Raw genomic sequence first — 288,358 nt, forward strand, 5'->3', positions numbered from 1 at the left:
GGCAGACTACCAAAGACTTTTTTTGAATTGACAGACAATATGGACTTGATTGACATCTGGAGGACAAAGAACCCCCTGGGAAGAGAGGGAACATTCTTTTCTGAAGCCCAACTGACATGGACAAGAATCGACCAAATATGGATATCTAGAGGTCTGGCACCTAAGACCAGAAAGGTGGAAATCTGCCCAAAGACCTGCTCCGACCATAATGCAGTAAAGATGGATATGACACTATTACCAACCGGCTCCTTTAGATGGAAGATGAATGACAATTTGTTTAGAGATCAGGAGATCATCAAGAAGGCCCAAAAAGCTTTGAAGGATTATTTTGAGATAAATTTGAACACCTCGGTGGAAAAAAGAATCATCTGGGACGCAAGTAAGGCCGTGATGAGGGGGTTCTTGATACAACAGAATGCCGTAAAGAAAAGGACACAAAATGAGAAAAAAGACAAGATCTTGGAGAAAATTAAAGAATTAGAGAAGAAGTTAAGATCAAATCCGAAGTCACAGCCGATTCTGAGAGAAATTAAACTCTATCAAGCACAATATTCTAAATTGATAAACCAGGAAATAGAGTGGAAAGTTAAACTAATGAAACAAAAAACATTTGAATCTGCGAATAAATGTGGGAAACTGCTAGCTTGGCAGTTGAAGAAAAAACAAAAACTAAATACAGTTACTAATTTAGAGATTGAAGGAAGAAACATTCAGAACCCCGTGGATATTAGAAAATGTTTCCAGAGATACTTTAAAAAACTATATACTCAAGGGCCGCAAGACGAGGCTGAGATTAAACAATTTTTGGAAAAGAATGGACTACCAAAATTGTCACAAGAGAACAGATCAATCCTGAATTGCAAAATAACACGACAAGAGATTGAACAAGCCATTCAGAACATGCAACTGGGCAAATCTCCAGGGCCAGATGGGCTGACCTCCAAGTACTATAAGACATTGAAAGATTATTTGATACAACCACTGATGGAGGTCAGCAATGAAATTATGGAGGGGAAGAAGGCGCCGGAATCGTGGAAAGAAGCCTTTATCACATTGATACCAAAATCGGAAGCTGAAAAGACACAACTTAAGAACTACCATCCCATCTCTCTCTTAAATGTGGATTACAAAATATTTGCAGACATTTTAGCGAGTAGATTTTAAAAAGTTCTAAATGAAGTAATTCATAAGGACCAGGCAGGCTTTCTCCCAGGCAGACATTTGTTTGCTAACACAAGGAACATTATTGATATCCTGGAACTCTTGCAAACAAATATCAATATAAAAGCAGTGTTAATCTTTATAGATGCGGAGAAGGCCTTTGACAACATCTCCTGGAAATTTATGAAGGGGAATCTAGAAGGGATGGGAGTGGGACGGGGTTTTGAAAATGGGATTGACGCAATTTACTCAGAACAAAAGGCCAAATTGATAGTTAACAATGTGGTTACAGAAGAGTTCAAAATTGAAAAAGGAACACGACAAGGTTGCCCTATTTCCCCATTGTTATTTATCTCAGTTCTGGAGGTGCTCTTGAATATGATTAGAGGAGACCGGTTGGTGGAAGGAATCCAGGTCGGAGTGAAACAATATAAACTTAAAGCTTTTGCAGATGACCTAGTTTTGACCTTACAGGAGCCAGAATCTAGCACGAAAAGAGTACTACAATTAATTCAAGATTTTGGCCGGGTGGCAGGATTTAAATTAAACAAGCAGAAAACTAAGGTATTGGGAAAAAACTTGACAGATGCAGAGTCAGAACGGTTTCAGAGAGAGACAGAGTTAAATGTGGTTAAAAAGGTAAAATACCTAGGGGTAAACATAACAGCAAAAAACTTGAGTCTATTTAAGGACAACTATGAGAAATGTTGGTCAGAAATTAAGAGAGATTTAGATAGTTGGACAAGACTGAAACTTTCCTTGTTAGGCCGAATTGCTGCTATTAAGATGAATGTATTGCCAAAAATGCTGTTTTTGTTTCAAACATTACAGATTGTGGACAAGACAGAGTGCTTTCGGAAGTGGCAGAGAGATATTTCTAAATTTGTCTGGCAGGGCAAAAAGCCCAGAATTAAGTTTAAGATATTAACAGACGCGAAAGAAAGAGGGGGCTTTGCCCTGCCAGACTTAAGGCTGTACTATGAATCAGCAGCTTTCTGCTGGTTAAAAGACTGGCTACTTCTTGAAGACACTGATGTATTGGATTTGGAAGGTTTTAACAATGCTTTTGGTTGGCATGCATATTTATGGTATGACAAGGTTAAGATCAACAAGGTTTTCAAGAACCATATTGTCAGAAAAGCAGTGTTTAATGTCTGGACAAAATATAAAGACTTACTGGAAAATAAAACTCCAAGGTGGCTTTCACCATTGGAAGCTAAGGCCCGAAAAAGACTCAACATGGAGGCCAATTGGCCAAAGTATTGGGAAATACTATAAAAAGATGGAGATAATTGGAAATTGCAGAGTATGGAGAAAATGAGAGATAAAGTGCGAGACTGGTTACATTACGCTCAGATTAAGGAAGTTTTTAAACTTGACAAAAAGTTAGGGTTCCAGGTGGAGAAATCGAAGTTGGAAACGGAATTGTTAGAGCCTAAGACTAAGGTACTTTCAAGAATGTATAACTTGCTGTTAAAATGGAACACACAAGATGAAACGGTAAAATTGGCTATGATAAAGTGGGCACAGGACATTGGGTATAATATTATGTTTGAGGACTGGGAAAGGTTGTGGACTACTGGGTTGAATTTCACTGCATGCAATGCTTTGAAAGAAAATGTAATGAAAATGATATATAGATGGTACATGACCCCAGTCAAACTTGCAAAAATATACCACTTGTCTGATAATAAATGTTGGAAATGTAAAGAAAATGAAGGAACATTTTTTCACCTCTGGTGGACCTGCCCTAAAGTGAAGGCTTTCTGGGAGATGATATATAATGAGCTGAAAAAGGTATTTAAGTATACCTTCCTTAAGAAACCAGAGGCCTTCCTCTTGGGTATTGTCGGCCAGAGGGTGTTAAAAAAGGACCGAACTTTCTTTCTGTATGCAACAACGGCAGCAAGGATACTCGTAGCCAAGCACTGGAAAACCCAAGATTTACCTACACTGGAAGAATGGCAGATGCAACTGATAGAATATATGGAACTGGCTGAGATGACTGGCAGAATCCGAGACCTGGGAGAGGAGAGGGTTGAAGAAGATTGGAAGAAATTCAAGATTTACCTACAGAAACATTGTAATTTGGTTGAATGTTAAGAAGGATGCTAGATCATAAACAATTTGGTACCATTAAATTAGATGGAGTTATGAAGATAAGTAAGATTTAGGAAATTTTTTTGGGGGGGGATAATTATCGGATCATATTTAAAACTATAGGGATTTGAACATAGGGTATCTGAAATTAGAGAAGCAACAAGAGAAAGTTAGATATGAAGATTGGAAATAAGGTGACAAATTGCTGGGAAATATTATTGGGATGAAAGTGGGAGCGGGAGACGTGAGGGAGTCCAAAGAAGCTATGAAACTATGTCAAGATATATGTGATATTGTTTATTTTTGTGTATTGTATTTAAAAAATGTCAATAAATATTATAAAAAAAACAAACTTTTAAGGCGGATGGAACATGCATAGCCCCCTCAGTAAAGAAGAAGCGTAATAGAGCATAGATAAGGGCTTTAACCTTATTTTGTAAATATGTGATATGCGCTTTCCATCCCATATTATACTGGAAGTAAATTCCTAGATATTGAAATTTGTAAATTTGTTCAATTGGCTTCCCCTCGAGTTCCCATCTATACAGTTTACGACTCCTGGAAAAAATTAGGACTTTAGATTTGGAATGGTTAATAGTAAGTAAATTTGTTTGGCAGTATAACGCAAAAATCTTAAGGGCCCTCCTCAAACCAATTCGAGAATAAGAGAGGATCACCGCATCGTCAGCGTACAATAATAAGGGGCAGCGATAGTCTGCAAGCCTGGGTGCATGAATGGAGGTTTGGGCCTCAGCTAGGGGCGTTCTCATGTCACTAATATAGAGGTTAAAAAGATAGGGGGCAAGGATGCACCCTTGTCGTACCCCCTTATTTATTGGTACAGAGTTTGTGAGATCGCCCTCAGGTGTTAACCTCACCCTAGCGGCCGTCCCTTCATGTAATTTAATCATAAGCCACAACAGCCTTTTATCTATGCCCCACTTTGCCAGTTTTTCCCATAACAGCTCTCTAGAGATACTGTCAAAAGCCGCCTTCAGGTCTATAAAAGCGGCACATAGAAGACCATGAGTAGGGGAAGAATACTTCCGCGCCAAATGATATAGAATTATAGCATGGTCAATAGAAGCGCGATTTGGTCTAAACCCGACCTGTTCATTGTGATAGTTCAGAACTTAAATGGTTAAGTGTTCTGAGTGAGTGCGTCACCTACTGACGTCAGTTTTAGAAACTGAGGAGGAGCTTGTTTCCTGTACTTTCAGTTCTCTCTGTGTCTCTGAGAGAGAAAGAAGTGCCTTTGGATATGGCCGCAAGCAGTGATGGATTCTGTTGCTGAAATGTTTCAATAAAGAGCTGTAAATAGACGGAGCTGTCTGTGTATGCTTGCCAGAAGGAAGTAAGACTGCTTTTCACCGCTGTGTTCTACTCTGCTAAGCCGTGACCTGAAGGGAGCAACAGTGGCGCAGCTTTTGAAGAAGCGTGCCGGACCCGTTATAAACTGCTGATTGACGGTCGTAAAGTAATCAGAGGTCACGGCAGATCGATATCGCACATTCATGGCCTATCAGATTGGAATATTCGGCCCATTGGGTTAGTCTGGTTAGCAGGAAGCGAGTATAGATTTTCCCGATGATTGATAATAAACTGATGTTACGATAGTTTCCTGGGTCCTCTGGTGGTCCTTTTTTATATATAGGAATTATGATGGACTCCTTCCATGATCTAGGTATCTGGCCCGTGGCATTGATTGCATCAAAGATTTTTGCAAGAATTTTAGCCCACCATGTTGGGTGTTGTTTAATAGCTTCTGCCGGGATCAGATCGGGCCCTGGGGCTTTATCAGTTTTCAGTTTAGCAATTAAATCTACTATTTGCTCCGGGTCAGTATCTGGCCATATGGGCAAGTGACTTCAAAGAGTATCAGATTGAGTGTTAGAGATATCTGTCTGGGAGAAATATTTTCTTAGAAATTGTTCCCATGTCGGGGCTGGGATAACCGTCAATGGGTATTTCCTCGATCTTTTGTTGATTAAATTCCAAAAACCACGAGAGCTGCAAGGCTTAGAGGCAGCAATCAGCGCTTGCCAGCGTCTTAGCTGCCACTCGTGCTTGGCTGACTTCTGTGCCGGTTTGTAAGCAATTTTGGCCTGCAAGTACTCTGGGGGGAGAGTTTCAGCTCCAGAAGATTTATAGCTGTTGTAGATACAACAGAGAGAGAGTCTAGCTTGCTTACATTTGGCATCAAACCAAGGTGCACCGAACCTGGGTTGATCTCGGTTAACCAGGTGAGCCGGCATCGTAAAGAAGCTAGTTAAATCTGCAGAGAAGTGGGAGAACCACTCCAGTATCTTATTTGCTTCAGACAACTCCGCCAATGAAACAATAAGGGATTCGGAGATATTCCTCTGGAAGAATTCTGCATATTTTTGGGCCTGTTTCATAGACCATTTAATGCCTCTTACTTGAGCTGTGGCCATTTAATGCCTCTTACTTGAGCTGTGAAAAAGAAATGCAAGAAAGCAAAGTGGCTGTCCAACGAGGCCTTACAAATAGCAGGGGAGAGAAGGTAAGCAAAATGTGAGGGAGATAGTGAAAGATACAGGAAGTTGAATGCAGATTTCCAAAAAATAACAAGGAGAGACAAGAAGGCCTTCTTAAATGAGCAATGCAAAGAAATAGAGGAAAACAACAGAATGGGGAAAACCAGAGATCTGTTCAAGAAAATTGGAGCTATGAAAGGAACATTTCGTGCAAAGATTTCCATAATAAAGGACAAAAGTGGTAAGGACCTAACAGAAGTAGAAGACATCAAGAAGAGGTGGCAAGAATACACAGAGGAATTATACCAGAAAGATATGGATGTCTCGTACACCCCAGGTAGTGTGGTTGCTGACCTTGAGCCAGACATCCTGGAGAGTGAAGTCAAATGGGCCTTAGAAAGCACTGCTAATAACAAGGCCAGTGGAAGTGATGATATTCCAGCTGAACTGTTTAAAATTTTAAAAAGATGATGCTGTTAAGGTGCTACACTCAATATGCCAGCAAATTTGGAAAACTCAGCAGTGGCCAGAGGATTGGAGAAGATCAGTCTACATCCCAATCCCAAAGAAGGGCAGTGCCAAAGAATGCTCCAACTACCGCACAATTGCACTCATTTCACACGCTAGCAAGGTTATGCTTAAAATTCTACAAGGCAGGCTCAAGCAGTATGTGGACTGAGAACTCCCAGAACTGCAAGCTGGATTTCGAAGGGGAAGAGGAACGAGAGACCAAATTGCAAACATGCGCTAGTTTATGGAGAAAGCTAGAGAGTACCTGGAGGTGGTACTGGCAAGCCACTCCAGTATCCCTGCCAAGGAAACTCCATGGACAAAGACAACAGGCATATAAAAATTATGACGCTCGAAGATGAGCCCCTCAGGTCGGAAGGCGTCCAACGTGCTACTGGGGAAGAGCGGAGGACAAGTACAAGTAGATCCATAGCTGATGAAGCGGCTGGGCCAAAGCCAAAAGGACGCTCAGTTGTGGATATGCCTGGAAGCGAAAGGAAAGTCCAATGCTGTAAAGAAAAATATTGCATAGGAACCTGGAATGTAAGAACCATGAACCTGGGTAAGTTGGATGTGGTAAAAAATGAGATGGCAAGAATTGGATTGGATTGGATTGATCTTTATTACGGCCATTGGCCCGTTACACAACAGTTTCCCATACCAACATATTATACTTAAACCTCCAAATTTAAAATCGCCAAAACTTACAAAAGACAAACAGTAACCGAAGCAAAACAAAAACAAAAACCACCATCATACATTACAATAAATTTGTAACCTATACATCGCCCTCTGCTCATAAATTAATCAAGGATATCAATGGTGATATCGCCTAAAACATAGATCATAGTTTAAAACAATGGTGATATCACCTAAAACATAGGTCATGGTTTAAAGGGGTTATCCGAATCACACAGGAGACCGTTTCTCTTCTTTAGGAATAGGACGCTGATCAGGAATCTCGCAACCATGAGTGATTTTAGGGGGTCATTATCAATTAGTAGATATCTCAGTTTGGCTTCAACCGTATCATCGGCAATTCCCTTAAGATATTGAGCAAGAAACTTGCTCCTGGCCGGTAAGTGAAAAGCACAGTAAAAAATTATGTGATGCAACGATTCCGGTGCCCCACAATTACAATCACATAAGAGCGATATCTGTCCATTGGAGAATCTATTTGTCAGCACGTTCGATGGGAAGGTGTTGAATCTTGCCTTTACAAAGGCATATCTATGAGCTGAGGAAGTTAAGGAATTCAAATAGTTTGGGAGCCTTAAGAGGGGTAATAAACCAAGATTTAGAGGTGAGCAGGTACCATTGCCCAATATCATTTTCTGCTGCAAGTCCATCTCCTCTAGCTTACAGGTTACTGTTCTTTTAGCTGGGACTATGTCCTGCTCTAGTAATTTGGATGGGGAGATTCCCATTGCCGTTATTTTCAGCTGTAAATTTTTTACCCATGGGCTCTGGAAATCATCTCTCCACATACACTGTATCAAGTACAAGTTTGGGAGATTGTAGATGGCAAGAATAAATATTGACATCCTGGGCATCAGTGAACTAAAATGGACGTGAATGGGCGAATTCAGTTCGGATGACTATCATATATACTACTGTGGGCAAGAATCCCATAAAAGAAATGGAGTGGCCTTCATAGTCAACAAAAGAGTGGTGAAAGCTGTACTGGGATGCAATCTCAAAAATGATAGAATTATCTCTATACGAATCCAAGGCTAACCTTTTAACATCACAGTAATCCAAGTTTATGCACGAAGGGGAAGAGGAACCAGAGACCAAATTGCAAACATGCGCTGGATTATGGAGAAAGCTAGAGAGTTCCAGAAAGACATCTACTTCTGCTTCATTGACTATGCAAAAGCCTTTGACTGTGTCAACCACAGCAAACTATGGCAAGTTCTTAAAGAAATGGGAGTGCCTGATCACCTCATCTGTCTCCTGAGAAATCTCTATGTGGGACAAGAAGCCACAGTTAGAACTGGATATGGAACCACTGATTGGTTCAAAATTGGGAAAGGAGTGCGGCAAGGCTGTATATTGTCTCCCTGCTTATTTAACTTATATGCAGAATTCATCATGCAAAAGGCTGGGCTGGATGAATCCCTAGCCGGAATTAAGATTGCCGGAAGAAATATCAACACCCTCAAATATGCAATGACACAACCTTGATGGCAGAAAGTGAGGAGGAATTAAAGAACCTTTTATTGAGGGTGAAAGAGGAGAGTGCAAAATATGGTCTGAAGCTCACCATCAAAAAAACGAAGATCATGGCCACTGGTCCCATCACCTCCTGGTAAATAGAAGGGGAAGAAATGGAGGCAGTGAGAGATTTTATTTTCTTGGGCTCCATGATCACTGCAGATGGTGACAGCAACCACAAAATTAAAAGACGCCTGCTTCTTGGGAGAAAAGCAATGACCAACCTAGACAGCATCTTAAAAAGCAGAGACATCACCTTGCCAACAAAGGTCCGTATAGTTAAAGCTATGGTTTTCTCAGTAGTGATGAATGGAAGTGAGAGCTGGACCACAAAGAAGGCAGATCGCCAAAGAATTGATGCTTTTGAATTATGGTGCTGGAGGAGACTCTTGAGAGTCCCATGGACTGCAAGAAGATCAAACCTATCCATTCTAAAGGAAATCAGCCCTGAGTGCTCACTGGAAGGATGGATCGTGAAGCTGAGGTTCCAATACTTTGGCCACCTCATGAGAAGAGAAGAGTCCTTGGAAAAGACCCTGATGCTGGGAAAGATGGAGGGCACAGGGAGAAGGGGATGACAGAAGACGAGATGGTTGGACAGTGTTCTCGAAGCTACCAGCATGAGTTTGACCAAACTGCGGGAGGCAGTGGAAGACAGGAGTGCCTGGCGTGCTCTGGTCCATGGGGTCACAAAGAGTCGGACATGACTAAATGACTAAACAACAACAACAAAAGTACAAATTAAGTACAACCTTGCTCTTAAAGACATAAAACTGAAATTGTACTGCCCTGATTTTTTCTTTTTGGACTTTTTAATTTTATTTTTTGTTTCTCCCTTTCAACTGTATATTTTAAGTCTTTAAATTTTATTGGCTGCTCCTTTTCCTCTCTGCTCTTTCTTTTTGTTATTGTATGACTGTATGATTTGCTGCAGAGGGGAGAGAGAAGGCAGACAAAAGGGAAAGTGGAAAATAAGTATGGGAGGTGGGAAACCATCTCACGGCTGGACAGAGTTGGGCTTTGCAGGTGTGACCTTGAATAATTCAAAATAACACTGGGAAGCAACTGATATAGACATGTCGGGTAAACAGGAAGGAACAGTAACCAGAAAAGCTGCAGCTGTGGCTGCAGCTAGAAGGCCCAGTGTCCAAGAGGACTGCCTCATAAAGGGGGGAGAGAGCAGACAGATTTACTTGCACAGCAACTTTTGGAATTTAGGAAAGAAATGGTTCAGTTGATGCAAAACCTTACACAACAGGTTCATGGATATGGAAAAATCTAATCAAACATTGATTGAACAAGTTCATAGAGACATTGAAAACTCAAATAGACTACTGAAAGAGCAATTTGGGATATTGGGAGACAAGGTCAACAAGTTGGAAACCAAAGTAGACAAACCAGAAAAGGCCAAAGAGGAGGTAGGAGAATTGAGGAACAAAAAGGGATGATGGGAACCTTGGAAGGGGTTCAAGGGAAGCAGAACGAAATGGCAAGTCACCAGGCCCGGATGGACTTACGGCAAAATATTACAAAAAGTTAAGTGAGCAATTAGTGAATCCCTTGAAAGATGTCATGAATGAGATATTGATTACAGGTGAAATCCCAGAAACATGGAAAGAGGCCTACATGACATCCCAAAACAAGATGCAGACTTGCTGCAAATTAAAAATTACAGGCCTATTTCTTTGTTAAACAACAATTACAAATTGTTTGCAAACATATTAGCTAATAGATTGAATAAAAAACTAAATGAGTATATACATAAAGATGAGGCAGGGTTTCTTCCAGGTAGACAAATGAAGGAGAATATAAGGAATATTCTGAATATAATAGAATACCTGGAGGTTGAAAATGAAAAGAAAGCAGCAATGATGCTTATTGATGCTGAGAAAGCTTTTGACAATGTCTCTCGGAAATTCATGACAAAGTTACTCAAATAAATTAAATGTGGTCCTGTCAGGGGACTGCCATCGGAACAGGAAAGGGAGGCAGAGGGGCCGTTGGGATACAGGGAACCTCTGAAAATCTTGCGAAGCAGTTCCTCTTCCTGCGGTGGGGAAAGCCACACCTCCAGGGTAAAGGAGGGGAAAGGGCTAGAGGATACTGCTGGGAGCCCCAGCCGGCCAGGAGGGAAACATGCAGAGCGGTAAAATGCAAAGAAGGAAGGAAACGGCTGGGGGTGACTAAGTTCTTATGTTGGGGGAAGAACCCAGAAGAGGCCAATCCTAGATTCTGCTAGTGATAGAGGCAGACATGAACTTGTGGTTCTGCACTGTAAATAGTTTTGCACCAAATAAAATCTGTAAAAGACAGGTCGGAGTCCTGCCTGGTTACTCACGAGCAACCACCACTGCCAGGAATATTAGCAATTTACTCAGAGCAAAAAGGACAACTAATTATAAATCAGGTGATAACGGACGAATGTACGATACAAAAAGGAACTAGACAAGGATGTGCATTTCCACCATTGTTGTTCATCCTGGTACTGGAAGTACTTGCCAGAAACATAAGAGCAGATAAATAGATAAATAGATTACAGGCATAAAAACTGGGAAAAGTGAGTTTAAATTAAAAGCATATGCTGATGACTTAGTGATAACTGTGGAAGACCCAAAAACCTCACTCCCTAAAGTTATAGAAAAGATTCAGAAATTTGGGGAAGTGGCAGGAGTTAAATTAAACAGGAATAAAACAAAACTACTAGTTAAAACCTTGAAGGAAGAAGGGAAAAAAAGGAATTGGAGCTAAATATTGAGATAGAAGTCCACAAAAAGATTAAGTATTTAGGGATATGGCTAACATCAAGAAATATAAACTTATACAAAGACAACTATGAAAAATTTGGCTTGAGATAAAAAGAAATTTAGAAATATGGAGCAATTGAATCTCTCATTGCTAGGAAAAACAGCGGCGGTCAAAATGAATGTGCTGCCAAAAATGCTATTCCTCTTCCAATTAGTCCCAGTAATTGTGAAAGATGAATGTTTTAAAAAATGGCAGAAAGAAATCTCTAAGTTTATCGGGGGGGGGGGGTGAAGGCCAAGGATAAAATACAGTGGTATGTAACCCGAGGTACCACTGTACCTTTTTTGATTTGGCTCAAACTTCAAATCTGATGGAGAACAAGACATTTGTTTGATAAAGAGTTCACTTATTATAGTGATGTTGATGAAAGTAGTTCAAGAATAGACTCTTTATGGATTTCAAAAGAGTTGGAACCTCAAGTTAAAAAAATCAAGATTAATCCCAGGATATTTTCAGATCATAATTCCTTGATAATGGAAATACAAAAAGAAAGTCAAATTTCATTTAAATGGAGATTGAATGAAGATTTATTAGATGATCAAAAATTTATAGAAAAAGTTAAAAAGGCTTTGAGTGACTATTTCGAAATAAACATTCAAGGACAGACAAAATTGCAGACAATCTGGGATGCAAGTAAGGCGGTAATGAGAGGACTGTTTATATAACAAAACTTATTTTAAAATAAATTGAAAGGAAAAAGGAAAAAAGGTATCTTGGATGAAATTGCGGATAAGGAGAAACAATTGTCAAAGAAAGCAAATAAAGAGTCAGTTAAACAGGCGATTGTTGTTGTTGTTGTTGTTTAGTCATGTCTGACTCTTCGTGACCCAATGGACCAAAGCACGCCAAGCACTCCTGTCTTGCACTGCCTCCAGCAGTTTGGTCAAACTCATGCTGGTAGCTTCGAGAACACTGTCCAACCATCTCGTCCTCTGTCGTCCCCTTCTCCTTGTGCCCTCCATCTTTCCCAACATCAGGGTCTTTTCCAGGGAGTCTTCTCTTCTCATGAGGTGGCCAAAGTATTGGAGTCTCAGCTTCAGGATCTGTCCTTCCAGTGAGCACTCAGGGCTGATTTCCTTCAGAATGGAGAGGTTTGATCTTCTTGCAGTCCATGGGACTCTCAAGAGTGTCCTCCAGCACCATAATTCAAAAGTCTTCAAACATTATAGTGACATATATCTTGTGCCCATTTAATCATAACTGATTTCACCTCTTCATCTTTTGTTTCCCATTCTAGCAGAATACTATATGCACCTTTCAGCAGCTTCACCTTCCCTTCTACAACTTCCTTTTGGAATCTAGATGTCGTATAAAAAACTGTCTTCTTTGTATATTTCATGTAATTGCCAATAGTGTAGCCAACTCTGAAAGTGGTCTTTTATTTCCTCATAATCTCTTAATTTCCATTTTCCGTAAGCCACTTTCCTTTCTTTCCAAGTGGTTTGAGCAGTAAAACTTCATGTGGTGAAAGCCACCAAGGGGTCTTCTGTTCTAAGAGATCTTTATATCTCTCCCATACTCTCATTACTGATTTCCTAATTATATGGTTATAGAAACTTTTATATACCTTCCCTTTCCCATACCTTAAGTATGCGTGCCAGCCAAAGCTATTGTCATGTCCTTCCAATCCTAATGCTTCTTGCTTTTTCAGCTTCATGCAGTCCCTAATCCATACCAGGCATGCAGCTTCATAATATAATTTAAAGTCTGGGAGGGCAAAACCGCCTCTATCTTTTCCATCTGTAAGTATCTTATACAGTGGTACCTTGGGTTACATACGCTTCAGGTTATATGCGCTTCAGGTTACAGACTCCGCTAATCCAGAAATATTACCTCGGGTTAAGAACTTTGCTTCAGGATGAGAACAGAAATCGTGCAGCAGCGGCAGCAGGAGGCCCCATTAGCTAAAGTGGTGCTTCAGGTTAAGAACAGTTTCAGGTTAAGAGCGGACCTCCGGAACAAATTAAGTACTTAACCCGAGGTACCACTGTATTGGCTAAGAATCTGTATATACGGCCCTCCCCATTTCCTCTTAACCCATTCCTGCCCAGGAAATTAAGGGGGTATGGGACACATCTCTTCACTCTACCCACAGAAATGAACAAAGAGAAAGCGAAGATTAGGCAGGGAAAGAAGCTGCTCTCAAGAAATAGCCCAGCCCTCCTCCCTTGCTTTTATCCACTCAGTTAAGAAAACCCACAGGGCTTAATTCGAGTGGTAGGGAGGAGGAAAAGAAAGAGAGGAAGGATCGCAGCTAGCAGTACGAGCAATACCACGCTTGCTACTACAGCATGCGATGTGCCTCATGATACCCACTGCCAACACTTTGCGGAAGAGCCACAGCGCGGCGGTAGCCCCACCTCTTTACGTAAAGAAACGTTTCAACGGGCTGGAGCGTGAGGCTTCCCAACGAACCGGAGCCTCATCACTGGGCTCGAGAGATCCGCACCACTACCAACAGCAGACGCCCGGTAATATGATCACTTCCGGTAGGACAGAAGGTAGGTGAAAAAGCAGAAGCGAGCGAGTTAATGTCTGTTTGTTTGAGTGAGCGGATGAGCGCGGAAAAGAGGGCAGGAGCCGGCTTGCCCACTGCATTTCTCCACACCCTAAGTGAGATTGTGGCCGAAAAACCTGAAGCTTTTTTCGAGCTACCCGGCAAATGTTTCTGGGGAGGGTGGACTCCCAGTATGCTGAGCGGCCGGATGTGCCGCCATCCTTTAGACTCACTTGTCACTGCGCTGATGTTTTGACAGTAACAAGGAGTGAGGCAGAGAAGGATTTGATGCCATTCAGCCTGTTCACCTCACTGGTGTTTATGTTCCCCACAGGTTTCTCTTTCCCCCAGGAGCCGCAGCTCAGGAGGTCAGACCTGCCACTGATGTTAGTAGCAGCAACTCCAAGAAGAGAAAACTAAATAGCAACAGTATCGAGTGAGAAGTTGAATCCATCTCCTCTTGCTCCTCCCTTCTTTTCAGAAGCAACTCCTCCATATCATCTATTATTACTACTACACCTCCCTTTTTTCATCTGGGGTCTCTTCCAACCATCACCTGCAGAAGAAGTTGTGCTTTAAGGACTCATTGGACCTTTTTGGACTTGATGGGAAGATGGCCGAAGAGTCTTCCCAGCAGCAGCTCAAAAACAAAAGTCTCTTAATTTCCTCTGTAGCTGTGGGACATCACACAAATGGCCTGACCAAAGCTGCCTCCTCTACTGTCTCCAGTTTTGCCAATGGTAAACCTGGGTCATCCAAGAAGTTAGTGATCAAGAACTTTAAAGGTAACATGATGATGCCATTCTTTATCTCTGAAATATGTATCTACATGAGGGATGGCCTGTACAGTATATTGCAGAAATCTTGCATGGGTGAGGGCTTATTCATTACACTGTGACATGGAATCCTTTGTTAGAGGAAGCCAGGCCACTTACCAGGTCTCTGTTACAACTTTATCTTCAAGTGTAGCCCTTTCTTTTTTGCTAAACCAAAAAACTGTCAGCTGCTCTTTCATATAGAATGCACAAAAGAGGCATGCTCTGTGGGGTTAAATCTCCATGTAACTGGTGACTAGAGGGGGAGGAACAGGGATTGTTTTTTCTTCTCCAATGGCATTCAGAATTAAGCCAGTCCTCCTCAACATGGCCACACCCCTTCACTATACATCCCTGCTCCAGGTTCCATTTCTTGCTGCAGTTTTAGTGTGTAATGGAATGTGAAGTTTTTAAAAGTACAACAAAAAGAGAAAAAGTCAAGAGCAGCCTAATTTTAAATAGTTATAGATAGAAATTGTAACTTGGAAAAACCAAGTTTTTGTGAAGCTTTACAGCTCTATTCCATAAGTTAGTGGGTGGAGCGTCTCAAGCAAAGCTGTGTGCCATTCCCTGCGGCTGCATCATGCATGTGAGGACCTCTGCTCTGGAGTAGTAGTACAGTACTTACACAGAATAGTGCAGAACATCCTTGACCCTCTCCTAAAACCATACACAGGAAATGAGGTGGCAGCACTTCATTCGTTTCCTTCTTCCTCAGCTGGTTTGGGGTAAAACATTAGAGATACAATTATCTCTACAAATGTAATTTGAATCAAGCACAGTTGTTTGCCAGAGGCAATTCATCTTGTGGGGAAGGGAAGGAGCCTATCCTTTTCTGGAATTTTGTGTTCCCCAAGATTTGTCTGCCTCCATAATTTGAGAACCTGTCAGGATCTTCTAAAGTGACAAAATATGGACAGATGCAAAAACATTCCCTCTGCTGTTTGGTTGAGTCCCAGGTAAAAGGACAGGCAGAAAATGAGAGGGAGCTGAAGTTGATCTTGGCTGAACCCTCAGAATTTTACAGCATGACGTAATTAGGGTGTTAAATTGGGAATGTGGAGTTCCTTCGATAAATTGAACTTTAGCTAATAAAAGACCATGAACTGCTATTCTTTGGTTAATTCTGGTACAGTGGTGCCTCGCAAGACGAAATTAATTCGTTCCGCAAGTCTTTTCGTCTTGCGAGTTTTTCGTCTGCGAAGCACGGTTTCCCATAGGAATGCATTAAAAATCAATTAATTGTCTGTCCCCCGACCTCTTCTGAAGGCCGGCGGGGGGTGAAAGTCTTTGCTTCCCCCCCCCCCCCGCCTGCCTTCCCGGGAGAGCGGAGAAATGCAGCGCTGCCTTTCCCGCTCTCCCGGGAAGGCAGGCAGGGGGTAGCAAAGCCTTTCGGCCCCCGCCGGCCTTCCTGGACTTCTTCTGAAGGCCGGGGGGGGGGGGAAGGCTTTGCTCCCCACCGCTAGCATTTAAAAGAGGCCCCCGGAGATTTCCCTATGGGCTTTCATTTCCATAGGGAAATTCGTTTTGCGAAGCGCCTCCAAAACGGAAAACCCTTTCGTCTAGCGGGTTTTTCGTCTTGCGAGGCGTTCGTCTTGCGGGGCACCACTGTACCTTTATGGGTAAGAGGGGGAAAGCTTAGAGTGATACCTGCTCATACCTGTAAAGCAGATGTGAATATGTTTTTCTTTGGCATTGAAGAGGTTGTTGTATCCTGTTTGCAAAAATCCCTTGTGTCTTTAAATATGTCTCATAAGACAGTTTTGCCTCTTAAGCATATTAGTTAACTTATTTATTTTAAAAGAAAGTATCTTAAGTATCTTATTTCAGGGAATGACAGCTAATTAGAATATCTTGGTGGTTTGTTTCTTTCCTTCACTCTGTTAAAAAAAGCAATACAGGTGGTCCTTATTTTTGTAATTTTGGCCTCACCATCATAAGCACATTCCTGTTTGTGTACCCTAGAAGTGCATATCAAGTTGCCTTTTGTTAAACAATGTTTGCCTTTCCCAGACACTTCCACTCATTTTTTTAAAAAAAATTCTGCTTCTGACTGGTAAATGTGAATCCTGCAGATGTATTTCCTGACTCATATGTAAATCCAGTTCTTATTGAGCACCTATTTGATTCTTTTTTTGCTCCTTTTTGGCAAATGTCTCAGTGTCAAATTAATGGTACCATGCATGTCCTGTGAATTTGCATATCTAGTCTGTGTCTTCTCCTTCCTCTATATCAGAGGGCCAGATTTGATGAAGTGAACATGAGTGAGGGCCGACCAAAGTTGTTTTTAGAACTGAAGTTGTTGGACATTTTTAGGATTTAACCCCAGAATTGTTGAACTTTTTTTTACAATTTTACCCCAAAGTTCTCGAGCTTTTCTTAGGATTGATGTTGCTGAGGGTTTTTTTTTTTTTTTAGGATTTTACCCCAAGACATGTACTTCCATGGGGTTCAGATTAAATTGACCGGTGGGCCGGATTAGGCCCCTGAAATGGACTTTGGACATGCCTGCTCTATATACACCACTCTTACCACAACTGAAGAGTGTGCAAACGTCTGAGGATGAGGATATTTCTTTAGCTGAATTGGTAGCTCTGGAATTGGTAGTGATATCAACTGTACTAGAAAATCTGGTGTTCAGGTCACATGTATTGATACATTGCCTGAAACTGGTTTAAAGTTAAAATCATGTATTGGAGTACTTGTCTAATGTGCATCTGGTGATAGATCCATGCCATGAGACAGACTGCTACATTGTCTACCTGCTGAAGATTCTGAAAAATCCTCAAGAGAAGCTTTGCATACAGCACATTATAGTAGAATATTTCTGAAGGCATAAATGCTTTATAGGTCTGAATATGAAAGAAAATTGGCATCCTAGTTTTCTACAGGACACCTATGTAATTAGCAAAGCTGTCAAGTTCAGTGTGAATGTCCTCATGATCTGCAATCAGTTGGCTTGATGGTTCTTTTGTCCTCCCCAATTCAACTGGTTCACCACTCTGATGGGGTCATAGTTTGGTAGAGGTCTGTGCTGTTAAGAGTTAATGTTTGGTTTTAATTTCTTTTACTTGGAAGTCACCACTGTGGATAAATAAATTGCAACACTAAAGAACTTCTACCTTTAGCTACTGATGGGAGAGAGTTCCGGTTTCAGCTGGAACTCACAGGAACTCAGTTCCTGCACCTCTCAGGTTGGTACTATTGCCATTATAAGAGAGCAAGGGAAGCATTCATGGTGAGTTCTGGCACCTCTCTTTCTAGAAAAATAGCACTGCTGCTATCGTAAAAAAACCCCAACAGTTTACAGCAATAAAACATAAACCCCTTACAGTAGAAACCATATAAACAGACATTCTTCCTAGGTTATGAGTTTTATTTATTATTTATTTATTACATCAAATTTATGTACTGCTTGATAGTAGAAAAAACCTAAATGATTGATGTCTTACAGAAGTGTGGGTATTATATGGCACCTGTAAAACACTGAATTCTGCCAAATGAAGTGGTTGAGTGGGCACATGGGTAAGGTGATCTCATAAGTAAACTGATCCCAAGTTATTAAGGGCTTTATATACTAATAGTAGAGGGACGCGGGTGGCCCTGAGGGTTAAACCACAGAGCCTAGGACTTGCCGATCAGAAGGTCGGCGGTTCGAATCCCCGCGACGGGGTGAGCTCCCGTTGCTCGGTCCCTGCTCCTGCTAACCTAGTGGTTCCTAAACACATCAAAGTGCAAGTAGATAAATAGGTACCACTCTGGCGGGAAGGTAAAAGGCATTTCCGTGTGCTGCTCTGGTTCGTCAGAAGCGGCTTAGTCATGCTGGCCACATGACCCGGAAGCTGTACGCCGGCTCCCTCGGCCAATAAAGCGAGATGAGCGCCACAACCCCAGAGTCTGTCATGACTGGACCTAGTGGTCAGGGGTCCCTTTACCGTTATACTAATAGTAACACCTTGAACTTGGCCTGGCAGCAAATCGGCAACCAGTTCAGACCTCTAAGCACAGGTGTTATATGCTGATAAGGCCTCACTCCTGCCAGCAGTTGTGCTGCAGCATTCTGTACTAACTGCAGCTTTTGGATAAAGTACAAGGGAACCCCCCTGCCCAAGAGCACATTGCAGTAATCCAATCCCAAAGTAACCACTGCATGAAATGCTGTGTCCAGGTTCTCTTGGTCTAGGAATGGCTGTAGCCGTCAAACCAGTTGGAGTTGGTAAAAGGCACTTCTAGCCATTGAGACTACTTGAACCTCCAGTGACAGAGCTGGATCCAGAAGCACCTCCAAACTGCAAACCTCCTCCTTGAGGGAGTGTAACCGCATCCAGGGTAGGCAATTGGCCAGTTTTTCAGACATGAACTAACCCACAGTGCCTCCATCTTACCAGGATTCAAGATCACTGCTGTGTCCAGGCAGTAGCCCAGTGACACAGAAGTAAATCTTGTGGGTCACTATTGAAAGCTCACTAAATGGGCCTTTGGTTGGATCCAGAAGAGCTGTTCTTATGTTCTTAAAAAAGACACTTTTTAAAAAAATATCTTCCAGATAAACCTAAACTGCCTGAAAATTACACAGATGAAACCTGGCAAAAACTGAAAGAAGCTGTAGAAGCTATTCAAAACAGTACTTCCATTAAGTACAACTTAGAAGAGCTCTATCAGGTAAGTGTCAAAACTTCAGAACCATAGGTAAAGTCCTACAGAACCATAGGTAAAGTCCTACATAGGTAAAGTGTTCAGAACCATAGGTAAAGTCCTACATGACTGAAAGCAATCCTGATGTTTTTAGGCCACTTTGTAGGGCCTCAAACAAGATCCTGATTTCGAGTGGGAATGATCTCATAATCACTCAGTGAGGTGTGACCTCAGGTTGGACAAATGGCATTTCAGATGACCAACAAGAGCTCCTTCACAATTTCATTTCTGGGCTTGTCAAGCGAGATTTACTTTTTCCATCAACCCAGTAGAAATATTCATATGTTAATCTGACCTGCTGATTTCTGGTATGTTCACTATTGGCTTATAGTAGTGCTTTAACAAACACTGGCCACAATTTTAAGTGTCCTGCAGTTCAGAGATTGGCAGACTACACTTCAAAGCACATCTCCAAGGGTGCAGTGCTTGTCTGACCCAAGATTCTCTAGATGGATATGCTGAGCAGTTTCACAAGGAAGCAAAGGGTCTTATTGTTGGAATGGACACTTCCATCCCAGTTTGCTTCAGGATTGTGGTGTGCTAGTACAGACTTGTTGTGAAGTTTAATCTTCCCAGAAGAGAGGGACAGGGAGGCTCCTTTACAGGACCTCTATCTGGAGTGTCAGGAAGTTCAAGTGGACCTGCGTTCTGATTATATATATATATATATATATTTGCTTTCGTAGATTTTCACGGGTACAGGAATGCAGGTTTTGGTGTCCTCGGGTGTCTTCCCGTGTAACACCCCAACTTTTACACGGGAAGACACCCGAGGACACCAAAACCTGCATATATATATATATATATATATATATATATATATATATATATATATTTATATATTTATATATATATTAGCCCACTCTTATAAAATATCAATATGGTTTACAGCAGTTGATAAAATAGGACATAAAATACAAAGTTTGCCACTCTTAATTATTGGCTGAGACTAGCCTCCCTTCTGAGCGGCCTTGCTTCCTTGACTATCAAAGATGATTTCCACTTGATATGGAAACGAGCAGTGGATAATATAATAACAACTCTAGGATTCAATCCACAGTTCTCACTTAGCATGGGGAACGAACAAGCAAAAACATTATTAAACAGCGTATGGTAGACATAGAACGACAGGCAGGCCTAACCAGGTCCCCCAAATTTTTAATTAGCGAAACCAGAAGATACTCAACTTCTCAAATGCCATACATAGCTAATCTTGAAATACCAAAACAACCAAGGGCTTTCACCTTGACCCGTTGTCAGGCCCTCCTTTCAGCAGTACAAGAAGGCCATTATAGGAAGATACCATATGACGAGAGGAAATGCCCATGTGGTTCTGGGCAGCAGGAAACAACGGAGCATGCCCTTCTTCATTGCCAGTATTACATAGACATTTGAGCCAGGTTTATCCAGCCCATCCTATGTAAGTTCCCTGGGCATTCAGAACAACACTACTTTACTACAGGACGAAAGCCCAGAAGTGACATATTTCGTCGCCAGATTTTGCACCGCCATGATAGATATTCGCCGAAGGATGGTCTATGTTACTAATCAGACCTAAATAGAAGGCCCATATTGTTATATCCGCACTTCTGAAGCCCACCCCATATAGCTGTTCTTTTTTAACTGATCTCTCTTAAATTTTCCTTATTGGTTTTTATTCATCCATTATCTATGCTTAATCAAGTATTCTATGTATATGTTTTAATCTACGTTTGGTCCTTGCTCCCAATTAATTTAATAATTATCCACTTAGAGATACAGTTATGCTATTTATTTAGATGTTTTGCTTATGCTGGTCTGTGAACGTAATAAAGTAAATTCATTATAAATAATATAAATAAATATAAATATAAATTCATTATAAATAAAATTTATTATTATTCATTCAGAATTCTTTCAAAGCATTAATTCTATCATGCAACAGCAAGCTATCACTCTGCTTTGGAATGGCATCAGAAGTAGTGTCGTAAGCTGCAACCAAGGTGTAGGCAGTGGAAAAATCAGAGGAGCATGTTCCTCCATTTATGCAAGTAGCAGTGCCTTGTATTTACTCAAAAACGTATCTGGATCACACCCCGTGTGCTCAGAATTTTCAGGATAGTGGCCAATAACAAGGGATATTTTGCTATGGTTTGAAATTATGTTACTTGTGATTGTGCTTCTCTAGATCAGTGCCTCAAGTATATATTTCATTGACTACAAACAGTTCTGTAAACTCAAAACCTGTTATATTTCTTTGTTACTGTTTGTATTTCAAGTTAGGTCTGTATAATTTTTAGTGGCGATATTGTAAAGACATTTGCTGACACAGGGTGATAGTCAACTAAGTCCTACTCAGAACACACCCATTGAAATACCTGAAACTAAGCCAAATCCGTTAACTTCGGTAGGTCTGCTCTGAGTAGGACTAGTGTTGAATACAACTCTTAACTTTGATCTTGTAATTGTCTGGTGATGCCCCCACATCAGGTAGGTCTGTTTTTTTAAAACTCACCTGGAAGAAATAATTTCAGCTTGTGTTCTTTTGAGAGCTGACGTGTAAATAAAAAGCTATATATTGCAGATGGAGTTCTGCAAATGTTTGTGGATTACTTTCATATATCCTTTTCTTTTTTTAGGCTGTTGAAAATCTCTGCTCATATAAGATTTCTGAAAATTTGTACAAGCAATTAAGACAGATTTGTGAAGACCATATCAAAGCACAGATCCATCAGTTAAGAGAATATCCTTTTTGAGTAGTAAGTAACGTGGCTGAAAAGAGTTTCACCACTCAGTGTGTCACTTTGAAGTCCTGTAAAATGCAATATGAGAATCGCATGGATTAAGAACCATTCAAAGTCATTACTTGTGAATTCTTATGCTGGTTGTGTCATGACTGATGTAACTCTGGGCCCTTGAAAAGGGGTAGCATAAGGCTCATTGGACCCACGTACCTACGGGACCGCCTCTCCTGGTATGCCCTGCGGAGGACCTTCAGGTCCACAAATGACAACATTTTGAAGGTCCCAGGTCGCAAAGTGGTTAGATTGGTCTCAACTAGGGTTAGGACCTTTTCAGTACTGGCCCCGACTTGGTGGAACACTCTGTCACAAGAGACTAGGGCCCTGCGGGACTTGACATCTTTCTGCAGGGCTTGCAAGACAGAGCTGTTACGCCTGGCCTTTGGTTTGGACTCAGTCTGACCCTTATGTTTCCCTCCCCTTATGGTTTTGATGAGGCTGCATTTTAAATTGCATTTTAACCTGTATTTTAAATTGGTTCCCCCTTATGTTTTTACTGTAATTTTACTGGTGTTAGCCGCCCTGAGCCTGGCTCTGGCCAGGGAGGGCAGGGTATAAATAAAAGTTATTATTATTATTAGTAGTAGACTGATTAGAAAATATTGAACTATTCTGTTGGTTAGAAATAAAACAGAATGGGGAGGGTTGGTTAACCTTAGGGTTGCCATATTTTGAAGAGCAAAATTTGCCGACTTCTAGGTCAATATTGTTTACACTGACTGGCAGCAGCTCTCCAGGGTTTCAGGCAGGGACTCTTTTCCAAAGACCCACCTGGAGATGCCGGGGATTGAATCTGGGGCCTTCTGCATTAAGAGCAGATGCTCTGCCACTAAACTATGGCCCTAAAATAAACAGAAGATCGCATGAGCAGAGAGAGGTTTAAAGAGATGGACAGACCCTGGATGAGGCTCTCACTCACAGGAAGTCATTAGGTAGAGGCTGGGCAGGTACCGTAGTGTAGGGGGTAGAACGCTGGACTTGAAGGGGGGAGAAAAGGGACACAGAGGAGGGGGGAGGGGGAAGCCCTTGGAGGGATGAGGGAGTCGGGGAAGTGGAGAAAGGAGAGATAAAGGAAGATGGAGCCTGACAGAAGGAGAGAGAGGGAAGGAAAGGAAGAGGGTCCAGAGAAGGAGAGTGTTTGTGGGGGGGGGGGGACGACTGCAGGCAGGAGGCAAAGGACTGAAAAAGCCACACAATGGGGGGGGGGGCAGGGAATGCAGCAGCAGAGAAAGGGAGAGCAAGTGAGGGGGGAGCTATCAGAAATTGCAGCAGAAAACCCACTTGGGGAAAAATGTGCAGCAGAGATGCAAGTAAAGGAGGGAGGGGGGATAATTAAATCCAAAAATCCCACCTTGGGGAAAGGAGGGTCTCCCTGAGGCAAAGATAGCCTTGTTTTTGGGAGGGTGCCTCCCAAAAGGGGGTAGAAGGGTGGTTGTGCGGAGTGGGGAGGGATTGTTGGATGGAAAAAGAGAGTGGGGGAAGGGGATTGTGGAGGACGTGTGCCTGGGGAGGGAGGGGACAGAGCCCGAGAGAGAAAGGCTGCTACTGATTTTGTCCTAGGGGGCTTTGATTGGGAAGTGATGCCACAGTCGGGTGCTGAGAGGTGGCTGACTGTCTCTCCGTTACCCTTCCTCCTGCTCTTTCCCCCTCCCCCTCCCCCTTCCCCACTCACATGCACACAAACACACAGGCTGGCACACCTAGGGATGGGATGGGCAAGAGAGTGCTCGCACTCCAAGGGATGAGGCTTGGAGGATGTTGACAAAAAACCCCAGACATTTTGCCACATTCTAAAATTCTGCCCAGACATAAATTTTAAGCCTGAAAAAGAGGGTGTGTCTGGGAAAATCCGGACATATGGCAACCCTAGTTAACCTTATTATCTGAGATACTGGCAATGCCACCCACTACTATACATTACAGTTGCTTGAAATAGGGGTTAAACAAAGGAAGCTTGAAGAGATTAATATTCAAATTGTTTGTTTTAATGTTTCAACAGGAGACAGATCTACTTTTGGTAACAAGCCACTCTGCAGCCTTCTATACAGCATGTTCTTGTAATAATTTTCCTACCAATATAAGTCCCAATTCAGAGAAACATGCATGTCACTCTATACACGCAGTGTGTGTGTTTGGGTTCTTGTTGTTTTTTACTTGTACTATGCGAACCTCTATTATTATTAACATTATTGTTTTTATTTATCTATTTAATTTACCTATCACCCTTCATCCAAGGATCACAGGACAGTTTGCAACATAAAAGCACAAAATGTATAACAGGGTCATTCCATATCAAGTGGTCCATTTTTTTAATGATTTTTTTTTACATCATGTCTGTTACGGCAAAAATCTGGGTGCGAGGCTGCTCTGCCACCCAGCTCATCGGACTCAGTCCGTGGGTCCCTGCGGAGGAAAATGAGCTCAGCCGGAGACAGGAGCAAACTGCAGAAGATCCAAGTTTATTGGCCAACAGGTTCAAGACGAGATTGAACAGTGAGAAAGGGGTGACATGAGTTTTTGAAACTTCCCTCCATGTCCCAGAATACAGTGCAAAACACGTCATGAATACATTAAAGAGAGGTTTGGTTACACAGATTACATCATGAATATATTAAAGGGAGGTTGGGTTACACAGATTAACATATGGAGGAGGGAGGGGGGAATATGCAGAGCTACACCGGATTAACATAAGGAGGAGGGAGGGGGGAATATGCAGAGCTGGAGATATGCACAGATAAACACTTCCTGGGGATGAGAAAACAATGGTCTCAAATATGCATAGTCTGGCACCTGACATTGCCTGGAGGAAAGGCTGATCAGAGCAAACTGGCACGTTGATTTTCTATGAATTTTATAGATTTTAGTCCCTTTTGACATTGACAATTGGAAATAAATTGATATATTGTAGCGAAGAAGAAGGTGAAGAAGACATGCCCCCCCCTTCCGTAACATGTCCAATTTTCTTAAAATGTTGTGCACTTGTTGAACGATAACGATCAGAACTAAGTTTAAATCTAAAATGTTAATTTTTATATCTCATCCCATTTTTGAGTTATGAGTGTTTGAAATTTCAAAAAATAATAATGACAATTTTGGCCTTGCTGGACTACATTGAGATCCCATAGTTTGTTTAACAGCCAAATACCTTGTTGAAAAGCAGTGTTTTTGCCTGGCACTTAAAGATATGGGGAGACCATTCCACAAATGGGGAACCACCACGGAAAAGTCCCATTGCCTGGAGGGTGGCAACACAAGAAGCAGGCACTCAAAAACGGGCCACAGATTTTCTGAGTCGGTTCATATGGGGAGAAGCGGTCCTTGATGTATTGTGGTCCTGAGCCATTTCAGGCTTATAGGTCAAAACCAGCGCTTTGAATTGGGCCTGGAAACGGATTGGCGGTTGGGGCAGGATTGGCATTATATGCTCAAACTGTCTTGCCCCGGTGAGCAAACTGGTCACTGAATTCTGCACCAGCTGAAGTTTCTGAACTGTCTTCAGAGGCAGCCCCACATATAACATGTTATAGCAATCTAACCTAGATGTTACCAGAGCATAAACAACAGAAATTATGCTATCCCTGTCTAGATAGGGGTTCAGCTGGGTTCAGCTGATGGAAGGCAGTCTGTACCACCAAGGCCACCTGAACCTCCAGTGACAGCAATGTATCTGGAAGTACCCCCAAGCTGCATACCCCCAAGCTTCATAAGGACATGTTCCCTGAAGTTTTAAAATATAGGAATTTGTAGTATTGGTGTTGTGTTCAGCCAAAAGCTCCAGGAAGCCTTGACTTTTCAGTACCTAAAGAGCCTCTTTGACCTTCATTTTTAAAATGGCTGAAATCCAGAGAGATGCACACATCATTGTTTCTCTCTTTCCATCTGAGCATCTCCCCTGTTAAACTGTAGGATGGGTCTTAAAAGTCTGTTTGGGCTCTAATACAAGGACTTTTGAAACAATAAGGAGCAAGGGAGGCAGGATTTGATGTTCATAACCCTGAGGCTGTGCGCATGCTTACAATATTGCAGGATTACAAAGTTTTGAATAAATTATGGGTATTAACATCAATTTTTAACAAATAACTTGGAAGATTAGCTAACTTATTTCATGACTCTACTACTGATTTTAGTGGCAACGTGCCACCAACATAGTACACCTTTAGATTTGAATTGTGGGGTAATTGTTCTGGTCTCTATGCTTTTAGCTGTTTTTAGGTGAACATCTTTTGCATAGTCATATCCTAAACTAACAAAGGCTTTAAAATAGGGTTTGACAGTTTCTTTTGTTTCAAAATGAATTTTCTAGCAATGATGCAGAAGAACAGTATAATCAGGTGTTGGTGTTGTCTCAATTATTGTGTTAAATATTCTTAACTTCTTCCTCATGGATTCATGGGACAGTGTTCTTTTTCTCAAGAAAATAGACAAATGTTGGCAAGACCACTGTAGACAAATGGTAAGGCTTATTTTTCTTTCAAATAATATTTACCGTATTTTTCGCTCTATAAGACGCACCAGACCACAAGACACACCTAGTTTTTGGCGGAGGAAAACAAGAAAAAGAAATATTCTGAATCGCGGAAGCCAGAACAGCAAGAGGGATCGCTGCGCAGTGAAAGCAGCAATCCCTCTTGCTGTTCTGGTTTCTGGGATAGCTGTGCAGCCTGCATTCGCTCCATAAGACACACACACATTTCCCCTTACTTTTTAGGAGGGAAAAAGTGAGTCTTATAGAGCAAAAAATTCGGTATGTGAGCTTGGATCCAAAGATGGCTCCCCCCCCCATCTGCAGCTCCCTGAAAACTGGCTCTAGGGGTCCATAGACTATCTTGATCAGCTTTCCAAGGGTCAGAGATAGCTGCAGGGGGGGCAAGATAATTGGACACGCACAAACACACACACTGAGGATTAAACGCCCATTTGCAGATACAGTGGTACCTCGGGTTAAGAACTTAATTTGTTCTGGAGGTCTGTTCTTAACCTGAAACTGTTCTTAACCTGAAGTACCACTTTAGCTAATGGGGCCTCCTGCTGCCGCTGTGCCGCCGCTGCACGATTTCTGTTCTCATCCTGAAGCAAAGTTCTTAACCCGAGGTAATATTTCTGGGTTAGTGGAGTCTTTTTTTTTTAAAAAAGAATTTTATTAAGTTTTTCAATAGTTATATAAAAGCAAAATAAAACAATAATAAAACACAGACAAAAAAAAGAAACAAAAAAGAACAGGTATACCGTATTTTTCGCCCTATAGGACGCACCGTCCCATAAGGCGCACCTAGTTTTTTTGGGGGGGAAATAATGGGAAAAAAATTATTTCCCCCCCAGGCGCGGGGCTGGGCGGGGGAGGCCCGCCGGAGCTTCCCCTGACCCCAGCCCCCAAACAGGCAGCTCTCTGCAAGCCGTGGGAGCCCAGGGCTGGCTCCCGCCGCTTGCAGAGAGGTCCGCGAAGCCTGGACGTGCTGAGCTCAGTGCGCCCAGGCTTCCGCATGCAGGCACCTCTCCGCAAGTGGCGGGAGCGCTCCCCCCGCTTGTGGAGAGGTGCACGAAGCTTGGACGCGCTGAGCTCAGCGCGCCCAGGCTTCCGCATGCAGGCACCTCTCCGCAAGCGGCGGGAGCGCTCCCCCCGCTTGCGGAGAGGTCCGCGAAGCCTGGACGCGCTGAGCTCAGCGTGCCCAGGGGTTCGCATGCAGGCACCTCTCCGCAAGCGGCGGGAGCGCTCCCCCCGCTTGCGGAGAGGTGCGCGAAGCTTGGACGCGCTGAGCTCAGCGCGCCCAGGCTTCCGCATGCAGGCACCTCTCCGCAAGCAGCGGGGGTGCTCCCCCCGCTTGCGGAGAGGTCCGCGAAGCCTGGAGAGCGAGAGGGGTCTGTGCGCACCGACCCCTCTCGCTCTCCAGGCTTCAGCGAAAGCCTGCATTCGCCCCATAGGATGCACACACATTTCCCCTTCATTTTTTGAGGGGAAAAAGTGCGTCCTATAGGGCGAAAAATACGGTAATTTCATTCCCTTTTTTTCTTATACCTTACTTTCCCAACTTCCCCATACCTCCCCTCTCTGTATTCCAGTTCCTATTATATTTAATTCAGCAAATCCTTCCCCTTAATTTCGTTTAAATTTTTAACCCTTCTTTTCTTATTACTTATCCAATTGGCTGGAAACCACACAATTTCTAAACCAGCGCCATTCTAACACTCATTAATTTTGCAATATTTCTTAAGATAGTCCTTAAATTTCATGGGTTAGTGGAGTCTGTAACCTGAAGCGTACAGGTGAAACTCGGAAAATTAGAATATCGTGGAAAAGTTCATTTATTTCAGTAATTCAACTTAAAAGGTGAAACTAATATATGAGATAGACTCATGACATGCAAAGCGAGATATGTCAAGCCTTTATTTGTTATAATTGTGATATTATGGCGTACAGCTGATGAAAACCCCAAATTAACAATCTCAGAACATTAGAATATTAAATGAAATCAGCAAAACAAGGACTGCAAATAGAGCAATATTGGACCTCTGAGAAGTAGAAGCATGCATATGTACTCAGTACTTGGTTTGGGCCCCTTTTGCATCAATTACTGCCTCAATGCGGCATGGCATGGATGTGATCAGCCTGTGGCACTGCTGAGGTATTATGGAAGACCAGGATGCTTCAATAGCAGCCTTCAGCTCTTCTGCATTGCTCGGTCTCATGTCTCTCATCTATCTCTTGGCAATGTTCCATAGATTCTCTATGGGGTTCAGGTCAGGCGAGTTTGCTGGCCAATCAAGCACAGTAATCCCATGGGCACTGAACCAGGTTTTGGTACTTTTGGCAGTGTGGGCAGGTGCTAAGTCCTGCTGGAAAATGAAGTCAGCATCCCCATAAAGCTTGTCTGCAGAAGGAAGCATGAAGTGCTCCAAAATCTCCTGGTAGACTGCTGCGTTGACCCTGGACTTAATGAAGCACAGTGGACCAACGCCAGCTGATGGCATGGCTCCCCAAATCAACACTTCACACTGGACTTCAAGCATCTGGCATTGTGTGCCTCCCCATTCTTCCCCCAGACTCTGGGTCCTTGGTTTCCAAATGAGATGCAAAAGCTGCTCTCATCAGAAAAGAGGACTTGGGACCAGTGAGCAACAGAACAGTTCTTTTTTTTCTTTAGCCCAGGCAAGATGCTTCTGACGTTGTTTCTTGTTCAGGAGCGGCTTGACAAGAGGAATACGATATTTGAAGCCCATCTCCAGGATCCTTCTGTGTGTGGTGGCTCTTGATGCACTAACTCCAGCCTCAGTCCACTCCTTGTGAAAGTCCCCAACACGTTTGAATGGTCTTTTCCTGACAATCCTGTCCAGGCTGTGGTCATCCCTGCTGCTTGTGCAGCTTTTTCTTCCACACTTTCCCCTTCTGCATAACTTTCCATTAATGTGCTTCGATACAGCACTTTGGGAACATCCAACTTCTTCTGCAATTACCGTTTGAGGCTTTCCGACCTTATGGAGGGTCTCAATGATGGCTTTCTGCACAACTGTCAGGTCAGCAGCCTTCCCCATGATTGTGCTTCCTACTGAACCCATTGCAGGTGTTATGGATTGAATAGCTACTGCACCTTTTCACAATATTCTTATTATGTTTATTTGGGGTTTGTATCAGCTGTACCCCATAATATCACAATTATAACAAATAAAGGCTTGACATATCTCGCTTTGCATGTCATGAGTCTATCTCATATATTAGTTTCACCTTTTAAGTTGAATTACTGAAATAAATGAACTTTTCCACAATATTCTATTTTTCTGAGTTTAACCTGTATGTAACCTGAAGCATATGTAACCCGAGGTATCACTGTAGTAAACTCAGTCCTTTACAGCAGAATGCAGCAGAAGCAACTGTGGTTGGAATAGTAACATCAAAGGTTTTATTTATAAAGCAAACAACAAAACAGCAAGAAAACTCTCACATCCCTCTTTTTCAGCAGAGGAGCAGAGAGCAGAGAGAGGGAGGAAACATTTAAATAGTTCCCATACTCATACATCAATTAAGTAATTAAAAGCAACCAACAACATTATGCAATGTGAGAATGAGACATTACAATACTGACACACACAAGCTTTCTGCTCACTGATATTTAGGCAAATACAACTTTTTGTTTTGTACCAGTGTCAGGTAATGATGCTTGCAATTTGTATTTAAGACTTATTTTTTGTTGTATTGCTTTTGTGACCTGATGGCTGGGCATTCATTTTGCAACTCTTAGAGACAGTTTGTGTGACTTAGAATACAGACTCTGTTATACAGCCAGGGAACATAGAACCCCTAGGAGTTATGCAGCATATTTCAGTGTTATTAAGAGAACCTTTATTGGGACGGATCTCAGCAGCTTAAAAAGGCAATGCCATAAAAGCATATTGAAGAAGCATTTCATTAAGATATCATATGAAGAAATAGATTAAAATTTATCCACATTTCAGTATGTGGAGGGAATGAAGTTTCTCCTGGTGAAGGGAAGTGGGGCAGCTATTGTCTCTTAACCTGACCTGGTTGTGGAAGCATACACATTGATGGGGCAATTAAGAGGATGTGCACCATTCATCTTAAAGAACATGAATAGAGCAAGAGGGAGGAGGTGGTCAGTTCATATACTTGACTTTCTAAAGTTGCAGTCAGTAAGCAGGCCTATTTGGAAGCAAGTCCTGTTAAAATTGGTGGCCTTTCCTTCCAAGTAAGCATATTTAGGATTGGGGCACAAGAATGATATTGAGATGGATACATAATGGTAGACATAGCATTTAAAACTTGTCAATGTGTTTATGGCTTGATTTTTGTTTTCCCTCCTTTCTTGTAGATAATGATTAGAAGTATCTTTTTGTTCCTGGATCGAACATATGTTCTTCAAAATTCAACGCTGCCATCAATTTGGTGAGGAAGAAAAGAGAAGTATTGATGTTAGACTTTTAGATGCTCTGTTAAAATATGTATTCAGTCAAGAAATAAGAGGAGTGGTCCTCTTGGGGATCAGGAATTGGTTAAGTTGCAGGAAGCAAAAAATAAGAATAATTGAACAGTTCTCTGAATGGAAAGAAGGAAAAAATGGAGTCCCCTCAAGTATCAGTAGATGTCTACTCATTATGCGGCAGTTGTGGAAAAAGGCAAATTACATGCTAGGGATCATCAGGAAAGGAATTGAAAATAAAACTGCCAGTATCATAATACCTTTATACAAATCTGTGGGGTGACCACAGTTGGAATACTGTGTACAAGTCTGGTTGCCTCACCTCAAAAATGATATTATGGAGTTGGGAAAAGTTCAGAAAATGATTAAAGGGGATGGAGTGTCTCTCCTATGAATAAAGGTTGTAGCATTTGGGACTTCTTAGTTTAGAGTAAAAGCAAGTAGGAGGTGACATGATAGAAATTTATAAAATTATGCATGACATGGAGAAAGTGGATAGGGAGAAGTTTATCTTCCTCGTAACACTAGAACTCATAGACATCCAATGAAGCTGAATGTTGTTAGTTAAACTATGGAACTTGTTCCCTCAGGAAGTAGTGATGGCCCCCAACTTGGATGACTTTAAAAGAGGAGTAGACAAATTCATGGAGGAGAGGGCTATCAATGGCTACTAGCCACAATGGGTATGCTCTATCGCCACAGTTGGAGGCAGCAATGCTTCTGAATACCAGTTGCTGGAAACTAGAGGAGAGGAGAATGCTCTTGTGCTTGAATCCTGCTTGCGGGATTCCCGCAGGCATCTGGTTGGCCACTGTGGGAACAGGATGTTGGGCTAGATGGGTTATGGGCCTGATTCAGCAGGCTCTTCTTAAATTATTCCCTTTCATTCTGATAGATGACAAACTGACAGAGAATAGACAATCTTTGCAACATGGCTGGTTTATGTGTTTTCTTTGCTGTCTCACCTCCAGATTTTCATAAAGGATGTGGGTATGGTACTTTAAAGATAAAGTTAAGCTAAACCAAGAAGCTCAGATCTGGAAAGTATAGAGAATCTCCATGGCAGTGAAGGAGGTCATTGTGTATATTGATTGGAGACCAAGAATGGCAGCAGTGCTACATGTTGGGAATGACTGAGCCATCAAGAACCAGCTTGGCAAAACTGTCTCTGTCTTCAGACACCATGTTCATATATAAGAATAAGCCACACACCACACATTTGTCACGAATGAGCCAATTACACTTGCTTCATATTTCTCTGCTTGCAGTGGAGAGAAACAAACCACAGTCAGTGTTGTGTCTTTTGTTATTGACTTCTCAAACATGGTTTGTTTGAGCAAAACAAACCATAATCTCTGGTTCAGGTATAATGCTAAGATAGGAATTGTGGTTTGTTTCCTCTGCGCACTTACAGCCAGCCAGGAACAAAACAATCAAGATTTAGGTGTTCACAATCAACCATTAATTATGGTTCGAATCCCCGCAATGGGGTGAGCTCCTGTTGCTCGGTCCCAGCTCCTGCCAACCTAGCAGTTTGAAAGCATGTCAAAGTGCAAGTAGATAAATAGGTATCGCTTCGGCGGGAAGGTAAAAGGCGTTTCCGTGTGCTGCTCTGATTCGCCAGAAGCAGCTTAGTCATGCTGGCCACATGGCCTGGAAGCTGTCTGCGGACAAACATCTGTTCCCTCAGCCTATAGAGCAAGATGAGCGCCACAACCCCAGAGTCATCCGCGATTGGACCTAATGGTCAGGGGTACTTTTACCTTTATGAAGTATAAACAGGGCCATGGACAAAAACAAATAGCAGTTTAGTCTGAGATTTTAAAACAGGTGATGCCAATGTAGAATGCTGTAAATCTGAAAGAATTGACTGTTGTTGTTTTTTACTTTGTAATTATGTATGCTTAACAAAATGCAGATCTTTGGGTAATGCCCTCAGCACTCTGCATATTGTCTATGTATTTATTTAAAATCTTTTCCACAATGAGTTTTACAGGAACACTCTGTTAGAGTTTGGTTTAGAACCTTGTTTTACCAGTGCAGTATCTCTAGAAGTGGTACACATTGGGCTGGACCTCAGTTTATCATACCACTCACGGAAGCAACAAACTAAGTTGTGTTCCAACCCTATTGTTTGCATTAAACTTGAATTTGCTACTAGTATTAAGTTCCGGGAGGACTCCTGTTGTTTTCTCCCCCAACCAACTGTTTTTTAAATCTTTTAAAGCCCATTCACAATTTAACCTTGGAATAGTTCTTAGTGTTTATGTATTTATCCAACTTTCAATTTATATGAATACATATATAGATGCCCCTTAACTGGATTTACACACATTTTGGGGTTCTCAGGAAAATGTGCAAATAAGATTGTTCCCTCTAGTAAGAGCTTGCTATGGACATTTGTGTAGATCAGTTAAAAGTCTGCATAATTAATGACTGACGCCTGGTCAGACACAAGTTGCTGAACCCAATATGAGAAGGCATGATAATCGGGTCAGGTCATGTGTGCACAAAAGAGCCAGGAACTTACTTTTTCTTACATAGTATTCAGAAAGTAACACCTGATCAGTCCTGAATAAATGGATGCAAAGGTATCCAATATGCTGCCTCCCTGTGTTGAACTTTGATTCTTTATCATTATTTCTTTATTTTCAGGGATATGGGGCTAGAATTGTTTAGGGCACATATAATTAGCGATCAGAAAGTCCAAAACAAGACCATTGATGGCATTCTTCTGTTGACTAAGCGAGAGAGAAATGGTGAGGCTATTGACAGGAGCCTGCTTCGCAGCCTCCTCAGCATGCTTTCAGATCTTCAGGTGAGTCAGGGATCCCCACCATGTTTAACCTGTATAATATTTCAAAGGAAAGTATGAGAGCATCCTAAGGAAATGACTCATTTCTGTTTTCCCCAGTTTTATCAGGATTCTTTTGAGCACAGATTCTTAGAAGAAACGAATTGCTTATATGCAGCAGAAGGACAGAGGCTTATGCAAGAGAGAGAGGTATTTTATTACCTTACTGTTCATGGGCACCATGAGGATATTAATCTCTTGATTATGAGGGCAGAACAGGAGCTCCCATGATGTGTTTTGCCCTGCTGATAGGGACTACAATACAGGCATAACTCAGATATATTGTGGGTTCAGTTCCACACCACCACAATAAAGCGAATAGCACAATAAAGTGAATCACACATTTTTTTGTTTCTCAGTGCATATAAAATTATGCTTACACTATACTGTAGTCTATTAAGCCAGCCCCTCTACTCTTGGCTCAGGAGGAGAAAATCCCGCCTCCAGCCCTAGTTGCATGTCGAGACCCCGAGACGACCCCCTCATTGATGAATAAGACACTAGGACTCAGATATTAGGATAATGTTATTGGGCAAATTTAGGTCACAACTTTATTGGTTACAGAGGGACGCGGGTGGCGCTGTGGGTTAAACCACAGAGCCTAGGACTTTCCGATTGGAAGGTTGGCGGTTCGAATCCCCGCGACGGGGTGAGCTCCCGTTGCTCGGTCCCTGCTCCTGTCAACCTAGCAGTTCGAAAGCATGTCAGTGCAAGTAGATAAATAGGTACCGCTCCGGTGGGAAGGTAAACGGTGTTTCCGTGCACTGCTCTGGTTCGCCAGAAGCGGCTTAGTCATGCTGGCCACATGACCTGGAAGCTGTACGCCGGCTCTCTCAGCCAATAAAGCGAGATGAGCGCCGCAACCCCAGAGTCGGTCATGACTGGACCTAATGGTCACGGGTCCCTTTACATTTACCTTTTATTGGTTACAGAATGTGAGCGATATTGGCTTAGGCATTGGAATTGACCCGACTATATCTGACTCTTGCCTGTCACGCAGGGAGTCCAGTAAGGGTCAACCACTGGTAGGGGGAGCCCCGTCGATGCAAACCAACTCAAGCTCCCCCTGGGTTCCTGATGGGGTCGTGGCATGGCCCTAGCCCAGCCCTGGACTTCGGACAAGATCCACACACCCAATTTCCTTTAACGGAATACCATTAAGCTTGGAGGGGCAGTTTTGGCCACACCTCCCCTCCCCCATTATAAGATCAACCAATGCCTAACTGCCAAACCTTGCAAAGTTGTGACGATTGCTACGAGGTAGGCGAAAACCAAATGGCCCATGCCAATTTGCCATGTGGAAAAATTCCTACCAGGCCCCTCAACAGCGACCAACCAAGGTCCATAGCAAGGCCAAATTTGAAACCTGATAATAGGGAGGGAGGGCGGGAGATAGAGGAAGTGAGCCAAGAGGAAGCTCTCAGGCTTGTGCCTCAGTTAAATGGGGCCCGGCCACGCCCCCCAGCCAGCGGATTGGCTGGCAGGCGAATGACATGGCTGAGAACCTCTGGGGGATGCAGGACTTTGTCCCCCGTCCCCGGAGGGGAGTGGGTGGCCATGTGGTCCACCGCAACTCCTCCTCACTGGGAAGTGGAGCGGATTAAGCTCCACTCCCATGGCCAGAAGAGGGGTGGTGGCAGCAGAGGGCTTCCTTTCCCTGGAAGCAGCCGGGCTGCCTGCAGCTGCGTCCTCATAATGAACGTCATCTGTGAAGTACAATAAAATGATGCACAATAAAACTAGGTATGCCTGCAAAGTATTACAGCACTAATATGACCAGATATAATAAATCCCCTCCAAAGGATTTGTCTTATTTAGCTTTTCTCCATAACTTACTGACTCTGACAGGTTCCAGAATACCTCCATCATGTCAACAAACGCTTGGAGGAAGAAACAGACAGGATTATCACTTACTTGGATCAAAGCACTCAGTAAGTGTGTAGACACCCTCAACCTGGTGTGTTAAAGCTGTTCATGTTGGACTCCTCATTCCACCACTGCTTTTTGCCAGTGTGGGATCATTTCCTATATGTAAAGAATAATGTCAGACAAGGCCACATTACATGGGTTTGTTCACATAAATAGTATAGTTTCCAAAAGAAGAAGAGTTGACTCCATCAATTCAAACCATGCAAAACTTAAACAAGCTCTGAGAATAAATTGGATGCTACCAAATCTTGCTTCCATATTCATGTCTTTATTTAAAAATACCTATTTGTGTCCATAGTTGTTCCAAAACTCATTATATGGCTGCCATACTCAAATCTTAGGCCCTGCTCTTGCCTCTCCTTTTGCTATCTTCTATATGGAAATTTTATTTATTAAATTTCTGTCCTGCCCTTCCTCTCAAAGGAGCTCCGAGTGGTAAAATTGTACATTCCTTGGATGGGCCTGGTTGTATTGTACCCTGCAAAGCACCACCCAGTAGTGTTATGTCTCTTCAGCTGCTACTAGCTGTGGATTGAGGATACCCAAAGTGGTGCCTTTTGGATGTTGGATTCTCAACTCCCATCAGCCCCAGCCAGCATAGCCAGTGGTCAAGGATGATGGGAGTTGTAGCCCCTCAAAATGTGGAGGGTATCATGTTGGCTACCTTTGTTCTAGAATCTAGAAGATGATCGAGCTTCATTTTTTAAAGAAGGTAGGAGAGACCAAAAGCAGTTTTTCCACACACACAAAAATCACGTGAGCCATAAACACATTGTTAGAAGTAGTTGGGAATGTTGCTGTTTGAAGCAACCTGATGTTCAAGTTGGGTTGAAAGTGGTTAAAGGGCAAGCAAAAGGAATGTAATTCTAAACACTTTTTTTCCGATAGGAAACCACTAATTGCTACTGTAGAAAAGCAGCTGCTAGGTGAACATTTAACAGCCATTCTACAGAAAGGTAACCTATCTTTTTTTATAGAAATATTTCTGTTTACTGCTTCTTCAGGGTTTTCAGTTCCCTATGCTGAATGGAACTAACCCATTCAGCTGCCACTTTTTTAATCCCCTTTGCCTACCCTGATCATAAAGGTAAGCCACAGTAGTGGCTTCAGATGTTTTTCAGAATGAAAACTTGATGATGTTAAAAACAAAAAACAGCAAATATGGGTGGAGGGTGTATGTATGATAACATGTCAACTCTAGATGGCATTTAAGAGGCAGGTTGTTTCAGTACAGATGTCATCTTTCTGTGGAGGGCAAGGGGTGAATCAGATCAACTGCTACATTCTGCAAACAGCAAATACTTCACTTTCCTGCCTTTTTAAACTGTGTAATAAATCACTTTGTGTTCCAAAAGACAATATGCTTTTCAAAGAGAGTGAAAGCTGCTTTTCCTGAACGGCTGTTAATGTAGACAGCATCTAACCAGTTGTTAGAGAATGTGGTGTGAATGCTAGCTGAGATAAGAATCCCGGAATCCAGCCATATATACAGAGATTTATTGGCAGCTTCAAAGTATTTACAAGAGTTCAAAGAACGACACCATCACGATCAGTCAGTTGCCTCAAATGGCTCTTTCCCCTTCTTCCCCCAGCAGATCCACCTCCTAAGCCCAGCCCCCCTTCTACCTCTGCTCCAAGAGTGGCTGGGTCCCGGAAATGGCCCTCCCCCTCAGATTCATTCTCTCCCGACAACCCTTTGTCTCCTTCCTCATCCGAAGAAGAGCAACTGCTAATTAAAGGCACAGGATCTCTGTAAGTGCCCATTCTCTCCCCCCTCTCCTCCTTCTCTGCCTCCAATTCCCTGACATCCACCCCCTCCCCAAAGGCCCCCTCCTCCTCCTCCTCAGGAGAGTTGACCCGTTCCCGTTCCTCCCTCATCCGGAATGGCGGGGGTGAACCCTAGAAAACTGTCCTCCTCCTCTTCTGTATCTTCAAAAACCTCCCTCCAACCCTTCCACAAACCCGCAGTTCTCCGGCCGTTTCGGTAGTCTTCTTCCAGGTTCCCCTCCTCATCGTCTGATGATGGGAATCCCTCGAAGTCCTCTTCATCATCCGTCGGCCCGAACACCTGTTGAAAAAACCTACCCTGGGGTTTGGGTTTGTCGGGAAATAAATCATGAAACTCCTCCACCAGATACTCATCGGTGATGCAATCTGCCGGGACCCAGGTGTTTTCTGAACTGGAGGCGCCTTCCCAAGCCACAAGATACTCTAGTTCCTCCCCGTTCCAACGAGAGTCCAGTATGTCAGTTACCTTGTTGCGCTGCTCTCTCTCCTCAACTTCGGGCAGTGGAAGCTCCCCTCCCCCTCTACCTTGCCTCATGCCCCCTTCCCTGTAGGGCGACAGCCGTGACCTGTGAAATATGGGATGGATTCTCATGCTCTCAGGCAACCTTAATTTAAATGCCACTGGATAGATCTGCTGGATCACCTCAAAGGGCCCCACCCTCCTGGGTTTGAGTTTCTTGCACCCCCCTTTCCAGGGCAACCCTTGCGTGGACAACCATACCTTGTCCCCAACCCAGATGGCCTCCCCTGGTCTCCGATGCTTGTCTGCCTCCCTCTTGTAAACTTCCTTGGCCCTCTCCAAGTTCAACTGGAGCTGTTGGTGAATTGCCTCCATTTCCTCCGAAAACTGTTCTGCGGCAGGCACACTCCACGACTCCTCTCCCCTCCCCGGAAAGGCCCTGGGGTGACACCCGTGATTGGCAAAGAACGGAGTCATCCCTGTGGATACGTTCTCCATGTTATTGTAAGCAAACTCCGCCAGAGCTAGTTTGTCCACCCAGTCGTTTTGCCTCTGACTGACATAACACCGCAAATACTGTTGTAAAACGGAGCCGCCCTCTCCCCTTTGGCCCTCTGGCAGGTGTCACACCCCCTTACATATTCCCTTACATCCTCCCTCACCTTGGGCCACCAAAACTCCCTGGTAACTAACAGCATGGTTTTATGTTGCCCAAAATGTCCTGCCGTGGAGCTGTCGTGAAGTTGCTTGAGGACTCTGGCTCTCAGGGTCTCCCATGGAATATACAATGCCCCCTGATAGTACAGAAGCCCCGCTTTCACTTCAAAACCCCCCTCAGCTCCCCCCTTTTCCCTTAGCTCGTCCATCTTTCGCCTTGCAAAAGCATCGTCTCTGATTAGTTGCATCAGTTCATCGTCCCTCACCAATGCCTCCCCAAGTCCATTTGTTCTTGGGGAATATGAATCTGGCAACCGGAGGTCCCTCCTCCGCCAGATACTCTGGTTTTCGAGAAAGCGCATCCGCCCTTGCGTTCTGCTCCCCTGGCACGTACTGAATCTTAAAGTTGAAATTGGCAAAAAACTCCGCCCAGCGTATCTGCCTCTGACACAGCACCCGTGCCGTACGCCAGTACTCCAGGTTCTTGTGATCCGTGCACACCTGAATCTGGTGCTTAGCACCAATCAGGAAATGTCTCCATTGTTTGAACGCAGCCACAATCGCAAGCAATTCTTTGTTGTAGATAGTGTAGTTTAGCTCCGACTTCTTCAGCTTGCGGGAGAAAAAGGCACACGGCCGCCACTCCCCCTTTTCATCTTGCTGCAGCAGAACAGCCCCGATGGCCCAATCTGACACATCCGTTACCACCCGCAGCGGTCGATCGGGGTTGACGTGCAGTAGTTGCTCCTCGGACGCAAAAACCTTCTTAAGTCTCTCAAAACCCTCTTGCGCCGCTTCCGTCCACAGAAACTTTCCCTTACCACTAAGACAGTCCGTTATGGGCGCCGTCAACTTCGCAAAGTTTTTGATGAATTTCTTGTAGAAGTTGCTGAAGCCCAGGAATTGCTGAACATCCTTCCTGGTCTTAGGGCTCTCCCATTCAAGCACAGCCTTCACTTTCTCTGGATCCATGGCCAGGCCCTTATCAGACAACCGGTAGCCTAGGAACTCGACCTCCGTCGCGTGGAACTGGCACTTCTCCAGCTTCACCCACAGACGATTCTCCTTTAGCTTGCTCAGGACTTGACGCACGTCCTTTACGTGCTGCTCTTCGTTGTCAGAGAACACCAGTACATCATCCAGGAAACAAACACAATTAAGATACAGCAACGGCCCCAGCATGGGGTACATGAAAGCCTGAAAGCACGGGCTCCCACACTGCAAGCTGAAAGGCATAACTAGATATTCAAACGCCCCCAACGGGGTGAACATGGTGGTCTTCCACTCGTTGCCCTCTCGCACTCTGATGAGGTTGTACGCCCCCCGGAGGTCCAGCTTAGTGAAAAATTTTCCTTTCCGCACTCTTGTCTTGCCAAAACGTCGTCGATTCTCAGCATGGGGAAGGCCACGGGTTCCGTCAGGGAGTTCAAAATGTGAAAGTCAACTACAAGTCTCTTCTCGCTCGTTGACTTCTTGTCCACAAAGAACACCGGGCTCCCACCTGCCACCTTAGATTCCCTGATGAATCCCCCTTTTAAGTTTTTGTCGATAAAGTCCTTCAAGTCCTGCATCTCTTGCTCCGACATGGAATACATCTTCCCCACCGGCAGTTTGGCCCCCGGGATCAGATTGATCTGGCAATCGTATGGCTGGTACGGAGGTAACGTGTCAGCCTCCCTCTTGCTGAACACTTCCTGTAAGTCCCGGTATTGAGGAGGGATTCCGCCCTTGCCTCCTTTGCACGTTGCCGCCATCTTGGCCTCTAACACTCGAGGTCTCTCTATGCCCAGGCAGTTCTCCATGCAGTGCGCTGACCCAAACGTCAGGGACCACTGATGCCAGGAAACCACCGGATCGTGCAAGGCCAACCAGCTCATGCCCAGAATAATGGGTGGGCCCACCAACGTGGCTACGTGGAAAGTGATGGTCTCTGAGTGCGTGGAAATCCGCATCCTCATGGAAGGGGTCTGATGGGTCACTTCCCCTCCCAATAGTTCCCTTCCATCAATAGTGGTCACTTGCAGCGGAAAATCCAAAGGCTGTAGGTGCAATTGGTGCTGCGCAGCAAACTCCCTGCTGAAGAAATTGGCACTCGCTACTGAGTCCACTAACGCATGGACCTCCATCGCATGGCCGTTCGGGAGTTCCAGCACCACCCCCAACACTATGCTTGGTTTGGGGTGTCCTGGCTGGGGCCTTTCACAGCTGCTGCCGCCTGGCTGTTGCCCCGGTTCACCACCAGCCAGGCCCTCTCGTTTCCCTGAACCTGGGGTACCTCCTCTTCTCCCTGTGGAGTAGCCCCCACCATTCCCTGCCAGTTACGACGCTCCGGACACACTCTGGCAAAGTGTCCTGGCTTCTGGCATAAAAAACATTTCTTGGCTGTCTGCCAGTCCTTTCCCTCTTTACTGCTCGGTCGTTGGGCCTTTGAACGTTCCTGTGTGTGGACTGAGTAAATTTCCATGGGCTCTGGCTGCTGTTGACCTTCAGTGGCCGCTGCCGGCATCTCAAGAATGTGGTCACCATGGAAACGCCGGCCTCTGCTCTGCTTTCTCTCCTATAGCCGGGCTTCCTGCCTCAAACCCAACGATACGGCAGCCTTCGCTAGCGTGTCCATATCTTTGGGACGGGGCCCCCTGGCAAGCTCATCTTTCACTTCAGAGTTCAGCCCAACTTTGAACATAGCCTGCACGGGCTCTGAATTCAACTCCCATCCCAATTTGTGAACAAGCATGGCAAACTGCGACCAGTAACTACGCACAGTCAAGTTCCCTTGTTTCAAAGCCAGGAGCTCCTGCTGAGTCATATCTACTTGGCTTTCATGTGAAAACATGATGTCCATTGCCTCCCAGAACTTTGCCAAATTCCGCAGTGCTTCATTATTTGCTGCTATCAGTGACCTGACCCAATCTTTGGCCGGGCCCGATAAATGGCTAATTAGGAAGGCCACCCTTTGAGCATCGTTAGCAAACTCAGCCCCCTCCAGTTCAAGTACATACTTCATCTCCATTTTAAATCCCAAATATTCCTCTGGATCCCCGTGAAATTTTCCCACTAACGCAGGCATGCTCCTTCCTTCCTTTGTCTCCTTCCTCGTCCGAAGAAGAGCAACTGCTAAGTGCCCATTCTCTCCCCACTCTCCTCCTTCTCTGCCTCCAATTCCCTGACACCAGTTCTATTTTTCCTTTCCCTCTAAATCAAAGGAAACTGTCTCTGTTCTAAACTGGTTTCTGTCATCAGTAATGGACTGGATGACGGTAAACAAATTGAAACTTAATCCTGACAAGACAGAGGTGCTCTTGGACAGGAAGAATGCAGAACAGGGCATAGGGATTCAGCCTGTGTTGGATGGGGTAACAGTTTGGGTGTGCTCCTGGACTCAACCCTGAGCCTGGGTGCCCAGGTTTCCGCAGTGGCCAGGAGTGCATTTTCACAGTTAAAACTATTTACACAGAACAAAATATTTCTCTGAATCAAATAACTGAACTTGATTGACTAAATCTTTCCAACCAGTCACAAACTCAAAATCAGACTTTACACCTGCTGTCCTGGAGCATTGCTGGGTGGGGAAGCAAAGGTGGAGACCCAGATTTAATGAATTTCATCGAAGGTTTTGATATAATTATTTTACCAGAAACCTGGTCTACTAGAGATATCAAAATTAATGGTTTTACCTCTTATATGATTCCTGCATTGAAACCTAATTCTAAGAGCTGGCCCAAAGCAGGTTTTTGCTGTCTGATTAAAGACCATCTAGGGTTTGAAGTCAAAACAGTTAAAATAATTCTCATCACTTTCACAAGTTCTACTTTTAACTACTAAAAATGATATCTTGTTGCTTGTAAATGTCTATATCCCCCCTACACCACCAAACATTATCTCTGCTGAAAATTGGTCACAATTAAACTCTTACATAGAAAATTTTACTGATAAAACCTACAGTAAACACCGCAATAGTAGCAGCCAATTTCAATGCTAGGGTGGGAATTGATAATGAACAATTATTTACTACTTTAAATTGGAATACCACCAATGATATTGCATATTCAATGAAAATAGGAAGACTCCCTAGAGACAAGGTTATAAACAGGGAAGGTATATGTTTGCTCGAGCTGTGTAACAATTTTAATTTACAAATTGTGAATGGCTCAACAGATGGGGATAGATAAGTGGAATTCTCATAGTTTTCCCCTTGAGGATGTAGTGTCATTGATTAAATGTTGGTCCCTTACAATATTGTAAATCTGATAGTGGATTTCAAAATTGGGATGCATACTGAAAGTGATCACCAACCACTGTTGATGTCTATAAATTTAAATTTAGGTTTGAAACAAATAATTGGAATAACACAAAATTTTGCCAACATGAGCAAATGATCCAACTAAAATGGTCTCAGGAAATGAGTAGTAGTGGGGCAAAAACTTACAGTTGATTTTAGAAATCAGGTACTCTCTAATTTAAAGAATATAAATTCTCGTATTCTGAAAGTATATACTGAAATTTTCAAAACGTTTGAAGAGCTCAACACTCCACCAAATGTCAGGGCATTTAAATACAGAACTAGTTCCTGGTTCAACGACGAATGTTTTCAACTTAAAAGAAAATTGCGCCAAATTTTCAGAGATAACCATACTAAAGTAGAACCTGTCTACCTTGATGAAAAAGGAAAATATCATAATATTTTGGCTGAAAAGAAACAAAAATATGCCTCCCCAAAATGGTCCCAATTTCTTGACTCCATCCAAAACAAAAACAACAGAGTTTTGGTTGTTAGTGTATGGAAGCCTGGAAGCTGGCAACCATTTAGTTGTTCCACCAATTGCAGAATCCAAATGGAGCCAGTATTTCATATCCATATTTAGTGACCTGCACTGTGAATTGAATTGGAAAGGAGACCAATGATAACAAACTGGAGAGACTGGAGGAGTGGCCAAGGGTGAAAGAGGAGGAAATTCGAGAGATAGTTAATACTTTTAAATTGGTTGAGTCACCAGGGCCAGATGGTCTACCAATAGAATTATTTAAGACTTTCATAGATTGGTGGGCCGAACCCCTAGCTCAGTTATTTACTCTTATTAATAAATATAACCGATAAGTCTACTTTCAGTGATAGGGGAAATCTATTCTAAGCACTTTATACTTAAACTGCTTACCTGGATGAAAAATCTAAACTTACCAGGGAAAGAATAAATAGGTTTTTCCAAAGCCTGCTCCATTTTAGACCATTGTCTCATACTTACACATTTGGTTGAAAAATACGGATTTCAAAATCAATCCAAGATTTGTGCAGCATTCGTACATTTCCATGCTGCCTTTGATTCAGTTAATTGTATGATATTGTTAAAGAAGCTTGCAGAGTTAGGGACTGATAAACATTTGTTGATCTTAAGATAGAATTTATAGTCTTTTAACATCTGCCAAATGAAACTTAATATCAAAGGTCACCTCTCCTCTGATATCCCTAACACGAAAGGTTTAAAACAAGGGTGTATTCTTGCCCCTTTTCTTTTTAATTTATTTTTATCAGATCTTCCAGAGCACATCAAAAAAATAGAATCACATGCCCCCCAAATCTACCAAAACCCAGTTCCACTTTTACTGTATGTGGATGATGCAACCTTATTATCACTGACGAGGATAGGTTTGAATTGCCTTTTACTCTCCTTGGTTTCTTACTGCGAAATTAACAAATGCTCTTTAAATTATGAGAAGGCATAAATTCTGGTCTTCTCTAATTCCCGGAATCTAGAGAAATGGAAAATAAGTGGACAAGAAATTCCTCAAGTAAAGATGCATAGATTGTTGGTGCTTCTCAGTGGGAGACGGCCTTCTCCCGGCACCGGTCCAGAACGCATAGCACAGCATTCATTCCTCCAGATGTTCAAGCAAGCAGCAGCTTAGCAGAAGCTGAGACTGAGGATACGTAGCATCTGGGTTTAGTGATTTATTTACAGGATAGAAATAAAGAACAGAGCCATTATGGCGTGTCTCTTCTCTGAGAACAACAGAACAGAACAAAAAACAAAGAAGACGGAAGTGGCACACAGTTTCTTCCGTTCCCATGCTTCCAAAGAATGGAATGTCAACACACAGAGCATGTGATCTAGTAGTCACACACACTCTGCAGCACAGGAGAGAATGAAAATCCTGACATCCTCCCCCTTTTCATGGTAATAGTTGCTGCAGTGTTTAGCTTAACCGCAGCTTCTGTACATATATCTGAAGTTGTTCCTTGTTAACAACCTTTGACAACAGATCTGCAGGAATTTCTTTTCCTGACATGTAGGACACCTGAATGAGTCCTTTCTGCATACACTCTCTTGCACACTGTAATTTTAACAGCAAGTACTTGGTTCTTTGCTTACATCCCTCAGAAGTGAGCAAAGACAAACATTACCTGTTTTCTTGATAAACCTGTATAGGACACTTTACTTTAACCCTCATGTCCTCAAACAGTTGCAACAACCATTCACAATCCAAAGGTGAATATGACAGAGCATTGAGTTCAGCTTCACAAGAACTTAGGCTCCCTGTTGTCTGCTTCTTGCACGACCAAACAGGCACTGTTTGTACATGTAGCACACTCTGGAAGTGCTTTTACCATCTGTGATGTCACTTCCAAAACTTGCTTCTGCAAATATCTCAAGATTTCCAGACTTTTGATTGGTAAATCTGAGTCTGTACTGCATAATACCCTTTAGGTAGCATGCTATGCTCTTCAGAGCTTTCCAATCCTGAACAGTAGGATTGTTAGCGTGTCTGCTCAGCAAATTTGTGCTGACTGCAATATCAGGTCTTGAACACTGGGCAATGAAATTCAGCTTGCCTAGAACACATCTGTACAGTGTAACATCAAAAAATGCTTCATCGGTGTCATCTAACTGAAAACCTGTTACCATTGGTGTATCTACAGGATTAGCATCAACAAAGTTCAGTTTGGTCAATACATCAGCAATTTTCTGTGATTGGTGTACCAAAATATCCCCTCTGTCAGCTGTGTCCCATTGCTGACAAAGGGGGAGAGCGTGGAGAGACAGGAGGAGGTAATTAGGCAGGAATGCGGAACGAGGGAGAAGCAGCCTAGTTTCAGTAGAAGCCTGAGCTCCGAGAACAAGGAAAAGGAAGGGGAGAGTTCAAGGGAGAAGACACAGACTGACAGTTTAAGCTCGGACTTAGAGGGAGGGCCACTGGAAATAGCCCATCCCTGTTGAATAATTAGTAAAGTAAAGGTAAAGGTACCCCTGCCCGTACGGGCCAGTCTTGACAGACTCTGGGGTTGTGCGCCCATCTCACTTAAGAGGCCAGGGGCCAGCGCTGTCCGGAGACACTTCCGGGTCACGTGGCCAGCGTGACATCGCTGCTCTGGTGAGCCAGAGCCGCACACGGAAACGCCGTTTACCTTCCCGCTGGTAAGCGGTCCCTATTTATCTACTTGCACCCGGAGGTGCTTTCGAACTGCTAGGTTGGCAGGCGCTGGGACCGAGCAGCGGGAGTGCACCCCGCCGCAGGGATTCGAACCGCCGACCTTTCGATCGGCAAGTCCTAGGCGCTGAGGCTTTAACCCACAGCGCCACCTGCGTCCCTGTTGAATAATTAAGCGTGACTAATTGGCTTACGACCCCAATTAGGTGCAGCTTATAGCGGTCCGGCACGTTTCCCTCAAGCTGCGCTGATCTGCTTCATCCGTCACGCCTTGCAGAGTAAAACACAGCGGAGCTGTTGCTTGTTGGTTGCTTAGATCCATGCAAACACACCAGGCATTTGTGTGTTCATTTATTAGCCTTTTATTACAGCAGAATATTTACAGCTCAACATTTCTCAGATTCTCCTGGGCTGCTAGCATTCATGGCCCTTCTCCTTCAGAGACAAAGAGACAGTGAGTAAGACTCCTCCCACCTTCCAAAACTGACGTCAGGAATTGAGGGACGTCACACACAGAACTCTTTAACCCTGTGAGTTCTGAAAACATTCACACCCCCTCTTCCCTCCATTCCTGAGGTGACATGGGTATTTACCTTTACAGACCTTTTGTGCCCTTTCCTGGCATTCTTGTCAGGTACCAGTGAAACCTCCTCACAACTCCCAGGTTCACACTGTGCGAAACCAACCCACACACCTGTGGCCTGATACCTCTCAGGTGGAATGCCCTTCGTTGTGCGACTGGACCGCCTGGGCACAAACTCAGGTATTTCCTCTGACTCACTGTGGTCAGTAGGTGTGTCCTCTGCATCACGGGATTCCCCCTCTGACTTAAAGCGTCTTTGAATCCTTTGCATCACGCTAACAGGAGACCCAGGCTCACTCTTGGGCTCTCTTTTTACAACTTGTGGAGATGCCCCATCCTGTTTTTGACCCTGGTCCGTGACCTGGTCGTCATCAACAGATTCAGCCTCTGGCTCTCCTTCCTCCTCATCAGCAGAATCTTCCTGCTCTGAATCAGAAAGACATTCTGAGAGTACATCACGCCTTACAGGAGTCTTTGACCTTTCATCCTGCTCATAGAACTCAGCGTGTTTACTGATCAGCAGCTTACTCTGATCACCTGTTGGGTACGCAAATCTCCATGCTTTAGAAACCGGCTCATACCCACAGAAGATCATTTTCTGGAACTTGGGTCCACCTGGCCCTCGCAAAGCCTTAGGCACCGGCACAGATGCGACTGACCCAAAAGGATGTAGAAAATGAATCTGGGGTTTCCTGCCGTGTAACATGAAAAAAGGTGTGTCACCTACCACTGAATTGTAGGTCCGATTCCAGGTGAAACTTACACTCTTAATTGCCTCCATCCAAAAACTTGGAGGTAACCCAGAGTCTGACAGCAACACCTGTGTGGCCTTAACCAGAGCCTCACTCCTGAGCTCTGCCACCCCCCTCCCTTGAGGAGAAGTCACGTTGTGACGTATCCCTTTCTGGTGAAAGAACTTCTGCAAAGCAGACCCAGTAAACTTTGCACCTCTGTCACTAGTGACTGCTTGCACCTTGGTGGAGGACCTTAGTTCCACCTCCTCAACCCAATTTTTAATCAGTTGTGCTGCATCTTCCTTGGATTTGAGAGCATGAGTCCAGGAGTTCTGCGAAAAATCATCTGCAATCGTTAGCAGAAACCTGGCTCCACCTAGACTTGGTTCCTCCATGGGACCCAACAAATCTATGTGAACAAGATCAAAAGGTTTTGTGGTTACCCTCTCCACCCTGGGATAACTGCACCCTTTTACCTTTGCCTTTTCGCAAGCCTTACAACGTAGGTTCCTTCCACATTCCCTGATTTTACAGCCTTTGGTGTACTCTGATAACACCTGAATTTCTTCAAGAGAACTATGAGCTGTCTTCTTGTGCCAAGCACACGCACATGAAACATGAGTGGGAACTGTAGCACGCAGGGCTTGTGCTCTCTCAACCTTCCCCTCACCCTCCAGAGGCGTTTTAAGAATGAAGACATCATTCTGCCACTTTTCCACTTTGACCAGCTGCTTCCCTCCCTTGGAGATTGTACAAACATCATGTTCAAAGCAAACCTTAAACCCCTTTTTCAACAAATAAGGGACAGATAAAAGACAGTGACGCATCCCAGGTACAGTGCAAACCTCCACCTGCTCCTGCAAAACAGAAAGAAAGATATTTGCAACATTAGTTACATTTTTCTTTGCCCCATTTGCAAACAGAACAGTTTTTCCAGCTGGAATTGCCTTGCAATTCCACATCTCGACAGCAGGGGTCTCAGGAATCAGGTTTCTGTTCGCTCCTGAGTCGATTACAAAGCAGAGTTCATTGTGGGTGAGTAGGTCTCATGATAGTCTTGACCTGGTACCTGTGAAAAACCTCGGGTGACCAATCTGGCTTTGTGCCATTCTGGTCTGTCTTGGACTTAAAGAACCATTTGCTATCAACCAGCTTCATCCCTGGTACCAATGGAACTAGTTCCCATGTTTTGTTCCTCTCTTAAGGAATCAAGTTCAGCCTTCATGGCATTTAACCATGGCTCAGCATCCTCTGAGGTTAAACTCTGGACCTCTTGGAAGCTTGAAGGTTCCTAAACCTTCTCTGAGTTACTAACAACAGCTGTATCTGCTTTGGCTGATTTAGCAAACTCCTCAGCATACCTTTTGGGTTGTTTACCCTTTGTGGCTCTTTCAGATCTGCATACTATACGCAAGTCTTCCATGCTAGGCTTCTCCTCTTTAGGAGAATGGTGGCCTATGGTGAACAGTGGTTCCTCCAATTCAGTGTCAGACTCGTCAGATGGGTTGAGAGAGGCTTTTGCACTTTTGTAGTCCGCTGTGTCATCCGAGTCCACAGCACTACCACTTCCCACTGAACTGGCATCTAAACCCCCCTCCTCCTCAGATTCCTCACCGTTATCAGCATCAGGATAACATTGGAAGATTCCCACATTGTCTCCTCACTTTGCATTGTACTGAACACTTCTGGTGAATCTTACTGTCTTCGTGTCTGACATTAACACTCTGTATGCCCTTTTTTTGTATCCCACAAAAATACCATGCAAACCATGTTTGCTGGCCGCTCTGAGGAGTGTGAACCCACATGTCAGAACCAAAAATTCCCAGGTGCTTGACAAATGGTTTCTTACCAAACAGCTTCTCATTGGGAGTGCATCCTATTGGTGAAAAAAATTCTCCTGTTATACACATAAGAAAAACAGTTCAAAGCTTCAGCCCAATAAGAATCAGGCAAATTAGCATCATGCAAAAGAGATTGCATGCCTGGTAGGAGAGTCTGATTCACCCTTTCACAGAGACCATTCTGCCATGGTGCTCTGGGATTGGTAACATCATGCTGGATTCCCTTCTCAGCTAGAAAAGCCTCAAACGGCTGAGAACAGAACTCCCCACCCCTGTCAGTGAAAAGACAACCCACTTGTTTTTTGTAGACGTTCTCCAGCCAAGCACAGAATTCCTGGAACCTAGGAAATGCTTCTGACTTCTGCTTGAGCACGAAAACATGAATATATCTGGAAAACTGATCTATCAGTACCATGAAAAATTCTGCCTTGCCTAATGAGGGCTTTAGTGGACCAACAAGGTGTGTGTGCACAATCTGGTAGGGCTCTTTGGCTTCCCTGCCAGATACCTTACCCTTTGGAGCAACCTTGACCTTGTGTTCTGCACATGACTTACACTTCATGTGAAATTTGCAGGGTTTAATGGTCATCCTCTGGACCAGATCAGGCATCTTGGCAATAGCCTGAAAGTTCAGGTGGCCAAGCCTCCTGTGGTGGTCAGGTGGCCAAGCCTCCTGTGGTGGTCGTGGGCATAACCTGCATGCAAAATTTTGTTAGTAGACATAGCACAACATGTCACTTCACTTTGCATATCAACATCAACAGCATCATCATAAGACAATAAGAACAAGCCATTAACACAGTCAGCATGTAAAATGTTTTTTCCATTCTTCCTGATGGTGCATCTCTGTTTACTGAAGATAACAGTAAAGTCTTGCGCTGTCAGCTGAGAGACACTCAGTAAATTGTCCGCCAAACCTGGAACAAAAAGCATATCACGAATTAAGGTCCTCAGAAGCGAGACAAATCCAACTCCTTCTGCTTGCAATACTGACCGTTCACCTGCTGCACAGCTCCCTTCTGTGGCGTAAATGTGACAAATAAATGTCTATCGCGGCACAGGTGCTTTGTTGCTCCAGAATCTGTGACGAAATCGTTCTGGGCTGTTGGACTGGACCAGTGTGTTGCGCAGGTTTAGGCTTGCCAGAGCTCTTGCTCTTGCTCTTTGCACCTTTAGAGCCTTTGCTGGTTTCCTCTTTAGCATTTGGGCATTGTCTGCAATCCCTCAATCCCTCTGCATGTGCCTCATTCTGCCGTATGAGAAACACCTCACTGCCTTCAGAGCTTTGGCGCCATCTAGTGCCTGCATCACTAGTTGGGGTGACATGACAGTCAACTCCCCCTGAACACGACCTGCAGCTTTCCTGCGATCATCCTCATTCTGGAGAACTGCACATACATGCTGCGCCGTCAGATTGGCAGTGTGTAAGACAGCCAGCTGTGACGCTCGCTATGCTACCAAACGAACTGTCCAACAAATCCAGAATCAGAAAGCAAAACAGAGATTCTGGGATCTCAGTCTGTCTCTGTATCAGCTCTTGCCTCAGAGTCGTCATCTGCATCAAATGGGCACGCACGTCACCCCCTGGCTGTAAGGCCATTCTGTGCAGCTTCCTGAAATGGAGTACAGTGGTTCCTTGGGTTACAGATGTTTCAGGTTACAGATGCTTCAGGTTACAGACTCCGCTAACCCAGAAATAGTACCTCGGGTTAAGAACTTTGCTTCAGGATGAGAAAAGAAACCGTGCAGCTGCGGCACGGCGACAGCGGGAGGCCCCATTAGCTAAAGTGGTACCTCAGGTTAAGAACAGTTTCACGTTAAGAACGGACCTCCAGAACGAATTAAGTTCTTAATCTGAGGTACCACTGTAGTGATGCTCCTGCTGCTACTCTCAGGTGAGCATCCCACAGAGCTTTCCAAATATCCTTGGCTGACCCTGTTGTTGGGATACTGCCAGGGAGACATCAACCGTCACTGCCTCCAGCCGGACTCCGGACGTCCATCGATCCCCCGTAGACACAGTATCAGCAATTAGCGACACGAAGCCTCAGAAATAGATTGCCACATTCTTAGGCTGGTGCACACTCTATCAGCAGAATTCACACAGCGAAAGTATATTTACAAGCGAAAGCATATTTACAAGTTTATTCAGCGTTGATCAGAACAAAGAAAAACATGACCGCCTGCTAGCGTGTTCAGGCACCGAGAGAGAAAACGAAAGCAATAACAAACATAAACATCCTGTGAACAGGAAATACGCAGACTATGACTCACACAGCCTGCTCCCTCTTAAGGTGGAACGGAAATATCCTAACATCCTCCCCCTTTCCGTGTAACCTGTAGTACCTGTGGTTCAACCCAATTGCAACCTCTGTACGTAAACCTTAAGTTGTTCTCTGTTAACAACCTTAGACAACAGATCAGCAGGAATTTCATTTCCTGGCATGTAGGACACCTGAATCAGTCCTTTTTGAATACACTCTCTTGCACGATGTAGCTTAATCTGCAAGTACTTGGTTCTTTGCTTGCAACTCTCTGATTTTAGCAAAGCCAAACAGGATCTATTCTCTTGATACACTTGTATAGGACATTTCACAGAAACTCCGATGTCCTTAAACAGTTGCATCAACCATTCACAATCCATGAGTGAAAATGACAAGAGCATTGAGTTCTGCTTCACAGGAACTTAGGCTCACTGTCTGCTTTTTGCACAACCAATCAAACAGACAGTGGTTGTACATGTAGCACACTCCAGAAGTGCTTGTACCATCTGTGGTCTCACTTCCAAAACTAGCATCTGCAAAGATTTCAAGACCTCCAGTCTTCTGACTGGTGAACTTTAGCCTGTAGTGCATAGTCCCTTTCAAATAGCGGGCTATGCGCTTCAGTGCGTTCCAATCCTGAACAGTAGGATTGTTAGCATGTCTGCTAAGCAGGTTAGTGCTTACAGCAATGTCAGGTCTTGAGCATCTAGCAATGAAATTCAACTTGCCTAGAATGCATCTTGTCAGGGAACTGCCATCGGAGAGTCAGGTGGTGGAAGGGCTCAAGGAGGTTAGGAGACCCTCGGATGCTGAGGAAGGAACCAGCAGGGGGAGAGAGAGAGTTCCCGCAGAAACTCAGTCGGAGGGATGGCTCCAAGATACTTCCAGTGAGAACAGCGGAGAGGTTTCAGGACCTCCGCTGGGGACGCCCACTCCGCGCAGGAAACTGTCACGCAGAGATTCCAAAAGGAGAGTTTCCGTTAAGGAACTCCTATGTTGGCGCAAATTCTGCCAGCGATTGAGGTAGCCATGCGCCCATGGCTCCGCGGGCGGGGAGAGTTTAGAAACTGATTGCAGGAGTTAAGAACTCAGCCATTTACGCACAAGCAGCCCCTTAACCCATCACAGCAATCCGTCAGTCTTTGACGCTGCGTGTGCGAAAGAGAGGCATCATGAGCAACCCAACTGGAGACGGAGCAGCGGGAGGATCTGGGGCGGGACCAACTCTGGAGGAGAGAAACAGAGCGTTGGAACACCAGCTGGCACTGCTAACGGCGCGTCTCGAGGAGAGGAGAGCTCAGGATGCACAGGGGAAGCCCACCCCCATCGCAAGGAAGGTACCGGGGTTGGTACAGAAATTCGGGGGTGACCCAAGAAACTACCAAGCTTTTAAGACAGAAATGCAATATGCACTCAATCTGCAGTTTGATGACTTTGCCGATGAGGAATCGAGAGTGGCTTTTGTGATTGGGCACCTCGAGGGGGGAGCTAGAGAATGGGTGAGGCCCCTGATGGCATCGAATAATGATGCCCTAAAGGACTTGAGGAAATTCTTTATCGCGATGGATTTGATGTTTTCCAGCCAGATTGAACAGGGCGTGGTACGCAGACAGTTAATGGCATGCAAACAGGGGGATCAGTCCATCCAAGAGTATTGGACACGGTTTACCATGCTCATACATAAATTGGGGTGGGACCTGTGTTTGGACCCGATTCAAATGCTGTTTGAAGAAGGGCTATCCCCGGAGGTGAAAGATGAACTTTCCCGCGCGCCCCGGCCGGGGTCTATGGATCAGCTGACTAAATCGGCTCTTGCGATTGGATCACGCCTAGAGGCAAGGGCTCTGGAGAAGCGGGAAGGGAGAGCGTTGGAGTGATTTCCGCATTCCTGAGATGTCAGGGCAACCTTCCCCGCCAGCGGAACCAATGGAGATTGTCACTGCGCGCGCGCACGGCGTTTCAAACGTCCACGAAGGGCGGAAGAAGGAGGGGAAGAGCGCCAAAAAATGCTACCTCTGTCAACAGCCGGGACATTTTGCCAGAGTGTGCCCACAAAGGAAGGGATGGCAAGGAATGGTGGGAGCTGTTGGGAGTGAGGAGGAGGGGGTTAAGGAGCAGGTAAAAGCCAACGCCTGGCTGCCAGCGACAGGGCACAGCAGCCAGGCCAAGGATCAGTGAACGTGCCCAAGCCTGAACCCCCAAGAGCGGCTCTGGTAGTAGAGGTACTGCTAGAGCTCCCCAATGGACATCCACTCACGATAAAAGCCCTGTTAGACTCAGGCAGCTCCTGCAATTTCATGAGTAGGGAGTTTGCATCAGAGCACCAGATACAGACGCTGCCCTTAGGTAATTCCTTGCAGGTGACTACGATTGATGGGAGGGAACTTCTGGGAGGGGAAGTGAGCCAACAAACGGTCCCCGTGACAATGAGGGTGGCAAGGCACACGGAAGTCATTGCCTTTCACGTAGCCACTCTGGCGGGGCCGCCCATCATATTAGGGATGAGCTGGCTGGCGTTACATGACCCGCTAGTGGGATGGCACCAGCGGACAGTCTCTTTTGGATCAGCTCATTGCCTAGAACACTGCAAGGGAAGAGAAACTCAGGGGTTGGCCAGAGCAAGTCTGGCAGGGATGGTGGTGGGAGAAAAAGAGTGAAATACCACCACAATACGCAGACCTGAGGGATGTTTTCAGCGAGAAGGAAGCAGATAGACTGCCCCCGCATAGACCCTTTGACTGTCAAATTAATCTACTCCCGGGAGCCCAGTTACCAGTGGGCAAACTGTACGCTATGTCGGACAGGGAGATGCAGGAGTTAAGGGAGTTCATAGACAAGAACCTGAAACGAGGGTTCATCAGGGAGTCAAGAGCGGTGGGGGGCAGCCCAGTGTTTTTTGTGGACAAAAAGGACTCGAAAAAACCCAGATTGGTTGTGGACTTCCGGGCCGTCAATTCGGTGTCAGAACCAGTGGCCTTTCCCATGCCCAGGATTGACGACACTCTGACCATGGTGAGGAAGGGAAAGATTTTTACCAAGCTGGACCTGAGGGGGGCGTATAACCTGATACGGATGAGGAAGGGGGATGAATGGAAGACCACCATGTTCACCCCCTTGGGGGCCTTTGAGTATCTCGTTATGCCCTTCGGACTACAGGTGGGCTCAGCCTGCTTTCAGTCCTTCATGCATCACGTCCTGGGGCCTCTGCTCTATAAGAACTGTGTGGCCTTCTTAGACGATGTGTTAGTCTACTCAGAGGACGAAGAGCAGCATGTCCGAGATGTCCGGGAGGTCCTAAGCAGGCTGCAAGCAAACCAGCTGTGGGTAAAGTTGGATAAGTGCCAGTTCCACACCAGAGAGGTGGAGTTCCTGGGGTACCATTTGTCAGACAAGGGGTTGGCCATAGATCCCAGTAAAGTCCAAGCGGTACTGGAATTGGAAGACACCCAAAACCAGGAAGGACGTGCAGAGATTCCTGGGGTTTGGAAACTTCTATCGGAAGTTCATCAAAAACTTTGCCCACTTAACGGCGCCCATCACCAATTGTCTCAGTAGTAAGAAGAAATTCGCCTGGACGGAAGAGGCGCAGTGAGCGTTTGAACAGCTAAAGAAAGTGTTTGCGTCGGAGGAGCAGCTCTTGCACGTAGATCTACGGAAGCCGATGAGGGTAGAGACGGACGCATTGGATCGCGCGGTAGGGGCGGTGCTTCTCCAGCCGGGAAAAGACGAGTCGGACTGGAGACCGTGTGCCTTTTTCTCGCGGAAGTTGAATAAATCAGAAAGGAACTACACAGTGTACGACCGGGAGCTGCTCGCCATTCATGAAGCTTTTCGACGGTGGCGACACCTGCTGATTGGAGCGCAGCACAAGGTGCAGGTGTGCACGGACCACAAAAATCTGGAATATTGGAGAACGGCCCGAGTACTGAACCAGAGACAAGTGAGATGGGCACAGGAGTTCTCCAAATTCCATTTTGAGATTCGCTATGTACCGGGACCAGAGAACGTCAGGGCGGACGCTCTCTCCCAAAAGCCCGAGTATATGGAGGGGGAGGGAGCGCCCGAAGAAAGACATATCATCCCAGAGGACCGCTGGGTTTGTGGAGCAGCATTGGTGGGGCAAAGGGAACTGGTAGAAGGGACAGAGAACGATGAATACGCCCAAGATAAACTCAGAGGGCTCAGGGGAGCCGGGGAGAACACAGGGGGGTTTGAAGAAAGGAATGGGGCGTTGTATTACAAAGGGGCATTGTACATACCGGAAGGGGAATTGAGGGGTAGAGTGCTCAAACAACTACACGACAGCCCCACCGCAGGGCACTTTGGGCAGCACAAAACCATGTGGTTAGTTACCAGGCAGTTCTGGTGGCTCAAGGTGAGGGAAGATGTAAGAGAGTATGTAAGGAGGTGCGACCGCTGCCAGCGAGCAAAGGGGGAGAGGGTGGCACCGGCGGGTTTACTGGAACCATTACCCACACCTGAACGGCCATGGGAAGCAGTTTCCATAGATTTTATGACGGATTTGCCCAAATCCAAGGGGAAAACGGCGGTCATGGTAGTAGTAGACCAGTTAACCAAGATGTGCCACTTTATAGCCTGCTCACATGCGGTAACAGCGGAAGAAACCGCCAGGTTGTTTATAGAACACATTTTTAGGTTGCATGGTGCCCCCTTGAGGGTGGTCTCAGACAGAGGGAAACAATTTACGTCCAGGTTCTGGAGGAAGCTCATGAGCTTACTCCACGTAGAGGTCAATTTCTCGACCGCCAGACACCCAGAAACAAACGGGCAGGCGGAAAGGGCAAACAGTATTCTGCAACAATATCTGAGGTGTTATGTAAATGTCAGAGAGAATGATTGGGTAGAGAAATTGGCCCTGGCCGAATTCGCCTACAATAACGCGGAAAATGTGTCCACGGGAATGAGTCCATTTATGGCCAATTATGGGTGTCACCCCAGGGCCTTTCCAGGGGAAGGAGGGGAAAGATGGAGTGTACCAGCCGCGGAACATTTCGTGGAAGAAATGGAAGCCATACATCAACAGCTAAAATTGAATTTGGATAGGGCCAAGGCAGAATACAAGAAGCAGGCAGATAGGAGCAGAAGGGAAGGCGAGACTATAAGGGTGGGGGACCAGGTGTGGTTGTCAACAAAAGGGTTGCCATTCAAGGGCGGGTGCAAGAAATTGAGACCGAAACAACTGGGACCCTTCGAAGTTATACAACAGGTCAATCCGGTGGCCTTCAAACTCAGGTTGCCAGACAACATGAAATTGCATCCAGTATTCCATAGGTCATTACTGTCACCGTACCGGGAGGGGAGGGAATCTTGGGGACGTGAAGGTGAGGTTCCCGCGGCACTGGAAGTAGAAGAGAGGGAAGGCAGTAGTCATGTAGCAGAAATACTCGACTCTCGGTGGAAGGGTAAACAGGTGGAGTACTTAGTGGCATGGGAAGGGGAACCAGAGTCCGAAAATACCTGGGTACCGGCAGAAACGATTGATGATGAAATTTTAGTAGGAACGTTTCATCTCCGGTACCCAAGGAATCCTCAGCCCTTGGCTAGGTTCTGGGAGGAACACTTCGGCACCACTGACGAAGAAGGGGAGTTCAAGGGGTTCCCAGAATCAGGACAAGAAGAGGAAGAAGAATCAGAGGGGGAAGAGTATTCGGGAAGAAGGGACAGTAGTAGGTGGAGGGCGGTTTTCGAGTCATCCGAAGATGAGGAGGAGTCTTTCAGGGGGTTCCCAGCCTCACCACCCAGAGAAGAGGGGGAAACGGGGGGTGAGGGGGGTCCTGGAGGGGAGGTGGATGTCAGGGAACTGCCATCGGAGAGTCAGGTGGTGGAAGGGCTCAAGGAGGTTAGGAGACCCTCAGATGCTGAGGAAGGAACCAGCAGGGGGAGAGAGAGAGTTCCCGCAGAAACTCAGTCGGAGGGATGGCTCCAAGATACTTCCAGTGAGAACAGCGGAGAGGTTTCAGGACCTCCGCTGGGGACGCCCACTCCGCGCAGGAAACTGTCACGCAGAGATTCCAAAAGGAGAGTTTCCGTTAAGGAACTCCTATGTTGGCGCAAATTCCGGAAGCGCCCACTGACGGATTCTGCCAGCGATTGAGGTAGCCATGCGCCCATGGCTCCGCGGACGGGGAGAGTTTAGAAACTGATTGCAGGAGTTAAGAACTCAGCCATTTACGCACGAGCAGCCCCTTAACCCATCACACATCTGTACAGCGTAGTGTCCGAAAACGCTTCAGCAGTACTATCTACCTGGTAACCTGTCACCATCGGTGTGTCTGCTGGGTTTGCATCAACCAAATTCAACCTGGTTAATACATCAGCAATTTTCTGTGTTTGGTGTACCAGAAAATTACCTGCTTGGTCCCTCTCCACCTGCAGAGAAAGATAGTTGGATACCTCACCAAGATCCTTCATGTCAAAGTGCTCCTTCAGCTGAGCTAGGGTGCTTTGGTAAAAAGCCTGATTCTTCCAAAACGTCAGAAGATCATCAACAAAACATAAACAATACAGTTTGTTTTGCCCCTCCTCCTTGACAAACACACACAGATCAGCTTTGCCCTGGTGAAAACCTAGAGAAAGCAACGTCTCAGTGAGCTTTGTGTTCCAACACCTGGCACTCTGCTTGAGACCATATAAGGATTTCCGCAGTTTACAAACCATTCCCTTCTGTATCTGCATTCCATCAGGTGGAAGCATGTACAGCTCCTCCCCCAAAATCCCGTACAAAAAATCTGTATTAATGTCATGATGGGAAACATGCAGTTTCTCCTCTGCAGCGATCTTGAGCATCAGTCGAATGCTCTCATATTTGACGGTGGGTGAGTAGGTCTCGTGGTAATCCTTTCCTGGTACCTGTGAAAAACCTCTGGCAACCAATCTGGCTTTGTGTCTGACAACCTTGCCATTCTGGTCTGTCTTGGCCTTGAAGACCCATTTGCTGCCAACCAGTCTCATTCCTGAGACTACCGGTACCAGCTCCCAAGTTTGGTTCCTGTTCAAGGAATCAACTTCAGCCTTCATGGCATTAAGCCAAGGCTCAGCATCTTTAGAGGTTAACTCCTGAACCTCTTTGAAGCTTGAAGGTTCCCACACCTTCTCTGAGTTACTAAGAACAGCAGTTGCCGTCTTAGCAAACTCATCAGCAAATCTCTTTGGAGGTCTGCCTTTGGTCGCCCTTTCAGACCTGCGGACCAGACGCAAGTCTTCTGGACTCATCTTCTCCTTCTTAGGAGAAAAGTGACCAATGGTGAACAGTGGTTCTTCCAGTTCATTGTCAGACGCATCAGATGGTCTGACTGAGGCCTTTGCGCTCTTGCAGTCTGCTGTGTCATCACTGTCGCTGACACCAGCAGCAGCGCCACCAACTGAACTGGAATCCGAACTCTCATCATCATCATCATCCTCATCCTCAGCTTTCTCAGCTTTCTCAACATCATCTGCTTTTATCACATCACCTTCATCCTCCTCTGGGTAACTCTGGAAAATTCCCCCATTTCCCCCCCAATTAGGATTGTACTCAACACTCTTTGTGCACTTAATGGACTTAGAATTAGTCATCCATACTCTGTATGCACCTTTCTCGTACCCCATGAACAAACCATGTGCCCCACGCTTCCCAAGCTTGTTGCTTTGTGGGGTGTGTACCCACATGTCAGAACCAAAGATTCTCATGTGCTTGACGTTCGGTTTCTTACCAAACATCTTCTCGTAGGGAGTGCATTCAATAGGTGATGACAGTCTCCTGTTAAAAGAATAAACAAACGTCGACAGAGCTTCCCCCCAAAACTTCTCAGGGAGGTTGGCATCATCCAACAAGGTTTTCAGGCCTTGAAGCAAAGTTTGATTTGCTCGCTCAGCAAGTCCATTCATCCATGGCGATCTAGGCGTTGACAAGTCATGCTGGATTCCCTTCTCAGTCAGGAAAGCTTCAAACTGCTGAGAAGTGATCTCCCCGCCCCGATCGGTAAAGAGGTAGCCGATACGTTTACCTTGAACATTCTCTAACCAAGCACAGAATGCCTTGAACCTAGGAAACGCTTGCGATTTCTGCTCAAGCATAAACACATGAATGGACCTAGAAAAAGAATCAATTAGAACCATGAAGTACCTTGCTCCTCCCAAAGAGGGTGCAAATGGACCAACCAGGTCTGCGTGCACTAGCTGGTAGGGTTTGGAAGCCTGCCTGCTAGACTTCTTGCCTTTTGGAGCAACCTTCACCTTGTTCTCTGCACAAGATACACATTTCATGTGAAACTTACAGGGTTTGATGTTCAAACCTTCAACCAACCCAGGCATCTTGGCCAGCGCTTGCCAAGACATGTGACAAAATCTTCGATGTGCTTCATGAATACACCCTGCATGAAGAACTTTGTTAGTTTGTGCAACACAACAAGAATCAACATTAGACACAACAGCATTGTCATCATAAGTTATACAGAATAAACCATCCATAAACTTTGCATGCAAAATGTCCTCTTTGCCTTTCCTGATGACACAGACGCTCCTCTTGAAGGAAATCTCAAAACCACGCCCAGTCAGCTGTGGGACACTGAGCAAATTGTCAGCTGCTCCTGGAACATAAAGTACATTACTGATGGTTGTATGCAAACTTGCAAGTTTCACAGTCCCGACTCCTGCAATTTGCAACGTCCTTCCATCAGCCAGGTGGATCTCTTCGTCTTGAGATGTGAAGGAGATAAACAGGTGCTTATCCTTTGATAAATAGCGGCTGGCGCCAGAGTTCACAATAAACCTGGCCTTAGCCTTTGGAGCAGCTTTTCTGGCAAGCAAAACCTTGTTTTCCACCGGCGTGGGCTTTTGCTGCTTGCCCCCCTGCTCCTGGCCATCAAACTTCCCTTTAGCCTTTGGTGAAGCAGTGCCAGCTAACAAAGCCTTGTTTTCCACTGGCGTGGGCTCTTCACCCTCCCTCTGCTTCGGGCCATCTGCAGGCATCTTGCTCTGTTTATTTCCAGCCTTCCGGCCTCTGCAAAGACGATGACCTTTGCTCCCACGAGAAACAGAGCTCTCAGCTGCCGACTCCTTGGCTCCCCCTGGAGGCTGGAATGCTGCCTGCGATGACATCACAGTCAGCTCCCCCTTGCAGCTTGCAACCGGTGCCCTCAGCATCCCTGCATTCACTCGCATTCTGGGAAACAGCCAGGACCTCCGATGCATTCACATCTGTCGTGCAGTCACGTTGCCAGCAAGCGTTTTTATTTCCTCCAGAGAGACGGACAAGACGATTAGGTCTATGGCCCGTGAATCTTGGGCCCTCCATCTATCTGTCAGAGGAACTGGAGGGGCCTCACACACAGTATGCCACACTCTATATTGTCGCAGCAAGCTCTCACAGTACACAACCCAGGTGTCATAATTGTGCCGATTTAACTTTGGGCACTCTGCAGCTTCTGAGGCTTGTGAAAACTCCATCTCAGGTCTTTACTTGAGCCCGAGTCTCTTCCTTTACCTCAAAGACTCCTTATCTTGGCTCCCATTAATCACGAAGCCTGCTTGGCTCAGCTCCCAGACCAACTTAGCCTCTGCCAGACATCAAAGGCTCTCGGCCGCAGCTTTCAGAAAAGCCTCTGCTTTCGCTTTTCCACATACCTCAGCAGTCTGTCGCAGTCTTACTCTCCTGCAAGTGCCGTGAATCTGGGCCCGAAACCTGTTGTTGGGATACTGCCAGGGAGACATCGACCGTCACTGCCTCCAGCCGGATTCCGGACGTCCATCGATCCCCCGTAGACACAGTATCAGCAATTAGCGACACGAAGCCTCAGAAATAGATTGCCACATTCTTAGGCTGGTGCACACTCTATCAGCAGAATTCACACAGCGAAAGTTGCACAGCAGGAGAGCATATTTACAAGTTTATTCAGCGTTGATCAGAACAAAGAAAAACATGACCACCTGCTAGCGTGTTCAGGCACCGAGAGAGAAAATGAAAGCAATAACAAACATCCTGTGAACAGGAAATACGCAGACTCTGACTCACACAGCCTGCTCCCTCTTAAGGTGGAACGGAAATATCCTAACACCTTTGTCTCTCAGAAGGAGTAATTCTTCAGGAGATACTGCAAGGTTTAATAAGCCTCTTGCCTTGGAATCCACTTTCTTCCAAGTGGCTGAATTATCTCCTGGGGTTGGGTCTTCCATTGTTTCCCACACTCCCTCCTTCCATAGAAATGCCTTCGCATAAATTTCCCAGGTTTGATAATTCCCTGCATTAATTTGGGGAAGGCTACACCCCTTTCATGCTCTGGGTAATCCTTAACTGCTGCTGAAAACCTGCTAGCAGTCGTAAATCATGAGCAGTGAACTGCCGCTGTTTTTCTGCTTCTGAAAAGCGAAAGCTAGCAGTGCTTCCTGCAGTAACCCGAGCCACATACCTCGCAATGTGTCCAACATTCCAGCCTCGTAAATCACACAGTCTCTGGCTCCGAGCATCAGACGCCTGTTTCTCTGAGCCCTGTAACCATTTGTTGGTGCTTCTCGGTGGGAGATGGCCTTCTCCCGGCACTGGTCCGGAACGCATAGCACAGCATTCACTCCTCCGGACATTCAAGCAAGCAGCAGAGCTTAGCAGAAGCTGAGACTGAGGATACCTAGCACCTTGGTTTAGTGATTTATTTACAGGATCGAAATAAAGAACAGAGCCATTATGGCATGTCTCCGAGAGAGAACAACAACAGAACAGAACAAAGAAGATGGAAGTGGCACAGAGCTCCTTCCATCCCCATGCTTCCAAAGAATGGACTGTCAACACACAGAGCATGTGATCTAGTAGTCACACACACTCTGCAGCATGGGAAAGAATGAAAATCTCAGAATTTTATTCCAGAGCAACTCAGGTTGGTCAAACCATCGCACAAGTGCTATAAAACAGGCAAAGTGTACCTCCTCAGCAGCAGCATGCTTTTATTTTCAGAAAGGTAACCAATTTATACCAGCTGCCATTCAGATTTTTCAAGCTAAAGTGTCATCATCTACTTTTTGCGATCCCAATATGGATATAAGCATATAATAGTGATTTTGATAAGATACACTCAAGTTTCCTGAGATGTATCCTTGGGCTCCCAAATTCAATCAAGTATGAGACGATGTATGCAGAATTAGGTATACACATGGTGGAATATTGGGTGTGGATTCACACTATAAAATACTGGCTGCATTGCCATTTTCGTTCCCAACCTTTGAGTCTGCTTTCCGATTTACTTAAGGACTTCTATAAATCCAGATGGCTCCAACTCATACACAGCAAAATTAGATCTATTGATATTGACTTGGAATTATTGTAAAATTCTACTGAGCAATATATTTATCCCAATATCCAAATTAGATTAAGGGATACTGAAAAACAAAACATTGAGTCAGCTGTAAATAAAATCTGCTCCCCCAAGTTCTATGGTTTAAATACAACAACAACAACAACAACAACAACAACAACAACAACAACAACAATATTTTAATTATACCCTGCCAGAACCGGGCTCGGGGGGCGGCTAACACCAATAAAATTACAATAAAACGTAAAAGAAAAAGAAAAAAACCAGTTAGTTAAAATATGAGTTAAAATACAATTTAAAATGCAGCCTCATTTTAGTAGTAGCCCATAAACCGATAACAGGATCACTTATATCTCAAAGATAATAATTCTAGCCCAACGCAGGGCATTTATGTTAGCCCAACTGAATGTTTCCCCCTCAGCTTTTGTTAAGGGCAGATATTTAAACATCCCTAGAAATGATAGACATTGCAGATGTTATTTGAATTTGTCGGACGCTGTAGTACATATTCTTTTCTACTGTCCATTGTACAACCAGCTACGTAAACGTGTTATCCCTCTTTTGGGGTAGTTTAACAACATGGCACAATGAGAAAATCAGATTCTACCTGTCTGATATTAAGCCAGAGGTAACTGCAAGGGTGGCTGAGTTTCTGTCAATAGTATCTATTAGAGTGGTAAATAGCACGGTTTAGTGGGAAGACACTCCAATGAAAATTTCTGTTACTATATATCTTATATGGCTGCTTCTTTGTATATATTTTAATTTTTTTGTGTATGAATGTTTTAAGATGGTCTATATCCATAATGGCTAATAAAGATTTGGAGAAAGAAAGAAAAGGGTAACCCGTGGACTTCTGCCTAATTTTTAAAATGTCTTGCCAAGCTATCAGTTCAGACCTCTGGAAATAGCAGTCTGTTCCTCTTCCATCATCAGATTGTTGCTGAGCAGGGAGGGAAAAACAGTGACCCTACCACTGACTTTGGCTCTGCCCACTACCAACAATACAGCCGTGACAAATAATTCCTCAAGGAATGTGGCCCCCTACAGACAAAATGTTTTGATCATGGCTTGCTTCAGTAAGCCATAGTTTTAACTATGGAAATGTATACTCTTTTCTGACCAAACTAAGCCTCCAAGAGCAGGCATAGGCAAACTCGGCCCTCCAGATGTTCTGGGCCTACAACTCCCATCATCCCTAGCTAACAGGACGAGTGGTCAGGGATGATGGGAATTATAGTCCCAAAACATCTGGAGGGCCGAGTTTACCTATGCCTGTCCTAGAGCAAAATATACATCAGGAGGCTTAGTTTGATCAGAATTGAGAATACATTTCCAGAGTTAATGGTAATAACATTACTTCTGGTAAATGAGCCACCATAGCTGCTAGAGAGGTGTGAAAATTTGTGTCCTGGGATTTTTAGACTCTTCTACCCATGTACTATCTGAAACCAAAGGGGCACATTGGTTGCCAGATGTGAAATATATTGGCAGTATTTTCAACTCTCCTACTTCACTAAATTGCTTAGCATTACATCCAGACTGGGCTAATGTGTTGTCTCCATTTATCCATTTCCTCCTATCCATTTTTTTATTTCCTTTTTGACACAAAGTTCCTTAAATATTCTAAACTTTAATGGCTTCCCCAGAATCTGTCAACAACAACAAAAAAAGAGACAGCAGCAGTAACAGAATGAGTATATCTATGCCATTTTCCTCATGTTTTGCTCTGATAAACTTTATGTAGTCAAAATGGTAATAGGAAGGAATGGTTTGTTTGTTTAGGGAATTTTTAAATGTTTGATGTTTTATACTCTTTTTAATATTCTGTTGGGAGCTGCCCAGAGTGGCTGGGAAAACCCAGGCAGATATATATATATATATATATATATATATATATATATATATATATATATATATATGCAGGTTTTGGTGTCCTCGGGTGTCTTCCCGTGTAAAAGTTGGGGTGTCTAGGCGACGTTTCGACGAGGTCTCACTCGTCATCTTCAGGCTGGTGCTTTCGGCTTCTTGTTACTGGAACAGAGCAGGATCTCAGTGTTTGAGTTCCTATAAATACTGTTGAGGGGGTGTGGTGTATAGCCTCCAATGTTCTGGGCAGAGAGGAAGTTCCCAGGCTAGTGTGCCTTTTCTTCTTTTGTTCCTTAATTACTTGAGGGATATCCTGAGTGATTTCTTGAGTGATATCCTGAGTACCACTTAGGTGGGTCATTAGGTGTGGATTAGTTGCTAAAGTCTTTGTGTCTTGACCTCTTGAACTTTGTGAAGAGTTTTTCTGAGAAGATGGCTGTACTGCACTTAGTTGTGCTCTGGCTTGGCTTCGTGTATAGGGGCGAGCTGTGGTTTTGTGGCTTGTGTCAGCCAGATCTGTGTAGGGATTGCAGGGGGGTGCAGCATCCGGAGGTGCCACCATGGTTTGGCTACTGGATGGTGTCTGTAATTTATCTGTGGAGAGGGTCTGGGTTTGGGTCTGGTGTGGTTGATTGGTGATGGCGTTCTGTGTGCCTCTGGATCTGGTGTCAGTTTTTGTGGGGAGGGCTAATTTCCAGATGTCTGGCAAGCGGGATGTGTCGTCACGCTTGTTCATGTTGTGAGGGTGTTTCTCTATCTCGATGGCTTCCATGATTATTCTCTTGTGGTGATGTTCCATGTTAAACATCCCGCTTGCCAGACATCTGGAAATTAGCCCTCCCCACAAAAACTGACACCAGATCCAGAGGCACACAGAACGCCATCACCAATCAACCACACCAGACCCAAACCCAGACCCTCTCCACAGATAAATTACAGACACCATCCAGTAGCCAAACCATGGTGGCACCTCCGGATGCTGCACCCCCCTGCAATCCCTACACAGATCTGGCTGACACAAGCCACAAAACCACAGCTCGCCCCTATACACGAAGCCAAGCCAGAGCACAACTAAGTGCAGTACAGCCATCTTCTCAGAAAAACTCTTCACAAAGTTCAAGAGGTCAAGACACAAAGACTTTAGCAACTAATCCACACCTAATGACCCACCTAAGTGGTACTCAGGATATCACTCAAGAAATCACTCAAGATATCCCTCAAGTAATTAAGGAACAAAAGAAGAAAAGGCACACTAGCCTGGGAACTTCCTCTCTGCCCAGAACATTGGAGGCTATACACCACACCCCCTCAACAGTATTTATAGGAACTCAAACACTGAGATCCTGCTCTGTTCCAGTAACAAGAAGCCGAAAGCACCAGCCTGAAGATGACGAGTGAGACCTCGTCGAAACGTCGCCTAGACACCCCAACTTTTACACGGGAAGACACCCGAGGACACCAAAACCTGCATTCCTGTACCCGTGAAAATCTACGAAAGCATATATATATATATATATATGGTTTTGGTGTCCTCGGGTGTCTTCCCGTGTAAAAGTTGGGGTGTCTAGGCGACGTTTCGACGAGGTCTCACTCGTCATCTTCATTCGTAGATTTTCACGGGTACAGGAATGCAGGTTTTGGTGTCCTCGGGTGTCTTCCCGTGAAGATGAAGATGACGAGTGAGACCTCGTCGAAACGTCGCCTAGACACCCCAACTTTTACACGGGAAGACACCCGAGGACACCAAAACCTGCATTCCTGTACCCGTGAAAATCTACGAAATGAAGATGACGAGTGAGACCTCGTCGAAACGTCGCCTAGACACCCCAACTTTTACACGGGAAGACACCCGAGGACACCAAAACCTGCATTCCTGTACCCGTGAAAATCTACGAAAGCATATATATATATATATATATATATATATATATATATATATATATATATATATATAATTATTATTATTATTATTATTATTATTATTATTATTATTATTATTTATTGGTTAAGCTGAAGTTTGAAACTTTTGTTTTGTTTGGATGAAGATGCAGTCATTTGGAGTAATTGGTAACACACCTTTATCTTGCAGGTTTAAATCACCTCCTAGATGAAAACCGAATTAAGGACTTGTCTCTATTATATCAGTTGTTCAGTAAGGTGAAAAATGGAGTACAAGCTCTCTTGCAGCAGTGGATTGAGTATATAAAGGTAGCAATGTGTGGCTGATATCCAAAGGTTATCTAGGAGGAACAAATCTTTAAAGTGGGGGAAGATGCCTGTAAAGTTGTAAAATAGGCCTATATATGGAAATTATGTGGTTAAGAAGTTGTCATAGTCTTCTAAAATACAGCCTGTGCAAATTTGCACCAACATATCAAAATTACAGTGGGGAACTATCATATCCATTGGGTGCATTGGATTTTCTTTCTTGACATAACATTCTGATTACTTGGGTGCCTAATAAATGCTTTATTTTGGATGTTTTTCTATCCCCAAATGATACTGTTCCCCATGTTTATAGTACTAGGTTGGTTTTATATCTGATTTTAAAATGTTCCCAAATCTTTACTATAGATTACTGGTGGTTATGTTTGTCCTGGTACAAAGCTTTAGTACAAAGAAAACTACAACTCAATATTTTTTTTGGGGTGGCGGCGAAATAACCACCTTGGGTATTTGGGCAGAAAGGCAGTATATGCATACATTAAATATTAAATTCAAATTTCCACTCAGCAATGAAGCTCACTGACTGCCTTTGTATCAGCCTAATTTAATTGTGGTAGTAATCCAATCTTGGGGGAAACAGTTTACACTGCCTTGAGCTCCTTGGATGAAGGGCAGGATATAAATGAAACAGACATTGAATTGGCTGGAGCTAACTGCTTATGTCTAAAACATGCAGTGTTTTTGCTTACAAACTGGGTCTTGTTTACACGAGCTGTGTGTGGCAATCAACAAAATTGTTTCTAAATAACATTTTTTTTCTTTGTAGATATTTGGAAGCACCATAGTAATAAATCCAGAAAAAGACAAAACCATGGTCCAAGAACTGCTGGACTTTAAGGATAAAGTTGATCATATAATTGACATTTGCTTTTTGAAGAATGAGAAGTTTGTCAATGCCATGAAAGAAGCCTTTGAAACGTTCATCAACAAAAGACCAAATAAACCTGCTGAACTTATAGGTACAGGTATTTACTATTATTATTATTTCAACTTGTCAAACTCCTTCTAATAATAGTCTCAAGATGTAATTGATAGCTCAATGAAAATGTTGACCCAGTGTGTGGCAGCTGTGAAAACAATTGAGTTCCTTGCTGGGGGTCATTAGGAAAGGAACTGAAAATAAAGCTTTCAGTATCATAATGCCATTATACAAATATATGGTGCAACCGCTTTTGGAATACTGTACTGTATACAGTTCTGGTCTCTTTACGTCAAAGAGGTTATTGTGGAGCTGGAAAAAGTTCAGAAAAGGCCAGCCAAAATGATTAAGGGGATGGAGTGACATTCCCAGCATTTGGGACTTCTTAGTTTAGAGAAAAGGCGAGTAAGAGGGAAACATAACAGAAGTGTATAGAATTACGCATGGCATGGAGAAAGTGGATAGGGACAAGTTTGCATTCTCTGTCTCTCTCCCATAACACTAGAACTCGTGGACATCCAATGATGCTGAATGTTGGAAGATTCAGGACAGACAAAAGTACTTCATACAGCATATAGTTAAACTATGGAACTTGCTACCACAGGAGGCAGTGATGGCCACCAACTTGGGTGGCTTTAAAATAGGAGTAGACAAATTCATAGAAGGGTTGCCATATTCTGAAGAGCAAAAAAAGGGACACATTTGCCAACTTCTACTTTTAACTATGGATCGCTATGACGACTCATTTTACATATGCATGAAAAAGAGGACGTGTCCTAGAAAAAGAGGACATATGGCAACCCTCCACTGTCAGAGGCGCAGTATGCCTCTAAATACCAATTGCTGGGAATCACAAATGTGTAGAGTTTTACTCAGGTCCTGCTTGTGGACTCCTGTAGGCAATCAGGTTGGCCACTGTGAAAACAGGATGCTGGGCTAGATGGACCATTGGCCTTATCCCGCAGGCTTTTCATATGTTTCTAAAGCATAAAATACAGGGCTTCAGGGTCCAATCTGCCTTAATGGAGGCAGCTCCCACGACAGCGGGAGATTGTTGACGAAGGAAAAATCAGGATGATTTAGGGTAATTGTCCTTGCAAGTTTCTCCCAGGGACGGGGGGCAGGGGAATATGCTTCACTTGCAGTTCGTCTCGGTACCTGGCTCTCGTTCCGGCATGGAATGGGGGTGGCAGGGAGGCACTGAGTGCAAAAGCACTTCACCCACCGAAAACCCTCTTACACCACCATTAAGAAGCAGAGGTTCTCATGTTAATTAGAGCTTAATTTGGACTAAAATACAGGCACATGCTAGAAGAGATGAGATCATAAACTGTGGAACTGAACCAGCTGCAAGGTCATTAAGGTTTGAACTTAAGAGAAGACTTCATTTGATGCAAAAGACAGTGGGGCGGTGCCTACGGTTTCTTTATATAAAGTTTTTTCCTCTACATATATTAGTTCAAATTATATATGTACAAGTGCGGAGGGATGAAATTGGATTATAGATACGGAATATAACATTAAACGGAACTGTGTGTATAAAAAAATGGGGAAAGGGAGGGAAGCTCTATTTTGCAAAGGGTTTACAATGGAAACTTACAGCTGACTCTTCCCCAACTTTTATTATTTACGGAGTGAACTAAATAACCCTAAAAGGACTTGGAATTTAATTTTCTTAGCAGTATAACATCATTTATCTTCAGTTGGACAGAAGGATGTGTTACGGGCAGTCGGAGTCCTGGCTTGGTACGTCGGGACTGGGGTAGAGGTTGGGAAGCAGGAATCAGCAGTCCAGGGTCAGCAGTCCAGGGGTCAGGAAGCCAAGGGTCCAAGAGTCAGGATACCAGGAGTCAGGAAGCCGAAGCACAGCTAGGTGGGTAGCGTGTTGTTGTGGCAAAGAGCCAGAGGAAAATGCTGGTCTTATATATCCCTTCCCGGCCCTTGCTACCAGGTGCTACGAGACTTCTGTCAAGCCTCATCTGTGCGGCCGTGCCTTGTCCTTCCAGGCCAAACTTAGGAAGGCCCCAGTTCTGCGAGGCCCTACCAGTCACAGGGCCTGGCTCCTGCACCCACTCCTGACAGTACTCCCCCCCCCCCTGTCCTGGCTTGTCTGGGAACCTCCGGTGAAAGGCGCGAACCTTGGCAGGTGCATGCACGAAGTCGGGCGGATCCCATGATCTTTCCTCAGGCCCATAGCCCACCCAGTCAATTAGTGGAGTTTGCCATGGAGCCGTTTCAAGTCCAGGAACTGGGGGACCTGGAACTCCTCATGGCCGTCAACCTGGACCGGCGGCTGTGGCAAGGCGACGCAACCCAGAAAATAGTCTGCATGGCAGGGCTTGAGCTGGGTCGATCTTCAGAGAGGGGGGAAGCTCCAACTTGTAGGCGACTGGATTGATCTGCTGCAGGATAAAGAAATGTCCAGCTTAGCTTAGCCGAGGGATGTCTGGTATGGTGGTGCTCCAAAGACAGCCAGACCTTGTCCCTGACCTGGAACGTGGGCCCCTTCTGATGCCGTCGGTCAGCTTGTGCCTTATAATCGGCCTTGGCTCTCTCTAGGTGCCGTACCAGGTTGGCTTGTGTCTCCTGAATGTGGGAGACTGGATCACTGGCGGAAGGCACGAGAGACGCCTCCGTTGTGCAGGGGTGGTGGCGCAGGTGGTACCCGAGGTTGGCATAGAAAGGGCTCTGTTCCATGGAGGCATGGCAGGCGTCGTTGTAGGCAAACTCAGCCAATGGCAGCAGATCCGACCAGTTGTCCTGATGGTAGCTCAGGAAGCAGCGGAGATATTGTTCCAGAACTTGATTAACCCTCTCTGGCTGGCTGTCTGTCTGTGGGTGATACGCAGAGGAGAGTCGCCTTTCAATACCCAGTCCCTTGAGAAAGGCGGCCCAGAACTGGGACGCGAACTGGGGGCCCCTGTCTGAGATCACCGTGTCTGGGAGCCCATGTAGCCAGAATACGTGTTCAAGAAACAGACGGGTCGTCTGTTGCGCTGTGGGGAGGCTTCGGACCGGAATAAAGTGTGCCATCTTGGTGAGTGAATCCACCACCACCAGACACCATCCCTTGGCAGGTCCACGATGAAGTCCATAGAAAGTGTTGACCATGGCCTTTGGGGGGTGGGTAATGGCTGGAGGAGTCCCAGGGGTCTCTGTCGTCCGAGCGCAAATCCCACAGGACCACACGCATTTTATTTTTATTTATTTATTTAAAAAAAATAATTTTTATTAACTGGCCAATCACATCAAATTAAATCACATCATATAAATTACAAAGCCAAATTTTTAAATTTTGTTGGGGGAACCCATACTTCAAGATCCAAAGGGGGATTCAGATCATCTTCTTATTACTGCGTTAATGTCCAAATCAGTCCCAATCAGTCCAAACAAAGTTCATAATTCTATCCAGTCTTATCTTGGTGTTTCCACATCATATCTTGTTCATATAATTTCTCTTTTTCCTTTACGATCTCTTCTGTTAGTCTCCTTAAGCCGATAGCAAGTATAATATTCCTGTGTGGATTTCCCGTTCCTCCACTAAGTCCAGATGGTTTCCTTATATCTCCTTCGTAGATAACATTGCTCTTTCCATCGTAAAAGGACCACACGTGTTTTTTTAATGTCCAACCAAACCCATGACCACCAGAAGGCCTGGGACAGTAGCTGCAGTGTTTTCACGTACCCCCCATGTCCGGCGGTTTGCGCGTTGTGGCACTGCTCAAGGACCTGTGTCCGGAGTGGCCCCTCCGGAATTGAGAGCCGGCCGCAATGGTACATACACCCATCCTGGACATCAAGCGGCCCACCCCCCTGGTCCCGAAGGCACCAGGACGGTATCTAACCAGTCTAACCAGGACGGTATCTAACCAGTCCTTGGCAAACGGATCCTGGCGCATGGCTAGGCGAACCTGCACCTGAAAGTCCTGCTCCCAAGTTCCTTGGAGGAAATTGGTCGGGGTCAACATGGGCGTTGGCTCTGAACCGTCACCCTCTGAGCCCGAATCCCTCTGGGAGAGAGTGTCAGCCTTCCCATTCTGGGCACTGGGACGATAGGTGACCTGGAAGTTAAAGCGCCTGAAGAACAGGGCCCAGCGTGCTTGGCGTGGCTTGAGGCATTTCATGGATTGGAAATGTTCGAGGTTCCAATGATCCGTGAGAACCTGAACTGGGTGCTGGGCCCCTTCCAGCAAGTGATGCCATTCCTCGAATGCCACTTTAATGGTGAGAAGTTCACGGTCCCAAATATCATAATTCCGCTCCGCAGAAGTAAACTGCTGGGAGAAGAAAGCAACTGCTGTGGCCCCTGTCTTTGAGACAGCCCGGCCCCTATCGCCCAGTCTGAGGTGTCCGCCTCGAGCACAAAGGGGAGCTGAGTCTGGATGGGCCAGGATGGGGGCAGAGGTAAAAGCCTCCTTCAGGAGCGCGAAGGCCTCTTGTGCTGCTGGCATCCACTGGAACACGGTGTCCTTCCGGACCAGGGCGCAGATGGGGGCAACCACATGCGAAAACCCCTGGATGAAGCAGCGGTAGAAGTTGGCACCCCCTTTACATCCCGGGGGGGGGCCTCCAGTCCAGCACCGCCTGCACCTTTCGGGGGTCCATCTGGAGGCCTGCAGGGGAGATGATGTAACCCAGGAACTCCATGCGCTCCTGGTGGAACGCACACTTTTCCAGCTTGGCATACAGCCGGTGCTGCCTAAGACGCTGCAGGACCAGATGGACATGCTGGTGATGCTCTTCTGGGGGCACTGAAAATATCAATATGTCATCCAAGTATGCGACCACGAACCAGTAAGTCCAGTAAGTCATGAAAAACATTGTTTACGAAGTGCTGGAACGTGGCCGGCGCATTGCACAGTCCAAAGGGCATGACCCGGTACTCGAAATGGTTGTACCGGGTTCGGAACGTTACTTTCCATTCGTCCCCCTCCCAGATCCGAACCAGGTTGTATGCCCCATGTAGATCCAACTTGGTAAAAACCTTTGCACCCTGCAGCCTCTCAAACAATCCAGGAATTAACGGCAAGGGGTAGCGATTCTTGATGGTAACCTGGTTCAGCTTTCGGTAGTCAGTACATGGACGTAGCCCGCCGTCCTTTTAACTAAGAAGATAACCCTGGCAAGGTTGTCTTCTAGGTACTCTCAAAGGGCCCCTAGCTCAGGAGCCGACAGGGCATAAATGTGGCCGAAGGGAATCTATGCTCCCGGTTGCAAGTCAATAGGGCAATCGTAAGTCCGATGGGGTGGCAACACCTCAGCCCCTTTCTTCTCAAATACGTTAGTTAATTCCCGCTAGTGTTCGGGGATTAGGCTGGCGTCCGGTGGCCCTGTCCCATCTGGGGCAGTCCTATGCAAAGTGGAAGAACTGGGGGCCAGTCGGTGGGACTACGCGGGTTCCAGCTGCGATGGAGGCAACATGGGCTGGGCACAGACGTCGTGGCAGAATGATGACGAGAAACACAATGTCTGTTGCGCCCAGGAAATGGTGGGGTCATGCTGGACCAACCAGATGCTCCTGAGGACCACTGAAAAATGTGGGGTCTGAACCAGCTCAAGTGTTAATAGTTCCTGGTGCTGGGTTGCCACCAACATGGCCAGTGGGCAGGTTTCATGGGTAATGGGTCCTGATGTGAGGGGGGTCCCATCCAGCCCCACCACTGAAACAGGTGCTGCTTTTACCACAGATGGTACCTGGTACTTCTCGGTGAAACTGATGTCATGATGACATAATTTTTCCCAATCTTCCATTTGTATATTATGTCCTAAGTCTTTGGCCCAATCAATCATAACTGATTTTACCTCTTCATCCTTTATAAACCATTCTAATAATATCTTATACATTTTTGCTAGAATTTTAAAATCATCATTCAATATTTCTGTTTGAAATTTTGATTCTTTGTCTGCAAAACCCCTTTGGTTCAAATCTTTTTTAAACATTTCATTGATCTGAAAAAAATGCAACCAATCATTAACATATTCCTTAACTTCTTCAAATGGTCTCATTTTCCATTTACCTTCTCTTTTACTTATTAGCTTCTCATATGTCACCCATCCCCCAGTCATATTGACTTTCTTCACACACATCGCCTCCAACGGCGATAACCAATATGGAGTTTTTTGTTCCAACAAGTTTTTATATCTTTCCCACACTTCAATCAGAGACCTTCTTATGATGTGGTTTTCAAATCCTTTATGTACACGTCATACTATAAATATGCATGCCACCCAAATCTATTATCAAAACCTTCCAGATCTAACAAATCAATATCTTCTAATTTCATCCAATCCTTCAACCAACAGAGGCAGGATGCTTCATAGTACAGTTTCAAGTCTGGCAGGGCGAAGCCTCCTCTCGCTTTCGCATCTGTCAATATCTTAAATTTTATCCTCGGCTTCTTACCCTGCCAGATATACCTTGAAATTTCTCTTTGCCAATTTTTAAAAATTGCTGCCCCTTTGATTACTGGAATCGTTTGAAATAAGAATAACATCTTCGGTAGCACATTCATTTTAATTGTTGGAATCCTTCCCCAAAATGACAATTTCATTCTTCCCCACACCTCTAGGTCCCTTTTAATCTTATTCCAAGTTGGAACATAATTATTCTGAAACAAATCAATACTCCTGGGGGTTAACCATACTCCTAAGTATTTAACTTTCTTGACCACTTCTATCTCTGTTTGTTGCTGTAGTCTATTAATTGCCTCTTGATCTATGTTTTTAATGATTGCTTTAGTTTTTTTCTTGTTCAAAATAAATCCTGCCAGCTGACCAAACTGATCAATTTCTTTCAACACTTCTGTTACTGTAGTCATGGGGTCTTCCAGAGTTAATACTGAATCACCTGCAAAAGCTTTAACCTTATATTCTTTTCGACCCACCGTTACCCCTTTTATTTGCCCTTATAATTGCCCTTAAAAAGACTTCCAGGACCGCGATAAATAACAGTGGTGATAGAGGACAACCTTGTATTGTACCCTTAGTTATTTTTATGTTTTCTGTCAACACATTATTAACTATTAATTTAGCTTTTTGATCCATATATATTGCCTTAATACCTGTAATGGTTATATGGGGTTGCTCGTGCGTAAGTTGCCGCCACTCCTGGCTAGGTAGCCTGGTTAAACCTTTCCTGGCTGGACAGCCCTTCACTTTGTGGCTGTTCAGTCGCTAGCAGAATCCGTCAGTGGGCGTTTCTTGAACTTCTTCCAGCAAAGAAGTTCTTTGACACCAAGTCTACGCCTACTTTCCATGAGCAGAAGTCTTCTGCGCAGGGTGGGTGTGGGTAGCGGAGGACCTGTGCTCTCCCCGCTGGTCTCCAGCGAAGAGTCCTGGAGCCCTCTCTCCGATTCCCCCATCCGCCCCCCTTTATCCCTGGTGTTACGCTGATTTCCTTCCCCAGCTGATGAGTCCCCTCTCTCCCTGCTTGGCCCTTCTCTGGCATCGCTTGGGAGCCCTGCCTCCACTTCTGGCTCCGATGTCAGTTCCCTGACATCCACCTCCCCCCCAGGACCCCCTCCACCCCCGGCCCGACCTTTTGACCCAACTTCGTCCCTTTCCTCGGCCGACGATGCGGGGAATCCCCGGAAGGAGCTGTCGCCATCCCCTGAGGATTCAAACTCCGCTTCCCACCCGCTCCGATCTCTTCCCGCGGGGTGGCCCTCCCAGTCTGATTCCTCTTCCTCTGACACCTCTCCTCCTTCCTCTTCGGAGGCAGGAAAACCCACAAAATCCTCTTCATCATCTGTGGTTCCAAATTGCTCCTCCCAGAATCTCGCTAGTGGTTTAGGTTTATCTGGGAACAGGCTGTGGAACTCCTCCACAAGATACCCATCATTGATAGCCTCTGCTGGAACCCACGTGTTTTCTGACTCGGGTTCTCCCTCCCAAGCTACCAAGTACTCCACCTGGCACCCTCGCCATCTTGAATTATTTCCGTGGCTTGGATGTGGTGTTCCCTCTCCTCTACCTGCGGGTGTGTGGTGACTTCTCCCTCTTGCCCCGGGAATTCCCGCCCCTCCCTGTATGGTGAGAGTAGGGACCTATGGAACACCGGGTGTATTTTCATGCTGTCAGGCAACTTGAGCTTGAATGCCATGGGGTTCACCTGCTGTGTTACCTCAAAAGGTCCCAGCCGCCTTGGCCGCAACTTCTTACACCCTCCCTTAAAAGGTAACCCTTGGGTTGACAACCACACCCGGTCTCCCACCCGTATGGTCTCCCCTTCCCGACGGTGCTTGTCTGCCTGCCTCTTGTAAATTTCCTTGGCCCGTTCCAAGTTCATCTTAAGTTGCTGGTGCAAGGCCTCCATTTCTTCCACAAACTGCTCTGCCGCAGGTACGCTCCACCCTTCCTCCCCCCTCCCCGGGAAGGCCCTGGGGTGACACCCATAATTGGCCATGAACGGGCTCATTCCCGTGGACACATGTTCAGCGTTATTGTACACAAATTCGGCCAGCGCTAGTTTCTCTACCCAATCGTTCTGTCTCTTGCTGACGTAGCAGCGTAGGTATTGCTGGAGTATACTGTTCGCTCTTTCTGCTTGCCCGTTGGTTTCCAGGTGTCTCGCCGTCGAGAAGCCCACCTCGACCTGCAGCATGCCCATGAGCTTCCTCCAGAGCCGGGAAGTAAATTGTTTCCCGCATGCGAGCAAGCTATGAAATGGCACATTTTTGTTAGCAGATCGACTACTACCATGACTGCTGTCTTCCCCCTTGACTTGGGCAAATCTGTCATAAAATCTATGGATACCACCTCCCAGGGTCTTCCCGGCATGGGTAAGGGTTCCACTAACCCTGCGGGTGCAGCCCTCTCCCCCTTTGCCCTCTGGCAGCGATCGCACCCCCGTACATATTCCCGTACATCTTCCCTTACCCTTGGCCACCAGAACTGCCTGGTGACAAGCAACATGGTTTTGTGTTGACCAAAATGCCCCGCTGTTTGGTTGTCGTGGAGTTGTTTGAGTACCCTTCCCCTCAAGGTCTCCCCTGGTACGTACAGTGCTCCCTTGTAGCACAGTACCCCTTCCTTTTCCTCAAACCCTCCCTGGTTTTCCCTTCCGTTCCAGAGTTCCCTGTTTTTTGTTTGAGCGAATTCGTCGTTTCTAGTAAGCCCGGCTAGTTCTCGTTTCCCAACCAACACTCCCACACACACCCATCGGTTCTCGGGGAACACGTGTCTGACTTCCGGCGGTCCCTCACCTTCCATGTACTCCCGCTTCCGGGAGAGAGCATCTGCTCTTACGTTCTCCTCTCAAGGCATGTACCGGATCTTGAAGAAAAACTTGGAGAACTCCTGTGCCCATCGAATTTGTCTCTGGTTGAGTACTCGCACAGTCCTCCAGTTCTTGTGATCCGTACACACCTGGATCTTGTGCTGCGCCCCTATTAGCAGATGTCTCCATCGTCGAAATGCTGCATAAATTGCAAGCAGTTCGCGGTCATACACTGTGTAGTTTTGCTCCAACTTGCTCAGCTTCCTCGAGAAAAAGGCGCACGGCCTCCAGCTCTGCTGGGCCCCTGGCTGCAACAGTACCGCTCCGAGGCGTTGGTCTCCAGCCTCATTGGCTTCTGCAGATCCACGTGCAGGAGCTGCTCTTCCGAAGCGAACGCCTTCTTCAGCCTTTCAAAGGATTGCTGGGCACTTTCTGTCCAGACGAACTTCTTTTTGCTACTGAGACAATCTGTGATGGGCGCTGTCAAGTGGGCGAAGTTCCTGATGAACTTCCAGTAGAAGTTGCTGAATCCTAGGAACCTCTGCATGTACTTCCGGGTTTTGGGGGTCTTCCATTCCAGCACCGCCTGCACCTTGCTTGGGTCCATAGCTAGGCCCTTGTCTGACAACTTGTACCCCAGAAACTCGACTTCTCTGGCGTGAAATTGGCATTTTTCCAGCTTGACCCACAACTGGTGCTTCTGCAGTCTCTTTAGCACTTCTCTGACGTCTCTGACATGTTGCTTCTCATTGTCCGAATAGATTAAGACATCGTCCAAAAAGGCTACGCAGTTCTTGTACAGCAGGGACCCCAACACGTGGTGCATGAAAGCTTGAAAGCAGGCGGAGCCCGACTGTAATCCAAATGGCATAACTAAGTACTCAAAGGCCCCCAGGGGTGTGAACATGGTGGTTTTCCATTCATCCCCCTCCCTCATTCTAATCAGATTGTACGCTCCCCTGAGGTCCAGCTTGATAAAAATTTTCCCCTGCCTCACCCGTGTTAAAATGTCATCAATCCTGGGCATTGGGAAGGTCACGGGTTCTGATACAAGGTTCAAGGCCCTGAAATCTACGACTAATCTAGGCTGATTAGTATCCTTTTTGTCCACAAAGAACACCGGACTGCCCCCCACTGCCTTTGATTCTCTTATGAAACCTCTTTTCAGGTTCTTGTCAATAAATTCCTGCAACTCCTGCATTTCCTGGTCAGACATGGCATACAGTTTACCCACCGGCAGCTGAGCCCCTGGGTGTAAGTTGATTTGGCAGTCAAAGGGCCTATGGGGGGGGTAGTCTATCCGCCTCCTTCTCGCTGAAGACCTCCTGCAGGTCAGCATATTGTGGTGGCACCTCCCCTTTTGGCTCCACAGCCATCCCAGCCACCCTGGCCACGGTCATCCTTGGGTTCCCCCCCCCCCAGACAGTGTTCCAAGCAGTGAGCTGACCCAAAGGTGACCGTCCGCTGATGCCATGCCACTACTGGATCATGTAGTGCCAGCCAGCTCATCCCTAATATTATTGGGGGTCCTGCCAGTGTGGCTACGTGAAAGGCAATGGTCTCCGCGTGCCTGGAAACCCTCATTCTCATTGGTGGGGTCTGGTGCGTCACTTCCCCTCCCAGAAGTTCTCTGCCATTGATGGTGGTCACTTGCAAGGGGAAATCTAGGGGCAGCAGGTGGAGTTGGTGCTCCAGAGCGAAGTCCTTGCTGAAGAAATTGCAGGAGCTGCCTGAATCCAGCAACCCCTTCACCTTGACTGGGTGCCCATTCGGGAGTTCTAGCACCACTTCTATGGCTATAGCTGCCTTGGGGGGGGGTCTGGCTGGGGCACTTCTATTGGTTGCTGGCCTGGCTGCTGTGCCTGCTGATTGGCAGCCAAGCGTTGGCGTTTCCCTGCGCCTGCCCCTTTCCCCCCTCCTCCTCACAGCCAGCGGCTCCCACCATCCCTTGCCATGCCTTTCTTTGAGGGCAGACCCTGGCAAAATGTCCTGGCCATTGGCAGAGGAAACACTTCTTGGTGGTTTTCCAATCCTTTCCCTCCTTCTTGCGACCTTCACTGGAGTTTGAAACCTCTCGCGCGCCATCTATTTCCATTGGCTCAGCTGGCTGGGAAGGCTGCCTTGGCATTTCAGGAATGCGGTAGTCATGGCAACGTTCCCCTCTCCCTTCGCGCTTCTCCTGAGCCCGTGCTTCCTGTCGTACTCCAATCGCAAGCACAGCCTTGGTCAGCTGATCCATCGACTGCGGGCGGGGCGCGCGGGAAAGCTCGTCCTTCACCGTTGGGGACAACCCCTCCTCAAACAACATTTGAATGGGCTCAGAGTCCAGATCCCACCCGAGCCGGTGGATCAGCATCGCAAAACTCGACCAGTAGTCTCTAACTGATTGGTTCCCCTGCTTGTACCCCATCAATTCCCGGCGAGTCACATTTTGCTCCACTTCACTGGAATACATTGCATCCATCGCGCCAAAAAATTTCCTAAGGTCCTTCAAGGCAGCATTTTGCGTCGCCATTAGGGGCCTGATCCATTCCCGGGCTCCATCCTGTTGATGCCCGACAATATAGGCTACCCTTTCCCCATCATCAGCAAAGTCATTATGCTGCAGTTCCAAAGCATACTCTATTTCCGTTCGGAACGCGTTATAGTCCTGGGGCTTCCCCCCAAACTTGTGTACCAGTCCCGGTACCTTCCTTGCGACGGGGGTGGGTCTGACCTGTGCATCCTGGATCCGCCTTTCGTCTAGCCGTGCCGTCAGCAGAGCCACATGCTGTTCTAAATCTTGGTTCCTCTCCACCAGATTTTGCACTCCAGCTGCTGGCTCAATGGCGCCTGCTCCTCCGGTTTGGCTCATGGTGCTGCCTGCCTATCGCTGTGCACAAGCAAGGTCAGAGACTGACGGATTGCTGTAATGGTTATATGGGGTTGCTCGTGCGTAAGTTGCCGCTACTCCTGGCTAGGTAGCCTGGTTAAACCTTTCCTGGCTGGACAGCCCTTCACTTCGTGGCTGTTCAGTCGCTAGCAGAATCCGTCAGTGGGCGTTTCTTGAACTTCTTCCAACAAAGAAGTTCTTTGCCGCCAAGTCTACGCCTACTTTCCCTGCGCAGAAGTCTTCTACGCAGGGTGGGTGTGGGTAGCGGAGGACCTGTGCTTTCCCCGCTGGTCTCCAGCGAAGAGTCCTGGAGCCCTCTCTCTGATTCCCCCATCCACCCCCCTTTATCCCTGGTGTTACGCTGATTTCCTTCCCCAGCTGATGAGTCCCCTCTCTCCCTGCTTGGCCCTTCTCCGGCATCGCTTGGGAGCCCTGCCTCCACTTCTGGCTCCGATGTCAGTTCCCTGACAATACCATTTAAAAACATTTGTCCCATCTCCATCATTTCAAAGTTTTTTAACATAAAATCCCAATAAATATTATCAAAGGCCTTCTCTGCATCCACAAATATTAACATAGCTTGTTTATCATTCCTGGCAGTCAAGTATTCCATAACATTAATTACATTCCTGATAGTATCTTGCATTTGTCTGCCTGGAAGAAAACCGGCCTGGTTTTTATGTAATAACTCCTTCAAAACTTTTTTCAACCTGTTTGCTAATATATTTGCAAATAACTTATAATCATTATTCAAAAGTGAGATCGGCCTAAAGTTTTAAACTTGCGTTAAATCAGAATCCTGCTTGGGTATCAAAGTAATATATGCTTCTTTCCAAGTTTCTGGTATTTCTTTCTCTGTTAAAATGTTATTCATAACTTCTTTCAACGGTACAAGTAGGATGTCCTTCATTTCTTTATAAAATCTTGCACTAAATCCGTCCGGTCCTGGTGTCTTTCCACTTTTTAATTCTTTAATTGCAGTTCTTATTTCCTCTAATTCTGTCATCTTATTTAGTTTACATTTTTCTTTTGTCGGAATCTTCTGCACCCCTTTCTCTTTTAGATACTCTTCTATTTTTTTAATATTCCCTTTTTCTTTTCTCTTATATAGTTGTCTATAGAAGTCCACAAATCCTTTTCTTATCCCCTTCGGATCATCGATCTCTCTATCTTTTACAATTATTTTATGTATGGTATTTTGCTCTTTCCTTTTTTTTATCTGCCAAGCTAACAATTTGAGTTTTTTATCTTCAGGTCTGGTAACCAATTTCTTCTCGTTTTCCATTATTTGTTTAAAGATTTCTTTCCCCCCTTTTTCTCTAAGTTTATTTTTGATTGAATTCTGTTGAATAAAGAAACCTCTCATTACTGCCTTACCAGCGTCCCAAACAGTACTTATTTTAGTTCCTTGATTCATATTAATTAGAAAATAGTCATTTAAGCACTTTTGTGCTTCTTCTGCAACTTTTTGATCATCAAAGAGATTTTCATTTAGTCTCCACCGGAAAGATTTTTCTTCATATCCCTTTAAAATACATTTTATTGGATTATGATCCGAGAGTACCTTTGGTTGAATTTCAATCTTTGTAATTCTTGTTGTAAGCTCATTAGTTATCCATATTTGATCGATTCTTGACATTGATTGATTTGCCTCTGACTGATAGGTAAATTGTTTTTCTAATGGGTGTTTTAGTCTCCAAATATCATTGAAAATAATGTCTTTGGTAATTTCCCTTCTTTAGATTTACCTGTTGCTCTTAATCTATCCATCTCCATTGAAACAACTGCATTCATATCACCCATTATTATTGTCTTTTGATCCAAATATTCAAATAATTTTTCCTCTAAATCTTTAAAAAAGTCTATTTTGTTTTCATTTGGTGCATATACTCCGACAATAAATTTTTTTCTCCTTGCCATTTAACTTGTACTGCCACTATTCTACCCTCCTCATCTTTGAAAATTTGTTGTGCTTCTAATTTGTTTTTGATGTATAGTACCACTCCTCTCTTTTTAGTTTTATCCGATGAAATAAATTCATTTCCCAGTTTTTTATTTGTAAACAAATGATATCCAAATTTTGTTTTTTCAAATATTGTTGAATTTTATTTCTCTTTTTTCCTCATTCATCCCATTAATATTCCACGTCCAAATTTTCAACGCCATATTGATTTCTAATTAATTTAAATTATAGTCTTTAAATCTTATTTCTCCTCTTCTTCCTCCCCTTCTTCCTTTTCTGAATCTTGTGGGCCTCCTCCTCCAGCTCCTGCCTCCGCCAGCGCTGCCTCTTCATCTTCTCCTCCCAGCTCTTTATATCTTCTCAAAAATTTATCCATTTCATCCAACCTTGTTGTCTTTTCCCCTTGTAAGCAAACAATACTCCTTCTGGGAATTCCCATCTGGATTCAATTTTGTTTTTCCTCAGCGCTTGCACCAACAGTTGATATTGGTTCCGTTTTTTCAACAACTGAAGTGGGACGTCTTTAAAAATAATTATATAATTCCCGTCAATATTCAGTCTTTTCTCCGTTCTTTTGTAAAATTAATTTTTTCATTTCTCTATCTTTAAATATAACCAAACAGTCTCCTGGGAATTTCTTTGCTTTTGTTGATCTTACTTTAATTCTAAAAGTGTTTTGTATTGTGTTTGCGACGTCCTCTTCTTGTATCTCTAACCACATAGCAATTTCTTTAATCAATTTCTCCTTTATTTCTTCTCCTTGGGCCTCCGGGACCATTCTAAATCTCAGATTATTTTCCTTCTGCCTCAGTTCATTCATCGCAATTGCATCCCACAGTTCCTCTTGTGACTTATTGATCTCTACTACTTCCGCTTTGGTTTTCTCTTCTAGCTTTCTAATCTCTTTGACTTCCGTTCTAATCTTTTTCGCCCCTTCTTCAAAATTTTGTGTCCTTTTTGTCATATCCTTCATCTGCCCCTTTATTTCATTAACTGTTTCGTCAATTTTTTTCACAGTCACATCTATTTTTTTATCCATCTGCTCCAATTTTGTCTCAATATTTTTTTCATTTTTTCATTTCATCAGATTTGAGTTCTGTAAACATCTTTACTAAATCTCCTTTAATATCAGATTCTTGTCTGGAACTCTTTCTTTCTGCTGTTGCCCCTCCTTCCCCTTTCTTCTGCGTGTGAGTCATCTTATAAATTAAAAATTAATGCACCAATATTATCCACCAGGGGGCAGTGCAAACCTAAAATCAATTTCAGTTCTGTAACTACTATATTTATATGGTTATCCACTAGAGCAGTGTTTCCCAACCTTGGGCCTCCAGATGTTTTTGGCCTACAACTCCCATCATCCCTAGCTAGCAAGACCAGTGGTCAGGGATGATGGGAATTGTAGTTCAAAAACAGCTGGAAGCCCAAGGTTGGGAAACACTGCACTAGAGGGTGTTCTTTAACTATTTAGCCAGATGTTATCCAAAAGGAGACAAAAAAAATAAAATAATAAATAAAAAGTAAAAATCCAATACTTCTAATCGCCACTTGGATGGCCAAATCCAATTCTGTTTAAAATTCTAAACCACTCTGCCAGTAAGCATAAAAATTCCCAATTTAAAATCTTTTAAATTTTTAAATCCCGATAAAAAAACCCCAAGGAGGAAAAATAAATCCTATAAGACTCTTCCGCAAAAAACCCCCCCAAAAAAGAAATAACCACCAGAGGAGTAAAGTCAATCCAAGTTCAGAAAGGGAGGTTAGGGACTTCCTGGCGTGGTGCACTCAGCGTTGGGTCAGGGAAAGCGCTCTGCTGCAGTAAGAGCGCTCCCAATCACGGTTACGGGATAAAAAGATGGGGAAGTGAGGGCGACCTGAAGAGGTCTGAGTGGAGGTTCCAGACTGAAGAAAACAGATCCAAGCAGCGCATAAAGGGATTTTCTGCCGTCCCAGCACAAAAAGTGGAGGGAGGTAGAAGAACTTCAGCGCAGAAAAGATCGCACACCCGACCGTGAGACGCCCCTGAGACCCAAATGAGAAAGCACCAGGCTGCTCCAAACTAGAACTGTAAAATCAAGAGTACTCCTGAAGGAACAAGGTAATAACGCTGGCTTATATTAAAATAAAAGGAGTACGGACTAACTTAATATTATAAAGGACAGTAAAGCTAATGGAAAGAGGCAGAAAATAAAAACTGAGACATACTGAGTACCTGCTTATACAGGGGGACGCTCTGTTGAGAGAGACAAGGAGCTGAAATAGCAAGCAGCAGCAGCAGCGGAGACAACAAAGCAGCGGCCATTAAGAAGGAGATCAGTGTAAAACAAAGGGGTGAGTGAAAAAGGAAAAGGAGGGGGAGAAACGTGGAGGATACAGTGGAAAAAGAGAAGGAATAGAAAAGATTTGAAGACCAGGCAGCGGTGGGAAGATAAAGATTAAGATAAAGAAGTGAAAGGGAAGAGGAAGAGATATACAAAGGGAGAGAAAGAAGGAGGAAAAGACTGGAATAGGGAAGAAGGCAGCTGGCGAAAATGGCTCGGGGGGGGGGAGAGTGAGTCATCGCCCTCAGAAGGGAAAAAAGCTGGAAGAAGAATAGAGGCGGAAACAGTCACTGCAACAAAGAGAGGCTAGAGAAACAAAACAAGAAGGACCACCTCGCAAGTAAATTGGAAAACCCCGCCACCTAGTGGCGGAAAATAAAATTACTCCCATAATTATAAAAAAACGCTGCTAAGACACAGGCTTGAAGTACAACCATAAGGAAAACTAGCTATACACGAAAGGACATTTGAAATACCAAGTTCAGCTTCTAGAAAATAAGTTCTTAAGATGGATGTTAAGTACTGCGAAGGATTTTTTTCTCTGATAATTGCCAAAGTAATTTAAAATTGCCAAAGTAATTAAAGATATTTAACTAATTTTTTATTAAAACTTGGAATTTTTTTTTACTTTTCTTTTTTTAAATATTTGAGATGATCTGATAACAACATAGGGTAAAACCACCGGAATCTTAACTGACTTTCAATCCTATCAGGTAAAAGGACCAAATTATAGACTATAAACAGAGCATTTTCAAAGTTTAGGAATATATATATTCTTGGTTTGAAATAAAGATATCTAGATCAGAACCAAAAGGAAGAATGAAAAATATGGGTTCTAAAAAATACCAAACTACACTGACATCTGGGTCAGGTCTACAAGTGGGAAGACAATCAACAGCTGAAACAGACCCCAATGCTGACATAAAAGACCTTATAATGGGGATGGAAAAGAGCCTGAATGATAAGCTGGACATACTAGCTGGCAACATCCAACAAAACTCAAAGCTAATAATAGACCTAACAACACAAATAAGTGACCTCTCACTTAAAAATAAAGAACTGGATAAATCTGTACAAGCACTTAAGAGTAAATCTACCAAACAAGAGGAAATGACGAAGAAATTGCAAATGGAAAAGAAGGACATTAAAAAATCACAAGACTCAACGAAGGAAGAAATAAATGACCTAAAGAGAGCCCATGAAGAGCTGCTAGATGATATATCATTGATGGAGATGCGTCAGAAGGAGATGGTTCTCCGCTTCCGAGGCGTCCCACAAACCCATGATGAACAAATTCAAGAGAAACTATCACAGGAGATTGCAAACTGGTTGGGAGTAGAGGTAGAAGAGATGCTATTGGATATTGATAAAATTTTCAGGATCAAATCAGAAAGATCGGACACTTATAAAGGGCCAGGAGATTGCTTAATTTTTTTCAACTCAAGACTTTTAAAGGACAAAATATTACATCAAAAAGGACAAGTGAAGTTAGTAATAGATGATAGGCCTATCAAAATATTTAAGGAAATCCCAAAAAGAATTCTGAAGAAAAGGCAGAATTATAAGACAGTAACAGAACACTCAAGAAGAATTTGATTAGATTCCTGTGGGAATTTCCTGAGGGCATCACCTTCACATATAAGGACAGAAGAAAAACTTTTAGATCAGTAGATGAGCTGGGAAAATTCTGGAGGAAGTACAAAAAAGAATTAACTGGAGAGCCAACATTGGAACGAGAGGAAACATCGCAGACACCACAAGAAGCATAGAGAGACAAGCGCGTATTAAGTGGGGGGGGGGAGAGATTGGAAGAAGCAGATTATCAAAATCCTAAAATTTCTGAGTTTTTTTTCTTTTTTTCTTTTCTTTTTTTATTTACTCAACGAAACTACTGTAGATAAGTAAAAATTAATGAATCTAAAAATTATATCTTGGAATGTTAACGGTTTAAATGATAAGAGGAAGAGAAATAAAATAGAACATGTATTGAGGAAAGAACAATGGGATATTATATGCTTGCAGGAGACCCATGTGACTAGAAACCATAGAAGGGTTTTAGAAAACAAGATTGGGTCAAGAATTTATATCCTCAGATGTAAAAAAGAAAAGGGGAATTGTGATCTATGTGAACCCTAAACTAGACGCAAAAAAAATCTTTAAGGATGATGAGGGTAGATTACTAGGGGTAAAAATAACAAAAGGTAAAGAACATTTAATTATAGTAGGAGTTTATGCGCTGAATGGTAACAAAACAGAATTCTTCAGAAAAGTAGAAGCTAATCTACTGGAATTTATAGAAGAGGAAATTATTTTGATGGGAGACCTAAATGGTGTCACATCAATAGAATTAGACAGGACAGAGAGAGAAAGAAAATCCAAAAAAGGCAGACTCCCAGACACCTTCTTCCAGATGGTAGAAAACTTAAATTTGATTGATATATGGAGATATAAAAACCCAGGAGAAAGACAGTATACACATTTCTCGGAAGTTAAAAAATCAGCCGGCAGAATTGACAGCATATGGGTATCAAATAACTTAACAACTAAAATTAAAAAAGCAGAAATACAGACCAAAATTATTACAGATCACAACCCAGTCACATTAGAATTAAAGGAACACAAGAAAACTAATAAAAGATGGAGACTTAATGAAAGATAATTAAATGACGAAAAGATTGTGAAAAAAGCGCAAGAACTATTGAAAGAATTTTTTGAATTAAATAAAGAACAGGATACAGACTTCAGGACAATATGGGATGCAAGTAAAGCTTTCATAAGAGGCTTTTACATACAACAAAGTGCAATAAGGAAAAGAAACAGAGAGCAAAAACTGGAACAAATAAGGAAGGAAATAGGAATAAATGAAAAATTATTAGCAAAACAACCAAAAAATGAATTAATAAACCAAAACTAAAAATATTACAAACCCAGGCTTCAGCAATATTAAATAGTGAAATTGAGGACAATATTAAATGGATGAAACAAAGGTCGTTCGAATTTGCAAATAAACCCGGAAAGATGCTAGCCTGGCAACTGAAAAAGAGACAAAAGGAAAAACTGATTGATAAAATAGTGGAAGAGGGGAGAACTTTAGATAACCCTGAGGAAATTAAAAAGTGTTTTACAAAATATTATAAGCTATATAAAGCAGGAAATGAGACAGAGGTTGAAATAAAAGAGTATTTATGTGGAAAGGATATACCTAAAATTAAGAAAGAAAAGATTCAAGAGCTAAACTCCCCAATAACCACGACAGAGCTTCATCAAGCGATAATTAAGATGAAACTGGGAAAATCCCCAGGCCCAGATGGTCTTACCGCAATACATTACAAAAAATTAGAGGAACCACTATTATCACCTATGAAGACACTTAAATAGAATATTAGAAGATGGGAAGATTCCCAACACCTGGAAACAGGCGCACATAGTAGTAATCCCAAAACAAGGACGAAATAAAGAGTTTATAACCAATTATAGACCAATATAATTACTAAATAATGATTACAAGATCTATGCACAAATATTGGCAACAAGATTAAAGACAGTTTTGCAGGATTGTTTAAATAAAGAGCAGGCAGGGTTCTTGCCGGGCAGGAAAATGAGTGACAATATAAGAACAGTGATTGATATGATCGAGTATTTAGACATGAAACCAAGTAAGAAGGTAGCCTTTGTTTTTGTGGACGCGGAAAAGGCGTTTGACAAAGTATCATGGAAATTTCTAAAAATATTATTAGACCAGATGGACATGGGAGACCAAATCACAAGAGGGTTAAAAGCAATTTATGAACAACAAGAAGCAAATATAATAATAAATAATGACACGACTGATTATTTTAAAATACAGAAGGGCACCAGACAAGGGTGCCCACTTTCACCTTTGTTATTCATTTTGGTTTTGGAAATATTAAATCAAGAAATCAGAGTGGATCAAGAAATAAATGGAATATCCCTAGGATAGAAAATATACAAAATAAGGGCATTTGCAGATGATTTAGTTTTAATGGTGGAAAATCCAAAGGAAAGCATAGCAAAGGCTCTAGAAAAAATGGAAAACTTTGGAAGGGTATCAGGTTTTACTTTGAATAAAGAAAAAACGAAACTAATGGTAAAAAACATGGGAGATCAAGAGAAAAAGGAACTGGTAGAAAAATTTGGATTACAAATTGTAAAAAAAGTGAAATATTTAGGTATACAAATAACAATGAAAAATAAAAATTTGTTTGAAGATAATTATAAAAAAAATTGGGAAGAAACAAAAAGAGAAATTGAAACTTGGACAAGATTGAAATTAACACTCTGGGGTAGAATTTCGGCTATTAAAATGAATATCTTACCAAAACTTATGTTCCTTTTTCAAATGATTCCCATAATAGGTAAAGATGATTGCTTTAAAAAATGGAAAACGGACCTAACAAAGTTTATATGGCAAGGCAAAAAGCCACGGATCAAACATAAATTATTAACCGACATAAAAGAGCGGGGAGGTTTTGGACTCCCAGACCTGAGACTATATTACGATGCAGCATGCTTTACTTGGATCAAGGATTGGATCAAATTGGAGAACAGTGACATTTTGGATTTGGAGGGATGGAACAACAGATATGGTTGGCATGCCTATCTAATTTATAACAAAGTGGCAGTCCATAAAGAATTTCTAAGCCATGTAATTAGAAATGCACTATACAAGGTCTGGGTGAGACATAGAAGGTTGTTAGAACCAAAAACCCCATGGTGGGTCTCACCGCTAGAAGTAATATCAGTTAAAAAGAAAAATACTATAGGAAGAATGACAACTTACCAGCAGCTTCTAAAGGAAGAACAGGGCCAATTAAAACTAAGACCATACGATGAGGTGACCCAATACTGTACCACATGGCTACAATATCACCAAATTGCACAAATATTCAACCAGGATAAAGTAATAGGATTTGAAAAAGAAGAATCAAAATTACAAAAAGTATTATTACAAAACTCAAAAAAAATATATCCAAAATGTATAATTTATTATTAGAATGGGAATTAAAGGATGAAGAAGTAAAAGAAGTTATGATTAAATGGGCATGTGATATAGGATACAGTATGTAATTTGGCTGGATCAATGGGAGAAATTATGGAAATATGATATTAAATTCACGGCATGTTATACAATAAGAGAAAATTTTATGAAAATGGTGTACCAATGGTACTTAACTCCAGTAAAATTGGCTAAAATTTACAAATTAAAATCGAACACCTGTTGGAGATGTAAAAAAGAAATAGGAACAATGTTTCACATGTGGTGGGAATGCAGACCTATTAAACAATTCTGGAATGAAATCTATGAAGAACTCAAAAAGATGTTTAAAATATCCTTTAGTAAAAAACCGGAGGCATTCCTTTTAGGTTTAATTACAAATGATATCCCAGAAAATCAAAGGAAAGTATTCCTTTATGCAACAACAGCTGCCAGGATGCTTATAGCTAAAAACTGGAAAGGCAGAAAAATTCCATCAGTGAAAGATTGGCAAATTAAATTTTGTGAATACATAAATCTGGCAAGACTCACAGCTTACATAAGGGGACAATCGGACCAGAAATTATTAAAAGAATGGGGCTATGCTAAAGAGTATATGAAAAAACATTGTTCTGGAGTTAGTATATTGGTATGTAATGAATGATGCTTTACAGGGTTAAAGAATAAGAAAAAGCACAAAGATGGAAGTAATCTAATTAGAACAATACAGTAAGAGTAAATTTTTTGAGGTCTTAGAACAAAGGAAGGAAGTCAATTTGTGTTTATGTACGTAATGATATGGTTTTGTTCTGTAGATGTGTGCTTTTTTGTTTTTGTTTAGTTTAGTTTTGTTTCCTTTGCTTTCTTTTCTTTTCTTTTTCTTTTCTGGTTTTTTTCTATATGTTCCCGGGATCTTTGTCTGTATAGTATTATTTTGGATTCAATGTTTGTAATTTTTGTTATGATTTTGCATTGGGGAAAAAAATTCAAAAAAAAAAAAGGGAGGTTAAAAGGGGAAAAAAGACACAAATCCAAGCACAAATCCAAACTTCTCCAAGTATCCACCGGTAAATTAAAATGGCGTTTCCTTTCTTCCTCTTAAACAAAAAGGAGATTAAGGGGGGGACAGGCTTTCACCCACTGTCCAAGCTTTAGCAGATAATCCAACTGAATGTCCCAAAATATCTAAATCCAATCTCACAAACAGTACCACAGGAAAAAAAGAAAGACGTAATTCTTATCTTCCCTTTAAACGGTGCCACAAAGGTGAGGGGAAAAAAAACAGTTAGGAATGGGAGCTTCACAGTTCATTGCGCAGTTCATTAAAATTGAAAGTAAAATAATCCAGTCTTGAATCCTTTCCCGACATCTTAATCTTCCACAAAACCGAAAAAAGAAAATTGTCTGCTCTATCTCCTCAATCTTCTTCCCCCCCACTGTTAATTTCTTTTCATATAAGTCCATTAAAAATGCCCAAAATAAGAAACAAAAAAACGAGATAGTTCTTCTTGCCAAACAGCCTCCATTTGTTTTTTACTCACAGTTATGCTCCGCACTGATAATAGTCCCTGTGTGCGCTTCGGATTTCAGACAAAGTTGACCTCCTGTTTACCCTTTGTCTGCGTCGAATTAGGTCCAAATCAGCAATTTTAGTCAGTTCCAACGTTCCCCAATTGATTCCTTTTAATTTGGAAAGCCGATCGCTCTAGTGGGCAGGCTCGGGGCTTCGCTCCTAGAAGCAGGCAATGGCGTCCCGCTGCTAGCCCTTCTACCCCGCCGCTCTCGTCTCCTCTGTTAAAGAGGATACCTGGCGGCCGGGGGAATAGCTTCTTTGCAGCGCTGGGATCCCGACCCCCTGAATATCCTTTCAGTGGGGTTTTGGGGGGCTACGCCGCCCTTTTAGCACCCCCTTTTTTCTTCTAGGAGCTGGCTCCCCTCTCCCGAGGGAAAACCCGCTTGCTTCCACCTCGCGATCAGACCAGACGTGAGGTCAATTCTGTATCCAGGGCAGCTGTCTACCAACTCCACCTGGTACGCAGGCTGAGACCCTACCTGCCCGCGGACTGTCTTGCCAGAGTGGTGCATGCTCTTGTTATCTCCCGATTGGACTACTGCAATGCGCTCTACGTGGGGCTACCTTTGAAGGTGACCCGGAAACTACAACTAATCCAGAATGTGGCAGCTAGACTGGTGACTGGGGGCGGCTGCCAAGACCACATAACACCGGTCTTGAAAGACCTACATTGGCTCCCAGTACGTTTCCGAGCACAATTCTAAGTGTTGGTGTTGACCTTTAAAACCCTAAACGGCCTCGGCCTAGTATACCTGAAGGAGCGTCTCCACCCCCATCGTTCAGGTTGGACACTGAGATCCAGTGCCAAGGGCCTTCTGGCGGTTCCCTCATTGTGAGAAGCAAAGCTACAGGGAACCAGGCAGAAGGCCTTCTCGGTAGTGGTGCGCGCCCTGTGGAACGCCCTCCCATCAGATGTCAAAGCAATAAACTTGACATTCAGAAGACATCTGAAGACAGCCCTGTTCACTGAAGTTTTTAATGTGTGACATTTTAGTGTATTTTTGGTCTCTGTGGAAGCCGCCCAGAGTGGCTGGGGAAACCCAGCCAGATGGGTGCGGTACAAATAATAAATTATTATTATTATTATTATTATTATTATTATTATTATTGAAATGGGAAATCCCAAAGTAGGAGTATACACCAGTAGTCAATAGTTGCAGGGAGAAGCTCAGGCTGGCAATAGCTCAGAATTTGCTCAGGCTTGCAAGACAGGTTAAAAATAATAAAGAAGGTTTATTTGGCTGTGTCCGAAGTAAGACGAAGAACAAGCAAGTGGTAGTTCCTCTGCATGGAGAAGATGAAGAAATGCTATTGGGTGACAGAGAGAAGGCGGAATTACTCAACACCTACTTTGTCTCTGTCTTCAGCCAAAGGGAAAGTGACTCCCAGCCTGGCGATAACAGAATAAATGATGTAAGGTGGGAGCTGCAGCCCAATATAGTAAAAGAGGTAGTAAGGAAACACCTAGCTAGATTAAATGAATTCAACTCTCCAAGGCCGGATGAGCTGCATCCAAGGGTACTAAATGAGCTTGGGATGTAATTTCAGAGCCTTTGTCTATGATCTTTGAGGATTCTTGGAGAACAGGGGAGGTCCCTACAGACTGGAGGCAGGCAAATGCTGTCCCCATCTTCAAAAAGGGAATAAAGGAAGATCCGGGTATCTACCGACCGGTGAGCTTGACATTGATACCAGGGAAGGTCCTAGAACAGATTTCAACAGTCAGTCTGTGAGCATTTAGAAAAGAATGCTGTGATTAGTAAGACTCAACATGGTTTTCTCAAAAACAAGTAATGGCGGACAATTCAATTTTTTTTTTTTGGATGGAATTATGAACTTGGTGGATCAGGGGAGTGCTGTGGACATAGTGTACAGTGGTACCTCGGGTTAAGAACTTAATTCATTGTGGAGGGCCGTTTTTAACCTGAAACTGTTCTTAACCTGAGGTAACACTTTAGCTAATGGGGCTTCCTGCTGCTGCCGTGCCACCGCCGCACAATTTCTGTTCTCATCCTGAAGCAAAGTTCTTAACCCGAGGTATTATTTCTCGGTTAACAGAGTCTGTAACCTGAAGCGTCTGTAACCTGAAGTGTCTGTACCCAAGGTACCACTGTATATTAATTTCAGTAAGGCTTTTGACAAATTCCCCCTTGATATTCTCGTGAGAAAGCTGGTAAAATGTGGGTTGAACGAGGTAACTGTTAGGTGGATTTATAGCTAGGTGTTGTAGCTAGGTGTCTGCGAACTCTTTTAGTTTGTGTAACTTTTGATCTTTTGTTGGGATCATGTTTTCTTCCCAGTTCTTTGCATAGGCTAATCTTGCAGCTGCTGTTGTGTATAGAAACAAATTGTGAACCTTCTTTGGAATCTCCTCTCCTGTTATTGCCAGCAGGAAGGCTTCCGTTTGGTTTTTTTTAGAAAGTGAATTTAAACATTTTAAAAAATTCCTTGTATAGCATCTCCCCAAATTTCTTGGCAAGTTTGCATAACCACTACATATGTATTAAAGAGCCTTCTTATTCTGAGCTCTTCCAACAGAGATTTGATCCTTTCTTATAACAACAACAACAACAATATTTATTACGGCCGTAGGCCCATACCGGTAAAAACAATACATAAATAACAGCTTGAGCACGTGGGAAAAAAACAGCCGCTAAAACACCACTATAACAATAAAATACTATAAGGTAGAATGGCATACTACGCCTTAGTTAGCTTGTAGTGCTCCTTGGCGTCGCTTTTGGGTAAGGACAGCGACCAGGAACCTAGCCACTTTCAGGGTCGTATGAGTATCCTTATCCTGCAAGATTTGGGCAAGGTGGAATTTTGGTGGGGTACCCTCTAGTTTCTGTATGATTGATCCCAACAAATTTGCCCGTGGCACGTTGAACAGGGGGCAAGTGAACATAATGTGCTGGAGCGACTCCGGCGTCTCCTTATCACATTCGCACATGGCGGGGGCTTGGCCCTTTGAGAATCTATGTCTCAGGACGTTGGAGGGAAAAACGTTGAACCTCGCTTTGGTGAAGGCCAGTCTATGGGCAACAGTCAAAAGGGAGGAGAGGTATGATGGAACGCAGTAAGTTAAAGTGATACCAATGTTCTGGGGCGAACAAACACCTCCCCCCAGCATATAATTTCGCTGTAGATCGATGTCATCCAGTCTTTGGCGGATCAGTCTTTGAGCAGTAATTTGGTCTAGTTTTAGGGAATCTGAAGGAGAGATTCCATAACTCAGGAGTTTGGCATGAATTCTACCGGTCCAAAGGCTAGAGAATTCATCACGCCATAAGCATTGGACAAGGTAGTGGTTTGGTAATCTATGCCACAATGATAACCAATAATTGAAGACTTGCTTCCACAGGCAAGTTTCTAAGGATGCAATCTTCAGTTCTAGTCGCATGGCTGCATTGCTTACGCACAGGGGGAGCATTAGGAGCCGACGTAGGAATTGATTTTGCAGTGTCTCAAGAGGAGCAAGATCTGTCATCACGGCCCAGAGCGGGGCAGCATAAGCAAGCACGGCAACCACTTTTGCCTTGAACACCTTTAGGGCCGAGGGAACATGCAAAGCTCCATCCGAAAAAAAGAATCGGAGGAGCGCATATGACAGAGTTTTGGCCTTGTTAAGTAGGTGTTGAATTTGAGCTTTCCACCCCAAATTGTATTGAAAAATAACTCCTAGGTATTGAAATTTTAGGACTTGCTCTATTTTTGCTCCACCAAGCTTCCATTCGTATAATCTCCGGCTTCTGGAGAAAATCAGAATCTTGGATTTAACATGGTTGATGGTTAATTGGTTAAGTTGACAATACGTGGCAAAGATCTTCAAAGCTCTGGTTAGTCCAACACGTGTATAAGATAGAATTACCGCGTCGTCCGCATATAAAAGGAGTGGGCAGCGGTAGTCCGCTAGTCTAGGCGCGTGTGTACTTGGAGATGAGTTAACTAGGGGTGCTCGCATGTCGCTGATGAATAGGTTGAATAGGCAGGGAGCCAATATACATCCTTGGCGCACTCCCTTGTTTATTGGTATTGAATTTGTGAGGTCGCCCGCAGGAGTAAGTCTCACTCTAGCAAGGGTACCTTCGTGAAGCTGACTTATAAGCCATAAGAGTCTTCTATCAATGCCCTGTTTCGCAAGTTTCTCCCATAGAATATTTCTAGGAACGCTGTCAAACGCTGCCTTTAGGTCTAAGAAGGCAGCACAGAGGTAGCCCCGGGGAGGAGAGGAGTACTTCCGTGCCAGATGATAAAGAACTATCGCATGATCGGTTGTAGAACGTTTAATTCTGAACCCTGCTTGTTCGTGGCCAATCTGATTAGTCTCATCTACCCATCGCAATAGTTTAGTCAGCAAAAAGCTGGCATAAACTTTCCCTATGATCGAAAGGAGGCTGATGTTACGGTAGTTTTCCGGCTCCGTTGGAGAACCTTTTTTATGAATTGGTACTATAATGGCCTCCTTCCATATTTTGGGGATGAGACCAGAAGCATTGATTGCATCGAAGGTTTTGGCCAGGATGCCAGCCCACCATTTTGGGTGTAGTTTAATGGCTTCAGCAGGGATCAGATCGGGCCCTGGGGCTTTGCCCGGTTTCAGCTGAGCTATTAGCTTGGCTATTTCGTCAGGATCGGTGGGAGGCCAAATAGGTAGATGGGTAAACAGATGCGTCAGGTGGTCGGAGGGAGCATCTGCCTGTGAGAAGCATTTCTTCAGGAACAATTCCCATGTCGGTGCAGGGATGACTGCCCTTGGGTATTTCCTCACCCTTCTGTTGATCAAAGACCAGAATTCCCTGGATCTGTGTGGTTTTGAAGCAGTAATCAAAGCCTGCCAGCGATTATGTTGCCACTCACGTTTGGCAATTTTCTGTGTGCGTTTGTAAGCTAGCTTGGCTTGTGCATAACTAGCTGGCAGAGTAGATGCATCGGAGGTCTTATATACATTATATATAGCACGAAGGCGCTGTCTTGCTTGTTTGCACTGAGAATTATACCAGGGGGCACCGTAAGTATATTCATTTCGATTTAATATTTTGGGTGGTAACCTGAAGAAGGACGTAAGATCAGTCGTGTGATGGTGGAAGCGTTTCAACACTATGCTATGCTCGTCTGAGGCAAAGCCTATGTTGGGATGGGGCCCGAGGATTTCTTTTTGAAAGAATTCCTGATACCTTTGAGCCTGGGTCTCCGACCATTTGATTCCTCTTACTTGGAGAGATTCGTTGGTTACCATCTGGGTCGCATGTCTATGAGCCTCCGACTGCCAGTTCAGGGAAAGCTTGGCTACAAGGGGAAGATGATCACTAGATTGTACATTCTCGATCTTAAAGGTGGAAATACACTTAAGTAGATCCCTGGAGACCAACAGGTAATCGAGGACGCTGTTTGATTTAACGCTCAGGTGGGTGAAATCCCCAGGAATATCAGGGAGGCATGTGCCATTTAAGGGGACCAGATTTAAACGGATGGCCATTTGATAGAGGAGTACTCCAGCCTCATTTGCTCTGTGATCTTTAGAAGTTCTCCTCATGAGATGTTCCAGATCATAATTATCAAGGTTTGGGGTAACCCACCATTTGGCTTTGGTCAGCGAGTCCCAGTTTGCTGCTGTGCGGGCGTTAAAATCGCCACCTATTATGGCCGGGGTATTAGGAAACTTAACATAGCATGAGAGCAAATGCTCTTCTAGCGAGCCCCATTTAGAGCCAAGTTCAGGGGAAGAACCCCCAGGTGGCAGGTAGACATTTGTAACTAGAAGTGAGATCTTTTCCCCCGCAATCAGCCCGGTAAGGGCGTAAGGAGGCAAGGCCTGTACTAGAGTAAGTTTAGAATGTAGGTTGAGGGAGATGCCTATTATTAGGCCCCCTTTAGGGCGGCCTCCTTTCAGGGAGGGGCAGGCAGGGAGTTCTAGAAGCTCAAAGCCATTTAGGAGAATTTTCTCTACTTCCGACGATTCTTGGAACAAGATGATATGGAACATGTTAATATACTCCAAGAATTCTGGATCAAGTTTTTTCCCCCTCCAGCCCGCAATGTTCCAGCTGAGGACTGATAGGGGAGAGTTCCTGTTGTGTCCGATTCGCTGTCATTTCAAGGAGAGATGTGTGTTCTTATACATTTAGCAAGTTTACTGGGCATCAGATACCATCTATAAACCACCTTTTGGATATTCTCTTTAATCAAATAACAGGCTGAAAACTTTATCATTCTATTCCATAGTTTCTCCCATGCTGCCAATTCAGTATTATGTCTGATATCTGACACCCAGTGTATCATTGCAGCCTTGACGAGCTCATCTTTAGTTTCGCATTTTAACAATATTTTGTATATTTTAGATACTAGATTTTTTGTTGTTTCCCAATATTGTTTTTTTGAATTCTCACCCACCTTCAACAGATCCTTTCTCTTTGTCCTCCTTAAAAATCTCATTTACTTGAAGGTACTGGAAGCAGTCAGTTATTATACTTGCTTCTTCTTCCCTTTTTAAAAGTCTTATAGAGCCCTTTTTGAATTTGAGGAGGTCTTTATATGTTCCCCACTTTCTTTCCATCCAGCTTGAGGTTTCCCCCCCTAAAAGTTCTTTATAACTTACCTAGACATTATACAGGCTCTTTCTAATCACATGGTTTAAAAAAACCTTTATGCGCTTTGGTCTTATTATAGTACAGATAACCATGTCAGCCAAACGCTAGATCGAATTCTTCTAAGTCCAAAATTCCCTCATCTTTCAGTTCTACCCACTCCTTCATTCATACCAAACATGTTGCCTCATAGTACATTTGCATGTTAGGGAGAGCAAATCCCCCCTGTTCTTTGCATCTATTAAATTTTTTTAATTAATCCTAGGTTTCCCCCCTTGCAATATGAAATCCATTAAGTCCATTAAGTCTTGGATCAAATTTAGATATTTTTTTTTTTAAAAAAATATTTTTATTGTTTTTTTACACAAATGAAAGACAATACAAAACAAAACACACACATCAAAAACATACAACAAAAATTTGACTTCCCCATGCCTTCCTTTCACCACATCCTTATTTTATCATATTTTCAAGCAACCCTTCAGTCAATTTTAATCAGGTCTCTTTTAAATTTACTTAAGATTTAACATTTACAGCTGTAATTCTTTGTTTCTCACCCCTTGACATCTTATCAGTCCGCAATTTTACAATAGTTTTTAAGATATATTTTGAATTTTCTCCAGTCCTCTTCCACTGTCTCTTTCCTCTGGTCACGGATTCTGCCGGTCATCTCTGCCAGTCCCATGTATTCAGTCACCTTCGTCTGCCATTCTTCCAGAGAGGGTAGTTCTTGCGTCTTCCAATACTTTGCCAACAGGATTCTTGCTGCTGTAGTTGCATACATAAAGAATGTCCTATCTTTCTTTGGTACCAATTGGCCGACCATGCCCAAGAGGAAAGCCTCTGGTTTCTTTGCAAATGTCCACTTAAGGATTTTCTTAATTTCATTATAGATCATTTCCCAGTAGGCCTTAATCTTTGGGCAGCTCCACCAAAGATGGTAAAAGGTACCTTCAGCCTCATTACACTTCCAACATTTGTTATTGGGCAAATGGTAGATCTTTGCAAGCTTGACTGGGGTCATGTACCACCTATAGATCATTTTCATTATATTCTCTTTCAAGGCAGTACATGCCGTAAATTTAATTCCGGTGGTCCATAACTGTTCCCAGTCAGCAAACATAATGTCATGACCAATATCCTGTGCCCATTTAATCATAGCTGATTTCACCGTTTCATCCTGTGTATTCCATTTCAGCAGCAAATTATACATTTTGGATAGATTCTTAGTATTGGATTCTAGCAATTCTGTTTCTAACTTTGACCTCTCCTTCTGAAAACCAAGTTTCCTGTCCTGCTTAAATGTCTCATTTATCTGACGATAATGTAACCAATCTCAAACTTTATGCTTTAGCTTCTCAAAACTTTGAAGCTTCAACTTTTCACCATCTTGTTCTAAGATTTCACAGTATTTGGGCCAATTAGAGTCCATGTTAAGTTTTTTCACTGCCTTTGCTTCCATTGGTGACAACCACCTGGGGGTTTTACTTTCCAATAAATCCTTATATCTATTCCAAACATTATACAGTGCTTTCCTTACAATATGGTTTTTGAAACTTTTGTACACCTTTACCTTGTCATACCACAAATATGCATGCCAACCAAAACTATTGTCATATCCTTCCAAGTCCAAAATGTCTGTATCCTCCAGAAGTAGCCATTGCTTCAGCCAGCAAAATGCTGCTGATTCATAATAAAGTCTTAGGTCTGGCAGGGCAAAGCCCCCTCTATCTTTCGCATCAGTTAAAATCTTGAATTTTATCCTGGGCTTTTTGCCCTGCCAGACAAATTTAGATATATCCTTCTGCCACTTCTTGAAGCAGTCCATTTTGTCTAGGATCTGCAACGTCTGGAACAAAAACAGCATTCTCGGCAATACATTCATCTTGATAACAGCAATTCGGCCTAACAAGGAAAGTTTCAGCCTAGACCATATATCTAGATCCTTTTTTACTTCTGACCAACATTTTTCATAGTTATCTTTAAATAAATTCACATTTTTAGATGTTAAATTTACCCCCAGGTATTTAACCTTTTTTGCTATTTCCAACCCAGTTTCACTTTGAAACCTATCTTTTTCTTCATTTGTTAAATTTTTTTCCAGCACCTTTGTTTTCTGTTTGTTTAGTTTAAATCCTGCTACCTGGCCGAATATCTCAATTAGTTCTAAGACTCTTTTGGTACTGGCTTCTGGCTGTTGCAAGGTTAGCACTAAATCATCTGCAAATGCCCTTAATTTGTATTGTTTGGCTCCGACCTGTATTCCTTTAACCAGCTGGTCCTTTCTTATCATATTTAACAAAACCTCCAGGACAGATATAAAAAGTAGAGGAGATATAGGGCATCCCTGTCGTGTCCCTTTCTCTATTGGTATTTCATCCATTACCACATTGTTCACAATTAGTTTAGCTCTTTGTTCAGAGTATACTGCACCTATACCATTTTCAAACCCTTGGCCTACCCCCATCCCATGGAGATTCTTCTTCATAAAATTCCAAGAAATGTTATCAAAGGCTTTCTCCGCGTCCACAAATATTAAAACTGCCTTTCTGTTAACGTCCACCTCCAGCAACTCCAAAATGTCTATAATGTTCCTCACATTATCTGACATGTGTCTCCCTGGGAGAAAGCCTGTTTGATTCTTATGAATCTCCTCCACCAAAACTCTCTTAAATCTTTTCGCCAAAACGTCTGCAAAGATTTTGTAATCCACGTTCAAGAGTCATATAGGGCGGTAGTTCTTAACTTGATGTTTCTCAGTTTCTGTCTTCGGTATAAGTGAGATGAATGCTTCTTTCCACGATTCGGGAGCCTTTTTTCCCTCTAATATTTGATTGCATACTTCCTTCAATGGTTGTATTAACCATTCCTTAAGAGCTTTGTAGTATTTCGCAGTCAGACCGTCTGGTCCTGGTGATTTCCCCAATTTCATATTCTGGATGGCACCCTCTATTTCTTGTTCTGTAATTTTTTCATTCAGAATCCTTTTATTTTGTTCTGAAATCTTTGATAATCCATATTTTTTAACGAATTCCTCTATTTCTTGTTCGTTTGTAGGCCCTTGTGCATACAATTTTTTGAAGAAACTTTGAAAACAGTTACTTATTTCATTTGGTTTGTTAATAAGTTTCCCATCTATTTCCAAGGATGTCACAGTGTTTAGCTTTTGTCTCTTTTTCAGTTGCCATGACAGCAGTTTTCCACATTTATCTGCCGATTCAAATGTCTTTTGCCTCATTTGCTTTATCTTCCATTCTATTTCTTGATTCATCAATTCCATGTATTGCGTCTGATAATATTTTATTTCTCTTAAAATCTCATGAGACTTTGGTTTGGATCTCAATTTCTTCTCTCCTTCTTTTATCTGGTTCAAAATCTTTTCCTTCCTCTCATTTTGTTTCTTCCTCTTTATAGAATTCTGCTGAATTAGGAATCCGCGCATCACGGCCTTACTTGCGTCCCATACTATTCTTTTTTCCACCTCCGTTCTCAAATTTATCTCAAAATAGTCCTTCAATATTTTTTGGGCCTTTTGATAGATTTCTTCATCTCTAAATAGGGTGTCATTCATTCTCCATCTAAAGGTTCCAGCCGTTGTTAATTTCATTTCCATCTTAACTGCATTATGGTCGGAACAGGTTTTTGTGCAGATTTCTGTTTTTTTCACTCTTGGTGCCAGATTGCTAGAAATCCAAATTTGATCAATTCTAGTCCAGGTCATTTTTGCTTCAGAGAAAAAGGTTCCCTCTCTTTCCAGAGGGTTCCTTGTTCTCCAAATATCGATCAGATCCATGGTGTCAGTCAGTTCAAAGAAAGTCTTTGGTAGTCTCCCGTCCTTAGATATTACTTGTCTTTGTGCTTTGTCCATATTTGTGGAGACAACTCCGTTGAAATCTCCCATCAATATGATTTTAAAATCCATAAAGTCCATTAAAGTCTCATGCAACTTCTTGAAAAACTCTGCCTTCCCCTCATTGGGTGCATATACTCTAACAATTAAAATCTTTTCTCCTTGAATTTGAATTTCTACTGCCAGGTATCTTCCTTCATCATCTTTAAAGATCATTTTTGGTTCCCATTTTTCCTTGGCGTAGATCACCACCCCTCTTTTCTTAACTTTGTCTGAGGAAACAAATTCCAGTCCTAATCTCTTATTTATCAAAAGTTTCCTGTGTATCCTGGCAATATGGGTTTCTTGCAAACAAATTATGTCTAGCTGTTCTTTCTTTAATATATGAAAAACTTGATCTCGTTTTCGGGGATGGTTTAGACCATTGCAGTTCCAACTCAGAAGTTGTAGGGACATTTTTGTTATTGGCTATTTTTCCCACCCACTGCTCCAAGTTCTTGTTCCTCGTCAGTCGGTGCTGGGTTCAGTCCAAACGATAGGTTTGCAATGTCCGGTATTTCCCTCTCTCTCACGGTTCCTTTCTGAAAGTCCTCAAAGTTTCTCTCCAAAAAGTGTTCTTTATCTTGAATTGTTTTTATTTTGATTTTCTTCCCTTTGAAGTTGAAAGACAGCCCTTGTGGGAATTCCCACCTGAATTGAATGTTGTTTTGTTTCAGTAGATCAACTAAGTCTTTAAATTGTGTTCTCACCTCCAAAAAATATCTGGGAATATCTTTAAAGATCTGTATTTGGGAATTTTTAATAACCAATGCCTTCTGGAAATGTAGATTCAATATTTTGTCTCTTTCTTCCTTGGATCTAAGGGTAATTAAGCAATCCCTTGGTTTCTTGCCTTGCTTTCTGCCAATCCGGAAGGCTGTAGTTATTGCGAAGTCCTCTTCCTCTCCCTCTAACTCATCATTCCAAAATTCTTGGAACTTGTCTGTAAGAAATTCCCCAAGCTTGTCCTCTTCCTCCTCAGGTACCAGTCTCAATTTCAGATTCTTGCCTTTCCTCTCCAGTTCCATCAGAGCCAAGGCTGCATCATGTTCGTATACTTTCTTTGCAATAGGAACAAATTTCCCTTTAGTTTCCTCGGCCGTGCTCTTAGCGCTCTCGGCTATTCTCCTTGTTTCTGTACTTTCCTGAATTAAACGATTTATAGAATCTGTGTTAGACGATATTGTCATTGTGTTCAAATCCAGTCTTGTTGTCAGTTCTGTCAATTTTTTGGAATTCTCTGTGGACTGCTTAGTAAGTGCTTCTAAAGATTCATTTACCCTGAGTAAGGCCTGTGTCATGGAATCCATTGATACTGTTGTTGCTCTTTCCTGTGCAGCTGATGCTCCTGATGTGGAGCCTCTTTTCTTTTGAGCTTGCTTTGCTTTGGATCTTGTTGATATTTCATCCAGTGGACCGCTCATATCTCAAGGTCGTTCCCACAGGAACAGCTGCAAGTGGAAAATCCCACTATTTCTGCCTCAATACGACAGTCTCTCTTTTAGACCTCTAGAGGGAGTACATTGTATCCAATACAAGAACAAAGAAACAGGGAAAGACGTAGCCATACAAAGTTCCAAAAGTGAAAGTCCAAGTAAAGACCCTACTTTGTTGCAATTTCAGATGTAACAGTTTTTGTCCACTAAAGTCCCGTTATTTTATCTCAGATAAATCTTACTTTGTATCCACCAGCTATTTTGACAGTTCACTCCCAGGCGCTCACTGCCCCGGCAGCCTGGCCAGAGGTGTAGGCAGTGGAAAGTTTCCGTTTCTAAACTCCTTTCTTCAAGCAGGTAAAATCAAATCAGTTTTCTTCCCCCCTCTCCTGCTCATTAGGGGGGAGGTCCTCTTTCGATGTCAGGTTAACGAAATTAAACAGCATAAATACGTTCCCTTTAAACACAGCTTACTCCTTTCGTTGCTCAGTCAGTCATGCAGTTCCGGGAGGCAGACTTCCTTAATTTTTGCCTAACCCGTTTTCAGCCTAATCTTCTTAATTTTTAAAGTCCCGTTCACTTTATCTGTTGATCTTACTCACGGGTGTTGTTACCAATCGGTAGTTTCAGGAAGGAATCGGCGCTCTCCGTCAATGGTGACGCGGCTTCGCTCCGTGGGCTGGGTTGCGATCCTCAGCACCGCGCTCACACCCGATGCCGCTCCGGAGCCTTTAAAAAGGCTCTTTTGCGATACCGGGGGGCGCAAAGGTGCCCACCGAATCTCCTTGCTCACAGGCTTCAGCGCCTGTGATTTTAGGGGTCCCCCGCTCGCCGTAGCGGGTCAGACCCGAACTCACGGAGCCGTCCTGCTTCAGAGCTTGAAGCAAGGACCGCCATTAACGCTGGCGCCGACCGGAAGTCCAAATTTAGATTTTTTAAGAGTAAGCCATACTCCCAAATATTTAACTACCCCCCTTGATTCCCAATGTCCTTTCTAAATTTTATTTTGTCTTTTCCATATTTTTTGTAATCATCTTAGTCTCTTCTTTGTTAATGTAAAAACCAGTGAGTTATCCAAATGATGTTATTACTTCTAAGGCCTTCGGTACACTCTTCATCTGATTTTCTAATGTTAAAACTACATCATCCACAAAGGCTTTAAGTTTGTAGCTTCTTTGCCCTACTCGGATCCCTTTACTTTTGGTTTTCTCTCAAAAAAATTTTTGGCCAGTACTTCCAGCACCAAGATCATGGGTTGGCAGACTAAGGCCCACGGGCCGGATCCAGCCCAATAGCCTTCTAAATCCGGCCCGCTTAACGGTCCGGGAATCGGCGTGGATCTGTTTGTTTGGGCTGCGCCAGCGTGCGTGTTCTTTTCCTCTCCGTCACACAGCGACGGCAGCGCCTCCTCCTGGCTTCTCCCCGCCCTGACTAGAGGAGGAAGGGGGCTGGGCTTTGATTGGTGCCAGCAGGATTCTTTCCTTCTAATTGGTACCAGCAGCTTTCTTTCCTCCTCCCTCCCTCCTCCTGGCTTCTCCCTGCCCTGCCTAGAGCCAAGTGGAAGGGGGCTTGGCTTGGTTGGTGCCAGCAGCAGCGGCGTGAGTGCTCAAGCGGCCGCCATTTCCCGCTGCTGTTTCCACTGCTACTGCGGCTGCTTCTGCTCGCTCTCCCCATTAAGCTCCTTTGAGCACCCGGATGATGGCAGGGTCGTCCCTTCACAACATGGCTGGCGAGTGTGCAGCCTTCCCTCCCCATGACGCAGCTGTCGGGTTTAACGGCGCTTGCCACTTCCTTTTCACCTACACACTGTCCTGCAGGTAAGGAATCTGTGGCCGTCCTTCCCCTCCGATCGTGTCGACTGAGCTGGTATTGTGTGTGTGTGGTGAGAAAGTGGGGGCAAGAGCGTGGTCGTTTGCTGTTCTCGTTCTGGTTGAATTGTTACCGCTGGCTACCCTTCTTTCTGTGTGTGTTTGTTACTTGAATTGTGCGGGAATTGTGTGTCATTTTGTTTGCTTGTGTTCAGTTAAGTGTGGCCCTCATTAGTGGACAATTTTCCCTCCTTGCATTAAAATTTAAGTAAGAAAGAAATAAGGGGGGGGGTTGATTTTGCCTTAGCTGGGTAGTTTTTGTGGAGTTTGGTGGTTAACCTCTGGTATGCCCTGTGCCTGGGAGGGACTTCTACGGGAAGTCATGATGGGAAGTCACGTCATCCCTTTGTCTGTGAGATGTACTTTCAGTTTTAGGCTGAGAGCTGCTGCAGACAGTCTGAGCGTGCTTTGAGCACAGAGAGAGGATGCCGGAAAGTTCTGATGGTGTATAGACTGATTTATTGCTTGTAAATAAACGCTGTAGAATAGAAGTACAGTGTTTGGACTCTTTCCTTCTCCTTCCACACGGAGGCAACGCTGCACCTCTGCTAACCTGCCTTAGGTGATGTTCTTCCCAGAAGATTGTGCAGAAGGAAAAGCAGTATTTTCTGCGCAGGGAAATGCACTGGACAGGCAGTTTTCTCAAAGTTTTTGTGCGCTGCTGCACTGAGCAGGAATAGCTGTTTGTGTGTGGGACTCCATTATAAAACCCCCCTACACAGCTTTGGCACTCTTGAACGTTATCCTGCCATGTGGGTGTGTTGGGGTCTGTGTCCACTGAGGGGGTCTTTTACATGTTCTGCGCTGCTTATACTGCTTTTACATAAAGAGCGTGGGTTTGCAGCAAATGGCTTGCCGCTTGGGGTAGGGTGATTTTGCAGCACATGGCACTGCTCTGAATCGTTCTGCTTCTAAAAAATTGTTGTTGTTGTTTAGTCGTTTAGTCATGTCCAACTCTTCGTGACCCCATGGACCAGAGAACGCCAGGCACCTCTGTCCTCCACTGCCTACCGCAGTTTGGTCAAACTCATGCTGGTAACCTCGAAAACACTATCCAACCATCTCGTCCTCTGTCGCCCCTTTAACTTATAACCATATAAGTTAAATAAGCAGGGAGACAAAATACAGCCTTGCCGTACTCCTTTCCCAATTTTGAACCAATCAGTTGTTCCATATCCAGTTCTAACTGTAGCTTCTTGTCCCACATAGAGATTTCTCAGGAGACAGATGAGGTGATCAGGCACTCCCATTTCTTTAAGAACTTGCCATAGTTTGCCGTGGTCGACACAGTCAAAGGCTTTTGCATAGTCAATGAAGCAGAAGTAGATGTTTTTCTGGAACTCTCTAGCTTTCTGCATAATCCAGCGCCTGTTTGCAATTTGGTCTCTGGTTCCTCTGCCTCTTCTAAATCCAGCTTGCACTTCTGGGAGTTCTCGGTCCACATACTGCTTGAGCCTTCCTTGTAGAATTTTAAGCATAACTGTGATGGGATGATGAGCTGCTTGTGCGTAAAAGCTTAGTCCCCTCAGAGTTTGGCCAGGTTAGCAAACCTCTGTCTATAACGGAGCCCCTTAAGCATGGCTCCGTCAATCGCTGGCAGAATCCGACAGTGGGCGTTTACGGAATCTCTTCCAACATAAAAGCTCCTTAACGGAAACGCGTCTTCTGGACTCTCGACGCGATAGTTTCCGGCGAGGAGTGGGTGTCCCTATAGGAGGTCCTGAAACCTCCCCACTGTTTTCGCTGGAAGTGTCTCTGAGCCATCCCTCCGACTCACTTTCCCTCGGAGCTCCTTCTCTCCCCCTGCTGGTTCCCTCTTCTGCTGCTAAGTCTCTCCTAACCTCTGTGAGCCCTTCCACCTCCTGTCCTTCCGATGGCAGTTCCCTGACATCCACCTCCCCTCCAGGGCCCCCTTCACCCCCTCCCGTCCCCTCCTCTATGGGCGGTGAGGATGCAAAACCCCTGAAAGAACCTCCCTCATCTTCCGAAGTCTCGAACATTTCCCTCCACCGGTTGCTGTCCCTTGTCTCCGAGTACTCCTCCTCATCGGAGTCTCCTCCTTCTTCCAACTCCAATTCCGGGAATCCTTCAAACTCCTCTTCCTCGTCGGTGGTGCCAAAATGTTCCCTCCGGAACCTCGCTACAGACTGAGGTTTCCTTGGGAACCTTTGATGAAACGTTTCTATTAAAACCTCGTCATTGACTTCCTCTGCAGTTACCCAGGTGTTTTCTGACTCTGGTTCCCCTTCCCACGCTACCAAATACTCCACCTGATTACCCTTCCACCTGGAGTCAATGATTTCCGCCACATGGCTGCTGCGTTCCCTTTCTTCTATGACTGGTCCATGTGTGGACACCCCTTCACGCCCCCCCCCCTGTACGGTGACAGTAATGACCTGTGGAATACTGGGTGTAGTTTCATGTGGTTCGGTAACCTGAGTTTGAACGCCACTGGATTGACCTGTTGAATGACCTTGAATGGTCCCAATCTTTTGGGTCTCAATTTCTTACAACCCCCTTTGAACGGCAACCCTTGGGTTGACAGCCACACCTGATCCCCCACCCTTATGGTTTCACCTTCCCTTCTGTTCTTGTCTGCCTGCTTCTTGTATTCTTCTTTGGCCCTTTCTAAGTTGAGTTGGAGCTGACGATGGATCGCTTCCATCTCTTCTACAAAATGTTCTGCTGCCGGGACGCTCCATCTCTCCCCTCCTTCCCCTGGAAATGCCCTGGGATGACACCCATAGTTAGCCAAAAAGGGGCTCATCCCTGTGGACACATTCTCTGCATTATTGTAGGCAAATTCTGCCAGAGCCAACTTTTCTACCCAATCATTCTCTCTGTCATTGACATAACACCTCAGGTATTGTTGGAGGATACTGTTTGCTCTTTCCGCCTGCCCGTTGGTTTTAGGGTGTCGGGCAGTCGAAAAATTAACCTCTACGTGCAGTAATGTGATGGCCTGGGATTCCGATTCAGAGGATGAACCAGAGGAATCCCAGCCTGCACAGGAGTCCCCGCCTCCAGGGCCGGCTGAACTGGGGCAAGGCCTAGATGCTGAAGAGCCTGCACCTGTGACAGAGCATCAGGAGCTGGCCCCAGGTGAAGCCCTTCTGGCCCCAGAGGGGCTTGACGACTCAGTGGCCACAGGTGAGCCTCCTCCAGGGCCCAGTAACCCTTCGGCCTCTCCTGATCTGCAGAGGCTTAGGGCAGAGAGGCGAAGGGAACTGGTTGCCCCCAGGAGGAGTGCTCGCCTTAAGGCTAGAGGAGGCGGGGCTCCTGGGGGCCGGGACCGCCCCCGGCCTTAGAAGAGGATAAAAGCCCAGTCAGCCCGGCCCCAGGTTGCGGGAGCAACGTCGTTGTTGGCTTTGGACCTTCCTGTGTTCCTGATCCCTGCTCGGCCTCCTGTTCCTGACTATCCGGTGTTCCTGTTCCCTGCTCGGCCTCCTGTTCCTGACTATCCGGTGTTCCTGTTCCCTGCTCAGCCTCCTGTTCCAGCGTTCCTGTTCCCCGCCCGGCTCTCCACCTCAGACCTCGCCCCTCTTCGTGTGGACTCTGCTTACACCCACGGTACCTTACCCCCGGGACCAGCACAAGTAAGCTCATGAGCTTCCTCCAGAACCTGGACGTAAATTGTTTCCCTCTGTCTGAGACCACCCTCAAGGGGGCGCCATGCAACCTAAAAATGTGTTCTACAAACAATTTAGCTGTTTCTTCTGCCGTGACTGCATGTGAGCATGCTACAAAGTGGCACATCTTTGTTAATAGGTCTACTACAACCATGATGGCTGTTTTCCTCTTGGACTTCGGCAGATCAGTCATAAAATCTATCGATACTGCCTCCCATGGTCGTTCTGGTATGGGTAGTAGTTCTAATAATCCCGCCGGCGCCCGCCTCTCCCCTTTAGCTCGCTGGCATCGGTCACACCCTCTTACATACTCCCGTACATCTTCCCGCACCTTGGGCCACCAAAGTTCCCTGGTAACCAACCACATGGTTTTGTGTTGCCCGAAGTGCCCCGCTGTGGGGCTGTCGTGCAACTTCTTGAGTACTCTCCCCCTCAATTCTCCTTCAGGTATATACAGTGCCCCTTTGTAATACAATGCCCCGTTTCTTTCCTCAAAACCTCCTGGGTTCTCTCCCTCCCTCCTAAGACCTCTAAGCTTATCCTGGGCGTATTCATCATTCTCCGTTCCCTCTACCAGTTCTCTTTGCCCCACCAATGCCGCCCCACACACCCAGCGGTCCTCTGGGATGATATGTCTCTCTTCGGGCGCTCCCTCCCCCTCCAAATATTCCGGTTTACGTGAGAGAGCGTCCGCCCTGACGTTTTCTGGGCCTGGCACGTAACAAATTTCAAAGTGGAATTTGGAGAACTCCTGGGCCCATCTCACTTGTCGTTGGTTGAGTACTCGTGCCGTTCTCCAATACTCTAGATTCTTGTGGTCAGTGCACACTTGCACCTTGTGTTGTGCACCAATTAGTAAGTGCCTCCATCTCCAGAACGCTTCGTGAATGGCGAGTAGTTCTCGGTCGTACACTGTGTAGTTCCTCTCGGATTTATTCAGCTTTCGCGAGAAGGCGGCACACGGTCTCCACTCCGACTTCCTTTTCCCCGGCTGCAGAAGCACCGCCCCTACCGCCCGGTCCGATGCATCAGTTTCTACTCTCATCGGTTTTTGTAAATCCACATGCAGGAACCGTTCTTCAGACGCGAACGCTTTTTTCAGCTCTTCGAATGCTCGCTCTGCCTCTGCCGTCCAAACGAATTTCTTCTTGCTGCTGAGACAGTCAGTGATGGGAGCCGTCAAGTGGGCAAAGTTCTTGATGAACTTCCGATAGAAGTTTCCAAACCCTAGGAACCTTTGCACATCCTTCTTCGTTTTCGGTGTCTTCCATTCCAGTACTGCCTGAACCTTGCCTGGATCCATGGCCAATCCTTTGTCTGACAAGCGGTACCCCAGGAATTCCACCTCCTTGGTATGAAACTGACACTTCTCCAATTTCACCCACAGCTGGTTTGCTTGCAGCTTGCCCAACACTTCCCGGACGTCCCTTACATGCTGCTCCTCATTCTCTGAATATACCAACACGTCATCTAAGAAGGCCACGCAATTCTTGTAGAGCAAAGGTCCCAGGACGTGGTTCATAAATGATTGAAAACATGCTGAGCCTGCTTGTAGACCGAAGGGCATAACGAGATACTCAAAAGCCCCTAAAGGGGTGAACATGGTGGTTTTCCATTCATCCCCCTTCCTTATCCGTATCAGGTTATACGCCCCCCTCAGGTCCAGTTTGGTAAAAATCTTTCCCTTCCTCACCCTGGTCAAAATGTCATCAATTCTGGGCATGGGGAAAGCCACTGGTTCCGACACGACATTCAGGGCCCTGTAATCCACTACAAGCCTGGGTTTATCCATGTGTTTTTTTGTCCACAAAAAACACTGGGCTGCCCCCCACCGCTCTTGACTCTCTGATGAAACCTCGCTTCAGATTTTTGTCAATGAACTCCCTTAACTCCTGCATTTCCCTGTCGGACATGGCGTACAGCTTGCCCACTGGCAGCTGGGCCCCAGGGAGTAGGTTGATTTGACAGTCAAAGGGTCTATGCGGGGGCAGTTTGTCTGCTTCTCTTTCGCTGAAGACGTTACCCAGGTCGGCGTATTGTCGGGGCACCTTCCCTTTGTCCGTTACTTTCGTCCCTGCTAGAGTGGCCTTGGCCCCTTCCTGAGCCTTCCCCTCTTTGCAGTGTTCTAGGCAATGTGCTGACCCAAAGGAAACCACCCTCTGATGCCAGCCTACTAGCGGATCATGTAGCGCTAGCCAGCTCATCCCCAAAATAATGGGCGCTCCTCCCAAGGTGGCCACGTTAAACGCTATCAGTTCGGTGTGTCTTGCCACCCTCATTATCATTGGGACAGTCTGTTGGCTAACTTCTCCTCCCAACAGCTCCCTCCCGTCAATCGTGGTCACCTGCAAAGGGTTACTTAAAGGGATAGTCTGTATCTGGTGTTCAGCTGCAAACTCCTTACTCATAAAATTACAGGAGCTGCCTGAGTCCAATAGCGCCTTTATCTTTAGTGGGTGTCCGTTTGGCAGCTCTAGCAACACCTCTATCACAAGCGCGGGTCTTGGGGGTTCCGGCGTGGGCACTTTAACTGCTCTTTGGCCTGGCTGCTGTGCCCTGATGGTGGCAGCCAGGCGTTGGCTTTTACTTGCTCCTTGACTCCTTCCTCCTCCCCCCCAACAGGTCCCGCCATCCCTTGCCATTCCTTTCTTTGCGGGCAGACTCTGGCAAAGTGACCTGGCTGTTGGCAGAGATAACATTTCTTGGCGCTCTTTCCCTCCTTCTTCCGCCCTTCACTGGGGTTTGAAACTGCGCGCGCGCGCGCTGTTCCAATTTCCATCGGCTCTACTGGCGGGGAAGGCTGCTCTGGAATCTCTGGAATGCGGAAATCCCTCCAACGTTCCCCCTTCCCTTCCCGCTTCTCCAAAGCTCTCGCCTCCTGGCGTGCTCCTATGGCCAGCGCGGATTTAGTCAGCTGGTCCATAGACTCCGCCCTGGGCGCCCGGGAAAGTTCGTCCTTCACTGCCGAAGAGAGCCCTTCTTCGAACAGCATTTGTATCGGTTCCGCCGATAGATCCCATCCCAATTTATGGATCAACATGGTGAACTCAGTCCAGTAATCACGGACAGATCGGCTCCCCTGTTTGCACGCCATTAACTGTCTGTGCACCACTCCCTGCTCAATCTCGCTGGAAAACATCAGATCCATGGCACGAAAAAACTTCCTTGAGTCCTTTAGGGCGTCATTATTAGCTGCCATCAGGGGCCTAACCCAGTCTTTCGCCCCCCCTTCGAGATGGCCAATCACAAACGCTACCCTCGATTCCTCATCGGGAAAGTCATCAAACTGCAGATTGAGGGCATATTGCATCTCTGTCCTAAAGGCTTGATAGTTCCTGGGATCACCCCCAAACTTCTGCACCAATCCTGGCACCTTTCTTGTGAGTGGGGTGGTTTTTCCCTTTTCTGCATCCTGAGCCCTCCTCTCCTCGAGCCTCGCCGTTTGCAGCGCTAGCTGGACTTCCAACCCCCTGTACCTTTCTTCCAGGCTTGGACCCGCTCCAGCTCCTCCTGCTTCTCCGGTTCCGGCTGGGTTGCTCATGATGCCTCTCCTTGCACAAGCTGCTTTCAAGGACTGTCGGATTGCTGTGATGGGATGATGAGCTGCTTGTGCGTAAAAGCTTAGTCCCTCAGAGTTTGGCCAGGTTAGCAAACCTCTGTCTATAACGGAGCCCCTTAAGCATGGCTCCGTCAATCGCTGGCAGAATCCGACAGTGGGCGTTTACGGAATCTCTTCCAACATAAAAGCTCCTTAACGGAAACGCGTCTTCTGGACTCTCGACGCGACAGTTTCCGGCGAGGAGTGGGTGTCCCTATAGGAGGTCCTGAAACCTCCCCACTGTTTTCGCTGGAAGTGTCTCTGAGCCATCCCTCCGACTCACTTTCCCTCGGAGCTCCTTCTCTCCCCCTGCTGGTTCCCTCTTCTGCTGCTAAGTCTCTCCTAACCTCCGTGAGCCCTTCCACCTCCTGTCCTTCCGATGGCAGTTCCCTGACAATAACCTTGCTAGCGTGTGAAATGAGTGCAATTGTGCGGTAGTTGGAGCATTCTTTGGCACTGCCCTTCTTTGGGATTGGGATGTAGACTGATCTTCTCCAATCTTCTGGCCACTGCTGTGTTTTCCAAACTTGCTGGCATATTGAGTGTAGCACCTTAACAGCATCATCTTTTAAAATTTTAAATAGTTCAGCTGGAATACCATCACTTCCACTGGCCTTGTTATTTGCAGTGCTTTCTAAGGCCCATTTGACTTCACTCTCCAGGATGTCTGGCTCAAGGTCAGCAACCACACTACCTGGGGTATAAGAGACATCCATTTCTTTCTGGTATAATTCCTCTGTGTATTCTTGCCACCTGTGATGGGACAATGAGCTACTTGTGCGTAAAAGGGTTGGTCCCTCAGAGTTTGCTCGGCGTAGCAAAGCTCTGCCTTGAGCGGAGCCCTTTGACATGGCTCCGTCAGTCGCTGGTAGAATCCGACAGTGGGCGCCTGCGGAAACGCTTCCAGCATAAAAGCTGCTTAACGGAAACACGTCTCCTGGATTCCCTGCGTGACAGTTTCCGGCGAGGGGTGGGGGTTCCTAAAGGGGGCCTTGATACCTCTTCGCTGTTCTCACTGGAAGTGTCCCAGAGCCTCTCCTCCGATTCCCTTCCCTTTGGAGCTCCTGCTCCCCCCCTACTGGTTCCCTCTTCTGCTGCAGATTCTCTCCTATTCTCCTGGAGCCCTTCCGCCACCTGTTCTTCCGATGGCAATTTCCTGACATCCACCTCCCCCCCAGGCCCCCCTCCACCCCCTCCCGCCTCCTCTCCTGCAGGCGGTGAGGCTGGAAAGCCTCGGAAGGAGCTCTCCTCGTCATCAGAGGATTAAAACACTTCTAGCCACTGCCTTCCGTCTCCTTCCCCTTCTTCCTCTTCTTCGTCTGAGTATGCTGCTTCCTCAACCCCTGACTCTGGGAACCCTTCAAACACCCCTTCCTCATCGGTGGTTCCGAAGTGTTCCCTCCCAAATCGCGCCACAGGCTGCGGTTTTCTTGGGAAACGCCGATGGAACGTTTCTATTAAAACCTCGTCATGGACTTCTTCTGCCGGCACCCATGTGTTTTCTGACTCTTCCTCCCCCTCCCATTCTACCAAGTATTCCACCTGATTCCCCTTCCACCTGGAATCAATGATTCCTGCCACTTCCATGTTGCGTTCTCTCTCTTCTATGACGGGTGTTTGGGTGACCTCCCTCTCACGTTCCCCCCACTCCCGTCCCTCTCGATACCGCGACAGTAATGATCTGTGAAATACTGGGTGCAGTTTCATGTGACTGGGCAATCTGAGTTTAAATGCTACTGGGTTAACCTGTTGTATGACCTCAAAGGGTCCCAACCGTTTGGGTCTCAATTTCTTACACCCTCCCTTGAACGGCAGCCCTTGGGTGGATAGCCACACCCGGTCTCCCACCCTTATGGTTTCACCTTCCCTTCTATTTCTGTCTGCTTGCTTCTTATATTCTTCCTTGGCTTTCTCCAAGTTGAGTTGGAGCTGCCGATGGATTGCTTCCATCTCTTCCACAAAATGTTCTGCCGCCGGTACACTCCAGCTCTCCCCTCCTTCTCCTGGAAATGCTCGGGGGTGACACCCATAATTGGCCAGAAAGGGACTCATCCCTGTGGACACGTTCTCCGCGTTGTTGTAGGCAAATTCTGCCAGAGGTAACTTATCTACCCAATCATTTTCTCTGTCTTTTACATAGCACCTCAGGTATTGTTGCAAAACCCCGTTTGCCCTTTCTGCCTGCCCATTTGTTTCTGGGTGTCTGGCAGTGGAAAAACTTACCTCCACGTGCAGCAAGCTCATTAGCTTCCTCCAGAACCTGGAAGTAAATTGTTTCCCTCGGTCGCTCACAACCCTCAAGGGGGCGCCATGCAACCTGAAAATATGCTTTACAAACAACCTTGCGGTTTCTTCCGCTGTGACTGCGTGTGAACAAGCTATAAAATGGCACATCTTAGTTAGTAGATCTACTACCACCATGACAGCTGTTTTCCCTTTGGATTTCGGTAGATCTGTCATAAAATCTATGGATACCATCTCCCATGGCCTTTCTGGTGTGGGTAAGGGTTCTAATAACCCCGCTGGCGCCAGCTTCTCTCCTTTAGCTCTCTGGCACCTGTCGCACCCCCGTACATACTCCCGCACGTCTTCCCTCACCTTGGGCCACCAAAACTCCCTGGTAACCAACCACATGGTCTTGTGCTGCCCGAAATGCCCCGCCATGGGGCTATCGTGTAACTGTTTGAGCACTCGCCCTCTTAGTTCCCCATCTGGTATGTAGAGTGCCCCTTTGTAATACAGCTTTCCGTTCTTTTCCTCAAAACCCCCTGTGTTCTCCCCTGTTTCCCTGAGTTCCCTAAGCTTTTCTTAGGCATATTCATCGTTCTCAGTACCCTCTACCAGTTCTCTTTGCCCCACCAATGCTGCCCCACAAACCCAGTGGTCTTCAGGGATGATGTGTTTTTCTTCCGCCGCTCCCTCCCCCTCCAAGTACTCAGGTTTTCGGGAGAGAGCGTCCACTCTGACATTCTCTGCGCCTGGCACGTAGCGAATTTCAAAATTGAACTTGGAGAACTCTTGCGCCCATCTCACTTGTCTCTGGTTCAGTACTCTGGCTGCTCTCCAGTATTCTAGATTTTTGTGGTCTGTCCGCACTTGGACCTTGTGTTGCGCCCCAATCAGCAGGTATCGCCATCTCTTGAACGCTTCATGGATGGCGAGTAATTCTCTGTCGTACACGGTATAGTTCCTCTCTGATTTGTTCAACTTCCCCGAGAAAAAGGCACACGGTCTCCATTCTGACGTATCCTTTCCCGGCTGTAGGAGTACGGCGCCCACCGCTCTGTCTGACGCGTCGGTCTCCACTCTCATCGGCTGTTGCAGATCCACGTGTAAGAGTTGTTGTTCTTCCGAAGCAAACACCCTCTTTAAACTTTCGAACGCTCGCTGCGCTTCTTCCGTCCAGACAAATTTCTTCTTACTGCTGAGGCAATCCGTGATGGGGGCTGTTAAGTGGGCAAAGTTCTTGATGAACTTCCGATAGAAGTTTCCGAACCCCAAAAACCTTTGCACATCTTTCTTAGTTTTCGGTGGTTTCCATTCCAGTACCGCTTGCACCTTGCTAGGATCCATGGCCAACCCCTTGTCTGACAACCGGTACCCCAGGAATTCCACTTCTCTGGTGTGAAACTGACACTTCTCCAGTTTCACCCACAGCTGGTTTTCTTGCAGTCTGCTCAGTACCTCTCGTACATCTCCCACATGCTGCTCTTCATCCTCTGAGTACACTAGTACATCATCTAAGAACGCAGCGCAGTTCTTGTAAAGCAATGGCCCTAGGACGTGATTCATGAACGATTGAAAAACGGCCGACCCCCCCCGGAGGCCGAAGGGCATAACGAGATATTCAAAGGCCCCTAAAGGGGTGAACATAGTGGTTTTCCACTCATCTCCCTTTCTCATACGTATTAAATTGTACGCCCCCCTTAGGTCCAGCTTGGTAAAAATTTTCCCTTTTCTCACCCGGGTCAGAATGTCATCGATTCTGGGCATAGGGAAAGCCACTGGTTCGGACACTGCGTTCAGGGCCCGGACGTCCACGACCAGTCTCGGTTTATCTGTATTTTTTTTGTCCACAAAAAACACTGGGCTACCCCCCACCGCCCGTGACTCTCTGATGAACCCACGCTTGAGGTTCTTGTCAATAAACTCCCTTAACTCCTGCATCTCCCTGTCTGACATTGCATATACCTTGCCCACTGGCAATTGTGCTCCTGGGAGTAAGTTGGATTTGGCAGTCAAAGGGTCTGTGCGGGGGTAGTTTATTTGCTTCCCTTTCGCTGAAGACGTCAGCCAAATCGGCGTATTGTCGTGGTACCCTTCCTTGGTCTGTAACTTCTATCTTTGCTAACGTGGCCTGGGTACCTACTTGGCTCCCCCTTTCCGTGCAATGTGCCAGACAATGCGCTGACCCAAAGGAAACCACTCTCTGGTGCCATCCCACGAGTGGATCATGAGGAGATTTCACCCCTCCCATACCCAAGAATCTCCTGATAATCTCCTGAGGTCTCTGCTGACTCTACAGAGAGGAGGAGCAATGTACTGCTCTCTACTTAATTAGTCAAGTGAGTGAGTCTCTGTGTGAGAGAGAGAGTCAGTCAGTTTGTCGGAGAGTGAGTGCAAGAGATAGTATTTAGAGATAAGATTGCTGCTAAGAGCAGCTGCAGGCACTCAGAGTAGCATTGATGTATGCTCAGAATACTTAGCTCTGTATATAGTTTGTATTATAGCTGTAGTTATAGAATAAAAGAAGATATTTTACAGAGCTGCTCTCCGAGTGGTTTATACTCTGCAAGACTCTGCAAAACGCTGCTGCGCAACGACTGCATTATTGAGACAGTGAATCCGGTGCTCTCAGCTCCAAGCTGTGAGTCCACAGCATTGTGACCAGTTCCTGTGAGAAAGGAGGTCTCTGGCAGTGCTACCCAGCTCGCCTAGCCCAGTCGGGGCTGTAGTGCATGAGTCCAGTTGGTACGCTGGCTCAAGGGCGATGCTGACATCGGTTATGGGCCCAGTCGTCTGACCATTCGTTGTTCCAGTCATCCCAGTCGTCCCAGTCGCCAGAGGTGTCTGTTGCTGATCGCTGGACGGCGGAACGGAGGCTGCATGCTGGACTGATTTGTGGTGCCTAGAAGCAGAGCTGTGTTGGAGCAGAGTGCTCAAGCTGCCGCTGTTGCTGTTGCTGCTGCTTGAGGTATGTTGCTGACTGCCAAAGAAAGAAGATAGCATCCCTGTTTGCCTGTTAATTGCGCTTTGAGTGGGGGAGAGAGTGGCTGAAGAAGTCCAAGGCTTTATCTGTGTTTGCACGAGGGAAGTGTCTTGCTCTAAGTAATAGCAGACATGGCCTGTGCACATTCTGGCCAGATGGCTATGTCCTTTCCCCTCCTCACGCCTGAAAACTATGCAGTTTGGCAAGTTAAGATGAAAGCGCTTTTACAGAGGGAAAAGCTATTTCACACCATAGAAGATGACCCTCCAGATAAGGATGATGATGATTGGGCTGAGTGGCATGCTGCAGATATGAAAGCCCGAGGGACAATTGTTTTGAGTGTTTCAGACCACTTGCTGGTAAACTTAGAGGGTCAAGAGACTGCACAAGCTGTTTGGCATAAGTTGAGAGATATGCATCTGAGACAAAATGCTGGTTCCAGTGTGATTTTCTTCAAGAAGCTGTGCAGGTTGCAGTTGCAAAAAGGTGGTGATTTGCCTAGCCATCTATCCCAGTTAAAGCGTCTCAGACAGGACCTTGTTCAGCGAGACCTGGCTATTTCAGAGGCTGTGTTTGCAATGCTGATGATAAATAGCCTAGATGATTCTTATGATGGAGTAGCTGCCCAGATTTCTACACTGCCTTCTGACCGGCTAACAGAAGATTATGTGTCTAGCGTGCTCTTGAATGAGTGGGATCGCAGACAGGCTGTTAGAGAAAGCCGGGACAATGGTGCTGTTAAAAATGTGCCTGAGTCTTCAGCAGGGGAAAGTGAAAGTGAAACTGCTGCTGTTAAAGCACTAAAGTTGAAGCGGTGCTTTTCATGTGGAGCACAAGGCCATTTGAGTTTTCAGTGCTGCAAGAAATCTTCAAAGAAGAAGGGAAACTTCAGAGGCAGAGGGGGAGGAGGACGGAATCCCCAAGCACCTGCTACTTCAAAGGTTTTGCTCTCTCGCTGCTGCAGTCAACGTGGGCGGAGTTTCTTCGTGATCGACTCTGGCTGTACCAACCACGTAGCCAAAGATAAGGATCTCTTTGTTCAGCTTGAGAAGCAAGAGAAAGAAATTCATCAAGCAGATGGGACAGTTCTCACGAGTGAGGCTAAGGGAACTGTGTTCTTAAAGAGCCTGAATGCAACTATTAAGAATGTCCTGTATGCGCCTGATATTCAGGACAATTTGTTGAGTGTTTCCCAGCTTGATCATCAGGGTTTTAAGGTGGTGTTTGCTAAATCTCGCTGTGAAATTCGTCGAGATGGCAAGCTCATTCTATATGCAAAATGTGTAAATGGTCTGTATCAATTGCCTTTTGTTTCAGGTACAGGTACTGCAGAAGCAACTGAGAAAGAGTGTTGCAATTTGTCTGTTGATAAGAATGAGAAGATGCATGACCAATGTATTCAGGGTGTACCACCAAAAGGGTTTTCTAAAGAGTTTGCTAACGCTGCGGTCACAAGCAGCTCTGGTGTGGTGTTTGAACCAGTCAATTATAAAGAAGTTAAAAATCTGTCTGCAAAAGATGCAGAACCTTGGCTGAATGCCATGAGAGCTGAGTTGAGTTCCCTGAAACAGAACAATACTTGGGAATTGGTTCCAGCTGAACCAGGTATGAAGTGTGTAGACAGTAGGTGGGTCTACAAAGTAAAAACTGATCAGAGTGGAAAAGTAGTCAGATATAAAGCCAGACTAGTGGCGCGTGGTTTTTCTCAGACACCTGATCAGGACTACCATGAAACGTATTCTCCAACAGTAAGATTTGAAAGTGTTAGACTGTTGTTGAAGATAGCTGCCGAAGAGGGTATGACGATTTCCCATCATGACATTAATACTGCGTTTTTGTATGGTGTTCTAAATGAGAATATCTATATGTCACCCCCAGATGGTGTGCAGGTAAAAAAGGGAATGGTTTGCAAGTTGAAAAAATCCCTGTATGGTTTGAAACAGAGTGCACGGTGCTGGCACACCAAGCTAACTGAAGTGCTGTTCTCCTTAGGTTTTGTGCAAGGAAAGGCTGATTCATGTGTTTTTGTTAAAGAGTCCAATCAGCATAAGCTTTATTGCATCTGTTTTGTAGATGACATATTATTTGTGTGGAAGGATCAAAACATCTACAAAAGCACTTTGGCAAAGTTGCAAGAGCATTTTGATTTAAAAGACCTAGGAGAAGTTAGCAATTATCTCTCTCTTGAGATTGAGAGAAATGCTCAGGGTGATGTTTTGGTGCATCAGTCACGTAAGATCACTGATGTAATAGAGAAGTTGAACCTGACTGATGCAAATCCTGTGGATACCCCTATGGTCGCAGGTTATCAGCATGACACAAATGCTGAGGTTTTTCCTGATGCAACACTTTTCAGAAGTGTGTTGGGTAAACTTAATTTCATAGCAAGATGCTCAAGGCCAGACATTGCAGTGAGTGTGAATTTAATCAGCAGGTATGCCAATCAACCCACAGTTCAGGATTGGAAAGCGCTAAAACGGATAGCAAGATATTTAAAAGGAACTATGGATTACAGATTGAGACTTACAAGTCAAAAGTCTGGAGGTCTAGAGATCTATGCTGATGCCAGTTTCGGAAGTGACACAATGGATGGCAAAAGCACATCAGGAGTGTGTTATTTGTACAATCAATGTCTTTTTGATTGGTGTTGCAGAAAGCAGGCAACAGTAAGCTTAAGTTCCTGCGAGGCAGAGCTTAATGCTTTAACCCTTTCCCTGATGGATATAGAGTGGTTGCAGCAACTGTTTAGTGACATAAAAGTGAAGGTCGCTTTTCCTGTTCCGGTTTATCAGGATAATAAAGCATGTATAACTTTGCTCCACTCAGAGGGATGTAAACAAAGGACAAAATATCTCCTAATCAAGCTCCATCGAGCTAGAGAGTGTATTCAAAATGGTATTGTAAAAGTGTGTTATATGCCGGGTAAAGAGACACCTGCAGATATGTTAACCAAGGTTGTAAGCAGAGAACAACTTTTGGAGTGTGTGTGCAAATTGCAGTTATGTTAAAGATTCTTGAATGGTCGGATGAAATGGGGGAGGATGAGGAGATTTCACCCCTCCCATACCCAAGAATCTCCTGATAATCTCCTGAGGTCTCTGCTAACTCTACAGAGAGGAGGAGCAATGTACTGCTCTCTACTTAATTAGTCAAGTGAGTGAGTCTCTGTGTGAGAGAGAGAGTCAGTCAGTTTGTCGGAGAGTGAGTGCAAGAGATAGTATTTAGAGATAAGATTGCTGCTAAGAGCAGCTGCAGGCACTCAGAGTAGCATTGATGTATGCTCAGAATACTTAGCTCTGTATATAGTTTGTATTATAGCTGTAGTTATAGAATAAAAGAAGATATTTTACAGAGCTGCTCTCCGAGTGGTTTATACTCTGCAAGACTCTGCAAAACGCTGCTGCGCAACGACTGCATTATTGAGACAGTGAATCCGGTGCTCTCAGCTCCAAGCTGTGAGTCCACAGCATTGTGACCAGTTCCTGTGAGTAAGGAGGTCTCTGGCAGTGCTACCCAGCTCGCCTAGCCCAGTCGGGGCTGTAGTGCATGAGTCCAGTTGGTACGCTGGCTCAAGGGCGATGCTGACAGATCATGCAGCGCTAGCCAGCTCATCCCCAAAATAATGGGCGCTCCCCCCAAGGTGGCTATATTAAACGCTATTAGTTCCGTGTGTCGTGCCACCCTCATCGTCATGGGAACAGTCTGCTGGTTAACTTCTCCTCCCAACAGCGCCCTCCCATCAATCGTGGTCACCTGCAGCGGGTTATTTAAGGGGATGGTTTGTATCTGGTGTGCGGCTGCAAACTCCTTACTCATAAAGTTGCAGGAGCTGCCTGAGTCCAATAGCGCCTTAACCTTTAGCGGGTGTCCGTTTGCCAGTTCTAGCAATACCTCTATTACTAGCACTGGTCTTGGTGGTTCCAGCGTGGGCACATTCACTGTTCCTTGGCCTGGCTGCTGTGCCCCGATGCTTGCAGCCAGGTGTTGGCTTTTACTGGCTCCTTGGCTCCCTCCGCCTCCTCCCCAACAGCTCCCGCCATTCCTTGCCATTCCTTTCTTTGCGGACAAACTCTGGCAAAGTGACCTGGCTGTTGGCAGAGAAAACATTTCTTGGCGCCTTTCCCCTCCTTCTTCCGCCCTTCACTGGGGTTTGAAACTGCGCGCGCGCTGTTCCAATTTCCATCGGCTCTGCTGGCGGGGAAGTCTGCTCTGGAATCTCGGGAATGCGGAAATCTCTCCAACGGTCCTCTTTCCCCTCCCGCTTCTCCAAGGCTCTAGCCTCCTGCCGTGCTCCTATGGCCAGCGCGGATTTAGTCAGCTGGTCCATAGACTCCGCCCTGGGCGCCCGGGAAAGTTCGTCTTTTACTGCTGGAGATAATCCTTCTTCGAACAGCATTTGTATTGGTTCCGCCGACAAATCCCAACTTAATTTATGAATCAACATGGTGAACTCAGTCCAGTACTCATGGACAGATCGGCTCCCTTGCTTACACGCCATTAGCTGTCTGCGTGCCACTCCCTGCTCAATCTCACTGGAGAACATCAGATCCATGGCGCGAAAAAACTTCCTTGTGTCCTTTAGGACTTCGTTATTGGCTGCCATCAGGGGTCTCACCCAGTCTCTCGCCCCCCTTTCTAGATGGCCAATCACAAACGCCACCCTTGATTCCTCATCAGGAAAGTCATCAAACTGCAGATTAAGGGCATATTGCATTTCTGTCCTAAAGGCTTGATAGTTCCTGGGATCACCCCCAAATTTCTGCACCAGTCCTGGCACCTTCCTTGAGACTTGGGTGGCCTTTCCCTTCTCTGCATCTTGAGCCCTCCTCTCCTCAAGCCTAGCTGTTTGCATGGCTAACTGAACCTCCAACATCCTGTACCTTTCTTCCAGGCTTGGAACGGCTGCAGCTGCTCCCCCATCTCCGGCTCCGGCTGGGTTGCTCATGATGCCTCTCCTTGCACAAGCGCTTTCAGGGACTGTCGGATTGCTGTGATGGGACAATGAGCTACTTGTGCGTAAAAGGGTTGGTCCCTCAGAGTTTGCTCAGCGTAGCAAAGCTCTGCCTTGAGCGGAGCCCTTTGACATGGCTCTGTCAGTCACTGGTAGAATCCGACAGTGGGCGCCTGCGGAAACGCTTCCAGCATAAAAGCTGCTTAACGGAAACACGTCTCCTGGATTCCCTGCGTGACAGTTTCCGGCGAGGGGTGGGGGTTCCTAAAGGGGGCCTTGATACCTCTTTGCTGTTCTCACTGGAAGTGTCCCAGAGCCTCTCCTCCGATTCCCTTCCCTTTGGAGCTCCTGCTCCCCCCCTACTGGTTCCCTCTTCTGCTGCAGAGTCTCTCCTATTCTCCTGGAGCCCTTCCGCCACCTGTTCTTCCGATGGCAATTTCCTGACACCACCTCTTCTTGATGTCTTCTGCTTCTGTTAGGTCCTTTCCACTTTTGTCCTTTATTATGGAAATCTTTGTACGAAATGTTCCTTTCATATCTCCAATTTTCTTGAACAGATCTCTGTTTCTTCCCATTCTATTGCTTTCCTCTATTTCTTTGCATTGCTCGTTTAAGAAGGTCTTCTTGTCTCTCCTTGCTATTCTTTGGAAATCTGCATTCAATTTCCTGTATCTTTCACTATCTCCCTCGCATTTTGCTTGCCTTCTCTCCCCCGCTATTTGTAAGGCCTCATTGGACAGCCACTTTGCTTTCTTGCATTTCCTTTTCATTGGGATGGTTTTCGTTGCTGCCTCCTGTATAATGTTATGAGCCTCCATCCATAGTTCTTCAGGCACTCTGTCCACCAAATCTAAATCCTTAAACCTGTTCCTCACTTCCACTGTGTATTCATAAGGGATTTGACTTAGATTGTATTTTACCGGCCCAGTGGTTTTTCCTACTTTCTTCAGTTTAAGTTTGAATTTTGCTATAAGAAGCTGATGATCTGAGCCACAGTCAGCTCCAGGTCTTGTTTTTGCTGACTGTATAGAGCTTCTCCATCTTTGGCTGCAGAGAATATAATCAATCTGATTTCGATGCTGCCCATCTGGTGATGTCCATGTGTAGAGTCGTCTCTTGTGTTGTTGGAAAAGCGTGTTTGTGATGGACCAGCTTGTTCTCTTGACAGAACTCTATTAGCTTTTGCCCTGCTTCGTTTTTATCTCCAAGGCCAAACTTGCCAGTTGTTCCTTTTATCTCTTGACTCCCTACTTTAGCATTCCAATCCCCTATAATGAGAAGAACATCCTTCTTTGGTGTCACTTCTATAAGGTGTTGTAAGTCTTCATAGAATTGGTCAATTTCAGTTTCTTCAGCACCAGTAGTTGGTGCATAAACTTGGATTACTGTGATGTTAAAAGGTCTGCCTTGGATTCGTATCGAGATCATTCTATCATTTTTGAGATTGCATCCCAGTACAGCTTTCGCCACTCTTTTGTTGACTATGAGGGCCACTCCATTTCTTTTACGGGTTTCTTGCCCACAGTAGTAGATATGATGGTCATCCGAACTGAATTCACCCATTCCCGTCCATTTTAGTTCACTGATGCCCAGGATGTCAATATTTATTCTTGCCATCTCATTTTTGACCACCTCCAACTTACCCAGGTTCATGGTTCTTACATTCCAGGTTCCTATGCAATATTTTTCTTTACCGCATTGGACTTTCCTTTCGCTTCCAGGCATATCCGCAACTGAGCGTCCTTTCGGCTTTGGCCCAGCCGTGTCATCAGCTCTGGATCTACTTGTACTTGCCCTCCGCTCTTCCCCAGTAGCATGTTGGACGCCTTCCGACCTGAGGGGCTCATCTTCCAGCATCATAACTTTTATATGCCTGTTGTCTTTGTCCATGGAGTTTTCTTGGCAGGGATACTGGAGTGGCTTGCCGGTTCCTCCTCCAGGTGGATCACGTTTGGTCAAAACTCTCCACTATGACCTGTTCATCTTGGGTGCCCTGCTCGGCATAGTTCATAGCTTCTCTGAGTTCTTCAAGCCCTTTCGCCACGGCAAGGCAGTGATCCATGAAGGGGTTCTAAAAAATACAAACAAACAAATAGAGCACGCCCCCACATATTGTTTTGTATTCCTGCTCTTTTGGTGCCGGTTTAAACCTCCCTAGTGGCTTGCTTCGCTACTCCATAGTTTCCTTTGCTGTGGCCAACAAATTTTCCTGTCACATGCTTGGAGTTTGTTTTTGTTTGGGATGATTACCTGTGGCCACCATTTTGTGCTTTCTCACGTGACTAGCTTTGATTATTAACAATATAGTCCAGCCCCCCACAAGGTCTGAGGGACAGTGAACCAGCCCCCTGCTGAAAAAGTTTGAGGACCCCTGACCAAGATAAATAACAGTGATGACAAAGGGCATCCTTGTCTTGTGCCTTTTTGAATACTGCACTCTCCTGATACATTGCCATTAACACTTAAGTTTGCCCATTGTTTGTAGTATATTTCTTTAATCCCGTTAAGATTAAGGTCATTCCAAATTCCATAATTTCTAGAATCTTCAACATAAGCAACCATGAAATATGATTAAATGCCTTCTCTGCATCTACAAATAGCAGCACCTTCTTCTTTGTCACTTATTTTTTCTAAATATTTGATTATGTTTAAGACATTTCTAATATTTGTCTTGCTGGTAGGAAACCTGCTTGATCTTTGTGAATGTATACGTTTAATACTTCTTTCAATCTTTTAGCCAATATTGCAGTATAAAGTTTGTAGTCATTATTTAGTAAAAAGATCGGCATGAAATTTTTTGATTGGGGTATACTGGTATCCTGCTTGGGAATTAACCTTATGAATGCCTTCCTCCATGATGCTGGCATAACTTTTCATTGCAGAGCTCCATTCATCACATCTTTCAGTGGTGCTGCTATCATCTCCAGAAAAGTTTTATAATACATAGCTGTAAGTCTGTCAGGGACAGCTGATTTCCCTGTTTTCGCTTGCTTGATGGTTGTGTCAATCTCCACCATTGAAATTGGTTCATTAAGATGTTCTGTTTGTTCTTTTGAAAAGCGAGGGAGTTTTTATCGGTGGTTGCAAGAACCAATGATCCCTATCTTTTGAACAAAATGCTTGTTTAACCTGGAGGTAGGCTGTATGAATTGTGCATTGCTTTGTAACGATTTGTTGGGTCTCTGGACTGTAATTAAGATTGATGATGATATTACTCAATCCCTTACTGCAATTTTATTTATAGTATTGGGTTTCTTTCCCTTTTTTAATTGCCATGCTAAGAGTTTTCCAGGTTTATTTGCAGATTCAAACTCTTTCTGTTTCAGAGATTTTGTTTTCTGCTCTACTTAATTTTGCATTAATATGGCAAATTGTTTCAGGAGTATTTTTTTTAGATTTCCTGGTTTTTCCAGCAGTAATCCCCCCCCCTTAAATTAACATTTCCTTCATTATTTTCTGTTTTTCTTCCTCTCTCTTCTTTTTATAATAAACATTTTGTTGGATAAAAAAAACCCTTACAACCTATTTACTGGCATCCTATACTACCTCTTGGCTTGTCCCTTTATTTGAATTCAGTTCAAAATATTATCGATTCTGCCCCCCCTTTTTTTACTTCTTTATTATATTGCAAAGTAGATACATCCAAACAAAACCATACATAAAGAATAATATCCAATAAAACAGAAAGAAAGAAAAAGTAAAGAAGAAAAAGAAAAAATGCAAAGAAAAGTAGGCAGTAAAAGAATAGAGAAAAGTATATTTCAATACAATAAACACTATTTTACAAAATAATAATAATAATAGACTTCCATCACTCTCACAACACTTTCTTTCACCTTTTATATTTTATCTGTATTTCACTAATATTTTCATCTTAATATATAAATGTCTATATATGTATATTTCCCCTTTTCCATTCACGAGGTCATTCTAGACACAGCCAAATTTTTACATTAGAACCTTGTCTTTCTAAACAGTCATTCAAGCAATTCCGTTCCTTCTTGACTGTATTCATTGGCTTTAGTCTTATTATATCCGTCAATTTGGCCAGTTTCAAATATTCAAATAATTTACATAACCATTCCATTTTTGTCGGTACCTGGTTACCCTTCCAGTACTTAGGCACCAGAATTCTCACTGCTGATGTTGCGTACAGAAAAAAATTAGTTTTTTCTTTTGGAATATCACTGTTCAATATTCTCAAAATATATGTTTCTTGTCTTTTACTATGTGAAGTTCTTAGTAACATTTTTATTTCTTCATGGATCATGTCCCAGAACTTTCTGATCTCTGGACATGTCCACCACATGTGGTAGAAGGTTCCAATCTGCTTTGTGCATCTCCAACACTTATTACTAAGCGATTTGTTCATTTTAGCTAATCTCTCCGGTGCTAAATACCACCTATGGTGCATTTTCAGGAATTTTTCTCTTATTAAATAACATGCTGTAAAATTTACATTCTTTGTCCACAGTTTTTTTTACTCTTTATATTCAATTACATAACCTAAGTCCCGCTCCCATCTTATTATGGCCTTTCCCTTTTCCTCTTTTTCTATTTGAGCATTCTGTAACAGCTTGTACATTTTGGAGAGAGTCTTTTGGTTGTTCTGTAAAACCTCCTTCTCTAAAGTTGATACTTTATTATTATACCCTTTTAACATCTTATCCTTTTCAAAGGTCGCCCTAAGCTGGTAGTATTCTACCAACTTACCCCAAGTTGTTTGAGTTCTTCAAACCTTTTCAGTTTGCGGCAATGATTTATCTCATCCACCAAGTCTCTGTAAGTTGGCCAGTTATTGTTCATGTTATTCTTATGGATGGCAGTTGACTCTATAGGTGATATCCACCAAGGGTTTTTTGTTATAACTTTGGATTTATTCCTCTCCCAAACTTCGAATAAGGCCTTCCTCACTAGGTGATTCGTGAAGCCCTTATGTGCTTTTATTTTATCGTGGCATAAGTAGCCATGCCACCCGAAAACCTTGTCCCAGCCCTCTAGGTCCAAGACTTCAGTATTCCTAAGCAACATCCAGTCTTTCAGCCAAGTCCAGCATGCAGCCTTAAAATACATTCTGAGATCCGGGACCGCGAACCCTCCTCTTTCTCTGGGTTCCATCAACAATTTAAATTTCATTCTTGCTTTTTTACCCTGCCAAATAAAATTGGCCAGATCCCTCTGCCAATCTTTAAAGCATTTTGTCCCAATAATTATTGGAATTGTCTGAAAGAGAAAGAGGATTTGGGGAAGTACTGTCATTTTAATCATTGATATTCTGCCCCATAATGACAACTTCAATTTACTCCAATTTTCTAAATTTCCTTTAATTTCCTTCCAGTTTTTGGTGTAATTATCTTTAAATAAATTGGTGTTCTTATTTGTGATCCAGACCCCCAGATAATTTACTTTGTTTGTGGTCTTTAGACCCGTTATTCTTTCTAGGTCTTCTTGTTCCTTCTCTCCCATATTTTTTGTTAATAATTTAGATTTATCTTTATTCAGTTTAAATCCTGAGACCTTGCCAAATTCATTAATTTTCGCTAGTGCTTTTTGTATACCTTCAATTGGGTTTTCGGTGGTAATAATCACATCATCAACGAATGCCTTCACCTTGTAATATCAGCTACCTAAATTGACGCCCCGTATTTCCTGGTCTTTCCTTATTGCTATTAAGAGTGTCTCCAACATTGTAATAAATAAGCGTGGGGACAAGGGACAACCTTGTCTAGTCCCTCTTTCAATATTAAATTCTTCAGTGATTTCATTATTTATAATTATTTTGACTTTCTGGTTGTCATAAATTGCCTTAATTCCATTCATGATGCTGTTTCCTATTCTCAAGCTCTCAAAAGTTTTAATTAAGAAGTTCCACGATACGCTGTCAAAAGCCTTCTCCGTATCTACCAGTAGCATTGCGACCTTTTTGCTTGGTTTCATTTTTGTATATTCCAGTAAGTCAATAATTATTCTTGTATTATTTTTTATTTGCCTCCCTGGCAAAAAGATGGCTTGGTCATGGCTTGGTCATTTCCTATTATCCCATTTAAGAATTTTTTCAGTTTGTTAGCCAGGATACCTATAAATATTTTATAATCCATGTTTAGTAGTGAAATTGTTCTATAGTTCATAATAAGCTTCAGATCCGTACCTTGTTTTCGTAAGAGTGTTATTAGTGCTTCATGCCAGGATTCTGGCGTTTTCCCTTTCTCCAATATCTCATTCATGATTTTTTAAAAGCTTAGGGATAACTATTTCTTCTAGTTTTTTATATTATTGAAATCCCATCCGGACTTGGCGGTTTTCCAACTTTGATTTTCCTTATTACTTCTTTAATTTCATCTGTTTCTATATTTGAGTTTAGTAGGCTATATTTAGCCTCCTCAATCTCCGGCAGCTTATTTTCCATCGGATATTTTTTAACTTTATTTTCATCTTTATGTTCTAGTTCATTTTTTTTTGTTGTTGTTTTTTTATAAAATTTTTATTAAGATTTTTACATTACAAAATAGAAAAAGAAAAAAGAAAAAGTACAAAATAAAAGTTGTTAAAAACAATCAATCTTTTCATCACATTATTTTTCATTTACTTGTTTCTCGGACCTCCTCGCACCTCACTTTTTTGTATTCCAATTCAATTTATTAGCTCGGCAGTTTCTTTCCCTCTTTATTCTACCCAGATCTTTAATCTTAAATTATTATAACCTTGAATTTTTACTTATAAAAAACCATTTTTCTTATTCTTTTATACCATTACAGCTAGAAACCACTTAATTTCAATCCATAATCATTCTAAGATTCATTAATTTTACAATGTCTCTGTAGATAGTCTTTAAATTTCTTCCAGTCTTCTTCCACTGACTCTTCTCCCTGATCTCGGATCCTGCCAGTCATTTCCGCCAATTCCATGTAATCCATCACCTTCATCTGCCATTCTTCCAGAGTGGGTAAATCTTGTGTCTTCCAATATTATGCAATAAGTATTCTTGCTGCTGTTGTAGCGTACATAAAGAAAGTTCTATCCTTCTTTAACACCGATTGGTCAACTATGCCCAGGAGAAAGGCCTCTGGTTTCTTCAAGAAGGTATATTTAAATACCTTTTTCAATTCATTATATATCGTCTCCCAGAAAGCCTTAATCCTTGGGCACGTCCACCAAAGGTGAAAGAATGTACCTTCAGTTTCTTTACATTTCCAACATTTATTATCGGGCAAATGGTAGATTTTTGCTAGCTTGACTGGGGTCATGTACCACCTGTATATCATTTTCATAATATTCTCTCTTAAGGCATTACATGCCGTAAACTTCATACCTGTGGTCCATAACTGTTCCCAGTCAGCAAACATAATATTGTGTCCAACATCTTGTGCCTATTTAATCATAACAGATTTCACCGTTTCATCCTGCGTATTCCATTTCAACAGCAAGTTATACATCCTTGACAAATTCTTAGTTTTGGGTTCTAACAGTTCTGTTTCTAATTTTGATTTTTCCACCTGGAAGCCAATTTTCTTGTCCAAATTATATGCCTCCATTATCTGATAATAATGAAGCCAGTTTCGCACTTTGTTCTTTAGTTTCTCAAAACTCTGCAGTTTTAGTCTATCTCCATCTTGTTCCAAAATTTCCCAATATTTCGGCCATTTAGCCTACATATTGAGCTTTTTCTGAGCTTTCGCTTCCATCAGTGACAGCCACCTTGGAGTTTTATTTTCCAATAGATCCTTGTATCTTACCCAAACATTAAACAATGCTTTCCTAACAATATGGTTTTTAAATGCTTTATGCGCTTTGACCTTATCATACCACAGATATGCATGCCATCCAAATACGTTGTTAAAACCTTCCAAATCCAAAATGTCTGTGTTTTCAAGAAGTAGCCATTCTTTCAACCAGCAGAAAGCTGCTGATTCATAATAAAGTTTAAAGTCTGGCAGGGCAAATCCACCTCTTTCCTTTGCATCCGTTAATATTTTAAATTTTATTCTAGGCTTCTTGCCCTGCCAGAGAAATATTGAAATATCTCTCTGCCACTTCTTGAAACAGTCCACCTTGTCCACAATTTGCAATGCCTGAAACAAAAACAACATTCTAGGCAATACATTCATTTTTATAGCAGCGATACGGCCCAGCAATGAAAGTTTCTGTAGGAATGAAAATCACGGGAGACGAGTAGTAGGTGTCACGAGAGGCGTCTGCCGGGGGAAGCCCCGGGAACTCTCTTTTATTGATTATTACAAACATTGCCACAGGTGTGCTTGTGGCTGATTGGTTGATACAAACACAAAGCAACTTGTTGCTGATTGGTTAACATAAGCACAAGGCGGGAATTACATATAGATATTAATCACCAATAGATTAAAGGCTGGGAAACGGGCCTGGAACTTAGACAGGCATGAAACCTCCTAATTAAATTATAACTAAAGATTGATATAGCATAACTAAAACAATTACTAATGATTGATCATAACATGAAAGAATATAATAATCGAGTTCCGTAGATGTGGTCAGCTATGCATTGAGAACAGGTCATCATGAACTTAAGATGAACTGAGCAAGGAGGGAATGTCTTGGTGTTTGGAACAGGTTCGTACAGTATGTGCAGAAGCAGAGAAAAGCTTATGAGTGAGACTTCCCAGAATGCCAGAGAAAAGAAGCAAGAAGCAAGACTTCCCATAATGCCGCAGTTATGTGCAGGAACAGAATTTCCCTTCAAGTTTCAAATTTGACCATATTTCTAAATCTTTTTTCACTTCACCCCAGCATTTTTCATAGTTATCTTTAAATAAATACCCATTTTTTGCTGCCATATTGATCCCCAAGTATTTAACTTTCTTAACCACTGTTAAACCTGTCATGTTCTGAAACCTCTCTCTCTCAATTAGTGTTAAATTTTTCTCTAAAACCTTGGTTTTTGACTTATTCAGTTTAAACCCTGCGACCTGACCAAATTCTTGAATCAGTTCTAAAACCCTTTTAGTACTAGATTCTGGCTCCTGTAACGTCAATACTAAATCATCTGCAAATGCTCTCAGTTTGTACTGTTTCGCTCCGACCTGTATACCTTTAACCAACTGGTCCCTTCTAATCATGTTCAGCAAAACCTCCAGAACCGATATAAAAAGCAATGGGGAAATTGGGCAACCTTGTCGTGCCCCTTTTTCTATTTTAAATTCTTCTGTCACCACATTGTTTACAATTAATTTAGCCTTTTGTTCTGAATATATTGCACTTATACCGTTTTCAAAACCTTGGCCTACCCCCATACCCTGTAAGTTCTTTTTCATAAAAGTCCAAGAAATGTTGTCAAAAGCTTTCTCCGCATCCACAAATATCAAAACCGCCTTAGTATTTATATTCACTTGTAGTTTCTCTATAATATTAATTATGTTTCTCACATTGTCAGAAAGATGTCTTCCTGGGAGAAAACCTGCTTGGTCTTTATGTATTTCTTCCACTAACACTCTTTTTAGTCTTTTAGCCAAAATATCTGCAAAAGTTTTGTAATCCACATTAAGCAGTGATATGAGACGGTAGTTCTTGAGCTGCGTCTTTTCAGTCTCTGCTTTCGGTACAAGTGTGATATATGCTTCTTTCCACGACTCTGGTGCCTTTTCCCCCTCCATTATTTCATTACAGACTTCTTTCAAAGGTTGTACTAACCATTCCTTTAAGGATCTGTAGTATCTAGAAGTCAGTCCATCCGGTCCTGGAGATTTACCCAATTGCATATTCTGAATGGCACCTTCTATCTCCTGTTCAGTTATTTTATAGCTCAACATTGATTTATTTTCTTGAGAGATTTTTTGTAATCCATTTTCCTTCAAAAATCGGTCTACATCGATTTCTCTCTGTGGCCCTTGTGTATATAAATGTTTGAAGTACCTCTGGAAGCAGTTTCTGATCTCAGCTGGGTTCTGTATGTTCCTTCCTTCCACTTCTAAATTTGTAATTGTATTTAGTTTTTGTCTTTTTTTCATTTGCCAAGCCAACAATTTCCCACATTTATTAGCCGACTCAAATGTCTTTTGTCTCATTTGTTTAATTTTCCATTCAATCTCTTGGTTCATCATTTTCATAAATTGCACTTGATATAACTTTATTTCTCTCAAAATCTCCTGCGACTTAGGTTTTGCTCTCAATTTTTTTTCACCTTCCTTTATTTTCTCCAAAATTTTATCCTTCTTCTCATTCTGGATTCTCTTTTTTAGTGCGTTCTGTTGTATCAAGAACCCTCTCATAACCGCCTTGCTGGTGTCCCAGATTACTCTTTTTTCCACATTGGTGTTCATATTTATCTCAAAGTAGTTTCTCAAGGTTTTTTGGGCCTTCTTTAATACTTCTTCATCTCTAAATAAGGTGTCATTCATCCTCCATCTGAAGGAACCAGTTGATATTAGTTTCATTTCCATCTTGACAGCGTTATGGTTGGAGCAGGTTTTTAAGCAGATTTCCACTTTTCTAGTCTTTGGTGCCATTCCTCTAGTTACCGATATTTGGTCAATTCTAGTCCATGTCATTTTGGCTTCAGAAAAGAAGGTTCCCTCCTTAGCCAAGGGGTTCTTTATTCTCCAAATATCAACTAAATCCAAGTTGTCTGTCATCTCAAAAAAAGTTTTCGGTAGTCTACCATCCTTGGTGACTACCTGTCTTTGTGCCTTGTCCATATGTGTAGATACCACTCCATTCATGTCTCCCAGCAAAATTACATTGTAATCCAAATAATCCATCAGGATCTCATGCAACTTTAAAAAAAAATCAGATTTCCCCTCATTTGGTGCATAAACACCTACTATCAAAAGTTTTTCTCCCTGTATTTGAATTTCAACTGCCACAAATCTTCCTTGGTCATCTTTAAATATAAATTTCAGTTGTAATCTCTCTTTTGCGTAAATCACAACTCCTCTTTTTTTTACCTTGTCCGATGAAATAAACTCCTGACCAAGTCTTTTATTAATCAATAGTTTCCTGTGTAGCCTTGTTATGAGTTTCTTGTAAACAAATCAGATCCAATTGTTCGTTTTTTAATAAATGAAACACAGATCTCCTTTTCTGAGGGGAGTTCAAACTGTTAGAATTCCAACTTAGTAGTTGCAGAGCCATGATGTAGTTACTATGCTTCTCCTCCAACTGCACCCAGTGCCTGTTCCTGTTCTGTTGGTGGTATCACCTTCTTCAAGCGGTCTTTTAATTCAGGAGGTAAATCTGGTATATCCAAAGTTTCACTTACAAGTGCTCTTAACTCTCCTTCAGTTTTCTTCTGCAGGTCTTCTCCGTGGTCTCTCCAAAATTTAACTTTGTCGTCCTCTGATCTTATTTTTATCTTCTTGCCTTTGTAACTAAAAGACAGGCCTTAGGGGAATTCCCACCTAAAAAAGATTCCGTTACTTCTCAGCAGTGCAGTCAAATCTCTGTAATTGGACCTAAGGTCCAAAAGATGTTTCGGAATATCCTTAAATATCTCCACTCTTGACTGATGTATTGCCAAAGTCTTCTGGAAGTGCAGACTCAGGATTTTGTCTCTCTCCTCTTTTGTTCGGAGGGTGATCAAACAGTCTCTTGCCCTGTTCTTTCTCCCTCCTTTTCCGAGTCTAAAAGCACTCACTATCTTGAAGCTGTCCTTCTCCAAATCTGGATTCCAAAAGTCTGCAAATTCCTGTGTAAGAAATTCAATCAAATTATCTTTCTCCAATTCAGGAACCGCCCTGACCCTTACATTTACTTGTTTCTCCCTCAACTCAATCATAGACAATATTGATTTGTGGTCTTGTAGTTGTTTGTGTATCGGTGGTATCTTCTCTTCTACAACGGTGGCTGTATTGGTTGCAATTTATTTTGCCTCATCAGCTGTCTTTCGTATCAAAGTTGATTCCTGTAGTAATTTCTGAATAGTCTCAGTATTAGTGTTTACCTTCTGACCCAAATTATTAATGCTTGTAGTGTTTTGATTAATACTTGTGGTATTTTGGTAAATTTTACTCGATGCCTCAGCCATTTTCCGATGGCGCCACCCCGGAAGTCGTTCATATATTTTTTTGTAATAATTCATAAATTTATCTTTAATTTGATCTGGTCAGTAATTTATTTTCCCTGGTCTGTTATTTTATTTATAACTCTTTCCACTTGTCTTTCCTTTGTTATCCAGGACAGCATCTTGCCAGGTTTATTAGCCGATTCAAAATTTCTTTGTTTAGTCCATTTGATTTGATTTTTCACCTCTTTATTTATTAAATTGGATATATGGGATTGTAAAAATTTTTTGTTTTGGAGTATTTTCTCATTTTTAGGGGTTTTTACCAACTCTTTTTCATTTTCTCTAATCTCTTTATTTATTTCCATTATAGTATTCTCTTTACTCTTCCTGATCCTCCCCATTTGTTGTATTCCAAAGCCTCTCATGTAGGCTTTGCTTGCATCCCAGATTATTTTCCTATCTGTATCTTGTTTTTCATTTATTTCAAAAAATTCTTTCAGCACTTCTTTGGCTTTAATTACCCTTTGATCATCTCTCCACAATTAATCATTCATCCTCCACCTCCCCCTTGTACGTTTTTAAATTTCATACGTATTATTACTGGGTTGTGGTCTGACAGGGATCTATTCAAAATTTCTGTTTTCTCCAAGCTCAGTGTCAATTTTTTCGAAGTCCAGATTGCATCAATTCTCCCACCTGATTTTTTAACTTCAGAAAAATGAGTGATATCTTTTACGTTAGGATGTTTAATTCTCGCAAGTATCATAAAGATTGAAATTTTCTGTCATTTGGAAGAAGAGTGGTAATCTACCCGAGTTAGATAGCCTATCACTGTCCGTTCTATCCATTTCCATGGATATAACTCCATTTAAGTACCCCATAATTATTATATTTTCACTGGCATAGTCCCAGAGTCTCTTCCAAATTTCTATAGAATTCTAATTTGTTATTGTTGGGGCATAAATCCCCACCAAAATTATTTTTTCTTCTTTTATTTGTATTTCTACCCCTAGGACTCTGCCTTCTTCATTTTGAAATAGCAGTTGCAGGTTTAGGATTGGTTTTGTGTAGATGACCACTCCCCTCTTTTTCTCCGTACCTGATGGTATAAACTCTAGACCCAGTTTTTTATTTTTTAAAACCCTTATATGCTTATTAGATATATGGGTCTCTTGTAAGCATATAATGTCCCAATTTTTTCTCTTTAATATACATTCTACTTTATTCCTTTTTAGTTTACTGTTCAACCCATTCACGTTCCAGGAGATACATTTAAAAGCCATACAATTTTATTAAATTTGTCAAGTCTTACTTAAGTAACCAAGCAGTGATAGAAAGAGGAAAAAAATAAAGGAAAACAAAAAATAGAAATCGTAATTAAAAGTCTGTCTTATCTTGTTTTCATTTTCTCACTCTTGAAGCTTCTCTCCTCCTAACTCTTCCCTGTATTTCCTCCAGAAGATTCTGGTTTCTTCTACCAATCTGAAAGTTCTCCTCTCTTTATATGTAAAGGTGAGTCCCTCAGGGAATTCCTATTTGAATAATATTTTGTTTTTCTTAAGCGCCAATGTCAAAAAACTATAATTGTCTCTCTTTTTTAACAGATGGGTCAGGACTTCTTTCATTATCTCAATATGTTTCCCATCTATACACAATGGGTTCGCTCTGCCCTTCAACAAGATTTTGTCTCTGAGTAGCCTCGAGTTCAAAAATACTAGACAGTCACCCGGTCCTTTCCTGTTTTTTTACTTATTCACTCTTGTTCTAAATATTTTCTCAATATCTGGAGACAAGTCCTCTTCCAGTACTCTTAGCCAATACACCAGGTCTTTCTGTAATTTCGTTGATATTTCCTCATTTTGGTCCTCTTTGTTTCAGCGAGAGCAAAGAATAATTTCTCTTTGTCTCATCTAGAGGACGGCAAGAGCGTCCCAGGTCTGCTCTTGTATTCTCTTCAGTTCACCAATCTCTTCTTTATTTCTCTCTTGAGACTTCCTTGTTTCCTTTTGGTCTACCTGGATTTTTTCATGGTTTCGTCTTGTTTTTGTGTCTTAATTTTTACCTCTTGGATCGTCTCATCCAGTTCTTTGTTTTTTTGTAGTTAATTGGTTTACTTGACTGGAGAGGTCCAGCCTTTTGTTTTTATAATAGAAGGAGATCCCTTCCGGGAACTCCCACCTGTACTGTATACCATTTCTTTTCAGGACACTCACCAGCTGTTTATATCCCTCTCTTTTTCGTAAGAACCTAGTCGGTATTTCTTTGAATATGATTGTTGGTCTGCCGTCAATTGTCAACTTTTTTTTGTAGCTTGTCTTCAATATCGCATTCCTCATTTCTAAAGAGTTAAATATCACTAAGCAGTCTCCCAGTAACCTCTTTGTTTTGGCTTGTAGGGATTTAACTTTTATTCTGAACACATTTTCCACAGTGAATTCAACCTCTTCTTCTTTCATACCCAGCCACTTAGCTAAATCTTTAATCATTTTGACCTTGATATTTTCGTTTGTCTCTTCACCTACACCTCTGAATTTTAGGTTTAATTGCCTCTGTCTCATTTCGAGCATGGCTAGGCTGTCCCAAACTTGGTCTTGACTTTTACTCAAATCTCCTAAATCCTCTTTGATTTTTATCTGTCTCTCTTTTATTCTCTTTCACTTCCTTTTGGATTCTCTTAGTTGATTCCTCTATTGTTTTTGATCTAGTTGTCAGGTCTTTTATTTTATTTGAGAGTTCACTGACTGCCCCCTCTATTTTCTTGTCTAACCTTTCCTGCACCTCCCCTAACTTCTTTTCTAGGAGCTGATCACTTTGCTTGAATTCTTCTTTTATCTTCCACCACAGAGCATCCAGATCTTTGATTTCTTCTTGTCGTGATGCTCTCCTTTCTGCCGGCGTTCCACCTGCTTTCTTACCGTTTTCCCCTGACATTTTGAACCCACTTCTTTAAATTATTACAATATTTTTCAAGCTGTAACCAAAATTCCTGGTGCAGTATATAGTTTTGCCCCTAGGGGGCCTACAGTCCACCTCTGATAATTCCTAAATATAGGGAGCTTCAGCGCTGTTTCCTCTAATATCCAACCAACAAGCTGTCTATTGCAAATATATCACTAGGTGTCCCTTTTCAACCGCTATCCCCAATTCTCTATATTTTAATTTGATCCCCTTCTTCCTTTGACTCCTTATCTATGTTATATTCTCCTATTGACTAAATCTTGTTTTTAAATCTAATATAACCAATAGCCCACTTTTGTTAACATGTTTCCAAAAACCATATAAACAGTTATTCCGAAGGGACCAGTGCCTTAATTTAAAAGAGTTCAGTCCAAATTAGTAAACCCAGTCCAATTAATACAGTTTAGTACTCCTTCTATCCGATTAACCCACTTAGTCTAATTAATGCAGATGTGTCTTTCAATTTTCAGCCACTTGGTGGCCTAATCCCATTTAATTTAAATGCTCTTCAGCCACTTGTAGGCCTAATCCAGATTGAACCGGTCTATTTAAAAAGTTTTTAGTAGTCCAAAGATATGTATTTATAGTCCAAGAGGTTTCTTTTGTTCTGTCTTCTTATTAAGGAGTTATGATATTATAATCCAAATCAGGACATGGAGTTCAGGAAGGAGGCAGCAATACATTACAAGAGAAAAGCAAGAAAATGGTTCCCCACTCCTGAGTCATTGTACTTCCAGAAGGTCTCAAGTAGAGCACAAAAATATGCTGCAGTGTATATCCGCTATTCAATTTATTATAAGGAAAAAGAAAGAAGCAATCCAGAAAGAAGAGAAATTTATACCCACCTCCCACTGTATTTCAATTTTTTTTTCCTCTTGGAAAAACCAAAAAAGAGGGAGTGTGAGCAAAGGTAATGAACTTAAAGTGGAAGGACTCTCCATATACTTGCAGCCATTAATAGCCTAATAATCTCATAGTAGTTTGAAAGTCCTTTAAATTCAAAAGTATTGTTGTTATTTTTAGAGCTCAGCATATGTATTAAATAGAGCTAAAGCCCTTTCCTTTGCGCTACTGCGTTTTTTCTTTTCAGATGGGGCTTTCCATATTCCATCAGTGTTAAAAGTTTTCAAGGCAAAGGTGATTGCAACAATAGCATATGCAATCCCAATATGGGGGGTCCTTTGTTAATCTAACCCAATTGGAGGTAATCCAAAACCAGCTGCTAAGAAGGTTGCTAAAATTACCCAGGTGTGTAGGCAATACTGCTATACGACTCGAACTAAATGTTACATCTCTAGAAACCACATTATGGAAATGCATCCTCTGTTACTGGTTGGCATTATGGCATAAACTTCCAAATCTCCACTTGATACAGTGTCTCTGGAGAGACGACTTCCCTAGCCCTTGGGCAAAAATAATACATGGGAAACTTGTGTCCTTAGGACTATCTCCATCTGAACTACTAAAATTGGATTTAATTTCTGCCAAGAGAATTATAACTCACAAATTAGAGGAGATGGATTTACAATTTAATATTGCGACAGGTGGTGGCACCTGTTCGTCGATAAACCTTTATAAAGGCTAGATTCAATGTTTTCCCATCAAATGTGTTGGGTAACAGACTCTCCAACGGACAGATCTCACTCCTCTGTGACTGTAAAAGTGGATCTATAGAATCGTTATATCATATAATCTTCTGTTGTCCTTTACATTCGGCTTCACGGTCCAAGTTTCTGGCCCCATACTTATCGAGAATTGCTGGCAGACCTCAGGAAGCCCAAATAATATACTTATTAAACGACGAAGAATCAAGTAGATCCCTTGCAGTCGCTAGATACCTGATTAATGTCTTATTTCATAAGAGGAGAAATGGATCACTGTATGACTCTGACAGCTTAGCCAAACTTAAGAACCATCAATAAGTGCCAGAACTAAGACGCATATCCCCCAAAATCTGAGGGATTTGAATTGCGGTTGACATAGAGGGAGCTTATTGTGTATAGTGTTTACTTAATTGAAGTAAAATTGGTTTTATATGGGTGTTTTAACTTGGAACTGTTTAAATTGTATTGTTTATGGATAAATTTTGATGTATTGTTTTAGATATGGGCCAATGGCCGTAATAAATCAATCAATCGATCAATTTTAGAGCTCAGTTCATAAATCTCTGCTGTTGTTACTTCCCAGGTCTTATCTTTGCTTGTCTTTTTTCTGTAAGGCTTCCTTTGGAGGGCTTAGATTTATGTCTTTAAACCTCACCCCTTCCAAAGAACGGGCAGCTTTCGCATTTCTTTCTTTCTTCCAAAGCCCAAAAGATAAAGCAACGTTTCAGTTCAGCTCTTCTCGCAACTCTTTGTCCAAATTAGCCTTCAGTCTTTAAACAAAGTTGCAAAAAGTTTTTCCTTCGTACTCACTCAGCAGGATCGTTAGTGTCTTTACTTTCCCTTGCTACTTCCTTTCTCTGCGCCATTTTTTCAATCCTTTAACATCTGAAGATCTCTCAGTGTTTTTTCCCAGATATTAAGATTAACGGTCTCTCTGAACACTGAGAATTCTATTTGTTAACTTTGGAGATTTACCGCTTTCCAGTAGAGGCAAAAATACATCACAAACGCGGGGGTGGTGGTGCTTCCCTGTCACGTCTGCAGCTCCGTCCGCTCTCTAGCTTCTTGTTAAAAAACCCAAAAAAGCAGGGGTGCTGCTTCAATGTCGCTGGGTGCCCTGTCCCTCAAGGCTTCTCCCCTTGAGCTTTGGGGGAGCGCAGTGCCCTTGCGTCACCCCTAAACCCCGTGCCGCTTGGAAAACCACAGAGCGATTTTCCTCACTCCTACTGTGTCTGCGTGTAAATTGGAAGTCTGGACTTTCTTAGTATATCAAAAGATCATCAAGGTAAGATACCACGTTCCTGTCTAGCAAGTCTGCCAAAACATGATTAATAAAGGCCTGGAAGGTGGCTGTGCCCGATTGCAACCCAAACGGCATCACTAAATAATTAAAAGTCCCATATCTTGTATTAAAGGCCGTCTTCCACTCATCGCCTTCCCTCACCCGTATCAGGTTGTAGGCCCCCCTCAGGTCCAACTTGGTGAAAATTTTCGCTGATCTCAACCTCTCCAGCAGATCCCCAGTACGTGGCAAGGGGTATCAGCTGGGAATCATGAGCTTGTTTGTCCTCCTGTAGTCCACAACGAGCCTTTTTTCCGGGGTGTCCCTCTTGCTTACGAAGAAAACTGGGGCTCCCCCTGGTGCCTTTGTTGGTCGGATAAAACCCCTTGCCAAATTCTTCTGCAAGAACTCCCTCAGCTCAGCTAGCTCTGTCTCTGACATGGAATAGAGGCGACTGGTGGGTATCTGGGCCCCTGGCACCAAGTCTATTTTGCAGTTATAAGGGCGGTGTGGGGGTAACTGGTCTGCCTCCTTCTCACAGAACACGTCTCTGAAGGCCTTATACTGCGGGGGTATGGAACTCTCTTCCGTGAGTTTCCCTCCTACCTCCACCCCCTTTGCTCCCACATCTCTAGGTACTTCAAGCCTCAAGCAGTTCGCTTGGCAAAAGGCTGACGTGAACGTTAAGGAGCGTTGGAACCAGGCCACGACAGGATCGTGTTTTGTGAGCCACGTCATTCCTAGGACTATGGGGTGTGTCGCTAACTTAGTGATATGGAACCTCATTGTCTCCTTGTGCCCCACCACCTCCACCCCTAACGGTTGTGTGGCTTGAACCACCTCCCCCCCCCATTAAGGTTCTATCATCTGTACCTCGATTGGGGAGTCTAGTTGCTATGTCCCAAGGTTGTGTTGCTTCGCAAAATCTGCATCGACAAAGTCTAGAGAAGCCCCCCGAATCCACCAACGCTTGCCCTTGCACCCTGCGACCATCTGGGAGTTGTAGCGTCATGGGCAGAGCTATCCCAGGAATGGCTGTTTCCATTTGAGGCCCCTCTACTGATTTGTCTCCCAGCCCCTGGCCTCTCTTAAGGGCTGGGATTGGCCATTTCCCGACTGTTCTGCTTGGGGTTTGGGCTTTTCCTCCACCCTGGCCCCTGAAAGGAATCCCTCTGTCTTCCTATCAGGACATTGTTTAGCCAAATGCCCCTGCCTAGCACACACGAAGCAAGTGCGTGTCTCCCAACGCTGCTGACTCCCTTCCTTCCATACCTTCTTGGTTCTCTCCCCTTCCACCGATCCAATCTGCATCGGTTCAACAGCTTCTCCCTGACTACGTGTGCTGCCAACCCCCTGTTGGAAGTGTAGGCCCTTACCTCCAAGGGTCCCCCTGCCCCCCTCTTCTCTAGCTTCCTCTGCTGTTGGCGTAGCCCTAGCTGTAAGGACGCTTGAACTATCTCTTCCAATGACTGCATGGGTTGCATCTTCGCCATCTCATCCAGGATCGAAGGACTCAGCCCTGCACGATACATGGCTGCAAGGAGCCCTGTGTTCTGTCCCCAGCCCACCTTGTGCACTAGTGAATTGAAGGTAGTCCAGTAAGAGGCCACAGAGTCACCCCCTTGTCGCAAATTCAGTAGCTGCTGCTCTGCAGTGGCATGTTTCAGTGGGCTCTTGAACATGGCATCCATCAGTCTCCAGAACTCCTGCAGGTTCCCTAGAGCACTGTGTTGGGTCTCCATAAGGGTGAGAGCCCAGTCCTTAGCTGTTCCCCCCAGCCAACTGATCAGACATGCAACACACTGCTTATCTGAGCTGAATTCAGCTGATCTCAAGTCCAAAATGTAGCCCCTGCTGGCTCTGAGGTTCCTTTCCTGTTCTGAAGTCAACCTTTGTTCCTGCAGTGCTCCTGCCAAAATGTCTAGTTGGCTTTTGAGCTGTCACGTGTAGCTCCTTAATTCTGTTATGGGGTCATTGGGCTCTCCTGCCCCCCCCCCCAGCTGCTCCCCCAGCCTCACTTCCCACATCCGGTACTTGCCCATCCATCACAGTCTTTGTTGTCCCATCACAGTCTTTGATGCCCTCCGGCGTGAGAGATTAAGATGAGACTCGGCAATCTGTAATGGCTTGGCTCTTCCACAGAAGCAAGACACCGGCAGTAATTATCTCAGGTTTATTGCTCAAACACATAAATCACTCCGGAGCTCCTTCACTCCGTGTCTGACTCCAAGTTAGCAGTTGCCAAGTCTAAACTCCACCCCTTCCTCTTCTTCCAACAGTGGAAAAAACCCTTTCGCTTCCGCTCTTTTTCCCTCCTCTCACTTACCTTTTCACGCCTTCGAGTCTTTGGGCTAGCTATTCCCGGCCTCTCCCCTTCTGTTTCTGAGTTAAGATTGGTGTTTAGGGCTTTGCTATCTTCTGCTTGTCTGCTCTCTGAAACACTGCCACTGGGCTGCCCCTCCTCCCTCTCACATTCCAGTCTGCATTCCAGTGTCCTTATCTCCCTCGGCTTGCTTAGATTCCCAGCCTTTGTCAGCTCCGGAACGAAGCTGACATATATTATATTTCCATTCACTTCTGGATGTATATAGCTTTCTTCTGGCTTTTTTACAATTTATTAAAAAGAGGTTTAAAATTTTCCCTATGTCTATAATTCCCAATCACTGCTTATTCCACTCTTTTCATTTGTTTAATTTTTATTGTTGCAATTTCAAATTTGTCCCATAGGTGGCGATGCAGCCCAGTTGTTCTGTAATTAGTTGTAAGTCCTTTCTTGACTGGCCACTAGTAGTCACTGTGTTTCTCTCTCCTCTTCACTTCCTTTGTTCTGCTAGTTTGTTTTGCAAACTTGCTCTTTGGCGTCTTTCCCTGGTTGTGTTTGCTGGCACTTCCGCTATGGCGGCACCTCACTATGCCTCACTATGCTGACTCATTCACTCCTCCACACAAAGCCCGGCAGTCTCCTGCCTTGAAGTCTCCTCGTGGTAAGGCTTTACTTAACCCAGGATTTTATGCCTTAATTAAAAGGTTTTTGTTTGAGGCTGTAGCTTTCAGGGGAGTACGGGAGGTCGATTGAGTTTATTTTACTGGTCGTTGAAACTTTGGTGTGCTACTCAAGTCTTTTAGGGACCCCTCGTGAAGCAATGTGACAGATACTACATGTGTTGTGGGGAGTGAACCACTCACAGCTTTCAAAGTTTTCACTGTGTTTTTGAAACTTTTACGCTGCCCCCTTTATTCCGCTGCATCTCACTGCATTATTTCAGTTGTATATTAACTTCAGGGGGAGCCCCCTCTTTGTTGTCAGTTTTAAATTAATGGAGAGTTCAGCGCTGACTTGCCAGGTTTTGAGGCGATAGCATCGGAGAGTGGTTCTGCCCATTTGCGCTGAGGTTCTCCCCCGTGCCGTCTCCACTGGTAAATGTTTTAAATAGCAAAGGAGCAGAAACTTGGGGAAACCCCTTGATGCGCCGCTTTGGGCTCTGCCCTCAGGATCTCCACCTGAGGTCGGGGTAACTTACGCCTCTCCTTCCCTGTAGTCTCTCTCCGGCGTTGGGTATGCCTTGAGTTGCCAGGAACGCAGTTCCTCACCCGGTCACTGAGCACGCTGCTCCGGAAGCCCATTCTGGCCCTTTTTGTATTACTTCTTCAATCTTTAGGAGATTCTCATTTAATCTCCACCTGAACACTGACTTTTCTTCACCCTTTAGGAGCATTTTGATTGGGTTGTGGTCGGACAGGATGATTTTCTATTTTTTTAATTCTTGTTGTGAGCTCCTTTGATAACCAAATCATATATATTCTGGAATTAACCTTTTTGGCATGGGAATAATAGGTAAACTCGTGCTTAGTGGAGGTCCTGTGTCTCCACCCATCTATTAAATCCATAGATTGAACCATTTTAAAAACTGTCTTAGGGAATTTCCCCTCTTTAGATACACCTTGCTTGACCGCTTTGTCGTGTTCTAATGAAATTACACCATTGAAATCTCCCAATATTATTAGTTTGCCCTTATACACCTTGAAAAGTTTCATTTCTGGGATCCAATTTAGGGTTGCCATATATCACAACCCCTCTTTTTAAAAACTGTATTGGAAGCAATAAACACTATTCCAACTCTCGTTTATTAATAATCTGTTTCCTTTTTATGTGTTTCTTGCAAACATACTACATCCAACTTCTGCTTCAATAACTTTGTTTCTTTTTGACTTTACATTCCAAACATTTACATTCCAAGATAAAAATCTTAGTTCGTTCATTTTCGCTGTATATCATCTACTCTTGTTCTTGTTCGTCCTCAACCTCTCCCAGTGCTTTCCAATACTAGTGGTACCTTGGTTTACAAACTTAATCCGTTCCAGAGGTCCACTCTTAAACCAAAGTGTTCTTAAACCAAGGTGCACTTTCCCATAGAAAGTAATGCAAAATGGATTAATCCAGAGGTAGGCAACCTAAGGCCCGGGGGCCGGATGCGGCCCAATCGCCTTCTCAACCCGGCCCACAGACGGTCTGAGAATCAGTGTGTTTTTACATGAGTAGAATGTGTCCTTTTATTCAAAATGCATCTCTGGGTTATTTGTGGGGTATGCCTTTTGTTTTTACATGAGTAGAATGCATGCTTTTATTCAAAATGCATCTCTGGGTTATTTGTGGGGCATAGGAATTCGGTCATTCCCCCCCCCCCCCAAAAAAAAAATAGTCCGGTCCACCACATGCTCTGAGGGACAGTGGACCAGCCCACAGCTGAAAAAGGTTGCTCACTCCTGGATTAATCTGTTCCAGACTTTTAAAAACAACCCCTAAAACATCCATTTAACATGAATTTTACTATCTAACAAGACCATTGATCCATAAAATGAAAGCAATAATCAGTGTTCTGTACTATAAAATAAATAAAACAGCATTGTAGATGATAAAAATTAAAATTAAAAAAAAAATTCTTACCTGCACTGATGATAGTCATTGTTTGGATGGGGGGCTTTAATCCACTTCTGTAGTCACATCAATCAATCAGTAGCTGAACTGGGATTCACACAGACTCCCCCCCCCCCCAATGCTGCTGCAGGAAATGCTCCCTAGAGTGCACGCTTCCCACAGCGGCATGGGGGGGAGTTGTGCACCCACAAACCAGCTGGTTTGTGGGCACACAGCGGCACGGGGGGAGTTGCGCACCTGCAAGGCAGCTGGTTTGCGGGCATGCAGCTTCCCTCCCTCCCTGCTGTGGGAAACGCCGCGACGACCCCCTTCTCCACTGCTGGACAACGGAAGTGTAGCACTCAAAACAGAAGTGCACCCCCGAACAGAGTACATTCAGATGGGCGGGGTAGAAATAATAAATTATTATTATTATTATTATTATTATTCAGATTCCAAAAAAAGTTCGCTAACCGGAACACCTTCTTCCGGTTTTGAAGTGTTTATGTTCTAAATAGTTTGTGAACTAGGCTGTTCGTAGACCAAGGTACCACTGTATCTTCTCCAAAACTCTTCTGCCTTTACAGGTTTGGTAATACTACGTCTCTTCCCTTTATATGAGAAGGTCAACCCGTCCAGAAACTCCCACCTAGGGGGGGCCACTAGGGGGCACATCAGAAGATGGCTGACAATAACATCTCTCCAACCCACATGAGGTAATTTGGAGGCTATGATGGGAGTAATTAGCCTCCCTACCCCCCCCCAGGATGGTGGGGGGGGACTGCCCTTGCCTGCTGTGCCCTATACCACCCCCGAATTTGTGGGGATGGGGGCACTAGGCACAAAGCCCTCCTGTGGGATTCCGACACTCCTGGACGCCGTCCCTGATCCGCGCCACTAGCTGCAAGAACTTCAAAAGAAACAATTTGGATGAAGGAATGCACATATTTCAAGGAAGCAGGGGGAGTAAAGACTGCTAACAGAAGAGATCTCTGATAAAACAAGACAAGAATAAAACATGAGAAGATACGCCAAGATACGGTATGGCAAATGACTGGTGGGGGAGGGGAAAAAACTTTCCTTTCTTTCCTTATGTGATTAAACAAGAATCCCCTCCCCTCACGAGTCAGAATTGTCGTTTTAAGGACTTAAGCTGTGGATTTAAGGCTGTGTGGAGATAAACTTTTGAACCAAAGCATGTTTTAAGAAGAGCGTGGAATGTATAAGAGCTTTGGAATGACGCAGTTAAAAATGCCGTCGCCATATTGGGAAGTTCTGTCGGAAGTCTTGAGTCTGGGAGGAGAAAGAGAGAAATAGAGCTGTTTATATATTGTGGGTGAAACTCCTCAGAGGGACTTAAGAGCGACAGTTTTACGAGATCAATGATGGAAAGAGCGATGTTATCTATGAAGGTGATGATATATGGAAACCATCTCGATTTGAGGATTGGAAGAATGGAAAATTCACACAGGATTATTATTGGTGTTTATCGGCTTAAGGAGACTATCAGAAGAGATCATAAAGAAAAAAGAGAAAATATATGAACAAGATGTGATGTGGAAACAGCAAGATAAGACTGGATAGAATTATGAACTCTGTTTGGACTGATTTGGATTGATTTGGACATTAACGTAGTAGCAAGAAGATGATCAGAATCCCCCTTCGGATCTTGAAATATGTGTCCCCCCCAACAAAATTTAAAATTCGTCTTTGTAATTCGGAATTTATGTGATGTGATTTAATTTGATTTGATTGGCCGGTTAATAAAAATTATTAAAAAAGAAAGAAAGAAAATCCCACCTAAATGGAATTGTGTTCCTCTTTAGTGCCTCAGTAACTTGTAATTTCTTCTCTTAATTCAGTAATCTGGAAGGAATTTCCTTAAATTTATTTTCTGATAGTGGCCTTGTAACACTTTGTCTTTCACTGTTTTGGAACCTGAGAGTATTTTAGATTTTGTGAAAGTTGATTTTTCTCGATAGACTGTGTCTATCGCCTTGACCATATCCTCCTCCTGTAATTCTGTTAGTATTGCCAGTTGCTTTGCTATCTTTTCCCAAATCTCTTTCCTGTTCTTCCGGAACCCCTCTAAAACGTAACAAACGTTCTTTCTGATATAATTCTAAGATAGCTATTTGAGCTGCAAGAATCTCTTGTTGGACTTTATTTGACACTATTTCCTCTTTAATCTTTTCTTGTTCTTTTTTTGAATTATTTATTTTCTCCTAATAATTTTTTCATTGAATCCTCTATCTGTGATATTTTAGCTGCTAGATCTTTCACTGTCACTCCTAAGCCTGCTGTTGTTTTAGATATTGTACTTACTTGAATGTAATACACACCTTTTTTGCCAAATTACATCGTGAAAATTAGGGTCTGCATTAGATTTGAGGGTGCATTAGAGCCGCGTAAATATGGTACTTTACCTCAGCCCGTCTGAAACTGCGGGAACCACTGCCAGACAGCACAAACTGTGGCTTCTCAGGCTGTCGCCTGATTCATTCAAGTGGTCCACGCAGTGTCTGTGGATTTATGTAGGCATTTGTTCATACCCCATGCTTCCAAGAACCAAGGGTTTCACGAACTACTACCGTAAGTTTATACCCAGATACTTGGGGCTGACTGCTCCACTCATGGATTGTTTAAGGGGCAAGAGACCGTTCCGATGGACAGAAGAGGCCCAGAGAACATTCAAGAGACTCCAGGCCATGTTTGTCTCAGAGGAGTACGTAGCACATTCTGACTCGCACAGAGACCAACGCATCCGATAGGGCACTAGGAGCGGTTCTGTTGCAAGAGGATGAGAATGGGGACCCGAGACCTTTCATTCGTGCAAGCTGAATCCATCAGAGCAGAACTACACCATTTGGGAACGAGAAGTGCTTGCTATTCGGGACGCTCTGGAGGTGTGGTGCCACTTCCTAGAGGGGGCACAGCACCAAGTGGAAGTGCGCAACGACCACAAGACTGTCACGGCTAAAATGGCCGCTGTTTCTTTAATGCGAATAAAGCTGGGTCAGCAAGAGTCAGCAGCCTGCACCAAATTGTATATATAGAGTGAGAAATGTTAGTTTGGTTGCTGAGGTTGAGTGGGGTTGGTGAAAGCTGGTAGTGTTGGTTTGTACAGTTGGTCAGTCGCTTTTGCACAAAGACTTTTAAGAATAAAACTCTGAAAGGATATTCTTTTGGACTCTTTTATGCCGACGAGGGTCTGAGGACCAGGCTGAGGAGACAAAGGGAGGTCAGAACCCTTTCTTTTTTTCCTTTTTTTTGCTTTTTAGAAACACTGACAGGTTATGAGCCCAGTGTTTCTGAGCATGTGCAGAGTGCAAAATGACTGAAAGCATCTCAGCAGGGAGCTGGTGAGTCCTGGTGGTGTATGGAGCCAGTGGCTGTGCGTTGGAGCAGTTGGTGGCAAGCTGTAACTGTCTGCAGTGACGCTGGAGTGGCTAGGATCTGAGGATCAGCAAAGCACTCAGTGTCGGCTACTAGAACAGTTTGAACTGCTAGAATACCACAGTAGGCGACTGTCAGAGCTGCCTCTAGGTCCCAGCTCACAGAGGACCAACGCTAGCCGGTAGTAATGTACAAAAGTCTTTATTGAGGTTCAGTTTCCATTTACAAGCCGCAGCGTGCAGCCCTACGTCTAGACCCTAGATCGGCGAAGCCCTGTCTGAGTCTCCACCCCCTGTACACCAGTTTAAGACCCTAGCCTTACTCCACCTTTTCCGTTGCTCCTTTCTCCTCCGGGTCCTTCTGCCCCCCGGGGTCTCCTCCTTCCTGGACTCCTCTGACGCTGACCCCCCTGACTCCTGTCCCTCCTTTCGGCGGGCTTTAGGACCTGGCTCCCTACCCGGGCTACCCACTGTGCCGCTCGCCTGTACATTTGAACTTGGCGCGCGCGCCCAGCTTCCAACTTTCCTCTCGACCGTTTCCTCGCTCTCCGATGGAGGCATGGCCAATCCTGACTCATCTCCTCCCGCTGGCGGTGAGCAGCCTGATCCCGATACCTGGGACTCCTCCCCCCTACTGCTCTTTGGTGGGGAAGCTGGTCCCGATTTCCAGCTGCTGCTCTCTGAGTCCCCTCTGGCCCCTTCTTCCTGGGGTGTCCCCCTTGCTCTGACCCTGGGAGCCCCTTTCTGTGAGTCTTCCGATTCGCTGGAAAGACTCAGAGACCTCGGACCACTGTCATCGCTTACGTTTCCTTCGGATTCCTCCCCCTCGCTCTCCGTTTCCTCCCTTTCCTGTGCCTCTGCTCCTGAACCCCTGACAGCGACTCACAGAGCGGCTACACCAGTTGCAGAGCCAGGCGGGACCTGGGGGTCAACAGAGGCAGCAGCTAGAAGCCGGTGAGTGCCAGCCAGACCGTAAAGAGAGAGTCAGGAGAGATTGCTGGAGGCCCCACAGAAGGGGCTCAGCAAGCACCAGCAGAGATGGCAGATTTCCAGTCTTCCCAAGTTGTAAATATTGGGTGAGGCATCCCTTTTGAACTTCTCTCAGAAAGCAACTGGCTGAGTTGGTCAATTAAAATGCAGCAGTTGTTAAGGAGAGATGGACTGTGGGACTGTGTTGAAACTGAGGTTTTGAGACGGGACTCTGCTGAGAAAAAACGGCTAGATGAAAGGGCTCGTGCCCAAATTATGCTGTTTTTGAGCAACTCTCAGTTATTGCATGTAGCAAATGCCAGCACAGTGTTTGAGTGCTGGAATTTATTAAGGGCAATGCATGTCAGAGAAACTGCTAGAACTATAATTTCTCTGACCAGAAGGCTGTTCAGGACTGTTATGAAAGAAGGTGAGAGTTTGGCAACTCATCTTCAAATGCTGAAATCTCTGTTTCTTCAACTACAGCAGAGAGGTAAGCGTTATGATGAGACTGACCAAACATACATTATCCTTTCAAGTTTGCCTGAAAGCTGGTTGCCTGTGATTAACAGCATGGAGAGTATGCGTCCCCGAGATCTGACCCTTGAGTATGTGGTTGGAAGATTAACCGAAGAAGCAGAAAGAAGGTCAGATAGACAGGCTGAACTCCAAGAACGGAGGAATTACAGCCGAGGGGGCCAGCAGCAGAATCTGCCAATGGAGCAACGCCAAGGTTTGGACTTGGCCATGGCAGTGAGGAGGTGCTATAGATGCAACCAACCCGGGCATCTCCAACGTCAATGCAGGGCAAGACTTCCAGAAGACAACATGGAGCAAAGACAGCAATCGACGCAGAAACGTAAGCAGAAGGGGTTCTCTTCAGGGAAGAAGAACACGCGTTCAGCTCAGTTTGTGTCTGCATTTTCTCAGGAGGAGAGGAAGGTACCTCGAGGAACATGGTTGCTGGACTCTGGTAGCAGTGGGATTATCTGCAATAGTTGGGAGGATTTTAAGACCCTGGGGAAGCCAGCTGATGGAAAAGACTCAATCTATCTTGCTGATGGTCGTAGAAGCAAGATTGATGGCCAGGGAACATGTTTCCTGCAGTGCTTGAACACTACTCTACCAGAGACTCTGTTTGTCAGCAGTTTGGAATATTGTTTGCTGTCTGTAAGCTGTTTGATTAAAGCAGGGTATAGTGTTAAGTTCACGCAGGATGGCTGTCTGATAAAGAATGGAACTCAGGTATGTGGCCATGCAAAGATGGAGAATGGGTTATATGTAATGCAGGACAAGCCTGTTAAGGTAGCCCAGGTGGTTCAGGATAATTTACCAGTTCATAAGGGGTGTGTACATGAACTGCACAGGAAACTGGGTCACGCCAATTTCCGTGTGCTTTCAGAGATGCAAAAGGTGTGCAAAAACCTAAAAGTAAATAGCTGTAACTGTTTCCTAGATTGCAATGTATGTAAAATGGCCAAATCTAAGAGGAAGCCTGTGGCTTCTAAAGGCGACAGAGTATCTAAAGAGGTTTTAGAACTTGTCCATTGTGACGTGATAGGCCCTTTTCCACAGAAGACTGAAGGGGGCGCCAGATATGCTTTTCTGGTAATAGATGATAAATCACATTTTAGTTGGTTGTTTTTGTTAAAGCAGAAATCTGAGTGTTTCCCCACATTCAGAGAATGGGTTGCCCAAGCTGAAAAGCTCTTCGCTCGCCCTGTTGTGCAGTTGCAAACAGATAGGGGCGGAGAATTTCTGAACAAACAATTTGGGACATGGTTGCGACATAAGGGGATCACTCACCGTTTGACTAACCCTTATAGCCCTGCTGAAAATGGTCTTTGTGAAAGGCGTGGGGCTGTAATACAGTCAGTAAAGGACTGCCTGCTAGTGGATGCAGGATTGGGTCACAACCATAGGCTGTGGGGTGAGGCTCTCCTTACAGCGAACTTTTTGATTAATAGAACCTGGTCTAGCTGTATAAAAGATATTCCATATCGTGTATTGTTTGGGAAAGAACCAGAGTGGACAATGCTCCATAACTGGGGTTCTTGGGCACATGTAAATATCCCCAAAGCTCAGCGTCAGAAAGGGGGCGCTAGAGCGCAGAGACTGCAGTTTGTGGGATACCAGTCCTATGGCAAAGGATGGCGTTTCAATTTACGCCCAGGTTCTGTCACAAAGCGCAGACTTTGCTGACCAGGACAGATGGACTGTGATCCATGCCAACCCAGATTGCCTACTGCCCCTGCAAGTAAGAGAAGAGGCTTCTTCTCAGCCATTGGCAACACAAGAGCAGCAGGAGGAGAAGGCACAGATTTCCCCAAAAGATCGCTTCTCGGCCTTTTGGCTAAGATCAAGTGTAGTATCAGATTTCCCCAAAAGATGTGGCAGTAGATAATACTGCTCTAGAGGAAGAGGAAGAAGAGCCAGAGATAAGGGGGGAAGAAGTAGTAGTTGTGCCTAGACGCTCCCAGCGTTCAAACAAGGGTGTACCTCCTCAGCGTTTGACCCTAGGAGGAGTTTTGTGGTACCACAAAGTTATAATGAAGTCTTAGACTTAGCCCCTGGGGAACGTGCTTTGTGGCAACAAGCCATGAAAGAAGAAATTGACTCTTTTAAACGTAACAAAGTGTTTGAGGTCATAATGCCGCCACCTGGTGGCAGAGTGGTGTCATGCAAGTGGGTTTACAAAAGGAAAACCGTTGCATCTGGGGAACCACGTTTTCGAGCCAGATTAGTAGCCAGAGGGTTCACTCAGATTAAAAGGGAGAGTTACGATGCAGTATTTTCTCCCACTGTAAAGAGTGAAACTTTTCGTTTAATGCTTTCCATTGCTGCTGTAAGACAACTAGCAGTGCACCATTTTTATGTTGATGCTGCATATCTGCATGTAAATTTAGACCATGAAGTGTTAATGAGACAACCCCCTGGGTTTGAAGAGGGGAATGGTGCAGTCTGGCGTTTGAAAAAGGCTGTTTACGGTCTCAAACAAAGTGGAAGGTGTTGGAACCAGTGTTTAAATGAAGCCCTCGTAAAACTTGGTTTTAAAAGGAGTGTGGCTGATCCATGCCTGTACACCAAGGGGACAGGCAACAAATATCTAATGCTCTTAGTCTTTGTTGATGACTTGCTTGTAGCAGGGAGTTCCACAGACGAGATCCAGAAGCTCACAAGTCAACTGGAAAAGAGGTTTAAGCTTAAAGCCTTAGGGCCTGTAAGCAATTACTTGGGAGTAGAAGTAAGGCAGGAAGCTGATGGAAGCTTCCTATTGAGCCAGAAAGAGAAAATACTTCGTTTGATAGAGCAGTTTGGCATGGAAAACTGCAAGCCAGTTCAGACTCCCATGACACCAGATTTCCCAAAGACAGTGTGTGATGATGAATTTGATCAGCCTGAGTTGTATCACTCAAAAATAGGATCATTGTTGTATTTAAGCCAGTGGTCAAGGCCAGACATTGCATGTGCTACAAATGTTCTGAGCCAACATGTATCTAAACCCAGTACTGCCGATTGGTGTGCTTTGAAAAGGCTTATCAGATATCTAAAGGGGACATTAAATGTATGTTTGAAGATATCTAGTACACAAGATGAAAAACTAGAAGTATTTGTTGATGCGGACTGGGGAAGCTGTGTAGCTACTAGAAAATCTACAAGTGGAATGGTTATGATGTTTGCCAATTCCATAATTGGATGGAGGTCAAAGAAACAAGGATTTGTTGTGACCTCATCCTGTGAGGCAGAATATGGGAGCCTGTCGTGGTTCGAGGACCCGACCCCCGCAATGTGGAAAGAATACACACGGACACGTGATATAAGGTTAATGGGCAAGGAAAGGCCACAACTTTATTGATTACAGCAGTGAAAAGGTATTGGCTTAGGCATTGGATTTGAACAAGTGGGTTTATTCACCAGTAGGTGGAGCCAGTTGATGCCGATCCAACTATAGGCTCACCCCTAATGTCACCGAGGGTCGTGCCATGGCCTCCCGCCAAGCAGGCATCGGACAGAATACACGACCGCCAGATTCCTTTAACGGAATACCCCTAAAAATTGAAGGCATAGGCGATGGCCACACCTAGCTCTTTGACACAGCACAACACATTATTCCAATGCCTAACCACCACCCGAGCCGCAAGGCTCGCCGCCAATACCCTCACGGCTGTAACCAATCCCGGATGCTATTAATGACGCTATCTAACCAGATGTCGTTCCCCAGGTCTGATAGATGCACCCCGTCATTCCGATATAAGGCGTGCTCGCCGATACGGATACGGTCATGATAAATGACTCGGCCATACATGAAGCGCACCCAACGGGCAACTGCCCGATTTACGAGTTTCCTGGTTTTTTCAATGGCCATACAGCTTCGCGCTCCGCGCCAAAAAGTCCTCTTCAGCATAGAAGACCAGAACACTGTCGTTCTGGGACATAAAGTAGCGAACGCATCCAAGTCACTTTTCATGCTCGCTAGCAAGTCCACACTTCTCCTACTAGTCAAGTCATTCTCTCCTAATTGGATGACCAGGATATCGGGAGGGCCGAACACGGCTACTTTCTCCCACAACAACGGCATAAGCTCGACCCAGCACATGCCTCTTCTCGAAAACCAGGAAACTCGAACTCCAGGTGGTAAACCAAGGTTAGGCCCAATGGACTATACTGTGGCCGCAAATCCACACGTGTCGCCTGAACACAGCTGAGGGTGAAAGGAGAGAGAAAACCAGTAAGTAGGAGGACAACAGGGGGAGCACTCTAACGTATGTAGCTTTTGTACGCGTTGGATTTCCACCGGCCCATTTCCTTTATCCTATCCGTGGGCAGGCCCAAGTGGGCTGCTGTTGTTGCGGCACCGATCCTGAATGAATGCGCCGTATATTCTCGGGGAGATAGGCCACACTCCTCAATAGCTTTGCGGAGTACCCTGGTGAACTGGTGCCTCAACAATGGAGACCCATCCTCGTGCACCAGGAGCGGACCGGGGCCGGGTGGTCTAAGGTAAAGGTACCGCCTAGTGTCCTTTACCGGGCATGGGCCTTGTTGCGCCGACGCTGTCAGCTTAACCAGAACCCCTTTCCCAGCCTGATCCGTTTTGGACTGGCGTATCCTGACCATCAAAGCCGACTCAGACAACTGCACGTCCTCCATAAGAAGGCCGCGCGTAGAACCCCTCGCGCTAGCTTCCACCACAACCTCGCCAACTCTCAAAGCGCCAAAAAAGGCAATGGCGTACGCCGCAGAAAAGAGGCGGGCCTCAAACTTGCTCCAGCAAATTGACCTAAGCTTCGAGCGTATTTGAGATAGCAACCCATAAGAAATTGGCTTGCGGCCCTCGGTCCTAGGGGGTTGTGACCTGCTCCAACCTTCAATAGCTCTACGGATAAGAAAGTCACTACACGGGTCGGAAGAAAAGGTGGCTTTAGAAAAGAAGCTGATTGCTGCTACATGTATCTTTAAGGTTTTGGGAGCGCGTCCCAAATCATCAAGGTGGGAAAGGTACTGAAGGACATCATCGGTGGTGGGTGGAACATTATGTGAAAGCCCAGATATCCCAAACCTGAAACCCAGGAAATCGCACCAGGCCTTCTTGTAAGACCTGAGAGTTGATGGTGCGAGAGACGTTAATACTCCCTGAATCACTTTGCGTCTCCAACGTTCCACAGGTGCTCCGGAAAGGGTTCGGGCAACGGTTGTGCACCAGGAGCTAGTGACCGGAAGCGAGACATCTGAAAGCGAGACAAGGCGTCGGCTATATCATTACTGGCCCCAGGAATAAATTTGGCTGAGAATATTATGTTGTACTCAAGGCACCGGAGAACGAAGGCCCGCAGAAGGGAGGAGACCCTCTCAGACCGAGATGACTGCCTGGCTAGTATGTTCACCACTGCCAAGTTGTCGGTCCTGAAGCATACGCGGCGATTACGGAACTCCTCCGTCCAGATGTGAACGGCCACGACTATGGGAAAAAAACTCAAGAAAGGTGAGATCCCGTGTGATGGCCTGCCCCTGCCATCCCGATGGCCAACGTTGCGTGCACCAACGACCCCTGAAGTACAAGCCAAAGCCTAAAGACCCCGCTGCGTCTGATTGTATCTGGAAGTCTGATGACAAATTTAAAACATCCTGCCATAGAGATACCCCATTATACCTTTCCAAAAATGTCATCCACACCTCCAGATCGGCCTTAACCGACTTGGGAAGACGTACCCTGTGATGTGGGTGTCTGAGACCAACTGACAGCCTGGCTAGACGGGCGCAGAAGGGACGACCAGGGGAAACTACCCTGCAAGCGAAGTTAAAATGGCCTAATAGGGATTGGATTTGTCTAAGGGTGATTTTCTTCAGCCTCAGGGTATCTCGAATTGTTTCTTTAAGGGCATCAATCTTTTCAACGGGTAGGCGGGATGACTGGGCCATTGTATCTAATTTGATGCCCAGGTATGTGAGACGCGTAGCTGGTCCCTCGTTTTTTTCTGCGGCAAGGGGAACCCCCAAGTCGTGGGCCAGAGTTGAGAAGGCCTCAAGCAAGGAGGCGCATTCTCCCGTGTTAAATTTACCCACGAAAAGAAAGTCATCCAAGTAGTGCGTGACGCCAGTGGAATTGGTCCTAAAACGCAAGGCCCAGTCCAAGAATGTGCTGAAAGTTTCGAATGCCGAACAGGCTACTGCGCAACCCATTGGCATGGCTCTGTCAACATAGTATTTTCCTTGAAATTTAAAGCCCAGCAACCAAAAGTCACCGGGGTGAACTGGTAAGAGGCGGAAGGCAGATTCGATATCGCACTTTGCCAAAAGTGCCCCACGACCAAAACTCCGAATTAGTTTTACTGCCTGGTCAAATGAGGCATACTTTACCGTGCATAGTTCCTGTGGGATGGCATCATTTACTGATCCGCCTTTCGGATAAGAAAGATTATGGATAAGCCTAAATTCCCCAGGGGTCTTCTTTGGAACAATGCCTAATGGTGATACATGTAAATTTGATATGGGGGGCCTGTCGAAAGGGCCAGCTACCCTGCCTGCACTAACCTCCTTGGCTATCTTTCTCTCGGCGACTTCAGGTCTTTCTCTAACGGATTTTTGATTGGGGGAATCTTTTGCTATCAAGGAACCTACTATAGGGATTCTGAAACCACTAGAAAATCCTTCCCGGAGGTAGGTAGCTGCATTTTTATCGGGATAAAAGGACAGAAGATCGCAGAGGGGTGCGATCTTAATGGGGGAAAACGCCAACTCCAAAACTACCTCATCTTCTGTTCCCTGCCGCGGGGGCTCCCCTGGAACTGGCGTGATGGAGCCCCCGGCCTCCACGAAAGGGCTGTTTCCCCCCCTAAAGCAGGATGTAACGGGATGAGCGCCGGCGCACCTGTTGCATACATGTGGGTATTTACAAGATAGCCTCTGGCACAACCCCTTATTGTACTCCCAGCAAACCCTGCGCTTGTAATCCTTTCTTAGCTCTGTCCTAACCGAACGATATGAGTCCAGCGGTTTCTTCTCTACATATGGATCAACAGCTACTGACCAGATACCGTTTTTGATCTGATCCCAACATGCTAACGGGATCCTGGAAGCCTTCCTGCGAAACTTTTTGTCATAGCTTATGGCGGCGGCTTCCCCTGAGAGGGCACAAGCGGTACGGATATGCGAAAGGTAAGCAACAAGATGAACCGCTCGCTTAGGGTAAGCAGCAACAATCGTACCCATAAAGGCCTGGAAGCCATTGAGCCAGTTTTCAAATGTCCTAGGCACGGACGGGTACTTGCTCTTTCTCTTCCCATGGGAAGGCCTCTTTTCGCCCCTCCCTAATTCCTCCACTGGGGGAACTAACTTGAACATATCAACAAACTCTCCATTTAAGATTTTAGTGCGTAATTTAGGAGATAGATGATCACCGGGGATGACATCTGAGGTGGAGTAGGTGGATGTGGTTGCGTCTTTTACAAGAGCCCCATCCTTCCACTCCTGGGTTCCCCCAAACTTTTTACGGTGGCAATTGGCCCTCCTAGAGAGCGCCCAGTCTGGAAGACCGGACACTTCCTCTCCTCTCCCCCAGTAGGACCCCAGGGACGCATCACTGTCATACTCGGAGGAAGAGGTACCTGTCTCGTCGTCCGTGTCAGCCTTCCTTGACCTGCTTCTTCTACCAATGTGTTTCTTCTTCTCACGCTTCTTCCCTGATGGCTTTTCTTCTGGTGCTGGACTGGGGTCCTCCTCCAAGTCCCGCTGTTCGTCCTCTGCGGCAGATGACGAAGCTGACTCAGGCACCTGCACCCTGGGCCGCTTATCCTGTGAACGGTTGGCAGAACTAGAAGCAACAACACTATTAGTGCGGGTAGACTTGGCCGTCGCCTTCCCCCCCGCCCACGAGGGGCAGATGCAGAAGATTGGGACCTAGTCCGAATTGGTTCTGACCTATGATTAGAACCCGCCCTGGTCAATTGAGCATCACTGAAGAGAGCAGCCGAGGTGCCCGGTAGTTCCTCCCATTGGGAAGATCTCGGACTCTCCGGAACAACCTGCGTGCCCGGAATAACATCCGGAGATGGGGGGGCTGGTATTCTCATCGGGATAGCGTTGCTCGTAATCATCTAAGAATAACCTAAATGCATTGAGTAAATGTGCGATGGGCTTTTTATTACTACTTCTACTATGATGCCCATGAGATGTGGTTGCAGCTGCATTACGTGCTGCCTCAGACGTGCGCTTTCTTTCGGGTGCCATGAGGTGCGCTTCGTAACTTGAAATGTAAAATCTAATTAATTTTAATCAATTTTTATTTATTTATTTATTTATATATTTTATTTAATTATTATTTTATTTTTAATAATTTTAATTATTATTTATTTATTATTATTTATTTATTTTATATATATATATATTGTTATTATTATTATTATTATTTTATTTAATTATTAATTTTTAATCTATTTGTTTATTTATTTATTTAATTTTATTATTGATTAATCTATTTTATTTAATTTACTAATTATTTAATTATTTATTTGCTATTATTATTAATAAACTTATTTATTTATTGCTAAATTATTATTTAAAAGTATTCTAATTTATTATTATATTTTTTATACTATTAGTATTATTCTAATTATTAATTAATAAGTGTCCGTATTCTTAGTTATTTGTCTCTATAGTTGAAAGCGCGATTGCTAAAAATGCTCAGAATTTGAATATAATCAACCGGTTTTATTGATGATCGAATTAATAGATGCTGATCAGTTAATAAATATATTCCTAATTAATTTAGAATTAGCTAATATTATTGCTGATTGAATAAATTTATAAGACTAAATGTGCAGCTATTATTACTGTGCGGGAAAAAAACCCCAGATATATTCTGCCTTTTTCTGATAATCAGATGTTGAACTTTTCTAACACCCGGTCCCCCATCCAATTTGAAAGCACATCGGACCCTGCTTAGCTTTGCAAGTGTGCTAGCAGTTTTATTGCTGCACCACCAGGGGGACTCTTCAATCTTGAGGGAAACAGGAGCTTAAATTTCCAAGAGGCAACAAAAGCTCAGCTAATATTTTAGCTGCTAAAGACAAAAGATAAGCTGGGGGAAGCAGCATCAGAGAATCTGCCTCAGGCTGCTTCTCACCTTGCAATACAAACAATAAAATTGCTCCGGCTTCCCCAAATGCTTAGCTCCTACCAAACAATGCAAACAGGAAACTGCAGGTTTGCTCAGTTGCCAGGCAACCTGGCAACAATAGCGCTCCTTTGGCTGCTAGAACAAAAGGCAACACTAAGAGTGCAGCAGCCTTAAATGTCCCTTCACAATATTGCTAAGCTTTCTTTGTTTAAGACCAGGAAGCTTCAATTGGCCATGCCGGTGAGGAAAACAATAGAACAATAAATCAGCAGCCAGGTTCAGAGGGGACAAGGCTGGTGCAGAATCTCTGTCTCTTTGCAAATGTGAATGCTGAATAACAAAGCCCCCAAGCACCGATCGTTAGCCACTGAGCTTCAAACAGCGTTTCTATAGCAACCCCGTGAGAGGAAGACAAAATTAAATTCACCAACACCCTATTACTCCCAGCAAGGGAAGAAGTGGGGGGAGGGGGGGTTGGTTGGAAATTCCAAGCCACGAGGAAGCAACAGGCAAAGCAGAAAGCAGGAAAGGGGATTCTTAATTGAAATAACTCAAGGCAGCAGAAATAGACAGATTTAAACTGTTAAAGCAGGGTCTGTTGGTTGGAAATTCCAAGCCACGAGGAAGCAACAGGCAAAGCAGAAAGCGGGAAAGGGGATTCTTAATTGAAATAACTCAAGGCAGCAGAAATAGACAGATTTAAACTGCTAAAGCAGGGTCTGTTGTTTCCAATGTTCCGGCCAGCAGAGGGGGAGAACAAACAACAAAGGGAGCAGGCAACACGTGGAGAGAGAGGGGGTGGAGAGAGAGGGAGGAAGGACCCAAAGCCGGCAAACGGGGAGAGGGAACCACAGAGCGAAGCAATGGAGGCAGAAGGTGGCTGCTTTAAACTAATGGAAGGGAAATATTTGCAAAGCCACACACTAACCACGTGTGCAAAATGCACTCAAAGCCCAAATTAGCAAAATACCACCCGGCGCGTGGCTATGAGCTCCCAAGACACACAGGAAGTCCCCCCAGATTCCAAATATACCCGGACCCAGTCTTAGAACACACTCCAGCAGATTTAAAGATGATCGTTTCTTCAATCACTCAGACACCCCGATTAAGCAAAGCAAATCTACCCACACTCAGTCTCAGAACACACTCCAGCTGATTTAAAACACAAATCTACCCACACTCAGTCTCAGAACACACTCCAACTGATTTAAAACGCAAATCGACCCACACTCAGTCTCAGAACACACTCCAGCTGATTTAAAACGCAAAATCTACCCACACACAGCCTCAGAACACACTCCAGCTGATTTAAAACGATCGTTTCCGCAATCACTCAGACACTCCAATAAGCAAAGCAAATTAAGCAAGGCAAGCAGGAAGAACACCCAAACAAAGGGTTAAGCTCAAGTCAATTTTAAGGAAAGTGAAGATGTAGAAGGAGATCAGAGAGAGCAAATCAACCCAAGCACTCCTCCAAAGGACGCTAAGGAAAGCAAGCCCCAAATTACGCAAATAGCACTAATAGATGAAACGTATCCCTCGCAGATGCAACGATCATAGAGGGGGAAAAACAGCAGAAAGCAGCCGAAAAGGCAGAAGAGGAAAGGCAAAACTTCACTGTTACAGTTCCTCTTCTAAGCTGGATCCACGTGGTCGTCGCTGCTAGGCACAGATGGGAGACTATCCTGACTCGTGGTGAGAGGACGAAGAATGAGGCCGGGCGAAGGCTGCCGCCGCAGCAAAAGGCTGCTGAACACGCCCCCCTCAGGCACCTGGTTGGATGCCCGCTGAGGGGCGTGGGCGCCAGCCAGGTGAGGTGAAGGCAGGGGGCTAACGCCCCCTGCTAGGGGCGGAGCTCGGGCTCCCACCCACAACCACTCCCCTCTCTTGCAGGGAGGAGAGTCTCTAGCATGCAATGAAATCATGTGGTTTATACAGATACTAAAAGATTTAGATTGTAAAGTAGATTTGCCTATCCAAGTGTATGAAGATAGCCAATCGTGCATTGCATTAGAGGGCTCGGAAATAATGAAATCCGCATCAAAACATATTGCTATCCGTCATGCGAATGTTAGAGATTTTGTACAGAATGGGGTAATCAAACTGGAGTATTGTCAATCACAAGATAATATTGCTGATTTGTTTACCAAGCCTTTGCCAGCAACATGCCATAATGAATTGATGACAAAACTGGGTTTATGTATATAGTGTATGTATTGTATATACTGTTTTGTTGGGGTTTTTCACATTTAAGAAACAGAAGGGGTGTCACGGCTAAAATGGCCGCTGTTTCTTTTATGCGAATAAAGCTGGGTCAGCATGACTCAGCGGTCTGCACCAAGTTGTATATATAGAGTGAGAAATGTTAGTTTGGTTGCTGAGGTTGAGTGGGGTTGGTCAAAGCTGGTAGTGTTGGTTTGTACAGTTGGTCAGTCGCTTTTGCACAAAGACTTTTAAGAATAAAACTCTGCAAGGATATTCTTCTGGACTCTTTTATGCCGACGAGGGTCTGAGGACCAGGCTGAGGAGACAAAGGGAGGTCAGAACCCTTTCCTTCTTTTTTGTTTTTTTACAAACACTGACAAAGACTCTTGAATACTGGCAGACGGCTAGACACCTTAACCAGAGGCAGATAAGGTGGGCGCAGTTCTTCTCCAGATTTAATTTTAGAGTGCAGTATGTGTTGGGTCTGCAGAACCAAAGAGCAGATGCCCTGTCACGGAAGCCGGAGTATCATGGAGAGGAAGCTGCCCTGGTGCAGAGGCACATCCTCAAGCCGGAACAGATACAGCTAGCAGCGGTTTCTGTAGCTGAGCCACCCGAATTCCTGAAGCATACTGTAGAGGATGACTTTGCTAAGAAGAAGAGAGAAGCAATACAGAAGAGGGATAGTGATGCTGAAGGTTTTGTGGAGCGAGGAGGATTGTTATGTAAGGGAGAAGCGCTATATTTCCCAGAGGGTGAGCTCCATGCCAGTGTTCTGAGACAGTGCCATGACAGCCCCACGGCAGGACATTTTGGACAATACAAATCCTTGCAATTGCTGGAGGGGGGAGACTGCATTATCTAGTGTCTTGAAAGGGGTATGGGGATGAGGAAAATTCTGTTAGGATTTTTATCCACCGTGCTGCTCAGCAAGTAGCACTATGTTGTTTATATCATGTGAGTGTCTGAGAGTGTGAGACAGGAAGTCTCAGTACTGTTGGAGAGTTTAGTTTCACTTCTGTGTGGGATGCTGTTCTGTACTGCTGCTGAGAGAGCACAGACATGCTGATGGATTCTTTGTATATAGACTGTAAATAAAGTAGTTTAGAGCTACTAGAATCATAGAATCATAGAGTTGGAAGAGACCACAAGGGCCATCAAGTCCAACCCCCTGCCAAGCAGGAAACACCATCAGAGTACTCCTGACATATGGTTGTCAAGCCTCTGCTTAAAGACCTCCAAAGAAGGAGACTCCACCACACTCCTTGGCAGCAAATTCCACTGTCGAACAGCTCTTACTGTCAGGAAGTTCTTCCTAATGTTTAGGTGGAATCTTCTTTCTTGTAGTTTGGATCCATTGCTCTGTGTCCGCTTCTCTGGAGCAGCAGAAAACAACCTTTCTCCCTCCTCTATGTGACATCCTTTTATATATTTGAACATGGCTATCATATCACCACTTAACCTCCTCTTCTCCAGGCTAAACATGCCCAGCTCCCTTAGCCGTTCCTCATAAGGCATCGTTTCCAGGCCTTTGACCATTTTGGTTGCCCTCCTCTGGACACGTTCCAGTTTGTCAGTGTCCTTCTTGAACTGTGGTGCCCAGAACTGGACACAGTACTCCAGGTGAGGTCTGACCAGAGCAGAATACAGTGGCACTATTACTTCCCTTGATCTAGATGCTATACTCCTATTGATGCAGCCCAGAATTGCATTGGCTTTTTTAGCTGCCGCGTCACATTGTTGGCTCATGTCAAGTTTGTTTGTTTTTTTAAATAATATTTTATTAGATTTTAGGAATAAAAGATTTAGAAAAATACAGAAAAAACAAAAAAAAATACAAAATCACAAAATACAAAAATACAAACATTAAAGTATGAAAAAGAAAGAGATAAAACTAAAAAAGCACATACAAGAAAAAAAGAAAAGACAAAAATCCCTCTTTTTTAGTTTCACATCTTTGATTAACTTATAATCCTGACTTCCTCACATCTCCCTTTTTTGTATCCCTTTTAAAATTTATTTCAGCAAATTAATTAAATTTAATTATTTAGTTTATCTATTTATCTGTTATAAGTTCGATCTTAACCTTGTTACTAGAACCCCTTCAATTCAAATCAATACCATCAACATTCAAAAATTTTACAGTGCTTCTGTAAATAAATTTTAAATTTCCTCCAATCTTCTTCCACCAACTCTTCTCCCTGGTCTCGGATTCTGCCAGTCATCTCCGCCAGTTCCATATAGTCCATCAATTGCATCTGCCATTCTTCCAGCGTGGGTAGATCTTGTGTCTTCCAATCCTTCGCGATGAGAATTCTTGCTGCTGCTGTGGCATACATAAAAAAAGTTCTATCCTTCTTTAACACCGTTTGGTCAACTATGCCCAGGAGGAAGGCCTCTGGTTTCTTCAGAAAAGTGTATTTAAACACCTTTTTTATTTCATTATAGATCATCTCCCAGAAAGCCTTAATCCTTGGGCAGCAGATTATACATTCTTGATAATATCTTAGCATTGGGTTCTAACAATTCTGTTTCTAACTTTGATTTTTCCACCTGGAAACCGATTTTTTTGTCCAAATTATACACCTCTCTTATTTGAAAATAGTGCAGCCAGTCTCGCACCTTCTCTTTAAGCTTCTCATAACTCTGCAATTTCAATTTGTCACCTTCCTGTTCTAAAATTTCCCAGTATTTTGGCCATTTGGGCTCCATGTTAAGTTTTTTCAGTGCTTTCGCTTCCATAGGTGAAAGCCACCTTGGGGTTTTGCTCTCCAAAACATCTTTGTATCTTGTCCAGACATTAAACAATGCTTTTCTGACAATATGGTTTTTAAATGCCTTATGTGCTTTAACCTTGCCATACCACAAATATGCATGCCACCCAAATACATTGTCATGACCTTCAAGATCTAGCAGATCTGTGTTTTCAAGAAGTAGCCATTCTTTCAGCCAGCAAAAAGCCGCTGATTCATAATAGAGTTTAAAGTCTGGCAGGGCAAACCCTCCTCTATCTTTAACATCAGTCAGTATCTTAAATTTTATTCTGGGCTTTTTGCCCTGCCAGACAAATCTAGATATATCTTTTTGCCACTTCTTGAAACAATCCATCTTATCAATAATTTGCAATGATTGAAATAGAAATAACATTCTCGGCAGTACATTCATCTTTATAACAGCAATTCGACCTAGCAAGGAAAGCTTCAAATTTGTCCAAATTTCTAAATCTTTTTTCACTTCTGCCCAACATTTCTCATAATTATCTTTAAATAGATTTACATTCTTAGAAGTCATTTTCACCCCTAGGTATTTTACCTTCTTTACTATTGTTAAGTCTGTCTCTTTCTGAAACCTTTCCCTCTCTATCGGCGTCAATTTTTTCTCCAAAACCTTAGTTTTTGACTTATTCAATTTAAAACCTGCCACTTGACCAAAATCCTGGATTGTTTCTAAGGCCCTCTTGGTACTAGATACTGGCTCCTGTAGTGTTAAAACTAAGTCATCTGCAAAAGCCTTAAGTTTGTATTGTTTAACTCCGACCCGAATACCTTGAATCGAGTGGTCCCTTCTGATCATATTCAGCAAAACCTCCAGAACCGAAATAAATAACAGTGGGGAAATTGGGCAGCCTTGTCGTGTCCCTTTCTCTATTTTAAACTCTTCTGTCACCACGTTATTTACTATCAGTTTGGCCTTTTATTCAGAGTAAATCGCACCTATACCGTTTTCAAAAAATTTCAACCCCCATCCCCTATAGATTTTTCTTCATAAAACTCCAAGAAATATTGTCAAAGGCTTTCTCCTCATCTACAAATATCAAAACTGCTTTCGTATTAATGTTCATCTGCAGCTTTTCTAGGATATTAATTATGTTCCTCATATTGTCCGATAGATGCCTTCCAGGGAGAAAGCCAGCTTGGTCCTTATGTATCACTTCTGCCAGTACTTTTTTCAGTCTTCTGGCCAAAATATCTGCAAAAATTTTGTAATCCACATTAAGTAGGGATATGGGGCGGTAATTCTTAAGTTGTGTCTTTTCAGACTCAGTTTTCGGTATAAGTGTGATGAAGGCTTCTTTCCACGACTCAGGCACATTTTTCCCCTCCATAATTTCATTGCATACCTCCTTCAATGGTTGAATTAAATAGTCTTTCAAAATTCTATAGTATTTGGAGGTTAGTCCATCAGGCCCTGGAGATTTGCCCAATTGCATATTGTGAATCGCACCTTCCACCTCTTGTTCTGTTATTTTGTGATTCAATAATAATTTATTTTCTTGAGAATTTTTTTGTAATCCGTTAATCTTCAAAAACTGTTCAATTTTCGTCTCATTCTGTGTCCCTTGTGTATATAATTTTTTGAAATATCTCTGGAAGCAATTTCTAATTTCCTGCGGATTCTGTATATTCTTTCCATCCACTTCAAGGTTTGTAACTGTATTTAATTTTTGCCTCTTCTTCAGCTGCCACGCTAACAGCTTCCCACATTTATTAGCTGATTCGAAGGTCTTTTGTCTCATCTGTTTAATTTTCCATTCAATATCCTGATTTATCATTTTCATGTATTGTACTTCATATAACTTAATTTCTCTCAAGATCTCTTGTGACTTTGGTTTAATTCTAAGCTTCTTCTCTCCCTCTCTTATTTTCTCCAATTTTTTTTTCTTTTTTCTCACCTTGAATTCTCCTTTTTATTGCATTTTGCTGGATCAAGAACCCTCTCATTACAGCTTTACTTGCATCCCAGATTACTCTTTTTTCCACGGGGTCTTCAAATTTATCTCAAAATAGTCTTTCATAATTTTTTGAGCCTTTTTAATAATTTCTGGATCTCTAAGCAAGGTGTCATTCATCCTCCATCTGAAGGAACCAGTCATTGTTGGTTTCATTTCCATTTTCACAGGATTATGGTCGGAGCACGTTTTAGGGCAAATTTCCACTTTTCAAATCTTTGGAGCCATTCCTCTGGTTATCCAGATTTGGTCAATTCTTGTCCAGGTCTTTTGGGCTTCAGAAAAGAAAGTCCCCTCTCTACCTAGGGGTTTTTTAGTTCTCCAAATATCAGTTAAGTCCATATTGTCTGTCATTTCATGCTCATGTCAAGTTTGTGGTCAACCAAGACTCCTAGATCCTTTTCACATGTACTGCTCTCAAACCAGGTGTCACCCATCTTGTATTTGTGCCTCTCATTTTTTTTTGCCAAAGTGCAATACTTTACATTTCTCCCTGTTAAAATTCATCTTGTTTGTTTTGGCCCAGTTCTCTAATCTGTCAAGGTCGTTTTGAAGTGTGATCCTGTCCTCTGGGGTGTTAGCCACCCCTCCCAGTTTGGTGTCATCTGCAAATTTGATCAGGATGCCCTTGAGTCCATCATCCAAGTTGTTGATAAAGATGTTGAATAAGACTGTGGCACCCCACTAGTCACTCTTCTCCAGGATGAAGAGGAACCATTGATGAGCACCCTTTGGGTTCGGTCAGTCAGCCAGTTACAAATCCACTGAGTGGTAGCATAGTCAAGACCGCAGTTTACCAGCTTCTTTACAAGAATATCACGGGGCACCTTGTCAAATGCCTTGCTGAGATCAAGGTAGGCTAGGTGGACTTCCTTACAAAAGAATTTTCGGATTTTTGGCAACAGGGCCTGGAGAAGGAAGAATTCAAGATAGTGAGTGCATTTAGACTCGGCACAAGACAAAGAAAGAATAAGGCAAGAGACTGTTTGATAACTTTAAGATCAAAAGAAGAAAGAGATAAAATTCTGAATTTGCACTACCAAAAAACTTTGGAAATTGAAGATTCTTATGTGGAGATCTTCAAGGATATACCGAAACATATTTTGGATGTAAGAACCTATTATAGAGATCTGGTTGTTTTACTGAGAAGAAACTGCATACTTTTCAGGTGGGAATTTCCTCAAGGCCTATCTTTTAAATACAAAGGAAGGAAAATAAGAATAAGGACAGTGAGTGATAAAGACAAGTTTCTGAGAGACCACGAAGACGATCTTCAGAAAGAAGCGGAATCTGGAGAGGAGCCAATTCCATCAGGAAAAGGAATACTGGACATAGCAAATCTATCATTTGGACTGAAACCACCGACAGAAGAACAACTACTTGGAGCAGTAGGAGGGGAAAATAAATAACTCCATCATGGCTCTGCAACTTCTAAGCTGGAATTGTAATGGTTTGAACATGCGCCGGAAGAGAAAAAGTGTTTTTCATATACTAAAGAAAGAACAATTGGACTTGATTTGTTTACAAGAAACACATGTGATGAGGTCACATAGGAAAATACTTATTAATAAAAGATTGGGACAAGAAATCATTTCATCTGACAAATTTAAAAAAAGAGGAGTGGTGATATACGCAAAGGAAAGATTGTTACCAAAATTAATTTTTAAAGACGAACAAGGAAGATTCTTGGCAATTGAAATTCAAGTTCAAGGAGAGAAATTTTTGATCGTAGGAATTTATGCACCCAATGAGGGGAAATCTGAATTTTTTAAGAAGTTGCATGAGATTTTGTTGGATTATTTGGACTATAACTTAATTCTGATGGGAGATATGAATGGAGTAGTATCTACAAATATGGAAAAAGCACAAAGACAGGTAGTTACTAAAGATGGAAGACTACCAAAAACTTTTTTTGAAATGACTGACAATATGGACTTGATTGATATTTGGAGAACAAAGAATCCTCTTGAGAGAGAGGGAACCTTCTTTTCTGAAGCCAAAGTGACATGGACTAGAATTGACCAAATATGGGTTACTAGAGGAATGGCACCAAAGATTTTAAAAAAGTGGAAATCTGCCCAAAAACTTGCTCCGACCATAATGCCGTAAGGATGGAGATGAAGCAAATAACAGCTGGCTCCTTCAGATGGAGGATGAATGACACCTTATTTAGAGATGAAGAAGTGTATAAAAAGGCCCAAAAAACTTTGAGAGACTATTTTGAAATAAACATGAAGACCAATGTTGAAAAAAGAGTAATCTGGGACGCAAGTAAAGCTGTTATGCGAGGATTCTTGATACAACAAAATGCAATAAAGAAGAGAAGCCAAAATGAGAAGAAATATAAGATCTTGGAGAAGATAAAAGAAGGGGAAAGGAAATTAAGATCAAAACCAAAGTCTCAAGAGATTTTGAGAGAAATTAAGTTATATCAAACACAATACATGGAATTGATGAATCAAGAAATAGAATGGGAAATTAAACAAATGAGACAAAAGACTTTTGAATCAGCAGTTAAATGTGGTAAACTATTGGCTTGGCAAATGAGGAAAAGACAAAAATTAAATACGGTTACAAATTTAGAAGTGGAAGGAAAGAACATTTATAATCCAATTGAGATCAGAAATTGCTTCCAGAGATACTTTAAACAACTATATTCACAAGGGCCGCAGAAAGAATTGGACATAGACCAATTTCTTGAGAAAAATGGATTTAAAAAAATCTCTCATGAAAGAAAAATAGTCTTGAATCAGAAAATAACTGAACAGGAAATAGAAGATGCCATTCAAAACATGCAATTGGGCAAATCTCCGGGACCGGATGGGCTGACTTCCAGATACTATAAAGCTTTGAAGGAGTGGATATTACAACCTTTGAAGGAAGTCTGCAATGAAATTTTGGAGGGGAAAAGGGCACCAGAATCGTGGAAAGAGGCTTATATTACACTTATACCGAAGACAGAGACTGAAAAGACTCAACTTAAGAACTACCGCCCTATTTCGTTATTAAATGTGGATTACAAAATTTTTGCTGACATTTTGGCTAAGAGATTGAAAAAAGTTTTGATGGAGGAGATTCATGGGGACCAAGCGGGCTTTCTCCCGAGAAGACATTTGTCAGACAACGTAAGGAATATAATTGACATTTTGAAAAAGCTAGAAGTGAAAATAAACACTAAAGCAGTTTTGATATTTGTGGACGCGGAGAAAGCCTTCGACAATATTTCTTGGAGCTTTATGAGGAAGAATCTCCAGGGGATGGGGGTAGGCCAAGGGTTTGAAAACGGTATAGGTGCAATATACTCTGAACAAAAAGCTAAGCTAATTGTAAACAATGTGGTTACGGAAGAATTTAAGATAGAAAAAGGGACACGTCAGGGGTGCCCAATCTCCCCACTACTTTTTATATCAGTCCTGGAGGTATTGCTGAACATGATCAGAAGAGACCAGCTGGTTAAAGGGGTACAGGTCAGAGTTAAACAGTACAAACTGAGAGCATTTGCAGATGATCTGGTACTTACATTACAAGAGCCAGAATCTAGTACTAAAAGGGTTTTAGAATTAATTCAAGAGTTTGGAAAATAAGACCCCAAGGTGGTTATCACCAATGGAAGCTAAGGCCCCGAAAAGACTCAATATGGAGGCCAAATGGCCGAAATATTGGGAAATAATAGAAAAAGATGGAGATAACTGGAGGTTGCAGAGTTTGGAGAAACTAAAGGATAAAGTGCGAGATTGGTTACATTATGCTCAGATTAAAGAAGTTTTTAAGGTAAAGGTAAAGGTACCCCTGCCCGTACGGGCCAGTCTTGACAGACTCTGGGGTTGTGCGCCCATCTCACTTAAGAGGCCAGGGGCCAGCGCTGTCCGGAGACACTTCCGGGTCACATGGCCAGTGTGACATCGCTGCTCTGGCGAGCCAGAGCTGCACACGGAAACGCCGTTTACCTTCCCGCTGGTAAGCGGTCCCTATTTATCTACTTGCACCCAGAGGTGCTTTCGAACTGCTAGGTTGGCAGGCGCTGGGACCGAGCAGCGGGAGCGCACCCCGCCGCAGGGATTCGAACCGCCGACCTTTCGATCGGCAAGTCCTAGGCGCTGAGGCTTTAACCCACAGCGCCACCTGTGTCCCTATAAAGAAGTTTTTAAGTTGGACAAAAAGATAGGATTCCAGGTGGAAAAATCAAAGCTAGAAACAGAACTGTATAGAAGGGTCTGGTAACTTCTGTTTCAGTGTATCTGAAGAAGTGTGCATGCACACGAAAGCTCATACCAAGAACTAACTTAGTTGGTCTTTAAGATGCTACTGGAAGGAATTTCTTGTTCAGTTTCTGTTAATTGATTCTCATGAAAACTTACAGATTCTGGCTTCACACAATTAACTCAAGGCAGTGTCAATTAACTTGGCAGAAAGCCAAGGTCTGCTTGACCTAGAAACTACTTACTCTGATTGGTTAACGACCAGCACTCAACTCTGTTATCTAGGAATGCTAGCACAGTTTGTGTTTGGTAGGTGTGTTAGGAGTTAGGAGTGCTGTGTAGAGAGAGAGAAAGAAAGGATTTATTTTGCTTTGCTTTGTATGCAGAAACTCTGCTGGTTTTATTTTTTCCTTTTAATAAAGCCTGTAAATAGTTATTCTGAGTCTAGCTGACTAGTCATTTCCACCTCAACTAGCTTCTTCGCTGTGCAGGAAAACTCTGCTACGTTTGGGCTAAAGCCATTAGAGCTATGCCTGACACTTCAAAGTTCCAAGATTTCTTTTGTTTTTTAAAAAAGAGATCAAGGTAGGCTACATCCACTTCGTTCCCTTCATCTACCAGGCTTGTAATTCTGTCAAAAAACGAGATCAGGTTAGTCTGACATGACTTATTTTTCAGAAATCCATGCTGACTATTGGTGATCACAGCATTCCTTTCTAGGTGCTCACAGACTGTTTGCTTAATGATCTGCTCCAGAATCTTCCCTGGTACTGTATTGATGTCAGACTGACTGGGCGGTAATTATTTGGGTCCTCTCTTTTCCCCTTTTTGAAAATAGGGACAACATTTGCCCTCCTCCAGTCTGCCGGGACTTCGCCTGTTCTCCAGGAATTCTCAAAGATGACTGCCAGTGGTTCTGAGATCACATCTGCCAGTTCTTTTAATACTCTTGGATGCAGTTCATCTGGCCCTGGAGACTTGAATACATCTAAACTAGCCAAGTATTCTTGTACTATCTCCTTAGTTATTCTGGGCTGTTTCCTCTGCTGAATCATTTGCTCCAAATTCTTCAGGTCGGGCATTGTTTTCTTTATCGGAGAAGACTGAAGCAAAGAAGGCATTGAGGAGTTCAGCCCTTTCTGTGTCCCCTGTTTGCATTGCACCATCTTCTCCTCTGAGTGACCCCACTGTTTCTTTGTTCTCCCGTAGAAACGCAGTATCAGTCAAGCTATGACTGGTCCAGCTATGGAGAGCTGCATTCCTGCCGGTTTGTGGCGCCCGTGTCTGCGACAAATTCCAGGTCGACGATGAAGACTTTGGCAAAAACAAAGCTTTAGCGGGCTTTGTCTGAGGCTTAGCACGACCCTTGCTACTGGCCTCTGTTTTTCCAGAGCTCCCCTTGGCTCCTTTGGAAACACGGCTTTTGCAGTTCTTCTGCACATGGCTGAGAAGGCCACACCTGTGGCAACAAATGGCGTTTAAGGCAACTGCCTGCTCCTCCTGAGCAACTGTGGGGGAAGCTGACATAGCTCCACTCTCCCCCTCAGAAACGGCAAATACAGCCAATTGATCATTCTCATTCATAAGAGCTGCACAAATCCTTGAGACGTTCAGATCTGCAGCTGGCAGGGTGCTGACTGGCAACAGTCCCAAACCTCTGGTCTAGACTGTTTATCATCATGTAGCAAAACATCCTCATCTAGTGGAAAATTCCGCTGCGCCAGCTGGTTACGCAAATATTGCATTTTAGTGAGGTGCTCCTGGAGATTTCCTCCCACTTTCAACCTCATATTGGTGAGCTGCTGACAGTGCAGCAAAGCCGTCCCGGCTGCTTCACGCATGTGCACTCGGCGTAATGACTGCCACATTAGCCTTGCGTGTGCACAATCTTGCACATGAATTAACTGGTCATCTGACAGACACAGAATTATTGCAGCCTTTGCTTGGGTATTGCGATCGTTCCATAGCCTACCAGGCGCTGCAGGAACCGCGTTCTCAACCACATCCCATATTCTCTGGTGCTGTAACATTGCTTTCATTTTCAGACACCAGCTTGAATAATTATCGTTGGTCAGGAGGGGACAAATCATCTTCCTTTCCCCTTGCCAGGAATCCATCTTGGCTCCAATTAAACAGCTATCAGCTTCTACTGAGCAACAAGCTGTAAATCTTCAAGCAGTCTATGAGCCTCTTAATTGCTCAATTCCAACTTGCTTCTCACTTTGAGGTTTAGCAGCCTCATAAATCAAAACCTGATTAATCACACTTCCCTTTTAGCGGCAAGCAGTCCCGGCTTCCGTTGTCTGCCAGCAGGATAAACAGCTGTAACAGGCTGCTTCAAAAACTCCCCCCCCGGAATGAGGAACTGGGCAGTGCTTTGTTCCAAAGCAGCAGCAGCTTTTGCAGAACTTCAGAGATCTGATCGGCACCATTCAGTCGAGCCTTTTGACCATCAATCCGCATCGGCATCCATCTGCATACAGGCAACCACCAGCCGTCTGCTGGCAAAACATAAGAGGTCTAGCTATTGCAGAACCATCCTCTGCTACCACATGTTGGAAAAACGCCCGCCTGGGAGGGTTGCCAGCATCCCAGGCACTCCGGGGCATTCTCCGGAGGTCACTCTCTGGCTAAAATCTACCATTAGTCCAGAGAGACCGTTAATAAGCGACTCCCTTTAGTTCCCTTCCTCCTGGCATCGCATCACAGAAGAAAGAAGACAGTCTGTAGTCTAACCAGCTACTTTATTTGACTGTTCAAATCATGTCTGCTCGCCTTCAGCAGTACAGCATGAGAGTTTGCGACTCGACTCTGCTTTTATCCAGAAGCAGAAGGGGTCTCTCAGTAACTCCACCCAGTTACACTGAGAACTCTGAGAACTGAGTAAGACTTCCTATCTCACGCTCAGACACATCACATGATGTAAACAATGTTGCTGCTTCTCCGCAGCTGGTGGGAACTGAAATCCCAACACCTAGAGGAGGGGGTGGTGTCAGGAATGAGCCAGCTCCAAGTGAAGATTTACAGCCAAAGTCAGAAAGCAGCCAGGAACAGGGAGGCTTTGATCTGACTCAGACAGGGCAGAGCCAGCAGCTGCAGCCGTCAGCTTTTCCTGACCTCGATGAGCAGGATGATAAGGTTGTAGCTGGGAGCAGGGTGAAACACAGCCAGAGCTCTTCTGGAACACAATCAGGTGTGAACAAACCCCTCTCAGACCCGGAAGAAGTTGGACCTGATCCAATCAGTCCAAGGAGTTGGTGAAGGGGAGGGTTGTTAGATAGGAAGCAAAACAAGAGAAGTAGGGGTTGTAAGTTCAATACAGTGGTGCCTCGCAAGACGAAATTAATTCGTTCCGCAAGTCTCTTCGTCTTGCGAGTTTTTCGTCTTGCGATGCACGGTTTTCCATAGGAATGCATTGAAAATCAATTAATGCGTTCCTATGGAAAAAGCCTTCCCCCGACCTCTTCTGGCGGGCGGCATTTTAAAATCGCCCGGGACAGCGGAGGACTTCTCCGCTGTCCGGGGCGATTTAAAAGCCCCTGGGAAGGCAGGCAGGGGGGACAAAGGCTTTCCCGCCCGGCCGCCCGGCTTCGGGACATCGTTCCGATGCCGGGCGGCTGGGGGAGGCTTTCCTGCCCCACCGCCCGGCATCGGGACGATGCCCCGAAGCCGGGCGGCTGGGGGAGGCGTTCCTGCCCCACCGCCCGGCATCGGGACGATGCCCCGAAGCCGGGCGGGGGGGGGAGGCTTTCCCGCCCGGCCGCCCGGCTTCGGGACATCGTTCCGATGCCGGGCGGCTGGGGGAGGCGTTCCTGCCCCACCGCCCGGCATCGGGACGATGCCCCGAAGCCGGGCGGGGGGGGAGGCTTTCCCGCCCGGCCGCCCGGCTTCGGGACATCGTTCCGATGCCGGGCGGCTGGGGGAGGCTTTCCTGCCCCACCGCCCGGCATCGGGACGATGCCCCGAAGCCGGGCGGCTGGGGGAGGCGTTCCTGCCCCGATGCCGGGCGGCTGGGGGAGGCTTTCCTGCCCCACCGCCCGGCATCGGGACGATGCCCCGAAGCCGGGCGGGGGGGGAGGCTTTCCCGCCCGGCCGCCCGGCTTCGGGACATCGTTCCGATGCCGGGCAGCTGGGGGAGGCTTTCCTGCCCCACCGCCCGGCATCGGGACGATGCCCCGATGCCGGGCGGCTGGGGGAGGCGTTCCTGCCCCACCGCCCGGCATCGGGACGATGCCCCGATGCCGGGCGGCTGGGGGAGGCTTTCCTGCCCCACCGCCCGGCATCGGGACGATGCCCCGAAGCCGGGCGGCTGGGGGAGGCGTTCCTGCCCCACCGCCCGGCATCGGGATGATGCCCCGAAGCCGGGCGGGGGGGGAGGCTTTCCCGCCCGGCCGCCCGGCTTCGGGACATCGTTCCGATGCCGGGCGGCTGGGGGAGGCTTTCCTGCCCCACCGCCCGGCATCGGGACGATGCCCCGAAGCCGGGCGGCTGGGGGAGGCGTTCCTGCCCCGATGCCGGGCGGCTGGGGGAGGCTTTCCTGCCCCACCGCCCGGCATCGGGACGATGCCCCGAAGCCGGGCGGGGGGGGAGGCTTTCCCGCCCGGCCGCCCGGCTTCGGGACATCGTTCCGATGCCGGGCAGCTGGGGGAGGCTTTCCTGCCCCACCGCCCGGCATCGGGACGATGCCCCGATGCCGGGCGGCTGGGGGAGGCGTTCCTGCCCCACCGCCCGGCATCGGGACGATGCCCCGAAGCCGGGCGGGGGGGGGAGGCGTTCCTGCCCCACCGCCCGGCATCGGGATGATGCCCCGAAGCCGGGGGGGGAGGCTTCAAAAGCCGTCCGGGGGCTTTTAAATCGCCCCGGACAGTCCCGGGGCGATTTAAAAGCCCCCGGTTAGGCAGGCAGGGGGGGCAAAAGTCTTTGCCCCCCCTGCCTGCCTTCAAAAGCCGTCCGGGATAGCGGGAAGCGCTTCCCTGCTATCCCGGACCGCTTTTAAAATGCTGGCGGTGGGGAGCAAAGCCTTTCGCCCCCGCCGGCCTTCCTGGACCTCTTCTGAAGTCCGGAGGGGGGGGGAAGGCTTTGCTCCCCACCGCCAGCATTTAAAAAAAGGTCCCCGAGATTTCCCTATGGGCTTTCGTCTTGCGATGCAAGCCCATAGGGAAAATCGTCTAGCGAAGCGTCACAAAAACCGAAAAACCCTTTCGCCTTGCGGGTTTTTCGTCTTGCGAGGCATTCGTCTAGCGGGGCACCACTGTATCTGCTGAAGGCGCAGGAATAACTCTTTAGAAGGGTCATCTTGAGTGATAATGCCGGCGGCTGCGTTACAGCTGTCTGGAGCTATCTGTTTGTTTTTGCAATAAATCCTCACTTTTAATTACCCTCACTTACTGTGTTATCAAGCTGGGAACTTGGACCCCTGGCATTTCCCCCTTTCTTCCATTTCTTATACATGCCCTTCTTAACTCAGCTCATCTGTAAGCTCCTTATGCAGCCACACCGGTTTCCTTAGATGCCTCCCACTTTTCTTTCCTGTTGGTATTGTCTCCCTTTGGGCCTTCAATATTTCTCCTTTTAGAAACTTCCATCCTTTTTGTACTCCCTTCTCTTTGAGTTTTTCTGACCATGAGATCACACCCAGTAGCTCCTTAAACTTTTTGAAATTGGACTTCTTAACGTCCAGAGTGCGTGTCCTACTACACTCAGTTTTCCCTTGCCTCTGTATCATGAAACCCAGTAGAACACGATCACTTCCTCCCAAGTTTCTGAGTACTTCCACTTCGTCAGTCAGTTCCTCCCTGTTGGTGAGTACTAGTTCCAAGATAGATGATCCCCTTGTTGCCTTTTCCACATTCTAGGATATGAAATTGTCAGCGAGGCAATGAAGGAATTTGTCAGATCTTACATTCTCGACAGTTTGAGTCCCAACAGATATCATGGAAGCTGAAGTCTCCCATGATTACTATATCTCTTCTTTTTGAATGTTTGGTAATCTGCTCTAGTAAGGGATCATCTGAGTCCTCAGTCTGGCTTGGTGGTCTATAGCAAACACCTACAGTAAGGTCACTGTTCCTTTTCTCCTACAGTTTTTACCCATATACTCTCAATCTGCTTTTCACATCCTTTACATATAATGCTACTCCTCCTCCCTTCCTGTTTGGTGTCAGGGACGAACCAGCTTCAAGTTCCTCAGAGGGAAGGGGAGGCCTGGGAGTGGAAGAAGTGGATGAGGTGCCCAAGGTGGAGGGAGGTGATGAGGAGAGAGCTACTGGAATAAGCCCAGGAAGGGCTAGTGATCCTGGAAGTTCACAGGAACTACAAGGGTTAAGCTCGAGCTCAGAATCGGGGAGAGATTTACGGCTGCTCTCACAAGATGCAGGGAAAAGATGGCTGAAAAGCGAGGCGGGAGACTTCATCATTTTATGAGCTGTTGGAGAGGCAAACACAGGCCTTGGCAGAGATCTGAACTGACTGACACTGATGGATGAACAATGTGCTAATGACCCATTGTAAATACTGTAAATAAAGAATATAAAAACTTCAAGAGGCTCCTGTGGCGTTTGTGGTGAGGAGAGACGCCCACAGCTCTCACAGTATCTCTGCTGGCCTGCCTCTCTTCACGGGGAAGAGAAAATGACTCTGCAGAATTTATGGCAACAGAATTTACAACTCAGAGGAGAGACGCCCACAGCTCTCACATTTGGTCTATTCCTTTTGAACAGGTTATACCCCTCAATTCCTACATTCCAGTCATGAGTCTCATCCTACCAGGTTTCAGTAATGTCTACCTGTTACGAAAAGGGAGCAATGCAGCAGCGAGCCGAGCTGCAGCTGGCTGGAAAGCCAAACAGGATGTTGATGTTTGGGACTGTACCGTGGGAATAAAGGGGCAGTCTATTCACTGTACTGAGCACCGGATGTTAGCTCAGAGTGTCATCTGACCTGTACTGGAAGTACAGGGGTGGAGTCTCTGCTGTTGGTGTTTAGAGAGTGCAGACATGTTTTCTCTGTACTGCTGCAAAGACAGAAATAAAGGCATGTAAATACATTTCTGTCTGTCTCTTTCCCCTCCCTGGGAAAGGCAGGGAGGAGGGAGGAGTGGTGTGTTCTTCTCACGTTTGAGGAGGATCGCCGATAGAGACCTCGCCTGTATCCTGCCGGGAGTCGCAGACGGGGAGGTCAACAAGGAAATCACGCCAGGTGCCTGGAGAGTGGCACATTCCTCTGACTTGGCTAAGAGATTTCCTAACAATATTTGCCATCCTGTACTAAAAGCTTCAGTTCGTCTTGCTTGTTTCCCATACTCTGTGCATTTGTGCGGAGACAACTGAAACCATGGGTTGTTCCCTCCAGCTCCTTCCTTTCTGTAGTTGCTTGCCCTTTAGCAGGTTTGTAGAGCACCTCAGTTTTCTGTGCATCAGTGAAGCTATTTTCCTCAGTGCCAGGTGCTCTTCTGTCGTTTGTAATGTTGTCTCCCTCCCCCTCAAGATCTAGTTTAAAGTTCTGATCAGGTTATCGAGACTCTTAGCAAACAAATTGTTGCCAACTGCTGTGAGGTGCAGCCCATCTCTCACCAGAAGTCCCTCCACAAGGAAGCGGAAACCATGATCCAAGAAGCCAAAGCCTTCCTGATGACACCACATTTGCCGCCAGTGGTTTACGTCAAGTATTTTCCTCTCTCTTCCTGGGCCATAACCTTCAACAGGAAGGAGTAATGAAAAGACTACCTGTGCCCCACGTCTCTTCAGTTACCTGCCCAGTGTCTCATGGTCCCTTGCTATGTGTTGCAGGCTGTGTGTGGCAATATTATTAGCACCCACGTGAATCAGAAGGAAGGGGTAGTGGTCATTGGGCTTTATAAGACTTGGCAACTTCTCTGTTACATCATGAATCTTTGCACCCAGAAAACACACCTCCCGTGACATCCTGTTTCCTCCACACATTACTGCCTCTGTTGCCCTCAGTAAAGAGTCACTTATCACTACCACATGTCTCTTCCCCCTCTGGAACATCTTGTTCTTTTTTTTTTAATTTTTTTTATTAGTTTTCCAACACAAATTAAAAACAAAACAACACACAATACATAAACAAACAAAACATATAAACATGTATACTTTCAAACCTCCTTTTCATAGACCTTACTTCCCTGACTTCCCCTTACCTCTCCCTTTCTGCATCCCTATTTTAAAGTTTTTTCAACAACTCCTCACACCAATTGTCTGATTACTTATTTTCTTTTTTAGCTTCTTCTCATACTTAATCAATTACAGCTATAATTCTATATTTTCCATTTCCCTTGACATTTTAGCACTCTTCAATTTTACAACAGTTCTTAAGATATACTTTAAATTTCTTCCAATCTTCTTCCACCGTCTCTTTTTCTTGGTCACGGATTCTGCCGGTCATCTCCGCAAGTCCCATATAGTCAATCACCTTCGTCTGCCATTCTTCCAGCGTGGGTAGCTCTTGCGTCTTCCAATACTTTGCTAAAAGAATCCTTGCTGCTGTGGTGGCATACATAAAAAACGTCCTATCCTTCTTAGACACCACTTGGCCGACTATGCCCAGGAGAAATGCCTCTGGTTTCTTATGAAATGTACATTTAAGTACTTTCTTAATTTCATTATAGATCATTTCCCAGAAGGCTTTAATCCTCGGGCAAGTCCACCAAAGGTGGTAGAAGGTACCTTCAGTCTCGTTACATTTCCAACATTTATTATTGGGCAAATGATAAATTTTTGCAAGCTTGACTGGGGTCATGTACCACCTGTAAATCATTTTCATAATATTTTCTCTTAAGGCATTGCATGCCGTAAATTTTATACCGGTGGTCCATAACTGTTCCCAGTCAGCAAACATAATATCATGACCGATGTCCTGTGCCCACTTAATCATAGCTGATTTGACTGTCTCATCTAATGTATTCCATTTCAACAGCAGGTTATACATTCTTGACAAATTCTTAGTATTGGGTTCTAACAGTTCTGTTTCTGGTTTTGATCTCTCCACCTGGAAGCCAATTTTCCTGTCTTGTTTGAACACTTCCATTATTTGATGGTAATGAAGCCAATCTCGTACCTTAGACTTCATTTTCTCAAAATTATGTAATTTGATTTTTCCACTCTCTTGCTCCAATATTTCACAATATTTTGGCCATTTGGATTCTATATTAAGTTTTTTCACCTCCTTAGCTTCCATTGGTGACAACCACCTAGGGGTTTTATTTTCCAACAAATCTTTATATCGAATCCAAACATTATATAGTGCTTTCCTGACAATATGGTTTTTAAATCCTTTATGAGTTTTTACCTTGTCATACCATATATATGCATGCCAACCGAATCTATTATCAAACCCTTCAAAATCCAAAATGTCTGTATTCTCAAGAAGTAGCCAGTCTTTCAACCAGCAGAAAGGTGCCGATTCATAGTACAGTTTTAAGTCCGGCAGGGCAAACCCCCCACTATCTTTTGCATCAGTTAATATCTTAAATTTTATTCTGGGCTTTTTGCCCTGCCAGACAAATTTAGATATATCTTTCTGCCACTTCTTGAAACAGTCCATTCTATCACCAATCTGTAATGTTTGGAACAAGAATAACATTCTAGGCAATACATTCATCTTAATTACAGCAATTCGGCCTAACAAGGAAAGTCTCAAACTTGACCATATTTCTCGATCTTTCTTTATCTCTGTCCAACATTTATCATAATTATCTTTAAATAGGTTCACATTCTTAGATGTCATGTTAATCCCCAAATATTTCATTTTCTTTGCCACCATTAATCCAGTTTCACTTTGAAATCTCTCTTTTTCAGCATTTGTTAAGTTTTTCTCCAAAACTTTAGTTTTTTGCTTATTCAACTTAAATCCTGCTACATGACCAAAAACTTGAATTAGTTCTAAAACTCTTTTCGTACTGGTGTCTGGCTGTTGTAAAGTTAATACTAAGTCATCTGCAAAGGCCCTCAGTTTGTATTGTTTAGCTCCGACCTGAATTCCTTTAACCAGCTGGTCCCCCCTGATCATATTTAACAAAACATCCAGGACAGATATAAAAAGTAGTGGGGATATTGGGCACCCCTGTCGTGTCCCCTTTTCTATAGGAAGTTCTTCAGTAACCACATTGTTCACAATTAATTTCGCTTTTTGTTCAGAATATATTGCACCTATACCATTTTCAAACCTTTGGCCTACCCCCATCCCATGGAGATGATTCTTCATAAAATTCCAGGAAATATTATCAAATCTTTCTCCGCATCCACAAATATTAATACCGCCTTCGTGTTAATGTTGACTTCTAGCAATTCCATAATGTCAATTATATTTCTCACATTATCTGACAAATGTCTCCCTGGGAGAAAGCCAGCCTGGTCCTTATGAATCTCTTCCACCAACACCTTCTTTAATCTTTTTGCCAAAATGTCAGCAAATATTTTGTAATCCACATTAAGTAATGATATAGGGCGGTAGTTCTTTATCTGGTTCTTTTCAGTCTCAGTTTTTGGTATAAGTGTAATAAATGCTTCTTTCCACGATTCCGGTGCCTTTTCCCCCTCTAAAATTTCATTGCAGACCTCCTTCAGCGGTTGTACTAACCATTCCTTCAAAGCCTTGTAATATCTGGAGGTCAACCCATCTGGTCCTGGAAATTTCCCTAATTGCATATTTTGAATGGCACCCTCTATTTCTTGTTCTGTTATTTTCTCATTCAAAACCATTGTACTTTGTTGTGAAATCTTTTGTAAACCATATTTCTTAAGAAAATCGTCTATTTCTCCTTCATTCTCCGGCCCTCTTGCATATAATCTTCTAAAGTAGCTCTGAAAACAGTTACTAATCTCATTTGGTTTATAAATGTTCTTTCCTTCCACCTCCAAACTTGTAACTGTGTTCAATTTTTGTCTCTTCTTCAATTGCCATGCTAGAATTTTCCCACATTTGTCTGCTGATTCAAATGTCCTTTGTCTCATTTGCTTAATTTTCCATTCTATCTCTTGATTCATCAATTCCATATACTGCATCTGGTAAAACTTAATTTCTCTTAAAATCTCATGAGACTTTGGTTTTGACCTCAATTTCTTTTCTCCTTCTTTCATCTTTTCCAAGATCTTATCTTTCTTCTCGTTTTGTTTCTTCCTCTTTAAAGAATTCTGTTGTATTAGTAAACCTTGCATCACGGCTTTACTTGCGTCCCAGATTATTCTTTTCTCGACATCTGTCCTCAGATTTATCTCAAAATAGTCTTTCAAAGTTTTTGGGGCCTTCTTGTAAATCTCTTCATCTCTAAATAGGGTGTCATTCATTCTCCATCTGAAGGAGCCAGCTGTTGTTAATTTCATCTCCATCTTTACGGCGTTATGGTCGGAGCAAGTCTTTGGGCAGATTTCTACTTTTTTTATCTTTGGAGCCATCCCACTAGTAACCCATATTTGGTCGATTCTTGTCCATGTCATGTTTGCTTCAGAGAAAAAGGTTCCCTCTCTTTCCAGAGGGTTCCTTGTTCTCCAAATGTCAATCAAATCCATATTTTCAGTCATTTCAAAGAAAGTCTTTGGTAATCTCCCATCCTTGGAGACCACCTGTCTTTGTGCTTTATCCATGTTTGTGGAGACCACACCATTCATATCTCCCATCATAATTACATTATAATCCAAATAGTCCATTAAAGTCTCATGCAACTTCTTGAAGAATTCTGCCTTCCCTTCGTTTGGTGCATAAATTCCAACTGTCAAAAATTTTTCTCCTTGGACTTATATTTCAATTGCCAATTGTTCATCTTTAAAAATCAGCTTTGGGGCCAACTTTTCCTTTGCGTAGATCACCACTCCTCTTTTCTTAACTTTGTCTGATGAAATAAATTCCTGTCCTAATCTTTTATTTATAAGCAATTTTCTGTGTGCCCTGGTCACGTGGGTTTCTTGTAAGCAAATCAAGTCCAATTGTTCTCTTTTCAAAATGTGAGAAACCTCACGCCTTTTTCTGGGAAGGTTCAAGCCATTACAGTTCCAACTTAGAAATTGCAGAGACATCTTGTTGTTTAGTTAGTCCCTCCTCCAGCTGCTCCCTGCTTCTGTTCTCCCTCTGTCTGTGGTTTCAGTCCAAATGTTAAATTTAGAATATCTGCTTCTGAAGTCAGTTCCACCACTCCCTTCTGAAGGTCCTCCTCGTTTCTTTGCAGGAATTGTTCTTTGTCTTGCACTGTTCTTATTTTTACTTTCTTTCCTTTGTAGTTGAAGGACAAACCTTGTGGAAATTCCCACCTGAAAGGTAGATTGTTACTTTTCAGCAGGTCAACCAGGTCTTTGCAGTGAGTTCTCGCCTCCAAAATGTATTTAGGGATGTCCTTGTAGATCTGCACATAAGCGTCTTCGATCTCTAAAGTTTTCTGATAATGTAGATTTAATATTTTGTCTCTTTCCTCTTTGGATCTTAAAGTTATCGACAATCCCTTGGGCTCTTTCTGTTTTGTCTCTTGCCCAGTCTGAAGGCAGCTGTTATCTTAAATTCTTCTTCCTTCAAGTTTACCTGCCAAAATTCCGAAAACTCTTTTGTGAGAAAGTCCACCAAGTTATCTTTTTCACTTTCAGGGACTAATCTTAATCTCAAATTTCTCTCTTTCCTCTGTAGGTCCCACAAAGACAAGGTTGCATCATGTTCATCCAACTTTTTACAGACTGGTGCCAATTTCTCCTGTGTAGTTTCAGCAGTAGTTTTAGCTTCTTCAGCAATTTTCCGAGTTATGGCATTTTCTTCAATCAATTTATTTATAGTTTCTGTATTAGATGTAATACTTTTAGTATTCAGATCTAGTTTTGTTGAAAGTTCTGTCAGCTGTTTGGTATTTTCTGTACTCTGCTTTGTCAAAACTTCTAAAGATTCATTTATTTTAAGTAATGCTTGTGTCACTGGATCCATGGGTATATTTGTCACTTTTTCCTGCCCGGCTGCACCTGCTGGCAGTAGGCTTGATTTTGAGCCCCTTTTCTTTTGTGCGATTTTACTTTTAGCTCTTGTTGTTATCTCTTCTGGTGGGCCACTCATGTCCCAAGGTTGTTCCCACAGGAGCAGCTTTTAGATGGAAAAATCCACTGACTTGTTTTTTTTACAGTCTGTTTTGCAACTGTTACCCCTCAGCCCTCTAGAGGGGGTAATTCAAAGTATCCAATAAACACGAGAACAAAGAAACGGAGAGTCTTCAAAGAAAAAGTTTTTAGCAACAATCCTCCAATGTATCAAAACTGTCAATTAATAGTTTCAAGTGAAAGTCTCAAACTTGTAACAAATAAAGTCCCAACTTTGTAGCAAATCTCAGATGACAGTTCACTGTCTCGGTGCCCTACTCAGGCAGTCCGTTCCAAGAGTCTAAAACGGCAGAAACCTTTTTTCCCCTTTACTTCTTCCATGCAGGTTAAACAAAATCCACTTATCTTCCCCCTTGCTCCTGCTTGCTAGGGGGAGGTTCAAGTTCAATGTCCAGGTTACAATTTTCAAATCAATTTTTCACCCAATTGCAGCTTTGTAGTTTCGTTGCTTTAGCTGTCATGCAATCCGGGAAAGGCAGACTTCCTTAATTATTACCTTTCCCGTTTTCGGCCAAATTTTTAAATGAAGTTTAAAGTCCCAGTAAGCCTTTCAATCCTACTTACGGGCATTCAAATTCAGTTTCCAATATCAGGAAGGAATCGGCGCTCTCTGCTCATGACGACGCGGCTTCACTCCACGGGCTGGGTAGCGACTCTCAGCACCGCGCGCACACCCGATGCCGCTCCGGAGCCTTTAAAAAGGCTCTTTTGCAGTAAAGGGGGGCACAAATGGTGCCCACCGAGTCTCCTTGCTCACAGGCTTCTGCGCCTGTGATTTTTGGGGGTCCCCGCTTCGCCGTAGCTGTCAGACCCGAACTCGTGAAGCAGTCCTCCTCCGGAGCTCGAAGGGAGGACCGCCATTAAGCGCTGGCGCCAACCGGAAGTCCTGGAACATCTTGTTCTTCAACATCTTGGCTCTAAACATCCTGGCTCCAGCATTACATTGATCCTTCCAGCATTCCAGCTACTGCAGGAGTCTTAGTTGCTTTGTCTTCTAAAATCATTCCAGATTGTACTTCCAGTGGCACTGAGCCATCCTCTAGGCATGGCTGTGACCCTCAGGGAACTGTGTAAGACCTTCTTCCTGATCTGACAAATCTCCAATAATTTTTCTCAGGGGCTGTACTTCCTCACTGGCCTCCGCTTTATTCAGAGATTTGCTTATTATTATCTTCTGCATCTCAATTCTTAATTGTTTTCTCTGCCCATGAAGTAATTTTTGCAAATCCACCGCAGTTGACATACTTGCAATCATGGGTGCTGCTAGAGGAACTTGCTCAAAGTCAACACATTCCTACACTCCTTAGCATTCCATTTGCCACAGCTAGTGCAATGCCACCATTAATTCTCATTACCATAAATAAATTAGACTATTGGATAGCAGTTTTACAATCAGCCTTCAATTACTACTCTTTTTGAGCCAGCTTTAGGGTCATATTTCAGATTGACATGTTTATCGACAGTTGAGTAGTTATTTAATTACTTTAGTGGTTTATAGCAGTTTCAAAAGTACAAGTGAAATTTGGAAAATTAGAATATCATGGAAAAGTTCATTTATTTCAGTAATTCAACTGAAAAGGTGAAACTTATATATGAGATAGACTCATGACATGCAAAGCGAGGTATGTCAAGCCTTTATTTGTTATATTTGTGATGATTATGGCATACAACTGATGAAAACCCCAATTTAACAATCTCAGAAAATTAGAATATTAAATGAAATCAGCAAAACAAGGATTGTAAATAGAGCAATATTGGACTTCTGAGAAGTAGAAGCATGCATATGTACTCAGTACTTGGCTTGGGCCCCTTTTGCATCAATTACTGCCTCAATGCGGCGTAGCCTGTGGCACTGCTGAGGTGTTATGGAAGACCAGGGTGAGGGGAGAGACTTCATCAGGCAAGGCGTCCTTCCACCTGCCTTGCCCCACCCCCTGGCCCTGGGTCGTCTCATAAGGAAGCTGTGCCTGGAGGAAGAACTGTGAGGGGAGAGACTTCATCAGGCAAGGCCTCCTTCCACCTGCCTTGCTCCACCCTCCAGTCTCTGCTTCTCATTTTGTATTGTATTGCATTGTATTGCATTGTTCGGTCTCATGTCTCTCATCTTTCTCTTGGCAATGCCCCATAAATTCTCTGTGGGGTTCAGGTCCCCAAATCAACACAGACTGTGGAAACTTCACACTGGACTTCAAGCATCTGGCATTGTGTGCCTCCCCATTCTTCCTCCAGACTCTGGGTCCTTGGTTTCCAAATGAGATGCAAAAGCTGCTCATATCAGAAAAGAGATTTGGGGAGCCATGCCATCAGCTGGTGTTGGTCCACTGTGCTTCATTAAGTCCAGGGTCAACGCAGCCATCTACCAGGAGATTTTGGAGCACTTCATGCTTCCTTCCGCAGACAAGCTTTATGGGGATGCTGACTTCATTTTCCAGCAGGACTTGGCACCTTCCCACACTGCCAAAAGTACCGAAATCTGGTTCAATGCCCATGGGATTACTGTGCTTGATTGGCCAGCAAACTCACCTGACCTGAACTTCTGGTTCACTCACCCTTCTGATGGGATTTCTCTATCCCTCTTCAGTGAGCAATCCATCTGGAGTACCTAGGAGTTTATTCCTGTTATCTCTGTAACTTTGTTGTACTTAAGGTAAAGGTACCCCTGCCCATACGGGCCAGTCATGTCCGACTCTGGGGTTGCGCACCCATCTCGCTTAAGAGGCCGGGGGCCAGCGCTGTCCGCAGACACTTCCGGGTCACGTGGCCAGCGTGACAAGCTGCATCTGGCGAGCCAGCGCAGCACACAGAAACGGCATTTACCTTCCCTCTAGTAAGCGGTCCCTATTTATCTACTTGCACCCGGGGGTGCTTTCGAACTGCTAGGTTGGCAGGCGCTGGGACCGAGCAACGGGAGCGCACCCCGCCGCGGGGATTCGAACCGCCGACCTGACAATCGACAAGTCCTAGGCGCTGAGGTTTTACCCACAGCGCCACCCGCGTCCCTTTGTTGTAATTAGTCACCGCTTAATTACAGCTTTGGGGGAGCTCCAAAAGCTGCGACCAACCTACTTGATTCCTCTCAGGAAGTCCCAGAAATGATTCAGTTTCTTTTGAGTGATAATAATAGCTTTGTAATGTAGACTGGCTCTCTATGCACTGGCTGCAAAATAATAATAATCAGGAAAAATGAAATAGATAAAATTGCTATAAGTTGTTTTGGTGATTCAGATGTTTAAACTGAAATTAAGTTAGATTTTTGCTTTTGGGTATCTCTGGTTTCTCTCTTACATCATGGATGTCGGCTTATATTATGGGTGTATGCTCTGTATTTTGTTAAATACTATTGCTACAAGTTTGTCTTGGCCTCTGGGTAGAACAATAAACTAAAGAACCGAACTGTCAGTTAACTTTATTATAACTAACAGATATCTTGTACAAGGCTATATTTCAAAGTTTAACAAATCTTTTTTTTATATATAATATTTTTATTGGTTTTTACACATATTAAAGACAATACAAAACAAAACACAAACATCAAAGACATACAACAAAAATTTGACTTCCCCATGCCTTCCCTTCGCCACATCCTTATTTTGCCATTTTTTCGAGCAACTCATCAGTCAATATTTAATCAAGTCCCTTTTAAATTTTCTTAAAGTTTAAGATTTACAGCTGTAATTCTTTGTTTCTTACCCCTTGACATCTTATCAGTCCACAATTTTACAATAATTTTTAAGATATATTTTAAATTTCCCCCAGTCCTCTTCCACTGTCTCTTTCCTCTGGTCACGGATTCTGCCGGTCATCTCTGCCAGTCCCATATATTCCGTCACCTTCGACTGCCATTCTTCCAGAGTAGGTAGTTCTTGCATCTTCCAATACTTTGCCAACAGGATTCTTGCTGCTGTGGTTGCATACATAAAAAATGTCTTATCCTTCTTTGGTACCAATTGGCCGACCATGCCCAAGAGAAAAGCCTCCGGTTTCTTTACAAATGTCCACTTAAGGACTTTCTTAATTTCATTATAGATCATTTCCCAGTAGGCCTTAATCTTTGGGCAAGTCCACCAAAGATGGTAAAAAGTACCTTCAGCCTCATTACATTTCCAGCATTTGTTATTGGGCAAATGGTAGATCTTTGCAAGTTTGACTGGGGTCATGTACCACCTATAGATCATTTTCATTATGTTCTCTTTCAAGGCACTACATGCCGTAAATTTAATACCGGTGGTCCATAACTGTTCCCAGTCATCAAACATAATATCATCACCGATATCCTGTGCCCATTTAATCATAGCTGATTTCACCGTTTCATCCTGTGTGTTCCATTTCAGCAGCAAATTATACATTTTAGATAAATTCTTAGTATTGGAGTTTAACAAATCAGTCCAGTTCCTCTGATGGAGCTTTGCAGCCCCTTAGCTGAATTTGAGATGGAGTGTGGGGCTCAACCTCCAATCAGACCTGTCATTTAATAGTTGGGTATGTTAGAATATTCCATTCCACCTTAAAAGGGATGACTGTTGTGTGTCACATGCTTGTTTACACTCCAGCACAGTTTGCTGGGAACTTCCGTTTGTATATGGCTATTGTTTTCCTGCCTTGCTTTGGACACGAAGGGGAGAAGACATGTTTTCCTTTGTCCTGATGTATGCTGAATAAAACTGTAAATATGCTCACATATGCCTCTCCCTTCCCTTCTGTTGCGAAGTGTTTTACTCTGCTGGCTTGCATGCTCAGCTTCTGAAAGCTTCTGAAGCTCAGGTTGCAGTTTCATGCTGATCCAAGGAGTGGAGTTCGACCGGTGGGCTGGGGCCAGCTGGGGGCCTGCCAATTGCCTCTGATTCCTTGGCTGCATCCCAACAGGGTATACTTACAAGCAAGGAAGGAGGCTGAAGATTATGGTGCTTTCGAATGGTCAGAGAATTAACTTCTGTTTTGTTTTTCACAATGATGTGACATTTGGGAACGGCAAGTCTGTTGTCTGCATGGCACTTGTCTGTTAGACCTGGCAATGGGCCAGTAGAGTTTGCAGAGCACTAGCCTTGTCTAGAGTAAGACTAAGACTTTGTTTAAGCATGCAATTTCAAATCTGATCACTTTTTGTTTTTGTTTTTCCTTCAGCTAAGTATGTGGATTCAAAGCTTCGTGCAGGAAACAAAGAGGCTACTGATGAAGAGCTTGAAAAGATGTTGGATAAAATTATGATTATATTTAGGTTCATCTATGGTAAGAGCTGGACTTCCTATTTGCATTAGACACCTGCACATATCAGCAAAAATTGGCTCAATAAGGCTGAATGAATTCAAAGTTTAACTGCTATTCTCCCAGTTTCTTAGCTAGTAGAATGGCTTTTATTTTGGGTTAGATCTGCAGAAATGAGGGTTAAGCCCTAGTTAACTACTCAAGGTCACATAACATTGGTTCCTTGCCCTTAACTCACAGGGATGACTGTATACACATAGGTGTTTTATGAATCTGTAAGCTATTTAACTTGTTAAAGAGTTGGTGGGGATGAGGTGGAATGCATGGACAGCAGCTACTTGTATTGTAGAGCTACTTTGAGGAAATAATAAGGATTTGGAGTCAAACACTCCACTCCCATTCAACCTTCCGTTTCTCAAAGTAAGCTGCTAGGAAGCCCATACATCTGAGTTGGTTTGGGAATGGTTGATGCTCAATGGTTCCCCTTAGGGCAGTGGTTTTCAACCAGTGTGTCGTGACAACCTGGGGTGCCTTGAATGATGATCAGGTGTGCCACGGGCAACAGTGACCTCCATCCCTCTTTCCTTCCCTCCCTCCTCTGATGCCCTCTCATGTCTCTGCCTCCCAAAGGATTGCATGGCTGTTTGATGCAGTGGCTTTGGCTACAAGCTCTCCAGGCGAATGGTGCCTCTGGGGCTGGGTAGGGAGTGCTGGTTGCTAGGAGCTGAGGTGAACTCAGACCACAGCCAGTCAGTCCACCAGACCTTGCTGTTGGGAACGGACGGACAAGTGGGAGGCCAGCCAGGCAGGCGCTATGCTGGCCTTTCTTGTGCTTGCTGTGTGCAATGCCTGCCTGGGAGCTGAGTGCCCTGTTCCAAAGGGGAGCCTTTCCACCATGCAGGCCTGGTGGCACCCACTGCTTCTCTAGGTGAATAAAATGGTGGCCTCGCATTCACCTTTGGCCAGTCACCGTCAGGCTGCTAAAGCTGGGGGCATCCTCTTCCCAGGCCCTTGTGGGGTGGCATGAGAAGACAGCTCTTTGGGGCTGGGGGCAGCAGCTCAGAGACCAGGGGTGGCTGCGATGGCTGCTGTAGGACTCCCAAGGAGAGGGAGAGGAGAGGAGGCTGAGGGAACACTCCATAAGGGAGCGTGTTCGAAAAGGGATGAGGGGCTGCTGGCTCTGCAGGCAAGAGGTGACATAACTGGGCTTCTGAGGCTCAGAGCACATTTCCTCACAGGGGAGTTGCAGAAAGAATGCAGTTGTTCAAGGGAGCCGTGGACTCAAAAAGGTTGCAAACCTCTGCCTTAGGGAGCTAAAATGGAATCCAGGAATCACAAGTTGCTGATCTGTAATTTAAAGAGAGACAATTGTAATGTAGACTTCAAACTGAGCTTTAAATAAACTTGTCTTCTACAGGAAAGGATGTTTTTGAGGCATTTTACAAAAAAGATCTAGCAAAGCGGTTATTGGTAGGCAAAAGTGCATCAGTAGATGCTGAAAAATCTATGCTTTCCAAGCTCAAACATGGTAAGTTGATTGGTTTAGTCCTCTGTAATTTTTTCTATGTTCACTGTCATAGCAGCTCCCCAACCTGTGTTTGTAAAGGATAAGACACTTGAATATTATTTACATATTATGATGTGCATACTTTATGCTATTTACATTAAAAGTTATTTGCAGCGTGGGCGGAGCTACCGTCGCTGTGGCCCCAGGTGCACTTTTTTAGAGGCACATTTTTGGAGGGACACCTGCTGCATCCTCACGCCAGCCTTGTGCTGTGCTGCAAGGGCAGTTGCTTCTTGTTTGGCTGCTGGTGAGCCCACCCAGTGCAGGGCTGGGGTCTTGAAGGAAATGAGAGGGGGACAACGGAGGAGGATGGAGGGGCTGCCTGGGCCAGAGGAAGGCCACTGCATGGTGGTGTGTGGGTAGCAAATGGATGACGAAGAAGAGGCACGGAGGGAAGAGGAGGAAGAGTGGCTGCTGCAGAGGCTGCCACAGCTTCCCTGTGCTTGCAAAGGAGCTGTTGGAGCAGAGGGGAGGCAGGCAGCCTGGGTTGGGAGCAGCATAGAGGAAGCAGGGAAAAGGAGCTTCTGCAATCTGTGCAGCCCACACTTTGTCCATTCCCATAGTCTTTCCTGAGCCCGTCTCAGTCTGCTGGCTGCTTTGGCAATGCAGTGTGTGTGTAGGGAGAGAGAATCGTTGAAGGGCTCTTGGTTCCTTCCAATTCTACAAATCTACAAAACTCCAGGTCCTCCTCTTCTTCCTCTCACCTGCCACTGTCACCACCACCCATTTATTATCAAGGAAAAGGAATAGCCAGCTCTCCCACAAAACGGGCTCGCAAGTTCCTCAGTAGTTTCTCCATTATCTAGAAATCCTCACCCACCCTCCACATACTTATCTCCATTTCTAATGTAAAATAAAGAGTTAAAAGATCACAGTGTTGAGGTGGGGAGGGAGCTTCCTGGCTTTTTATTTCAAGGCTTTGAGGCTTTTCAGTCAGTTCAGTCCTTTACTGACGGATCCAAAGCATTAAGGCAGTTTCCTATATACACTAAGGGAGGCAGGTGGCGCTGTGGGTTAAACCACAGAGCCTAGGACTTGCCGATCAGAAGGTTGGCGGTTCGAATCCCCGCAGCGGGGTGAGCTCCTGTTGCTTGGTCCCTGCTCCTGCCAACCTAGCAGTTCGAAAGCACATCCAAGTGCAAGTAGATAAATAGGTACTGCTCTGGCGGGAAGGTAAACGGCGTTTTGTGTGCTGCTCTGGTTCGCCAGAAGCGGCTTAGTCATGCTGGCCACATGACCCGGAAGCTGTACACCGGCTCCCTCAGCCAATAAAGCAAGATGAGCGCCGCAACCCCAGAGTCAGCCATGACTGGACCTAATGGTCAGGGGTCCCCTTTACCTTTTTACTATATACACTATATACATAAAGTACAGGCTTCAAATGCAAAGAAGTACACCTCACAGCATACATACAGCACAGAGTTCAGTATCAATCTGGCAGAGCTTCCTTGCACCAAAGCAAACAGGCAATGTACAGCCCCCTCTCAATATACTCAAGAATGACCACACCCTTGGCCTGTTGTCAGGTCACAGTGACTTTCAAACACTAATTGTAAGACCTGCAGGTGCAAGATAAGGGAAGCACGTGCACCAGAGTTTACTTAACAGCAATTAAAGGACCCTCAACAGTATGGAAGGGTTGCAGTTTTGTTTTTTGGTGTTTTCTTAAAATGCTTTTTATTAAATTTTCCTTTGTTAATTATTTACATATTCCAATCCATAATTTAACATATAATGTATACATAAGTAAACCAAACAATATCCATATTTATTCACCCGTGACTACCCACCACCTCACTGCAGCTTTTTCTATCTTATTTTTCCTTTCAATTGTGTTGTTTACCTTTATTGTCTTTTTAATACATAATAAATAACTTGTTTATCTGCATTTTGACTTTGTGAAATTTATTTGAAATATATCAAGGGTTTGATTTGAGAACAATGTTATGCCAAATATTTTTTTACACTTTCCCACTCTTTTTTAAGTTTTTGGTTTGGTTGTTGTCTAATTTCCACTGCCAATTTCAGATACACAGCTTGTTTTGCCAATCTCCCTTTGTTGGTAACGTTTTTTGCATTTTTTTCTAATGTATTGCTTGCTGTCTATTTTATGTTCTCTCCAACATCAACACCACTCCTCTAGCCTAGTATATCAAAATGTGCAGAAACTCAAGATGTTTCTTTCTTTAGAAATCAGAGTGGGTTTCCAATACATCCATATTGTAGAAAGTGTTTTAAAAATGATAGCTTTGCATATGAAGGATTGTTACTGTATTTCCTAAGAAGAAGACAGAATTATAGAATTGTAGTTTTGGAAGGCATCCAAAGGTCCTGTAGTCCAACCCCCTGCAAGAAAGAATCCATTGCCTAGGCATGACACCTTAAAAATGTACTACCAGAAAAAAGTGTCCGTGTTGCAGAGTTTTGTGTCCCCTTTCGTCATGTGGACTCTTCCACCTGTGTTGACTTTGCAATTCTGGCCTATCAGAAAGAACTGAAGGGATAATGATGATGATTAATAATAATAATAATAATAAATTAATAATAAGTTTATTATTTATACCCAACCATCTGGCTGGGTTTCCCCTGCCACTGTGGGCAGCTCCCAACCAAATATTAAAAACACATTACAGCATTAAACATTAAACATTAAAAACTTCCCTAAACAGGGTTGCCTTCAGATGTCTTTTAAAAGTAAAATAGTTGCTTATTTCCTTGACATTTGATGAGAGGGTGTTCCACAGGGCAGGCGCCACTACCGAGAAGGCCCTCTGCCTGGTTCCCTGTAGCTTTGCTTCTTGCAGTGAGGGAACCACCAGAAGGCCCTCGGCGCTGGACCTCAGTGTCCAGGCAGAACGATGGGGGTGGAGACGCTCCTTCAGGTATACAGGACCGAGGCCGTTTAGGGCTTTAAAGTTCAGCATCAACACTTTGAATTGTGCTCGGAAACATACTGGGAGCCAATGCAGGTCTCTCAGGAATGGTGTTATATGGTCCCGGTGGCCACACCCAGTCACCAGTCTAGCAGCTGCATTCTGGATTAATTGCACTTTCTGGGTCACCTTCAAAGGTAGCCCCACGTAGAGCGCATTGCAGTGTCAGGTTTGATGTCTCTCTCACACATGACGCGACCTCTGACAGTTAATTATTTCAGATTTATTGGTCAATTAAAATAACTCCCGGTCGGAGCTCCATTAATCATTCCTTGCCCATTGAGTCAGTTGCTGGATTTGGCTTCCTTTTCTGGCCAACACAGGAAAGCCTCCACTTCCTCCTTTTCCCTGACATGCGCCTTTCGACTCAATCTACGTGTAATGGTTATATGGGGTTATATGGATCAACATTGCAAAACGCGACCAGTAGTCTCTAACTGATTGGCTCCCCTGCTTGCACCCCATCAATTCCCGTCGAGTCACATTTTGCTCCACTTTACTGGAATACATTGCATCCATCGCCCCATAGAGTTTCCTAAGGTCCTTCAAGGCAGCATTTTGTGTCGCCATTAGGGGCCTGATCCATTCCCGGGCCCCTGATCCATTCCCGCAGTTCCAAAGCGTACTCTATTTCCGTTCGGAACACGTTATAGTCCTGGGGCTTCCCCCCAAACTTGTGTACCTTCCTTGCGACGGGGGTGGGTCTGACCTGTGCATCCTGAGTCCGCCTTTCGTCTAGCCGCGCCGTCAGCAGAGCCACATGCTGTTCCAAATCTCGGTTCCTCTCCACCAGATTTTGCACTCCAGCTGCTTGCTCCGTGACGCCGGCTCCTCCGGTTTGGCTCATGGTGCTGCCTGCCTGTCGCTGTGCACAAGCAACGTCAGTGACTGACGGATTGCTGTAATGGTTCTAGGGGTTACTCGTGCGTAAGTTGCTGCCACTCCTGGCTAGGTTGCCTGGTTAAACCTTTTCCTGGCTGGACAGCCCTTCACTTCGTGGCTGTTTCAGTCGCTAGCAGAATCCGTCAGTGGGCGTTTCTTGAACTTCTTCCAGCAAAGAAGTTCTTTGACGCCAGGTCTAAGCCTACTTTCCCTGCATGGAAGTCTTCTGCGCAGGGTGGGTGTGGGTAGCGGAGGACCCGTGCTCTCCCCGCTGGTCTCCGACGAGGAGTCCTGGAGCCCCCTCGCCGATTCCCCCATCTGCCCCCCTTTATCCCTGGTGTTACGCTGATTTCCTTCCCCAGCCGATGAGCTCCCTCTCTCCCTGCTGGGCCCTTCTCCAGTATCGCTTGGGAGCCTTGCCTCCACCTCTGGCTCCGACGTCAGTTCCCTGACACTACGGGTTCTTGTAGTCTCTACCCCCTCGATCTCTTCCTCCCCCTCTGTTGTGTCCTGTTCTTTCTGCTCTGTTCTATTAATAGAGCTGCCAGGCTGTATTCCTGGGAGAGATAAGCTTCCCTTACTCTCTGTGTGTGAAGAAAGCAGATTCCTGCTGCTCTCTGATTCTTCTCCCTCTGACTCTTCTCTGCCTGTCAGAATAGCCGCTTCTCTGATATCACCCCCTCCTCTAAGCCCCCCTTCCTCCTCCTCTGCTTCATTGCCTGCCATGGAGGGCTCTCTTGATGCAGGTTCCCACCATTCTTCATTCTCCTCAGCTTCTTCCTCACTGGGTTCGGCCTCCTCCCTCCACCCTCTGGGTTTGGGTTTGTGGGGGTACCTATGGTGGAACTGCCTCTGCAAGTCAGGGGCATGCAAATCCTTGCTTCGTACCCAGGAATTTTCAGCAGCATAACCTTTCCAGGACACTAAATACCTCAACTGCCTTCTTCAAATCCTCAAATCCAATATTTCCTGGATCTCATACTCCGCTTGGGCTTCCACCATGACTGGAGGTGGAGGTGCCTGCTTAAGTTTTTGGTACTGGTGTGCAGGAACAAATGGTGACAGAAAAGTCCTATGGAATACAGGGTGTGTCTTTATTGAGGCAGGCAATTTAAGTTTGAACAATACAGGATTTACCTGCTCTACCACTTGAAATGGCCGCAGCCTTCTTGGCTCTAGCTTCCTCCACCTCCCCTTAGTTGGCAAGTCTTTAGCTGACATCCACACCTTATCCCCCACTTCGATCTCCTCACCCTGCTGCCTATGTTCATCAGCATTCTTCTTGTACACGGCCTTAGCCACACCTAGTTTCTGTGAGATTTTGACCAGCTTCAGCCCATCTGAAGCTGATACAGGCTCGTCTTATCTTGAGTCCAAGCAGAGTAGTCCACACAGCAGAAGGATAAGCAGTATATGCCACATTCTTAACTTTATTTCCACTCTATGCTGAGAGAATACAAACATGCATCTTGCCTCTGTGAGAGCAGAGAAGCAACCTGTCTCTCTAACAAAGAAACCGAGAGAACAGTGAAAAACAGGAAACCAGTGTACGTCACATCCAGTCTCCCCATTTCCCGTGGGAACCCAACAGTAACTTGGACTGTGGAATGCAAAACAATGTCTTGTGACTGCAGTTGCTGCTCAGTGAGGGAAATAGAAACCAACATCCTCCCCCTTTCTGTGAACATCACTGGGCAGCATGTTCGTACAATAGCAGTACAAACCCAACTTCTGCACACAGGTACAGTGTTGATCCCTTGATACAACCTTGGACAATACATCAGCAGGAATTTCATTACCTGGCATATAGGACACCGTTACGAGTCCCTTCTGAACACATTCCCTAGCATGTTGCAGTTTTAATTGCAAATGCTTCGTGCTTTGCTTACAGCCTTCAGAATTCAGCAAAGCCAAACATGCTTTGTTGTTCTGGTAAACCTGGATTGGACATTTGACAGGAATTTTCATGTCTTTGCACAATTGTAACAACCATTCACAATCCTTAAGTGAATAAGACAGTGCATTCAGTTCAGCTTCACAAGTACTTAAGCTAACTGTTGTTTGCTTCTTGCATGACCAATCAAAAAGACCCTGATTGTACATGTAGCAAACTCCAGACGTGCTTCTCCTGTCTGTAGTGTCACTTCCAAAACTTGCAATATCTCAAGACCACCAGACTTCTGATTGTTAAATCTCAGTCTGTAGTGCATAGTGCCTTTCAAATAGCGACCTATGCGTTTCAGAGCTTTCCAATCCTTAACAGTAGGATTGTTGACTTGTCTGCTTAGCAAATTACAGCTAACAGCAATGTCTGGTCTTGAACATCTGGCAATGAAGCTTAGTTTGCCTAGCACACTTCTGTACAGTGTAGTGTCAGAAAATGCTTCTTCAGTGTCATCTACCTGATAACCTGTTGTCATCGGTGTGTCTACAGGGTTAGCATCCATCAGGTTTAGTTTGCTTAACACATCAGCAATTTTCCGTGACTGGTGTACTAGAATGTTACCATCTTGATCTCTCTCTATTTCCAGAGATAGGTAGTTGTTTACCTCACCAAGATCTTTCATGTCAAAGTGCTCTTTCAGTTGAGCTAGGGCGTTATTGTACATTGTGACATCCTTCCAAAAGAACAAAATATCATCAATACAGCTTCTTTTGCCCTTCCTCTTTGACAAATATACATGGATCAGTTTCCCCTTGCTTAAAACCTAGAGAAAACAATACTTCAGTGAGTTTAGTGTGCCAACACCGTGCACTCTGTTTGAGACCATAAAGGGATTTCTTCAGAGCACAACTTGGACTGTGGAATGCAAAACAATGTCTTGTAACTGCAGTTGCTGCTCAGTGAGGGAAATAGAAACCAACAGTTTCTCCCTCAGCAGTTCCTGTAGAGCCTGCATTTCCTCCATGAACTGCTCCGCTGCTGGCACCGACAAGTTGCTTCATGGCTCTGGAAATGCTCTTGGGTGTCTTCCGTGGTTTGCCATAAATTGAGTCTGCTGGGTAGACGTATTTACTGCATTACTGTACTCGAACTCTGCCAGTCCCAACTTGTCTACCCAGTCTTCTTGCTGATATTTCACAAAGCAACGAAGGTATTGTTGCAACGTAGTGCTGGTTCTCTCTGACTCGCCATTGGTTTGTGGGTGCCTAGCCGAGGTCAAGCACACCTCTACGTCTAAAAGCTGCATTAACTTCCTTCAAAACTGCGAGGTAAATTGTGCCCCCTTTTCCAAAATCACTCTCAACGGCAACCCGTGCAGCTTAAACACATGTTTTGCAAACATCTGCGCGGTTTCTTGGGCCGATAGCAGCTTCTGGCACAGCATGAAGTGCGCCATTTTAGTAAACAAGTCTACCACCACCCATATTACTGTCTGTTTCCTTGAGGCTGGTAAGTCTGTAATGAAGTCCATCCCATGGTGAGGCCTGAATCCCGATTGGAAGGGATCCAAATGGTCTGAATCCTCCAGGCATGCTTGGAGTTGTTCAGCAACCACCCACTTAGTCACCTTGCCCAAGAATGGAAGATTTGAGACTGAGCGATCGTTGGCCATAAAAGATGCTTTTTTAAGAAGCGGTTTAATGACCACCTCTTTGAGTGGGTCTCACAGAGGGAAGCATTCACCACCCCGCAGAGCCCATCGCCCAGCCCTTCCCGGCTTGCTTTTATGAGCCAGGATGGGCAAGGATCAAGAAGACAGGTGGTTGGTTTCACTCGTCCAAGCAGCCTGTCCACATCCTTGGAGGTAACAGATTGCAATTGATCCCATATAATATGACTAGACAGGACTCCAGCACTCTCCCACCTCGGCCCTGCTTCCACGGTGGAGTCTACCTCCTTCCGAATCTGAGCGACTTTATCTGCAAAAAACTTTGCAAAAGCATTGCAGGAGATCCTGGGTTCCCTACCTGGCCCGATGACGAAGGTGGTTCCATTAGACTGTGAACCACCTGAAAGAGTCCCCTGCTGCTGTTTTCTGCAGATTCAATAGAGGCGATGAAGAAAGTCTTCTTCGTCGTCGCCATTGCCACTTGGTAGGCTCAACATTGAGCTCTAACCTGTGTCTGGTCCGATTCAGAATGAGTTTTCCGCCACCGGTGCTCTAGCCATCTCAACGATTGTTTCATTGCCCTCAGCTCCGGGGGAAATAACAGGGCTCTCTGGGCTCCATGCAATTGGAGAGGGCGCTTCGGGGACTTCCGGCTTAAGCACCATTGGTAATGGCGAAATCCTTCTGACTAGGAGGGATTTGCCTCAAGGGAATCGGGTCTTACCGCTATGGCGAAAGCGGAGACCCTTCAAAAAACACAGACGGGCAAAGCCTGTGAGCGTGGGATTCGGCGGGCACCTTTTGCGCCCCCCAATTTGCGGGGAACCTCGACTACGGGTTCCAGAGCGAAGCGGTCGAGCGGCGCGGTGCTGTGAATCGACTGTTTCTCCCCCGGAGTGAAGCCGCACAGCCGTTACCGGAGAGCGCTGACTTCTTGTGACAATTCGACCATAAAAGCAAATACCCGTGAGTAGGGGAAATTTGGAGAGACTTAATTTGACACCGAAGCGGGGAACGTCTAAACAGGAAGTCCGCCTTCCGCTTTTGTAAATAGATCAAAGCAAAGAGAATACAAGCTAAAGCCTGGGAAAATTGACTGGAAAGGACTAAATTTCTAACACAAAAGTATCGTACCCCCCCCCCCAAGGAAGCAGGGGAAGGAGGAGGGAAGTTTTGGACTGTATATACCTGTAAGAGAGAGGGAAAGAACTTAAAATCCATCGCTCAAAAATTGGAAACGGGCTGCCAATAGACAAAGACTGCTGTGCTTTGAACTGCATATTAACTGGGAATAGACGACTTGCTGACAGCTAGTCCAGCAAGAGAGATACATTGTGGTCAGTTTCCTCTTCTGTTCTTAAGAAAGAGGGAAAGTAACTGAAAAGTAGCAAAAATTGGAACTGTTTATTTCTTTTATTGTCTGAGTTTAAAAGGAGTTTTCTTGGACTATTGCAACTGTTTTCCCCTAGAGGAAGATTCTGAAACTGTCAAACTGTTACCAGGGGAATTTTCCACTTGTAAAGACAAACTGCGTAGCTGGGATTGACCTTGGCCTCTCTATTGTTTAAGTGTTATGGCAGATGGGAAAGAAAAAGTAGATTTACAATTCCCAGACAAAACAACAAGGTCTGGGAAGAATTGGGCGCGAAGACCATCATCTGTTGGTCTTCCCACTTCATCTGTGACTGTACCATCACAATCTAAGCCTAGTGGAATGTCATCAGAAGATAATCTGGCGGCTGCACTGGCTAAGATCAATGAATCTTTGGAGCAACTTAATAAAAGGGCCGAAGAGACAAATAAGAGGGTTGAAGAGACAAAGGCGATAGTGGATGAGACAAAAGCGAAGGTAGATGCAGCAACCACTAAAATTGACTTAAATACAGAAAGTTTAAATAGTTTGGGACAAAAGGTGAACACCAACACAGAATCTATTTAGAAATTGCTGCAGGAATCTACTCTGACCCGACAGACTGCAGATGAAGCCAAGAAGAAAGCTGCTGCCGTGGAATTTAAGATAACTCAATTGGAAACAGAGAAAGTCCCAGATTTAGAGAGGCAAATTAAGGACCATAAATTGACGCTTTCTATGATTGAACTCAAGGAAAAACAGACGAACTTAAGGATTAGAGCAGTACCTGAATTGGAGAAGGGCAGTTTGATAGACTTTTTGACACAGGAATTTGCAGAGTTCTGGAAGTCGGATTTGAAACAAGAATATTTTAAAATCATGAGGGCCTTCAGACTGGGAAGAGGAGGAAAGAAGATTAAAATAAGGGATTGTCTGATTACTCTCCGATCTAAGGAAGAGAGAGATAAAATTTTGGGTTTGCACTTTCAGACTCCTTTGACAATTCTGCAGTCAAGAGTGGAAATTTTTAAAGATATACCGAAACATCTTTTGGATCTTAGGTCCAATTTTGGAGATTTGGTTGCCCTTCTGAGGAGGAACAAAATTATCTTCAGGTGGGAATTCCCCCAAGGTCTATCCTTTAGTTTTAAAGGAAGGAAGGAAGATAAAAATAAGATCAGTTGAGGAAAAAGACAAGTTTTTGAGAGATCACGGAGAAGATCTGCAGAAAGAACTTGGAAAAGAGCCAGGAGCTTTGGACAGAAGTTCACCAAAAAGAGGGAAACCAACACCATTGTCAGAACTAGAACAAGCACTAGGTGCTGAAGGAGGAGAAGCAGAGTAACTACATCATGGCACTGCAAGTATTAAGCTGGAATGTGAATGGACTCAATTCCCCGGAAAAGAGACGGAGAGTCTCATTTATTAAAAAAAGAACAATTGGACCTGATTTGTTTACAAGAAACGCATGTGATAAGGCTACACAGGAAGATTCTAAGTAATAAAAGATTAGGACATGAATTTATTTCATCAGATAAAGTAAAGAAAAGAGGAATAGTACTTTATGCAAAGGAAATTTTCACCGAAAATTTTATTTAAAGATTATCAAGGAAGATTTGTTGCAATTGAAATTCAATCACAAGGAGAGAAATTTTTGATATTAGGTATTTATGCACCAAATGAGGGGAAATCGGAATTTTTCAAGAAGCTACACGAGATTCTGATGGACTATTTGGACTATAATATGATTTTGATGGGATATATGAATGGAGTAGTGTCTACTAACATGGATAAGGCACAGAGACAGGTAGTAACAAAAGATGGTAGACTACCAAAGACGTTCTTTGATATGACTGACAATATGGACTTAGTTGACATTTGGAGAACTAAGAACCCCATGGGAAGAGAAGGAACTTTCTATTCTGAGGCCAAAATGACATGGACAAGAATTGACCAAATTTGGGTAACTAGGGGGCTGGCCCCGAAGATTAGAAAAGTGGAAATTTGTCCTAAAACCTGCTCCGACCACAATGCGGTGAAGATGGAAATGAAACTAACACCAATTGGTTCCTTTAGATGGAGGATGAATGACACTTTGTTTAGCAATGAAGAAGTGACTAAAAAGGCTCAAAAGAACTTGAGAGACTATTTTGAGATAAATTTGAACACCACAGTTGAAAAAAGAGTAATCTGGGACGCAAGTAAAGCAGTCATGAGAGGGTTTTTGATACAGCAGAACGCAATTAAGAAGAAAATCCAAAATGAAAAAAAGGATAAAATTCTGGAGAAAATAAAGGAAGGAGAAAAGAGACTGAGAGCAAAACCAAAATCACAGGAAATCCTGAAAGAGATAAAGTTATATCAAGTACAATATACGAAATTGATCAGTCAGGAAATTGAATGGAAGATCAAACAGATGAGACAAAAGACATTTGAATCAGCAAATAAATGTGGGAAATTGCTGGCTTGGCAAATGAAAAAAAGACAAAAGCTTAATACTATCACCAATTTGGAAGTGGAGGGAAAGAATATACAGAATCCAGTGGAGATTAGGAAGTGCTTTCAGAGGTATTTTAAACATCTATATACACAGGAGACCCAGAAAGAAATGGACATTGACCAATTTTTGAAAACAAACGGATTACAAAAAATCCCTCAAGAAAATAAGCTAATACTGAATTATAAAATAACAGACCAGGAGGTTGAAGGAGCCATTCAGAACATGCAATTGGGCAAATCCCCAGGGCCGGACGGCTTGACCTCAAGATATTACAGATCCTTGAAAGAATGGTTAGTACGGCCTTTAAAGGATGTTTGCAATGAAATACTGGAAGGGAAAAAGGCACCAGAGTCGTGGAAGGAAGCATATATTACACTTATACCGAAAACAGAGTCTGAGAAGACACAGCTTAAGAACTACCGCCCTATATCATTGCTCAATGTGGATTACAAAATTTTTGCGGATATTATGGTTAAAAGGTTAAGAAAGATACTGGTAGAAGAAATCCATAAAGATCAAGCGGGCTTTCTCCCGGGGAGACACTTGTCTGACAATATGAGGAATATAATTAACATTTTAGAAAAATTGCAAGTGAAGATCAACACAAAAGCAATCTTGATATTTGTGGACGCGGAGAAAGCCTTTGACAATATTTCTTGGAGTTTTATGAAGAAAAATTTACAGGGAATGGGGGTAGGCCAAGGTTTTGAAAATGGTATAGGTGCAATTTATTCAGAACAAAAAGTCAAATTGATTGTGAACAATGTAGTTACAGAAGAGTTTAAGATTGAGAAAGGAACACGACAGGGGTGCCCAATCTCTCCATTGCTTTTTATATCGGTCCTGGAGGTTTTGCTAAATATGATTAGAAAGGACCAATTGGTTAAAGGCATACAAGTCGGAGCTAAACAGTACAAATTGAAAGCATTTGCGGATGATTTAGTATTGACATTACAGGAGCCAGAATCTAGTACTAAAAGAGTATTGGAATTGATTCAAGAATTTGGTCAGGTAGCAGGTTTCAAGTTGAATAAGTTGAAAACTAAGGTTTTAGAGAAAAATCTAACACCGATTGAGAGAGAGAGGTTTCAGAAAGAGACAGGATTAACATTGGTTAAGAAAGTGAAATACCTTGAGGTTAACATGACTGCTAAGAATGTGAACCTATTTAAAGATAATTATGAAAAATGTTGGACGGAAGTTAAAAAGGACTTAGAAATATGGTCAAATTTGAAGCTTTCATTGCTAGGCTGAATTGCAGCGATAAAAATGAATGTATTGCCAAGGATGTTGTTTTTGTTTCAAACATTGCAAATTTTGGAGAAAATGGAATGTTTCAAGAAGTGGCAGAAAGATATTTCTAGATTTGTCTGGCAGGGCAAGAAGCCCCAAATAAAATTTAAAATACTAACTGATGCTAAAGAAAGGGGTGGTTTTGCCCTGCCAGACCTTAAGCTTTATTATGAGTCAGCCGCATTTTGTTGGCTGAAGGAATGGCTACTTCTTGAAAACACTGATGTATTGGATTTGGAAGGGTTCAATAATGTATTTGGTTGGCATGCATACTTGTGGTATGTTAAGGTCAAAGCACATAAAGCGTTTAAAAACCATATTGTCAGGAAAGCACTGTTTAATGTCTGGATAAAATACAAGGATTTGCTTGAAAACAAAACTCCAAGGTGGTTGTCACCAATGGAAGCAAAGGCTCTGAAAAAGCTCAATATGGAGGCCAATTGGCCAAATATTGGGAGATATTGGAACAAGAAGGAGATAGATTAAAGCTGCAGAGTTTTGAAAAATTAAAAAACAAAGTATGGGATTGGCTTCATTATTATCAAATAATGGAGGTTTATAATTTGGATAAGAAAATTGGGTTTCAGGTGGAGAAATCAAAATTGGAAACAGAATTGTTAGATCCTAAAACTAAGAATTTGTCAAGAATGTATAACTTGCTGTTGAAATGGAATACTCAGGATGAAACGGTGAAATCAGCTATGATTAAATGGGCTCAAGATGTTGGACATAATATTATGATAGCTGACTGGGAACAGTTATGGACCACAGGTATTAAGTTTATGGCATGTAATGCCTTAAGAGAGAATATAATGAAAATGATATACAGGTGGTACATAACACCAGTCAAGCTTGCAAAAATCTATCATTTGCCCGATAACAAATGTTGGAAATGTAAAGAGACTGAAGGTACATTCTTTCACCTTTGGTGGACATGCCCAAGGATTAAGACTTTCTGGGAGATGATCTACAATGAAATGAAAAAGGTATTTAAATATACCTTTCAGAAGAAACCAGAGGCCTTTCTCCTGGGCATGGTCGGCCAATTGGTGCCAAAGAAGGATAGAACTTTTTTTATGTATGCAACAACAGCAGCAAGAATACTCATCGCAAAGCACTTGAAGACACAAGAATGGCAGATGAAGGTGATGGACTATATGGAACTGGCGGAGATGACTGGCAGAATCCGAAACCAAGGTGAAGAGTTGGTGGAAGAAGATTGGAGAAAATTTAAAGTTTATCTACAGAAACATTGTAAAATTCAGGAATGTTAGAAGGATGTTGGAATGAAGTAATGTGGTCTTAGCAGAAATGATACAAAAGATTAGGTAAAAATTGATTTTTTAACTGTTGAAAGACGAGAATGTAAAATTATACCACATTAAGATAAACTATTAGGATAAAAACCAAGCTGGAAAGGATTTGCTGGAATATTTAATGGAACTGGTATACAAAAAAGGGAGGTGTGAGGAGGTCAGGGAAATAAGTAAATGAAAGACAAGACATGGAAAGAGAGAAATGTTTTTAACTGTTCTTATTTTTCTGTATTTTGTATTCTTTGTTTTTTTTCTTTTCTTTTTTTCTCATTTTTTTTCTCATTTTTGTAACTTTTTTGAAACTTTAATAAATATTAATTTTTTTAAAAAAAGAGAGGGCGCTTCGGAGCCAGACAGTCAATAGCCCTGGTTAACTCTGCATTCCAGCAGGTCACCAGGAAATCAGCTGAAAGGCCATCAACATGGGATAAAACATCCCCTCCTAGTTAGCTTACACTCTTACAGAGACTGAATGCACTGAATGAGTGCATTCAAGTCCTACCTGTGTAGACATTCCCAATTAGAGACTTAATATAGGTGTGAGGGACCCCTGTAACTAACGCCTCCCGGCTTGCTTCCCCCTCTTTTGCGAGGGGCTTCAGCTGCCTCATTGTCCAGGCAGCAGCTCTCTCAAGGGAGTGATAATTAATGGCCTACTAACTGTTAGTTCAGAGTTTGGAGTTGAGTGGTTCAGTGTGTCAGTGAGTGTAGGAGTTGTCAGTCGTGTCAGAGAGAGCTAGCATAAGATCCGTGTTCTGTTCCTGTAAATAGTCCACTGTATATAATAAACACCTAACTACAAGTTCCTGGTTCCTGCTTCGTCTATCCTGTCTGCAGCCAAGTTGCCAATTGCTTCCGTGGATTCTGCGTGTACTCTGCTAGGTCTGGCTAAGGTCCTGCAACTAGTCAGAAAGTTACGAAACACCAAATAGGTTTTTCCAATATTTCCTTCATCATATTTAGTGGAATGTGGGTTCAGTGCGGTCAAAAATCTGTTAACTGAAAACAGAACCTGCCCCAAAATAGCTAATTGTGGTGATTTAAGAATCCTGCTGACAAAAATAGAGCCAAACGTTAATAAATTGATAGCAGCACACCAGGTTCATTCTTCTCATTAGAATTATTTTGATATTATTTATATTTTTTATTTTAAAATTATCCTTCTTTACTAGGTTGTAGGATGTAGGTAGAAATATAGATACATTAAAGAATGCAAATTTGTCACTGCATCTTTCTTTTTGTTCGCTTAAAGAAGGCAGATTTTCAGGTGGGCGCTGAGTAATTTTTTTCCTGAAAATGGGGCAGTAGGCCAAATAAGTTTGGGAACCTCTGATCTAAAGTAAGCAATAAACTGCAAGTGCCATAACACAATAAACTGCAAGTGCCATAACAAAATCAGTGTGTGAATATTTTAATGCAGTGCAGGCCACTTTTTAAACATGCATAGCTTGCATGTAGCTACTTTTTTGGGAGTTGAACTGGACAGATAGCAATTTAAGAATTTGGCCCACATTCTTTTTAAAAGAGTCTTCAGTATAAATGAAGAACAACTGGTTTGCCAAGGTGCTGCCACCAGTTGCATAGGAAGGGGGGGTGGGCCACCCCGGGTGTCATCACTGAGGGGGGTGACAAAAATGGCAAAAGTATGTGTTTTTAAAATAAAAAAATGGGGGGGGGGGCTCACAACACTTTTTTGAAAAAAATTATTTAAAACGAGTTTAATAACTTCGTCTGACAATTAATTAACCTCAACAAGTCAACATAATACGTATTGAAACTTTTTAGTTTAGTCAACAAATGCAATGAAACGCGGCTGAACTTGATGTTGTATAGTGGAGAGCATATGGATGAGGAAGGGGAGTGGGTGTTTCTTTCTACCGATTCGCCGCAGTCTGTCTCTACAGTTTATACTTGAGCGAGACGTAAACAACCAGTAACTCAGCATCACCCAACCCGCAACCAATCCTATCCGCTGCCATGCCGGTCAGTCACCCCACGTCATTCTGTTGAGTTAGTTGTGCATCATTACTGAAGCTTATAAGTGCCGTGCTGAATTTATTTTTGTTACATTTTTTTAATTTTTTTTTAATATAATATTTATTAAATTTTCCATTATAAACATACAATTACAAAACAATTACACTAAAAGACAAAAAACAAAAAACAAACAAAAAACAACAAGTATAATTTCCAGTCTTATTTTCTCAACCTATTTTTCCCGACTTCCTCATACCTCCCCGTTCTGTATCCTAGTTTAATTCTCCTGTCAGCAAATCCATTCCCAAATTTCCAAAAGTTTTTCGATAATTCCATTCCTTTTCTTAATCAAGGTCTCTGAAAAAGCCACATTATTTTTAAAGCCCCTGTCTATCTAACATTCATTAATCTTATAATATTTATTAAGGTAGTTTTTAAATTTCTTCCAATCTTCTTCCACTGTCTCCTTCTCCTGGTCGCGGATTCTGCCCGTCATCTCCGCCAGTCCCATATAGTCTGTCATTTTCATCTGCCATTCTTCCAAGGTAGGTAGATCTGGTGTCTTCCAATACTTTGCAATAAGAATCCTTGCTGCTGTTGTGGCATACAAAAACAGAGTTCTATCCTTCTTTAACACCACATGGCTAACCATACCCAGGAGAAAGGCCTCTGGTTTCTTCAAGAAGGTATACTTAAATACCTTTTTCATTTCATTATATATCATTTCCCAGAAAGCCTTAATCCTCGGGCATGTCCACCAGAGGTGAAAGAATGTACCTTCATTTTCTTTACATTTCCAACATTTATTATCTGATAAGTGGTAAATTTTTGCAAGCTTGGCTGGGGTCATGTACCACCTGTATATCATTTTCATAATATTCTCTCTCAAGGCATTACATGCCGTGAATTTCATACCGGTGGTCCACAACCTTTCCCAGTCCACAAACATAATGTTATGACCAATATCTTGTGCCCACTTAATCATAGCTGATTTGACCTCTTCATCTTGCGTATTCCATTTCAACAGCAAGGTATACATTTTTGACAAATTCTTGGTATTGGATTCTAACAGTTCTGTTTCCAATTTTGACTTCACCTGGAAACCAATTTTTCTATCCAGCTTGTAAACCTCCATTATTTGATAATAATGGAGCCAATCTCGCACTTTATCTTTTAGATTCTCAAAACTCTGTAATTTCCACTTGTCACCCTCCTGTTCTAGAATTTCAGAATATTTTGGCCATTTGGACTCCATATTAAGTTTTTTCAATGCCTTTGCCTCCATTGCTGACAGCCACCTTGGAGTTTTATTCTCCAACAAATCTTTGTATTTAATCCAAACATTGAACAATGCTTTCCTGACAATATGGTTTTTAAAGCCTTTATGAACCTTAACCTTGTCATACCATAAATATGCATGCCACCCATAGAAATTATTAAAGCCTTCCAAGTCTAGAATGTCTGTGTTCTCGAGAAGCAACCAGTCCTTCAACCAGCAGAAAGCTGCTGATTCAAAATAAAGTTTCAGGTCTGGCAGGGCAAATCCCCCCCTTTCTTTTGCATCAGTTAAAATCTTATATTTTATCCTGGGTTTTTTGCCCTGCCAGATAAATTTAGAAATATCTTGTTGCCATCTCTTAAAACACTCCATCTTGTCAACAATTTGCAATGTTTGGAACAAAAATAACATTCTAGGCAATACATTCATTTTGATAGTTGTGATTCGACCCAACAAGGAAAGCTTCAATTTTGACCAGATTTCTAAATCCTTTTTCACTTGATTCCAACATTTCTCATAATTATCTTTAAATAAGTTCATATTTTTAGCTGTCATATTAATCCCCAAATATTTTACACTCTTAACCACAGTTAGACCTGTTTCATTCTGAAACCTCTCCTTCTCCTCTGCTGTTAGATTTTTCTCTAATACCTTAGTCTTAAATTTGTTCAATTTAAATCCTGCCACTTGACCAAAATCTTGAATTAATTCCAAAACCCTTTTGGTACTAGATTCTGGCTCTTGTAATGTAAGTACCAAGTCATCTGCAAATGCTCTTAGTTTATATTGTTTCGCTCCGACCTGCACCCCTTTAACCTGCTGGTCTTCTCTTATCATGTTTAGCAAAACCTCCAGGACCGAAATAAAAAGAAGTGGGGAAATTGGGCACCCCTGACGTGTCCCTTTTTCTATCTTAAATTCTTCTGTTACTACATTATTTACAATTAACTTTGCTTTTTGTTCAGAATATATTGCACCTATACCATTTTCAAAGCCTTGGCCTACCCCCATCCCATGGAGATTCTTCTTCAAAAAGGTCCAAGAAATGTTGTCAAAGGCTTTCTCCGCATCCACAAATATCAGAACAGCTTTTGTATTTATATTTACTTCTAGCATTTCCAAAATGTCTATTATACTCCTTACATTATCTGATAGATGCCTTCTCGGGAGAAAGCCCGATTGATCCTTATGAATCTCCCCCATCAAAACATTTTTCAGTCTCTTAGCTAAAATGTCAGCAAATATTTTGTAATCCACATTTAATAGGGAAATTGGGCGGTAGTTTTTAAGTTGAGTCTTTTCAGTCTCTGTCTTTGGTATAAGCGTGATAAAAGCCTCTTTCCACGTTTCAGGTGCTTCTTTCCCCTCCAAAATTTCATTACAGACTTCCTTCAAAGGTTGTATTAACCAGTCTTTTAAAGTCTTATAATATTTGGAAGTCAACCCATCAGGCCCCGGAGATTTGCCCAGTTGCATGTTTTGAATGGCACCTTCTATTTCTTGTTCCGTTATTTTCTGATTTAAAATTGCTTTACTTTCACTTGAAATTTCCTTCATCCCTTTTTTCTCCAAAAATTGTTCTATATCAGTGTCTTTTTGTGGCCCTTGTGCATATAATTGTTTAAAATATCTCTGGAAGCAACTTCTAATTTCAGCTGGGTTGTTAATGTTCTTTCCATCCACTTCTAAGTTTGTCACTGTATTTAATTTCTGTCTTTTCTTCAATTGCCAAGCCAAAGGTTTCCCACATTTATCCTCTGATTCAAATGTTTTCTGTCTCATTTGTTTGATTTTCCATTCTATTTCTTGATTCATCAATTCCATATATTGGGTTTGATATAATTTAATTTCTCTCAAAATCTCCTGAGACTTCGGTTTGGATCTTAATTTCTTTTCTCCTTCTTTGATTTTTTTCAAAAATTTATCTTTTTTCTCATTTTGGCTTCTCTTTTTTATTGCATTTTGCTGTATCAAGAAACCTCTCATAACGGCTTTACTTGCGTCCCAGATTACTCTTTTTTCCACATTGGTCCTCATGTTAATCTCAAAATAGTCTTTTAGTGTTTTTTGGGCCTTTTTACAAAATTCTTTATCTCTAAATAGTGTGTCATTCATCCTCCATCTAAAAGTGCCAGCAGTTGTTTGGTTCATCTCCATCTTCACGGCGTTGTGGTCGGAGCAAGTTTTTGGGCAGATTTCCACTTTTTTTATCTTTGATGCCAGTCCTCTAGTAACCCAAATTTGGTCGATTCTAGTCCAGGTCATTTTAGCTTCAGAAAAAAAAGGTTCCTTGTCTTTCTAGAGGATTTTTTACTCTCCAAATGTCCACCAAGTCCATATTGTCAGTCATTTCAAAAAAGGTTTTTGGCAATCTTCCATCTTTAGTAATCACTTGTCTTTGTGCTTTGTCCATATTTGTAGAGACAACTCCATTCATATCTCCCATCAAGATTACATTAATGTCCAGATAATCCAAGAGGATCTCGTGTAGCTTCTTAAAGAATTCAGATTTGCCTTCATTCGGCGCATAAATTCCTAGAATCAAAAATTTCTGTCCTTGAATTTGAATTTCAATTGCCAAATATCTTCCTTGCTCATCTTTAAATATTTGTTTCGGCGACAATTTATCCTTTACATATATAACCACTCCTCTTTTTTTCACTCTGTCTGATGAAATAAATTCCTGTCCTAATTTTTTATTAATAAGCAGCTTTCTATGTTTTCTTGTCACATGTGTCTCTTGCAGGCAAATCAGATCTAATTGTTGTTTCTGTAAAATATGAAAAACATTCTTCCTCTTTCGAGGAATGTTCAAACCATTACAATTCCAACTCAATAATCGCAAGGCCATGATGGGGTTATTTACTTGTTCCTCCTACTGCTCCCAGTCGTTGTTCTTCATCCGTTGGTGGCTGTAATCCAAAAGATAAATTTGCTAAGTCCAGTATTCCCTTTCCTAAAGATGTTGGCTCCTCTCCAGTTTCAGCTTCCTTAACCAGGTTTTCTTCGTGGTCTCTCAGAAATTTGTCTTTATCGGTCAATGTCTTAATTCTGATTTTCTTTCCTCTGTACTTGAAGGATAGGCTTGGGGGAATTCCCACCTGAAGAAGATTTTGTTCTTTTTCAATAATAAAACCAGGTCCTTGTAATCCCCTCTTGCATCTAAAATAGGCTTCGGGATATCTTTAAAGATCTCCACAAAAGAATCTTCAATTTGTAGTGTATTTTGATAGTGCAAATTCAAAATTTTATCTCTTTCCTCCTTTGAACCCAGAGTGATCAAACAGTCTCTTGCCTTGTTCTTTTTTTGTCTTATTCCAAGTCTGAATGCACTCACAATCTTAATCTCCTCCCCCTGAAGGCCTTCCTGCCAAAATTCAGAAAATTCTTTTATAAGAAAGTCCACCAGGTTGTCCTGTTCCCTTTCCGGCACAAATCTCAGTCTCAAGTTACGTTCCCTCCGTTGCAGATCTATCAAAGCAAAAGATAGGTCATGATCCACCAGTTTCCTCTCAACCGGAGGTATTTTTCCTTGTGCTTCAATTGCAATCTCCTTAGCCTCCTCTGCAATCTTTCGTGTAGTAGCTGATTCTTCAAGAAGTTTTCCAATATTCTGAGCATTTGCGTTGACTTGAGATCCCAATTCTTTTAGGCTAGAAGTGTTCAAGTCCAGTTTTTTTGAGATCTCAGCTACTTGTTTACTTGTGTCCGTTCCTTGTTTCGTTAGGAGTTCTAGAGATTCATTTATTTTTCCAAGAGCTTTAGCCAAAGCATCTTCTGTAGACATAGTTTTACTTTTTGTTTGCGAGACCACAGCTGTTCCTGTCACTGAAACCCTTCTTTGTTGTGTAGTACTATAGGTTTTGCCAGATCTAAGATTTTTCTCCTGAGCCGGCTCTATTTTCCCTTTGCCATCTGCCATGCCACTATCATACCAAGCCAAGGTCAGTCTCACACACCCGGATTTGTTTTTGCTAGTAAGTTTCCAGTGGCTCAGCTTTCAGCTATTTAGTTATTTTCCACAAAGTAACAAAGTCTCCTCTAGGGGGGGAACTTCCCAACTTAGTTTCAGAGCTTTGCAACAAATATAGGGTTTCAAAGTCCCATCCCCCCCTATCTCCAAGTCCCGATCTCCAGGTCTCAGCTCTTTTTCCAAGTGGTTACAAATGTATAACAGTTCTAAATAGATATCTTTCAAAACTGTATCCTTCAAAATCTTTCAAAACTGTATCTTTCAAAGTTGTTCTCAGTTTCTCTCTTTAGCAGTTCAAAATTCTATCTCCTTACTTATAGGGCAGCCCGTCTCCAGGACGTCAAAGACAGTGGGTAAAATTCAATCCTTTCCTTTCATGCAGGATATTTAATTCATTAGCAGTTCTCCCCCACCGCCCCTGCCAGCAAAGTGGGGGGGTTCAGTCTTGCTTTAAACAAAAGGGTTATTATTCCAAAAACAGTCTTCAAAGGTTTCAGTTTAAAAGTTTTTTTGCTTTCTTCTATATACAAACGCGGGGAGGCAGACTTCCTTTTTATGCCTTTCCCGTGGGGATAAATCTTTTATCAATTTAGAGTCCAAATTTAAATCTTTGTTCCTACTCACGAGTAGATGCTTTCAGTTCCAATTCACCAGAAGAAATCAGCGCTCTCCGATAATGGCGACGCGGCTTCACTCCACGGACTGGGTAACAGCTCTCAGCACCACATTCTCCCCGACACCGTTCCGGAGCCTTTAAAAAGGCTCTTTCGCAGTTCGGTGGGGCCGCAAAGGTGCCTGCCGAGCCTCCTTGCTTACAGGCTTCCGCGCCTGCAATTTTAAAGGGTCCCCGCTTCGTCGTAGCGACAGGACCCGAACCCGTGGAGCAGGCTTCTCCCGGAGCTCTGGGAAAAGTCCGCCATTAATCGCTGGCGCCGACCGGAAGCCTCTTTTGTTACATTTTTTAGTTCCTTGATTCATTGTGATCATCATACGTTAAGCCAAATCTGCAAAATTAAGTAAAAAATTTCATTCATAAGAAATTCCCATTGCGAAAAAAAGTTTTTAAGTGCTTATGCTCACAGTGTTAAGTAAATAAACCAGAAAATAAATTTGAGAAAATCATAAAGAAAAAAAATATTGATGTGATCTGTTGCCAAGAAACACATGTTGCCAAAAAACACAAACATATTTTAATAAATAAAAAGTTGGGAATAGAATTCATTAATTCAGATCCTAAGAAAAAAAGAGGGGTAGTAATTTATGTGAAAGAGAAATTAGAACCTAAATTAATATGTAAGGACGAGGAAGGAAGAATCTTAGGAGTGCAAATCAACTATCAGGGAGAAAAACTCAACGTGGTGACGGTCTATGCGCCAAATACAAATACAAATAAGATGGAGTTTTTCAAAAAATTGGAACAAGTCTTATTAAATCTAGAGAATAATAAATTGGTCCTACTTGGAGATTTAAATGGAGTGCTGAAACCAGAACTAGACAGAAGCTCAAAGAGGAAGAATTTAAATCAAGGGAAACTTCCGAGATCGTTTAATGACCTCGAGGAAAATTTAGACTTAATAGATATATGGAGATACAAAAACCCCATGACAAAACAATTCACTCACTTCTCAGAGCCGCACCAGAGTTGGAGCAGGTTGGACCAGATATGGGTATCAAGAGAATTAACAATAAGAGTGCCGAAATGTGAGATACTACCTAAGAGGTTTTCTGATACAACAAAATAGTCAAAGAAGAAAGGAGAGAGAACAAAAAGAAGAAGATTTAATTACCCAATTGAGAGAATGTGAAAAGAACTTGATAGAAAAACCGAGTGATGAAGGGAACAAGCAACTGTACAAGATATTACAAGCACAATATTCAACATTAATAAATCAAGAGGTAGAATGGGGAATTAATCAAATCAAATTTTATTAAACGGTCACAGACCAGATTAACTCGTACAGCTAGTCAGCGAAGCATAACACCGGAAAAAACAAAGGACAATTTCAATACAGATTAGGCCATAACAGCAATTTAAAATTAGACAGCATAAATAAAATTAAGTATTTGCCTTCGCCTGCATATTAACATTGGAAAGCTCTTGTTTCCTACGCCTAATAGCGGCTACACAGAATTTGGCAACATTGATCGTAATTTCAGGAACCTTATCTTCTACCAAGGCTCTCATACGTTGGAGTTCTGGTTCATTTTTAAGCTTTTGTAGAACTGGGGCAATAAAGGTCAGGCGTAGATCCTTGTAGTAACTACAGTGCAGCAATACATGCAGACTTGTTTCCACTTCCGATGAGCCACATGGGCAAACACGTGACTCATATGGTTTGCCCTCATATCTGCCTAACAGCAGGGCAGAGGGCAGAACGTTGAATCTGGCCAGGGTAAAGGAGTGTCTGTACTTAGGTATTTGTAAATCAGCCAGATAATTTGCGGGTGAAAACCCTCTCCCAAAGTCTCTAATTGTGGCATGTTTATCCATTTTGCCCATATGACATTGCAACTCTTATGTCCCTAATGCGTTGAAGCACTTGACTTTTGGCTCTCTCATATCCTGCCGCTATCAAGATCTGCGGGGAGAATCCCAAGCTTCTTATCTTTTCAAACAGGGAAGCTTTCCAGGTAGAATGAAAGGTGTCTAAGAGTGTTAAAGGAGCCAAACCGGCCGGGGAAAAAATAAGTTTTAACCAATAGTGTATCTTTAGAATCCACAACCGCGCGTTAACGGGTGGTTGTCCAACTTCTAAGCGGACAGCTATATTAGATACACAGGGGGGGATCCCCAATAGACACCGATAGAATTTTGTTTGAAATGCCTCCATAGGCGCAACATTTTTAAAACTGCAAACCTGGGATCCATAAGTGAGTTGTGGGAGTATTTTTGCAGCAAAAACCTGGGAGGCTGCCGGAACGTATTTACCCCCTTTCCCGTGAAAAAATCTTGTAAGGGCTTTACTAGCCCTTCCTGCGTTGGCAATGGCGTTTTTCATCTGTTGGTGCCACGAGACCCTTTCCTGAAAAGTTATTCCCAAGTATTTGAAAGTTGCTACCTGGTCAATAGGTTGACCGTTTATTCTCCATTTGTGTTTCCTTCTTTTTTTTGAAAACACCATAATTTTAGATTTGCTGTAATTTATTGATAGTTGTTCCTCTTGACAATAGTCAGCAAGTGATCTCAAAAGCTTCCTCAAGCCAACGCAGGAAAATGAGAGTAGGACTGCGTCGTCTGCATACAGAAGCACCGGGAGGGGCAAACCTGCCAGTTTGGGAGGGTGGGCATTTTCTTTCGCCATATTAACTGCTAGAGAGTTGATGTAGAAATTAAATAGCGTTGGCGCGAGGACACATCCTTGTTTAACCCCATAGTGCGTTTGAATTTCTTTAGTTAGATGGCCTGACCGATCGCATCTTACCCTCACCCTGGTGTTTTCGTATAGACCACGAATAAGGCGTAATAAGCGTTTATCTATGTTTGTAGCGCCAAGCTTTTCCCAGAGTCTATCCCTTGGTATTAGATCAAAAGCCGATTTAAAATCGACAAAAGCTGCATATAAAGACCCCCCTTTTCTAGAGTATTTATCTGCCAGGTGTTGAAGGATAAGGGCCTGGTCTATAGTTGAACGCTTTGCTCTAAAGCCAGCTTGAGCTTCTGATAGAATATGCTCTCTTTCCATCCACTCCACTAATTTATCACATAAATGAGCAGCGTACAGTTTACTAATAATACTTAATAGAGTGATTGGTCTATAGTTAGCTGGCTCAGTTCTGTTTCCTTTCTTGAATATTGGAATGATGATGGCTAAACCCCAGTCCTTGGGGATAATAGCCGCTTGATTTATACTAGTGAACAAGGCGGCTAGCACAGGGGCCCACCATTCAACATTTGCCTTAAGAATTTCTGGTGGGATATTATCAGCACCTGGGGCTTTCCCTGATTTAAGAGATTTCTTCTGTGGTCACAGGGGGCCATTCCTTGCCAAATTCACTTGAAGCAGGAAGCAGAGCTGGGACCAGTTGATTTGATGAATATAATGAGAGCAAGTAGGCCTCCCATGCTCCAGCGGGTATAGAGTATTCGATTTCAATTGGGGAGTCTCTCCAACTTTTTGCAATTGTTTTCCAAAACGTGGCAGAATCTTTCCTTCGGGAGGCCTCCACTAGGCACTGCCATTCCTCCCTTTGTGCCTGGAGCTTTTTCTTGTTAATCAAAGCTTTATAACTGCGTTTTAACTCAAACCAGTCTAATGGAAGCGAAGGTAAGTTCGCTGCTCTATAGTACCTGTACTTATCCAGCAGGAGACGTTTCATAGCCATGCATTCTTGGTCGAACCAAGGTTTGGATTTATTAGAGTGTAGAGATTGCCGTGGCGTTTTTTTGTTGGTCAGATAAGGTTGTAGGGACGAAATCAGTTCCCGGAACATGTCTAATCTAGCCTCAGGAGTTGGGGAATTAACGAGGTTCTCCTTTCTAGCAAGAAAAGTATCTGAGTGAAGTCTTTCCGATATTTCATCACTCAATTTGCTGGACCATTTGATACGTGAGTATCTTAGCTCCATGTTTTCGAAACATGGGGCTACAAGTTTATCAGAGCAAAGTAAATCTTTTCTTACATCCAGTATTAAACAGAGCGGTAGATGGTCGCTGTCAACCCTCTCCACCACTTTACATTCCCGTGCTCTGCTCAAAAGGTTAGATGACACCAGGACGTAATCGATAGTGGAGGCTCCCATGTTGGATATAAATGTAAATTCCCCACTGGGTTCTCTGTCGACACGACCATTTAATACAGTCAGATCCAGATTGTTGGAAAAACGTAGAAGGCATAGGCCTGCGTAGTTGCAGCCCTTGTCTTTTGAGAGCCTTGGGGGAATAGAATGGGCTTCTTCAGAAATGGGAGGTACGTCATGGAAATGAGCATATAAAGCTTCGTCTGATTGGCCAATTCTGGCATTTAAATCCCCAGCCAGCAGCACTGCCGCTGCAGGAGTTTGATTCATTAGCTCATCGACATATGATTCTAGCCTATGCCAGATATTTTTGATAAGCTGCTTGCCTCTTTGGGGAGGGGCATATATATTAATCAATAGAAGTGTGCAATATCTGCATTTCATTAATAATGCCATGGCCACACTGCTCAGAGGCTCCAGCTCGACGAAAGATGCTCTCAACTTTGTGGATATTAGAATGCCTAGCCCTCCCTTAACTCGTCCAATGGGGAATTAAGTTAATGAAAGAAAAATTTTTCGAATCGGCAAACAAAACTGGAAAGTTTCTGGCGTGGCAACTGAGAAAAAGGAAAAAACAAAATGTTATTAATAAAATAAAAGTAGAAGAACAAATCTTGGAGGACCCTAATGAAATAAAAAAGAGCTTCCTCAAATTCTATGAAAACCTATAGAAAAGAGAAGAAGAAGATGCCATAGAAATAGAAAAATATCTAGAAGAAAACAGAATTAACAGCATATCAGAAGAGGAAAGAAGTTTATTAAATTAAACCCATAAAAGCAGAGGAAATTCAAGAGGCGATAAAGAGGATGAAACTGGGGAAAGCCCCAGGCCCAGATGGTTTATCGGCCAAGTACTATAAAGTCCTAGAAGAACTTATAACACCGGTGCTATGAATGAGATTCTAGAAGGAGGAAGAACACAGCGTCCTGGAAAGAAGCATACATTACGTTGATACCGAAACCTGACTCGGATAGACTGATTATTAAGAACTACAGACCGATTTCATTATTGAATAATGATTATAAGATCTTCACAGACGTAATGGCGACCCAACTTAAAAAGTGTTTAGTTAACCTCATCCATACCGATCAGGCTGGTTTTTTACCTAATAGGCAAATAAAAGACAACATAAGACATACAATAAACATTATTGAATACTTAGAATGCAAAAATGAAATCCCCGCAGCTTTAATGTTCATTGACGCCGAAAAGGCTTTTGACAATGTATCCTGGCATTTTCTTATAAAATGTTTGGAAAAGACAGGGATAGAGGGCACATTCCTTGAAGGAATAAAAGCAATTTACTCACAACAAAGTGCTAAATTAATTATTAATAATAACTTAACAGAACCCTTTGAAATTTCGAAGGGTACAAGGCAGGGGTGCCCCCTGTCACCTCTTTTGTTTATCATGATGTTAGAGACAATTACAAATAAGATAAGGAAAACCTCAGAGATACGCGGAATAAAAATTGGAGTGAAAGTATACAAATTGAAAGCATATGCTGACGATCTTATGTTGTCTTTGGAGGATCCAAAAGAGAGTGTTAGTAAGGTGTTAGATTTGTTAGAAGAATTTGGAAAATTATCTGGTTTTAAATTAAATAGAACAAAAACTAAAATGATGACTAAAAATGTGAAAGAGGAGGTAAAAAACCATCTTGAATCTCAAACTGGTATTAAAGTAACTAAAAAAATAAAATACCTTGGAATCTGGTTAACGATGAAGAATATAAATTTGATGGAAGATAATTACATAACCACATGGAAAGAAATAAGGAAGGACTTAGATACTTGGAATAGAATAAAACTCTCTTGGTCGGGCAGAATGGCGGCGATTAAAATGAGTTTATTACCGAAACTGTTATTCCTATTCCAAAATATACCGATAATCAGGGGAACCTCAGTATTCAAAGATTGGCAGAAAATGCTCTCTAAATTTATCTGGCAAGGGAAAAGGCCCAGAATTAGATTCAAATTACTTACAGATCAAAGAGATAGGGGAGGATTCACAGTACAGTTCCAAATTTAAAGTTGTATTACGAAGCCTCGTGTCTTTGTTGGGTTAAAGATTGGATTGTTATTAAAAATAAAGACCTGTTAGACCTAGAAGGATTTAATATAAGATTTGATTGGCACGCTTACCTATGGCGTAACAAGGGTTAGGGTAACAAGGGAAAGGTTCATAAAGGTTTTTCTAACCACATTTTTAGTGTGGGAAAGAAACAAAAAATTATTGGAACAGAAGACCCCTTGGTGGCTATCGCCAATTGATATCCTGACAATAAAAAAAACAAACATCGAAGGAGAAAGATGGACCTATGAAGACTTGCTAGTAAAAACAGAGACCGGTTGGAGGATTAGGCCTTATGAAGAAATAAAGAACAAATTGACAGGATGGATCCAATTTCACCAAATTAATTCTATATGGACTGAAGACAAAAAGAATGGGATAAGTGAGAAAAAATCTAGATTCCAGATCGAAATACTAGAAAATAAAACAAAACTCCTATAAAAAATGTATAGCCTGTTACTTGAATGTGACACCAAGGATGAAGAAGTAAAGGAGGCAATGGTGAGATGGGCAATGGACTTCGGACATAACATAGAGTTTGACAAATGGAAGGCATTATGGAACAAGGGTATGAGATTCTCGGCATGCACAACACTCAGGGAAAATATGTATAAAATGATGTACAGGTGGTACCTAACGCCCGTAAAATTGGAAAAAATATATAAAACCGGTGATAAATTATGTTGGAAGTGTAAGATCAAGGAGGGCGATTTTTATCATATGTGGTGGTTGTGTGAGCCTATCAAAAAATTCTGGGAATCTATTTACAATGAACTAAAAAAAATCTTCAAATATACCTTTATAAAAAAAACCGAAGCCTTTTTCCTGGGGATAATTGGAGAGGAAATCAAAAAGGAAGATCAAACACTCTTTCAGTACGCGACAGTGGCTGCCAGAACTCTAATAGCGCAGAATTGGAAAACATCAAAAATCCCAACTATAAACGAGTGGCAATCCAAACTATTTGATTATTTAGAATTGGCAAAAATGACACAGAAAATAAGAAATCAAAAAGATATAAAGTTTAACAAAGAATGGAACAAATTTATGACATACATGGAAACAGAGGTAAAAAAATCTAAAAATCAGAGTAGGTGTGACGTAACACTTGTGATGTAAAGAGTTTTTTGAGGAAAAGAAACTGCAGATAAAAAATCATATAATATATTCTGAAACCGAGATGAAGGGAAGTCAATCAGTGTTGTGTGTTATTTAGTAAATGTAAGTTAATTTGTTGGTATCTTATGTTAGGAGATGTTTTTTCTTTTGTTTTCGTTATTATTATTTCTCTTTTTTATGTAATTCTTTTTTGTGTGTATGTGTTATGTATGTTTCTTTTGTTTGTTTTAATGTTTGATGTAGCAAAACAAATTAAAATCAATTAAAAAAAAAAGTAAATAAACCAGAAAATAAGACTTGCGACTGTATCTTATTTTTCCTTCTTTTAATAATGTCAATGGGGGGGGGGGGCGGTGACAAGAAATTTTTCACACCGGGTACCATCTGACCTTGCTATGCCACTGGCTACCACAGAGTTTGCCTTCCAGCAGCAGCATCACTGCTGCTTTACCAGGACAGGGCAGCAAGGGCACACCAACAGAACCAATTTGCAACAGCTGCCCACCAAGCCAGCCACTCCTGAGCAGAATTGCAATACTGTTGTAATCTTTACCTTTATCTGAAACAGGAAATACCTCTCTGCTATCTGGTTATTGATGCACTTTAAATCTTTTGTTGACAATGACAAAATATCTAACTGCAATTTCAATACAACTATCATTTTATAGAATGTGGAGCTGCTTTCACAAGCAAACTTGAAGGAATGTTTAAAGACATGGAGCTTTCTAAAGACATCATGATACAGTTTAAGCAGGTATGGGTATAAAACCTGGCATCAATATTTCTTTCTGGGTGTATTTTGGCTTCTGGGTTATCCTTTAATTGGATTAAGTTTTGGGTATTTTGGCAAAATAAATTAAGCATGTGCAGTTACATCTGAAAAGGACATTGCAAATATTCCATTTTCCTTCTTCCTCACAACAGGGCTAGCTACCCCTTATGTTAGTTCCATCAATGTGCTTTGCTTTCTGTATGCCAAATTGGTAATGCTCTTATAGCTCTTTGTTATTGGGTGGAATGGTGGAGCACTAGATAAGGAAATCTGGCTGGAGAAACCTAGGTTTGAATTTCCCCAAACTCAGAAACTCACAGGGTGACCTTGGCCCAGTTTCCATCTCTCAGCTAATCTAAGGGTGGTTGTAAGGATTAAAGGTGGGGATTTGATTTATGCTACCCTAAGCTCCTTGGAGGGAGGACAGAATCCAAATACTGATTTAATGTGAGGTGTGCAGTTAACAGTGCCTTTAACTTGTTTGTAGTTTCATATGGTTATTCTGTCACTTTGATTCTGCTGTAGTATATGCAAAATCAGAATGTACCTGGTAACATTGAACTCACAGTGAATATCTTGACTATGGGCTATTGGCCAACCTACGTGCCTATGGAGGTCCACCTGCCATCAGAGGTAAGATAGCTGGACAACACATCCAAAATGGAATAACTTTTTATTACTCTTGTTTGATACTGATGACCAGAGGTTTTCAACCTTTTTGAGTCCATGGCTCCCTTAACCATTAGAAGTTACCATCCACACACTTTTAGGTAAAACCTCTTTAAACTGTTTAGCAGAGCAATCTTAATCTTCCCAGAAGCAGTGGACAATAACAGAAGTTGTTTTAAAGATGACTCACAAACTCTGTGGAAACATTACGGTAGCAAATATATTTTCGACTGTTAAAATAAACTGCAATTAACAGCACACTTTCAAACAAATGCTCTCTTATCTCCCACACGTCGTAAATTACAGGAACAGTCCTTCAGCAGATTTTACAGGCAGGTGCTGTGGTCTAAAGCACTGAGCCTAGGGCTTGCCGATCAGAAGGTTGGTGGTTCGAATCCCCACGATGGGGTGAGCTCCTGTTGCTCGGTCCCTGCTCCTGCCAACCTAGCAGTTCGAAAGAATGTCAAAGTGCAAGTAGATAAATAGGTACCGCTCCGGCAGGAAGGTAAACGGCGTTTCTGTGCGCTGCTCTGGTTCGCCAGAAGCGGCTTAGTCATGCTGGCCACATGACCCGAAAGCTGTACGCCGGCTCCCTCGGCCAATAAAGCAAGATGAGCGCTGCAACCCCAGAGTCATCTGCGATGGGACCTAACAGTCAGGGGTCCCTTTACCTTTACCTTTACCTTTACCTTTACCTTTACCTTTACCTTTACCTTTACCTTTACCTTTACCTTTACCTTTACCTTTACCTTTACCTTTACTCTTCTGTCAGACATCTGCCATCAGGCATCTGCAAAAACGAAGCGGTGTGGTTTTCTTCATATTGGCACTTCCAGCTGATGCTAATTAAGCTCAGAGTGCCACTCCCATATATAAAGGAAACCTGGAACATTTTAGAAACTGTCTACTTGTTTCTGCCAGAATGATTCCCTAACACTGCATACTTCCTGCGGCACCCCTGTGGGGCTCAGGAGCCCAGTTATGTCGCCCCTTGCCTGCAGAGCGAACAACCTCTCACCCTTTTCCCAACACCCTCCCTTGTGGAGTGTTCACTCAGCCTCCTCTCCTCTCCCTTCTCCTTGGGAGTCGTCTGGGCAGCCACTGCTTCTGCCACTGGTCTTTGAGCCGCCCCCCCCAAAGAGAGGTGCTTCCTCACACTGCCACAGGGGCTTGGGAAGAGGATGCTCCCAGCCTTAGTAGCCCAACAGAGACTGGCCAAAAATGAACTTGAGGACAGCACCTTACCTTGGGTGGCAGCAGTGGGTGCTGCTGGGCCTGCATGGTGGAAAGGCTCCCCTTCAGCACTGGGCACTCTGCTCCCTGGTAGGCCTTGCACACAACAAGTAAAAGAAAGGCTAGCACAGTGCCTGCCTACCTGCCTGGCCTCACACTTGTCTGTCCATTCCCAACAGCAGGGGCTGGTGGACTGGCTGGCTGGGCTCCCTCACCCACTTGCTTGTTTATTCCAAGGTTGCCTCAGCTTCTGGCAACCAACATCCCCTGGTCAGCCCCAGAGGCACCAGTTGCTTGTAGCCAGGGCTACTGCAACAAACAACTGTGCAAGCATTTCGGAGGCAAAGACACGAGAGGTCATCAGAGGAGACAGGGGAAGAAAGAGGGAGAGAGGCCAGTGTTCCCCGTTGCACGCACCCTTGACCATCATTTAAGGCACCCCAGGGTGCCATGGCACGCTGGTTGAAAACCACTGCTATATACTACTGATTAAAATTAAAACTTCTTTATCTAATAATTGGAAAACTTAGGCAAATTGTCAAGAAACCTCTGGCATCAGCCTTTGGGTTTGATATTTGGGGAGAATTACTTAAGTTAAATAGTTTAAGTAAGTATTTTGTGGGCCTCTCCCTTTGTAGTTGCAACACTATACGAAAAGATTAAAACTTATTGTACTTTTAAAAAAATGGTTAAAAGAACAATTTGGGATAAAGGTGACTTTTTAAAATAAAGTCAGGTTTCTCACTGGGACAAGACGGTTTGATCATCTCACACCAATCCTGGCCTGACTGCACTGGCTTCCAAATAGCTTCCGGACCCAATTCAAAGTGCTGATTTTGACCTATAAAGCCTTTAATGGCTCAGCATAGATAAGACTGTACTAGTTGATTATTTTTACTTGCCATACGTCAGGAAACTTCCTGACATGTCCTGGTTTTCAGGTGTAAAAATGGCACATGGGGAAATTTTGCCGAACAAAATTCAGCAAACCTTTTTTGAAATATGGCAACCCTGTACTTGAAGCTCATATCTCTCTTCTCTTTAGATGATAAAACTGCAGGAGATATTCAAGACATTTTATCTAGGAAAGCACAGTGGCAGGAAACTACAGTGGCAATCAGCATTAGGACACTGCGTACTCAAAGCAGAATTTAAAGAGGTACTGTTTGCTTTCTGGTATACTGTTAATCACTTGTTGAAGCGATTTAGTAGATGTGGAATGTAGCAGGGATTTTTAAGTGGTCATTCCCATTTTAAAATATTGGTCTCTAGGTTTTGTTCAGCTTTTGTGAATTGTTCTTACTTTATTTCATTTCATTTGATTTTGTTTCTCCATCAGTTCTGCCACCAACATCCTGTGCTATCATTTGCATGAAACATCCATCCTTTCACGAAACTTTCATCCTTTCATGAACCATCCACCCCAAGAACAATACTTTCCATGTTCCATCAAAATTATCCAATTTCAGGTGTAAATAGGGGCCCATTTGTATTGGCTTACATAAATATATTTGCAAAAAATATTCCCTTTTGCTGGGTGACCATGGACTTGTATTTACATCCAAGTTGTATAAGGCTTTAAAAACAGCACTTTGAATTGGTCTTGGAAATAAGGAAACACCAGAAAGATCTGTTTATCACCTTGCAAACAGATTGGCTAGAGAATCAGGGAAACTGTCCTAACAAGGGTTTGCTCAATGTAGATTTAACCGTGGTTAAATTCATGGCCAATGCTAAACTGTGGTTGAAGTGTTTCAGATATAGTTCTTAACTGTAGTTTAAAAAGGCAAACATGATTACACATAGTGTCTTCCTAAGGTATAAGCACTCTGCTATAAAGATAACACAGCTATCATATGGATATTATTTCCTTTTATATGGAATGAATGTTAAATAACTGCAAAGTGTAGGACCTCCCTGTGCATGGATCTAGAACTATTGTTAAACAAATTATTTACATTTTATAAGTAAATGCAGAAGTGTTTTTTATCACTTTTTTTGTTCTTGACAGGGCAAAAAAGAGCTACAGGTCTCATTGTTCCAGACTTTAGTGCTGCTTATGTTTAACGAAGGTGAAGAATTCAGTTTAGAGGAGATAAAACAAGCTACTGGAATAGGTCCGTATTGGATGTTCCTTGTGGCTTCTGTGTGCTAGTGGCTAAAAAACTAAACCATCTCTTTCTGTTTTAGAGGATGGAGACCTTCGACGAACCCTCCAGTCATTAGCCTGCGGCAAGGCCAGAGTGCTAACAAAAAGCCCCAGAGGCAAAGATGTGGAAGATGGCGACAAATTTATTTGCAATGATGACTTCAGACATAAGCTATTCAGGATAAAAATCAATCAGATCCAGATGAAAGAAACGGTCTCTGGTTCTTTTTTCCCTTCAGATTACTGTCGTATATTTTCTGGGTGCCTGGGCAATGCCCTGAATCACCCAGAAGCAATTCAGTGGCAATTATTTTGGCTCCAGTTTTCAATTTATACTGCTTGAGTCATCCTGAGCCATTTTATATGCCAGGGGCATGGGTTACAAAAACCTCTCTTCCTGAGATTGGGACATCAAGACACTTGTACTTGTCACATTATAAGAAATGTGAGCTGTTTTCTACATTTAATTAGATTTTTATTTCCCTAGCTTTTGGTTAAGTATCTATTTACATTGAATGCTTAGTGGTTCAGGTTTTTATGGCTAGGAGTTGCATGCTGGGTGACTTGTTAGCTGTAGCTTATTGTTGTCAATCAATCAATCTTTATTACAGTCCAGAGACCCAACAAATCATTACAAAGCAATACACAATTCAGACAGCCTACCTCCAGGTTAAACAAGCATTTTGTTCAGACTTAAAGTTAGGGATCATTGGTTCTTGCAACCACCGATAAAAACTTTGCCACTGCTAATGTTCTAGCGTATGTCCGGTCTTCCAATAGGAACCTGACATAGTGAGCCTCTGATTTTCCCGGGAAAGGTACTAGCAAGGGTAATATCAATTCAGCCCTGGATTGCTTGTATTTCGCACGGTGCAGCAAAATATGTTTTATAGAACTGATGTCTTGGGCACACGAGCAAAGTCTGTCCTGGTAGGGAACTCCTCTCAAACTGCCATCCAACACTGCAGAAGGAAAAACGTTTAGTCTGGCTTTGGTGAATAACCTTCGGTAATTTGGTACTGTCAGGTTTTGAATGTAAGGTGTTAACTTAAAGACATGCCCATAGTGTACTCCTACTGCCAGCGGACTACAGACTGTGTGTGATCGAGATCGCAAGTCACTGTGTGCATTATCCCATAATCTTTGCTTTAACGTCTTTAGGGTGCCTTCATAACCCAGGTAATAGAGTTGGGGGGGGTGACAGACTAATAGAGGTGGCTTTTCTAGCCATGGTTTTCTGTCAATTGCTGACAAACTCCTCATTGGTCAGGTGTTGATACAAACCCTTCCCTAGATCAAACACTGCAATCCTGAGCCAATGTTTTAGGGCAGCCCACCATGCTTTAGTTAAAATTGGGCATTCACCAGCTTCTAACATAAGTATGGAGTTGGGGACACAGTTGAGTACCTGCAGTAGAGATTGTAGAAATTTTACCTGAAAGCCGTCTAGCTTAGGCACGTCCCCATTATGCCAGACATTTGCTGCGTACAGGAGTTGAAAGCGGGTTTTGCGTTGAAAACCCTTAAGGCCGCTAGAACATATTTGCCGCCCTTTGTGAAAAAGAATCTGAGTATGGCTAGCTTTGTAATCTCCGCCTTTTGAAGGGAGGTTTGCCAGTGGTGCTTCCAAGATCCTGTAAGATGGAATGTGAGCCCTAGATAACTGAAGTATTTGATCTGTTCAAGGTTATGGCCATCCAGCACCCATTTAAACTGGGAGAAGCTGCTTTTGAATACTATTTTTTATTTTTCATAATTATTATAATATCTCCTTGTACTTCCATTTTCTTCCTGTTGCCAAGCAGTCTTTTGGAAGATAGGGAAGAGGATGGAAATCGTTTTTTGTTGTAAATGTTTAAATTAGAGCTTACTCTGAGCCAGGTCTTAGACTCTGAACATATTTTTATTTGTTCTTGGTGTTGTGATAATAATAATAATAATAATAATAATAATAATAATAATAATAATAATAATAAAATTTATTTATACCCTGCCCATCTGGCTGGGTTTCCCCACCCACTCTAGGCAGCTCCCAATCAAATATTATAAACACATTACAGCATTAAACATAAAAATTTCCCTAAACAAGGCTGCCTTCAGATGTCTTTTGAAAGTAGGATAGTTGCTTATTTCCTTGACATCTGATGGGAGGGCATTCCACAGGGCAGGTGCCACTACCAAGAAGGCCCTCTGCCTGGTTCCCTGTAACCTCACTTCTCACAGTGAGGGAACCGCCAGAAGGCCCTTGGCACTGGATCTCAGTGTCCAAGCTGAACAATGGGGGTGGAGACACTCCTTCAGGTATACTGGGCTGAGGCCGTTTAGGGCTTTAAAGGTCAGCATCAGCACTTTGAATTGTGCTCGGAAATGTACTGGGATCCAATGCAGGTCTCTCAGGAACGGTGTTATATGGTCCCGGCGGCCACACCCAGTCACCAGTCTAGCTGCAGCATTCTGGATTAATTACAGTTTCCAAGTCACCTTCAAAGGTAGCCCCATGTAGAGCGCATTGCAGTAGTCCAAGCGGGAGATAATTAGAGCAGGCACCTCTCTGGCGAGACAGTCTGTGGACAGGTAGGGTCTCAGCCTGCATACCAGATGGAGCTGGTAGACAATTGCCCTGGACACAGAATTGACCTGCACCTCCATGGACAGCTGTGAGTCCAAAATGACTCCCAGGCTTTGTACCTGGTCTTTCAGGGGCACAGTCACCCCATTCAGGACCAGGGAGTCCCCCACACCCACCCGCCCCCTGCCCTTCCAAAACAGTACTTCTTTCTTTTCAGGATTCATCCTCAATCTGTTAGCCGCTATCCATCTTCCAACCGCCTCCAGGCACTCACACAGAACCTTCACCGCCATCACTGGTTCTGATTTGAAAGAGAGGTAGAGCTGGGTATCATCTGTGTACTGATGAACACCCAGCCCAAACCCCCTGATGATCTCTCCCCGCAGCTTCATATAGATATTAAAAAGCATGTGGGAGAGGATGGAACCCTGAGGCACCCCACAAGTGAGAGCCCAGGGGTCTGATCACTCATCCCGCAACACCACTTTCTGGACACGGCCCAGGAGAAAGGAGCAGAACCACTGCTCCCAGCTCCCAGCCCCTCTAGATGGTCCAGAAGGATGTTATGGTCGATGGTATCAAAGTTGAAACAGCTTTCAACTTTGTCCCTAGCCCACAGGAGATCCTCAACCAGAGTGACCCAGGCAGCTTCAGTCCCATGATGAGGCCTGAATTCCGACTGGAAGGGATCCAAATGGTCTGCATCCTCCAGGCATGCTTGGAGTTGTTTAGCAACCACCTGCTCAATCACCTTGCCCAAGAATGGAAGATTTGAGACTGGGCGATAGTTAGCCATACTGGCCGGGCCTAAAGATGTTTTTTTAAGAAGTGGTTTAATGGCCACCTCTTTCAGCGAGTCTGGGAAGGCTCCCTCACAGAGGGAAGCATTCACCACCCCGCAGAGTCCATTGCCCAGCCCTTCCCGGCTTGCTTTTATGAGCCAGGATGGGCAAGGATCAAGAAGAGAGGTGGTTGGTTTCACTCGTCCAAGCAGCCTGTCCACATCCTTGGAGGTAACAGATTGGAATTGTTCCCATATAATATGACTAGACAGGACTCCAGCACTCTCCCACCTCGGCCCTGCTTCCACGGTGGAGTCTGCCTCCTTCCGAATCTGAGCGACTTTATCTGCAAAAAACTTTGCAAAAGCATTGCAGGAGATCCTGGGTTCCCTACCTGGCCCAATGATAAAGGTGGTTCTGATAGATTGTGAACCACCTGAAAGAGGAGGTGAAGAAGGTCGTATTCGCTGTCACCATAACCACTTGGTAGGCTCGGTGTTGAGCTCTAACCTGTGTCCGGTCTGATTCAGAATGAGTTTTCCGCCACCGGTACTCTAGCCGTCTGAATGATTGTTTTATCGCCCTCAGCTCTGGGGGAAACAACAGGGCTGTCCGGGCTCCATGCAATCGGAGAGGGCGCTTCGGAACCAGACAGTCAATAGCCCTGGTTAACTCTGCATTCCAGCAAGTCACCAGGAAATCAGCTGAAAGGCCATCAACGTGGGATAAAACATCCCCTACCACCCTCTGGAAGCATTAAGTGGCGGGGGTGGAACATGCGAATAAGTTCCACCTCCCTGCAGAGGGGAAGAGTCTCTGAGATGTCCAGTTGCACCAGGAAGTGATCTGACCTTACACATTGTAAAATGTGTAGCCTTCCCATTGACCCCAAAATGACTTTCTTTTATGGAAATCTTTTTTAATCTTGCTTTTAAATGAAATTTCTTATCAAGACAGCTTACAATTAAACAGTACAGCATTAAAAAGGCATAAAGGTCATAAAACTGTAAAACGCCTTTTGAATCAATGTAATGGTAAGTCACCAAGTTGGATGGCTTTAAAGGGGGATTAGAAAATTTATGGAGGCTAAGGTTGCCAGTGGCTACTGTCAATGGCATGAGAACTATGTACTACTTCCAGTAGCATAGGCAGTATGCCTCTGAATACCAGTAGAGGGCTCTGAATGGTAGAGGGCTGTTGTGCTCATGTCCTGCTTTGGGCTTCCCAGAGGCATCCAGTTTGCCACTGTGAGATCACATTGCTGGACTAGCTGGCCTTTGGTCTGATTTAGCAGAACTCCTGTTTATTGTATTGCTTTTTACTTGGCTAAGAACAATCAACTACAAAAAGCATCCATCAAATAAAATATGGCATCCTATTGAAAAGACCTGGACAAACTAAAACTTTTTCACCTGGTTCTTAAAACTCATGAGAATAGGCACAGTCATGGAAAGGGTATTTTAAAGCATGGTTTCCCAAACTTGACACTCCAGCTGTTTTTGGACTAGTTTCCATCATCCCTGACCACTGGTCCTGCTAGCTAGGGATGATGTGAGTTGGAGTCCAACAACAGCTGGAGACCCAAGTTTGGGAAACCCTACTCTAAAGCCAGTGTGCTCCTACTCAGAGAGCCTAATCCTCAGTCATTGCCTGCCTGACCTCAGTAGGTGGGGACACCAAAAGACAGTCCTCTTAAGATGACCTTGATGAACAGACATGGCTTGTTTGTAAGTAGGTGTCTTAGGATACAAGACTGTGACCTTAAGCAGCATAATTGCCTCTGGCTCTGTACATTTATTTCAAAAGTTTGCATAGTGAAATGGTGAGGTGGATGGAGTCTAAAGGATGCTTTCCCCCTTTACAATGATGACAAGCAAGGACTCTCATATGTGGTTTTAAGGGGAGGGCCTTACTTATCAGAAGTAGTACCCCAAGAACACCAATACCATTTCATCCACTCAACCCAAATTAACTACATTACATGGACATAGCTGTTTTCCATAACCTTTCCCAATCTGCAATCTGAATGTTATGCCCCAAATCCTTTGCCCAGTGTATCATTACAGATTTAACCTGTTTGTCTTTTGTATGCCATTCAAGGAGCAAATTATACATTTTCAACAATAATTTTATATTATTTTCTAAAACATCTTTTTGTAATCTTGATAACTCATAACTAAAAACTTTCTTTTTATCTGTCTTAAAAATATCATTTAATTGATGATACTGTAACGGGTCTGTTACCAGTTCCCTTATCTCTTTAAAGTCTTTTAATTTTAGCTGATTTTCTACTTTGATTAACATCTCTCTATATGTCGGCCAATTAGCACTGATGTTCAATTTTTTCAAAGATATTGCTTCTAACAGGGAGAGTCACAATGGTGTTTTTTGTTTTTTGTTCTAATAAGTCTTTATACTTCTCCCATACCCTAAAAATGGATTTTCTTCTTTATGATTCTGAAATCCTTTGTGTACTTGTGTACTTTTGCTTTTTCATACCGTAAATATGCATGCCATCCAAATCTATTATCATGTCCTTCTAGATCTAAAATATCTCCAGTTTTCAATATTATCCATTCCTGGATCCAGCAAATGCAGGATGCCTCATAATATAATTTCAAATCTGGCAAGGTGAAATCCCCACTCTCTTTAGCATCTGATAATAGTTTATATTTTATCCTTTCATTCTTCCCCTGCCAGATGAATCTAGAAATATAATCTAGAAATATCTTTTTGCCATTCTTTAAAACATTCAGTACCGTCTATCACCAGGATTGACATTCTTGGCAATAACATTCTTGGCAAAACAGGGTTTCTAATACCAAAATAAATAATAATGGTGATAGGGGGCAACCCTGCCTTTTCCCCTTCGTTATTTTACATTTTCCCGTAATCCCATTACAGTGGTACCTCAGGTTACATACGCTTCAGGTTACATACACTTCAGGTTACAGACTCCGCTAACCCAGAAATAGTGCTTCAGGTTAACAGCTTTGCTTCAGGATAAGAACAGAAATCATGCTCCGGCGGCGCGGCAGCAGCAGGAGGCCCCATTAGCTAAAGTGGTGCTTCAGGTTAAGAACAGTTTCACGTTAAGAACGGACCTCTGGAACGAATTAAGTACTTAACCCGAGGTACCACTGTATTCACAATCAGCATGGCCTACCTGAATAAATTGCCTCAATGCCTCTACCAAAATGTCAGAAACGTTCCATTACTGACAAGCGGAGAAGAGGCAAACACAGCAGAAGAAGAGAGAGAATTTCTAAGGGAGGGGGGAGAAGCAGTTAGCAGCAGTATTTGACCCCTGTACACAGAGAGCAAGACAGGGAGGCACAGCTTGCAGGAATGCAGCTTGCAAGCTCTGATAATGACACAACAGACATAGAGGAAGAGATAGGGGGAGTAGAATTGCCTGGGACTTGTAGATTAACTAGGCTAGCAGAAAAACGAGGGCTTGGGAGAAAGAGAAGGTGGGGACTTTCCTGTCGGGGATGGAAGAGGAGGAGCCCAGTTTCAGCAACTGGATCATCAAGCAAGGAATGTTTTATCTGAGCTCCAACCAGGGCATTTGTAATTGACCAATAAATCTGAAATAATTATCTGTCGTGTGTGGGAGAGACACCAAACCTGACACAAAAGCCTCCCCAAAATTCATCATTTCTATCATCTTCTTCATGAAGCCCCATGAACTATTATCAAAGGCCTTTTCTTCATTTATAAACATTTAAACCGCTTGCTTCTCATTCATGACCTCCAGGTATTCTATGATATCAATTATAATTCTTATATTATCCTTCATCTAGTGTCCTAGTAGGAAACCAGTATGATTGTGATTAAATATTTCTACCAAAACTCTTTTCAATCGATTGGCCAATATATTAGCAAATAATTTGCAATGATTATTAAATAAAGAAATTGGCCTACAATTTTTTACTAAAAGTAGATCTGCATCTTGCTTTGGGATCCGTGTGATAAAGGCCTCTTTCCCATTCTCTGGTATTTTACTTACATTTAAAATCTCAATCATTACGTCTTTCAATGGTTGTACCAGTAAATTTTGCAATTTTTAATAATATTTTGCTGACAAACTGTCGGGCCCTGGCGTTTTACCTGTCTTAGCTTGCTTAATTGCATTTAGCACCTCAGATCTCATTATTGTTGCATTTAGTAAAACCAATTTTTATTTTGTAATTTGCGGTAATTTTGTTCTAAATATTCTTCAATTTCCTCTTTCTTTTCAGGACCGGCTTGGTATAGATCCGTGTAATATCTTACAAGTTGTTTTATATCTTTCAGACTGTCAGTTACCTTCCCCTCTATATTTAATTTGTTTATTAAATTTATGCCCTGTTTTTTCCTAAATTGCCATGCCAGTAATTTACCTGGCTTATTAGCATATTTTAAAAATTCTGTTTCATCCTTTTTATTTTCCACTCTACTTCCTGGTTAATTATTGTCAGGGAACTGCCATCGGAGCTAGAGGCGGAAGGAAGGCTCCAGAGGGATGCCGGAGAGGGTCCCAGTAGGGAGAGAGGCAGCCCATCTGCTGGGGAAGGAAAACAGCATAACACCAGTGGAGAAGGGGGGCAGATGGGGGAATCGGAGAGGAGGCTCCAGGACTCTTCACCGGAGACCAGCGGGGAGAGCACAGGTCCTCCGCTGCCCACACCCTCCCTGCGCAGAAGACTTCCGCGCAGGGAGAGTAGGAGGAGACTTGGCGTCAAAGAACTTCTTTGCTGGAAGAAGTTCAAGAAACGCCCACTGACGGATTCTGCCAGCGACTGAGACAGCCACGAAGTGAAGGGCTGTCCAGACAGAAAGGGTTCAACCAGGTAACCTAGCCAGGAGTGGCGGCAACTTACGCACGAGCAACCCCTAGAACCATTACAGCAATCCGTCAGTCACCGACGTTGCTTGTGCGCAGCTCCACAGAGGCAGCACGATGAGCCAAACCAGGGAAGCTGGAGAGATGGAGCAAGCAGCTGGAGTGCAAAATCTGGTGGAGAGGAACCAAGATTTGGAACAGCATGTGGCTCTCCTGACGGCACGGCTGGACAAAAGACAGACTCAGGATGCACAGGTCAGACCCACCACCATCGCAAGGAAGGTACCGGGGCTGGTACACAAGTTTGGGGGGAAGCCCCAGGACTACAATGCATTCCAAACGGAAATAGAGTATGCGTTGGAACTGCAGCATAATGACTTTGCTGATGATGGGGAGAGGGTAGCCTACATTGTGGGACATCTGGAGGATGGGGCACGCGAATGGATCAGGCCCCTAATGGCGACGCAAAATGATGCCTTGAAGGACCTTAGGAAATTTTTCCAAGCAATAAATGCAATGTATTCCAGTGAAGTGGAGCAAAGTGTGACTCGGCGGGAGCTGATGGGGTGCAAGCAGGGGAGCCAGTCGGTTAGAGACTATTGATCGCGCTTTGCGATGTTGATCCACCGGCTCGGGTGGGATCTGGACTCTGAACCTATTCAAATGTTGTTTGAGGAGGGGTTGTCCCCAACTGTGAAGGACGAGCTGTCCCACGCGCCCCGCCCACAGTCGATGGATCAGCTGACCAAGGCTGTGCTTGCGATTGGAGTGCGGCAGGAAGCGCGGGCTCAGGAGAAACGCGAAGTGAGAGGGGAAGTGTAATGGGAAAAGGGGGCTGCTCGTGCGTAAGCGTTTAAATCCTCCAAGCTTTACCATCAGTTCCTAAACTTTCCCAGTCCAAGGAGCCATGGGTGCGTGGCTACCTCAATCGCTGGCAGAATCCGTCAGTGGGCGTTTCCGGAATTTACGCCAACATAAGAGTTCCTTGACGGAAACTCTCCTTCTGGATTCTCTGCGTGACAGTTTCCTCCGCGGAGTGGGCGTCCCCAACGGAGGTCCTGAGCCCTCCCTGCTGTTCTCACTGGAAACATCTTGGAGCCATTCCTCCGATTGAGTTTCTGCAGGAACTCTCCCTCTCCCCCTACTGGTTCCTTCCTCCGCATCCGAAGCTCTCCTAGCCTCCTTGAGCCCTTCCACCACCTGACTCTCCGATGGCAGTTCCCTGACAGGAAGGTTGCCATGACTACCGCATTCCTGAAATACCGAGACAGCTTTCCCAGGCGGCTGAGCCAATGGAAATAGATGGCGTGCGCGAGGTTTCAAACTCCAGTGAGGGTCGCAAGAGGGAGGGGAAGGATTGGAAAACCACCAAGAAGTGTTTCCTCTGCCAACGGCCAGGACATTTTGCCAGGGTCTGCCCTCAAAGAAAGGCATGGCAAGGGGTGGTGGGAGCTGCTGGCTGTGAGGAGAAGGGGGAGGAAGGGCAGGCGCAGGGAAACGACAACGCCTGGCTGCCAACCAGCGGGGGCAGCAGCCGGGCCAGCAACCAATAGAAGTGCCCCAGCCTGACCCACCCAGGGCAGCTATAGCCATAGAAGTGGTGCTAGAACACCCGAATGGGCACCCAGTCAAAGTGGAGGGGCTGCTGGATTCAGGTAGCTCCTGCAATTTCTTCAGCAGGGACTTCGCTCTGGAGCACCAACTCCACCTGCTGCCCCTGGATTTTCCCTTGCAAGTGACCACCATCGATGGCAGGGAACTTTTTTTTTTGGGGGGGGGAGTGACACACCAGACCCCGCCAATGAGAATGAGGGTTTCCAGGCACACGGAGACCATTGCCTTTCACGTGCCCACACTGGCAGGACCCCCAATAATACTGGGGATGAGCTGGCTGGCACTGCATGATCCAGTAGTGTCATGGCATCGGTGGTCAGTCACCTTTGGGCCAGCTTACTGCTTGGAACACTGTCTGGGGCTGGGGGGAGAACCCAAGGATGACAGTGGCCAGGGTGGCTGGGCTGGCTGTGGAACCAAAAGGGGAGGTGCCACCAAAATATGCTGAGCTGAAGGAAGTCTACAGCGAGAAGGAGGCGGATAGACTACCCCCCCATAGGCCCTTTGACTGCCAAATCAACTTACTCCCAGGGGCTCAGCTGCCGGTGGGTAAGCTGTATGCCATGTCTGACCGGGAGATGCAGGAGTTGTGGCAATTTATTGACAAGAACCTGAAGAGGGGGTTCATAAGAGAATCAAAGGCGGTGGGGGGCAGTCCGGTGTTCTTTGTGGACAAAAAAGAGACCAATCAGCCCAGGCTAGTCGTGGATTACCGGGCCGTCAACCTGGTGTCGGAACCCGTGACCTTCCCAATGCCCAGGATTGACGACCTTTTTACACTGGTGAGGCAGGGGGAAATTTTTACCAAGCTGGACCTCAGGGGAGCGTACAATTTGGTTAGGATGAGGGGGGGGGAACGAATGGAAAACCAACATGTTCACCCCCTGGGGGCTTTTGAGTACTTAGTCATGCCATTTGGATTACAATCGGGCTCCGCCTGTTTTCAAGCTTTCATGCACCACGTGTTGGGGTCCCTGCTGTACAAGAACCGCGTAGCTTTTTTGGACGACGTCTTAATCTATTCGGACAATGAGAAGCAACATGTCAGAGACGTCAGGGAAGTGCTAAAGAGACTGCAGAAGCACCAATTGTGGGTCAAGCTGAAAAAATGCCAATTTCACGCCAGAGAGGTCGAGTTTCTGGGGTACAAGTTGTCAGACAAGGGCCTAGCTATGGACCCAAGCAAGGTGCAAGCAGTGCTGGAATGGAAGGCCCCCAAAACCGGGAAGGACGTGCAGAGGTTCCTAGGGTTCAGCAACTTCTACCAGAAGTTCATCAAGAACTTCGCCCACTTGTCAGCGCCTATCACAGATTGTCTCAGTAGCAAAAAGAAGTTCGCCTGGACAGAAAGTGCCCAGCAATCCTTTGAAAGACTTAAAGAGGCTTTCGCTTCGTAAGAGCAGCTCCTGCACGTTGATCTGGAGAAGCCCATGAGGCTGGAGACCGACACGTCCGACCGAGCCATTGGAACGGTACTTTTGCAGACAGGGGCCAAGCAGGGCTGGAGGCCGTGTGCCTTTTTCTCGAGGAAGCTGAGCAAGTCGGAGCAAAACTATACGGTGTATGACCGCGAACTGCTTGCGATCAATGTGGCGTTTCGCCGATGGAGACATCTGTTAATAAGGGCGCAGCACAAGATCCAGGTTTGTACGGATCACAAGAACTTGGAATACTGGAGGACCGCGCAAGTACTCAACCAGAGACACATTCGATGGGCACAGGAGTTCTCCAGGTTTTCCTTTGAGATCCGATACGTGCCGGGAGAGGAAAATGTAAGAGCAGATGCTCTCTCCCGGAAGGAGAGGGACCGCCGGAGATCCAACACGTGTTCCCCGAGAACCGATGGGTGTGTGGGGGAGCGTTGGTTGGGAAACGAGAACTGGCCGGGCTTACTAGAAACGACGAGTTTGCCCAAACTAAAATCAGGGAACTCCGGGACGGAAGAGAAAACCATGGGGGGTTTGAGGAAAAAGAAGGGCTACTGTACTATAAGGGGGCGCTGTATGTACCGGGGGAGACCTTGAGGGGGAAGGTACTCAAACAACTCCACGACAACCCAACAGCTGGGCACTTTGGACAGCACAAAACCATGCTGCTTGTCACCAGGCAGTTCTGGTGGCCAAGGGTGAGGGAAGATGTACCGGAATATGTACGGGGGTGCGACCGCTGCCAGAGGGCAAAGGGGGAGAGGGCTGCCCCCGCAGGGTTGCTGGAACCCTTACCAACGCCGGGAAGACCCTGGGAGGTGGTGTCCATTGATTTTATGACAGATTTGCCCAAGTCAAGGGGGAAGACAGCAGTCATGGTAGTAGTCGATCTATTGATGAAGATGTGCCAATTCATAGCTTGCTCACATGCGGTGACGGCAGAGGAGACAGCCAGGTTGTTTGTGGATCACATCTTCAGGCTGCATGGGGCTCCCTCGAGGGTCATCTCAGATCGCGGTTGTCAGAGCTGCCCAAGGTCCCAGCTCACAGAGGACCAACGCCAGTTCTTGTTATATACAAAAGTGTTTATTAAGGTTCAGTTTCGATTCCAAAGCCGCGGCGCGCAGCTCTACGTCTCAACGCTAGACCGCTGAAGCTCCGTCTGAATCTCCTCCCCCCAGACACCAGTTCAAGACCCTAGCCTTGCTCCACCTCCTCCTTTGCTCCTTTCTCCTCTGGGTCCTTCTGCCCGCTGGGGTGCTGCCCTTTCTGGACTCTTCTGATGCTGAGTCCGCGGATTCTTCCCCCTCCCTCCGGCGTGCTTTAGGACCTGGCTCCCAGTCTGCGCTCCCGGCTGTCCCGCGCCCCTGTGCATTTGAACTTGGCGCGCGCGCCCAGCCGGTAACCTTCCTCCTGACCGTTACGCTGCTCCTTTCACTGTTTCCCCCTTCGGGGGGGCTAGCTGGCTCTGACTTCCCCTCTGTTCCCTCACTCAGCGATAGGGGCGTGGTCAGTCCTGACTCATCTTCTCTTTCCCCTGAAGGGGAAGCCGGCCCTGACACGTGGGACCCTTCCCCCCCCCCGCTACGCTCCAGTGGGGAAGCTGGTCCCGATTTCCAGCTGCTGCTTTGGGAGTCACCGCTGGTCCCTTGCTTCTGGTGCGTCCCCCCCCGGGACCCCCCTTGCTCTGGCTATAGGTGCCCCCTTCTGGGAATCTTCCGAATCACTGGACAGACTCGTGGAATCTCTTGTCCCACTGTCATCCTCACCTACACTGCCTTCGGATTGTTCCCCTTCGCTCTCCACTTCCTCCTTCCCCTGTGCCTCTGCTCCTGAACCCCTGACAGCGGGAAACAATTTACTTCCCGGTTCTGGAGGAAGCTCATGAGCTTGCTGCAGGTCGAGGTGGGCTTCTCGACGGCGAGACACCCGGAAACCAACGGGCAAGCGGAACGAGCGAACAGTATACTCCAGCAATACCTACGCTGCTACGTCAGCGAGAGAGAGAACGATTGGGTAGAGAAACTAGTGCTGGCTGAATTTGCGTACAATAACGCTGAACATGTGTCCACGGGAATGAGCCCGTTCATGGCCAATTATGGGTGTCACCCCAGGGCCTTCCCGGGGAGGGGGGAGGAAGGATGGAGTGTACCTGCGGCAGAGCAGTTTGTGGAAGAAATGGAGGCCTTGCACCAGCAACTCCAGATGAACTTGGAGCGGGCCAAGGAAGTTTAAAAGAGGCAGGCAGACAAGCACTGTCGGGAGGAGGAGGCCATACGGGTGGGAGACCGGGTGTGGTTGTCAACCCAAGGGTTACCCCTAAAGGGAGGGTGCAAGAAGTTGCAGCCAAGGCGGCTGGGACCTTTTGAGGTAACACAGCAGGTGAACCCTGTGGCATTCAAGCTCAAGTTGCCCGACAGCATGAAGATACATCCGGTGTTCCATAGGTCCCTACTCTCACCGTACAGGGAGGGGCGGGAATTTCCAGGGCAGGAGGGAGGAGTCACCACCCACCCGCGGGTAGAGGAGAGGGAACACCACAACCAAGCCACGGAAATACTCGATTCAAGGTGGCGAGGGCGCCAGGTGGAGTACTTGGTAGCTTGGGAGGAGAACCCAGGTCAGAAAACACGTGGGTTCCCGCTGAGGCGATCAATGACGGGTATCTGGTGGAAGAGTTCCACAGCCTGTTCCCAGATAAACCAAAACCACTAGCGAGATTCTGGGAGGAAGAATTTGGAACCACAGACGACAAAGAGGACTTTGTGGGTTTTCCTGCCTCCGAAGAGGAAGGAGGAGAGGCGTCAGAGGGAGAAGAATCAGACTGGGAGGCCCACCCCACGGGAAGAGATCGGAGCGGTTGGGAAGCGGGTTTTGAATCCTCAGAGGATGGCGACAGCTCCTTCCGGGGATAGCCCGCATCGTCGGCCGAGGAAAGGAACGAAGTTGGATCAAAAGGTCGGGCCGGGGGTGGAGGGGGTCCTGGGGGGGGAGGTGGATGTCAGGGAACTGCCATCGGAGCTAGAGGCGGAGGCAAGGCTCCAAAGCGATGTGACCATGGTGCTTGGGCAGACTCCCAGGACTGGACTGGGGCCCTTGGGGGATCTGGGCAGTGTTTGACCCAGGCCTCTATCTCTCCGTCGATCCCCGGCCACCACACATAACTCCTGGCAAGGGCCTTCATTCTCACTACCCCTGGGTGTGTCTCGTGTAGGGCTGTGAGGACCCTTTTGCGGAGGGGCTGGGGAACAACGACCCTGCTTCCCCATAACAGGCACCCCTTGTGGGCCAACAGTTCATGTTTGCGGGTTTTGTAGCCGGCGAATTCTGGCCCGGGGCTGCTGCTGGGCCATCCCCTCCTCACCCAGTCCAGGACCCGGGAGATGACCCTATCTTTCTTGGAATGGTGTGCAACTTCTTGTGCCTGAATGGGGCGGTCGGGAAGCAGCTCCAGGCTCATAACCTCGGGGCCTGTTTCCGGTAGTGGTAGCCTGCTGAGGGCGTCCACGTGGCCCATCGCCTTCCCAGGGCGGTGAATCAGTGCATACTAGTAGCTGGCAAGGAAAATTGACCACCTGAGGACGCGAGGAGACAGCACTTGGGGGGTCTGCTTTTCGGGGGCAAACAAGCCAAGCAACGGCTTGTGGTCAGTCACCACGGTAAAGGGCCGCCCGTACAATAAATCATGGATTATTTTTACTCCCTTCACAATTGCCAGACCCTCCTTGTTGATTTGCGAGTAGTTCCGCTCGGTTGCGTCGAGTGTCTGGGGAAAGTATGCCATCAGCACCTCTCTTCCATCCGGGAGTTGGTGTCCCAGGACATCACCGATGCCATAGAGCGAGGCATCGCATGCTAGCACCACTGGCAGCCTCTCGTTGAAGTGTGCCAAGACCGAGTTTGAGACAAGCAAGTCCTTGACTGCCTGGAATGCGGCCTCCTGGTGCTGGCCCCACACCCAAGGGGCCCGCTTGTCCAGGAGTCTGTGTAGGGGCTCCGCTACCACTGCCTTGTGGGGAAGGAAGGAATGGTAAAAGTTCAATAGTCCCAAGAAGGCCTGAAGTTCAGTCTTGCTCTTGGGCGCTGGGGCATCACAAATGGCCCGTACCTTGTCCCCAGTTGGGTGGACCCCTTCTGCGTCCACCATAAATCCCAGAAAGTCCACCTGAGGCACTCCTAGTAAACATTTTTCCCGCTTCACCTTGAGACCCGCCATCTGGAAACAGTGCAGAACGGTGCAGAGGCGGTCCTCAAACTCCTCTGGCGTGGGCCCAGCAATCAGCACATCATCGAAGAAGGGGGTGACGCCAGGAATCCCTTTAAGGAGAGAGTCCATTAGATTCTGAACTATGCCTGGTGCCACACTGACACTGAATTGCAGCCGCTTTACCCTGAACGCTCCACTGTGCGTCACAATCGTCTGTGCCTCTGCTGTGGCCTCATCTACTGGCAGCTGTTGATATGCTTGGGCCAAGTCCAGCTTGCCAAAAATTTTTGACCCAGCCAGGGTGACAAGGACATGGCTGACCACTGACAATGGGTATGCGTGGGCCGTGAGGGCCTTGTTTATGGTACATTTGTAGTCTGCGCAGATGCGGACCGAACCATTAGGCTTGACGGGTGTGACGATCGGGGTTTCTCAGGGGGCATTAGGCACAGGTTCCAGCACTCCTTGCTCCACAAGCTGGTCCAATTCCTCATCTATACGGGGTTTCAGGGCGAATGGGACCCGGCGGGCTTTGAGCCTGACAGGTCGTACTGCGGGGTCAAGCTGTAGAGCAATGGGGGGCCCCGTATATTTTCCCAATTTCCCATCGAAAACCCCCGGGAATTCCTTGCATATGGCGTCCACGTCCACTTGTAAGCTAGTGCGGTTCACCCTGGTGACGGCTCGCCCCAGTGGTCCAAACCATGCCAATCCCAGTAAGCTAATGTAGGGGCCCTTGACCACAAGCAAGTCCAGTTGCCGCGTCCGCCCTCGATATTGCACCCTGAAGGTCCCCACCCCCATTGTGGGGACCTTACGTTTCTGGAAGTCCCGGAGAGTGAATGGGGCCGGCCTGAGTTTGGGACCCCCACTAGGACACAGTTTCCTTAAGGTCCTTGCCGAGATTATGGCTAGAGTTGAACCCATGTCAAGCTCCATGCGGCACAGGGCCCCCTCTATCTGTACCTCTACATAAATTTTCTCTGCGTTGGGGTGGGGCAACTGGTATACCTGACAGTCCGTGAGCTCCGTCGAGTTGCCTTGGTGCATTGGGCCCCGGGACCTGGGGCTCTTGGATCGGTCCTCTGATGCCTGGTGTCGGGTGGGCCGAGCCCGACACACCCGGGCGATGTGTCCCAATTTTCTGCACTGCCTGCACTCTGCGTTACGAAAACGGCAGGTCCTCCTCTCGTGACTCTCCCCGCAGCTTGCGCAGTTTCCTCCTTCTCGTCAAGGCAGCTGTGGTCTGTGCGCTGCTTGAGTGTGCTGCTGTACTCTGTGCACCTTCTCCCTGTCAGAACCTGAGTCGTCATTGAGGTCTTCGTGGTGGACCCTCGGTTTGGACGGCAGGCTTGGCCGTGCCTCTTGCGTCAACCTCTCGGCAGCTTCCGTTGCCAGGCTCGGCCGTGCCTCTTGCGTCGACCTCTCGGCAGCTTCCGTTGCCTCCTCCAGAGCGACCTGGAACGTTAGGTCCTTCTTAGCGTAGAGGCGTTGTTGCAGCTTCTCATCCTTCAGGCCACCAACGAGGCGGTCACGAAGCATGTTCTCCAACTCTGAGAAGTTGCAGAACCGGGCGGCTTGGCGGAGAGAGGTCACAAACCCTGTTATGGTTTCCCCAGGGGCTTGCTGCTTTGCGTAGAAGGCATTTTGACGAGCCACCACTGAGGGCTGCGGCGAAATGTGCCCCTTCAGTTGTTCCATTATTGTTTTGTATGGAACAGTAGTGACATCTTCAGGCGCAAGGAGAGCCCGGGCGATTTCAAATGTCTCCTCTCCGCAGAAGCTGAAGAATATTGCCCTCTTCTTGGCGTCTTCTTCGTCGGTGACCCCTTTGGCTTCTAGGAGGAAGGTGAAATGGGAGGCATACGCTTCCCAGTCTCCGGATGCTGGGTTGAACGGCAAGAAGCTGCTGTCAGTTGCCATTCTGAGTTCCTTGGGTCCCGGAGCTGAAGCCTGGATACACGGTGCGAGGCAGTCAGCTCAGCGGGATCCCACCTTCATCGCTAGTGAAATATACTCAGAGTCAAGAGTGGATTTCATGCTCTTTATTCAGCTCATAGCGGTGAGGAGGAATGAAAGTTCCCCCACACTATCTGCTTTATATACATTATTTACACAGTGGGCTGCACATGATTGGCTAATTCCGGAATTCTCCTGTAGGCCAATCAGGTTGTGGATTCACTTCCATCTGGAGCTGGATTGGGTGGCTTCTGCAGACCAATCATACTGCTGCATTGTTCTAAGACCAATCAGACTGCTGCATTTTGGATCCTATTGTTCTAGGACCAATCAGACTGCTGCATTTTGGATCCTATTCAACTCAGTACATAACAGCCTCCAAAAGGCTTCTACAGCTGTTTGTTGCTGCAGCCCTGGCTACAAGCTCCCCAGGTGAATGGTGCTTCTGGGGCTCACCAGGGGGTGCTGGTTGCCAGGAGCTGAGGTGGCCTTCAAGTAAGCAAGCAAGCAGGCGAGGGAGCCCAGCCAGCCAGTTCACCAGCCCTTACAGTTGGGAGTGGACAAACAAGTGGTTGGCCAGGTAGGCATGCTGGCCTTTCTTGTGTCAGCTGTGTTGCAGCTGAGTGCCTGGTGAAGAAGGGGAGTCTTTCTGCCATGCAAGCCTGGTAGTGCCAGCTGCTGCCACTGCTGCCTCCCAAGATAAGGTGCTGGCCTCATGTTCACCTTTGGCTAGTCTCCATCAGGCCGCTAAGGCTGAAGGCATCCTTTTCCCAGGCCCCTTGGGGTGTGGCATGAGGAAGCACCTCTCTTTGGGGCAGGGGGTGCAGCTCAGAGACCAGGGGGTGATAGCAGCAGCTTTCCAGAGGACTTACAAGGAGAGGGGAGAAAAGAGGAGACTGAGGGAAAAAGCCACAAGGGAGGATGTTCAAAAAAGTGTGAGAGGCTGCCAGCTGTGCAGGTAAGGTGTGACATAACTGGGCTCCTGAGCCCCACAAGAGTGCCACGGAAAGAATGCAGTTGGTCAAGGCAGCCGTGGACTCAAAAAGGTTGAAAACCTTGGCCCCTTCCCAAAGCCCAGGAAACTTCTATCTGGCTTAGGGAAGAAGATGTGATGCTCTGATGTGTCCAAGAGCCCTCCCACCACTTTCCCAAAGCCCACTTAGCTTTAGGAAGGAGGCAGCAGGGCTCTACATTCCTGTCAGAGGCTTGGTGCAACCTTCCCAAAGCTTGGGAAGATTTTGCTTGACTTAGGGAAGGAGGTGCCGATGCTCACGGGCATGACATCAGCCCCCCACCCCCATTGCCCTTGCAAGTTGGTGCCTCTCGCCCTAACTGTTCCCCTACGAAAAATTTCACTGCATGCCACTGCTCTCCACCCCCTGTCCCCCAGAAACAATACTTCTGTCTTGTCAGGATTCAACCTCAATACTTCTGTCTTGTCAGGATTCAACCTCAATCCATCCTCCAACCGCCTCCAGACACTCACACAGGACATTCACCACCTTCATTGGTTGCGATTTAGACAAGAGGTAGAGCTGGGTATAATCCAAATACCGGTGCCCAGCCCAAGCCCCCTGATGATCTCTCCCAGCGGCTTCATATAGATGTTGAAAAGCATGGGGGAGAGGACAGAGCCCTGAGGTACCCCACAAGTGAGCACTTTCTTTCAGTTCCATCAACACCATATCCAGATATGTCTCAAAATCACTGTTTGTAATATTATCTTCTACTTCCATTTCCACGTGGTCATCTGATTCCTTCAGTTTGGTTATTTCTTGATCCAGTCCTGCCAACTTTTCATCAATTTGTTCTGACACCTCTGCATATTCACCATTTCCATTTTTTTATACCTCATAATATTCTTTCTCCTCTGGCTCACTTTTCTCATCAGATGGGCGGGGTACAAATAAACAAATTATTATTATTATTATTATTATTATTATTATTATTATTATTATCATCTTCATCAAACATTGATCTGAACATTTTTAGCTTTTCAGCAAACATCTGTTGTACAATTCCAATTATCACTAGTAGATCCATACAGGATAGTTTCAATGTGCCGAATATTATTGGCTACTCAGTTCACCTTAATGTTCCTCCTTAAAAGAAAGAGAGTCAGCTGCAGCTGGTATCTCAGGCCAAATTCATTCTCATGGTGAATAATAGTTACTCCACTTTCAATTATCTGTTTAGTGGCAGGAAACAAACATAAAAATGGTACCAGGATTTTTATTGTAGGTTTTTAATATTTCATGCTCACCATAATTCAAGTTTTCTGTTATACTTTAGACACTTTAACACTTAAATTTCCTTTCTGGCTTTTTGGTGAAAGATGTTGGTATGCCCAGGTTTCTAATTTCTCTCATTAGAATCTCATCATCCCAGAGATATTTTAATAGGTTTAAAAATAGAGAGGGTGCAAGCCTTTTACCAGGCTATTACATGGCAGTCAGGCATAATGGTATTTTCCTCTGCCTGCCACCTTGTTGTAAACTCACGTCCAGCTGCAAGGTACAGACAGCAGAACAACAGCTTTTATCAAGCTTCATGAGCATAATCCCAGATCGCTCTTATCTCCAGAGCGAGTAATATAGCCAGGCTATATTATTAATCACGATATCAACCGGAACTAGCAGAAAGATCTTCAGGTCACCATTCCTCTCAGGTTTCTTCTTTCAAGATATCCGCTCCACTTCCCAGTGGGGGAGGAGTTGCGATGGATCTTTTGGCCACCCACTCCGATCCGGGGGCGGGGGCGGCGTCCTGCCTCACCTTGAGGTCCCAGCAGCATCATAGTTCCTGCCAGCCAATCCGCTGGCTGGGACCAATTTAAACTTAGCTGCGATCCAGGGAACTTCCTTCTGGCTCAGTTTCACAATCTGCTCACATCTCATCCCTTCTCTCCATTGTTGGACCCCTTAAAGCGACTTGAGGCACCACGTGTTCCGGAGACCTTTGGGCTTTAGTTCCTCCGCTTTCAATTACAGTGGTGCCTCGCAAGACGAAATTAATTCGTTCCGCAAGTCTTTTCGTCTTGCGAGTTTTTCGTCTTGCGAAGCACGGTTTCCCATAGGAATGCATTAAAAATCAATTAATGCGTTCCTATGGAAACCGCCTTCAGACCAGGTCCGGGGACAGTCTGTCCCCCGACCTCTTCTGAAGGCTGGCGGGGGGCAAAAGTCTTTGCTCCCCCCTGCCTGCCTTCCCGGGAGAGCGGAAAACGCAGCGCTGCCTTCCCGCTCTCCCGGAAAGGCAGGCAGGGGGGACAAAGACTTTTGCCCCCCGCCCGCCTTCGGAAGAGGTCCTGGAAGAGGAGTTTTAGAAACCTTTGTGTAACCCCCCCCCCCCGGACCCGGGAGCGTCCTGCGTGTGAGTCTCGCGAAAAAGAACAAGGAGTTTGACAGCTGTCAAAGGAGCTGTCAAACGGGTGGATAAACTTAAGAATTGCATTACTTTATATCTCTCTGGACTAAAGGTGTTACATTTAACTAGAAGTGGTTGGAAACAAAGTAACAATAAATAACAAAGTAACGGACTGTTGGAAAAGAACTATTGAGTACCTGGAATCCCTCTAGGGGGGACTAGTGACATTACAATGGCTGCAGAGGGAAAATTACTGGCAGAAATAGAAAGAGCTTTCTTTCTCGTGGGAATTTTGCAAGAGCAGAGTATGGCTATGAACAAAGAACTTACGACCTTGATTTCTAAAACAAGCAACCCTGCTGATGGAACAAAGGACTTGACTGGGAAAGAATCTGCAGCTGAATTAGAAGAGATATCTTTGGAATTGGTGGAAAAGGAAGAAGGAGGGGAGAAAGTACAGGCAGAAAATACCAAGCAGAAACCTACGTTGTCAGGAAATGAAGAAGAAGATTTTTGGATTATAAATTTGGGAAAGATGAGAAAGATGAGAAAAGTAAAGGAGGAAGTCTCTGGATTTTTTGGAATACTGGAATTTAAAAGAGCAAAGAAATATGACTGGGACTTCCTCTTCTTTTCTGAGTTTGAGTATGGGAGATCTTTGGCAGAACTTTGGCAGCAAGTACTTTCAACTATTTTGGGCGTAAGAGAAGGTGATGTGGCTGTGACAGATTTCCCTCGAGACCTGAGGACCAACAAAAAGGACTTCCAACAAAACCGACAGAGAGAGACTGACAGAGATTTAAAGGCCTCGGATGTGAGGAATCCGGGCTAGGAACTGTATGGGTGGACACTTATTTGGGAAGGGACGGAAACCGGGTTAGGGAGGGAGGGGGAGAGCAGAATTTGGAAAATTTATGACTTTTGTGTTTGGTCATTTTGACCCATATTTTAATATAAAAAAGGGGAAATTTGTGGTATGAGAACCTAGGTCGACCTTAGAAAAAGGATTTAATGTATATAAGAGAAAGGGATAAGCAAAATTTGGCCTAATAAAAAGAATCAAGCTTAAACACAACAAGAATAGATTAAAGGGAGGGATAAGAACTTGCTGAACTAATTATGGAAATTGGGATGTATGAGGGGTGTGTGGGGGGGAAGTCAGGGAAAGGGGGTTAAGAAAGTAAGGATACGAAATTATACATGTTTTGTCTTTGTCTTTTTTTTGTGTGTGTGTAATGTCTTTATAAAATGTGAAAATCCAATAAATTTAAAAAAAAAAAAAAAAACAAAAGCCGTCCGGGATAGCGGGAAGCGCTTCCCTGCTATCCCGGACCGCTTTTAAAATGCTGGCGGTGGGGAGCAAAGCCTTTCGCCCCCGCCGGCCTTCCTGGACCTCTTCTGAAGTCCGGGGGGGGGAAGGCTTTGCTCCCCACCGCCAGCATTTAAAAGAGGTCCCCGGAGATTTCCCTATGGGCTTTCGTCTTGCGAAGCAAGCCCATAGGGAAAATCGTCTAGCGAAGCTTTCGTCTTGCGGGTTTTTTGTCTTGCGAGGCATTCGTCTTGCGGGGCACCACTGTACATCTGCTCAGGGTTCACATTCGTATTGCCTTCCTGCGGGGGTCTCCGCAGCTGGGGTGTGTGTGGGGGGGGAGCAGGGGTGTTTGTCGCTCACCCTCTTGTGGTTTCGCTGGGTTCCGATAAGTCGGGAGTGTGTTTCTGAGCGTGCTGTGATTGGCGCTCGCATTGCTTGCCTTGTGCAGGGGTCTGTTTTATTGTGGGAGTGTACTGTAGTGTTGTGTCACTTCCGTTTCTGGGAAACTACATTTATTGTTCTGATTTTATCAATCCTTCCCGCTCCCCTGACCCCCACCTTTCCCTCTCCCCATGGCTGTAATTTGCTGACTTTACTTTGCCACTTTAATTTGTTGCTACCCAGGGGAGTGCTCAGCATGCGAGACACAGCTGCTCCAACCCAGTGTTACAGCTGGCTCGTGCGCTGGAGAGACCAGCAATTGGCCGCTCTGCAGCTGTTCGACTGCTCAGAGGCGGAGGCGCTCAAAGGGGATTTCCCATTTAAATATCAGGTTGTTTGTGTGCTATCACGTATGCGTGTGCCCTGTGCCCTGTGCCTAGTTCAGCGGGTGGGTGGGTGCGTGCCGAACAGAGCAACGAGTTCCCTTTGCAGGCGTTCAGCGCCAGCTTTGCAGGAGGAGGCTTACTAAAAAATAAAAAATAAAAAATGTTCAGCTCCTTCCTGCTTGCTTATTGAGCGCTCCCAGCTCCCTTTGTTTAAGGATGCCCAAAGGCAGGGCACTCTTAGTGAGGGGTTACCCTTCATGGATCACTGCCTTGCCGTGGCGAAGGGGCTTGAATAACTCAGAGAAGCTATGAACTATGCCGTGCAGGGCCACCCAAGATGGACAGGTCATAGTGGAGAGTTTTGACCAAATGTGATCCACCTGGAGCAGGAACCAGCAAGCCACTCCAGTATCCCTGCCAAGAAAACTCCATGGACAAAGACAACAGGCATATAAAAATTATGACGCTGGAAGATGAGCCCCTCAGGTTGGAAGGCATCCAACATGCTACTGAGGAAGAGCGGAGGACAAGTACAAATAGATTCAGAGCTGATGAAGCGGCTGGGCCAAAGCCGAAAGGACGCTCAGTTGCGGGTATGCCTGGAAGCGAAAGGAAAGTCCAGTGTTGTAAAGAAAAATATTGCATAGGAACCTGGAATGTAAGAACCATGAATCTTGGTAAGTTGGAAGTGGTCAAAAATGAGATGGCAAGAATAAATATTGACATCCTGGGCATCAGTGAACTAAAATGGACGGGAATGGGCGAATTCAGTTCGGATGACCATCACATCTACTACTGTGGGCAAGAATCCCGTAAAAGAAATGGAGTGGCCCTCATCGTCAACAAAAGAGTGGCAAAAGCTGTACTGGGATGAAATCTCTTTTTTTAATAATACTTTTTATTGATTTTTTAACATAAGTATACAGTTTTAATCCAAATTTTCACAAATTCCATACTTTTGGAATTCCTTCAACTTCTCTGACAATCATACTGGGATGCAATCTCAAAAATGATAGAATGATCTTGATACGAATCCAAGGCAGACCTTTTAACATCACAGTAATGCAAGTTTATGCACCAACCACTGGTGCTGAAGAAACTGAAATTGACCAATTCTATGAAGACTTACAACACCTTATAGAAGTGACACCAAAGAAGGATGTTCTTCTCATTATAGGGGATTGGAATGCTAAAGCAGGGAGTCAAGAGATAAAAGGAAGAACTGGCAAGTTTGGCCTTGGAGATCAAAACGAAGCAGGGCAAAGGCTAATAGAGTTCTGCCAAGAGAACAAGCTGGTCATCACAAACACGCTTTTCCAACAACACAAGAATCGACTCTACACATGGACATCACCAGATGGGCAGCATCGAAATCAGATTGATTATATTCTCTGCAGCCAAAGATGGAGAAGCTCTATACAGTCAGCAAAAACAAGACCTGGAGCTGACTGTGGCTCAGATCATCAGCTTCTTATAGCAAAATTCAAGCTTAAACTGAAGAAAGTAGGAAAAACCACTGGGCCGGTAAGATACAATCTAAGTCAAATCCCTTATGAATACACAGTGGAAGTGAGGAATGGGTTTAAGGATTTAGATTTGGTGGACAGAGTGCCTGAAGAACTATGGATGGAGGCTCGCAACATTATACAAGAGGCAGCAACTAAAACCATCCCAATGAAAAGGAAATGCAAGAAAGCAAAGTGGCTGTCCAACGAGGCCTTACAAATAGCGGGTGAGAGAAGGCAAGTAAAATGCGAGGGAGATAGTGAAATTGAATGCAGATTTCCCAAAAAAAAAATAGCAAGGAGAGACAAGAAGGCCTTCTTAAACGAGCAATGCAAAGAAATAGAGGAAAACAATAGAATGGGAAAAACCAGAGATCTGTTCAAGAAAACTGGAGATATGAAAGGAACATTTCGTACAAAGATTTCCATAATAAAAGACAAAAGTGGAAAGGACCTAACAGAAGCAGAAGACATCAAGAAGAGGTGGCAAGAATACACAGAGGAATTATACCAGAAAGATATGGATGTCTCGCAAACCCCAGGTAGTGTGGTTGCTGACCTTGAGCCAGACATCCTGGAGAGTGAAGTCAAATGGGCCTTAGAAAGCACTGCTAATAACAAGGCCAGTGGAAGTGATGATATTCCAGCTGAACTGTTTAAAATTTTAAAAGATGATGCTGTTAAGGTGCTACACTCAATATGCCAGCAAATTTGGAAAACTCAGCAGTGGCCAGAGGACTGGAGAAGATCAGTCTACATCCCAATCCCAAAGAAGGGAAGTGCCAAAGAATGCTCCAACTACCGCACAATTGCATTCATTTCACACACTAGCAAGGTTATGCTTAAAATTCTACAAGGCAGGCTTAAGCAGTATGTGGACTGATAACTCCCAGAAGTGCAAGCTGGATTTAGAAGAGGCAGAGGAACCAGAGACCAAATTGCAAACATGCGCTGGATTATGGAGAAAGCTAGAGAGTTCCAGAAAGACATCTACTTCTGCTTCATTGACTATGCAAAAGCCTTTGACTGTGTCAACCACAGCAAACTATGGCAAGTTCTTAAAGAAATGGGAGTGCCTGATCACCTCATCTGTCTCCTGAGAAATCTCTATGTGGGACAAGAAGCTACAGTTAGAACTGGATATGGAACAACTGATTGGTTCAAAATTGGGAAAGGAGTACCACAAGGCTGTATATTGTCCCCCTGCTTATTTATCTTATATGCAGAATTCATCATGCAAAAGACTGGGCTGGATGAATCCCAAACCAGAATTAAGATTGCCGGAAGAAATATCAACAACCTCAGATATGCAGATGACACAACCTTGATGGCAGAAAGTGAGGAGGAATTAAAGAACCTTTTAATGAGGGTGAAAGAGGAGAGCGCAAAATATGGTCTGAAGCTCAACATCAAAAAAACAAAGATCATGGCCACTGGTCCCATCACCTCCTGGCAAATAGAAGGGGAAGAAATGGAGGCAGTGAGAGATTTTACTTTCTTGGGCTCCATGATCACTGCAGATGGTGACAGCAGTCACAAAATTAAAAGACGCCTGTTCCTTGGGAGAAAGGCGATGGCAAACCTAGACAGCATCTTAAAAAGCAGAGACATCACCTTACCAACAAAGGTCCGTATAGTTAAAGCTATGGTTTTCCCAGTAGTGATGTATGGAAGTGAGAGCTGGACCATAAAGAAGGTTGATCGCCAAATAATTGATGCTTTTGAATTATGGTGCTGGAGGAGACTCTTGAGACTGGACTGCAAGAACATCAAACGCATCCATTCTTAAGGAAATCAGCCCTGAGTGCTCTCTGGAAGGACAGATCCTGAAGCTGAGACTCCAATACTTTGGCCACCTCATGAGAAGAGAAGACTCCCTGGAAAAGACCCTGATGCTGGGAAAGATGGAGGGCACAAGGAGAAGGGGACGACAGAGGACGAGATGGTTGGGCAGTGGTCTCAAAGCTACAAACATGAGTCTGACCAAACTGCGGGAGGCAGTGGAAGACAGGAGTGCCTGGCGTGCTCTGGTCCATGGGGTCACGGAAGAGTCGGACACGACTAAATGACTAAACAACAACAACACCCTTTATCACTCCCACTCAACCAAGCAGCAAGGCTTCGTGGGGTGCGGTTTGGATGCCAGTTGCTTGCTTTTACAATTGCACACTCACTAGCTCGGGTCCGCTGCTTTAGTTTGTTGTTGTTAGGTGCTGGGTCCGAGGGGGCCGGCATCTTAGCTGCGGCCACTCGATCACCAGTCGCCATCTTAATTTGGTCACACTATTCACCATGGCCACCATAGTGGGACCACATGGGCAGAAACATCCATTGTTATTGCTCTAGTGCCCTGCCCTGTTTATTAACAACGCAAGAACTAGGCAAACAAATAATACGTTATATCTTTACTTGGAGTTTATTTATTGACCCAGCTCCCATCTGTGGTTTAATTCATTGCACAGACTCTGCTGTCTCAGTTTATTGCAGTATTAATACCGCTTTGATTTATACTTTCACTGCCTTTTAGTTTATAACAGCTGCTATTGCTTTGTGTTTATATTTGCTGCCTTTTAACAGCATTTGGAGCAATTAATTTCTGCTAATCACTAGCAGCCTGGGAGTTGCTATTTGCCCTGCCTGGCTTATTTATTCATCTGCTGTTAACTAGTTTCCTTATTTTGCTCTTTCACTGGAAGGTTTATCTGCTGGTTGGTTGCTCCTGAGAATTTATTAAGTTTATTAAGAGTTCATTTCTTTAATGCAACATTTAATTCTATTTACTCAGTAATTTTATTGGTTAATTTGGTTAAGTTTGCAGTTGCTTTAGAAATTCATTCGGGGTATTTGGCAGCTTAATAATATTGGGATATAGTGCCTTTCAATTGATATTGCTTATTTAAAGTTTAAACTCCTTGTCAATACATATTAGCTCAGAGTTGCTCACTAATCTGTGGGGGCAGACGTGGTTGCCTTTATATTCCAATTGCTGGCAGTGTATACAATACTGAACTAGGCTTGCCAGTGCAGGTGGTGCTGAGCTAATCAAAGCGAAAAGGTTTTCTTTGGCTACTCTTGAACTGTGGTTTTTAGTTGTTGTCTCATGGTGCCCAGAAGGAAGCAGGCAACAGCAACCCCCGGCACTGGGTCAAAACGTGTACCTGCGACCAGGTCCCAGTCACAGTCTGCCCATTTGGGTAGAGGTTCTTCTTCACTTGCAGGACAGGCGGTAGGGCAATTAGGGTTTGCATTGGTGGGTATGGCCAAAGACCTGCAGAATTTGATACTTTGATGGATCAGTTTAGGCCTCAGGCTACGAGCCAAGCTGTCGACTTACAGCCTACCCCTGATTTTATACTGGGCACCATAACCAGTGCCTCCAGTGTGTCTCAGACCTGCGATGAATCTGAGGACCTGCCTAGTACATCCCCAGCTTTATTTAGTGACTCACAGCTTTCTGGCTGGTTATCCCAGCCTAGGTCAGTGGCAACAAAAACCCATGGTAATCCGCCCTCTACCGCGTTGCAGCAGCTTTACACTATAGATACTTCCAATGCCCAGCTGGGGGTGGCAGCGCAGACACGGCATCCGCGTGCCAGGATCACCCGATCCACTCGTAAGGTTGCTTCTCCCCCTCCTTCCCAGTCGTCCTCTAGTTGGCAACTCCCTTTAACTTCCTCTAGTCTCGCACAGGCTGATGCTGTGTCACAGGTCCTGGGCTCATACACATTGCGGGGGGGGGGGGAATGAGCTCCCACTTCCAGACGCCGCCAAGGCCCCCAGAAAACGACCGCATAAGAAGCATTCCAGCAAGAAGAGCAAGAGGTCCAGGGATGACGACTCGGATACGGATTCAGTTACTTCTTTCAGCTCCGACTCTGATAGTGATGAGTCACAAGATTTTCACTGGGGTCAAGGGGAGGGAGTTCCTGGTTTACCATTATGGGTCTGGAATATGAGACCTAATTCGCATCGCAAAAAGTTTGGGGGAATTTTGGAATGCAAGGATGGGGCCCTGGTGGAGGATGTTAAGATGTCCACTAACACACCCAGGGACATTATCCTTGGTAACCACCTTTTATCAAAAACCATGGCAAAAATATTGACTGGCCAATACGTTGACATTTTAAAATTAGTCCCACCTGACCAGTTTCAGGGTAAAGCTGAAAAGAAGCGTGGTTATGGGAAGCGTAAATCTAAGACATCCAGAGTTGACAGGACTTTTGGAAAGTGATTAGATGGCTTTCAAAGTGTTTTTGTGCATAGTGGAGGCGGCCTATCCAAAGCGAGCCTTGCACCTAATTGTCTACCCGTCACATGTGCGGATGGCCTATGCTATGGCGGGTGAGGCAGCTGCAATAACAAATGATGAGACTTTCTGCAGGAATGCTGCATTGTTACCTAGTGCACGCTGGGATTGAGTGGACCAGCATATTTGGCTCATGGTTGTGGCGCCTCATATTGAAAAGAAACCACTGGAAACTAGTAAATTAGGCAAATCAGATGCCAGAAGGGACCCTAGTAAATTAGGCAAATCAGATGCCAGAAGGGACCCCGCCACATAGTATGTTGGGAGTTCAATAAAGGCCTCTGCCAGAGGCAGAATTGTAGGTACTCTCATGAGTGTGACAGATGCCTAGGTAGCCACCCGTCAGTGTCCTTCAAAGGTAAGCAGTCCTCTCGGGGGCAGGGGGTATCACCAGCAGAATGCATGGGGTGCCCCCCTTGCACCCACAGGTGCCTGTAGGCAGTAATCCCTTACCCTCTCATTTTCACCCATCAGGCAGCCAGCACTTAAGACCCCTTTTGGACATTTACCCAAATAAGGAAGCAGCTTATTACCTTTGTGATGGGTTTCTCCCTGGGATTTCGGATCCTTGTGCCCTTAAGGCATCAGTTTCTCAATTTCCCCCACTTAAAAAGTTACTCTCAGTCAAATTCAATCCTTGCTGGGACATTTTGAACTTTGCTTCTCATGTAGTGGCCCCCGGACGTCCTTTCTGCTCACGTCTGGCTAGGCTATCTGCGGGGCTTCAATCACAGGGTGTGCCTCCCCAAGTCAGTAAGATGGGACCTTCAGGTTTGGCTAGTGTTTTTGGGAAAATACAATGGGATATCCCTTTCGCAGGACGCTTTAAGGCTATCCACAGATTTTCAGGTTCATTCGGACACAGCAGGATCCCGGGGCTTTGATGTATTCTCCAAAGGCCGCTGGTGCGCCTAGGTGTGATGGCCTGGGAATCTGATTCAGGAGCTGAATCTGAGGAGTCCCAGCCTGCACAGGAGTCCCCGCCTCTAGGGCCCCATCCCGTGCCCCATCCTGTAGATGCCCCACAATATAGGCCACCCTCTCCCCATCATCTGCAAAGTCATTATGCTGCAGTTCCAAAGCGTACTCTATTTCCGTTCGGAACGCGTTGTAGTCCTGGGGCTTCCCCCCAAACTTGTGTACCAGCCTCGGTACGTTCCTTGTAACGGGGGTGGGTCTGACCTGTGCATCCTGGGTTCGCCTTTCGTCTAGCCGCGCCGTCAGCAGAGCCACATGCTGTTCCAAATCTCGGTTCCTCTCCACCAGATTTTGCACTCCAGCTGCTTGCTCCTTGGCGCCTGCTCCTCCGGTTTGGCTCATGGTGCTGCCTGCCTGTCGCTGTGCACAAGCAACGTCAGGGACTGACGGATTGCTGTAATGGTTATATGGGATTCCCCCATCCACCCCCCTTTATCCCTGGTGTTACGCTGATTTCCTTCCCCAGCCGATGAGCTGCCTCTCTCCCTGCTGGGCCCTTCTCCAGCATCGCTTGGGAGCCCTGCCTCCACTTCTGGCTCCGATGTCAGTTCCCTGACACTAGTGTTGGCTGAATTTGCGTACAATAACGCTGAACATGTGTCCATGGGAATGAGCCCGTTCATGGCCAATTATGGGTGTCACCCCAGGGCCTTCCCAGGGAGGGGGGAGGGAGGGGGGAGCGTACCTGCGGCAGAGCAGTTTGTGGAAGAAATGGAGGCCTTGCACCAGCAACTTAAGATGAACTTGGAACGGGCCAAGGAAATTTACAAGAGGCAGGCAGACAAGCACCGTCGGGAAGGGGAGACCATACGGGTGGGAGACCGGGTGTGGTTGTCAACCCAAGGGTTACCCTTTAAGGGAGGGTGCAAGAAGTTGCAGCCGAGGTGGCTGGGACCTTTTGAGGTAACACAGCAGGTGAACCCCGTGGCATTCAAGCTCATGTTGCCTGACAGCATGAAGATACACCCGGTGTTCCATAGGTCCCTACACTCACCGTGCAGGGAGGGGCGGGAATTCCCGGGGCGGGAGGGAGAAGTCACCACACACCCGCGGGTAGAGGAGAGGGAACACCACAACCAAGCCACGGAAATACTCAATTCAAGGTGGCGAGGGCGCCAGGTGGAGTACTTGGTAGCTTGGGAGGGAGAACCCAGGTCAGAAAACACGTGGGTTCCCGCGGAGGCAATCAATGACGGGTATCTTGTGGAGGAGTTCCACAGCCTGTTCCCAGATAAACCAAAACCACTAGCGAGATTCTGGGAGGAGCAATTTGGAACCACAGACGACGAAGAGGATTTTGTGGGTTTTCCTGCCTCCGAAGAGGAAGGAGGAGAGGCGTCAGAGGGAGAAGAATCAGTCTGGGAGGCCCACCCCACGGGAAGAGATCGGAGTGGTTGGGAAGCGGGTTTTGAATCCTCAGAGGATGGCGACAGCTCCTTCCGGGGATAGCCCGCATCGTCGGCCGAGGAAAGGAACGAAGTTGGATCAAAAGGTCGGGCCGGGGGTGGAGGGGGTCCTGGGGGGGGGAGGTGGATGTCAGGGAACTGCCATCGGAGCTAGAGGCGGAGGCAAGGCTCCAAAGCGATGCTGGAGAAGGGCCCAGCAGGGAGAGAGGCAGCTTATCAGCTGGGGAAGGAAATCAGCGTAACACCAGGGATAAAGGGGGGTGGATGGGGGAATCGGAGAGAGGGCTCCAGGACTCTTCGCTGGAGACCAGCGGGGAAAGCACAGGTCCTCCGCTACCCACACCCACCCTGCGCAGAAGACTTCTGTGCAGGGAAAGTAGGCGGAGACTTGGTGTCAAAGAACTTCTTTGCTGGAAGAAGTTCAAGAAACGCCCACTGATGGATTCTGCCAGCGACTGAAACAGCCACGGAGTGAAGGGCTGTCCAGACAGAAAGGGTTAAACCAGGTAACCTAGCCAGGAGCGGCGGCAACTTACGCACGAGGAACCCCTATAACCATTACAGGGTGTAACCTCAGATCTGGGGGCCAAACGTGACCCTCCAGGCCCCTCTTTGGCCCTTGGCACTATCCCCTGCTCACACACCTTACTTCAGCCTTACTTCACATTCTCCTTGACTGATTTTTGCCTGGCTGGAATAAGTCTTTAAACTCTGGCTTGCTTGAACTGAGGATAAAGAGGTGTGTGTCTGTGTGTAGGAAGTATTATTACATCCAGAGGTATTTTTTATATTAACTGCTCTGCCCCTTATTGCTTCTGGCACCACCTACTCCTGGTATGTGGCCCCCAGAAGGCAATGCATCCCTCAGACTGAAAAAGGTTCTGCACCCGAGGACTAGGTGCTTGCTTTGTTCTGTTTAAAACTCTATTGTGTGAGAGAACAGAGGATGATTGCAGCCACCCCCACTTTCAGTACATACATGGAGGGGAAATGAGCAGAACCCCCAGGAACAGTCCTTTGTGATACAGATTGACTTTGAGTACTGGGGACACAGAGCTGAGCAAAGCCCAGCAGTCTGGTAATTACCCTGAAATTCTGGTCTTCCCTCCTAAGAGGATGAAGTGTCAGGCTTCAGGGAATCGGCTTCCTCCCCCTGTAGCAGTAAATAAGATCAAACGAAAGGAACGTCTTACCAGTTAGGCTCTTTAATAATCACAGTGAGAGACAAGAGAACACGACTCCCTAGGAATGGCGGTGCTCCCAATTAAGGCTCACTCCCCCCTCCGTCCCTATTAATCTACGTCACTCCTACGTCTTGTAAACTGAGCTTATACCCTCTGCGCTTTCTGTTCTGACACTTTCTGAGCTATTCCTGACGTTGGGGAGAGCGGTGGAAGAATGCTGTCCAATGACTGTGAATCTGTTAACCCTCTCTCTTCCAGTGTTTCTTCTCCTAGCTGTTCTCATCCAGTATTTCCCAGCTTCTGCCTTCTGAACTATGCGCCTCTGCAAAACACTGTTCCAAATCTATACTGTCCTTTTGCTCCTGGGAAGATTCAGGATCAGGGGGAGGGGTGGCTTCCACCATTCCTCCTCAGTGCAGCCCTTCTCAGCACGGTCCCTGACATGAAGTCAACTTGAACACTGCAGTTCTGAATGACACTTTCATTAACACCTGCTTAATTACAGCATAGTCATGCACCATGCATTCTAGAAGGAATAAAGTTATGGCAAGCAGACAGCTAGCTAGCCATTACTTGCTTGCAAGTTATCTGGTCCAGTTACAGATCTAGCACCATCTTGCATGAAATGAACACAAATTCGAGGAAGGGGAATTTCCAACACAGAATTATACTACATCATCAACCAGGTGTGCCACATAATCCCATATATTCTAGAAGACGAGACAAAACAACGGATACACTTGGAGATAGACACAATTGAAAACATGCCCACCACAGCATGCCCATTCCTCCAAAACAAACAAAGGAAAATCTAAACAGGTTCACACAGTCCATGCTCATAGCATGGAAGGAAAAAGTAGGAAAACTGTCTCCAACCCCATCCTAACTAACTCCCCTAGCTTATCACCCACTATTCCACCACGCAGCACAAAGCTTCCAAATAAAAACTTGGCAAGCCAAAGGCCTATACCACCTAACTAACAAACAAACAAACACATATTGACACAAGAAATACAAGACAAACTAGGGGACACCCTAATATCCTGGCTAACTACAAACCTTCTTAAACAATCCAGCAGTAAAATCAGCAGCCACTAGGCCCTTGATCTTTTTTTAAATAATGTTTTATTAGTTTTCAATTACAATCCAATAATAGCCTCATTATAACAATACCAAATTATACAACAATTACGAATGCCAATCATTGAAATGCCAAATTATATGTGGCTTCCGGTTTTTCTGCTTTCCGTTGCGGGTGTGCTCTGCGGGTTCTCCGTGCTCAGCAGCTGTTAGAGGAAATTTTAGGGGGTTCTGCTGAGGCTCTGTGACCCCCAAAACCCAGAACCGGGGGTGACCCAGAACCGACACTGTCCGGCAGTGTCAGAAAAGGGAACCCTCTGAAGCTCGCGTCCCATCTAGGAGGCAAGTCAATGGAGAGTACCCAGACGTGAGGAGACGAGCAATCCTCAACAGCAAGCCTCAAAACCCCAAACAGTAAGAACGGCGGCAAAATTTCCAACCTCCTCAATCCCCTTAACTAAGGACAAAGCTAATAAGGAGAGATTAAGGAGAAGAGGGTCTGTAAGGTCTACATATATAAAGCGACCTGCCTAGTATTTTAAACAGACCCTGAAGGATCAGCGCATAAAGAGTAAAGTTTGGGAGACTTTATTTTAAATACATTGGAAATCCTTCTTATTATACTTAAATGACAGTGCAGAAATCTCCAGCAAGTACCAGTAAGAAAAGGAGAATAGTTTTCATGCTTCACTCTGCAGCGATGTTAGCTCAGTGAAAGAAGCTATATTAAAGGACTTAAACCGTCAGTGCTGCTAGCAGAGGGAAAGGGAAAGATACAGGAAAACAAAGGAAGAAAGAGAAGGCAACACTTTTAATTTTGAACTTAGGTTAAACACTAACCTATAAGGATGGCAAATATGACGTAGCGTGGTTTAGGAGAAAGGGCTGGACTAATTGAAGACTCAGGAAGAGAAGAAAAGCAGTGCAAGGAGGGATGGAACCAGACTAAAAAGGAGAAGGACTATAAAGTTAAAGACAGACAGCTCTCCACAAAGACTTCAGAAAACAGAGACAGCGACACCAAGTGGTGAACAGCAGAAAATCATCTAATTTCATTGAACTTTAACTTTGCCTGAACAATTGTGTATTGCAAGAGACTGTGAGTGTAAAAAGGATGGTTCTCTTTGGTACATATTAATAAGGAATTGGTGGATATTAATAAGGGAAAAATTGTGCCATGCTTTAATTGAATTTAGAATAAAATATAGAGGTGAAGAAAATGGAAGGATTTTTTTCCCAGATTAATAAAAATTAGAAGGGTATAACAAATACAAGAAAAATCTTATAAAAAGAAATCTGAAACATAACAAATAGAATTTTTTTCCTTAGGGAGAGGTAATTGAAATTGAAAAGAACTGGTATATACAAAATTTGGAAATACTCAGATTAATAGATTTATCCAGCAATCTAGGGGAATGTTGTTGTTGTTTAGTCGTTTAGTCGTGTCCGACTCTTTGTGACCCCATGGACCAGAGAACGCCAGGCACTCCTGTCTTCTACTGCCTCCCGCAGTTTGGTCAGGCTCATGTTTGTAGCTTCGAGAACACTGTCCAACCATCTCATCCTCTGTCGTCTCCTTCTCCTTGTGCCCTCCATCTTTCCCAACATCAGGGTCTTTTCCAGGGAGTCTTCTCTTCTCATGAGGTGGCCAAAGTATTGGAGACTCAACTTCACAATCTGTCCTTCCAGTGAGCACTCAGGGCTGATTTCCTTAAGAATGGATATGTTTGATCTTCTTGCAGTCCATGGGACTCTCAAGAGTCTCCTCCAGCACCATAATTCAAAAGCATCAATTCTTTGGCGATCAGCCTTCTTTATGGTCCAGCTCTCACTTCCGTATATCACTACTGGGAAAACCATGGCTTTAACTATTCCAGGGGAATAGTTGATGGGAAAGAGGGAGTTGATTTGGTAGCTCTGCAATTTCATGTGCTAATTGATGTTTTGTGCAAATAAATTGGTGGGACAGAGGAAGGTGGTTCTGTAATTTTGCAATTTCATGTGTCAATTGATATCTGGTGTAAAAAAATCTCATCTAAAGAAAAAATAGATAACTAAAGAATTAAATTTAACAATCCTATAAGATACAAAAGAAAAGGATCTCATGTCATCAAACAGAAAACACAATATAGGTCCAACTTATAACCAGCAAGGTAAAAGGAATTCTGGACTTGAACAAGAAATGGGTTTGAGAGATCTTAAATTAAGCTTGAAGAATGATATAGGAGAAATGAAGAAAGAATTTAATGATCACAAGCTGAAAATGAATAATAAAGTGAAAGGAATAGATGACAAATTAGATAAGATGGGGAAAATAGATGATAATACAAAATCAATTATAGAACTGAAAGGACAAGCAAAGGAATTCTCAGAGGAAAAGAAAGAGTTAACAAAAATGGTTCAGGAACTTAAAATAAAAACGCAACATTTAGAAGAATTCTCTAAGAAATCCTCTAAAGATTTAAGGGAAAGCAAGAGAGAATGGGACAAGGTCAAAAAGGAAAATGATGACTAAAGTTACTCAGGAAGCAACCTGAGATGCACTATCTATTCTTCAAATGCAAATTAAAGAAAGAACTCTCAAGCTACGTGGTGTCCCAGAGAATCTGGAAGAGAATGTACAAAACACTATTATAAAAGAACTAGCCAATTGGTTAGAAATAAAAGAAAATGAAATTGCAGATAATACGGAAAGTCTATTCAGAGTAAATTCCAGGAAAGCAAAGATGAATAAATGGCCATGGGACTGTCTAATTACTTTTACATCAAATAAATTAAGGAACAGGATACTATTGCACAGAAGGAAAAAAAACTGTTTAAAATTGGGGGAGAGAAAATTATAATTTTGAAGGAGATCCTTCCTCGTTTGCTTAAAAAGAGAGAAAAATACCAATTCCTGACAAGAGTCCTAAAAATGAAGTCAATATTTTTTAAATGGGAATTTCCGGAAGGAATTTCCTTTAATTTAAAAGGAAAAAGAAGAAGACTGGAAATGGTGGAAGACACAGAAAATTTTATAGAACATACAAAAATGAATTAGGGGGCGATAGATATTTAAAAGAAAGAGTCCAGCCAACAAAATCCAAAAAACACAAACTCAGAACACAGTTCAGAGAGTGAGTAAACACCTAACAAAAAGTTACATACCTAACTGCCAAATATAAAAAATGCAAATTAATTTTGTGATACAATATATATTAACGAATAAAGATGAACTTAAATTTTTTGTCATGGAATGTTAATGGATTAAATGATAAGAAAAAAAGAAAATAGAGCATATACTGATTAAACAAAAGATTGATGTCATTTGTTTGCAAAAGACTCATGTTACAAAAGAACACAAAATAGTATTAATAGTATAAATAAATAAATAAATAAATAAATAAATAAATAAAAAATTTTACTATTTGTACCCCGCCCATCTGGCTGGGTTTTCCCAGCCACTCTGGGCGGCTTCCAACAAACACCAAAAATACACTAAACTGTCACACATTAAAAATTTCCCTGAACAGGGCTGCCTTCAGATGTCTTCTGTATGTCAGGTAGTTGTTTATCTCTTTGACATCTGATGGGAGGGCGTTCCACAGGGCGGGCACCACTACCGAGCAGGCCCTCTGCCTGGTTCCCTGTAGCTATCCTTCTCACAATGAGGGAACCGCCAGAAGGCCCTCAGCGCTGAACCTCAGCGTCCGGGCAGAATGTTGGGGGTGGAGACACTCCTTCAGGTATACTGGACTGAGGCCATTTAGGGCTTTAAAGGTCAACACCAACACTTTGAATTGTGCACGGAAACGTACTGGGAGCCAATGTAGGTCTTTCAAGACCGGTGTTATGTGGTCTCGGTGGCCGCCCTCAGTCACCAGTCTAGCTGCCGCATTCTGGATTATTTGCAGTTTCCAGGTCACCTTCAAAGGTAGCCCCACGTAGAGCGCATTGCAGTAGTCCAAGCGGGAGATAACTAGAGCATGCACCACTCTGGCGAGACAGTCCGCGGGCAGGTAGGGTGTCAGTCGGTGTACCAGGTGGAGCTGATAAACAGCAGTCCTGGATACAGAATTGACCTGTGCCTCCATGGACAGCTATGAGTCCAAAATGACTCCCAGGCTGCACACCTGGTCCTTCAGGGGCACAGTTACCTCATTCAAGATCAGGGAGTCCTCCACACCAGCCCGCCCCCTGTCCCCCAAGAATAGTACTTCTGTCTTGTCAGGATTCAACCTCAATCCATTAGCCGACATCCATCCTCCAACCGCCTCCAGGCACTCACACAGGACGTTCACTGCCTTCATTGGTTCTGATTTGAAAGAGAGGTAGAGCTGGGTATCATTTGCATATTGATGGACACCCAGTCGAAACCCCCTGATGCTCTTTCCCAGCGGCTTCATGTAGATGTTAAAAAGCATGGGGGAGAGGATGGAACCCTGAGGCACCCCACAAGTGAGGGCCCAGGGGTCTGAACACTCATCCCCCCCCCCCCGCTTTCTGAACACAGCCCAGGAGGAAGGAGCGGTGCCCCCAGCTCCCAGCCCCTCTAGACGGTCCAGAAGGATGTTATGGTCGATGGTATCAAACGCCGCTGAGAGATCCAGCAGAACTAGGAAGCAGCTCTCACCTTTGTCCCTAGCCTGCCGGAGATCAACAACCAGCGCGACCAAGGCAGTTTCAATCCCATGATGAGGCCTGAATCCCGACTGGAAGGGATCCAAATGGTCCGCATCCTCCAGGTGTGCCTGGAGTTGTACAGCAACCACCCGCTCAATCATCTTGCCGAAGAATGGAAGATTTAAGACGGGGCGATGGCCATACTGGCCGGGTCTAAACATGTTTTTTTAAGAAGCAGTTTAATGACCGCTTCTTTCAGAGGATCAGGGAATGCTCCCTCACAGAGGGAAGCATTCATCACCCTGCAGAGTTCATCACCCAGCCCGTCGTGGCTTGCTTTTATTAGCCAGGATGGGCAAGGTTCAAGAAGACAGGTGGTTGGTTTCATGCGTCCAAGGAGCCTGTCCACATCCTCGGGGGTAACGGATTGAAATTGATTCCATGCAACTTGACCAGACAGGGCTCTAGCACTCTCCTGCCCCGGCCCTGCTCCCATGGTGGTGTCTACCTCCTTCCGAATCTGAGCGACTTTATCTGCAAAAAAACTTTGCAAAAACATAGCAGGAGATTTTGGGGTCTTTACAAGGCCCTGGTGGTAAAGGGGGTTCCGTTAAATTGCGAACCACCTGAAAGAGTCTCCTGCTACTAATTTCTGCAGATGCAATATAGGCGGTGAAGAAAGTCTTTGCTGTCGCTATCGCCACTTGGTAGGTTCGACATTGAGCTCTAACCCATGTCCACTCAGCTTCAGAATGAGTTTTCTGCCACCGATGCTCTAGCTGTGTCAGCGATTGTTTCCCCGCCCTCAGCTCCGAAGAAAACCACGGGGCTGTCGGAGAGGGCGCTTTGGAGCCAGACAGTCGATAGCCCTGGTTAACTCTGCATTCCAGTGGGCCACCAGGGAATCAGCTGAAAGGCCACCAACATGGGATAAAGCATCCCCTACCACTCTCTGGGAACCATTTGGATCCATTAAGTGGCGGGGGCAGACCATGCAAATTGGTCTGACCTCCCTGCAGAGGGGAAGGGTCGCGGCGAAGTCCAGTTGCACCAGGAAGTGATCTGACCATGGCACTTCTTTTGTTTCACTTTTACTTAGTGTCAGATCACCCACGACACTTGAGGTGGACACCAGGTCTAAGGCATGTCCGTGACTATGAGTTGGATCAAACTTATTCAGGGACAGCCCCATGGAGGCCATGCTTTCCTAGGACAACCAAACTAGGTGTCTCCAGGAAAACATCTGCCACGACCTGAAGCAGCTCGGGCAGGGAATCCTTGGCGCAGCGGGGAAGTTGGTACACCAAAAGGAATCCTGTACTGCCCCTATTGCCCAACTTCCAGAACATGCACTCAAAGAACTGGGTCTTCCCAGTAGGATGCTTGATGCAAGCTAGTGACTTCCTAAAAATCACTGCAACCCCCCCTTCCCACCCACATGGCCTGGGTTGCTGTGCACAAGAGAAACCTGGTGGACAAGCAGCAGCTAAGACAGGCCCATCTGCTTCATCCAACCAAGTCTCTGTTACACATGCCAGGTCAAGTCCTCCATCCACGATAAAGGCATGGATGGCAGTGGTCTTATGAATCATTGACCTAGCATTACACAGCAACACCTTCAGGTCATGTGGGTTTCCCTTGTTGATTCCAGTATCCATCCGGTCAAGACCAGACCCGGAGACAGGGATAGTCTTCAAACAACGGCTAAGCCTGCCTCCTCGGTAATGACATGGTCTGGTCTTAGAGTAACTCCTCCTCCTGCCCATGATCACCGAGATTGGATGTCCCAGTGTCCCCCCCCCCCCCCTGTGGAACTTGCCCCAGTCATTGTGTTGGCTGGGGCCCACTCCCAGGCAGCCCTGATCCCGCCCCTTAAAAACAAAACGCAAACTATACAGTAACCAATAAAACAACAAAAAACAAAAACAGACTATACTAAAATTATTCCCCAACCAGATATCCATCCCACCCCCCAACAAAGAAAAAATAAAGAAAAGAAATTAAAATGCCACCGACTGCTTAAGGACATTGTAAAACACATTAGCCACTTGGAGCCCTGAGTGCTCATTGGAAGGACAGATCCTGAAGCTGAGACTCCAATACTTTGGCCACCTCATGAGAAGAGAAGACTCCCTGGAAAAGACCCTGATGTTGGGGGAAATGGAGGGTGTTGGTTTCTGCTTCCTTCACTGTGCAGCGAAGTGCTTGTCACGGGACAATGTTTTGCATGCCACAGTCAGAGCACTGTTGGGTTTCCCACGGGAATGGGAGACTGGATGTGACGTACACTGGTTTCCTGTTTTTCACTGTTCTCTCGGTGTTCTTTGTTTCCGAGGAGAAGGAGTTGCTTCTCTGCTCTCGCAGAAGCAAGATGCATGTTTGTAATCTCTTAGCATTGAAGTGTAAATAAAGTAAAGTTAAGCATGTGGCATGTACTGCTCATCCTTCCGCTGTGTACAGGAGTCTGCAATTACAACATTTATGGTTCCGGGCCCAGAAAAACGCAATCAAACTGAAGGATGGACTCCAGAAGCCGAGTCGGAATGCCGGCAGAGGAACAGAGAAACGGAATGCAGTTATCTGCTCTGCGCGTCAAGTTGATTGATGAGAGGTACGTGCTCATGCTCCGGGCAGCCTGCCAGCTTCTAGTTGATGGCTTTATGGCTGGACTTTGAACTTTTAAGGCCGTTTTGCCACGGCACAGGCAAAGGCTCTAAAGCACAAGCGCTGAGGCTTGGGGGAGGCTTGAAAACCGAAAGTACTTTTAAAAGTGCTTTTGGAATGAAGCAGCTGCAGAACACAGACACAGCTTGATTTAAAGCAGCAGAGATGGCAAATGCAAAGCTGGCTGATGTTTTTGGGATTCCTAAGCTCATTAAGAAAAACTATACGGACTGGGTTCTGTATGCAGAGGCAATTCTGCGGAAAGAGGGTCTGTTTAAAGTTATTACAGACAACCCCCCAGCTCCAATTACAGATGAATGGAAAACTATGGATTCCAAAGCGAGGGGAACTCTTACATTGATAATATCCCCAGAAGAGCTCTGTCTGTTGCGTGATAAGACCTCAGCCAGAGAAATTTGGGACGCTTTGAGAGAGGCTCACTTGAGGACAGAAGCTGGTTCCTCTATGTTTTACTATGCCAAGCTGCATGGTATGGCTCTTGCTGAAGGTGGAGATGTGCGTGCACATCTGATGGAGATGCAGAATCTGAGACATGAGCTGCAACAGAGAGGACTCACCTTTCCAGAGGCTGTGTATTCCTTCATGATACTACATTCTTTGGGTCCAAGTTGGGAGTCCGTTGCCACTCAGATTGCTGTTCAGCCAACTGCTCAGCTCACAGTAGACTATGTTACTGCCGTGATTCTGAATGAAGCAGACCGCCGGGGTGCTAGCAGCATGGGTAAGGGGGAAACTTCTCAGACGTCATCCCAGAGTGCAGTGGAACCACCAGATGGCGCCAAAGCTTTGAAGGCAGTGAAATGCTACTCGTGTGGACGTCTAGGCCATATGAAGAGGGAATGCAGATATCCCAGGGCCAAGACAGAGCAGCGCAGCGAAAGCTCATCGCGTGGAAAAGGCCAAAGCAAAGGCAAAGGTCCGGTGTCCAGGACAACGCAGCACAAGGCAATGGTCTCACGCTTCACTCCAAAGGTTGCAAAGGTCCAGAAGACGTCTAGATCTTTCTTCGTTGTTGATTCAGCAGCAACCCACCACATTTGCAACGATAAGCGACTGTTCGTGTCTTTTACACCGCAGGAAGGTGCGATTCACCAGGCGGATGACCACACGATCCCCAGTCAAGGCTATGGAACTGTTGTTCTTCACAGTTTGGACTTATCGATTCAAGATGTACTTTACGTACCAGATGCCAGACACAATCTACTCAGTGTTGCACAGCTGAATGAACGGAAAATTGACGTTTCCTTCAAGAACAAGAAATGCACCATCACAAAGAAAAACGATTATGTATTGCATGCTGAATATGTTGATCGTTTGTTTGTTTTGTATTATGATGATGTTGTGCAGGATGAAACTTGTTGCATTGCAGGTTCTAACAAAAGTTTGCATGCAGGATGTATTCATGATTTTCACAGGAAATTTGGACATTTGCATTTTGAGGCAGTATCTAAAATGCCTGCCTTGGTTGAAGGTATGACTATTAAACCCTGCAGGTACCACATGAAGTGCAAAGCATGTGCAGGAAACAAGGTGAAAATGGCTGCGAAAGGTAAGGTGTCTAGTAGGCAAGCTACAGAACCATACCAGGTTGTTCATGCTGATTTGGTTGGTCCACTATCGCCCTCTTTGGGTGGAAATAGGTATTTCATGGTTCTCATTGATGCATTTTCCAGGTATATTTATGTGTACAATCTCAAGCAGAAATCAGAGGCTTTTCCAAGGTTCAAGGAATTCTGTGCTTGGTTGGAAAATGTGCATGGTAAGAAGATAAAGACTCTTTTCACTGATCGAGGGGGGGAATTCACTTCTCAGCAGTTTGAAGCTTTTCTGACTGAGAAAGGAATTCAACACGATTTGTCTAGTCCTCGCTCGCCATGGCAGAATGGACTTTGCGAGAGGGCAAATCAAACATTGCTTCAAGGGTTAAAAACCTTGCTGCATGATGCAAATCTTCCAGAGAGTTATTGGGCCGAATCTCTCTCGTGTTTTCTTTACAGTTATAATCGCAGGTTATTTTCAGCGATTGGTTGTACCCCCTATGAGAAGATGTTTGGCAAGAAACCATACATCAAACACATGAGAATTTTTGGTTCTGACACACCACAAAGCTCCAAGTTAGACAAGGGTGGATTGCATGGTATCTTTCTAGGTTATCAGAAAGGTTCTTACAGAATAATGATGACTGACTCTAAGACAATTAAGCTCACAAGAAGTGTTGAGTACAATGCAAAGTGGGGGGAGAATGTGGGAATTTTGCAATGTTATCCTGATGACAGTGATGAGACTGATGATAAGCAAAAGCAGCCGCAACAACCCACACCCACTGATGAAGGTTCTGATTCTGAGTCTGAAACTGAATCGGATGATTCAGACGATTTCAAGAGTGCGAAAGCCTCTATGCGACCCTCTGAAAGCTCTGATCAAGAAATGGAAGAACCATTGTTCACAATAGGACACTTTTCTCCTAAGAAGGAAGAGGAAAGTGTTGAGGACTTAAGGCTAATTCGCAGGTCACAAAGAGCCACAAAAGGCAGACCTCCAAAGAGATTTGCTGATGAATTTGCTAAGACAGCAGTAGCAGCTGTTAAAAGCTCCAAGAAGGTATTTGAACCTTCAAGTTTCCAAGAAATCCAGGATTTGGATTCAAAGGAAGCTGAGCCATGGTTAAATGCCATGAAGGCTGAGCTTGATTCCTTAGAAAGGAACAAAACTTGGGAGCTAGTTCCAGTAGTTCCAGGAATGAAACTGCTTGGAAGCAAATGGGTCTTCAAAGCGAAGACTGATCAAAATGGCAAGATAGTCAGACACAAAGCCAGATTGGTAGCCAGAGGTTTTGCACAGGTACCAGGTGAAGACTATCACGAGACCTACTCACCCACAGTGAGGTATGAGAGCATTAGGCTTATGCTCAAGCTAGCTGCAGAGGAAAATCTACACATTAGTCACCACGATGTGAATACAGCGTTTTTGTACGGATCTCTAGGTGAATCACTTTATATGCTTCCACCTGATGGCGTACAGGTAAAACAGGGATTTGTTTGTGCTCTAAAGAAGTCCCTTTATGGTCTCAAACAAAGTGCACGGTGTTGGCACACAAAACTGAAGTATTGTTTTCTCTAGGTTTTCAGCAAGGGAAAGCTGATCCATGTGTATTTGTCAAAGAAGAGGGGCAAAAGAAGCTGTATTGTTTGTTTTATGTTGATGATATTTTGTTCTTTTGGAAGGATGTCACAATGTACAATAACGCCCTAGCTCAACTGAAAGAGCACTTTGACATGAAAAATCTTGGTGAGGTAAACAACTACCTATCTCTGGAAATAGAGAGAGATCAAAATGGTAACATTCTAATACACCAGTCACGGAAAATTGCTGATGTGTTAAGCAAACTAAACCTGATGGATGCTAACCCTGTAGACACACCGATGACAACAGGTTATCAGGTAGATGACACTGAAGAAGCATTTTCTGACACTACACTGTACAGAAGTGTGCTAGGCAAGCTAAACTTCATTGCCAGATGTTCAAGACCTGACATTGCTGTTAGCTGTAATTTGCTAAGCAGACAAGTCAACTATCCTAGTGTTAAGGATTGGAAAGCTCTGAAACGCATAGCACGCTATTTGAAAGGCACTATGCATTACAGACTGAGATTTAACAATCAGAAGTCTGGTGGTCTTGAGATATTTGCAGGTGCAAGTTTTGGAAGTGACACTACAGACAGGAAAAGTACATCTGGAGTTTGCTACATGTACAATCAGGGTCTATTTGATTGGTCATGCAAGAAGCAAACAACAATTAGCTTAAGTACTTGTGAAGCTGAACTGAATGCACTGTCTTATTCACTTAAGGATTGTGAATGGTTGTTACAATTGTGCAAAGACATGAAAATTCCTGTCAAATGTCCAATCCAGGTTTACCAGGACAACAAAGCATGTTTGGCTTTGCTGAATTCTGAAGGTTGTAAGCAAAGCACGAAGCACTTGCAATTGAAATTGCAACATGCTAGGGAATGTATTCAGAAGGGACTCGTAACGGTGTCCTATATGCCAGGTAATGAAATTCCTGCTGATGTATTGTCCAAGATTGTGTCAAGGGATCAACACTGTACCTATGTACAGAAGTTGGGTTTGTACTGATATTGTACGAACACGCTGCCCAGTGATGTTCACAGAAAGGGGGAGGATGTTGGTTTCTGCTTCCTTCACTGTGCAGCGAAGTGCTTGTCACGGGACAATGTTTTGCATTCCACAGTCAGAGCACTGTTGGGTTTCCCACGGGAATGGGAGACTGGATGTGACGTACACTGGTTTCCTGTTTTTCACTGTTCTCTCGGTGTTCTTTGTTTCCGAGGAGAAGGAGTTGCTTCTCTGCTCTCGCAGAAGCAAGATGCATGTTTGTAATCTCTTAGCATTGAAGTGTAAATAAAGTAAAGTTAAGCTTGTGGCATGTACTGCTCATCCTTCCGCTGTGTACAGGAGTCTGCAATTACAACAGAGGGTACAAGGAGAAGGGGACGACAGAGGACGAGATGGTTGGATAGTGTTCTCGAAGCTACCAGCATGAGTTTGACTAAACTACGGGAGGCAGTGGAAGACAGAAGTGCCTGGCGTGCTCTGGTCCAGGGGGTCACGAAGAGTCGGACACGACTAAACGACTAAACAACAACAACAAGCCACTTGGAACAGGGAAGCAATAGCAGAGCAACCCTGCACTTCCCCAAACGTTTGTTCCAAATGAGTTCAGCCCACTCTCTAGGCACTGCCACAGGAGTCCTATTGTAGCTGGGAGAGTGAGGGCCTGGGCCCTACCCCCTGGGGCAACTGGAAAAGGCCTTGGAAGGGAGCAGGCCCTGCAGTCCTCACCACAGCCAATGGTCCAAGGTCTCACTGCAGCAGGAGTCCTTTTGTAGCCGGGATTCTGAGGGCCTGGGCCAGCTGGAAAAGGCCTTGGAAGGGAGCAGTCCCTGAAGTCCTCACCACAGCCGATGATCTAATTAACCCCAAATTAGGAAAAGAATTTATCGCTGCACATAACATAAAAAAGGGGAGTAGTGATTTATGCCAGACCTGCTCTAGAACCAGAGTTGTTATTTTCAGACCCTAAAGGAAGAATAGTGATGTTAAAAATTAAAAGTCAAGGAGAAAATATAATAGTAGGGATATATGCACCAAATTGGGGGGGGGGGGGGAATCAGCATTTTACAAGAATTTAGAAAAGTTGCTGGAACATGTAAAAGATAAAATAATACTGCTTGGATACTTTAATGGAGTAACTGATGTTAGTTTCTGTTTCTCACTGTGCAGCTGCTTGCAGTCACAGGACTGTGTTTATATTCCAGGGATTCCAGGCTATTGGAGTCTCACGAGAAAGGGAGACGGGATGTGACGTTAGTAGTTTCCTGTTTCCTTTGTTCCTTTGTTTTCTTTGCTCAGTTGCTCTCTGCTCTCATAGAGAGAAGATGTATATTTCTTTGCTCTCTGCATAGCTTAGTAATAAAGCATGGCGTGTAGCTCATACCTATCTCATTCTTCCGCTGTGTTTTTTTGATGCTTTGCTGGGAGGGCTTGGAGGAAGATGAGCCTTATCAGCTCGGACGAACGGAGCTGGCAATAACTGATACACAGGTAGACAGAGCTGAAGGAAATAAAGGACAAGGAAAATTACCACCTACATTTGCCAAGATGACAGAAATTTTAGATCTAAAGGATTCTTGGAGATATAAACATAGATTAGAGAGAGAATACACATATTTTTCTGAACCAAATAAAACAGCTAGTAGGAAAGATGCCATCTGGGTCTTGTTAGACTTGCTTAGAAAGACTGAAGAATCACAAAACAATCTACCAAAAACAATTTCGGATCACAACCCAATTTTGTTAAAGTTATGACCAGATTGGAAAACAGGAATACATAGATGGAAATTAAATGAATCCTTAATGAAAGATGAAAAAATAATAGAGGAAGCTAAAAATACATTAAAAGAATACTTTGAATTGAATAACAAACAGGTTAATGATGTTAGAACACTTTGGGATGCTGGTAAAGCAGTGATTAGGGGATACTTTATAAAACAAGGTGTAAAAATAAAAAAGGAAAGTGAAAAGGAAAAAATGGAATTATTGGAAGAAATAAGGAAAAAGGAAAAAGAGCTAATTAAACAACCAAATAATGATAAAATTAAAAAAGAAATTAAACTATCACAGACAGAATATACGTCGAAAATAGAGCAAGAAACAGAATGGAATGTGGAAATGAGGAAACAGAACAATTTTGAGTTTGCCAATAAACCATGCAGATTTCTGGTGTGGCAACTTAGAAATAGGCAAAATGAAATAGAAATAAACAGAATAAAAATAGGAGAGAAAATTATAGACGATCCAAAAGTAATAATACAAAAATTTAAAAATATTATGAAAACCTATATAAAAAGAAAAAATACAGATGTTAGACTCCCCGATATCAGCACTAGAAATTAGAAATGCAATCAAGAAAATTAAAATAGGGAAAACACCTGACCCAGACAACCTTCCAGCAGAAATTTACAAAAAAATGGAGGAAATCCTAATATTTCCACTAACTGAAGTAATGAATAATATTCTCAATGAAGGAAAGATCCCAGACTCATTGAAGGAAGCTTACGTAACATTAATACCCAAGCAGGGAGGTGATCCAGAGTCAATATCTAATTATAGGCCAATATCACTTTAAATTTATTATAAACTTTTTGCCAATTGTCAGGGAACTGCCATCAGAGCAAGAAACGGAGGCAGGGCTCCCGAGCGATGCCGGAGAGGGGACTAGCAGGGGGGAAGGATTTCAGCGTAACACCCATAGAGAAGAGAGGGAGATGGAGGAATTGGTGATAGGGCTCCAAGACCCTTCACCCGAAACTAGTGGAGAGAACGCTGGGACGCCCCTGCCTTCCCCTTACTTGCGCAGACGCGTTCCGCGCAGAGAACATAGGAGGAGACTCGGGTCAAAGAGCTTTTATGCTGGAAGAGGTTCAAGAAACGCCCACTCTCGGATTCTGCAAGTGACTAACAGGTCACGGAGGGCGAGCTCTGACCCTAAGCATGGTTGGGCAAGCAAACTAACTAAACTGAAGGCAATTTACGCACAAGTAACCCCTCACAACCATTACAGCAATCCGAGAGTCATTTACGTTACTTGTGCGCAAGCAGTGGAAACATGAGCCAGACTGGAGGCGCCGGGGCAGCGGAGCAAGCTGCGGGGGGGCAGGACCTGGTGAAGAGGAACCAGGAGCTGGAACGGCATATAGCCCTGCTGACGGCGCGGCTGGATGAGAGGCGCACCCAGGACGCGCAGGTTAGACCCACCCCAGTGGCAAAGAAGGTGCCCGGACTAGTACACAAATTTGGGGGGAAGCCCCAAGAATATAATGGATTCCGAACGGAAATAGAGTACGCCTTGCAGCTGCAGCATGATGACTTTGCTGACGAGGCAGCGCAGGTGGCGTATATCGTGGGGCACCTTGAGGGCAACGCGAGGGAATGGGTTAGACCCCTGATGGCCGTGCAGAACCCCGCCATGAAGGACGTTCGGAAGTTTTTTCAGGCAATGGACGCTATGTATTCTAGCCAATTGGGGGAGAGTGTGAACCAAAGGGAGCTGATGAGATGCAAGCAGGGGGACCTTTCCATTAGAGACTACTGGTCCCGCTTTGCGATGCTAATACACCGGCTCGAATGGGATCTGGATAGCCCTCCCATATGGATGCTGTTTGAGGAGGGGTTGTCCCCAACCGTTAAAGATGAGCTCTCCCGCGCGCCCCGCCCAGAGACTATGGATCAGCTGACGAAAGCTGCGCTGGCGATAGGCGCTCGCCAGGAAGCGCGCGCTTTGGAAAGGCGGCAAGGGAGAGGAGAGCGTTGCCCTGACTACCGCATTCCTGAGATGCCAAAGCAGTCTCCCGGTGACGTGGTGCCAATGGAAATTGATGGGGCGCGCGCCCGCGAGGCTCCGAGCGCCCACCAAGGAGTCAAAAGGGAGGGAAAGGCTGGGAGAAACACCAAGAACTGTTTCCTCTGCCAACGGCCAGGACACTTTGCCAGGGTCTGTCCACAAAGAAAGGCTTGGCAAGGGATGGTGGGAGCCGCTGGAAGCGAGGAGGAGGGGGCAGAGGAAAAGGTGCAGGGAAACGCCAGCGCTTGACTGCCCACAGGGGGGTGCAGCAGCCAAGCGAACAGATAACAGAAGTGCCCCAACCAGACCCACCCAAGGCTTCTATAGCGATAGAGGTGGTGCTAGAACTCCCAAATGGACACCCAGTCAAGGTGAAGGCAATGCTGGACTCAGGCAGCTCCTGTAATTTTTTTAGTAAGGAGTTTGCACTAGAGCACCAACTCCACCTGCTGCCACTTGATTTCCCACTCCAAGTGACCACGATAGATGGCAGGGAGCTGCTAGGAGGGGAGGTAACACATCAAACCCCACCCATGAGAATGAGTGTGTCCAGGCACACCGAAACCATTGCCTTTCACGTGGCCACACTGGCGGGACCCCCGATAATACTGGGCATGAGCTGGCTAGTGCTACATGATCCAGTGGTGGCTTGGCATCAACGGACAGTCACCTTCGGGTCAGCGCACTGTTTGGAACACTGTCTGGGGGGGAGAAGCCCAGGGTGAGGTTGGCCAGAGTGGCAGCAACTACACTGAAGCAGAGAGCGGAGGTGCCGCCACAGTATGCGGACTTACAGGAAGTCTTCAGCGACAGGGAAGCGGACAGGCTGCCGCCACATAGGCCCTTCGACTGCCAAATCAACCTACGCCCTGGGGCGCAGCTGCCGGTGGGTAAGCTGTATGCCATGTTGGACCAAGAGATGCAGGAGTTGCGGGACTTTATTGACAAAAGCTAGAAAGGGGGTTTATAAGGGAATCTAAGGCAGTAGGGGGGAGCCCTGTGTTTTTTGTAGACAAGAAAAACACGGATCAGCTTAGGCTGGTCGTGGACTATCGAAAATTGAACCTCGTATCGGAACCCATGACCTTCACAATGCCCAGAATTGATGATATTCTGACTAGGGTGAGGAAGGGTAAGATCTTCACCAAGCTGGACCTCTGGGGAGCATACAATCTGATTAGAATGAGGAAGGGGGATGAATGGAAAACCACCATGTTCACCCCACTAGGGGCCTTGGAGTACCTATTTTTTTATTATAAATTTTTATTGGGTTTTCACATTTTATAAAGACAAACAACACATATGACTTCCCCCCACCCACCCCACATACATCCCACTTCCCCTATTTAATTCAGCAAGTTCTTATTCCTCTCTCTAAACTTATTCTCATTATTTTCCAACTTAATTCTCCCTATTAGGCCCAATATTATTATCCTATTCTCTTATATGCAATAGATCCTTTTTCTAAGATCAATCGAGATTTTTATACCATAAATTTCCCCTTTTTTATATTAAAATATGAATCAGATTTACAATAACCAAAAGTCCTAAAATTTTTAAGAATCTGTTTTCCCCTCCCTCCCTGCCCGGGTATCTGTCCCTTCCCAAATAACTCTCCTCCCATAAAACTCCTAGCCAGGATTCCTCACGTCCACAGCTCTCAAATCCATTTCAGTCTCTCTCTGGCTTTTCTGCCGATAGTCCTCTTTGCTGGTCTTCAGGTCTCGAAGGATATCTGTCACGATTGCTTCGTCTTCTCCCAGTTCAAACCTAATTGAAGAAACTTGTTGCCAGGGTTCTACCAAAAATCCCCCAAATTCCAAATGGTCAAGGCCAGAAAAGAGGAGGAAGTCCCAGTTGTGTTTCTTTACTCCTTTAAATTTCAAAATTCCATGGTTTCCGGGGACTTCTTCCTTAACTTTTCTCCTCAGTCTCGTCTGTTCATGTTTTGTAATCCAAAGGGTTTCTTTGTTTCCTGGCAGCATAGATTTCTGTTCAAAATTTTTTGTCCACACTTTCCCTCCTCCGACTTCCTTTTCCACCAACTCCAAGGATATCATTTCTGGTTCAGCTGCGGAGACTTTCAAAAACAAGTCTTTAGTTCCGTCAACAGGGTTGCTTGTTTTAGAACTCAAGGACGTAAGTTGTTTGTCCATTTCCATGGTCTGCTCTTGCAAAATTCCCACGAGAAAAAAAGCTCTCTCTATTTCTGCTAGTAATTTTCCTTCTGCAGCCATTGTAATGTCACTGGTTTCCCCTAGGGGGGTTGCCATTGTTCAAAGTTCTACGCCAGCAGTCCTTTACCCTGTTGTTTATTTACTTTGTTTCTAATCACATCTGCTTATATGTAACACCTTTAAACCAAAGAGATATATAGTAATACAATTTTGTCCTTTATTCAACTGTCTGACAGCTCAGTTGACAGCTGTCAAACTCCAATTCCTTCAGGCTAGGTTGATGCAGGACGCTCCCAGGTCCAAGGGGGGAGGGGTCACAAAAGTTTCCAAAATTCACCTCTTCCCTCCAGCACAACTTAAAAAGATAAAAGCTTGTTCTCAAAAATTAATGGAATCTCTTATCAGTCTCGATAAACACAAGATCTTTTTTTCCGATCTTAGGTTTTTGCTCCTTGCTTCCAATTGCCTGTATGAAGGGGGGGTGCGGACTTCCCTTTAGCACATCCCCCCCGTTCGCCCAATTAATTTTTTTTTTTTTTAAGTCCAAATTTCCTTCTACTCACGGGGTGTTTGTTTCCAGTCCAATTTTCAGGTAGAAAGTTGACGTTCTCCGGTGAATGGCTTGCGGCTTCACTCCACTGAGGTAGCGGTCTACTCTCAGCACCACGCCACCCCCCGTACCTTCTCTGCAGCCTTTAAAAAGGCTCTTCGACTGTCGAGGGGGGCGCTTAAGGTGCCCGCTGAGTCACCAAGTCCACAGGTATCAGCACCTGTGGTTTCTGAGGGTCCCCGCGTCGCCGGCGCGGCAAGACCCGTCCTCAGTGGAGCCGATTCCCTCCGGAGCTCGGAGGGAATCCGCCATTACACCGATCACGTCAACCCGGAAGTCGGGGCCTTGGAGTACCTAGTGGCTTGGAGTACCTAGTGGCTTGGGAGGAGGAACCCGAGTCAGAAAACACGTGGGTTCCTGCAGGGGAAATAGATGATGGATATCTGGTGGAAGAGTTCCACAACAGGTATCCGAGGAAGCCCAAACCCCTTGAGAGATTCTGGGAGGAGCAATTTGCCACCACCGATGATGAGGAGGAGGATTTCGTGGGTTTTCCGGCTTCCCAGGAGGAAGGAGGAGAATCGTCAGGAGAGGAGGAATCAGATTGGGAAGCCCCACCCGTGAGAAATTGGAGCAGGTGGGAAGCGGGGTTTGATTCTGAGCTTTCGCTTCCATTGGGGACAACCACCTTGGGGTTTTATTTTCCAATAGGTCTTTATATCTTATCCAAAGATTAAACAATGCTTTCTTGACAATATGGTTTTTGAATGCTTTATGTGCTTTGACCTTGCCGTACCATAAATATGCATGCCACCCAAAAACATTGTTAAAACCTACTAAGTCCAAAATATCTGTGTTCTAAAGAAGCAGCCAGTCTTTCAACCAGCAGAATGCTGCTGGTTCATAGTAAAGTTTGAAGTCTGGCAGGGCAAATCCACCCCTTTCCTTTGCATGAGTTAATATCTTAAATTTTATTCTGGGCTTCTTGCCCTGCCAGACAAATCTAGAAATATCTTTCTGCCACTTCTTGAAACAGTCCATCTTGTCCACAATTTGCAATGTTTGAAACAAAAACAACATTCTAGGCAGTACATTCATCTTTATAGCTGCAATTCGACCCAACAAGGAAAGCTTCAAATTTGACCAAATTTCTAAATCTTTTTTCACTTCCGTCCAACATTTTTCATAATTATCTTTAAATAAGTTCCCATTTTTAGCTGTCATGTTAATCCCCAGGTATTTCACTTTCTTAACCACAGTCAAACCTGTTTCATTCTGAAACCTCTCTCTTTCAATCAATGTTAAGTTTTTCTCTAAAACCTTAGTTTTTAACTTGTTCAATTTGAATCCTGCCACTTGACCAAACTCTTGAATTAGTTCCAAAACCCTTTTAGTACTAGATTCTGGCTCCTGTAACGTCAATACTAAGTCATCTGCAAATGCTCTCAATTTGTACTGTTTGGCTCCGACCTGTATACCTTTAACCCTTCTAATCATATTCAGCAGGACCTCCAGGACCAATATAAAAAGCAATGGGGAAATTGGGCACCCCTGTCGTGTCCCTTTTTCTATCTTAAATTCTTCCGTAACCACATTATTTACAATTCATTTGGCCTTTTGTTCAGATTATATTGCACCTATACCATTTTCAAACCCTTGGCCTACCCCCATACCCTGTAGGTTCTTTTTCATAAAGCTCCAAGAGATGTTGTCAAAAGCTTTCTCCGCATCCACAAATATCAGAACAGCTTTAGTGTTTATATTCATTTCCAGCTTTTCCAGAATGTCAATTATGTTCCTCAAATTGTCAGACAAATGTCTTCCCGGGAGAAAGCCCGCTTCATCCTTGTGAATCTCTTCCATCAATATTTTTTTCATTCTCTTGGCCAAGATGTCAGCAAAAATTTTGTAATCCACATTTAATAACGATATGGGATGGTAGTTCTTAAGTTGAGTCTTTTCAGTCTCAGTTTTTGGTATAAGTGTGATATACGCCTCTTTCAACGAGTCTGGTGCCCTTTTCCCTTCCAAAATTTCGTTGCAGACTTCCTTCAGGGGTTGTAATAACCACTCCTTCAAAGATCTATAATATCTGGAAGTCAGCCCATCCGGTCCTGGAGACTTGCCTAGTTGCATATTTTGGATGGCACCTTCTACTTCCTGATCAGATATTTTATAATTCAACATTAATTTACTTTCTTGAGAGATTTTTTGTAATCCATTTGTCTTCAGAAATCGGTCTATGTCCATTTCTTTCTGTGGCCCTTGTGAATATAATTGTTTAAAGTACCTCTGGAAGCAATTCCTAATTTCGATTGGATTGTGTATGTTCTTTCCTTCCACTTCCAAATTTGTGATGGTGTTTAATTTTTGTCTTTTTTCATTTGCCAAGCCAGCAGTTTCCCACATTTATTCGCTGATTCAAAAGTCTTTTGTCTCATTTGTTTAATTTTCCATTCTATTTCTTGATTCATCAGTTCCATATATTGTATTTGAAATAGTTTTATTTCTCTCAGGATCTCCTGCGACTTTGGCTTTACTCTCAATTTTTTCTCCCCTTCTTTTATTTTCTCCAGTATTTTATCTTTTTTCTCATTTTGGCTTCTCTTCTTTATTGCATTCTGTTGAATCAAAAACCCTCTCATAACAGCTTTGCTTGCGTCCCAGATTACTCTTTTTTCAACATTGGTCTTCATGTTTATTTCAAAATAGTCTCTCAAGGTTTTTTGGGCCTTTTTATACACTTCTTCATCTCTAAATAAGGTGTCATTCATCCTCCATCTGAAGGAACCAGTTGTTATTTGCTTCATCTCCATCCTTACAGCGTTATGGTCGGAGCAAGTTTTTGGGCAGATTTCTGAAGGGAAATTCTGTTCCTGCACAGCACCTTTCGGAAAGTCCCTGTCTCAGGGCAACCCCTGAGCTCTTTTGTTAGTATTAAGCAACAAAATTTGGAGCCCTACCATCAATTTATAGATAGATTGAAAGAAGCAGTCACTCGGCAGGTTGATAATACTACAGCCCAGAATGAATTGATGAAAAAAATGGCTTTTGAAAATGCAAACACCGACTGTAAGAAGGCTTTGCAGTCAATCATTAATCGTCCTAAATTTGATCTGGCAGATATGATTCAAACCTGTGGAGAAATTGGAAGCCAGAGCCATGCAATGTCCTTGCTTGCCGGTGCCATCCAGGCTGGCAATAAGCCAACTGGTAACTGTTTTAACTGTAAGCACCCAGGTCATTTTGCTAAACAATGCAGACCCCCTGACGGATAATACCCCCACCTTCGTCAAAAAGAAAATAAAAGTGGGAAATTATAATTTGCTTCTGTGCCTCATTTCATGCCTTAATATAAATTCCATGATAGTGCTCATTTTCAGTGTTTTGTTTTTGCCCCTCTCTGCTTCCGCTTTTAACAGTGGTGATTCCACACCAATAAATGTGTGGGAATCTTTTGCAAAAACCCTCAATGTTTCTTCCTTTTGCCTAACTCAACAGGTATCAATAGGTGAAATCCTTGATTCTTGCCTTATCCCTGTTTGTCATGATCCCTTTGATATACAAAATGACACTTGGTGGTTCTCATCCCTACCCCAAAATGATTCTCTCACTTGTCCCAATCTCTTATTAATAAGTATTTTTCTATGTAACCTCATCACATGTGTTTCTTGTAAGCAAATCAAGTCCAATTGTTCTTTTTTTAATATATGAAAAACACTGTTTCTCTTCCGGGGTGAGTTCAAACCATTACAATTCCAGCTTAGAAGTTGCAGAGCCATGATGATGGGGTTACTTCACTTTACCTCCTACTGCTCCGAGTAGCTGTTCTTGTTCTGTCGGTGGCGCCTCTTTCCTTGGACTGTGCAGTCCGAAAGATAAGTTTGCTATATCAATTATTTCTTTTTCCAATGCTCCTGGGTCTTCTCCGGATTCTACTTCTTTTTGCAGGTCTTCTCCGTGGTCATTCAAAAACCTGTCTTTATCCTTAACTGTTCTTATTCTTGTCTTTCTTCCTTTATATTTAAAAGATAGGCCTTGAGGAAATTCCCACCTAAAGAGGATTCCGTTTCTTCTCAGCAGGGCAACTAAATCTCCGTAGTTTGTTCTTAAGTCCAAAAGTTGTTTTGGAATGTCCTTAAAAATCTCCACTCTCGAATCTCCAATTTCCAAAGCTCTTTGATAGTGCAGGTTCAGAATTTTATCTCTCTCCTCTTTTGTTCGAAAAGTGATCAAACAGTCTCTTACTTTGTTCCTCCTTTGTCCTTTGCCAAGTCTAAATGCAGTCACTATCTTGAATTCTTCTTTCTCTAATTCCTGTTGCCAAAAGTCTGTAAATTCCTGTGTAAGAAAGTCAGCCAAATTATCTTTCTCACTTTCTCGTACCGCCCTGATTCTTAGATTCCTTTCTTTATCTCTTAATTCAATCATAGAAAGTGTCAGATCGTGTTCCTCCAATTTTTTGTATACTGGTGGTATCTTCTCTTGAGTATCCGTTGCAATTTCCTTTGCTTCTTCAGCTACCTTTCGGGTTGAGGCAGATTCTTCTAGTAATTTTTCGATAGACTGTGTGTTGGAGTTCACTTTCTGTCCCAAATTATTAATACTTGTAGTGTTCACATCAATTTTGGCAGATGCTTCAGTTACTTGTTTATTTGTCTCAGCTACTTGCTTAGCCAAATTTTCCAAAGATGCATTAATTTTTCCAAGTGACTGTGCCAAAACATCTTCAGACATAACTTTTATTTTAGCCTGTGAAGGTGCAGCCCCTGATGTACCAGGTGCTCCAGATGTTGAAGCCCTGCGCTGATGTGTAGTGTCAGTTCGGTACAGTCTGCCAGACCTCGTCGTCTTTTCCTGTGTCAGCTCTAATTTTCCTTTATCATTTGCCATAACACTCTCATGAGAGTCCAAGGTCACTCCCACGGCTGGTGGAGATTGTTTTGAATGGAAATTTTCCTAAAGCCCAGTTGTTGTTGCAACAATGGCAATGTTCCTCTAGGGGGACAAAGTTACAGTCCAATATTTGCAGCTTTCTTGAAACAAATATAGTCCTTTAAAGTCCCCCAACTCCCTTGAAAGACAACAGTTTCAATGTAATTCAATGTTACTTTAAAATCAGGAGAAGTCCAGAAACACTGTATCCCTTTCGCAGAGTCAATTCTCAAGTTCTTAACTTGCTGACAGGCTTTCCACTGGCCGGCTTTCCCTGTCTGGGGGCAGCCCGTTCCCAGGTTTTAAGCAGCGGATATTAACTTTCTTTCCCCCCTTTTCTTGCAGGTAAATATTCTCAGTTCTTTTTCCCCTCCACTCCTGCAATCTGGAGGGGAATCAACCTTCTTGATATCTAGATTTGCATCTTTTAAAAAGTCTTTCAAAGTTTCCAAGTTTCCGCTTTACAGTCTCTTTGCTTTGATCTATTTACAAGTCGGGAAGGCAGACTTCCTGTTTATGCCTTCCCGTTTCGGCGTCCAATTTAGTCAAAATTTCTCTGATTTTTCTCCAATTAGTTCCTGGTTTCTATGGAAGCCGCCCAGAGTGGCTGGGGAAACCCAGCCAGATGGGCGGGGTACAAATAATAAATAATAATAATAATAATAATAATAATAATAATAATAATAATTATTATTATTATTATTATTATTATAAACCTACTCACGGGTAGTTACTTTTTGAGTCCGAATGTCCCAGGAAAAAGTCAGCGCTCTCCGATAACGGCTGTGCGGCTTCGCTCCGCGGAAGAAGCAGTCGACTCTCAGCACCACGCCTCAACCCCCTTCCTGCTCCAGAGCCCTTAAGTGGGTTCCTTTGCAACTTGGGGGGGCGCAAATGGTGCCCGCCGAGTCCCCACGCTCGCAGGCTTCCTCCGCCTGCGATTTTTGAAGGGTCCCCGCTTTGCCGCAGCAGCAAGACCCGATCCCACGGAGCTGGTCCCTCCGAGCTCGGAGGGAATCCGCCATTAATCGTTGGCGCTGACCCGGAAGTCAGGATTTAAGTCCTTTTAAACGCAACTTCCAGGTCTTAGCTTAAACAGTCTTTGCTTTGATCTGTATACAGAAAACGGAAGGCGGACTTCCTGTTTACGCCTTCCCGTTTCAGTGCCAAATTAATCCTTTTTTTTCTTGAATTCCCCGATCTTTAAACTTGACCTACTCACGAGTAGTTGTTTGTTAGCCGAATTGTCACAGGAAAAAGGTCAGCGCTCTCCGGCAACAGCTGTGCGGCTTCACTCCATGGAAGATGCAGTTGACTCTCAGCACCGCGCCAGACTCCCCGTTTCGCTCCGGAGCCCCTTGCAGGGTTCCCTCGCAAGTAGGGGGGGCGCCAAGTGTGCCCGCCGAGTCCCATGGTCACAGGCTTCTCCCGCCTGTGATTTTCATAGGGGTCCCCGCTTCGCCGTAGCGGCCAGACCCAGTTTCCGTGGAGCTACTCCCTCAGAGCTAGAGGGAATCCGGCATTGCCGATGGCACCGCCTCCGGAAGTCCGAAATTTATCCAACCTCTTAAGGTCACCTGAAATCCACACTGGGGTGCCATATAAACGTTGGGCACAAAGTGTCATATCAATCACTTGCAATACAGCTGGAATATATCTATTTCCTACAGGAGAAAAAAAAAGGATTTAATATGGTGAGCTGTCACTTTAGCCTTAACTATTGCAGCACAGATATGTGTGTTCCAATTCATGTTATTTTTAAATACAATTCCCAGATAATTTAAATGCTTAACTTCTTGTATTAGATGTCCATTGATTACCCAATTTTTGGGGTTCCCTCTCTTTGAAAATTGCATAACTTTTGTCTTATCATACAGTGGTGCCCCACAGGACGAATGCCTCGCAAGACGGAAAACCCGCTAGACGAAAGGGTTTTCCGTTTTGGAGGTGCTTCGCAAAACGAATTTCCTATGGGCTTGCTTTGCAAGACGAAAATGTCTTGCGAGTTCCTGCGGGGTTTTTTTCCTCCCCCCCTTTTTCCCAAGCCGCTAAGCCGCTTATCAGCTGATCCGCTAAGCCACTAAGCCGCTTATCAGCTGATCCGCTAAGGCGCTAAGCCACTTATCAGCTGATCCGCTAAGCCCGCTAAGCCGCTTATAGCGCTAATCCGCTAAGCTGCTAATGGGCTTGCTTTGCAAGACGAAAAAACTGCAAGACGAAGAGCCTCGCGGAACGGATTCTTTTCGTCTTGCGAGGCACCACTGTAGTTAATTTTGAGGTTATTAAGAAAGCAAAAGTTTGAGAAGCTCTTAAATAATTTTTTTAAACCCAAAGAGGAAAGTGAGATAATTACCACATCATCTGCATAACGTAATAAAAAACTGGGATATTATTTAAATAAGGAATATGAGTGGTTACATTTTGAAGAGATAATGAAAGGTCAGATAAAAAGAGATTAAATAGAGTAGGGGCCAAGATACAGCCTTGCGTAACTCCTCGGTTATTCAGAATTGGGCCTACAAGTCTACCATCTTTTGAAACTTTACCATATGTTTGGTTATTGGAGTGTAAACTTTGAATCAATGTAAGCAGGTATGGGTCAATACTGAGGTGTTCTAATTTGGTCCACACTTTATGTCAGGGAAGTGGAAACGGCTAGAGAGCCGAGGGGGGAGACAAGCAATTATAGAGAGCCGAAAGAGCTTATCAGCAGCCTCTCATCTGGCTCAGAGGAGGAAATAGGGAGGGGGGAATCAGTGCCCGGAACTAGCTACTCACAAAACAGAGGAAGTAGGAGGCGTGCATTGCGGCGATGGGCCTGCTGGGGGAGGAGGAGTAAAAGATCGTCATTCGAGGCATCTGACTGAGATAGGCATGGACGTGCCTTTTGAACTCTTGTAACCGTTTTGAACTTTTGGCAATATATCTTCAGGACAGAAATGGCTGTGTGCCTGGAGCGTTATCTCTGCTAGTTTTGGCAGCATTAACACCTCACAGCATGCCTCGAATCCATTGCTGCTGAAGGCTAGTGAAAAGAGGAAATAGCCCAAGAATGGAGAAAGAGATTTCTGAACTGAGGAAGAGAAATGCCGGACTGGAAGCCCGCACTTCGGACCTGCTGTCCTGTCTGGAGGAAGCCAGAGCTGCTCAGAAGGGAGCCACAGGTGGGCTACTGGCAGGGGGCAAAGCTGCATGGGTGGAAAAGTTTAATGGCGAGCCTGGATTTTAAGACTGAGATGAGATATTTTTTGGAGCTGCAAGCAGCTCAGTTTGCCGACGATGCTCAGAAAGTTGCTCACATAATTAGTCACCTGTCCGGGGGGGGGGGTAAAAGTTGGGTCCAGCCGTTAATACCCTCTAGTGATGAAGCGCTTCAAAGTCTGCCGAAGTTTTGGCAAGCGATGGACTTTATCTACGCAGATCAAAGTTTAATTGACAAGACGCAGGAGGAGCTTTTGGCTTTGAAACAAGGCAAATCCACGGTGCATAGTTACTGGTCAGAATTCGCCATGCTTGTGCATAAACTGGGATGGGATTTAGAATCAGAGCCTGTGAAAGCTTTGTTTAAGGCTGGATTGAACGCTGAAGTCAAGGACGAGCTTGCTAGGGCCCCCCCCCAAAGGATATGGATGGGTTAACGAAGGCTGCGCTTGCGGTGGGGCTGAGGCAGGAAGCCAGACTGTGGGAAAGGAAGCAGGGCAAGTAGCGGAGTTTCCATGGTAACCACATTCCTGATATGCTGGCAGTTGCCTCAGAAGGTCAACAACAGCCGGAGCCCATGGAAATAGACTCAGCCCGCGCGCAGGAAAGTTTGAAAGCTCAACGGTCGGGCGGCAAGGACAAAAAAGACTGGCAAGCGGGCAAGAGATGTTTTTTCTGTCAGAAAACAGGGCACTTTGTCCAGAGCGTCATGACTGGCAGGGAATGGTTGGGGCCACCCAACAGGCAGAGGCAGAGGAACCCCAGACTTCGGGAAACGGGGAAGCCTGGCTGGTGGTGGACCGGGGCCATGCGGTGGAGGAGTTGGCCTTAGTTGATTCAGGAGCTTCGGCATCATTTTCCAGCAAGGAATTTGCATCGCAGCACCAACTGAACCTGAGGCCTTTGGATTTTCCACTGCAAGTCACTACAATTGATGGGAGAGAACTGTTGGGAGGTGAAGGGACCCATCAAACGTCTCCAATGAGGATGCGGGTGTCTACCCACTCCGAGGTCATCGTTTTTCACGTGGCCACGTTGGCGGGTCCGCCTATCATACTGGGCATGAGCTGGTTGGCCTTGCACGATCCGGTGGTTTCCTGGCATCAACAGTCCCTGACGTTCGGTTCGACGCACTGCATGGAGAACTGCCTGGGTCTATAGCAACCTCGACAAACGGAGGCCAGGATGGCAGCAGCATGCAAAGCAGGGATGACCGAAATTCCTTCGTATTACAGGGACCTACAGGAGGTGTTCAGTGAGAAGGAGGCTGACATGTTGCCGCCGCATCAACCATATGATTGTCAGATCAACCTGATCCCGGGGGCCACACTGCCGGTTGGAAAGATCTACTCCATGTCAGAGGGAGAGATCAAAGACCTGAGGGACTTTATTGAGAAAATCTAAAAAGGGGATTCATCAGGGAATCCAAGATGGCAGGGGGGAGCCCTGTGTTCTTCGTGGACAAGAAATCGACTAACGAGAAGAGACTTGTGGTGGATTTCAGAATCCTGAACAGCCTGACGGAACCCGTGGCCTTCCCAATGCCGAGGATCGACGATGTTCTGGCCAGGGTGCGGAAGGGGAAAATTTTCACCAAGTTGGACCTCCGGGGGGGGGGCGTACAACCTCATCAGAGTGCGAGAGGGCGATGAGTGGAAAACCACCATGTTCACCCCGCTGGGGACGTTTGAGTATCTCCTCATGCCTTTCGGTTTGCAGTGTGGAAGCCCCTGTTTCCAAGCCTTCATGCATCACGTGCTAGGGCATTTGCTGTACCGGAACTGTGTTTGTTTCTTGGACGACGTGCTAGTGTACTCGCACAACAAGAAACAGCACGTAAAGGACGTACGTCAGGTCCTGAGCAAACTTAAGGAGCATCGGCTGTGGGTGAAGTTGGAGAAGTGTCGGTTCCACGCGAAAGAGGTTGAGTTCCTGGGTTACAGGCTGTCGGACAAGGGTTTGGCCATGGATCCAGAGAAGGTGAAGGCGGTGGTGGAATGGGAGAGCCCTAAGACCAGGAAAGATGTTCAGCGTTTCCTGGGCTTCAGCAATTTCTACAGGAAGTTCATCAAGGGTTTCGCGAAACTGACGGCGCCCATAACGGACTGTCTTAGTGCTAAGAAGAAGTTTCGTTGGACGGAAGCGGCACAAGAAGGGTTTGAGAAACTTAAGAGGGTCTTCGCATCAGAGGAGCAACTGCTCCACGTCGACCCCGATCAACCACTGCGAGTTGAGACGGATGCTTCTGATCGGGCGATAGGGGCAGTGTTTCTGCAGCCAGATCAAAAGGGGGAGTGGTGGCCGTGTGCTTTTTTTCCGTGGAAACTGATTAAATCGGCACAAAACTACACTATCTACGATAAGGAATTGCTTGCGATCGTCGTTGCATTCAAACAATGGCGCCATTTCCTGATTGGAGCGAGGCACCAAATTTTGGTGTGCACCGACCACAAAAATTTGGAGTACTGGCGTACGGCATGGGTATTGTGCCAGAGACAGATAAGATAGACGGAGTTCTTTGCCAACTTTAACTTTAAGATCCAATATGTGCCAGGAGAGCAGAATGCGAGGGCGGATGCACTATCATGGAAACCGGAGTATCTGGCGGAAGAAGGGCCTCCAGTTGCTAGACTGATGTTCCCCGAGAGCAAATGGATGTGTGTGGGGGGGTGTTGGTCAAGGACGACGAACTGATGCAACTGCTCAGAGACGATGACTTTGCGAGACAAAAGATGGGGGAGTCTACCTCCTCAGAAGTGGAGTATACTATACCTGCAGGGACTTGGGAGGCATTTTTCCAATCTTCATATTCAGCTCTGCCTTTGACACAGCCACTAATACAGTGTGCGGGAGGTGATGAGTGGCCTCCGGTGTCGGTTGCGGAGATCAGGAGGCTTATTCAGGCACTCAAACACAGAAAAGCCCCGGGAGCAGATAATATCTCTCCTGAACTTCTCAAAGCCAATATTGACTGGTGGGCCCCAGTCCTTGCCACCCTATTCACCAGCATAGATCAAACAGCAATAATACCAGAGGACTGGGGATTGGCAATCATCGTTCCCATATTCAAGAAAGGCTGTAAACTTGATCCAGCCAATTACAGACCAATCAGTCTCTTAAGCATCATTAGCAAACTTTATGCAACTCACTTACGTGAAAAGTTTGTGGACTGGCTGGAACAGGAGCACATCCTAAAGGAAGCCCAGGCTGGTTTCAGGGCACATAGATCAACTCTAGACCAAGGACTGGTATTGCAACATCTAGTGGAGAAATACACCTCAAAGAAAGGAGGCTCCCTCTATGTAGCCTTTATAGATTTCAAATCAGCTTTCGATTTGATACCCCGGCACAGACTTTGGGAAAAATTAAATGCCACAAACATCGATAGACGTCTTTTGCTTCTTATCCATAGACTACATGAAAATACTCGGATCCGTGTTAGATGCGACCGTTATGGGAACCTATCAAAGGAAATCCAAAGTTTCCATGGTGTCAAGCAAGGCTGTGTTCTTGCCCCTATTCTATTTAACTTCTATATAAACTCCTTAGTCGGAAAGATGGAGGAAGCAAGTACTCATCCCCCAAACCTAAATAATATACCAATCCCAGTCCTTTTGTACGCAGATGATGCGGCACTTATTTCCTTCTCTTGTGTGGGTCTAAGAAAACTTTTACGAGCTCTTACAGAGTATTGCGAAGCTGAACACCTAATAATAAATTACACTAAATCAAAAATTATGGTGTTCTCCAAGAGAAAACTCCGACATAAATGGAAAATTAATAACCAACCTATTGAGCAAGTAACATCTTTTAGATATCTTGGAATAATTTTTGATGAGAAGGGATCTTGGTGCCATCAGATTAAGAATTCCATTGTAAATGCGCAAAGATCTTCCAGAGCTATCATAAGATTCTTTTACAGAAAAGGAGGTCAATATGTTCCTGCTGCCTCCCAGGTCTTTGTTGCAAAAACACTTCCACAATTGATGTATGGCACCCAGATATTTAATTGTCAAAAACTCAAGTCCCTGGAATCTGTACAAACTAAATTTTACCGCTCCCTACTAGGGTTACCTACCTGTGTCTCCAACACAGCCATCAGGCTGGAGGTAGGTCAACTCCCTATTAATGCCAGGATATGGATCCTGAAGATTCACTTCTGGCTAAAACTCATATTTTTCCCAGTGGGAGTGGCTCCATTGACTCTACTAGACCCGTTCCAGTCTAAATGGAGATTGTCGCTTTATGAAAAATTGAAGGGCCTGGGGCTTTCCCCACAAGAACTTATAGCCTCAGGTTTTGAAAAGGCTAAAAGGATGGTGAGCCAGCGAATAGGAGATGTAGAGCTTCAGGACCATATGAGCAAGATAGATAAATATCCAGCTAACCAAGATTATGGAAAAGGGTTTAATCTAACACCATATTTGCTGGATCTACAAATCGCAAAATACAGGCGGGCGTTTACCCTTACCAGATTTGATGTACTGCCATCTGCCTTACTAAAGGGCAGATACGAGGGCACACCCTATGCTGAACGAGTTTGCCCATGTGGTCTGAAAGAGGTGGAAACGGCTTCACATGTGTTGTTACACTGCGACCTTTACGGGGATATTAGGTCACTGTTTATCTCCCCTATCGTTCAGAAATTTCCAGGTCGATCTGAATCTCAGCGGCTGAAAATCCTACTAGGAGATAAAAACCCAGAAGTAACACTGAAAGTGGCCAAATTTTCTGCAGCTGCGATCAAGCGGAGGGCATTAGCTGTAAAAAAGTAAAAGACTTGACCCCTGGACAAGCCCCCCCTTTTTTTAAGTCTATACATATACTGTAGTGCATATATGTGTATATATGTGTGGGTGTGTGGGTGTGTGTGCATATGTGTATTGCTTTTATGTATAATTTTACAATTTTTAATTGACACCATTATTCCCTTTGTAAACTATTGTTGTTTTTTATGTTTTTTCTGGTCTATGACCGTAATAAATTTATTCATTCATTCATTCAAAGATGGGGGAGTTAAGGGAAAAGGGAGGTGCCGAGGGTGGTTTGGAAGTGAAAGGGGGGCTCCTGTACTATCGGGGGGGGCTTGTATGTTCCAGGCGAAAACCTTAGGGGCAGAGTTCTCAAGCAACTCCACGACAGCTGCACGGCAGGGCATTTTGGGCAACACAAGACCATGCTACTGGTCACCCGGGAATTTTGGTGGCCAAGGGTGAGAGAGGATGTAAGGGAATATGTGTGAGGGTGTGACACATGCCAGAGGGCCAAAGGGGAGAGGGCGGCACCAGCAGGTTTGCTGGAACCTTTGCCCGCACCAGGAAAGCCATGGGAGGTGGTGGCGGTGGATTTTATTACTGATCTGCCTAAGTCTAAGGGTAAGACCGCTATCATGGTGGTGGTGGATCTTCTAACCAAAATGTGCCATTTCGCAGCCTGTTCGCATGCCGTGACGGCGGAAGAAACAGCCAAGTTGTTTGCAGAGCATGTGTTTAGGTTGCATGGGGTACCTGCACGGGTGGTTTCGGAT

General features: G+C 44.4%; 2 protein-coding genes across 3 annotated transcripts; one reads left to right on the plus strand and one right to left on the minus strand.

Annotated features, from left to right (window-relative positions):
- The first annotated feature begins 14,439 nt into the window (after positions 1-14,439).
- Positions 14,440-225,328, plus strand: LOC309361138 (cullin-4B-like). 2 transcript variants are annotated; one of them, XM_081896094.1, is made up of 17 exons: positions 14,440-14,573; positions 21,917-22,036; positions 26,382-26,531; positions 30,898-30,971; positions 33,661-33,823; positions 33,920-34,009; positions 35,708-35,790; positions 36,677-36,744; positions 66,799-66,917; positions 67,702-67,894; positions 188,010-188,114; positions 189,508-189,618; positions 219,314-219,399; positions 219,943-220,050; positions 222,365-222,478; positions 223,331-223,436; positions 223,510-225,328. In XM_081896094.1, exons 3-17 carry the CDS (start codon positions 26,460-26,462, stop codon positions 223,809-223,811), a joined length of 1,794 nt encoding a protein of 597 aa, XP_081752220.1. In that variant the 5' UTR covers positions 14,440-14,573; positions 21,917-22,036; positions 26,382-26,459; the 3' UTR covers positions 223,812-225,328. The 2 variants fall into 2 exon arrangements, with proteins under 2 accessions (XP_081752220.1, XP_081752221.1); XM_081896095.1 differs by lacking the exon at positions 189,508-189,618.
- On the minus strand, positions 45,215-62,115 carry LOC309361220 (uncharacterized protein; the record flags this gene model as incomplete). The annotated part of the gene is made up of 7 exons (XM_081896151.1): positions 45,215-45,700; positions 47,015-47,235; positions 47,647-47,841; positions 48,103-48,289; positions 57,805-59,119; positions 59,963-60,233; positions 61,944-62,115. The coding sequence occupies 7 exons, from the start codon at positions 62,113-62,115 to the stop codon at positions 45,215-45,217; spliced, it is 2,847 nt and encodes a 948-aa protein (XP_081752277.1).
- Positions 225,329-288,358: the final 63,030 nt, after the last annotated feature.

This window comes from Podarcis melisellensis (genome assembly GCF_964234715.1).
Source record: "Podarcis melisellensis genome assembly, chromosome: W".
In the NCBI taxonomy this organism is placed as follows: Eukaryota; Metazoa; Chordata; class Lepidosauria; order Squamata; family Lacertidae; genus Podarcis; species Podarcis melisellensis.

Excerpts from the sequence above, each read along its gene's own strand:
- LOC309361138 (XM_081896094.1), top strand. The coding sequence starts at position 26,460 with ATGGATTCATGGGACAGTGTTCTTTTTCTCAAGAAAATAGACAAATGT. Across the intron at positions 36,745-66,798 it reads AACAGCCATTCTACAGAAAG|GTTTAAATCACCTCCTAGAT; the intron begins GTAACCTATCTT and ends TTTATCTTGCAG. Across the intron at positions 223,437-223,509 it reads AAAACAAGCTACTGGAATAG|AGGATGGAGACCTTCGACGA; the intron begins GTCCGTATTGGA and ends TTTCTGTTTTAG.